General features: G+C 45.0%; 1 long non-coding RNA gene across 3 annotated transcripts; it reads left to right on the forward strand.

Annotated features, from left to right (window-relative positions):
• The first annotated feature begins 12728 nt into the window (after positions 1 to 12728).
• Positions 12729 to 189194, forward strand: LOC106731469 (uncharacterized). Of its 3 annotated transcripts, XR_012902922.1 has the most exons (7): positions 60595 to 60705; positions 62723 to 62772; positions 64873 to 65079; positions 76774 to 76899; positions 79405 to 79520; positions 85854 to 86046; positions 188065 to 189194. It is a non-coding gene; the product is annotated as an uncharacterized LOC106731469 (long non-coding RNA). The 3 variants fall into 3 exon arrangements; XR_012902923.1 differs by lacking the exons at positions 60595 to 60705; positions 62723 to 62772; positions 64873 to 65079 and adding an exon at positions 12729 to 13100 and having other exon boundaries at positions 188228 to 189192; XR_012902921.1 differs by lacking the exons at positions 60595 to 60705; positions 62723 to 62772; positions 64873 to 65079 and adding an exon at positions 12731 to 13100 and having other exon boundaries at positions 188065 to 189191.
• The last annotated feature ends 99164 nt before the right edge of the window (positions 189195 to 288358 follow it).

Genomic DNA, 288358 nt, shown 5'->3' on the forward strand with positions numbered 1-288358 from the left:
CTTTGGTCACACCTATTGGTGGGTGTAGGTAGCTTAACACGTGGTCATAACCAAGTGAGCTTTCCAAGCTATTGTCTACTTGTTTGCCACAGTTTGGCGGAGAAAATGTTTTAAAAAGCCAGATGAGTGGAAAATGTCCCCAGTTGAAAAGGAGCTCTTGATAGCTGCTCTCGGACAGAATAGTCTGAATAGAGTAAAGGCTTGATGCGAAGGTAAAGGTTTCCATGGAGTGGTGCTGCTATCACTACACTCTTCTCCATTCTGTATTCCTGGAGGAATGAAGACTGGAAGATAGAGAGATGTTTTAAATAACTTAAAAAATGTGAGTGCCAGGCTAGCAATAGGTTCCCCATTTAATTTTTTTAACCCAAGGAATCTTTCAATATAGAGCTAATGAAAGAAAGATACCCTACATTAAGGAGAGGCTGTATAGTATGTTGATAAAATATGACACTCTTTTTCAGAACTTAATAGAGATGCGTTGACTGTTGTTCTGCAGTCAACAAGGCTGGTCTAATTGGTGGCCATGGCAACAAAATCAGGTCATACAGAGGTTCATAGGGAGATCAAGCATATGTAGATCTTCTTGTTCAAATATACATAAAGATAAGAACCTTTAGTAGAATCCACAGTGTAAGGCTGAAGATGGATGCTCCCACGCACATCTGATATTACTTAGAAATGTTTACCTGTTTGTAACATTATGATGTTTTGCAGAACAGGAACAGAAAAATCTTTCAGACCCATGGGGAAATGATAATGTTTTTAAACAATGTCAAAGTAAATTGTATGCACACACATTGCTTTATAGCTGCATGTAATTTACTCCCTGGGGTTTTCAATGTGTCTAACTTATGTTTTAGATATAATTAAGTAATCAGTAGTGTACATTTTAAAATGAATGCTTAGGCTGCTTAAGGTTGAATTTTGACAGCCATAGCAGAAATGCAGTTATAGGTTGGTCCAGCCCGCACCTCCTCATAGAGTCATTCTTTTATAGTTATTACTTGGGTTATTTAGATAGTTGCACTATTTCATAGAAATGAAATGGTAGCTACCTGTTAGATACAGCTATGTAGGAACCCATATGCTTTTCTATTATCTCTTCCTAAGTATGCATGTAAGATGTACAAGGCTTCTGTGGCTGGCTCCCAAGCAATCTAACTTTGGCCCACAGGAATCAGAAATTACTGACACTGCTTCAGTAGAACATGGATTTGTGGATTTAATTGAACTCCCTTGGCCTTTTATCTCGAGAATAACAATTCAAAGCTAGATTAGTAGTGATAAAAAATTACTACCCTAAAATACTCAGTGGTCTAGGAGAAATGCTTAGGTGTCTTAGCCACATTGATTTGTCCACAGGGGACTGGTTTATGTCTGCACTACAAAGTTAATTCGAACTAACGAACGTTAGTTCAAATTAACTTTGATAGGCGCTACACTAGTGCTCCGCTAGTTCGAACTTAATTCGAACTAACGGAGCGCTTAGTTTGAACTAGGTAAACCTCATTTCACGAGGACTAACGCCTAGTTCGAACTTACTAGTTCGAACTAAGGGCTGTGTAGCCATTTAGTTTGAACTAGTGGGAGGCTAGCCCTTCCCAGGTTGCCCTGCTGGCCACTCTGGCCAACACCAGGCAAATTCTACTGCCCCCCTCCCGGCCCCGGAGCTCTTAAAGGGCCACGGGCTGGCTACAGTGTTTGTGCCAGTTGCAAGGCTGCCAGCACTGTGCCAGCAGACCCTGCATCTGACACCCCATGAACCAGCCACCCGATGCCCCCCAGCCCTCCCCCTCTTCCCGGGACCAGCCTGGCGGCTCCCAGGAGCCTGCCCGGGGGCGCAAGAGGAGGGCACCTGCGTGGTCTAGTGCGGAGATCGTGGACCTCATCCAGGTTTGGGGGGAAGCCTCCAATGTCCACGATCTCCGCACTAGCCACAGGAACGCGGCCGTCTATGGCCGCATGGCTGCAAGCCTGGCCACCACCGCAGCAGGGAGCAGGTCCACTGCAAGATAAAGGACCTGCGGCAGTCCTACTCCCAGGCCTGCCTGCCAGGGGCCGACCCGGAGGCCTGGCGCCACTTTCTGGCTGTGGACCGCATCCTGGGGGCTCATGCCATCCCTGTCCCCCGGGAGGTGATTGACCCCAGGGCAGAGGGACTGCTCCCTGACACCGAGGAGGAGGAGGAGGACACCGAGAGCCAGGAGCCTGGTGGCAGCCTACCCAAGACCCCCGAGGCACCCCACTGAGCCGCTCGCCTGTGTCATCTGAGGCTGGGGAGGCCTCCACATGTGAGTACCATCATGCTCCCCTTTTGTGTATGGAGGGCTGGGGGGAGAGGGAGCCCAGGGACCATGTGCCTGGGCCTTGCCCACCACGGAGCAGCAGCTGGGTGTCATGCAGGGGCCCTGGCCTTGCAGAAGGGGGCAGGGTTTCACCCACCTGGGCCCAGGGAGAATTGACCACTGCTCTTGTTTCACCACAGCCGCAGCACCTGAGCCTGCAGGGTGCACCACCCCGCCTGCAGCAGCCGCCCGCGCCTGCGCACGAGCCAGCAGGAGAGCCAGGAAGCAGGAGGAGTACCAGCGGTGGCACCTCCGCTTCCTGGATCACCAGCTCCGCACCCAGGACCACTGGGTCCAGGAGGACCTTCGGCTGCACCAGCGGAGCTTGGAGGCGCTGGAGGAGCAGGGCCGTGCCCTCAGAGGCCACCTCCAGAGCCTCCTCGACCGGTTCCCGCTTCCTCCTGCTCCTGCTCCCCCTGCTCCTGCTTCCTCCGCAGCCCCCGTCCCTCCTGCCCCAACCTCCACACCCATTCCCCCTGACGCCCCCTCACCCGCAGTGTTGCAAGATGGGAGAGGCAGCCGGACCCCCACCCCTGAGCTTTCCTTTCCCTTCCTCCCTTCCACCCCCTTCCAGCTCCCTTGTCCCAGGTTTCCCCCTCCCCTCTCCCACCCTCACTCCTCCATCCCCCCACCCCACTTATATTAAATAAAAAGAGATGTTGTTTGCCAAAACAGTTGTCTTTATTTGACATTAGGAAGGGTGGTTAGGAAGGGAAAAGGAGAAGGGGGGAGGGTGGAAGAAGGCCCCAGTGGGGCATGCAGGGAGAGTTCAGTCCTCCTCCTCCTCCACCAGGAAGCTCTCCCGTAGGGCTTCCCAGATCCGGACAGCCCCCCGGTGGGCTTCCCGGACAGCGGCGGTGCAGGGCTGAGCGTAGTGGCCAGCCATGCGGTCAGCCTCAGCCATCCAGGCTGGCAGGAAAGCCTCCCCCTTTCGCTCACGTAAATTGTGGAGCACACAACATGCTGCCACCACGGGAGGGATGTTGTGCTCGGCCAGGTCCAGACGGGTGAGGAGGCATCGAAAGCGGGCTTTCAGTCACCAGAAGGCCCCCTCCACCACGATGCGGGCCCTGGTGAGCCTGGCATTGAAGGCCTGGCGGGAGGGATTGAGGTGCCCCGTGTAGGTCTTCATCAGCCACGGCTGTAGGGGGTAGGTGGCATCCCCCACCAGGCAGACGGGCATGTCCACATCCCCGACCCTGATGTGACGGTTGGGGAAGAAGGTCCCGGCATGTAGCCTCTGGCACACAGAGGAGTTGCGGTACACCCGTGTGTTGTGTGCCTTGCCAGACCAGCCCACATTAATGTCCGTGAACTGTCCCCAGTGGTCACACACGGCCTGCAGGATCATGGAGAATTACCCCTTCCGGTTGACGTACCGGGATGCCTGGTGTTCCGGGGCATGGATGGGGATGTGCGTCCCGTCGATGGCCCCCCCGCAGTTGGGGAAGCCCAGGGCGCTGAAGCCCCAGATGACGGCGTCCGGGTCGGCGAGGCGGACCACCCTGCGGAGCAGCACCTGGTTGATGGCCCTGACCACCTGCGGAGAGACACAGCAAAGCGCGAATCAGTGGGGCGCCCGGGTGGCTGGGAGTGTTCGTACCCTGGCAGTGCCCCGTGCCCCCCCCCCCCGGGCGGCATGTAGTATGGCCGGGAGAGACCGGTGCGGGGCACTTTCGCCTCCTCCCTCCCCCCCCTTTTTCTCTGGGGCGGCCCATCCCCTCCTTGCAGCCCCCTCCCCCCCCAGTCCAGTGGCCGATGAGTGCCGTACCTGCATGAGCACTGCTCCCACGCCAAACTGGTTCCCGATGGATCGGTAGCTGTCCAGCGTAGAGAGCTTCAAGAGGTCGATGGCCACCCGCTTCTGGAGGGGGATGGCGGGCCTCATGCGAGTGTCCCTTCTGTGAAGGGCAGGGGCGAGCCACTTGCAGAGCTCCAGGAAGGTGTCCCTCCTCATCCTGAAATTCTGGGTCCACTGTCGGTCTTCCCAGTAGTCTAGGATGATGCGGTCCCACCAGTTGCTGCTGGTGTCCAGATGCCAGATGCGGCGGGGCACGCCGGCGTCCGGGCACCGCCGCAGCTCCTCCATGGCCCCCAGGGCAGCCAGGCGGAGAGGCTGGGGGCTGACGTGCACCAGGTGGTGCCAGGCAGCCTCCAGCCATTGGTGGCAGGCTTGCAGCAGCAAGTTCAGAAAGTGCACCAGAACGTGCACAGCGAGCTCTGGCTCCATGTTGCCACCTGCGGCGGCGTCCCCCAAGGGAAACACCGACACAGACAGGCACAGAGACCAACGCTTTGCTGTCCCTCGGCGAGGTTGGCAAGCAAGCAGGAAAAGCTGAGAACCGGCTGTCCGGGGGGGTCCCTTTAAGCACGAGCCTCAGATAGCCTCAGATAGCAGCCACACAACGCAACTACTGACCTGATGCCCTGCCAGAACTGGTTTCAGGTGCCCTTAAATGCGCCCCTGCGTCCAATCAGTGTGGACGCGCTAGTTTGAATTAGCAAAACACTAATTTGAACTAGTTTTTAGGTCTAGCTGCGCTAGTTCGAATTAGCTTAGTTCGAATTAGCGCTGTAGTGTAGACATACCCTCTCTCTTTCCCTCCCCGCACCCTCACACTCTATCATATCCTAGCAGAAATTCCAGTTGAAAGTCCTCAACTTGCTTTCAATGATTCCAGATGGCAAGCAGTAAAATGCCAGAAGAGCTCTCCATCTTGAATTTACATGCCCAGAATCAAGAGGATGGGCAACTGCTTACTGTACTCCCAGCTGTATTCATACTCTTTGTCTCTGCCTCTCTTTCCCATTCATGCACACACACACACAATGAGGTTTCTACTTTAAGTATTGCTTCAAATAAGATTTTGGAAGAATTGAGTTAGGCAAAGTGAAGGAACAAAAAGGATCATTTGAAAATATTCTCTTCCTTTTCTGACCCTTTCCCTCAGGGTTGGCAGTAGCTCAGGTCTCCTGGCTCCTTGGCGTATAGTGAAAGAGCTTAGTAGAGACCAGTCAAAATCCACAGAGTCTTTCAGAAAGATATTCTCTACTTTGCCCATTTTTTCTACATATTCAGAAATCTTTCCTCAAAACAGGAATTGTTTTAAAGGAGGAGTGAAAATCTGATTTCAGTTTTACACTCCAGACTTTAAGGCTAAGATTTAAATTCAGGATTTTTTAGTCCAAAATTGTCTGCAACAGGTCTGGTAAATGTTGTACACCTTATATGTCCAGGACTTCCCAAAACAAACAAAGAAGTGGATTGTTTTATACTACCCACTATCTGGAGTCTTTTCTTTGCCCAAATCCTAGAATCTCATTAGTGATCAGGTGGGAACTGATAGGCCTCTCCAACCTAAAATTCCCCCGGAAAGTTTATTTGATTTCTGAGTAGGGCCTTTTCCTCTAATTCTGATCTTGACATTTTATTCTATAATACACCATCTACATGAGTAGCAGTGGCTTTCGAAGCCACTTTAACTGTAGCCATCTTTACGTAAACAGTTTATGTACGGTTGGGTGTGGTTGACGCCTACGTCAGCAGTGAACTTTCTCTAAACTCCTTTCCAAAAATCAATAGTCCATGTGAAATGCTAAGGCTGGAACTAAACTAAAGATGGGGTTGGTGAAAGAGGCAGTAAGGCTGGTGGAATGGTATCTCGGCAGACATGAAAAGGCTTGTAGAAATAAATATTGGAGATGGAGCTGGTAAGGTATCAGTAGGAAATCAGAGAACTTTGGCATCTCCATGGTCTTCTGTTTTAAATGTCTGGTTTGAACATGTGAAGTCTAACGGGATTATCCAATTTTTGACTGGAGTGGCCAAGCAATTTTTCCCTCCTAAACCCCAAGATGTAGAGGCAACAGCATCAGCACAAGCCACACTGAACTATTTCAGTGCCTGATCCAGTGTATATGTGGGTATAGTCTCGTGTCTGGTGCAGAGTTTGCACAGAACTCCAGCTGATGTTTGTTTCTACTGGGATATTGCAAAAGACTGTGAACTCAGTGTCTTCCTCTTCCTTATTCAAGGATTCCTGTTTTGGCACATAAGTGCCAACAGGTGTGAACAAGTGTATGGAGGCATGAAGTGCCAATGTGTCATTGTTGGCACAGAGTATGGCCGTCACGCATAAGAGATGGCAATTGCGCGTTGTGCGGTCTGTCCATCAAAACACATTGTTGCCTAGCACCTATATATCATCCAGCTAGTGAGCAGGCACCTTGCCATCAGAACAGATGGGAATGAGCATAAGCAGCCAAACTACCACGTACAGTGGGTGTATTACAGTATAGGTGCGGAGGGTGTGCTTTCCAGCCAGGAGCATCAAATAATTCTCTCTGTCTTGAATTACATGCCCAGAGTTAAGGGGATGGGCTACCATTTATCTATAATCCCAGATGGATTAATTTTCTCACTCTTTCCTCTCTTGTTCCCCTTACCTCTTTTACATCTACTTTAACTTCCCGCAACTGACATTTTGGCCTGACTTAGGAGTGTATTGGGTGGAAGGGACCGACAGAACTTTTTTTTCACATTCTTTGGCCCTTGCTCACAGGCCCCCCACAGAGCTGGCAAAAACAACTTTTCAGACCCAGCCAAGGTTTGTATAAATTTGGAAGGTGGGAAACCTGTTTTGCAACTTTCTGCTGCTTGCTTCTGCCTAGAGACAGCAGCAGTGGATATAGATAGTGGCAGTTAAAAATATAACAACGTGGCCATGTTTAAGAATTTCACTCAAATAAACTAGACCCCAATGGCACTGCCATTGGCGTGGTTCCATCCTTACCTGTCAGGGGAGCTCATTAAAACTCCCTGGGAGGACAATGCACAGTAAATGTGGCCTGTTCATGTGGAAGGTAAATAAAGGTTTATAGTACACAGAACTACAGTTTATACTGGAAACCCAGAAAAATGTTTAAACAGTGGTGCATTCATCCCATGTTAGCCTGGGAGGAAAATAAGATCTTGGAACATATTTCTTAAAGTGCAATTCTAATGAAATGTGACCTTTCAGTATAGGGTTCCAAACTTGGAGGCTATGTCTACACCGGAGTTGCAAATTCCAGGTTGGGTAGATACACTTCTATTTTAGCACACTACCTCAAGCAGAGCTAGTGTGGGTGTATCTGCAGTGGCACCTGTGGTTTTGCCAACCCACCTGAGTAAGATATTTTCTAAACCCCATGATATATACTCCATGTCATCCTGCTCTGGCACTGTTGCAGCTGTGTTTTTTTAAACACATTTACTTGATAGGAGCTAACCAGGTATGTCTCCCCAGGCTGGAAATAACACTCCAGCTCGTGTGTAGACATATTCCAGTGTTTAGGTTTGGAGTTTGGCTTCAGGTCCATCCATATAGAAGAAATGAAGGGAATTTTATTTTAGGAATTCTGTAGAAAAAAAAGCCAGATATACAACTGAGAAAAAGTAGGTATGAATTGCTGGATTTTAGTTCAGGCAATAAGAAGGTTAAAAGGGTTGATTGTATAATACATACTCACAGAGAGATAATGTGGAAGGGAGGAACCTTTGTATCTTCATAGGGAAAGCCATCTGCCTCTCTCTGAGGAAGTTTCTTTCTATACCATGTTCTCAAAGGGAAGAATCAAGTTCCCTCTGTTACAGGAAATTGTCCTTAAAGGACCTCAGGTACTTCTTGATTCAGAAAATTAACATAATAGATGTTTATATAATAAAATTGTTTACTCAGTGTCAAATGTTTTGTTTTTCAGATTCAAATAGATTTGCACATAATATAATTTAACTCCTCCAAAAAATCCCCCCAAACCTAACAACCCTAAATCTCTCATCTTCTGTACCTCCACTGTACAGTGCCATAGCTGCTACTGAGCAAAGAGTGAATGACGTGTGGGATTTGTGCCCCAGACTGAGGTTGTAATGTGTATAAAGCATGACTGATGGAGTATACCATGTGCTCCACCCTCGGGTGTGCTGGAGCAACATTCAATACACCCTTCAGAGTCCTGAGGCTTACCAATGTTGCTCTCTGAACTTACCAATGGCCCCTACGGGGGAAATCCTTTTCTGTCTCCTTAGGGCAGCTTTGACAAGGTCTGTCCCCAATGTGTTTGAAGTAAAGTATCTACATCCTGTAGAAGAGAAAGTGTGGTCTTATGAACAGAGGGCAGGACTGAATATTAGGAGACCAGGAGACTTTTGCTGTCACTGCTATGGATGTAATTAGGAGCTGGCTCTAGACATACTCCTGTTGTTGGTGTAAATGTGGGCAGAATCAGCTCCTGGCTTCTAGTCCTTGCTCTGAAGCAAAACTGTTTGGGTAAATCACTTTACACCTATTGGTCCCTCAGTTTTCTCATCTATAAAATAGGGGGGAAAGGTATTGAGGCTTAAGTCTGTGTCATCACTAAAATATTGAACTGTTGCTAGTTGTCCCATTGACACTGAATTGATTTGAACACAACTGTTCAGCGCATCTATGTAGATTCATGTTCCAATCTGTAGTCATTTTGCTGTGCATCGACACAAATATTGTTTTCACTATTTTACTTGCTGTAGCTCTTTGGGTACCTTCCCAATTGTTCTTGGGAAGCTTCTTAAAGTGGGGGATGCTGGGAAAGTCTGCAAAGCCACGAGTGCACCGTGAGGTGGGAGAGGGAATAGAGTTCAAACTGTTTATGCTATTACCTAGTGACCACCAAGAAAGCCTAATTCAAGTAGTGTGTGACAGACATCTGCACAGGGCAGGTGGATGGCCTTGTGATTGTGTGTTGGACTGGGGGTCAGGACCACTGAGCTCAGTTCTTCACTCTGCCTCAGAGTGCCTGCTTGAGCTACAGTAGTAAATCACGTAAGCCCTCTTCCTGCGAATGGTTATGCACAGTGAGTATTCTCCTTCAATCTGTACTGAAGCAAGGGCATAGTGTACAACTGGGGGTGTGTTTTGCTTCCTGTACTTGGTTAAGTGGGCAGCACTGCGTTGGTAGAGCAGGTCCCTTTGTAGGCAGAAAATACATTGGCGCCATACAGAAAATATAGTGCAACAATTGAAAGAAATAGGAACATTTTGAAAAAAATCACTGCATCATAGACTCATTTGGAACATAATTTTGAATGTTTGTGTGTGGGTGTGTGTGTGTGGAGTGCAGAGCAAGCCCATAAAATAGGGTATGAGTATGCAGGGTGCAGTGAATTGGTACAGATGCAGTAAGAACTAAAACCAACAACAACAACAAAAAACCCAACTCCCCCATATATTAAGCTACTGAGACCTACCCCACCTCCCTACCTTCAGCTGATGCGTTGAATAACTTTGGTTGTGGTTTTAACCTTCAAATGCAAATAGGCGGGAGGTACAGCAGGAGCGAAAAAAGGTAATTCTACAGTAAACATGAGTGATGGTTACAGGATAAATAATATTATTAACTTACATTTTATTCCTGTGGCTGTGGTGATAGAGTAGAGCACTTTTTAGAGACATAAGAATAATAATGGCTAAGAGAAAACCACACAGTCCATCAAAAGTCTGCCTCTCTCAACTCAGGAAATACAAATCACTGTAAACAGCCGCTCACCATCTTAAGCCCAATTACCTCTCTTGTGGCTGAACCTCTATATTCACTTCATCTCTCTAAACATGTCCAGCTTCCTCTTGAACTGATGTTCACAGTTTACATCTATTACTGACTTTAGCACATCCCACTTTATTCTGTGCTCTGACAGTCCTTTGTCGAAAGATATTCTGACTGAATTCTATATGCAACATTTTAGTTGTTCCCTCGTCAGTGTCAGTATGTGACCTATTGTTTTGAATGTTAGTGTTTCAAAAAGCTTATTTGGCAACAATCTGTTCTTCTCCTTACAGCATCCTCTATGTTTATGGAAAGCTTCTCTTTAGTCTTTTCTTTGCTAAGTTATTGTATGTCAACAGTCTTTCTCTATAATACCTCCTAAAAAACTGTAGCGCAAAAAAAATTAAAATAAATAAAAATAAAAATAGGGAGGCATTGTGAGTACACATCTCACTTAATGTATTAATAGCGTTTCTCTATTTTTGCACTGATATCACTTGAAAGAAAGCTCAAATATAAGCTGAAAGACATTCTAATCCTTGTGTCCATTTACGACAGAGGAAATTATGACAATGTGTTTTAAAGCCTCTTAAATAAAATGAAGAATAACTAACCAAATAGGATACATTGACTTTGACACTCTGATGCAGAATGGGACTGAGAAATTTGAAACCCATTATAATGGGATAACTGGTGTTTGTTGTTATCACTGTCTGCTGGAATGTCACACCTGATGCTGTACATTTTCAAGTAAAAATACTACCCCAGTTAAAGGAGACTTTCTGCTACCTCAAGAGAGAAACTTGAAATTTCTTGCTTTATATGACTTCTTTATATGAAATTCAGAATGGCCAAAATGCATGGTAACACTACTCTGACTATTGTTTCAAGTAATGGGCTAAGCTGGCTACCAAGGTTAAGGTAAAGGGTCAAAAATCCATTGAATCCAGCAGAGTTGCATCCATTTACACTAACAGAGGATTCGTCATTTCTTCACTCAGCATGCAGTCAATGTCTGGAACTCCTTGCCAGAAGATGTGGTGAAGTCTAGGACTGTGACAGGGTTCAAAAAAGAGCTAGATAGATTCATGGAGGTTAGGTCCATCAATAGCTATTAGCCAGGATGGGTAGGAATGGTGTTTCTAGCCTCTGTTTGTCTGGAGGTGGGTAATAGGGGAGGGATCCCATGAAGATTACCTGTTGTGTTCCCTGCCTCTGGGGCATTGGCATTGGCCACTGTTGGCAGACAGGATACTGGGCTAGATGGATCATTGGCATGACCCAGTATGGCCATTTTGACGTTCTTATTCCTCTTTCAGAGAGTAAGTCATGTGCTGACTCATTCTGATTTCCTTTCAATGTGTCTATTATTTGCAAAATATTTAATAGATAATCTGGATGAATAATTTTCAATCTCTGGGCAGTTCATAAACCCTCCTATCTCTGCATTCTTAATTTGCCACGTGTGGTATTACTGCATTGTTTCTTCTCCCTTAGCCCTGGTCTACAGTAGGACTTTATTTTGAAATAAGGTCCCCCAAGGTCGAATTTATAAGCAGCATGTCCACACGATGAAGCCTGTTATTTTGAAATAATGGGCACTGGAATTTGAACTCTGTACTCCTGCTTTTCATCTGGAATAATGCTAATTCTGAAATAGTTATATTGAAATAACAGGAGTGTGGACACTCTGGTGCTGCTATTTTGAAATAATTACTCCTCAGTGCTTCCTGGGGCTCCAAGTCTGAGGTAGTACTTCCACATTAATGGAGCCGTCCTTGGATTAATTTCAATGCTTCCCATAGTGAGGACATGCTAGTTCAAATTTGTTAAATCGGGAGTTCTTAAGTCAAATTTAGTAATTTCGAAATAGTTTCCTGGTGTAGACATGGCCTCTGTGAATGTCTGAATAGAAATTATAGAAATGTAGGACTGGAAGGTATTCTTGTGCTGAGGCAAGGATAACTATACTTAGACCAGAGGTGCGCAATAATTTTTTGATGGGGGGGCCAATCCAAAAATTTGGTAAGTGGTCAAGGGACACAATTTTCCATTATATTAATGGAGGAGGTGCAAAGGGCTAGGATGGAAGTTGGGTGCAGAAGGGAGCTTGGGGTAAGGGATAGGTGTGTGGGATCTGGGAGGGAGTTTGGGTGAAGGGAGGGGAATGTGACCTGGGCCAATGGACTGGGGTGTAGGGTCTGCCAGGGGAGTGAGACCTAGGGTAGGAGTACAGGGGGGTCTGGGATGGATATGAGTGCAGGAGAGGATTCTGGCCTGTGGGAGGGGTTTAGGAGGAGGGAGTGCAGGGTCTGGAAGGGGGTTGTAACCTGGGGCAGGAGTGCAGGAGGGGGTGCAGTGCCCTTGAGCCCAGGAGATAAGGGGAGAGCAGCGCTTTACATGCTATGCTGCCTATCTTGCAAACAGGCAGCTGCTATTGGCTGGAAACAAGCCTGTGGGAATTACTTGGAGTGAGGGCAGCATGGAATACACTAAACTGTAAGGTCCTGCCAACACATGATTTAGAGACTGACAAAAACCTCCTGCTGACTGCATTGCTGGGGGGAGGGAGGGACAGTTGTCTTCTAAATCACTTCATTATTGATGATTTGTAAATGATTCTCTGAAGCTTTGTAATTGTTTCAGCTGCATTGCCTTTTAAACTCTGCAACTGGTTGTAATCTTTGTTAAACCTTGCAACTTTGTAACTCTCATCAACTTTGCTTTGTAAATTCAGAAACTTACTGTAAGCTTGGTGATTGTTGAGCCTTGCAACGTTGTAATCTTTGTAACTCTCTGCCACTTCGCTTGTAATTTGCTCTAAACTGCATTCTCCTCTGAGATATGAATGTATGTGTGTGAGTGGAGACTATTGTGTTTGGGATTAGAAACTGCAGAGCTGAGCTCAGTGGAGCCAGTTGATGAGTCATCAAACCAATCCAGGCTGAGCAAACAAAGGAGACTCTGCTGGATCAAGGGCAGTCTGGGTATACTCCTTGGTGACAAATGTGGATGAGTCACAGGGGTTATACAGAGGCAATAAAAGGAGAGAGCACATAGCAGAAGCCCTCTTTCTGAGAAGCTCCTCTTTCTGCAGCCAGTTTCTTTCCTGACCAGCTCCCCAGCCATGATCAGCAGACAGACCCTCCAGAACCAACATGCCTTGGCTCCTTCTGCAACCCATATGCCTGTGTAAGTGCTTGAGGGAAGGAATGCAATGTATATCTGTGAGAGAGAGATAACTGGTTCCCCTTTAGTTTAAACCTTTAATGGCAGCTCTATCCTCTTTAGTTTAACCAGATAGTGCATATAGTGGAGTGTTAATTCCTCAATCAATACATCCATACTAGTGTAACCCTGGGTGGCCTCCAGTGGGAGTTTTTTGGGTAACACTTATTTACTTCATTTATGTATGCAACTCCCTATGCTCATTTCTATTCATGCACCTTTGAAATTCAATAGCCTCCCATGAGTTCTTGTTGATTTAAACCTAGTTGATTTAAAATGGTTAAAGCCTAGATCCTCACAGTTTAGGCACTTAAGTCCCCTGAAGTTAAACACCACAGGGGACCTAAACAACTTCTCAACTTCTTTTCCTGTGTAACCCCCTTTTTCCTCCCTGGGTTACTCAGGAGCAGGCCATGCTCGCCTGGGTGCCTGGTGTTTTTAACATAAAACATCTTGAGTAGACTAGTGGTGATGTTGTATAGTTGGGGGTTCCCTATTGATGACCTTGCTGCCATCTCTTGCTCCTAAAGGAATATAAAATTGTGGTGCCTCCACCTGGCTGGCCCTGTGCATGCTCAATGGTGTACCTTTGGAGCCTCCAGCAATAAAATTATTCCAGCCATTACCTGGCTCTAACTGCAAAACAACAATTATAAATAATATACATCTAACTGGTTAAATTAGAATTAACACACCTTTACTTAACAATTTAAAGAAACAGGGTTTAACAGATTAAAAGTGAATAAAATCAACTAAAGTACACAGAAAGAAAGGAAACTCATCTGTCTAGCAATTACCCTGCCACCATTTATCCCACCCCAGTGTGCATATCCCTCTGGATTCAGAGTCCCAGTTGCTTGCGTGGGTGTGCTTGGAGATCTGCAGCCGGAGGGGAAACAGCACTGGGCAGGTTTTGTGTGTGTCAGTCCAAGCTGAGCAGATAGCTGCAAAATCCGTTTGCCACGGGAGCAAGTCCTTTTCAGCCACAGGCACAGCTAGAGTCTTTCCCCTACAGGATAATCAACAGCCCCTGAAGCAGTGTGCTAAATCCAAGCCCCAGCTGGCTCTCAGTAACAGGCTCTAGCTGCAACACAATAGCTCTTGGCCTGGATAAGGCTCCACACCAGCAGCCTGGCTCCTCTCTCCAAAATGGAGCCTACTAACTCTCTCACACCATATCCTGGAAAAGCCACCATTTCCTCCTTTTTCCCCAAGAACTCATGGGAGTTGTAGTCTCTAGGGTTATATTGTAGCACAGAGAATCCTCCCAGTAAAAGTTAGAGGTTCCTTTAGTAAGGGGACTACACCTGTGGAAGACAAAGCTATCTGATATCCTTCAAAACTGTCCCAGACTCTCCCATTTCTGTTTAAGGACACACAATCTTTTTCAAAATATTTTAATTGCTATTTCTAAATCATTATGTCTGGCTGGAAGTCTTTCAACAAACACATTTTCCAGAAAAAAGTGGAAAAATATTTAGAAAAAAATACTGAATTATCTTTTTGCATTTTCCTCCAGCTCTAGTAATGATGTAGAGAACAGCAGAGTGTGTCTGTTCATAGAAAACAAATGCAAATCGATTGTGGTGGAGGTGCTATTCCTGCATTTCTCCTCGTGGTGTGGTACAAAACTACAGCAGCTCTCTCTCAGTATCCCCAAGGAAGTCTTATGAATGTGGCTTAGTCGTTTGGCCAGTTCACTGAGTTCAACCCCTTCCAAGGAAGCAGAGTACCCCTGTTTAAAGTCCAGCATGAACAAAGGAGTATTTGATCCCACTGAGTGAAGCCTTCAGCCCTCTTCCTTTCAGATGTATCCCAGCATGCAGCAACTTGCCTTATTGCTCACCAGTGTCTTCCTGGTAACAAACTCACAGTCAGACCTACCCTCTCACGGGCAGGCCTTTTCAGACCACAGTCTTCTGTCAGTTGCTGGCTGCATCCAAACATTGTTACCAACAAGAACTACCAGTATGCTCTCCTTCCCCAGTCAGGCCCAAGCTCTCTCCTTTTAACCACCCTCTCCAGGCCTGATTGCTCTCGTGGGTGAAGTGACCTGGGTCTGACTGATCACATGGCAGCTTATTAATGCTTCCTGTTTTGTGTACTGCATCACATTTGTATACTATGCAACGTATGTGTGCTGCTCTCCTTCCAGCTTTGGCCTCCATGTGCTTTGACCATTCAATGTTGCCCTAAAGTCACTGCAGCCCACATGGCCATAAACCCTGAATCTACTGCACAAGATTGGCATAGTAAGAGAAGAGATTTATCACAGTGCATCGTGACATTAAAAAGCAAGTCACCATGACCCAGTACTTAGTGTGTATTCCAAATCTGCCAATAATTACACTAACCGAAAGGGTTTTTATTGTAGTGTGCCAAAAGAAAATGTGTTGTAAACGTGAAATAATACTGGTAGGCACTATATATTGTGGCAGCCTGAGAACAGGGAGCTGCCAAAGCCTCGTGGAGGGCAGATATGCGGGGAACTGGGTATGTGGCTTTATGTTCCCTGAGTAGGCTGTTAAAGACTATAGCCGGCCAGCCAGCCACACCTGAAGCCTATCTGGCATCAGCCTGAAGGGAGGACTAATTGAAACACCTGCAGCCACTTAAGGTGGATATGTGCACTGTAAAAATACTTCCCCAGGCAAAGCTAGGGGAAAAGAGAAACGGGACGGACTAGAGGAGAACTCAAGGAGAAGTCGCAGCCCAGAGCAAGAGAACGAGGTACTGCAGGAGGGGTTGGGGAAGTGGGTGGGACTGGGTTCCCCCCAACCCTTACCTCTGGCTGGAAGGGCCAGCAGGGACTGGAAAAAGGACACTGGACTGGCCAATAATGAAAGAGGCTCTGGAAGCAGGGTACCCTTGCCTTCGTGGCAGTAATTAGGGACACTGCGAGCCTCTGAGGCCCACAAGAACACACCAGGAAGTGCAGGACCCACAGGACTTAGCTCAGACTTTGCCACTATATATATATATATATATGACATGGTGTCTCTAGGTACAACACAGCCACAGATCCTTATGACTTTACAGTATGGAACTCTTTATTAGCAAGATTAAACTAATCAATAGAAAGGAATAATCACAGTTTTCAAGTACTTCAATAACATATAAATATTTTTATTTATATTAATATTGCAGTTAATGGCCTCTTTGGGATTAAGGCCCTGTAGAATCAAATACACAGGGACAGTAACTAACCTGAAGAGTTCACAGTATATTTGAAGACCGAGCCCAGCATGCCACAAGCCTGCAGAAGGAATGAGGTCAATGAAGGGAGGAGTAATGAGATAACAGTGTTACAAACGTGGTTTCATACTTGTTTCGTGTGTGGTGAGACTGAATCAAGTCATTTAATATAAAATACTTGATAAGCTATAGCCAAACAAAGATTTTATATCCACAATCCTCACTGGACATCTGCCTGCCTATTATTAGAGGGCATTTGCACTAGGCACGACGGGAGAAGTGGGGTTTGAGGTAGGATTGTAAGGACGGAGTAGTGTTTTTATGGACAAGCTCTGGGATAGCATACTCCACCAGGAATGGAAGTGTGAAGGCACTTGTGGCACAATGGACAAATGCACGACTAAGGTGTGCCTCACCAGGATAATGGGACAGCTGGTACAGTGGCTAAGGGACAGGGGGACAGATTGTGAAGCGCTTACGCACCATGAATAGTAACTTACTCCACAAAGCACCCCTCTCACTTCAGGAGTTATCCAGCCAGAAAAAAACTCACAGCCTAGTGCCTAAAGGGTATTTTTATAGGCAGAAGAACCTCCATACTACAGCTGTGAGCACTGCAGTAGGGATATAACCCCAGTGCACTGTCTACATTGCAGCTCAGGTACTACTAATTAAATTCCTTCAGCAGTTTCACTTGCTCATATTCTTCACTTGCATTCTTAAGCTCTTGTATGGTGTTGCTGGTTAAGAGTCATCCTGTTCCATCTCAGAGGCGGTTGTCTTTCTGTGTGTGTGTGTGTGTGTGTGTGTGTGTGTGTGTGTGTGTGTGTGTGTGTGTGTGTGTGAAGTGATCTATCTATCTATCTATCAATCATAATTCATTGTTTTAACACGTGCTTTGGGTTCTTGGATTAAAAACCTTATAGAAGTGTAAAGTATTACTTAATTCAAGTTCTATATTATGTGTGTGTCCTAAGTAGTTCAGAGTACAGTGAGTAAAATATAAAGAATGATAAAAGAATATTGTGGTTCAGAGCTCAAGGGAAGAAATTTATCTTTCATTATTTATGAACTCAACAGTAAAATTACTGTATTTACAAATGCAGATAAACACATTACATCCCTAATAGTCTGAGTTTCATGGAAAAAATATATTGCATGTTGAGAGGTTCTCTTTGAAGTCATCTGATAAAGAATTTTAATTGAGATCATTTCAATATGCAAATATGGTTTGGCTATTACAAATCTCTAATGCTTCAGTTCTGAGTACGTTACAGTCTAGAGGCTGCTGTTCTGAATGTTTCAAGGCTACGCACAGATAGCTTATCAAGCAATTATCTTACCCAAATGAAAATGGAAAAGTTAAATAAAAGAACATTTTGATGCAATCACAGTAATGTACTTCTCGGTTAACATTACTTGTGACATTTGGACAGCTAGATTTGTTAATACACTTGTCCTTTGCTTATGCATCAATCTTTAGGAAATCTTCATATATTCTATAATGGTGTATGCCTAGTCATACCTTTTCTGTCCAACAGATAAGCTATTCAGGCAACTGTAAGATAGAATGAATATAGAAATCTCTAGTCTGGGCAAAGTTTCATTTTTATTTTTGGTCTGGATCTGAACTAAAACTATGGAAGAAGAAATACCAAGTTTATTTAATCAATAATCATTATTTTTGATATTGTAAATTTTATGTTACTGTTGAGTTCATAAATAATGAAAGTAATTTAGGTAAGAACCTCAACACAAGTGGTATTTTGTGTCCCAGCTCCTCGAATTCCCTCACAGGATAATCTCTTGATTGTCACTGCCTCTTATTTGACTCTTTCCATGTTTCATATCTTCCCTTCTTCAACAAACTTATATTAAGATTCCCATTGCTTCCTCCCTCAGTCAATACCTTGAATCTGATGACCTTCTGGACATGTTGCAAACTTTCTTTCCTACTCCCTGCAAGGCATATAAAAATGGGCAGAAGTGGGGGGAGAAAGCGAGGAGGTTATTTTAAGGGTGAGGAATTATTAGGGGTGGGTTTGAATTTGTAAGTAACTTTGCTTACAGCTGGTGGTTATGTTAAGTTGTGCTGCTGCACATAGCTTTAAAAATATAGAGAAAATAACACCCTGAGCATAGAAACAAATGTTCCTTTTTAGCCTTTCTATTAATCTAAAGTCATGCATATTAATGTCATACATATTAGTCATACATATTAGTTCAGCTGTCTGAGTAGCAACTTTATCCATTTTTACTTACCTTTACCAAAACATGATTCAGCTCTCTCTTGATGGTCTTGCATCCTGGGCTCTGACAGTGCATACTATGTTCTAGTGCCCCTTTTACAGAGAGTCTTGCACCATTGGTCCTATTCTGGCCAGCCCGGGATGCTTTTAATGGAAACATTTGTGAATGGGCCTGCGAAATCAGCTCAAGAAATGACATAGGGCTTGCTTTCATACAACATCTGCTGACTAGAGACACAGCTCCAATCTTGCCCACTGCCACTTGCCAGAGAGGGAGAGGGGACATAGGGCACTTCTTCCCCTATTACACCACCTGTTCAACAACAGGGTAGGGTGCCATCCTATGATGTCCTACTGTTCTTCCTGTGCTGGGCTGGAGTGAAGTTAGTTGTACCTGCCTACCAGTACTCTGTGCCCCCAAATAAAATCCTAATCTACAAGCTTGGGGACATACTCTTATACTTAGGGCCCTACTAAACTCTTGGCTATGAAAAACACATCACAGATGGTATAATCTGGTCTCCCCCCATGAAATCTGGTGTTTCATGCACTTTTACCCTGTACTACACAGACTTCAAGGGGAGGAGACCAGAATTTCTCAAATTAGGGGTCCTGACAAAAGGGACATGCTGGGGGTCACAAGTTTATTTTAGGTGGGTTGTAGTATTGCCTCCCTTACATCTGTGCTGTCTTTAGAGCTGGAAAGCATTGGCTGTTACCTGAGCACCCAACTCTAAAATCAGTGCCTTTCCACCAGCAGCACAAAAGCAAGAGGGCATTTGCCCTCCCCAGTGCCATGGGTAGGAGGGGCACATGACAGCAGCTGGTGTGGCCAGAGTCCCTGGATAGCCCAGGACACTTTTGAAGGGGCCTGGTACCCACAGCTGGGAGCAGGCCCACTTCTGCACTCACAGGCAGTGGTGCGGGAAAAGAAGCAACATGGCTCAGCCCACTCTGGACCCCCAGTGCCTGGCCAAGATGCTTGGTGTGTGTCTGAAACCACTCGCTGGCAGGAAGACTATTATAGGGGGGACAGGACAGAAAGAAGTGGGATGGGGTGGGCCAGGCATGGACAGGAGTGGTCTAGAACTTCCCCGGGCTAAGAATGGCATGGGAAGAAGTCATGTGGGGGCCCCCGCTCTGTCCCTCCTCACCAGTTGCCCCTACCCTCCTTACAATAACATGGGGTACGTCTACACTACAGCACTAATTCGAACTAACTTAGTTCGAATTAACTAATTCGAACTAAGCTAATTTGAACTAACGCATCTAGAACTAAAAACTAGTTCGAATTAGCATTTTGCTAATTCGAACTAGCGCGTCCACACTGATTGGACGCAGGGGGGCATTTAAGGGCGGCTGAAACCGGTTCTGGTAGGGCATCAGGTCAGTAGTTGCTTTGTGTGGCTGCTGTCTGAGGCTATCTGAGGCTCGTGCATAAAGGGACCCCCCTGGACAGCCGGTTCTCAGCTTTTCCTGCTTGCTTGCCAATCTCGCCGAGGGACAGCAAAGCGTTGGTCTCTGTGCCCGTCTGTGTCGGTGCTTCCCTTCGGGGATGCCACCACAGGTGGCAGCATGGAGCCACAGCTCACCCTGCACCTTCTGGTGCACTTTCTGGACTTGCTGCTGCAAGCCTGCCAGCAATGGCTCGAGGCTGCCCGGCACTACCTGGTGCACGTCAGCCCCCTGCCTCTCCACCTGGCTGCCCTGGGGGCCGTGGAGGAGCCGCGGCGGCGCCCCGGCACCGGTGTGCCCCGCCGCATTTGGCATCTGGACACCAGCACCAACTGGTGGGACCGCATCGTCCTGGAGCGCTGGGAGGACCAACAGTGGACCCAGAACTTCAGGATGAGGAGGGACACCTTCCTGGAGCTCTGCGAGTGGCTCGCCCCTGCCCTGTGCAGAAGGGACACTTGCAGGAGGCCCGCCATCCCCCTCCAGAAGCGGGTGGCCATCGCCCTCTGGAAGCTCTCCACGCCGGACAGCTACCGATCCATCGGGAACCAGTTCGGCGTGGGGAGATCCACCGTCGGAGCGGTGCTCATGCAGGTTTGGCACTCGTCGGCCACTGCGCCGGGGGGGAGAGGGGCTGCGAGGAGGGGATGGGCTGCCCCAGGGACAAAGGGGGGGCGGGAGGAGGCGAACGTGCCCCGCACCGGAGGGGTCAGTCTGTCCCGTCCGTACTACACGCCGCCGGGGGGTTGCTTCCGGGAGTGGGGCGTGGGGCACTGCCAGGGCACGAATGCTCCCAGCCACCCGGGCGCCCCACTGATTGGCGCTTTGCTGTGTCTCTCTCCGCAGGTGGTCAAGGCCATCAACTGGGTGCTGCTCCGCAGGGTGGTCCGCCTCGCCGACCCGGACGCCGTCATCCGGGGATTCTGCGCCCTGGGCTTCCCCAACTGTGGGGGGGCCATCGACGGGACGCACATCCCCATCCGTGCCCCGGAACACCAGGCGTCCTGGTACGTCAACCGCAAGGGGTACTTATCTGTGATCCTGCAGGCCGTGTGTGACCGCCGGGGACAGTTCACGGACATTAATGTGGGCTAGTCCGCCAAGGCACACAACACATGGGTGTACCGCAAATCCTCCATGTGCCAGCGGTTGCAGGACGGGACCTTCTTCCCTGACCGCCACATCAGGGTCGGGGACGTGGACATGCCCGTGTGCCTGGTGGGGGATGCTGCTTACCCACTGCAGCCATGGCTGATGAAGCCCTACACAGGGCACCTCAATCCCTCCCGCCAGGCCTTCAATGCCAGGCTGACCAGGGCCCGCTTTCGATGCCTCCTCACCCGTCTTGACCTGGCCGAGCACAGCATCCCTCCCATGGTGGCAGCATGTTGTGTGCTCCACAATTTATGTGAGTGAAAGGGGGAGGCTTTCCTGCCAGCCTGGATGGCTGAGGCTGACCGCATGGCTGGACACTACGGTCAGCCCCACACCGCCGCTGTCCGGGAAGCCTAGCGGGGGGCTGTCCGGATCTGGGAAGCCCTGCGGGAGAGCTTCCTGGTGGAGGAGGACTGACCTCTCCCTTGCATGCCCTACTGGGGCCTTCTTCCACCCAACCCCCCCTTCCCCTTCCCCTCCCTACCTACTGTCAAAGACACCTGTTTTTCAAACAAAAATGTCTTTTTATTTAACATAAGTGGGGTGGGGGGAGGGAGGGAGAAACCTGGGATGAGGGAGCAGGAAGGGGAGGGGGTGGAAGGGAGGAAGGGAAAGGAAAGCTCAGGGGTAGGAGTCCAGCTGCCTCTCCCGTCTCGCCACACTGCGGGTCCGGGGGTGTTGGTGGGGAATGGTTGTGGAGGGTGGGGCAGGAGGGACGGGGGGTGTGGAGGAAGTAGGAGGGGGAATAGGGGGAGGAGGAGGGGGAGCAGGAGGAATTGGGAAGCGGTCGGGCACGCTGTGGAGGTGGCCTTGCAGGGCACGGCCCTGCTCCTCCAGGGCCTCCAAACTCCTCCGGCACAGCCTCAGGTCCTCCTGGACCCAGTGGTCCTGGAGATGGAGCTGTTGCTCCAGGAACTGGAGGTGACGCCTCTGGTACTCCTCTTGGTTCCTGGCTCTCCTGTGGGCGCGAGCGGCTGCTGCAGGCGGGGTGGTGCACCCTACAGTCCCAGGTGCTGCAGCTGTGGTGCAACAAGACCAGCGGTCAATTACCCCAGGGGCCCAGGTGTGTGAAACCCAGCTCCCCTCTGCAAGGGCCAGGGCCGCTGCGGGATCCCCAGCTGCTGCTCCGTGGTGGGCAAGGCCCAGGCGCACGGTCCCGGGGCTCCCTCTCGCCCCAGCCCCCCGTACACATAAGGGGAACACGAGGGTACTCACAGGTGGATGCCTCCCCGGCCTCGGACAACACAGGTGAGCGGCTCTGTGGGGTGCCTCGGGGGTCCCAGGTCTTGGGCAGGCTGCCGGCAGGCTCCTGGCTCTCGGAGCCCTCCTCCTCCGTCTCCTGGAGCGGTCTCTCTGCCCCGGGGTCTATTACGTCCCGAGGGGCAGGGACGGCATGAGCCCCCAGGAGGCGGTCCAGAGCCTGGAAGTGGGGGCAGGCCTCCGGGTCGGCCCCTGGCAGGCAGGCCCGGGAGTAGGACTGCCGCAGGTCCTTGATTTTGCAGCGCACCTGCTCCCGGCTGTGCTGGTGGCCCCTGGCAGCCAGGGTGACAGCCATGCGGCCGTAGACAGCCGCGTTCCTGTGGCTAGTGCAGAGATTGTGGACATTGGAGGCTTTCCCCCCAAACCTCGATGAGGTCCACAATCTCCGCACTAGACCACGCGGGCGCCCACCTCTTGTGGCCCCGGGCAGGCTCCTGGGAGCCCCCAGGCTGGTCCCGGGAAGAAGGGGAGGGCTGGGTGTCCTCAGGTGGCTGGCTCATGGGTGTCAGGTGCAGGGTCTGCTGGCACGGGTGCTGGCAGCCTTGCAACTGGCACAAACTGTGTAGCCAGCCCATGGCCCTTTAAGGGCTCCGGGGCCGGGAGGGGGGCAGACAAGTTTGCCTGGTGTTGGCCAGAGTGGCCACCAGGGCAAGCTGGGAAGGGCTAGCCTCCCACTAGTTCGAATTAAGGGTCTACGCAGCCCTTAATTCGAACTAGCTAGTTCAAACTAGGCTTAATCCTCGTAAAATGAGGTTTTCCTAGTTCGAACTAAGCGCTCCGTTAGTTTGAATTAACTTCGAACTAACGGAGCGCTAGTGTAGCATCTATGAAAGTTAGTTTGAACTAACAGACGTTAGTTCGAACTAACTTTGTAGTGTAGACATACCCATGGTGACCTGGGGTCAGTATCCCTACATGCACAGCACAATGAAATTTGATATTTAAATATCTGAAATCGTAAAATGTATGACTTTTTTTTTTTAAACCTATGACTGTGAAATTGACCAAAAGGGATCACTAATATGGTGAGGCCCCACCTCTGTGCTCTGAAGCATGTTTTAATGGAGGATTTGCAGAATCTTTCAGCCACATTACATTATTTTTAAAAGAAGGAATACAAAATGATGGAGATTCACCAGCTGTTTCTACAGTGACAAAGTAGGTGAGGTAATATCTTTCATTGGACCAATGTCTGTTGGTGAAAGAGAGAGACTTTGGAGCTATTCGCAGCTACAGAGGCAGTTGCCTTAAAATCTCTCCTCCTGGCATTACTTCTGCAGCATCTCCACTGCTGGTCGGAGCAATGGGGGAAGAGAGGAGATGATATGATAGAAAAAGAATATTCCAGCAACTTGTCTACAGCAGCACTTCTGAGAAGGGACGTGCGCTATTGCCTTTTACTAAGAATATTAAATTGCGGTTAATTGACTAGTTGAGTAGTTGATGGATTTTCCATTGACTACTCAACTAGTTGATAGGCACATCCACCCCAGCAGGGGCTCTTGTACATTTCAAAGGATGAATGTGGAACACGTGGGGATTACAGCGAATGAGAAGCTGGATATGAGTCAACAGTGTGCCCTTGTAGCCAAGAAGGCTAATGGCATATTAGGTTGCATTAGTTGGAGCATTGCCAGCAGATCCAGAGATGTGATTACTCCCCTTTATTCTGCACTGGTGGGTTGGAGTATTGTGTCCAGTTCTGGGCCCCACACTATAGAAAGAATGTGGACACACTGGAGAGGGTCCAGTGGAGGGTACCCAAATTGATTAGGGGGGCTGGAGCACATGACCTATGAGGAGAGGCTGAGGAATTTGGGCTTATTTAGTCTATAGAAGGGAAGAGTGAGGGGGGGATTTGATAGCAGCCTTCAACTTCCTGAAGGGAGGTTCCAAAGAGGATGGGGAGGGGCTGTTCTCAATAGTGATGGATGACAGAACAAGGAGCAATGGTCTCAAGTTACAGTGGGGAGGTCTAGGTTGGATATTAGGAAAAGCTATTTTCCTAGGAGGGTGGTGAAACACTGGGATGGGTTACCTAGGGAGGGGGTGGAATCTCCATCCCTAGAGGTTTTTGAGTCTCCGCTTGACAAAGCCCTGGCTGGGATGATTTAACTGGGATCGGTCCTGCCTTGGGCAGGGGCTGGACTCAATGACTTCCTGAGGTCTCTTCCAGCTCTATGATTCTATAAACACTGTGTGCAGCCCTCATGTACATTTCAAAGCCACAGTGCTCTCATGGAGCCTGGGGTCAGTGGGGGGCTCCCCAGCTGATCCTGGGTTCCGTGGAAATGCCATGCCAGAAGCTGGGGTCAGCTGGGAAGTCCCCAGCTGACCCCAGGCTCCATGGCTCTGCCCCTTTGAAACACTGAGGTGGAGTTTTAAAGGGGCAGTGCCACACAGCTGAGCCAGGGATCAGCTGTGTGATGGCTGCCCCTTTGAGATGCTGCCTTGGGGTTTCAAAGTGGCAGCTCTGCACAGCTGATCCCTGGCTTAGCTGTGCAGTGCTGCCACTTTGAAATACTCCTTCTTCCCCTCCTCTCCTTGCTGCTTCTATCTGATAGAGGTGGTGGTGAAGGGGTTGGGGGGAGACTAGTCCTTAACATCCTTACTTTGTGCTATGTGGCAGATGTTGGGAATAAAAAACCACCAGGGTGGACAAGGCACTGAGAGCAAGGCAAATGTGAAAATTCTAGTGCCAAGGACAAAGTGGATAATATGCAGGCCAGCTTTTCAGAAGCAGAAGAGCTTGCACAGTAGGAGCGGGAGAGCGAACACATCTAGGGGTCTGTCTGTCAATCAATTCAGATGGAAAGATTTGTGTAGATGATGTGAATTTTCTCTGAGAAGAAAAAGTTGGTCACTTGCTGCTGCTGCAATTTATATTAATTTTATTAAAAGCTGGGGATGCATTTATACCAAATCCTTTCAACAGCTGTTGAAAGAAACTCCACTAGAACCCATTTGCTGCTAAAGAAAGTAGTTTAATCAAAATAGAATATTTAGTGAAATTATGTTGATGTCAGCAAAAATTTGTTTTGGAGAAAATCCAAGGGAAGAAGTATTCTAATATCAAAAGTGGTTAGGAGTCCTATGGCACCTTATAGACTAACTAAAGTGTTGGAGCATAAGCTTTCGTGGGGAAAGACCCACTTCGTCAGATGCATGACTTTGCCCATGAAAGCTTATGCTCCAACACTTCAGTTAGTCTATAAGGTGCCACAGGACTCCTCGCCGCTTTTGCAGATTCAGACTCACACGGCTACCCCCTGATACTCTAACATCAAAGTGTCTTGTTTTGATATTTTTACAGTTGAACATTTGAATTTCTCATTTTGAAATGATTTTTTTTTTAAATTTTTGTGTGGCATCATTTATTCTAGTATCAAATTTTAAATGGTAAAAATCAAAGTGAAATGTTTTGATTTTGCCCAGTGTAAACATTTTGAGCAATATTAAACAAAAAATATTTTTAAACCATTACCAGCATGGACAATTTTGCTTTTTTTCTAGTTCAAAGCAAAGATGAATTTTGAAATCTCAAATCTTTCATTAAATGGGATTTCTGTCTTTTTTTGGCACATCTTCTTGTTTGAATTAACCAAAACTCCAGATCTGAATAGCTCAGACTGAGAGATTAGATCTTCTGATAAACTGCATTGCTTGTGCTCTTTCCTATTAAAAATTTGAATATAGGTGCAAGTTTAGGGAACACTGGTAGCTTGCTGAGAATAGTACACAGTAGGACATAACTTTATTGGAACTTAACTTAGAGCTTTCTTGGAACTGAAATATCCTGTATATAGCACAGAGACCTGCAAGTCACATCAAAGAGGAGAGTTTAATAATGTGGGACTGGAGAATGGATAAAGAAGGTCAAAGAATGAGATCTGAGAGAGGAGACTGAGAGGGACAGAAAATTGAGTTGAGAGGAAAATGGGAGCAGGGGGTGAAAGGAGAAAAGAAATAAGGAGAAATGAGGGGGAAAAAAAGGAGTGGAATATAAATAGGAAAAATATACAAGGCAGAGAATAGCAAAGAAAAGACAGACGGAAAAACCACAGGGAAGATTTATTTAAAAAAATTGCAGCTTGCTGAAATATGGTTGGTGTGGCTGGGTTTTTTTTTTTTATACCCTGCTATCTAAGCTCTGACTGTTTTAGGCTGAAGGTAAATGGCATTGGTGGATAACATACAGGTAACTTCGGTGCTCTTCTGAAGAGCTTCTAGTGTCCCTGACAACTTGTTCTAATTGCTCAAGTTCAAACACTTCAAATGCTCAGTGTGACTAAGAGCACTTATAATAGGTTGATGCAGCAAAGCCTTCTCTCTATAGTATCGTTAGGCTAGCTATGTTTTCACAAATGCCATGGGGTGTCTTTCGTGTTGCATGTTGACAGCTTATCTTATTTTGTCCAAGAAGAGAGTCAGTACTGTAAATATGTTCAGTTCAGGAATGTTGTTAGGACTGGGGGAATTGGTTGGAGAAAATAAAAATTACCTCAGAACTCAGTCTATTGTACATTTTAAATAAGAGTGTTCTCTCTGAGCTAAGAAATGTTTGGCTGAGCACTTCATTCCATCCACCAACCATGTCTTCACCCTTTATCAAAACTGATCTCCTGCACATCAACTGGTGTCTTCAGTTTCAGTGAGTAGCAAGAAATATATTCTGGGGCTTTGGATCTCCAGAGCCCAACAAAATTAGTGGGATTTAAAGGGGCCACAAGGAAATGACCAGCATTATGGGTACCTGGCCCCCAATGGAGTATCTTCGTAGGGTGTATTGGGAGCTGGTGATTCAGGAGATCAGCTTGGGAATAGCTGGGCTCTTGGGGATAAAGAAGAGAATTTAGCTGGAAAGCCTTTTGGAGTAAGCAGAGAGGTGAGGTTGAGAAATTTTGGGGCTCTTTTGAAAATTGAGGAAAGGAGTTAGGAGGGTAAAGAAATTACTGACCTCTGACTTGGGAAGGAAAAATTGGGGTGAGGGAAATGGTATGATAAGATCCTAAGACCAAGGAGAAGTTACTGGTTGGGTTTAGTGAAAATAGGGGGATAATGGAAAAGGAAACCACTGTGTGGAGTGACTTTATACTGTGATGTAGAAAACAAAGACACTGCTCTCTTTCTTGGGACTGTGCTGTGTAATTTAAAATGAAAGTAAGCTTAGTGGGGAAGTACCTGTTTTTTCTGAGGTAAACTGCAGAAGATCACCTAAACAAGCATTTGTGGAACAGCTCCTGCTTGTTGTTATGCTTAACGATTTGGGCACACAAAAAATATTCATTAAAAGCAATGGATATACCATAGGTCTGGGAACTTTTGTCTGTCTCCCTGCCTTTCATGTTCTACTTATTTCTCAGGCAGGATCATAACGAAGGCCCTTTTCTCAACAGGGAAAAAGGAACCAAACTTAATAGTATCTTTTGTGGGCTGTGAGGTGTAGGAAATATCAGACCTGCATTACCCCTCCACCTCTCCAGTCTAGACAACAAACGTGTGTATGCAATGTGCATGGAACCAAACCTTCACACAAGCAACACATTTCCCTCTAGGTTTCCTGTGATGTTCCGGGGTGTATTGTAATTACATATGGGATAAAGAGACCCTGCACTTGTAATTAGCATTTGTACAGACCGACAATGAGTGCAATGGATGGCTTTCCAGGGGACTGGGGCCATACCAGCTGAGAGGTTCAACTTTGGAACATTTATTTCCAAATCGAAGTCAAACAGTAAACTCATTTTCTGAACTTGTGGAACCTGCCGTCTCCCTTGTATCCCTAGGATAAAAGAATAATCCTGGATATTATGGTACTAGCCAAGGCTCCAGTTCATAGTGGCCACCCATTGTATTACATGCTGCACAGACACACAGCAACTGCCCTGCTCTAATGAGCTTCCAAACTTATTAGAGAAGGCAGACAAAGGGCCGACGCTCATTGTCCATAAAGGTTTTTAGGTGACTGAGACAGGCCTTTCGGATACCCAGCTCCCAAAGTGAGCTGCATACTGCACATTGCCACAGCAAAGCTCATTCTAAAAACAGGGCCAGTAAAAGTTAATCTATAGTTTAAACAGCCCCATCTACTCATAAAACAGAAAGATTATAATAGCAAGATTTTTCTTCCACCTGTTTGCTAATGTTATAAAAAGGCTCTACAAAGGGAACAGCAGTGGTGCATCCTGACAGACGACAGGAGTTGGCAGATGTTTTTTAATTAAAAGAATTCAGGTAATGAAATGATACCAATGGTAGACAAGAGAAACAGAAATAACACACACACTGTTAGCCATGCAGCACCTGCTCCCCAATTGTTCTAAAGCCATTGTCAAAGATATTTAAAAATAGATATGATGCGAGTCCCATCTAATACGGGGATGACCTATAAATGACCCATGCTTTGAGTGAGCAAGTATTGACTTAATATATTTTGCTGCTAGTCTAAGAAGTATATGCCAAAGAGGAAACCTGATTGACTAGATGCTTTTTAAAACAAATTACTAATCTCACAAGGGTATTATGAGGATTAACTCAAGGTTTCTGAAGTACTGTGAGATCCTCAAATGGAAGGCTCAATACCAGAGCAAAGTATCATATTTCTATAACATAGCTGTGTTCATATTTCTGGGGGTGCCACTTTCTCACATGGTGACATTTAGGAAATTCTGATTCATCAATAGAAATTCTGCTTTGTGCTAAGTTGTTTCCAGAGGAGGGTTCTCAGTAATGTCAGCAGGATCCTGGGTTGAAAGCAAGGTTCCCTCTAAACTGTGCAGCAGCATGTCCCCACAGCTGCTTAATGAGCCCCTGCCCAGCCAGGGGCTCAAGGCTTTTCACACAGAGCTGCCTGGCTGGGGGAGGGGCACTTCTCCCTCAGTTACAGTAGCAAGTCTCTCCCAGCCGGTAGAGAGGGGCTGTGTCCCTATGGGCTGGGAGACACTGGCTGCTCTCCCTCAGCGACAGCAGCAGAGGACAGAAGTGCCCCTCCCCCAGCCAGTCAGCTCTGTATGCAGAGCCCTGAGTCCCTGGCTGGGTGGGGGCTCATTAAGCAGCTGTGGGGTCGTGCTGCTGCACACCTTGGAGGGAACCCTGGTTGAAAGGGTATGCATTGCATTTTTATTATTACTTACTAGAAGATTTACCTGGCATTGCTTGGGTCCTCATCTCAATACATTTTGAAATCATTGCCCTGGGGTTTGGCTGGGACTGAGGGGTTTGTATGCCGGCTGCCCCAGGGAGAGAGAGAACTACCCTAGTCCTCTCTCACTGCAGCAGTTTGGGAAGTGCTGCATGGCCACTGCAGGTGCATGTCTCCCAGCAGGTGCAGGTCCAGGTTCGTCTGCCCTCAGTGTACCCCAGCCAGAGTGAGGAATGCACTGTCCCCTCACTCCCTGTATGAATCAGGGAGAGCTTCAGCCTCCTTTTGCCCTCCCTAAAGGGTGCCTCAAGGTGGGAGACTCAGGACTGGGGGCAGTACTGGAAGGGGGGGCATACCCCCAGCTAGCCCCTTTCACCTGCCTGGTCACTCTGTCTTTTTTTTGTGTGAGTTTATGAGAAGCAGTCCCATTCAAGGCACATCCCATTTTCCGGGCACATTTTTCCTTACCTTCCTTTAAGAGGAAGCTGTATACCGAATTTGGTGCTCCTAACTCTTTCCGTTTAAGAGGAGTTCTTGAACAAATAGGCAGGCAAATTCACAGACAGACAAACTCTCAAATATATAGTAGACCATTAACTGTATTTGTTGTTCTAGTGCCGGGGGTTTGGATTATGCTTTTCAGCCAAAAACAAAAATCATCTCTTTGCCCTGAGGAAATTATTGTCTAAGATCCTTGAATGTATAATGAGCTGTGCCTAGGCACTGGGGTCTGCACAAAACTCACTGAACAATTGTACCTGTTGCACAGATTGCAAAATCTAAATTCCTATGCATGAACAAAAATCTCTCTCACGTCCTCTGGCCTCAAATATTTTCTTCTAGATTATTCTTCTAGCACCTGAAATTCAAAGAGAAGATTAAACTACCAACCTCTGATTCTCTGTTGCAGCCGTGGGTAACAGGAGAATGAAATTGCTAATGTTCCACATGCAAATGTAGAATGGGGTGTAGTAATGGAGATGGTTCTGATAAAGTGAAGATTGTATCTGCTCTGTTCGCTTTATGTTTGTGATTTCTGTTGTCTTGTAGTAACCCCGTGTGTGTGCCTCAGTTTCCCCGATATTTAGATGGTGATGGGAATTTGTATGTGAGTGTTTCCCTCATGGACACAATGGTTGATGCCTTCTGTAACCTGAGCCTGGGAGGAGGTGTGTGACCAGGTGACACTTTTTGCCTGGGAAGCTAGACAAATGCTGGAGACGGGGATGACTGCAGGGGGGAAAGTGGCTGTTGGGTGTGTGAATGAGGCTCACCGGCCTTGGGTGCAGAGTTGGGGGTGACTTGGCTCTGAGCGCCCTTTCCCCAAGATGGATTGTACTGACTGCTTCTGATTTCTGTGCTGACACATCTGCTATGCTGTGTCCCTGTCAGCTAATAAACCTTCTGTTCTGCCTGCTGGCTGGGAGTCACATGTGGCTGCAGATGGGGGTTCAGGGCCCGGTGACTCCCCGTGCCTTGGTGACCATGTTTAGGACCAGATAAGTTCTCATGTCTGTATGCACATGGTAAAGAAACACCAGGTGTCTTTCTCCTCCTTAGTTATTTTATTTTCCCTCAACACAGTTTACTTAGTGAAGGGGAAACCTCAAAAAGTCTTATTATTCAGTTCATCTAAGTGCCCAGAAGTTTGGATGGTTTTGTGCTTGAGGCATGGGAGTGGGAGTAGAGGGACCTCAGCTCTGTATCTGACTTTGCCTCAGAGTTACTTTTTATGTTGGAGTATATCATTTAATCTCTCTGGGTTTCCATTTCATAGTCTGTAAAATGAGGATAATGCTACCTGCCCCCTCATGGGAAGGGTGATAGGTTAAATTCTTCCCTTGGATTAGGGCATTCTAGGTTAGGGAGATCCTAGGTTAGTGTGAGCTATAGAAGTAAAGTGCAATGTATTATTATCCTGAATTTCTTGAGTCTGCAAAAACAGATTGTAACTAGTTCTTGAGATTTCAGATACTTCCTACCTCTAGAGGTGCTGGGCCTATGAAATCAGCTTTGTTTATGGTTGTTTGTCACTTGTGACTTGTGTCTCAGTGATGTTCCGGAAATCCAGAGACATGTAAAAAGGAAAAAAATGTGCGTGGCAGTTCTTATAATGCAATTCATCCCTAATTTTGACCCCTTTCTGATTATCTTAATTAAAGTCCTTGGAGCAGTGGGAAACTGAAGACCTTTCCATATTTTGCACCAATACCGTTGCTGTTTCATTTCAGACAGTTCTGTGCCTCTCAGTCTACACGTTTCTGATTGAGTTTGACAGGTTGGTGATTTTTACAAAACAGAATATGAAGACTCAAACAGGGAATGTCAAAGCAACTGCAGGAAACCCTCACTGTTCGCGGTGGATATTTTCCTGAATCCACCATGAATGGCAAAATTTGCGAATACTGGGAGCTATGGCTCCCAACCCCTGTGGTGAGCTTCCAGTGGCTTCTGACCCCATTGCGGCTGCCAGGAGGTGTGGGAAACTCATTGTCACTGTGGGCAGCTACCGGGAACTCACTGCAGCTGCCAGGAGCTACAAGGAACCCACCACAGGCGCTGGGAGCAATTCCTGGAATCGCAAAGGTCTCCTATATTCTGATGCAGCCAGCTAATTTTTACTTGGAGATGTGCTCAGTTTCACTAGTAAAAGAATTCACCTGCGAGGGGAAACTAATGGAATGTGAACATTGTCTGTTTTCAACTTCATAGCCCCTTCTAATCTACTTCTCTTGTAAATATTGCACACCTCTTTCTACGAAGCACTACTTTCTGCCTTAGAATCTTTGCATACATTCACCTAGAACCAATGTCTGTGATGCAATTCACTGTGGCTGGCGGGGTGGACAATAAAAGAACAATGCAAGCAGTCTCAGATCCCCATTCTGAGACTGAGCTCATTGTCCCCCTGCAAATCCTGCAATAGCTTCCATGACTTCAAGAGCTGGGAGACCTTGCTCCATGAGAAATCCCCTGTTAGGCATGGCAGTGGAAATGAGCAGCTGAATGACTGAGCTGACTTTGAAATGGTTTTGTTTACTTAGAAGGGGAGACTGTGCTTGCTTGCATCTGGCAGATTAAAACTATGGCAGAGGAGAGTAGATTGAAGGTATTTCTTGATTACTGGAGTGTTGTTAATGGTTCTTGAAATGCATTTGCAGCCCTTCTTGTCTGGTTTATTCTAGGCATTGTCCGATTATTTAAAATAATTTCTATCCTTCACATGTAGGATTCATCATCTTGCCTGTCATCTCCACAAGAGTTAATCTCTGAGCAGAACAAGGTGTAAAGTTGTGCGTTTGAGCACAATTTACAAGGATCACATAGCTGATGAAAGCGTTACATCTCAGGTTGATTCATGACAGATTTTTTTTGTTACTTTTTGCATCTTTTCAGTTATTTTGATACTTACCAAAAATAAAAGTTTATCTTCATTGTGGATATATTTTGCAGTGGATTTGTATAAGTACCGTCTTCTGGTGCTATTCAAAGACCAAAAAAAAGTTAAAATATCATGGAAAGGAAGAGATTACCATCTGGACTCTGAAATGCCTGATCCTTCATTGCTGAAGGAAAACTGGGCCATGTAAAATATCTAAGGGTATGTCTACACTACAGCGCTAGTTCGAACTAACTTAGTTCGAATTAGTTAATTCGAACTAAGCTAATTCGAACTAACGCATCTAGAACTAAAAACTAGTTCGAATTAGCGTTTTGCTAGTTCGAACTAGCGCATCCACACTGATTGGACGCAGGGGGGCATTTAAGGGCAGCTGAAACCGGTTCTGGCAGGGCATCAGGTCAGTAGTTGCTTTGTGTGGCTGCTGTCTGAGGCTATCTGAGGCTCGTGCTTAAAGGGACCCCCCTGGACAGCCGGTTCTCAGCTTTTCCTGCTTGCTTGCCAACCTCGCCGAGGGACAGCAAAGCGTCGGTCTCTGTGCCCGTCTGTGTCGGTGCTTCCCTTCGGGGGGGGGGGGGCAGCCGCAGGTGGCAACATGGAGCCACGGCTCGCCCTGTACCTTCTGGTGCACTTTCAGGACTTGCTGCTGCAAGCCTGCCAGCAATGGCTTGAGGCTGCCTGGCACCACCTGGGGAATGTCAGCCCCTGCCTCTCCGCCTGGCCGCCCTGGGGGCCGTGGAGGAGCCGCGGCGGCACCCCGGCACCGGCGTGCCCCGCCGCTTCTGGCGTCTGGATACCAGCAGCGACTGGTGGGACTGCATTGTCCTGGAGTGCTGGGAGGACCGACAGTGGACCCAGAACTTCAGGATGAGGAGGGACACCTTCCTGGAGCTCTGCGAGTGGCTCGCCCCTGCCCTTCGCAGAAGGGACACTCGCATGAGGCCCGCCATCCCCCTCCAGAAGCGGGTGGCCATCGCCCTATGGAAGCTCTCCACGCCGGACAGCTACCGATCCATCGGGAACTAGTTTGGCGTGGGGAGATCCACCGTCGGAGCGGTGCTCATGCAGGTAAGGCGCTCGTCGGCCACCAAGCCGGGGGGGAGGGGGATTGCGAAGAGGGGATGGGCCGCCCCAGGGACAAAGGGGGGGCGGGAGGAGGCGAAAGCGCCCCGCACCGGAGGGGTTGGGCTGTCCCGGCTGTACTACACGCCGCCAGGGGGGTTGCTTCCGGGAGTGGGGCGCGGGGCACTGCCAGGACACGCACGCTCCCAGCCACCCGGGCGCCCCACTGATTGGTGCTTTGCTGTGTCTCTCTCTGCAGGTGGTCAAGGCCATCAACCGGGTGCTGCTCCGCAGGGTGGTCCGCCTCGCCGACCCGGACGCCGTCATCCGGGGATTCGGCGCCCTCGGCTTCCCCAACTGCGGGGGGGCCATCGACGGGACGCACATCCCCATCCGTGCCCCGGAACACCAGGGTACTTCTCTGTGATCCTGCAGGCCGTGTGTGACCACCGGGGACAGTTCACGGACATTAATGTGGGCTGGTCCGGCAAAGCACACGACTCACGGGTGTACTGCAACTCCTCCGTGTGCCAGCGGCTGCAGGACGGGACCTTCTTCCCCGACCGCCACATCAGGGTCGGGGACGTGGACATGCCCGTGTGCCTGGTGGGGGATGCCGCCTACCCACTGCAGCCCTGGCTCATGAAGCCCTACACGGGACACCTCAATCCCTCCCACCAGGCCTTCAATGCTAGGCTGACCAGGGCCCGGATCGTGGTGGAGGGGGCCTTCAGGCGACTGAAAGCCCGCTTTTGATGCCTCCTCACCCATCTGGACCTGGCCGAGCACAACATCCCTCCCGTGGTGGCGGCATGTTGTGTGCTCCACAATTTGTGTGAGCGGAAGGGGGAGGCTTTCCTGCCAGCCTGGATGGCTGAGGCTGACCGCATGGCTGGACACTACGGTCAGCCCCGCACCGCCGCTGTCCGGGAAGCCCAGCGGGGGGCCATCCGGATCCGGGAAGCCCTGCGGGAGAGCTTCCAGGTGGAGGAGGAGGAGGACTGACCTCTCCCTTGCATGCCCCACTGGGGCCTTCTTCCACCCTACCCCCCCTTCCCCTTTCCCCTCCCTACCTACTGTCAAATAAAGACACCTGTTTTTCAAACAAAAACGTCTGTTTATTTCACAGAACTGGGGTGGGGGGAGGGAGGAATGAAGGTGGGAGAAGGGAGGGGGAAACCTGGGACGAGGGAGCTGGAAGGGGAGGGAAGAGAGGAAGGGAAAGGAAAGCTCAGGGGTGGGAGTCCGTCTGCCTCTCCCGTCTCGCCACACTGCGGGTCCGGGGGCGTCGGTGGGGAATGGTTGTGGGGGGGGGGGGCAGGAGGGACAGGGGGTGTGGAGGAAGCAGGAGCGGAAGCAGGAGTGGGAGCAGAGGGAGCAGGGGGAGCAAGAGGGGGAGCAGGGGGAGCAAGAGGGGGAGCAGGGGGAGGAGGAAATGGGAAGCGGTCCAGCAGGCTCTGGAGGTGGCCTCGCAGGGCACGGCCCTGCTCCTCCAGGGCCTCCAGACTCCTCCGGCACACCCTGAGGTCCTCCTGGACCCAGTGGTCCTGGAGACGGAGCTGTCGGTCCAGGAACCGGAGGTGCCGCCTCTGGTAGTCCTCCTGGTTCCTGGCTGTCCTGCTTGCCCGGGCGCGGGCGGCTGCTGCAGGCGGGGTGGTGCGCCCTGCAGGCCCAGGTGCTGCAGCTGTGGTGCAAGAAGACCAGTGGTCAATTACCCCAGGGGCCCAGGTGTGTAAAACCCAGCTCCCCTCTGCAAGGCCAGGGCCCCTGCAGGATCCCCAGCTGCTGCTCCGTGGTGGGCAAGGCCCAGGCGCACGGCCCCTGGGCTCCCTCTCGCCCCAGCACCCCCGTACACATAAGGGGAACACAAGGGTACTCACAGGTGGACGCCTCCCCGGCCTCAGACGACACAGGCGAGCGGGTCTGTGGCGTGCCTCGGGGGTCCCGAGTCCTGGGCAGGCTGGCGGCAGGCTCCTGGCTCTCAGAGCCCTCTTCCTCCTCCTCGGTGTCCAGGAGCAGTCCCTCTGCCCCGGGGTCTATCACGTCCCGGGGGGCAGGGACGGCATGAGCCCCCAGGAGGCGGTCCAGGGCGTGGAAGTGGGGGCAGGCCTCCGGGTCAGCCCCTGGCTGGCAGGCCCGGGAGTAGGACTGCCGCAGGTCCTTGATTTTGCAGTGCACCTGCTCCCAGCTGCGCTGGTGGCCCCTGGCAGCCAGACTGGCAGCCATGCGTCCGAAGACGGCCGCGTTCCGGTGGCTAGTGCGGAGATCGTGGACATTGGAGACTTCCCCCCAAACCTCGATGAGGTCCACGATCTCCGCACTTGACCAGGCGGGCGCCCGCCTTTTGCGCCCCCGGGCAGGCTCCTGGGAGCCGCCAGGCTGGTCCTGGGGAGCAGTGGAGGGCTGGGAGCCCTCGGATGGCTGGCTCATCCTGTGGCAGGTGCAGGCTGTGCAGGCACGGGTGCTTGCAGCCTTGCAACTGGCACAAAGTGAGTAGCCAGCCCGTGGCCCTTTAAGGGCTCCGGGGCCGGGAGGGGGGCAATAGAGTTTCCCTGGTGTTGGCCAGAGTGGCCACCAGGGAAACCTGGGAAGCCTTAGCCTCCCACTAGTTCGAATTAAGGGTCTACACAGCCCTTAATTCGAACTAGCTAGTTCGAACTAGGCGTTAGTCCTCGTAAAATGAGGTTTACCTAGCTCGAACTAAGTGCTCCGTTAGTTCGAATTAAGTTCGAACTAACGGAGTGCTAGTGTAGCGCCTAGGAAAGTTAGTTCGAACTATCTTTTCAGTGTAGACATACCCTAAGGTACTTATCTGATCCTATTCCCATGGTATCTGTACATAGGGTTGCCAGATGGTTGAAACAAAAATACCAAACATCCCCCCACCCTTCCACCCCCCAAAAAACCAGGAAAAAATTCTGTTGAAGGGGAAAAAAGGGGAAGGAGTCAGACCAAAGATGTTGACTCCAAGGACTTAAGCAAGAAAAAAAATTAAAATAAATAAAACAGCATTAAAACAGCATGTCCCTTTTAAGAGTGAGTGCAGGGATAGGAACAGGGGAGCGGTTGAACACTAAGACCCAGGGGAAGCATTGCTTCCCCTAGGTCTTTTGGCCGGCAGTCATTCTGTGCTGGCAGCCTCTGGGGACCAGGTAAGCATAGCGGTTGGAGTTTCGGAGCTGGGGGTGTTGGGAGCCGGGAGGGGGGAATGGCTGGGCACTGAGTGTTTGTAGGGTTTCCAGGTGTCTGGCATTTTCGCCTCCTAGTTGGGGAAAAATTCAGAAAATACTGGACATTTTAGGTGTCCGGTACTCTTTGAATTTTTTACCAGACAGGAGCCGAAAATACCAGACTGTCCGGGTGAATACTGGACACCTGGCAACCCTACACCTTCAGTTATCAGTGCTTTTATTCCTATAATTCCCCTTTGAGAGGGAAGTGCTATTATCCCCACCACAACAAGGGAACGGAAGAACACAGAGACTGTCACTCAGTGACCTGCCCAGGGTCACACAGAAATTTTGTGGTGTGGCAGGGAATTGTGCCCATATCTCTCCAGTCCCAGGCTAATGCCCTGACCAGGAAAGCACCCTTTTTCTCTGCAAGTAGCTAATAAATGCTGCAATCAACGGCACTCATGGATTTTGTGGGTTAATTTTAGCCAGAAATTCAGCTGAAAATCTTGCCTACACTAAGAAGGGGCCTATCATTCCCACTGAAGTCAGGGGTCAAGCTTTCAGTGGTGTCAATGGGAGCAGGATTTGGCTCAAATTGATTTAAGCCTGAAATTCTTGCTTGCAATCCTTGTCAGTCCATTTAGTTCATTTATGCCTATTGCAGAATGCAAGGTGCATGCTGGAACTGAACGGAGAGTGGAGTTACAACGTATTGGGTAAATATTGCCATGCATCCTTATCCTGTCACATCAAGCCCTAATTACACAGGAAACCTTACACCCTGCCATAATGTTCTTACTCAGTCATAACTGTGAGAGTTCAGACCATGTTTTTAAATGCTCCTGTTGAATAAACCTGAAGGATTTCTCTTGCAAATTGCTCCAAATAAATAATATTCATGCAATGAAACAATCTCATACAGAAAAGGAAATGCATTTTTTTTGACCCAAGGTTCAACAGTAATCAACCTGGGGTTATATGAGCATAGATGTTCAGGTCCTAGGGTCTGCTAACTCGAGTCTGCTACACCTGGGCTTACATTGTGGTATGGACTTATCCTGTGGATACATCTACACAGCAAAGAAAAACCCAGGGCTGCGCTTTGCCAGCCAGCTTGGGCTCTCAGAGCTCAGGCTGTGGGGCTGTATTCCTGTTATGTAGACTTCCAGGCTGGAGGTGAGGCTTTGGAACCCTCTCATTTTACAGGTTCCTAGAGTCAAGGGTTGTCAAAAAATCCACAACCTAATCTCACAAAACTGAACACCTCTTCCCTGCCCCTTCTCCAAGGCCCTGTTCTTTCTCTGAGGCCCTGACCAGGAACTTGCTCCACTCCAACTTGCTCCACTCCCTTCCTCCATTGCTCCCTTTTGAAGTATCTCAGTCACTCCCTTTCATTCGGCTGGGGCAGGGAGATGGGTTGTAGGAGGGAGGTTAGATATCTGGGCTGAGGCAGGGATTTTGGGTGCAGGGCTCTGGGCTGGGGGTGTGTACTCTGGGTGGGGACAAAAATGAGGAATCAAGGTGCAGGAGAAGGTTCCAGGCAACAGGCTGGGTCTGGGGGGCTCTGACTGGGGATGCAGGCTCTGGGGTGGGGCTGGGAATGAGGGATTTGGTGTACAGGGGCAGGCTTAGGACTGGGACCAAGGGAATCAGAGTACTTAAGGGTTGTGGGCTCCAGCTGGGGTGGGGCTAGGGATGAGGTTTTGGAGTGCAGGAGAGGACTCCAGGGTGGGGTATGGGGTTGGGATGCAGGAAGGAGTCAGGGATCTGGCTGGGGGTCTCAGGTCTTGGGTGGGGCTGGAGACAAGGGATTTGGAGTGCAGTAGGGTGCTCAAGGTTGGGGCAGCAGTTGTGTTTGTGTGGGGGACAGGTGTGGGCTCCGGGAGAGAGTCTGGGTGCAGAAGATGAATCCGGGCTGAGGCGGGGGCTTGGAGGTGTGAGGTCCCAGCAGTGCATTCCAGGAAGCAGCCTACAGGTCCCTGTGGCCCCCAGGTGAATGATGGGTAGTGAGGGAGGTAGCATCATGTGTTCACAGGCACTGCCTCCACTGCTCCCATTGGTCATGGTTCCTGGCCAATGGGAGCTGCGGTGTGGTGCCTGTGTATGCAAGGGCAGCATGTAGAGCCTCCGTGGCCACCCATGAGCCTAGGGGCAGTGATTTCTGGGAGCTGTATGTAGCCAGGGCAGGAAGGAGCCTGCCTTAGCCCTAGCCCCCACTGCACTACTGACCAGACTTCTTAACGGTCCAGTTGGTGGTGCCGACTGGAATCATCAGGATGACTGGATGTTCTGGTCCAAACTGGACACCTGGCAGCCCTAGCCTCAACCCAAGGCCAGAAGTTCATACAGCAATGAAACTGCCTCAGAGACTAATCTCCACAAGCCTAGTTGGCTGCCATGAGCCAGCTCTAGTTGCTGTGTAGAAATATCCTTAGTGGACATGCTAAAACTCCACAGGGAATTTTTTGGAAATCAATTACTTCTGAATGGCAGGAACTGATTCTTTAAGATCACTGTCATTCCCAACAGTGTTTTAATGGTTTCCATGGAAAGACTAATGGGATTTTATCATGTGACTTCTATCTCTTGGGCAACTGTATCAATTTTTTAGGCTAAGGACTTGACTTTAAAGGGCATTTTGCTCAAGTATGGACTGCAGAATTTGTCTCTAAGACAGATGTGTGATCACCTTCCCATGCTGTCATTAACTTCCTTCCTACCCGGCCGTAAGTGCCAATCCTGCATCTGCATGGCATTTCATTGGGACTCAGTTGAGAGTACAAGGTCCACATGGGTGGATCTATTGCAGAATCAAGTCCATTGTGGTGAGCATGGAGCAGGTGTTACATAGGTATTCACCTTCCATTCAGTGTTCAGACTCAGTCACGGTACAGTTTGAACTACCTCAAATATTTGCCTCTCACAGTAGGCAAATGCTTGAATTTTGAGCTCCATCAACTCAAGCGTAGGGCTGTGCACACAACAGAATGTGAAGGAGATGCAGCATAAGGCTAAGGCCCACCTCAGTGGAGGGCCCAAATCGTCCTGCTGCGAGGAAAAAGGGGTACAAAGGAAACCACTAGGTGAAAGGGATACAAAGGAAACCACCAGGTGTCAGCAGCAAATGCACTAATGGTTAGGGAGCCACTGCTGTAGGTTGATCACAAATGGGATTTTCCTTTAATTAAAACAATTGAAGTGTTATGTTATTTAACCCCTTTCCCCACTTTATAGCTAGAAAGACTGAGGCAGAACACTTAAATGTATAAGGGAGGTCCATGATACAGTCAACAGTACACACAAGAGGCTGTTGCTTCTTGCTTCTAGGCTTGTGCTTAGGCTACTGAACTAGCCTTCTTTCATAAATACATGAAGTGTTAGCATTTTAAGTAAGTAGGCTTAGATTTTTCAATCCTGCCTAAGAGATTTGAATGCAATTAATTTCAATGGGAATTGGACACCTTAGTCTGTTAGGTGCTTTTGCCAATTTCAGTTGTAAACTTAATTTATTGGTATATTTAACATTAAAACAACGCAGACTATTTTCTTGTTTTTGTGTGCCATTGCTAGGGGTGTTTTGTTTTTTCTTTTTGGCTTTTGCTTTTTTTAAAAATCATTCCCCACCTGAAAAACTTAGTGGAAAACTTTTAAGCTACTTGGTATTTTAGAATAGGAAATGGGAATTAGCAAATGGAATAAACTGCTGACACAACATATACAACAGTTCTGTTTGAAAGGATATTTTTCATGATATCAATCAGTTTGCAAAGAAAGAAAGCGTCACAGAGCAGTTTAAATAAACAAGCATGTGATGTGTAGTTAATATTTTCTAATTTTCATAGGAGCCACCATCTTAGCAATATTGTGTTGCTTAGGAACTAACAAAAACATGTCTTTTTTGTTTTTTTATTTTTAATGATGCCTTTGTGCCCTGATAATTTTCCAAGTTGGCAGCTGTAAGGAAAAACAATGTAATTTGGTTAGATTCATCCCATCTCTCTCTCTCAAGTCTGGAGCAGAACAGATAAGAACTTGTATGTCAGGATACAAAGTTTACTCAGCATGAGTTGAAAGCTTTTGATGTTTGCTGTCCAATCTGCCCCACCATCTTGGAAAGTTCAATTAGAGATGCTATAGTTCCATCAACAAGAAATAGAATCCTTTCGTGCCACCAATACTTAACATTCTGAATAAAAGAAACAGCCACAGTATATCTAGCAAGGAGTTCTTTTCAAGGCAAACATATGTGGATTTTTAATATTAATAGAAGAGATGTTTTCAGTCTGAAAGCTCTCAAAGCAATGAGATACATGCATCCACAATAAGTTATGTAATCAATATGTATCTTGCCTATATACATATTGCCTGTGGTGCCATTTATTAACAGCAATTTGTGCCTTCCATCCCAAAAACTCATGTGTGTTACAAACATGAATGATTTATCACCATGCAAGGAAGGTAGTATTATTATTCTCATTTTACAATGCGGGGAAGGGGAGATGCCCAGCCACTACTGCTGTAAATCAGAGCTTCATTGAAATCAGTCACATTCTGCCATCTTGAAGATTTGTGCCAGGGGAGTGAAGGTTAAGCAAATTGCCCAAGGTAACCCATTGTAAAACCAGAAGTAGAACTTAGATCTGTCATTCCAGAACCCTGAATCTTGTTGTGGGCTTTAACTGCAAAGGCATCATTAAAACAGGTAAAACAATACGGTTTATAGCATATGACTTCTCTGTCTTTGACGCTATATAATGACTTGTTTAAGTGGCATGGAGAAATTCCTTTCAGCTTAATAAAACCCAGCCATAATGTTAAATACTGTGGGCATCAAATATTAAAATAATTTTTTCTTTGCTACTGCTGCTATGTTCTTTGAAGGAGTAGGGCCTTTGTTCTAGGAAATAAAGCCACACAATCAATATACAGCTAGTGAAGTTGACTAGGTCAACCTTTCTCTGAGTAAACCTTGGACAACAAAGCAGAAACTCTTCATCTTTCATCTCTTGTGGATTCTCAGAGACCAGTGTTTGTGATTTTTTTTTAAAGCCTATTCTAAAGATCTTCTTAGACTACATCCAGTAGCCATGCAAAATGTAGACAGGAAGGAACACAACCTTTAACTGGAAATCAGAAATCTCAACAAATGCAGCCTGTTTTTATTGCATTTGTGCTCTCAAGTTAGCTGTTGGGTGATGATGGAAGACTGATAGAAAGCATGCAATTTAGTTACATAGAAAACTGCTGCTTCCTATGCTAGTCAAGCAACCTGAGGGTATGTCTACACTACAAAGTTAATTCAAAACAACAGCAATTATTTCGAATTAACTTTAATAGCGTCTACACAGGCAAACCACTATTTCTAAATAAATTTGAAATAGTGGAGCCCTTATTTTGAATGTGGTAAACCTCATTCTCTGAGGAGTAACACTACATTCGAAATAGCTATTTCAAATTAAGTGCTGTGTAGACACTTAATTTTAAATAGGGGGCCTCCAGCCCTTCCGAGGGAGCCCTGGTGGCCATTCTGGGCATAACCAGGAAAACTTACTCTCCTCTCCTCCAGCCCTGGAGCCATTAAAGGGGTAGACCCTAGCCACAGTGCCTGTGCCATCTACAAGCCTGCCAGTTCAGAGTCAGCAGTGGCCACTGAGGCCCCTGACCCAGTGGCCCCAAAACATAAGCCAGCAAGCCACTGGCAGCCAGCTCTCCACTGCTCCCCAGGAGCAGTCTGCCAGCTCCCAGGAGCCTGACAGGGGTTGGAGAAGGTGGGCGCCTTCCCAGTCCAGGATGGAGATCATGGACCTTATTCAGGTTTGGGGGGGATGACCATGATCTCTGCACTAAATGGAGCAATGCGGCCGTCTATAGCAGGATAGCTGCCAGCCTGGCCACCAAAGGCCACATGCGAACCCAGGAGCAGGTTAGCATGAAAGTCAAGCTGGTCTGGTGAGACCCCCAACCCTGAGCTTCCCCTCCCCCTTCTTCCAGCTCCCTCCTCCCAGTTTCCCCCTCCCCTCTTCCACCCTCTCTCTTTCCCTCTCCCACCTCCTTTTCCCAATCTCCCCAGAGGTTCATCCCCACCCCCAGTTTTGTTCAATAAACCCAGTTTCTATTTTTGAACATACGTGTCTTTTGTATGACATCAGGAAGGGGGGCTAGGAAAGGGTAAGTGGAAGGACGTGAGGGAGGAATGGGGCATGAGCCCCCGGTGGGGAGGACTGGGGAAGCTCTGAGGGCTCCTCAGGGTGGATGCTCTCCCTCAGGGCCTCCTGGATCCTGACAGCCCCCCCGATGAACCCTCCCGGATGGCAGCCTGCAGCAAGTGCAGCTGGGCTAATGGCAACGACCCCACGAGATGCACTGGCATGCCCGGGGCAGCTCTGGCTCCTTGTGGCCGAGTGTTGTGGTGTCCCAAGTTCAGGCACTCAGGGCACTCCCAAGACAGGACTGCTTTGCTGTCCCTCATCGAGGTAGACAAGCCAGCGGGGAACCCTGAGAACTGTTTGTCCAGGGTGGGGGTATGGTCCCTTTAAGCATGGAGCTCAGTTAGCCTCAGGCAGCAGCTCCACACGCTACGTCCTAATCTGATGCCCTGCCTGCACTGGTTCCAGCCAGCCTTAACTTCGGTTCAGGGTCCACTCAGTGTGGACGTGCTATAGCAAAACGCTATTTTGAAATATTTTTTGTGTCTAGATGCGTTATTTCGAATTAGCTTAATTCGAATTAACTATTTCAAATTAAGTTAATTCAAAAGAGCACTGTAGTGTAGACATACCCTGAGAGTTCTAGGTAACATCTGTGTGTTGTGGGTATTGTGTTGAAATTGTTTCCTTTTCACCCCGCTTGCTCCCTTAGGTCCATCTCACAGTTTACCTCTTACCATCCAGCTTTTTACCTTTCTTATTAGGCAGATGTGAAATTTGGATGATGGGTACTAATCCTGGGCCATAATGCCAGTGATCTACGAGAGAGATTTATACACATTCATCCTGTGGAAGGGGTGCATGTACATATGGAAGGGGTGCATGTACATATAAGTGGAATTATGTACTGACCCAAGGGTATTTCCATGCTTTCCTAACCAAAATGTATGACACTTACTAAGCAATATGGATGGGGGAGCATTTAGAATTTGTCTATTCTTGAATGGCTTTAACATCACAAGGCTTGGGATCCCTTTTAGGCACACTTTGCTGCTCTGCCATTTGACACAGCTACAGCCACTTGTGAGAGTCAGAGGATATTATTGTAACTATTGCCATAGTGTAGAGAGAGAGATGAGCATATCTTATAGTAGAACAAATGTCTTGGCAAATATAAAAGTGTGTATTGTTCTAAGATAGGAAGAGCAATAAGTGGCCTATGGGCTGGATGCAGTTGCCACTGGCGGGCGGTGAGATGGTTTGTTTACCTGAGCATCCTCAGGCATGCTCACTTGCAGTTCCCACTTCACCGTTCTTGGCCAGTGGGAGTGGTGGCAAGTAGCATGGGCTGGGTGCACCATGCACATATCCCTTCTCTTCTAAGGCTGTGTCTACACTGCAGGGTTTTTTCGAAAAAAGTAGCCTTTTTTCAAAAAAACTTCACCTGCGTCTAGACTACAGCCGCATTCTTTCAAAATTAAATCGAAAGAACGCGGCTTTTCTTTCGACGGTGGTACTCATTTCACGAGGAAGAAAGCTTTTTTTCAAAAGTGCTCTTTCGAAAAAAGGCATTCTTAAATACAAACAGGGCTTTTTCAAAAGAGAGCATCCAGACTGCCTGGGTGCTGTCTTTCGAAAAAGTGGTTCACTTTTTCGAAAAGAGGTTTCAGTCTAGACGCTCTCTTTCAAAAGAAGCTTTTTCGAAAGATTCTTTCGAAAAAGCCTCTTTCGAAAGAGGCTTGTAGTCTAGACGTACCCTAAGTAAGGCTACAATATCTCACAGAAATCATGGTGTTCCTGGACTCTGTGACATTAAGGGTGCATCTACACAGCGCCCTTAACTTGAAATAAGCTAAGCAATTTGCGCTACACAAAAATTACGTAGCTTATTTTGATGTTGTTTTTAAATAAAGTGCTATTCTGAAACATCCCTTAGCCCTCATGCAATGAGGTCTACGGGGACATCAGAATAGCAAGCCCATTATACTTCTATATAATGGGTTTACTCTTAAGATGCAGAATAACTCTGGTATTCCGAAATAGCTATCGCAAAAGAGTTTTGCTGTGTAGATATGGCTTACCTGACCTCTGTGACATCTGCCTTCATGGAAGTGGCAGGACTGGAGCAGTGGTGGGCAGTCTTGGGGCTGCAGCTGTTGCTGATGGGTAGCTCCTAGTCCTTCTGCCCCTGGATGTTTTCACTACAGATTGCAGGGTTCCAAGAATCTTTGTTCATTGCCCACAACCCATCCAAGACTTTTACTAAAATTACCTGTGACAGAATCATAACCTTAGTTATAAGGAAAGCAGAAATGTGGTCTAGATTCATATTGGGCCAGATCCCCAGCTGGTGTAAATCAGTACAGATCCACTGACTTAGTCTATTTCAGCAGCTAAGGCTCTGGCCTATGAGAGAGCCTAACAAAGCATATGGGATTTATATTCTGAAAAGCTTAGATGGTCTAAATGGGTATACATCCGCAATGGGGCAATACTGGCTCACAGGCTAGATCCAGTTTGCCAGGATTAGCCTCTGGCAGGCTGCCACTGCTATAGTTACCTGTGCCTCCACAGGTATATGCAATTGCAGCCCCTGTTAGCTGTGGATCACCATGCTCAGCCAGTGGGAGTTGTGGGAAGTAGTGTCCTGGTCTACACCACTTCCCTCAGCTCCCATTGGCTAGGAACAGTGATCCAGGGCCAAGAGGACCTGAAAGCACCCATACCTGCAGAGGCGCAGGTAAGTATAGCATCAGCAGCCCACCTGGGGCTAACCCTGGTGAACTGCTGCTGTTTTATTGCCCTTCTCTGGTATACATTGTTGCCCTGTTTCTCATTTATTTTAAGGTTCCGTTATATTGCTCTGAATGTGTAAATAGGATTGTCAATCCTGGAGTCGCTAGGAATTAAAGATAAGCTTTAATTAAAGATTGTCATGTGATGTGATGAAACCTTCAGGATTACATCATACCAAAATTGATAACCTGATGTGTAAAGGAACCTTAAAGATTCCTCCCTACGTGCAGCCCTTGGAAATTTAGCACAAAATGTTTTCCGTAGCCTGTGTTGAGATTGTATACAACAAACTTTGCAATAAACCCCTAAGTATGCTAATATACCATATTGCACAGAAAGTGTCTCACATGGCCCCCTACAGTAGAAGCCTGCAAATGTATCCCTCTTGTTTGAGGCGCATAGAGACTGACAAAAAGTGACATAATTTCTGTTCTCAACTTTCTATGGCATTTGTAATTTTAAGGTATTGCACTGTATATTGGTCTCTTATTTCCCAGATTCTCCTTCCAAAGAGAGGAAACTCGTAGGCTGATGTTTTGACAGTAAAGCAAATGGCAGTTGCTCTTTTACAAACTCTGACATGCTAGTGTATGTAACATTTATTTAGTGCTATGTGCGTGTTGCCAGCAACACTAGCTACATTTTCTTCAGCAAATATAAGAAGTGTTTAATCATGTGATCTGGACAATCCATACTTATATCTCTAGTGTGTCATAAGCAAGTGTTGCTTGTCATTTTTTATCTGATTCACAAATAGTACAAAAGCAATTTTCTCTCCTGCTAAGGCTTGATCACAGATGACCTCAAATACCTGAGCATATTCACTTGAGAACCTACAAAGCCCAAGTAATATGTATTCGTGTTGCTCTCTTTCGCCTGTCCCCCTCCAATATCTAAGCTATGACATTATGGTGTTCCAGTTACCTTCTTTCGATATCTCTCCGTCTACCTTAATGTTATTTGCCAGTTTCTAAATGCTCTAAAGGGGGAGGGGAGAGGGAGGTATTTCTCTCTTTTTTTTTCATCTTTTCAGTGGCTGGATATGTGAACCGTGGAACTACCCAACTCTCTCTCTCTCTAGTTGGGTCTTTGTTTTTACAAAATGTACCTTTTTTTATTTGGAAAGAGCACAATGAAAAGAGAGTGCCAGCTGCATCTTTGCTGAAAGAGCAGCCTGAGTTAACCTAACAGTTTGTGAGCACACTGGGAAACTGTAGATGCTGCAACCCTTGCAACTGTGAGACTATTGCTCTCTGTGTTGGCTTTTTTTATCAGGAACTCATGGCTATTTGGCTGGGTGACTGTGCATGGATTTTCTAGATTCAAATGTATTCCCCCTCACCAATTCCTCCCCTCCGCAGTACCAGATTTGTCTTTGAATTGTACTCACAGATGGTATAAATCATTTCTAAATGTCCTCAGTGCAGTTTAGTTTCTTAGGAATTCCTCTACTACTATTTTGCAAAACATTTTGTCTTTGGCATTTTCAAGTGACCTTGGCATGCCTTACAACACGCAGTATCAGAAGGCTTTAGAGAAGCCATATCTCAGAAGTGTCTGACATTACATTTCAAGAGGATCTGTAAACCTCAGCAAGATGACGAATGTCTTTTTTAAACAACAGCCCAAGACTTCATTTAAATTAGTAACATGGAGATTAGAGGAGCTCTCACAGTCTGAGCTGCAGCCACGCCAGGACTCCAGGAATATCAGTCACATGAAAGCTGTTAAGTTTAAGATGGAAATAAATCAAGGAGCTTGTAAAAACTGTCAGCAGGTCAGGGAAGTTTATGAACTCGTGCTGTATCTAATCATAAATCATAAGAATAAGCTAAAACTGAGAAGAAAAATGTCCTCTTTTGTAATCTAATGCTGTCTGTTAAGGCAATAAAACTCAAATGAAATGCATGCATTGCAATTTTTAGTTGATACTTTACATTATTACCAAAGTGAACGAAGAATTTCAAAGTTATGAAAGTGAGACAAATGAGAAGTGAGGCTTCGTTGGCTGAAGTATCCAGGCCTGAATCTTCTCTCGCTTCTGCAACCAAAAAATATTGATCCAGGAAAGTTCTTAAGCTTTAAGCGTTATATTCTTAAAATTTTACATATTTGGGTTCCTTTCTGGACTGTGGCTTTTTAAAATAAGTAGTAGTACCCCTGAAGTTATTGGAGTTAAACTCCTGTCAAATTAGTATGAGATCAGAACTGGGTCCACCATGTTTTCATTTCTGTGATTCTTCTTAACCCTAATCAAAATGAAAGGTAAAGTGCAGGTGAACAGTCATTTTAATATTAATAACAATAATTAAAATAATTTAATGAGCCTATATATTTAATGGAACATCCTGCTATCTAATATATGCCACCAATCCAACTATTTCTTCTTTAAAGTCCCCTGAATATCCTTCTTGTCTGTGAAGAAATCTAAGTGTAAATTCCACTATTGCTACATAAATCAAGTTTGGTTTTGTCCTCTACCCCTGGTACCTTTAATATCCCAATCTTGCAACTTGCCCTATGCAGATGTAGCTAAGTTCCTAGGCAGAGCCCCATTGTCCATACGTAGATGAGGGTTTATCTTTGTGATCACATGAGAGAGCCAGGGCCTAGGACTGTAAGACGTTCGGCTATTTGCTTGCCATACCATTGTAAAGCCCTGTAAACACACACAATACTATGGCCCAGGATCTGTTAGCCCTTTTCATACTGAGTAGCACCTTTGTCCATGAGTAGTTTCCTGGACTTCAGAGGGACTACGTGTGGAAGGAACTATTCACTCTGCATAAGGTTATTAGAAAGACTGGTCCTATTTGAAGAGAGAAAGGCAAAGAGAGAGAGGAAAATAACGTGTCAAATGGACATAGGCAGACTAAGAAGTGTTTTAGAGAAGCTCTAGTTCCTCCTGTAGTTAACACTATCATTCTTTCTGGTCTTGAAATCATTAGAGTAAAGAACAATATGTATACGTGGGTGGGTATGTGCCACCTCAGAAACATATATCAGTGATAAACAAAACTCGCAGATATAATAAAGAAAATGCTGACTTACTACTAAAATACTAGGAAATGACACAACTGCTAGGGCCTGATCCACAGCCTCCTGAAGTCAATGGAAGGAGTCCCATTGGTTTAATTGGGGAATAAAATCGGGCCCATTGTAAATAACCTTTCAACTGAAAATCATTCACTGGCTCCAAAGATACTTTGATTGGGATATTGTTCCTGAACATGCTTCTACTTCTGCACACAAAGGAAAATTACTGCACATTATTTTTTCTTCTGAAATTTTATGTATCATACAGCAATGGATGTAAGAAAATATTCCAACATAACAGGAACATGAACTTCAAAAGTTTCACAGTTTTCATAAACCCCTTTCATTCTGCTTTCTGTGGATCAGATTGTGAACCATCTATTCACAGTGTTGAGAAATTACTCTCCTGAGCAGTCCTATTAACTGCAGTGAGATTGCATTTCATTAGTGTGAGTAAGAGATGCACAATCTGGCCCTATGTCTGTAAAAGAAATATAATAGATTTATGGATTTTAGGGTCTGAAGGAGAAATTGGATGGCCTTGTCTGACCTCAAATGTTGTCCTCTTAGCTATAGGCAGGATCACACTAACACTACTTGTTTAAAGAACAAAGCAAATGAGCAACAAGCTAAGAACTATAGACAGGAGATTGCAGCTAAAAAGAGGCAGCCCGTTATTGTGGGATGTCCTGGAAGAGGCTTCAAGAAAGCAATTGGCAGTTACTGCCTGGCTGAAGGGAGGCATGCTTGGGACTATAGACGATAGTCTACAGTTACTCCCTGACAGGAGGAATTTTGAGCTGGCAAACCCAGAGAGGGAAGAGAGCCAAAGAGACAGGAAAGGCTCAGGGGGAAAGCAGCAAGCTGTGAGAGTGTGTGGACTTTGGCTGCTGAAGAGCAGCTGAGCTGGAACTCAGAGAAGGGGGTTTGGGTTCCCCTACCAGCTCCTGGGAAGTGGTGAGAATCAAACAGTGGAGTGCAGACTGCCTGGGACAGTTCACCGTGAAAGACTGATACTCCTGAAGGGGAGGACCATAGTGACCTGGTGGGAGGGCCAAGTCACAATAAGGAACCTGACACTCTTGGAATGAGAGAGGCCACAGGGTGATGGGTGGAGACAGTGGTACCTGCCAGGAGCTAATTTCACCAGACCCAGGTGAGCTCACAGACTTGCTGGATCCCTAGGCAAGGCTGAGTGAGGTGGCTCCGTGCTCCTGGGAGGAGTGGGGCCTTGAGTGGAAGGGAAGGGAGGGAGTTGGGGCAGATGGCCCTCGGCACTACCCAGACCGTGTCCTTCCCAGTATTGTTGAGAGAAGGTTGTGCAGGACTCCAGTGGTCATTTAAAGGGCCCAGAGCAGTTGAATCACTGGACTCGGGGGCAGTTGCCCTCTTTTTTCCCCCATTCTGGTACCTCCTCCCCCCGCACACATCCCATCAGCAGGCCTTCCAAGAGAGGACTAGGGGAGGCATCCTTAGTGGTGGGTGGATCTTGTGACATAGGTGTCCTGTACTCCTGTCTTGCAAATACCCACACACAGGCTCACGACCATTCTCCTGCTATACATTTGCTGACCTTCTCCTCCTCCTGCTAAACACTCAGCTTGCTAAACATCCAGCCTGCTTGGAGCTTGATTAACCTCATGTGTGAATTGCCTGGCAAGGACTAATTACTTGTACTTCCTTCTGGCACACTGAAAAACAAGTTTTATATTTGCCCTCCAGACACAGACAGGACATCAGGATTGCGAAAAGGCTATAAAACAGCTCTTCATCAGTTTCTCGTCATTGTTACCAGAATAGGACCTTACGACTTCACTTCCTCGGAAAGGGGGTTACTGAGACTGGACAAAATACAGGTGCCAGTGCTATTTGTCCCCATCCCCCTAAAATCCCCCTTCCACGAAGGGGAGCGATCAGATATTCCTGCTTTTGGAATGTCAGCCTGCTTGTTAAACATTTAACAATCTGAATTCAGAGACAATCATGCCCCTAGCTTTTTGTTCAATGCACACAAATCCTTTAGCAGAAGAACCACAATGATATTAAAGATGACCGAAGAGCACCTTGTGTGCGAACCTTAGTAGAGCACAGTTTGATCTCCACATTTGTTGCTGAAATTGAAATTGAAGGCTGAGTAAATAAGGAATAGGACAGTGCATCTTGTACAACATATCTACAAGAGACTGCAGGGGAAGTAAGGGAACGGGGAGCTTAATACATAAAATAAGATGTGGAGGTCCCAGGTTATGAATGAAGTACAGATGAGAATTTGAGGCAGAAATGGGAATACATTGGCAGTAGGGAATTTGCTAATGATCACTCGATCAGAAGGCCAATGAAAAGATTACTAAATCAGAAGCTTTGCAAAGTAGAACAAGTAGGGAGACTGGCTGGCTCGGGGGATTGCCTGTGGTGATAAGCCCTCTTACAGCCTAGGTCACCAGATGGAATCAGATCAATAGTAGAGCTGGTTGAAGAAACTCAGCTAGAACCCTATTCCTCATTTACAAACATCCCATTTCAACATTGTTTCATTTTGAAATGACTTTTCCTTGCATTCAATTTTATCACAAAATAAAGATTGCTGAAATAAAAATAAAACATTTTGATTTTGTCTAAAAACAGTTTAAGGATCCAAAATAACTTTTAATACAATCCCTTCCCAGAGAATTTTGATATGTTTCTGATTTGTCTCTGATTCAGAATAAATCAGATTTCAAATCTCAGAATCTTTGTGAAGGAGAATACAGGTGTCTGAAGCACAGGCAGTCAATAGTGAGAGCCCATAAGTTTTATAACCGGTGGCAGATTTGAAGATATTTACTTTATATATTTTGACACATGACATTGATAGTTTGTGTGTTAATGATTATAAAGCTTTAACTTTTGGAATCTATTGTCACTAAATAATTATTGTCTAACCCCCCATAATTTCCTGCAATGGCAAAAATTTAAATAGCTCATTTCAAAATATGCTTAAAATCCACCATTTTCACAATGATGAAAATTTAACAGTTTAAAATTAAAAATGCTTAGAATAAACATCAATATTAACCATGGAAAACATTTAAAAAAATCTGCTAAAAGCTTATATGCAACAAGTGTAAGGAAATGTATATGGGAAAGAACAAAATGCACAGATCGATTCTTCATTCATTGTAACAACAAAAGAGTTTATTTACTCTCTCCTTGAGCTACAAAGCAAGTCTGTGTCCCTTTTGGAGTTTGTCTAAGCTTTACATTATGATAGGACAATTTCTAGGAGTGTCTAATCTGAGCCACTAATTCTACTCTCTCCATCTGGAAACTTCAAAGTGATACTTATGAGACCGGCCTTCAATATGGCTCTACACTACCAGTATTTAGCCATGTAGTCTACTCTTTTCCAATATGGAGACCATCGTTCCTTGTAACGTGAACTTTTCTGTCAGAGTCTCCCCATCATATTTCCTGAGATACAAGAAGGAAACACTATTCTCAATTAGATCATCATGACCTTACCCTGATAGTTTAAAGACAGTTTACTTACCATCGTGTTCAGAGAGAGTTGATAAGAATGATAAGGAGCATGAAATAGCTCTGATTTGACGAGAGATAGAAAATGTTGGGATTGTCTACCTTTCGAAAGGAGTTGAATAAGTGGGGATAAAATAAGAGTACATAAAATAATGAATGATCTAGAGTTGGTAGATTGGAAGTTTCTGTACTCCAGTTAATAGGTACAAGGGAATATTATAACTAATCAAAGGAAATACTTTTTCACTCAATGTATAATTAAACTGTGGGCTTCATTGCAACAGGATGCTGTTGAGGGAAAGAATTTAGCAAGGTTCAATGGGAAACTGTGTGTTTATAAAGATAACAAAAAACAAGATATATAATAGTAAATGGTCACACACCATTTGGAAAGGCTATGAAATTAGGACATAAGAACTGCCGTACTGTATCAGACCTGAGATCCATATAGTTCTGGCCTCTATCAGAACTGATACTAACCCAGTCTGGTAATTCTCATGCTCCTACCTTATGCTTCCTAATTCCTAACTATTAGGGTGAGACCTTTATGGGAAAGATTATTATACGCTGGCTACTGTAGTGTTTCTTTTACCTTCTTTGAAGCACATGGTGCGCTCTAGTATTGGATACAGAATATTGGACCAGATAGAACTTGGTTCTGATCCAGTATAGTAGAGCCCAAGTTCCTGGTTTTTCAGGCCAACCCATGATAGATCATGCTCTACTACTAACAGCCTTACTGTTTCCCACGTTTCTCAAAATTAGAACTTGTCAAACTTGTCATTTTTTTGTCAAAAAGTAGGCTTTTAAAAATGCAACATTCTGTGTTTTGCAAAATTTTCCTTAAGTTTTTTCACTTGGTCTTTTTATCATAATGTTATTGAAATTTTATCAAAATGGTTTTGAGAATAAAAGTTTTTTTCTGTAATGGAAACCTGATGTAAAATATGAAAATGTGGGTTTTAGTACATGAAAATATTTGGAAATGACTTAGAAGAATTTACAAGAAAACATGACATTCATATACTCACACACAAAAGGATACATGTCGATTTATGTGAAATGGAAGCATCTCTGAAACTTCGCTTCTTTTGTGTGTGTGTGTGTGTGTGTGTGTGTGTGTTTGTGATCCCCCCCCCCTCCATTTTTTAACCAGCTCTTATAAAGAAATCCCTCTCTCTTTTTGCACCAGAATTCTCAGTCCAGGAATTACAAATGTAGAGCTATACATTCCGATTAATCAGTTACAGATGCAATTGAGAAAGCTGGATACTGAACAGTAGTTTCCCAGGAAAAGGGGATAGATGGCACATAGCAGACAGGTTAATGAAGATGTCTGCTCAATGTGATCTCCAGTTATATTAGCTAGGGCAAAAATGATAGGGGTTATAAAGCCTCGTACTTCAGAGCATAATCTGATCAGCAAATGTGGTCAAAAAAGATTTCTTTCTAGGATATGATAGTGTACAATGTGATGATGCATTATGTTGCTGAGCATGAAAAGAGGTTTATGCCTTTCTTAGAGCAAGCCATCATTGACTATTATTAAAGATCAGATTCCAGGCAAAATGAACCTTTGATCTGATCAATTACACAGTTCCTGTGTATGAGGATGAGAGGAGGAAAGGGAAAAACATGGAGCATGTATCTCAGGATATTTGAGGGCTTTATCAAAAACTGTTTCAAAGATCAGTCCTCATGTCCACAGAATAAGTTTAAAGTATCTGATGTGAGTTTGGTCTTAGCAGACTCAGTCCTATATTATGGATGATTCTGAATTAAACACCAGTGTTCTATTAATAACCTTCAATTTTTATGCTAAACTTTGCAATTTGCTGGCATTATTTAAGCTAATATGTCATTATTTTGCATAGTTACAGTCTCTTATTAACAGTGATATAATATTTTGGAAAAGAAAGATCAATATGGCCTCTACGATGTTTACATAGAAAATGAGTCATTTGTAAATCCCAATGTGTGTAGGTTTTACACTATAGCTGCATTTCTAATGATGTTCATAAATTTCAGCAGACTGTATAGATTTAACTACAATTATAAGACCATATGAAGTGAATAGAGGAAAGTAATCATAGGAAGAATTATAGGAAGGCAGGCAAATTTTCATGGCTGGTAAAATGGAAAAAAAATATATTTTTGCCATGTTTCCTAAAGGTGAAAATATGGAATTTTCTTTTCATATTATTTTTTTTACTGAAAGGCTATTCTGTTCAGTTAAAAATGACTTCTTTATACCAGATTATAGTCAGCTTCCATCTTCAGCCACTGGAAAAGATGTGTTAGTTGGAAATATGAGTTCAGTGAAATGAAAGCTGTGGATCGGGGGACTTAATTTTTATGAATTAAATTAATATGATTTGTAATCAGTAAAAATTGTGAAATGTCACTAATTTAGAAGGACACCAGTAACTTCAAATGACATTTCCATATCAAATCGTTGTACTTTATAAGTAATCACCAGCATTACTAGAAATGAAAGAGATTTTTCAATTTTGTTCCAACTCTGATAGATTTCCCTCCCTGAATGTTCACTCAGAACTCTGTGTGCAAGGTCAAAAAATCAGGTTAAGTTTTATATATTTTGGATCTTTAAATTTCTACAAGTTGTTCTACTTTCTGGTATCAGATAAGCCCAGGTAGTGGCCAGACCTTGGGGAAGAAAGTGTTCATTCAGCAAAAATTAAGAGGTGTAGTCTCCTTTGATACATATGTCTAAGTGACATGGCAAAAACTGAAGTCCAGACTCTTACCTGCTGCATGCTGACATAGCTTCATTGTGTTCTGATTTATATCAGATGAAGATATGTGCCTGAATTTCCCCATCATTGTTTCCTTTCTCCCACTTAGATGGTTGCATTGAATGATTTTATACTGGCTTCCTGATCCATGTGAGGATGGAAGTATTAAAAACTGTAGTGATATGCAAATGGGCCATGATGGTACAGGGGTTATCTTGCTCTGTGGGGAGCTGCAGGCCCAAAGGAGCTGGCTGTTGAGGAAGTGTTATGAATTTCAGCAATTCACATTTGGAATGAAGTGGAAGGACAAAAGGGCAATGTTTAAGATAAATGCATGTATGCCCCAGGGCTATGCATGCCATGCAGAAATAGAACTCTATGCATAGAAAAAAATGACCTGTACAGATGAACAAGGATGTGTAAAGAATAATCAAGGGTAAGAAAGACTTGTAAGTTATAAAATATTAGTATAGAAGAGGCCTAGACACATTACAGAATGGAATTAAGAGTGCAAAAAAGTGATAAGAAAAGCAAAGGCAGAGAATGAAAAGAAGATTGCACAGGAGGTTAAGACAGATAATGGGAAATGTTTCAAGTGCATAAGGAGCATGAGGTCAGTGAAGGAAACAGCAGGGCACTGAAGACATGGCAATGGTAATTTATTGACTGCACATTTCTAAAAAGAGTAATGTATTCTGTGCATTGGTGCACTCACAAAAGGAGGACAGAGGACAGATGCCAGAGACAGACATAAGTGTCCCAGGATAGGCAGAAGAAATATAGGAGGGGAGAAGAGAAAGGAGTCTGGCTCATGCTGGATTCCCCCAATGACCTTACAGAATGGGCAAATGGTGTCAGAATGGGATCTCAATTGAGGAAAACAATGTCTCCTCATTATGCCAGCTCAACTGACAGGGAAAACACTCTATCCAACCAAGCGTCCCAAACGGTAAGTTCTGTTAGCTTTAAGGGGAGCTAACTGCTTTACAAAATGAGCTGGATTTTGCCAAACTGACCCTGAGACTCTTACATGCTTCTGGTATCACAGCTAGGGTTAGTTAGTCAATGGGTATAATGCATTCTGTTCCTTCAATCCCCAACTAGGGGAAATACTTGAACAATAACGGCTGTGGGGAATGTGGACAAGGCAATAATTACCTCCCATGGCACTGATAAGTATCAAGGCTTTAAGCCAAGATATTTTTACACAATGGGAAACACAGTTATTGTGTGAATATATGAGAATGTATAGGAAGCTTTATGATGATAGAAGATCAGGAAGACATATACCTCTCACATACAGGTCAAATTCCTTTTAATACCGTTTTACAGTACTACATATCTCCCATAAGTGTCCTTGGTTAGTTTATATCAAAGCTACTCCTTATGTAAAAGCACTGGGCTAGATCTTCACATGATGTAAATTGGTTTAAGTCTGTTGAGTTTGGGGAAGCATATTGAATAAGTTCAGGCATCCTTCAGCCATTTGCTAGGTCCATATAGTCGTCATCTCGCTTTCAAGCTCTTTCCTGGTCTAGACATGAGAAGCCAGATTCTCTGGTCTGCTAAGGTCAGTTTGTATTATCAATTGGACATTTCCAATGAAGATTTCCTGCTGCAGAAGAGAATCTCTGCTGACGTGGAGTTGGTGGATATAGCTGTTCTCTTGATTCCTAGTGTGGGAGAGAAAAAAGTGTGTTGAAGGCAGTCTGGGAGCAGGTGGAATATGATGGAGCTGAACTCTGCCTTACCAGTTATCTACTGTCATAAGGCAATTTCCACCAACAGTCCCAACATCATAAGTTAGGGCAGGAGTCTTTAAATCAGGGAAATGCAAATTGCACTAGGTCCAAATGCAGCTCAGGAATATTGGAAAATTGAGATGTCTGACGATGCTTCCATCAAAATCAATAGGAATTTTTTTGTCTTCAGTAGGATCAAATTTGAGTGGTAGGGACTCCTGACTCTGGCATGTATTCACTCACACAGGTATGCTGGTTCGCTTTAATGGGAGCATTTGTATAAATAAGTGCACATGCTTATCAGTGTGAACAGGGTTTAGACAAGCTACCCTATAGTACATCAGACTTTCTGTTGTTTGCCTTTATTTCTAAGCAATTATTTTAAATTGTGGCTGATTTCAGTTCACATTTGCTTTACATGGTCATAAGAGTTTCCAAATTATACATATATATTATCGAGTTTTATGTGGGAACAGTCAGGATACTGATTAGGAGGCTTCTGTAACAATCTCATGGAGATTATTTTCAACAGGTCCTTGAGGGCTTGCAGAAAATACTCTGGAAAGCAGGCAGTGGAGTTACGCTGCCCTGCCATAGGTTACATTGGGGTTGGTAGAACAAGGGAACTTAATGCAAAGGCAGATTATCAGTAAGTGGCACCATGTAGCCATAGTATAGATTTAGTGGCTATACCAATTTTAAACCAGAGTTATGTTGCTAATTTCAGTGACACTGCCCTAGGTTCACTTTGGTATTAGGAAGAAGAGAATTAGGCCCCAAATGTAGATTTCAACAACAATTTCTCTTTCTGTAGCTGCTGCAGGTGTGAAATGGCTGCCACAAAGTCTGTTCTCAAATGTGCAAATGTTTCCTAAACAGTGAGACCTGGTGAGGCCCCATTTGGAATATTGAAAACACTCCTGGCCATTTGTGAAGGTACAAATTGAATAATATATAAATTTAGTAAGTTAAAGGCCTAAACAAGTCTGAATTTGGTGAACCAGTAATTAAAGGGACCTCAATGACCAAAAAACCCCAACCAACCAAGCAAACAAAAAACAAAACTCCCCAAAAACAAGGAATGGAGGAGGTTTGTGCTGCAAAGCTTTATGAATACATGTCAAGGAAGAGGGAAAAGGGGCACAAGCAAGCAATGGAAGGGCCAGGAAAAGCTTCTTTTCAGAGCATAGTTAGTGTATTGAATAAATCATTAAGTGACGCAAAAGGAGCAACTAGTCAGGATTGAAAAGGTGCTTGGAAAAAAATGTTGGAAACAGCTATAGGGAGGAACAACTGTTAACTCAACAAAGGAAACAGACCTAGAGGGGCTTCCTGACCTTTTTCCATCTTAAAATGTCCTATATAATCACCAAATACATCTCCTCTAGTGTAAATACATTTTGGCCTGTAGCCTTGAGGTTTATTAACACTGTGGAAGGTAATTACTGCCTTGTCCACACTCCCCACAGCAGTAATTGTTTAAGTATTTCCCTTATCCTGAATTGCAGGAAAACAATCCATTACATAAATCTACTGACAAACAGTTATGCTGCAGCGGCTCTCAAAGTGCAATACTCTCTCTGTTAATTTCGGTAAAACTGCACATTTTTGTAAATGAGCTAAGCCATAGAAAGTGACAGAATGTTACATTGCAGTGGCCTGGCTGAGCTAATGGTACAAAATGAACGAATGTTTTCACTGCCTGTCCACTGAGTTAGGCTGGCATAATAAAATACTGTTTTCCTCAGTAGAATATGTCTTTCTACTACACTTCTCTGTCATAATAAATGACTAACCTGGGATTAAATGGGTTGTACCTGGACGCAGAATGCTAGTAATGGAAACGAACTGTTAGATCATCCAGTCCATCTCCCTGCCAGTGCTACATGCCATACATTACATTTCATTGTGTTCTTTCCAATTGAGTTTTAAATTCTCAAGTAATGACCCTTTAGCATTTCTTTAAGGAGAATGTTTCACATTCTTATGGATCTCACCATCGGGAAGTTTTTCCTAAATGTTTCTTAGTTTCTTTCCACCACTCCTAGTTATACCCAATTTATCACAGGAATGAACACCCTTCAGATAGTTGTAGGCTGTTACCATATGTCAGTCTTCATTTACCCAGACTGCAAGAACCAAATTCTGTATTAAGTTATGCCTGCACAGAATTTGGCTCCACCTTTTCTCTCTGTTAATCTGTTCCCAGACACTAAGGCTTTGAATCAGGCATGAGCAAAGATGACAAATGTCAGAGCTGATCTGACTGTGGCTTGGGACCTCTCTTAAAGAAATAATTATTACAGATAATTTCTGTCTTTATTATTTGCAAAATGCCTTTTAACTTCCATCTGAAAATGTGTAAGTCCTTTAATTCAGTGCCATGCTATGTGTAGTGAAATCCATACCCACCTCCCACATGGGCTGTAAAGCTTTCAGGTCTACAGGTCATTGTATCTGTTTCATTGGGATGACAAATCAAAGGTATTTCATACAGAAAAGAAATAGATAAGACTGAATGCATGTGAAAAGGCTACTCTCTGGGCATAATTAGACCCTAGATGAAATGAAATGGCTCAAACTCAACCCAGGAAGAATGAAAATCATTCTGATAGGAAAAAGCTGCAATTGGTCCAACTCACTGTGAGCCACTTGTTAAGCCAGGATTGCTCAGGGCACATCAATCACTGCTCCATTACACTTTTCCTTGCCTGATTCTGGATTTGTTTCAAGGTCCTTATCTGTAAAGCCCTTAAACATTGTAGTCCATTGAAGATGAGGGGCTCAGCTCTTCCCAGGAGGTAATCTGTAACCTTCTAGAATTGGCCCCTACAACTCCCAAAATATCCTGTCCCACCATGCACTAATTTTTGTTTAAAATCTGGGACCAGTTTTTAAGGGGTTTGTATAGTTCAGGATTTCCTAGAGTTTTGGGCCTCCCCCCTCCTCTTTCAGTTTTGCTGGTGTAAATAGGGAATGGTTCTATTGAAGCTAACATTGCTACACTGAGGTAAACCTGGAGTACTAAGAAGTTTGGCTAGAAAAAGGCTCTTACATGACACAGAACACAGTTTTAAATGACAAAGCAGCACATTTTGGGAAAGTCTAATAGAGATGTATGAATTTACTCTTTATTTAAAGGGTACATGTAAAATTCTGTGTTTTTCATCTTAGCCGTACAGAAATGGTTTGTTTTAATTGTGACCAAATGCTTGCTTTGTGTATCTTTTCCACCGCAAAACTGAGCTTTTATGCCATCTACCTTTCAGTGCTGGAGTTCTCTTCATATTAGCTCAGGCTTTATATCTTTTTATTTAAGGTGCACTGAGTTTTATGGGCTTTTGTCCTTTTTATGTCCTTTTGTCTCCTTTGAGGTTCTCCCATACATCTTAACTACCTGGAAGATGAGGATACTCATCACCTTTTGCAAAGCACTCAACATCTCTTAGGATTGGGCCCTTTGCTTTATGCACACATGTTGTCAGTGAGTATTCAGTAAAGTGCTTAGCTTTTTACTTTATACTGGGTCTCAGTGTGTTTATTCAAAACTTCCAAAAGTCTAAGGGTACGTCTACACAACAATGTTATTTTGAAATAATGAGTGTTATTTTGAAATAAGTTAGTCAGCAGCTACACAGCAGGCAGTTATTTCGAAATAATGTTGAAATACTGTCAAGCTGGAGGACTTCTTACTCTGACTTCTGTAACCCTCGGGCTACGTCTACACTGGCCCCTTTTCCGGAAGGGGCATGTTAATTTCAGCTATCGTAGTAGGGAAATCCGCGGGGGATTTAAATATCTCCCGCGGCATTTAAATAAAAATGTCCGCCGCTTTTTTCCGGCTTTTAGAAAAGCCGGAAAAGAGCGTCTACACTGGCCCCGATCCTCCGGAAAAAGCGCCCTCCGGAAAAAGCGCTCTTATAGGAATAAGAGCCTCCGGAAAAGGGCGCTTTTTCCGGAGGATCGGGGCCAGTGTAGACGCTCTTTTCCGGCTTTTCTAAAAGCCGGAAAAAAGCGGCGGACATTTTTATTTAAATGCCGCGGGAGATATTTAAATCCCCCGCGGATTTCCCTACTACGATAGCTGAAATTAACATGCCCCTTCCGGAAAAGGGGCCAGTGTAGACGAGCCCCCGTTGTATGAGGAATAAGGGAAGTTGGAAGAAGAGTGCTCTATTTTGAAATAAGTGCTGTGTAGATGCTCTCTATTTCGAAATAAGCTATTTTGAAATAAGCTATACAACTGACACAGCTCAATTTGTGTAGCTTATTTCGAGTTAAGCCCTTCTGTATAGATGCACCCTGAGACACAACATTCTGAAATGGCTGGTTTGATAAAGTTTAGCTTTAAAAATAAAGCAAACAAAAACAAACCTTCAAATACCCTGTTAATCTTAAAGGAAGGAGGTCATTGAAGTAGTTGAAGTCATTTAGTATCCTTTAGGGAGGTTTCTTTCCCTAAATTAAACTTGGTGTAACCCTAGGTTTCCTGGTATTTAGAAGAGCTCTGTGGTGGCTATTAAATGTATAGTTTAATACAGGACACTAGTGGCAAAACAGTTCTGGGAATTTAGGAATGTCATCCTCTGCCTGGAATTTCTGAATGAAAAGCAAAATGTTAACTGTTTCTTATGTTGAACTTGTTAATAGTTCCTATGCTAACTCACCATTTTAACACTGTACTTCATCCTGGTCCTATTGAAGTTAGCTAGGCTATCTTCAGTAGCACTAGAATGTGATCTAAGAAAACATCTCAGGATATGTTAACGCTACATGGAAATAACAAAATAACGGGTGCGCTATTTTGCCATCCTGATAAACCTCGTTGCACAAGGGATAAGGGATGGCTTGAAATAGCGTGTAATTTTGAAATTTGGTGGTGGGTACATCACCAAATTTCAAAATAAGCTATTTTGAAATAGATTTGAAATAAGATACACAATTTGCATAGCACAAATTACGTATCTTATTTCAAGTTTAGGGTGCTGTGTAGACGCATTCTCATTCTCATCTTAGCTATGTGTATGTTTTGCAGTACGTGTAGTCAAATCAACTTTTGACTGAAGTTGGTCTGGCAATGTATATTCACATGTGAGATCAGAATAGAGCTCCTCCTAAAACATGTTATACTGTTGGTTAGAGATCCTAAGCACTGGTATTTACAAAATGGCCTTAAAAATTCACGTATTAAATCTCTGGATGTGTCAGTTTCGAGTATCCACAGGATGCAACCCATTCCACCTGCAAATAGGCATTTACTTTTGCAATTCTAGTAATTGTGTATCTAATTGCTTATGGTCATATGATTTTTGATGAACAATGAATGGGTCTGCAGGTTTAATAGCACAATTTAAAAATCTGGTCCTGCTTGTTGATATTATTTAGGTACTAAGAACTGTTATTCCTGGTGTTATTTATTTTAAATAAAAAACTTCTTTGGAGAGTGAGGAATCGTCTCACAACTATTTTCCTTTTTTGTTTCCTTTCCTCTTCCTTCACAGATCATGTGTCATTTTCATTCCCTTCCCTAATTCATGGGAAGTGTGAGAAGGTACATTTCAGTCTTGCATTTTATTTGCTATACTGATGTCTCTATTTATTCAGGTGGTAATGGTGGTACTGATGGAGTTATTAGCAGGAACACCTAGAAGCTCCCAATGAGATCAGGGTCCCATTGTGCTAGGCACCCAACAAATCCATAGTAATATCCAGTTTCTCCTCCAAACAATTGACAGTTTAAGTAGACAAAGGGTGAGGGATGAAGTGTCTTGGCCAACGTCACACACAGTAGGTAGGTATCAGAGCTAGGAACTGAATGACATCTCAAGTGTCCCAGTTTAGTGCATCATTCATTAAATCATGCTGCTTTTCAAGAGTTTATATGGCCTCCTCATCAAAATATTTTAATCATTCACAATTCAATCAAATATTTGACTGAATGGTGCAGGCTTGGTAATAGGAAAGAAATTCTTACTGGTTTCTGTCCAGCCTGAGGCTATCACCAGTTACCACCCAATGGCTACTCAGTGACCAGTTTGAAACACGTGCGTTGATCCTGTTTCCAACAGGCAGGTGTCAACATTACAAATCTGGCATCTTTGCTTATAGATGTCCAAACTTGAATAAACATTGTGACGATATGAACCGTCACACCAGGGCAAAAAGAAATAAAGAAACCAAGCAGCTGACTCCAACTAACCAATCATCTTGGAAACTGCTGCAGTGGGAAGGGCGTGGAGTCAGTGTAAGTCAAAGATTGGCTCATTCCAGAAAAAAGAGCAGAGGACGAGAGGTAGCATGCAGGAAGACTGGGAGGCTGAAAGACAGCTTCAGAACGGAGCAGGAAGAATGCAATTCTCCATAGGAGAAAGGTACTGAGTTTGGGGAGAATTGAGCACAGGCTGTCGCCAGTTTCTCTGGTAAACACTGGATTTGCCTGAAACGTAAGAGATCTTGTGAGGAAATGGAACAAAAGACTTTGGTGGGGGGGATGATGATGATGATGATGATGATGAAGTAAAAAATGATACACCCTCTTTATAAGAGTTTCTATGTTCTTTCTTCTCTCACCCTTTTTGTGATGGTCAGGTTATCCTTGTTCACTGGCCAGTAGCTGGTGACATGTGGTGATGAAGAATGTGGGGATCAGCTGGAGGCCCAGTTCACCTTAATGATTGTCAGTCAAAGTCCAAGGGGCAAGTGAGAGTTCATTGGGCACAGACATGGAATGTGAACTACTCTTTTCCTCCTCAAAGTCATGGCTGAAGAACTCTGGTGATGCAATGGGGGAAGGGTTACATTACCATTGCTCACACAGCATCTCTATAAATGGAGAACCTTAGTATTTTGTTGGCGGGAATCCAGGTTTTTACACTCCCTCCGGGTGTACTCTTTCTCTCTCACTTATACGGACGATGTGGTCAGTCCTGCCTATGTTTTATTTAGTAACATCTGAACATCCACTGGGGCAACACCTTTGCCAAGTGTCTGTGACATGATGGAAGTGTGTTATAACTGAGAGGCAAATTATTAAAACATATATAATTATTTCATTGTCTGTAGCTGTAATAAGTGCTTAAGTCCCACTTTGCACAAGAACACACACTAGCTGGGGGACCCCGATCGAAGAAGCAGGCTCTGAATCCCATTTTTGACTAAGCAGAAGAGACAGTATTTGTGACTGGGGCGGTTTACTCATCTGCAGGGCAAACTGATACAAACCTCTTGATTGATAATATCCCATAGGCAACATACAGGTAAAATGCTGCAGTACGAGAGTGACAGCAGATGGGAGGGGAATTCACATAACCTAACCAACTTTTAGGAAAAGGAATCTGCCTGTAGAGACAGTATGTTAGATTCTGATCTGACTTGAGGTGTAAATGGAGTCATTACTTCAAAGCCTGTGGGCTAGATCCACAGTTCCAGTGCAGCAGCTTCAGTGGTGCTCTGTTACTTTATGCCAGCTGAGGATCTTGTTCAATGGTGCTATGCTGGAGGAAGGCAAGTCAGACCCACGGTGTCATGTGTTTAAATGGTCTAGCAGTACTGCTTCCCTCCCTTCTTCCCTCCCTCCACACGCTGGTTTTTAAAGTGTTAACTTTATAAAACCCTGACATTATTTACCACTTACAGTGACTCTTCCATGCAGGTATACAAATTGGATTCTTTTAATGGAAGCTAGCCGGTGATGCCTGGAGGTATTTAAGAACAACATGAGGCTCCTAGGCCTGGAGTCTTGCCCCAGGTTAAGGAGAAAGATGTGTTTATTAACTGGCAAATGGGGACTCCAGACCCATGCTGGCATGAAGTATGCATCCTGCACGTGAACCTTGGAAATAAGAGTGCTGAAATCAAGGTACAAATGAAGTGATCCATCTTTGTAAAAGCTTCTCCAGAACTGTGGTAAATTCTCCATTCCTCTGAGTCTTTATAGTGAGATTGGATGTCTTTTTAAAATATCAGCTGTAGCCCATACACGAGTTAGAGATGAGGTTTTATGGCTTGTATTATTCAGGACATCATTTCAGATGATCCCTTTTGACCATAACATCTATGAACTCCTCTTGCAATACAACCACTGAACATCATGTATCAGAATCACACTCCCACTGCACACGGATCTTCTACCGCTAAGGGAAAGGCTGGCTTTCCCACAGGGAAAGCTCCTGCCCTTGGTTTGTTAGAGCATGTTTGGAGGTGAGGGTGGAATATTTGGACATGCTACAGGAGCACTTTGGGTACCTGGCAGTGCGGGAGCCAGATAGGGACTGGCTCATCTTCCTCATTCTAGAATCATAGAATCATCGAGCTGGAAGAAACCTTAGGAGATCATCAAGTCCAGCCCCCTGCCCAAGGCAGGATCAATCCCAACTAAATCAACCCAGCCAGGTCTTTGTCAAGCTGAGACTTAAAAACCTTAAAAAGGAATGGAGAATCCACCACCTCCCTCGGTAACCCATTCTAGTGCTTCACCACCCTCCTAGTGAAATAGTTTTTCCTAATATCCAACCTAGACCTCACCCACTGTAAGTGGAGCCCATTGCTCCTTGTTCTGCCATTCATCACTACTGTGAACAGCCTTTCTCTGTCCTTTTTGGAACCTCCCTTCAGGAAATTGAAGGCTCCTATCAAATCCCCCCTCACTCTTCTCTTCTGCAGACTAAACCAATCCCTCAGTCTCTCCTCATGAGTCATGCGCTTCAGCCCCATAATCATTTTGGTCACCCTCCGCTGGACCCTCTCTAATGCGTCCACATCCTTTTTGTAGTTGGGGCCCCAGAACAGGACACAATACTCCAGATGTGGCCTCACCAGAGCTGAATAAAGGGGAATAATCACTTCCCTGGATCTGTTGGGAATGCTCTTCCTAATGCACCCTAATATGCCATTAGCCTTCTTGGCTACAAGGACACATTGTAGACTCATATCCAACTTCTCATCCACTGTAATCCCCAGGTCCTTTTCTGCAGAACTGCTACTTAGCCATTTGGTCCCCAGCCTGTAACAATGCTTGGGATTCTTCCGTCCCAAATGCAGGACTCTGCACTTGTCCTTGTTGAACCTCATCAGATTTCTTTTGGCCCAGTCCTCTACTCTGTCCAGGTCACTCTGGCCCTATCCCTGCCCTCAAGCATATCTACCTCTCCCCCAGCTTAATGTCATCTGCAAACTTGCTGAGGGTGCAATCCATCCCTTCATCCAGGTCATTAATAAAGATGTTGAACAAAACCAGTCCAAGAACTGATCTTTGTGGCACTCCGCTAGAAACCGACTGCAAATGTGACATCGAGCTGTTGATCACTACCCGTTGGGCCTGACAGCCTAGCCAGCTTTCTATCCATTTTACAGTCCATTTATCCAATCCATACTCCTTTAACTTGCTGGCAAGAATATTGTGGGAGACCGTGTCAAAAGCTTTGCTAAAGTCAAGGTATATTACGTCCATTGACGTTCCCATATCCACAGAGCCAGTTACCTCCTCATAGAAGCTAATCAGATTGGTCAGGAACGACTTGCCCTTGGTGAATCCATGCTGACTATTCTTGATCACATTCCCCTCTTCCAAGTGCTTCAAAATGGATTCCTTGAGGATCCCCTCTATGATTTTTCCGGGGACTGAGGTAAGGCTGACTGGTCTGTAGTTCCCTGGATTGTCCTTCTTCCCTTTTTTAAAGATGGGCACTACATTTTCCTTTTTCCAATCATCCAGGATCTCTCCCGATCTCCATGGCTACGTCTACATTGGCACCCTTTTCCAGAAATGCTTAAAACGGAACAGTTTTCCATTATAAGTATTTCCAGAAAAAGCGCGTCTACATTGGCACAATGCTTTTCCGGAAAATGATGATCGGGGCTTTTTTGCGGAAAAGACTACTGTGCTGTCTACACTGGCCCCTTTCCGGATCAGTTTTTCCAGAAAAGGACTTTTGCCCGAACGGGAGCAGCATAGTTTTTCCGGAAAAACACTGACAATTTTACATTAGATCGTCATTGCTTTTCCGGAAAAGCAAGCGGCCAGTGTAGACAGCTGGCAAATTATTCTGGAAAAGCGACTGCTTTTCTGGAATAAGTGGCCCAGTGTAGACATAGCCCATGAGTGTAACCCTCAAGGGCCGTGTCCAGACTCAGGGGTTTTTTCGGGAAAAGTAGCCTTTTCCCGAAAAAACTTCCCCTGCGTCCAGACTCAAGCCGCGTTCTTTCGAAATTATTTCGAAAGAACGCAGCTTTTCTTTCGATGGCGGTAAACCTCGTTTTACGAGGAAGAACGCCTTCTTTCGAAAGTCCCTCTTTCGAAAGAAGGTGTTCTACAATGTAAAGAGGCCGTCTTCGAAAGAGAGCATCCAGACTCGCTGGGTGCTCTCTTTCGAAAAAGCGGATTTCCTCTATCGAAAGATCCGCCTGCAGTCTAGACGCGATCTTTCGAAAGAGGCTCTTTCGAAAGAAGCCTGCAGTCTAGACATAGCCAAGGAGATTACCTAGATTCCTGGGGCTGTGTCTGCTGGCAGCTCAGGGAGAGGTGCACTGTCCCTGGTAGGGAGGGGGAGCCAAGGCAAACTCAGAGTCTACCCGGCAACAAATAGGGAGTGAGATGCCCCTCCCGGGGCGTTCAGGAAAGGGGAGAAGCAAGGGCAGGAGTGGCTGTGTGGGGAGCTGGTAAGCCCCAGGCCTGCATGCCGTGTCCCCCCTGAGAACTGGCCTCTAGGGACCTGAAAGCAAGCAGGTTTTCCTTCTCCACTGTTGATTCCCAGTTTGTAGAGTTTGCTGATAAACTTCCCCAGCCAGGCTGAGTCAGTCCTCCAGCTCCCTAGGTGAGACCAGTCACCACATGATCAGCTCTGCTCTGCCTGCTAGTTCAGGGCTTCTACCTGTGGTGTGTGTGTCTGGACGCTGGGCTAGGAGACTACAGTCTGGATTCTAGTACAGTTGTGTAATCTGCACCTTGAGCCCTGCACCCCTTTGTGGAGAGGGGAAATCCTGGGACCAAAGCAGCCTGATTCCTGCCTGAATAGGATCCCTGCCAGCAGAGATCAGCCCCTCTGCAGTGACTGAGGAGTCCAGTCATCTCTGAACCAGAGGAGCATTCATGGAGTTTGTGAGCGCACCCTCTTTTAGTTAGGGAATTTGTTTTGGGGACTCCTTATTCCCTGAACTGTGTCCTCAAGCCAGGGAGTAAGGGTTTGGGGATTTTATAACCTGCTGCATATTAAACCTGTGGAGGGATTTACCACCTTCTCCTGCTTGTGAGTCCTTTGGGCTATACTGAACCCAGTCAGCCATACTGCTAAACCACTGCAGAGAAGAATTTTTTGGTCATAGGTCATCAAGGGCCCCAACAAAGTACGCGTTCCAATGGGACACTAATCTTACTTATACTAAATCAAGTCATGTGACTGGGGAAAGTATTAGTATTAACTGTGTGGGCACTGGTGAACCTAAAAATAGTGTTTTACCCTCTTATGTTATAATTGTTTCCTGTTTAGTATAATTATTGTGTTGAATATATTGTATGTGTGTGTGTTATTTTTTTGAAGTCTCCAACTATCTGGCAAGCAACTGGGGATTACCCTGTGGCTAGAATTTTCCTCCCAAACTGCCCTGGTGACCCTGCCAGGAAGGAGTGAGCGGGGTGGAGGCACCGCCAAATAAATTCATAGGAAAAAAGAAAGAAGATACACCCTGCTGAGTGGCTGGTGGGATCCAGAAGAACCCAGACCTGTCCACTAAAACCTGTAGGCAGATTGGCATTAAAGAAGGTATTCGGGTGGAAAGGGGCGGTACACAAGGCTCTGCAATTGCCAACTCCCTCAGTACCCTCGGATGCATTAAATCTGGGCCCATGGATTTGTGAATGTCTAGCTTTTCTTAATAGTTCCTAATTTGTTCTTTCCCCACCAAGGGCTGTCCACCTCCTTCCCATACTGTGTTGCCTAGTGCATTATTCTGGGAGCTGACCTTGTCTGTGAAGACAGAGGCAAAGAAAGCATTGAGTACTTCAGCTTTTCCCACATCATCTGTCACTAGGTTGCCTCCTCAACCAATAAGGGCCCCACAACCCTCTCTGATCACCCTCTTCCTGCTAACATGCCTGTAGAAACCTTTCTTGTTAACCTTCACATCCTTTGCCAGCTGCAATTCCAATTGCGCTTTCGCCTTCCTGAAAACTCCCCGGCATTCTTGAGCAATATATTTATACTCCTTCCTAGTCATCTGTCCAAGTTTCCACTTCTTGTAAGCTTCCTTTTTGTGTTTAAGCTCCCCATGGATGTCCCCCAGTAAGCCAGTCTGGGTGCCTACCGTATTTGCTTTTCTTGCTGCACATCAGGATGGTTTCTTCCTGTGCTTTTAAAAAGGCTTCTTTAAAATACTGCCAGATCTCCTGGACTCCTTTCCCCTTCATGTAAGCATTCCAGGAGATCCTGCCCATCAGTTCTCTGAGGGAGTCAAAGTCTGCTCTTCTGAAGTCCAGGGTATGTATTTTGCTACTCTCCTTTTTTCCTTTGGGGTATGTCTACACTTGCCCTCTAGTTCGGACTAGGGGGGCAAATGAAACATACCGAAGATGCTAATGAAGCGCAGGATTTAAATATTCCGCGCTTGATTAGCATAGCTGCGGCCGGTCGCCATTTTAAAATGCCTTTCGCCCGATTTAACTCTCCGCGTGTAGACACGGTAGTCTGATCCAAAACCCTCCCCTCAAATTAACTGTTACTCCCCGTGCAATGAGGCGACCGGCATTTTAAAATGAATATGCTAATCAAGCGTGGGATATTGAAATCCCGCACTTCATTAGCAACTTTGGTATGCTTCATTTGCCTTCCTAGTCTGAACTAGGGGGCAAGTGTAGACATACCCTTGGTCAGGATCCTGAAATCTAAGATCTCATGATCACTACTTCCCAGGTTGTCACCCACCTCTACTTCCCCTACCAGTTTTTTCCTGTTGGTGAACAGCACATCAAGGTGCGCATGGCCCCTGGTCAGTTCCTTCAGCACTTGTACCAAAAAGCTATCCCCAACATTCTCCAAAGACTTCCTGGATTGCCTGTGTACTCCTGTATTGGTCTCCCAACAGTTGTCAGGGTGATTAAAGTTGCCCATGAGAACCAGGGCCTGCGATCTGTAAACTTCTCTCAGTTGACCAAAGAAAGCTTTGTCTACCTCATCCAGCTGATCTGGCGGTCTATAGCAGACACCAACCACAAATTCACTCCCTGTTGCTTCCACTTCTAAATTGAACCCATAGACTTTCAACAGTTTTTTCTCCCTCAAGTACTGGAGTTCCGAGCAATCATACTGCTCTCTTACATACAATGCAACTCCTCCTCCTTTTCTCCCTGCCTGTTCTTCCTGAACAGTCTATACCCTTCCATGACAGTGCTCCAGTCATGTGAGTCATCCCATCAAGTCTCCATTATTCCAATCAAATCACAGTTCTTTAACTGGGCCAGGGCTTCTAATTCTTCCAGTTTGTTTCCCAGGCTACTCGCATTGGTGTACAAACATCTTAGATAACCAGTTGATTGCCCTGCCTTCTCCATCCTAATCAGGGGTACTCCTTTGTTGCTCATTCCTCCTTGTGATTTTTTCCGGTGTCTGACTTCCTCACTTACTTCAGGGCTTTGGTCAACATCTCCCAACGAACCTAGTTTAAAGCCCTCCTCACTAGGTTTGCAAGCCTGCCCACGAAGATGCTCCTTCCTCTCTTGGTTATGTGGATCCCATCACTTCCTAACAATCCGTGTGCCTGGAACAGAGTCCCAGAGTCGATGAAATCGAAGTCCTCTCTCCGACACCACCTGCGGAACCAGGCATTTACTTTCTCAATTCGACAATCCCTATCTGGACTTTTTCCTACAACCAGAAGGATGGACAAGAACATCACTTAGAATCATAGAGTGGGAAGAGACCTTAGAAGGCCAACAAGTCCAGCCCCCTACCCAAAGCAGGACCAATCCCAATTAAATCAACCCAGCCAGGGCTTTGTCAAGCCAAGACTTAAACACCTTTAGGGATGGAGATTCCACTAATTCCCTAGGTAACCCATCCCAGTGCTTCACCACCCTCCTAGGGAAATAGTTTTTCCTAATATCCAACCTGGACCTCTCCCACCGCAACTTGAAACCATTGTTCCTTGTTCAGCCATCCATCACTACTGAAAACAGCCTTACTTCCTCTTTGGAACCTCCCTTCAGGAAGTTGAAGGCTGCTATCAAATTGCCCCTCACTTTTCTCTTCTGCAGACTAAACAGACTGAACTCCCTCAGCCTCTCCTCATAAGTCATATGCTCCAGCCCCCTAATCATTTTGGTTGCCCTCTGCTGGACCCTCTCCAATGCATCCACATCCTTCCTGTAAACTGAGGACCCAGAACTGGACACAGTACTCCAAACGTGGCCTCACCAGAGCCAAATAAAGGGGAATAATCATTTCTCTGGATCTGCTGGCAATGCTCCTCTTAATGCACCCTAATATGCCATTAGCCTTCTTGGCTACAAGGGCACACTGTTGACTCATGTCCAGTTTCTCATCCACTGTAATCCTGTGGGGTATGTCTACACTACAGCGCTAATTCGAACTAACTTAGTTCGAATTAGTTCATTCGAACTAAGCTAATTCGAATTAGCGCAGCTAGACTTAAAAACTAGTTCGAATTAGCGTTTTGCTAATTCGAACTAGCATGTCCACACAGAGTGGACCCTGAACAGAGGTTAAGGATGGCCAGAAGCAGTGCCGGCAGGGCATCAGATGAGGACTTAGAGCATAGAGCTGCTGTCTCAGGCTAGCCGAGGGCGGTGCTTAAAGGGTCCCGACCCCCACCCCGGACAGACAGTTCTCAGGGGTGCCCCTCTTGCAAAGCAGTCCTGGCTTGGAGTGCCCGGAGTACCCACACTTGGCACATTACAACACTCGGCCATCAGCCCGGCTGCACTTGCCGCAGGCTGCCATCTGGGGAGAGGGAGCAATTGGGGGGGGCTGCAGGAGAGCTTCCACCCCCAGAAGCCTGCAGAGCCAGCCCAGTCCTCCACATCGGGGGCTCGTACCCCATTTCTCTCTCACCTCCTTCCACTTACCCTTCCCTAGCCCCCCTTCCTGATGTACAAAATAAAGAAAACGTAAATAGAATCTCAAAAATAGAATCTCTCTTTATTGAACAAAACTGGGGGAGACTGGGAAAAGGAGGTGGGAGAGGGGAAGAGAGAGGGTGGGAGAGGGGAGGGCAACTACAATGATGAGGGGTTTGGAACAGGTCCCATATGAGGAGAGGCTAAAGAGACTGGGACTTTTCAGCTTAGAAAAGAGGAGACTGAGGGGGGATATGATAGAGGTCTATAAAAGTATGAGTGGTGTGGAGAGGGTGCATACAGAAAAGTTCTTCATTAGTTCCCATAATAAAAGGACTAGAGGACACCAAAGGAAAGGAATGGGTAGCAGGCTTCAAACTAATAACAGAAAGTTGTTCTTCACAAAGCAAAGAGTCAACCTGTGGAACTCCTTGCTGCAGGAGGCTGTGAAGGCTACAACTAGAACAGAGTTTAAAGGGAACTTAGAGAAAGTCATGGAGGTTGGGTCCATGGAGTGCCATTAGCCAGGGGGTAGGAATGGTGTCCCTGGCCAAAGTTTGTGGAAGGCTGGAGAGGGATGGCACGAGACAAATGGCTTGGTCACTGTCTTTGGTCCATCCCCTCCAGGGTCCCTAGTGTTGGCCGCTGTCGGCAGACAGGCTACTGGGCTAGCTGGACCTTTGGTCTGACCTAGTACGGCCATTGTAAGTTCAGGGCTCAGGGTCGGGGGTTTCACTGGACCACCTTGATTTTCATGCAAACCTGCTCCTGGGTGGCCAGGCTGGCAGCTATCCTGCCCTAGACGGCCACTTTCCTGTGCCTAGTGCAGAGGTCGTGGACGAGGTCCACGATGTCTGCACTGGACCAGGCGGGTGCCCGCCTCTTGTGGACCAGGGCAGGCTCCCGGGAGCTGCCAGCCTGGTCCCGGGAAGAGGGGGAGTGTTGGGGGGCATCGGGTGGCTGGCTCGAGCCGTGCCGGGTGGAGAGTCTGCTGGCTGGGTGCTGGCAGGCTTGCACTTGGCATGGGCACCGTAGACAGCCCGTGCCCCTTTAAGAGGTCCGGGGCCAAGAGGGGGGCAGTAGAGTTTTCCTGGTGTTGGCCAGAGTGGCCACCAGGGGAAGCTGGGGAGGGCTAGCCTCCCACTAGTTCGAATTAAGGGGCTACACACCCCTTAATTCGAACTAGTAAGTTCGAACTAGGCTTAGTCCTCATGGAATGAGGTTTACCTAGTTCGAACTAAGCGCTCCGCTAGTTCGAATTAAGTTCGAACTTGCGGATCGCTAGTGCAGCGCCTATGAAAGTTAATTTGAACTAACGTCTGTTAGTTTGAATTAACTTTGTAGTGTAGACATACCCTAGGTCCTTTTCTACAGAACTGCTACTTAGCCAGTTGGTCCCCAGCCTGTAATTATGCTTGGGATTCTTCCGTCCCAAGTGCAGGATTCTACACTTGTCCTTGTTAACTCATCAGATTTCTTGTGGCCCAATCCTCTGGTTTGTCTGTCACTCTGGACTCTATCCCTGCCCTCCAGCGTATCTACTTCTCCCCCTAGCTTAATGTCATCTGCAAACTTGCTGAGGGTGCAATCCATCCCTTCATCTAGGTCATTAATAAAGATGTAGAACAAAACCTGTCCCAGAACTGAACCTTGGGGCATTCCTCTAGAAACCGACCACTATCCTATCCTGCCATCAAGCCGTTGATCACTACCTGCTGGATCCGACCTTCCAGCCAGCTTTCTATCCATCTTCCCATCCATTTATCCAATGGATCAATTTATTCCCTTAACTTTCTGGCAAAAATATTGTTGGAGATCGTATCAAAAGCCTTGCTAAAGTCAAGGTGTATCACATCCACTGACTTTCCCATATCCCCAGAACCAGTTACCTCATCATAGAAGCTATGATTAGTCAGGCATGATGATTGGTCAGGCATGACTTGCCCTTCATGAATCCATGCTGACTATTCCTGCTCACCTTCCCCTCTTCCAAATGCTTCAAAATGGATTCCATGAGGATCCCCTCCATGATTTTTCCAGGGACTGAGATAAGACTGACGGACCTATAGTTACCTGGATCATCCTTCTTCCCTTTCTTAAAGATGGGCACTGCATTTGCCTTTTTCCAATCATCCGCGATCTCTTCCTATCTCCATGACTTTTCAGAGATAATGGCCAAAGGCTCCTCAATGACATTTGCCAATTCCCTCAGATGTATTAAGTCCAGAGCCATCGATTTATGTATGTCTAGCTTTTCTAAATAATTCCTAAGCTTTTCTTTCCCCACTAAGGCCTGTCCTCCTTTGTTCCATATTGTGTCACTTAGGACATTAGTCTGGGAGTTGACCTTGTCCGTGAAGACTGGCAAGGAAAGCATTAAGTACGTCAGCTTTCCCCACATCATCTGTCACTAGGGGTATGTCTACACTACCCCGCTAGTTCGAACTAGCGGGGTAATGTATGCATACCGAACTTGCTAATGAAGCCCGGGATTTGAATTTCCCGGGCTTCATTAGCATAAAGCCGGCGCCGCCATTTTTAAAAGCTGGCTAGTGCGAACCCCGTGCCGCGCGGCTACACGCGGCACGGGCTAGATAGTTCGAACTAGCTAGCTATTCCGAATTATCTGTACGCCTCGTGGAACAAAGGGATTAGATGGGATTGGTCTGGAGAACTCCCTCTCCAGACTATGTGTTAACAGCCCCTGTTCACAAGCTCTGTTCTAGGTCTGTTTTAATGCATGTCCCAATGCTGGTGAACTGTAGAGTAGCTTTAGTGCCCAATTGTACTGGGTGCTGAGGATCCCCAAGCAGTCCACCAGAATATCAATGACGAGCAAGGGCTTCTGGAAGCAGCATTCCTGCTATGGACCAAGGGGAGCATAGGAGCTGGCTCTTAGCCAGCTGGGGCTTCCCTCACACCAGAACCATACAGAGTGGCACAACTGCAGTTTAGCAGCTGGTACTTAGTCTCTGAAAAAAGAAAGCAGCAGAGGCACATAAATATCCCAGTGCTGTTTACTTAGGGATCAGTCCTGCAAAGAGATGGCTGTCTCCTCTGAGGTACTGAGCACTATTTGCCATACCATCGGTTTCAGGGAAGCTGAGCAATTCACAGGACGGGCACACATAGTACTAATGGAAGAACAAGTCTGAGAAGCAGTCGTAACAAGAAGGGACAAGGGATTATGTTCATTAACCATAACTGCAACTTTATTGTATAGCTAGAGAAATGAACCTTCAAGTTAACATGTGGGCACAGACTCTTACTCCTAAGAGTTTAATCTAAGATCATATCTGCCCATTTGTACATCAGTGCCCCCTGCTTTTCTATGCAGTGTGTGATTTCCATAGTAGACACCTTTCTTGCAAATTTAATTTGATGGCAATATTTTGCATAGGCATTTTGAATCTGGAGCCTGGCTACTGTGCACTTAGTAAACCTAATCTTTGTGAGGCGGATAAGGCTACAGATTAAAAGAATTTAAAGTAACAAGACATCATAACCCTATCCTCCCTTATTTTCTTTCCAGATTGTCTAAGGATTATTTACTGTGTTTGCCTTGACTCTAGTCGCTTGCTTTTTTGCAAACAGATGCAGCTGATTGATTAATGGCATTTCATGTTTAAAGTAAAAAATGTCAGCAAGACATTTGAATGCCTGTGTCTTTCTCTGCTAGAATAATAGATTTGGCGGAGAAGTAGGGACTTGGGCCAAGTATTCTTGAGGACAGGAGGTCATGTGCCACTTTTCTGCTAGGAGATTTTATATATATATATATATATATATATATATATATATATATATATATATATATATATATATATATATATATATATATATATATATATATATATATATATATATAAGAGAGAGAGGACAAAGGAACGCAGGAGTTTGGGGGGTTGGAGGGCTAAAGTGTTCTAATAATAGGTGGATCACATGGAGACTAAGTCACCTACAACAAGGCTTAGTTTGTGGAGTGGAATCAAAGTGCTAGGAATTAAGGACCTTTCTTTAACGATCCCATGACATACAAAAATAAGCCAAGGGAAATACATGTGCGATGAAGAAAGAATTGACAGTGTAGGCTAGCACTCCTGAGGGAAGCAGAAAATGTCCTTTAGTTTTCTTCTTCTTCTTTTTCTTTTTAATAAACTTGTCTGCTAAAATACCATCCCAAACAGATGCATAATATTTGTATATGTAAAAGACTTCAGGTCACATCCTCAGCTCTCAAAATAATGATCGCTTTATACCAGAGGAGAGTCTAGCCCTATGTGTTCAGTTCAGTATCTGAGTTAGGTGAATAGTCCCTGTTATTGCAAATGGGGAATTATGTACTTGCGTAGTACACTGGAATTCCAATGTCACCGATATTAGGCATCCTCATTAGGGATCAAAATGAAGCTGGCATAGGTTCTCCTTTGATGGCTATTTCAAATATAGAGCTCATCATGTTGTAATTTTTTTTCTGTCTGTGCTTAGAAACATGTGGAGCACCAACGAGTTCTAGTCATGATTGTACATCAGATCCAGAGGGCCCGATTCCTAGATATAGAACTCGGCTAATAAGAATTGCTACTGATTCTAAACAACAGGAAGCAACAAGTGGTGAGTCTCCTTTCTTTCTCCGACATTATGTATATTTCCATTACTTCAAAAGCTAAGCTTTGAAGGAAACTTTCTCTGAAACTATAAACCAGTAGAGGCCTCCTGAACACTTGAATTGATTTAGGTTCCAGAAAGACACAGTCTCCTAAAAAGCACATCAGAGTTACAGAAGAAAATGTTTCCCAGTTTTCCAACCCAAGTTGACATATAGGCTAGCAAGGATGTGCAAAAGGTAGAACAGCTGAAGGAAATGACAGAAATGTACATGGAATTTTACATCTTGAAATACAGCCCATGTAAAATTGAGTCACGGCAAATTACTCATTTCTATTTAGCTTTTTATCTGTTGCAACCCGATTAGAGAGAGAAACTCCATTCCTTTACTCAGGCATTAGGCCAATATTCATATTAATCATTTTTGGCCAAAATAAATTCTATAAACTTTGGTCAAAATCCTTAATCCAGAAACATGAATGCAGAGGCTCTATAAATAAAAAACCAAGGGCAATCGCCTCATTTATTTTTGGTTTGCACCCCTGCCCCTTTTCTCTCACTTGCTCTTTTATTATATTCACCTCCTTCATGTTTACCTCTTTTGCATAAGCATCTATTGCAAAACCCCCATGGATATCAGAGATACTTCGATGGCACAGTTGAAGCTTCCTTTCTGAGTGTTGCCAGGTTTGCCCATTGATCCAGCAGCTTGTTCCTGTTCATTAATGCAAGGTCACCTCTAATTCCCTTCTTCTGCTCTTTACCTCCCATCCCTCAGGGAGGGACACACTTGGAGGAGAAACCTGCTTGTTTTCTGTGTCAAGAATCTGATTGGTAGCTCCCTGCTAATTACTTTGGCTACAGTATTTCTTAACCCGATTAGAATGATACAAATTAAAACACACTCGGCAAAGGGTAGCTAAATCTCCATGTCAGACGCCAGAGTCTTGGTTTATTTTCAGATAATGCACTTTTTCTGATCTTGGTACTCAGTTTTTCCTTGTCATTCCCGTCTTCTGCTGGTAATCTTTAGTGAGAAGTTGTTCAGTGGATCATATAGGTCTAAATTTTCCAGGCAGGCCTTTCCCACATGCAATTGTCATAGAGTGCACAAACCTCACAGCCTGAAAAATCAAAAGCTCCTAGAGATTTTCAGTGTTCGACTTAACTTTGTCAAGGGACCTGATTTTCCCAGACTGAGTGCTGATCACATCCCCAAAAGCAGGCTTCTTCAAGGTGTCTCGGTGGGTGCCTAAATAGGGTTGCCAAGTGTCCGATATTGACCCAGACAGTCTGGTATTTTTGCCTCCTAAAATGTCAGGTATTTTCTGATTTTTTTTTTCCTGGCCAGGAGGCGAAAATACCAGGTGCTTACCTGGTTCTGCAGGGGAGCTGTCTGGCCCGGAGCAGGGAGACAAGATGGTGGATGGCCGCCAGCAGCCTGTTAGGGCCAAAAAAACCTCAAAAGTATTTCTGAAAGGGGCTATGCTGTTTTATTATTTTTTAAATTTGTTAATTTTTTTGCTTAACAACTCTTGGAGTCCTTTTTTTTCCTGCTCAACAACTTTGGTCTCCCCACCCCTTTTTTTTCCTCAACAACATTTTTTCCCTGTTTTCCCTGGTGGTTTTTTTGGGGGGAGAGGAAGTTCAGTATTTTTGGTTAAACCATCTGGCAACCTTATGCCCCAAAATCATTAGTTTTAATTTCTGAAAACATAAGCCCACATTTCTATGAAACATGTTCTTTTGCTTATGTCAAACAGGTAATAGTCAGGTATATGGTTACTCAGTACACACATGCAAAAAGGAGAAATATACAAGATCAGTTTTGGGGGCTTCTTTAAAACTGTGGCCCTTACTGTTTATATGCAGTAGTGCGGAGAACAGAGTAGTTATTTCACTGACATACTGTTGCTGCCTTCTCCAGTCCCTGTAGCCCTTACGTTTTGATGGGAATCCTTTTGATTCAATTTGTTAGTCTATCCATGCCTGCAGATAGGAAATTAAATGTATATTTGATCAATTCAGCTAGGTCACTGAAGTCGAATGTGTCAACAACTATAATAGAATATTATAGAACTACGGAATACGAATGTGTCCAATACACTGTGAACAATACATTGATAACTGAATTAGTTCAGAAAGATGAAAGAAAATATAAAAAATATTTATGAGGTTTTTTTTTTCTAGAAATTTACAAGCAGATAAGACCAAATAATCTAGTCCTGGCTTATGCCCCCAGTCATTAATAAAGCTAAACTCTCACTTAGTATGACCTGAGCATATATTGAACAAAGATCTCAGAATTTTGCAGTTCATTTTATATAATCATTAGTCTCTAGCTCCCAATAACTTGTAAAACTCCTCACCTGAACATTATTGTGATTGATAAGTTTGAAGGATAGTGCCACTTACTTAGCTGGTGTGTTCAGTTACAGGCTCCTTTCAGGACTACAGGAGATGTTGCGTTATGCTGTTTAAATGAGTTAGAAATGTCTGTTTTCTTTGCAGTGAGCCACAGTCGTGAAGGAGCCAACCTCAGTCTGTTTATGCCATGACACATCCTAGCATCCATTGTCAGATACAGTCTCCTCTTGAAGCAGATGCCTGGTCACGTTGAATGACATGTAAGTGACAGTACTTTCTGGGATGGACTTATCAATAGTGGAGCACTGCAGAATAATGTCTATTTAAAATTTCTACATTAATTATTGTAAATTCTAGACAAGTTTTAGTTGGCTAAACCCTAGGTAGAGAGGACACAATGTCCAGAGACCCAGGCATTTATGCATTTCATGTCTTAATACAGAGAGAGATAATAACGCCCACACACTTAATGAAGAGCTTAGCATAATGATGAAGGTGATCTTGTCATTACTCTTTAAAGGCTTCTTATAGTGAGCAGCTCACTTTAGCTCTGCATAAATGTTCTGTACATATGGCTTTCTGTTTGTGGAAGGATTTCCAAAACTGAGGCCAAAATGTTCAATGTTGGGTACTTAAATTAGGGCACTTAAAAGAAAGTAATCAGTTATTAACAAATCACAGCTTCCATTGACTTCAGTGTAATCCAGAAGTGTTCAGCACTTTCGAAACAGGTGCCTTTTGTTTAGGTTCATAGACATGGATTTAGGTGCTTAATTTTAGGTATCCAGGCTTGAAAAGTTTGGCCAAAAGTTTGTCTGCTCTGTGTGGCCATTAAATATCCCATGATGCTTTCATGGGGATAGTGTTTTGGCCCAGTGATTAGCTGTTTTCTTCTTTCACTTTGGAAGAGCTGCACAAACAGAATTTGTAAGCTCCTTTGGATGCAAGTGGCTCTATAAATGCAAAATATTATGGCGCTAATTTCCTATGACCTTACAAACAGTGTGCAAGACCCTAGGGAAACAGAGTTTGTCCCTTTAAGAAAAGTTTTGGCAGGTAAGATATTCCACTCTTGCCTCACCGAGCTCATCAGTTCAACTTCTCCTTTTTTTTCTCCTGTCTCTTTTTTGTTTAGTTTGACCTTGGTCACTGATGACAAGGCTGCTTTTCCTGCCAAGCCAATCAATAAGCTAAACAGAGAGAAGATGAGTATTTAGAATATGGGAAGCCAAACTCAAACACAGATAGGTTATCAGCCTAGCCCAGAGCAGACTTCTAAGCAAATATTTCATTAACAAATTTTTCATGGCAACTTGCATGTTAAAAAAAAAAAAAAGAGTGAGAGAGAGAGAACAGCAGAGGGTATAAAGTGAAAGGACTGGGCTGGAGCCATAAGGCTTAGCTGTTTCATTGCTGTCTTTGGTTACTAGTACTTTCAGTGACATACTACAGCTCCCTAGAGAAATGGCAAGCAACAAGGGTGAAGACCTTGTACAAATAGAGCTTTGAAATCCAGCTCCCTCAGGCAGCACCTTGTCCGTCTGTTCAGGAAAGGCAGAAATGGAGACATGCAGAGTGTATTACTTAAACATACTGTATGTTGACAACATAACTAAATTCTGGGCACGGTTGGAAGTTTATAACTGTTTAATCCTTGCACGGCTGGCAAGAGCTGTCTACATTTGCTGTTTACAAACATGACTTTGAGCCATTTATATTGCTAGGCTCCTGGTTAGTTAAATGCAATGTTCACATTGTATTATCTCAAAACTTTGTTAAAGCACATTGAACAATCTCCCATTGGTGGAGTCATCTCCTACCCTTGCATATGAAGCCTGTCTTGTATAACTTGCTCTTCTCTCCATTTGAACTGACAATAATGAATTGGTGTGCCCTCTAAAGATTAGCATATTAATAAAGTTAAAGTAAATCAATGAATATTTTTCTCATCATTTAACAGGGGAATGAAAAGTCATATATTAATATTTTTCACTTTCAAGATATTCTGAAATGTTAACATAATGATAATAAAGTTTCTAAGTAACTTTTCAAATACTGTAAAGGAGAAAAATGTAGGTCAGTAAGCAATAAACTCGATCCAAGTCAGATGTAACCTTCTGGCTAAGGGAGAGACTTCGACTCTACATCCACCTTTTACTAAAATGAAACCAAAATCCAAATCCAACATAAAACATTACAGCTTTAAGTACTGAAAATATTTATTATTTTTATACCAGTAATCCAATAGCATAATCTCAAGAACATCAATGCTCCAGGAATGTCTAGAAACACAATGGATTTGCCTTTATTCCTTTTATCCAGATGTTTGTATAAAATACTCTGGATACTAGGAATCTGTAGGGGAATTAAAGATTTATTTTTAATACTTGAAAAACTTGAATTTCTAATAACAGTGATCCTTTAAAATGTTCTAACTGCAGATGTAATATGTCTGTCTGACTCTTTTCTGAGCCTTTGCTATCCCTCTCCCTCCCACCCCTGACTTTTCTAAATGCTTATAGGGAACTGCAAGGCTGTGGGACTTTCATTTAATAGAAGAATATATGTGTACAGAACTACATTATGGTCTTGATTCAGCAATCTATGACTTTTCAGCAAAGCACTTAAATTAAGCATATGCTTTGCTTCATTTAAGCATGTACTTAAATACTTTGTTGAACTTCGGTTTACATTCAGAAGGTCAGAAAATGTGAAAGTTAAGGTGGAACATGTAGCCTTAAAACTTCCTCCTTGTGTGTTCTGTTACAGTTTTTAATTATACGATCCCATCCATTTCTCAGCTTAGATGCTGCAATTTTTCCTATGAGCACAGAGATGCAGGTAGCATTTTAAAAGATATTTTCCATCTTTTTACATTTAGGCACATTGCCATGTGATGTAGTATAGCCTTAATGCTTAGGACTACAACCCTGCAATAAGTTCTGCTCACATGGAACTCTTTGCAAGATTGGGGCCATAGACTTGTCATTTACTGCAATTTCTGTAACAGGATAAATGAAATAACCAGGCAGGATTTTGGACACAGATACACTGTAGAAGCTATTACAGTAGAACCCTGATTTGAGGAACAAATTGGGGAGTGAGGAGTTCATAAAACCAAAAAGTTCAGAAAATGAACCTCTCAAAGCTACTGTTTCTACAATGCATAAGTTAATTATTAATCATTCATTGATAGTGTAAATAATGGATGGTAACAAATGTATATAGTGTCCCTGAGGTTTGTTTTCTTGAGAGAACTGCTTTTCCATTGCCACATTTCTCTGTCTTTTCAAACTTTTTTAGCTCCAACATTTGCTAAATGACTGAAGTCACATTCAGTCTTAAAAAATTAGTCTTACGGTACATCTGCAAGGTTATTTTGGGATTCCGAAGTTATCCCAAAATAGCTACCCTGTGTCTACACAAGCCACCCGCTATTTTGAAATATTTTTCAAAATAACAGGTGTGCTATTTCACCATCCTGGTAAACCTCATTGAAAAATAAGGGATAGCTCGAAATAGCACTTTATTTGTGAAATTTGTGTAGCACAAATTGTGTATCTTATTTTGAGTTGAGGGTGCAGTTTAGACACACCCTTAGAAGAATTCTCTTTTAGATTTTCACTGGGAATGAAATTAATATTTAATACATTAGTTTTTCTTTATGTACATGTATGTACTTTAGTAGTCTGGCAAGTGACTGATCCTTAAATTCTCTTACTAAATCCAAGCAATACTCAGTATTGTATGTATTTGCTTTAAAATATTATTACATTTCTAGTTCTAATTTCAGAAAGTAAAGGGATCTTATTAACATGGTTCTAACACAAAGACTCTGTTTATTCAGTTTGTTTTTCTTTGTGTTTTTGACTGTGCTTTGCAAGCAGTCATTTTCACTGTTTTCCCTTTATAGTCAATTAGAAGCAAAACAAATCCAGCAAAGATATTTTAATGAAGGGGTAATTAAAAATTGAAAAATGTTTCCTAAGGATGTGATGGATTGCTTTCCAAAAGATATCCTTTGGATGAATCAGAAGCTATGGCCCTGATGGAGGAATCATTCTGTGACATTTTCTGACCTGTAGAAGGTTAGATTAGATGATCATATGCTCGTTCTGGTCATAAAAAAAAAATCTATGAATATATGAGTAAACAAGTTCCTACAGTTTTTTTTTCCTGGGACTTTCAAAGAACAAGAGAAATTACACAAACATTAAAAAAGAAAGAAACTGATTGTAAAGCTACAAATATTGTCAGTAGGACTTGAGATAAGTGGCACTATTTTTAGTTCATTATTTAAGACTGAATAATGTTCCTTTCAACTAAACTGAAAATCTGGCATTTGTTGTGTATATATTCTTTCCCTCATATACCTTTCTAGCAGGGAAAACTAGAGGATGACTAATGAAATATCTACTGATAAAATCTTGATTTTTAAAATAGTGAGCTCTGCCCCTGAAGAAGGATAATAGGTCCCAAATCACAAAAGGAAATAGGTGTTGTGATGCTGGGTGTCACGCCACCTAACATTTAGGCTCCTAGAAAATCACACACTCAATCCTGTGATCCTGAAAGCCCAAGTGAGGTGCCTAGGCTCCCTAGGCAATCCATGATGTGCATCTTAGAATGTGGTCTGAAAAGGTGGCACCATAGGCAGCGAGATGCCTAAAATAGGCCTAAACTGTTGACCTAAAAACCTCTAGTATTTAGGATTTTGCACTGGAGACTCTCACAGCATTTTCCCCATAAAGGAGTTCTGTCATCCTCTAAATATGGAAGTAGAGGGCTTGGACAGATTCTCAGAATTCAAATCTTATTCTCAACTTTCCACCCTCTTTTCCTGAAGCAGTGTACAGTGAAATCTGTGTCAGAATTGGTTCCATTTCTAACAGTGAAAGTTCAACCACCTCATTTCCCCCTGGAAACTGTAAAGGTCCCATTAACTGTATCCCACTTTCAATGCACTGGTTTCTTCCTGCTAGAAATGGTACATCACAAAGCACATAAATCTTCATTGCTACCCAGTGACAGGCCCACTGATGTGGGGATGTGGAGAGGGAGCAGTCACACAGGCAGATTGCAGGGGGGGGGGGGAGGTACCAGCAGTGGCTAAGGCAGCCAGGAGAGCATTTGGAATTCCTGGCCAGGCCAGAAAAGTGCACCCAGGAGGGCAGCTGGGAGCTCACTGGGCACCAGCCAATGCAGGCACGGTATCACCCAAGTGACAGGCAGACCGTGTCCCCACAGGCATGGCATGTGCATGTGTGGGGCCCCATTGACTGCTGTTGGTGCGCCTGCCTAGTGACATCTGTTTTAGTTCCCTCCAACATCTCACTACAAAAAGGACTTGTCAGGAAACACATTTCCAATGGCTAGAGCACTAATGTAGGTCTTGGGAGAACATTGTTCAAATCCCTAATCTCCCACAGACTTCCTCTGTGACCCTGGGCAGCCATTTAGCCATTCTGTTCCTCAGGCCCCCTTCCGTAAAATGACAGTAATAGCACTTCCCTGTCTCACAGGGTGTTGCGAGCATAAATGCATAACAAGAATGTGAGTTCCTGAGACATTATTATAACAGAGGTCATAAAACTACTGTACCTAGACTTGGATGAGAGACAATTGTCTGATGTTCAAGACAGAGGTGATGTTAGTAGATCTGAGGTAGGGCTGTCCATAAATTACATAATACCTTTCTTGGTGATTTTCAAGACCTCATGCAAAATTGGGGACCTGCCCTTCTAATTTGTTCCATAGTTTATAGAGAGCTCCATAGCAGTGTTCCCTCTAAACTGTTCAGCAGCACAGGTTCAGAGGTGATTAATCAGCCCCACCCAGTCAGTCAGCTCCATGCACGTGGGAGTCTATGAGGCTGTGCTGCCTGCAGCTTAGAGAGAGCATTGTTCCATAGCACTTACAAGAGGTGACAGGACTAATATCTGAAAGGCCATTCTGCCTATTTGTAATGAGGCAGAAGGGCTGGGAGTTTTTCTGTGAACTGGACTGCTTCTGAATTCTCTTGTAGCAGCAAGAGCCAGGCAGTCTGTTTTCCATCAGCGTCTGTCTATGAAGTTGCAAGGCTTCTTGCTCCATGCAGACACACCACTGTAATCCATTTCTTTGTTGCATCCAGACAGAGTGATTGCAGGGCAGTCTACGTACATAAGGCTACACTTGAAAGACACTAAATGTTTACCTTATTTATGTCTCAGTAGCTTGTTTATGTAGCAGAGTTTCTTTTTGTGAAGTATATTGCACCGGAACTCTATAGACTGCACGGTTAGGACAATGCCTTAGATAGGTAATGCTAGCAGAAAGCTTTGGTTGCAAAGGAAAGAAACAAAAAGGCTTTGCTAACCTTACTAATGCTCCTAGAGCTAGAACTGGTGGGGTGGTTTAAGCTCCATATGTTTGAAAGAGCTTGAGAGTTGGAACTGCATGGCATAGCTTTATTCTCAGCATCGTTTCATATAGTTGAGTTTGAGTCCCTACTCATAGGCTGGAGGAGTGACATCAGATGCCTGTACCACCTCCCAAGGCCATGCAATATGGTGTGCTAAAATTTCTCTCCTCATGTGAACCACATTCCTTAGGAACCATCTTAAAAGGAATGTCACAGTGACAAGTCCCAGAGCCACCACATTGACCCTGGCAAACAAGAGCTTAACATCAGTGAAGGCTGATGGAGGTGCTCCAGGAAGGAACTCAAAGCACCTCCTCCAGCAACAGGAGGCAACAATCACTGGGGAAAGACTGGGCTCTGAGCTCAGCTCTAGAAGCTGGAAGGTAAGGATCATTTCTCTACCTTTCTGATGTTTTCTTCATTGTGGTTTCACTGTTATGTCAAATTCTCCCTGAGAAAGGGATATGACAGGCTGGCCTGTGGTTTTAAGATTTTCTGTAGTTTGTTTTATGAATATGGTTATTTAATTGTATCAAAGTTCTTTGCATTCTTGAGTGCAAAAGTCAACATTGCGCTATAGAGTCAGGCTCCGAAAGAGTGACTGTTGCTTAGCACCTTACATCAGTGGCTCATCCCAATGATTTACTCCATTCAACACACTGGGGTCTAAATCCACATGGACAAATGTAGTGCATTCTCCAAGTCCTAGCCCAGTGGATGTCAGTCATGGTAGTAGTGCCAATGTAGCTGTTGGCATCTGTACCACAGTGTCATCTAATTCTACAGTAACAATACTGGTAACTGGTTTAAATTAGTGCTCCCTTGGTTGGTAGAAAAAGTTGTGCTACCCTAGCAGTGGGAGAATTCCCTCAAATTCTCAACATGGATGCAGCCTTCCATATACAATCAAATCCTAAAGCCTTTTCTTTCAGTGGAAAATGAAAGTTTCCCATATCATCAAATAGATTAAAATGTAAAAATTAAAGTGACAGCACACAAGATTCAGTGACAATGCCTTCTATGGTTTGCATTGATTTTGTTTGAAAAGCAATAAAGAAATTGTGAAGTTCAAGCATGCAGAAGTACCCACATAGTGAATTAGAAATGCTTGTAACATAGAACTGACTTGATCTCATCTTACATATACCCCAAAGCAATTGCTAGGGGAAAATGCTATGAAGCAATTTTTTCTTTGTTTGTGCCCTTAGGGCTCAGTTCTCAACTTTGTTAGAATGAAAGGAATAGCTTGGGAAAAAAGTGGTGAATTTCTGCATGCCACATGGACTTCACAATTTCCATCTTATCCTGCTGATTCTATTCTCAGAGGTGTGCAGATAGGATAGTGGGCAGGGTTTTCATCTCCACCCTGCAGCCAAACATGATTAACCTATGTCATGTACTATATGGGTCTTTATTGCATTTTTGTTATATCCCATGATGCTATGCCATCATACTCAGCAATGATTTGTAAATACATTGTCTAGTCAAGTGTGACTTTGTGCTTTTCTGCTAAATGGTTTATTTTATTGTTACCTCATCATCCCATCCCATCTCTAGCAATTTGTCTGTCACACCCATCCGTTGTGTCATATCTATTGTGTAAATTGTGAGCTTTCTCATGCAGGGACAGTCTTCTTAGCTACACGCCTGCTACAGTGCCTCACTCAATGGGCTTCTGATCCTTGGCTGGGGTTCCTAAGCACTATTGTAATACAAATAACAGTAATAACTAATAATAACTGTGGCATTATAATATTTGTGGGGGCTGCCAGAGAAAAAGGTAGCTGGCTTTCAAACTATATCAGCCTACATGTAAAATCTGTATTAGGTGGGAGTGCGATACAGAATGTACACTGTGTGTTCTGAATGAAAGGTTGTATAAAATGTCATTGTTTTACAATATTATATTATTTGACAAATAATGGATAATTATAAACCATAATTTAAGATATACGTACAAGGGGAATGATTAAAGGTCTAAGTTCAAAATTTTGCAATTTATTTGAATTCTGAGTATTTGATTTCTCCACTTGAATAATTTAAACACTAGACTTTTGTATGGAATATCCCGGTATAGAGGGGAAAAAAGAGAAGGAAAAAATTGCACATTTTGATGCTATATTGTATTGTATTTGTTGAGATATGACGTGATCCTGTTGTTGGAAATTATGGTCCCAATCCTGCAAAGATTTATGCATGTTCTTAACTTGATACACTAAATAGTCCCTCTGAAGTCATAAAGAAACAGCATGTGTATAAATTTTTTCAGGCTCCAGGTCTTAATTCTAATGCATATTTGCAAGAGTTAGAATTTTTTCATGCAACTCAATTGATGTTCCCTGGTTTATGTGTGCTTAACTATGAAAATGTAGTACAGGCAGTCCCCGGGTTACGTACAAGATAGGGACTGTAGGTTTGTTCTTAAGTTGAATCTGTATGTAAGTCGGAACTGGCGTCCAGATTCAGCCGCTGCTGAAACTGACCACCAGTTCTGACTTACATACAGATTCAACTTAAGAACCCCAAGCTTCCCCAAGTCAGCTGCTGCTGAAACTGATGAGCGCTGATTCCAGGAAGCCTGGGGCAGAGCAACTCTGCCTCGGGCTTCCTGTAGTCAGCGCTGGTCAGTTTCAGCAGCAGCTGACTTGGGGACGCCTGGGGCAGAGCAGCTGGGGTGCTGCTGGGTTGCTCCAGTAGCACCCCTCGGCGCTACTGGACCAACCCAGCAGCACCCCAGCTGCTCTGCCCCAGGCGTCCTGATTCAGCCACTGCTGAAACTGACCAGCAGCGGCTGAATCAGGACCTGGGGCAGAGCAGCTGGGGTGCTGCCGGGTTGGTCCAGTAGTGCCCAGAGCGGGTGCTGCAGGACCAATCCACAGCACCCCAGCTGCTCTGCTCCAGGGTCCAAAACAAAAGCCTGGTCTGCTGGGGGGGGGCACACTATCCGCGCCCCCCCCCCCCCAGCAGACCAGGGACACGGGGAGCAGAGCAGCAGCGGCAGTGGGGTGCCGCGCCTCTGAGGCTTTCCTCTGGCAAAGTCTCAGAGGCGCGGGACCTCCCCCCCCCCCCGCGGCTGCGGCTTCAGTCCCGGTGCCTGTGGTCTGCTGGGGACGGTCCCCAGCAGACCACAGGCACCGGGTCTCAAGCGGCAGCAGCAGCGGTTCCCGCGCTTCTGAGGCTTTGCTCTGGCAAAGCCTCAGAAGCGCAGGAACCCGCCCGGTGCCCCTGGTCTGCTGGAGACGGTCTCCAGCAGACCAGGGGCACCGGAGCAGCTTATGAACGGGGCTTTCTCGCCCCGGAGCTTGCAGGTAGCAATCCGCTACCTCCACCTCCGGGGCGAGAAAGCCCCGTTCGTAAGTGCGGATCCGACGTAAGTCGGATCCGCGTAAGTCAGGGACTGCCTGTATTCTCTTAGGGTATGTCTACACTACAGCACTATTTCGAATTAACTTATTTCGAATTAGTTAATTAGAAATAAGCTAATTCGAAATAACGCATCTAGACACAAAAACTAATTCAAAATAGCATTTTGCTATTTTTAAATAGCGCGTACACACTGATTAGACTCTGGATCGCATTTAAGGGCAGCTGAAACCGGTTCCAGCAGTGCATCAAGTCAGTAGTTGCTTTGTGTGGCTGCTGTCTGAGGCTATCTGAGGCTCATGCTTAAAGGGACCCCCCTGGACAGCCGGTTCTCAGCTTTCCCTGCTTGCTTGCCTACCTCACTGAGGGACAGCAAAGCGTTTTCCTCTCCAACTGCTTTGGTCGCTCTCATTTGGGACACCACAGCACTCAGCACCATGGAGCCAGACCCGCCACTGGGCACTCTGGTGCTCATGTTGAACATCTTGCTGCAAGCCTGGCAGCAATTGTTGGAGGCTGCCTGGTACCTTCTGCTTCAGGCCAGCCCCCCGGCTCTGCCCCTGCCCACCTGGGGGCCGTGGAGGAGCGGCGCCCAGTTGCCAGCTTGCCCCGCCGCATCTGGCATCTGGACACCAGCAGCAACTGGTGGGACCTCATCGTCCTGGAGCGCTAGGGAGAACAACAGTGAACCCAGAACTTCAGGATGAAGAAGAACACTTTCCTCGAGCTCTGCAAGTGGCTTTGCCCCTGCGGCTCTGTGGTGACAGGACACACGCATGAGGACCACCATTCCCCTCCACTAGCCATCGCCCTTTGGAAGTTCTCCACGCCAGATAGCTACTAATCCGTTGGCAACCAGTTAGGTGTGGGGAGATCCACCATCGGAGCAGTTCTCATGCAGGTATGGCACACACCGGCCACTGGGCCAGGAGGGGGGGCTGCAAGGAGGAGATGGGCTGCACCAGGAAAAATGAGGGGGAGGTGGTGTAAGTGCCTTCCCTGGGAGGCTTCGGTCTGTCCCAGCCGTGCTACATAGGGGCTACAGATAGGCCTTTAAAGGCAGACATCATCTCTTTTCGGGATCAGCCCCTTAAACTTGAAGTGTGGAATGAAGCCCAGTGAGGTACTTCACTCAGCTCAACATGCCAGATTCTTATCTCAGATTAAGTACCTTTTGCACCATGCGAGAAGCACAAAGGAGACTTAGTACTGTGCTAAATAGTGTAGCAGGGAATTCCTCTGTTGTAGCTAACTCTGTGTTAGCCACTTCCCATTTCCCCCTTATGGGCGCCAGGTCAGGGAGGGAGTGTATTGGGATGGAGAAAAGGCAGGACTGGAGTACACTACATTTTAGTGATCCGGGGCTGGCAAAATAGTCCCTTGAATTCAAGGAATGCTTTTACCCTGGGCACACCCTGTGGCTGGGAAGGCATAAAGGTGGCTTACAGCATTGTGCAGCTAGAATCAAGCTCCAATGACTTTTTCACAATTCTGTAGGACCTCATTTCTTGGACTCTATCTTTGGGCACATGGATGGTTCACTTGACAACCTCTATTTCAAAAAGCATAACATCAGTTTTGTGTAAATCCAAGGGTTGAGGAGTGAGTTCCAAAAAGATATGGGAGGAAGCTGCTGAAAAGCAATGGAGAGAAGAACATAGATGGGAAATGGAAAACATTCAGAACTTAAATTAATATATGCCCAAGGGTCGTTGCATATGCAGTCTGGCAATAAATAAATCCACATTGTGATGAACAGACAAAAAAAAAAAGTAATCGTCAAGGGTAAGAAAGAGGCATATGTGAGGTATTAAACACCAGGTACAGCGGAAGACTGGCAAGATTACTGAATGAAGTTCAGAGAGTATTAAAAAAAAGATAAAAGCCAAGGTAGAGAATGAAAAAGAAGATTGCACAGGAGGTTATGCTAAATAATGGGAATTTATTCAAGTACGAAAGGAAAAAGAGGTCAGTGAAGGAGACAGAAGGGCCTCAAAGAAATGGCAAAGATAATTTATTGAAAAGATATGTAGACATTGCTTGAAATATTAAATCAATTCCTTGCCTTAGTGCTGACAAAGGAGGATGGTGGGGGACAGATGTTAGAAACAGGCATAAATTTCCCCAGGGAAGAAAAAGAAACACTGAAGGAAATCAGGATCATGCCAGAACAAGTGATCAAGAAATTAGAATATCTGAAGACTTGCAAAACTGCTTGATCAGATGGGACTCAGCCTAGTTTCTGTAGAAAGTGAATATGTTTAAGAAACCTTTTTTGGTGGACTAGGTTGATAGTAGGATATAGGCCAAATCTGCAGGTGGTGTGAATCAGTATTGCTCTACTAACTTCACAGGACTGCTGCAGAGCGTAGATCTGTTTTTTGTGGATTATATGGGGCTTTGAATACAGAGAATCGATTAACATATCTTCAGTTCACTGATGTGTCATACTAAAGAGATTTCTTATAAACATTATTTGCCTCAATTTATTGCTTGCACAGAAGATGATTGATTGCCAGCTCAGAAAACTGAAGTCATCTAGCTATGGACAGATAGAACGTGTTTGAGAGTGTTCCATATGCTGAGCACTCCCTACTATCTCAGCTGTGGCATAGACAGTCTGTCCCTGTGTGTGAGAGGATATGTTCATATTGCATGGTTCAATTAAGCAATAGTGGTTTCCACCAGCGGAGAATCTGTCCCCAAAACTTTGCTTTTGTACCACTTAAATCTAAGGAAGGTTAGAATTCAACTTCTTAATGCAACATTTATATTTAAAGGCTCCAGATGTTCTACAGCACACTAGACCTAAATTCTATGGCACGGTCCCTGAATTCTGCAACTTTGGTGTGGCAGCCTGATATTCAGTGGCAGAAACGTTTAAATTAAATTTAAATTGAGGTTTATTTAATTAAATACCTTAATGAACAATACCATGGATTTTATTTATTTGGTTATTCAAATCAATTTAGCTAATACAGTCTCCCCCTTGCTTATGCTCTGCTTTTGTGGAATTTTATAATGAAAATGTCTCTATGGAAGTTATCCTAGGGAAAGTGAAGCCTTTGGCAGTTGTAGAGTGGACAGCTGGAGCTTTTGGCTCCTGGGAGCCATAGGAGGCCGTTTGAGATTGTGGAGTAGATGCACTGGCTGGATGTTTCTGTTTTAAAAAAAACCCAGAAGCAGAATAATTCATGTTAGAAATGAAATAGTCACCTTTAAGGGGCATAGTTGACACCCAATTGAAATGCAGGGGGTCACCCACACCTCTGAGAGCTATCATTCCAGCCTGCCTGCAGAGTCAGGAAAACATTGGTCAATACTCTGTTCATGTTTTCAAGGTTATCTGCTCAGCCGTGAGATCTAGAAACACAATATGAAAACTTTGAGTCTGAAAAGCAGTTCTGCCATAAGGGATGGATTTTCTGGCACATTCCGTAGCCTCAGAACCCTAGAATACGTGGGGCCTTGTCTGTAGTTCAAAACGATATAGCTAGGGAAGATCCAGGAGACTACATGCCTGCATACTTGACCTTAAAAGTTGGAAGGAGAACAAAAACATGAATCGGACTGAGTGGGAGGTGAAAAGACCTAGAGGTTTCTGATTTTATGAAGGATAGTGACAGTAGGTGCACAAAGGAAGCAAAGGAGCCATGCCTAACAAATCGGTTGGAATTTTTGTAGAAAGTCACAAGTTGATTGACAAGGGACAGGCATGGGTATAATTTATCTGGACCTCGAGGAACCTTTTTGATACAGTATCTCACAAAAGATTACTTCTTAAGGTCAATAGGCAGGTTTTGGGATGAGCTATGTCAGTGGATAAAGAACTGGCGTTTATATCAAAGACAGAAGGCGTTCATCAATCAAAATGACTTGGGTCAAAGGGGAGAGGATGAAGAGTGGAGTTACATGAGGAAGGCTTGGTGTTAGGTTTGATTTTGTTCACTTTACATATAAATGGACTTTGATGAAGAAATGTGCAGGAATATAGTGATAATACAAAGCCATCTGGGGGTAGGGCAAAGACGTTAGTTCATTCAAAGGAAGTGGGAGTGGTGGGGGGGTCAAAGAACCAGCCAACACTAACTACACTAGTCAGTAGGAAGGGAAGAACCTAGAGATGATTGGGATTATACATAAGCCTTTGAAAAGTCTTCATGAAGGAAACTACTCTGAGAATTGATATGCCCTGATAGCCTCCTCTTCCTCCTGCTTGTTTCCCTTTGCTGACACTGTCTGGGACAGTGATTCAATGCCACTGAAGTTAGAAAGGTAGCTGCAAAAGGAGAGAGGGAGAGAGTGGATGGGACGTGAGGTGGCCTAGCTCTCCAGCACAGAACTGAGAGGGAAGAACTTCTGAGACCTGATCCCCCACTGCGCTGTTGGGAAAGTCATCACAGGGCATTCACAAAGAAATGGCAAGACCGCTTGCATGACTTAGTGGGAAAACCACATGATACATCCATGTGCAAATCACAAGCAAGGTCTCTTCCAAGCCGTCGGGAACCACAAATGTTCAATTTGCACATGTAGTAATGGTAAGAGTAAGGCCGCATGAGTATGCAATTGTATAGATATTTGGTGGGTATCCAAACAGACCTTGCTTTTAAATTGTTTGGCCTTTTAAGCATTTGGAATTTCTTCTTTTGCAGAATGGGGAAAATACCTGCTTCAGAGGGACTTAAGGAAGGTAAATTAGAATGCAGTTAGGAGGCTCGGGAATGTTGACTAAGGCTCAGAGATTTCCCCAGACTTTTGGGTGCTTATTTGCATGGAATTTCTAAACTATTTGAGGTTTACCCAAATGAATTGGGTACAACATTTGGTATCATGAGCTTTGCCATGGACCTAGGATTCAGCCTCTTTTGAGCCCTAAGTTACAACAACTGAAATGGAGGGAATTGCTTTTCTCTTTTGCTAGCTCAGTAGTTCCCCATTGACTTTCCCTTTCAGAAATTTACACTGAGACCTTAATCCCATTGAGAGTTTTCCATTGGCTTCAATGGACTTGGATTAGGTCCTGGAAGATCACACTGAAAGTACCAGTCAGTGTTCAATATGCTAGTTGTAGATTTTAAAGCTGCTTTTATAATTTCTTCATCTGAAGAAGTGGGCTGTGCTCATGAAAGCTCATGATACCATCTACATGTTTTGTTAATCTCTAGGGGTATGTCTACACTACCCCGCTAGTTCGAACTAGCGGGGTAATGTATGCATACCGCACTTGCTAATGAAGCCCGGGATTTGAATTTCCCGGGCTTCATTAGCATAAGCGGGGAGCCGCCATTTTTAAATCCCCGCTGCTTCGAACCCCGTGCAGCGCAGCTACACGGGGCTCGAACTAGGTAGTTCGGACTAGGTGCCTATTCCGAACTACCGTTACTCCTCGTGAAACAAAAACTGAGCTGTAAAGTGAACTGTAAAGTGAACAAAAACTGATAAACAAGATATTGAGGGAGAAATTTCAAGTTACCGTGGGGGAGGTCTAGTTTGGATATTAGAAAAAACTATTTCACTAGGAGGGTGATGAAGCACTGGAATGGGTTACCTAGGGAGGGGGTAGAATGTCCATCCCTAGATGTTTTTAAGTCTTGGCTTGACAAAGCCCTGGCTGAGATGATTTAGTTGGGGTTGGTCCTGCTTTGGAAAGGGGGCTGGACTTGATGACCTCCTGAGGTCTCTTTCAGCCCTAGGATTCTATGATACTATGAAAATAAACACAGAACTACACACTGTCATTTATACAACAACCTTTCCAGAGAGTATTTGCACTTTTTAAAGTTCTTGCTTAACAATCTATTTTTATTGCCTTAAAATTGATTAGATACAGGGTAACATACCCAGCAGGACATCTCAAGTAATATTTTGACACAATTCCACAGCTAATAAATACTTCATCTTTCAGAGGTGCAATATCTTGAAAATCTGTGCAGGATCTTGCTAGAAACTGTGCTGAACATAACATAATGATTGCAAGAAGAGGAATGCACATTATTTCATTTGTACATTAATTTCCATTTTATTTGCTACAGTTTTCCATGCACAATGATGATTACCCCTATAAATTCCAATCATTGATTGCTGGAATAAGTGAATGTGGTTGCACGTGAGGTTGTCAGCAATGTAGAATAAACAAAACTTTTTAAACTGTAAACATGAGAAGTCCCACTTTTGAGGCTTAATGGGGTAAGCATCGCTTTCTGAATGTGGTACAGGTTGTACCTTCCAAATCCGGGACTCTCTGGTCTGGCAACATCTGTGCTTCAGCAGGGCCATGGATATTGCTGGACCAAAGACTCCCCGAGGCAGGAGTGGGAACCAGCCAGAGAATGCAAGCTGGGTCAATGGTGGGTGGGCCAGGTGGCGGCTGGGGAGCCCCACCCCAGCAAGGGAACCCCTGGCATCAGTGGGGCCAAATAGCAAATGGGGAGCCCGCATTCTGGCCTGGGAACCCCTGGTATCAGCAGGCCAGGCTGTGAATGAGGATCCTCTGCCCCAACTGGGAAACTCCCTGCAGCAGTGGGGCCAGGTGGTGGGCAGGTGGCCCTGAGTCAGGGAACCCTGGGGAAACCTGGGTAGGAGTAGGACCAGTGGTGTCCAGGTGGCCCCAGCTGGAGAACCTAGAAACTCCCAGCAGCAGCCAGCATGGTGGCCTTGACCAGGGAACTCCCCGGTATTATCTGGGCCAGCCGGGGAACCCCCAGCGTCAATGGGAACAGGCAACCAAGGAGCCCCTGTGGTGGCAGGGCAGGGCAGGCTTGGTGGCCTTGGACAGAGTTCCGCCAGTGGCAGTGGGGCCAGCAGCAACCAGGTGCTCCTGTCTGGAACCTGGGGAACTCTGACGGCAACAATCATCAGCAGGGTGGGAGCTCCAGCCTTGGGAGCCTGGGAGCAGGGCAGCCAGCAGGGAATCATGAACCTTCTCTGGTTTGGACCGCTCAGGTCCCCAGGGTGCCAGACTAGGAAGGTCCAACCTGTATTTAGCTGACTTGAAATCTTAGTTCCAAATCCTAGCAGGGGTGGCTCAACCCCTTGATATTTCTAAAATGGTAAATTGCGTTCCATTCAGTTAGGGTATGTATACACTACAAAGTTAGTTCGAACTAACGGACGTTAGTTCGAACTAACTTTAATAGGCACTACACTAGCGCTCCGCTAGTTCTAATTTGAATCGAACTAGCGGAGCTCTTAGTTCGAACTAGGAAAACCTCATTTTACGAGGATTAAGCCTAGTTCGAACTAGCTAGTTCGAATTAAGGGGTGTGTAGCCCCTTAATTCGAACTAGTGGGAGGCTAGCCCTCCCCAGCTTTCCCTGGTGGCCACTCTGGCCAACACCAGGGAAACTCTATGCCTCCCTCCCGGCCCCGGACCCCTTAAAGGGGCACGGGCTGGCTACGGTGCCCGTGCCAGGTGCAAGCCTGCCAGCACCCAGCCAGCAGACCCTGCACCTGGCACGGCTCAAAGCCACCCACCCGATGTCCCCCAGCCCACCCCCTCTTCCCGGGACCAGGCTGGCGGCTCCCGGGAGCTTGCCCTGGACCGCAAGAGGCGGGCACCTTCCTGGGCTAGTGCGGACATCGTGGACCTCGTCCACGACCTCCACACTAGGCACAGGAAAGTGGCCGGCTAGGGCAGGAGAGCTGCCAGCCTGGCCACCCAGGAGCAGGTGTGCATGAAAATCAAGGTGGTCCACTGAGACCCCCGACCCTGAGCCCTGAGCTTACAATGGCCGTCCTGGGTCAGACCAAAGGTCCATCTAGCCCATAGCCTGTCTGCCGACAGCGGCCAACCCTAGGGACCCTGGAGGGGATGGACTGAATAAAGTGACCAAGCCATTTGTCTCGTGCCATCCCTCTCCAGCCTTCCACAAACTTTGGGCAGGGACACCACTCCTACCCGCTGGCTAAGACCACTCCATGGACCGAACCTCCATGACTTGATCTCACTTCCCTTTAAACTCTTTTCTAGTTGTAGCCTTCACAGCCTCCTGCAGCAAGGAGTTCCGCAGGTTAACTATTTGCTTTGGGAAGAAGAACAACTTTGTCTTACTAGTTTCAAGCCTGCTACCCATTCCTTTCCTTTGGTGTCCTCTAGTCCTTCTTTATGGGAACTCAGGAAGAACTTTTCTGAATGCACCCTCTCCACCCAACCCCTGCTTTTAGAGACCTCTATCCTGTCCCCCCTGCGTCTCCTCTTTTCTAAGCTGAACAGTCCCAGTCTCTGTAGCCTTTCTTCATCTGGGACCTGTTCCCAACCACTGATCATGTTAGTTGCCCTCCCCTCTCCCAGCCTTTCTCTTCCCCTCTCCCACCTCCTTTTCCCAGTCTCCCCCAGTTTTGTTCAATAAAGACAGAGTCAATGTTGGAAGAAACATTATCTTTATTTTGTACATCAATAAGAAGGGGGGCTAGGGAAGGGTAAGTGGAAGGCGGTGAGGGAGGAATGGGGCACGAGCCCCCGATGGGGAGGACTGGGCTGGCTCTGTGGGCTTCTGGGGGTGGAAGCTCTCCTGCAGCCCCCCAATTGTCCCCTCTCTCCAGATGGCAGCCTGCGGCAAGTGCAGCCAGGCTGATGGCCGAGTGCTGCGATGTGCCCAGTGTGGGTACTCCGGGCAATCCAAGCCAGGACTGCTTTGCAAGCGGGGCACCCCTGAGAACTGTCTGTCCGGGGTGGGGGTCGGGTCCCTTTAAGCACAGCCCTCGGCTAGCCTGAGACAGCATCTCCACGCTCTAAGTCCTCCTCTGATGCCCTGCCGGCACTGCTTCCGGCCATCCTTAAGCCCTGTTCAGAGTCCACTCAATGTGGACTTGCTAGTTCGAATTAGCAAAATGCTAATTCGAACTAGTTTTTAGTTCTAGACGCGTTAGTTCGAATTAGCTTAGTTCGAATTAACTAATTCGAACTAAGTTAGTTCGAACTAGCGCTGTAGTGTAGACGTACCCTTAGTTCCTTAATAAAGGCTGTTTGGCCAACTTTGTATGGACATTACAGATCACATGCTCCTAGTAGGTGGTTTTTCCTAGACTTCTTGCCAGTAGGACCCCTTCCCTCTGTTCTATGAATGGCTAGTATTATGCTTTATTATGGTGCCTAAAGACTCTGATGGAGACTGGGCCCGATTATGCTGGAGGCTATACAAACACATATTTAGTCAGTCCTTGCCCCAAAGAGCTTATACTCTAAACTGGGGATGGGCAAATGCCAGCCCATAGGCTAGATTTGCTTCCCCACAATTAGCCTCCAGTGGGCCACTGGTGCTATATTTACCTGCACCTCCGCAGGTCAGGGCAATTTCAGCTCCCGTTGGCTGTGGATCACTGTTCCCGGCCAACGGGAGCTGTGTGAAGCAGTGTTCCAGTTCGCTCAGCTCCGATTGGCTAGGAATGGCAGTCCATGGCCAGTGGGAGCAGCAATTGCCTGTACTTCAGAGGCACAGGTACATATAGCGGCAGCAGCCAGCTGGGGATAACCCTGTCAAAGCGTTGCTCTTTTATTGCCCACCCATGCTCTAAGCAGAAAAGGCAGACAAAGGAGGCACAGGGAGGTGAGGCAACTTGCCACAGGTCACACAGCAGATCAATGGCAGAGCCAGGAATGGAACCCAGATTTCTGATTCCCAGTCCAGGACCCCGCCAACCAGACCATGCTGCACCCAAAGGTGCACCCCTTTACTCCTGGCTGCTTGGGGAGGGACTCTGTTTCCCTGACAGTGGACTGACTCCGTTAAACCACCAGCAAACAGCTACACCCATATGGCCCTATTTGGCCCTCTGCCAATGTAAAATATTTTTATTGGCATGAATATTTCCATATTCCTTTGCATGAGAAGCCATTTGGGATACTATATCTATAGTCCTATATACTGCAGTAGTGTTATTTAGGCTGAGACAATATATTTGGTACATGAGATAAGTTTGGAGGGATACTAGGATGCTACTAGTCTGAACATCTGTCTTACAAATCAGATACAAATGGTCTTTCAGCATTCTTTTTTTATTTGAAAAAACAATTCAGGAAGACCAAGTTACCCAGCCCTTCCTCACACTCTCCCTCAATCATTAGCAATCTTTCCCTCAGAAGAAATGTCCAGTTACATTGCTGGTGCATTCAGGACAGGGTGCCACGTGTCATGCTGGATTGTTGTCACCCAGTGTGTTAAGTACAAAGGGACCCAATCGGGCATCTATTCAGTTGCAGATAACTTGCACATTGGCTCATTGTGTTTTAATAGGGTTTTCGCAATGGAACGATTTGCGAAGCAATTACTTCCCAGACTGACGATGCAATGTCATCCAAGCAGAGAATAATAGACCTTTTCCATTTAACAATATTCAGAGAGCAAACATGGCTGTTGTGTCTTTCCTCGATTGTGGGCCAAACCATGAGCATTTTGGCTGGCTTGAATAGCCAGCTGGGCCCTGGGCAAAAATATGTGGGAGCAAATGAAACCTTCCCCCGTCTGCGGGGAAGGGTGGAGAAGAATGGAAAGAGGCTCACAGCTGTGAATCCTCTCTCCAGACCCCTCACAGCTCCATTCCTGCCTGCTGCTGGTGAACACACATATGCCTCAGGGCTGCCCAAGGGATAGCAGCCCTGCATCTGGTTTTAACCTTTGCTCTGAGGAACCATACCCAGTCTGCTGCCATGCAGTCATTTAGAGCCACATAGAAGGGAATTAAATCTCTCCCTGTGTTTGCAAAGTCAAGAGATGGGATGAGTTCTAATGCCAGCATCCCACCAAGTTTTGTTCAAGCGAAGTACATCCAGAAGTCATTCAAAGTAACCTATCAAATGATAAATAGGACACGTGCCAGGTTCCCTCAGGGTGACTGTAATGTTTTATGACCCCATGTTATTTTTTTTGATCCCCAGACTGAATCTTAAAGCCTGACCACCATCACGCCCAAATATCCTGAATCAGGCAAATGGGAGATAAAAGACACAATTGGGCTTAAGTCCTAAATCAGTTTGTTAAGATAGACAGACAGACGAGGGGGGTTAGAAAGCAGAAAGGAATCGTTGCTGTCTTCACATTTATTCAGCTCACTAGAAACAATAGCATAGGGGCAGCTGGAAAATGTCTTCCCTGGTTTCCTACTTTGTGCTTTTTTAACTAACTTGGGGTACGTCTACACTACAACGTTAATTCGAACTAACTTCATTCGAATTAGTTAATTCGAACTAAGCTAATTCGAACTAACGGATCCACACTAAAAAACTAGTTCAAATTAGCGTTTTGCTAATTCGAACTAGCATGTCCACAATTAAGTGGACCCTGAACCGGGGTTAAGGATGGCCGGAAGCAGTGCCAGCAGGGCATCAGAGGAGGACTTAGAGCGTGGAGATGCTGTCTCAGGCTAGCCCAGGGCTGCGCTTAAAGGGACCCGACCCCCACCCCGGACAGACAGTTCTCAGGGGTGCCCCGCTTGCAAAGCAGTCCTGGCTTGGAGTGCCCGGAGTACCCACACTGGGCACATCACACCACTCGGCCATCAGACCGGCTGCACTTGCCGCAGGCTGCCATCTGGGGAGAGGGGGCAATTAGGGGGCTGCAGGAGAGCTTCCACCCCCAGAAGCCCACAGAGCCAGCCCAGTCCTCCCCATCGGGGGCTCGTGCCCCATTCCTCCTTATCTCCTTCCACTTATCCTTCCCTAGCCCCTCTTCTTAATGTACAAAATAAAGGTAACGTGTGGTCAAAACTAGAAACTCTCTTTATTTAACAAAACTCGGGGAAACTGGGAAAAGGAGGTGGGAGAGGGGAAGAGAGAGGCTGGGAGAGGGGAGGGGGAAAACTGGGAGGAGGGAGCTGAAAGGGGGAAGCAAGGGAAACTCAAGGATCAGGGGTGGGGGTCTCGCCGGGCCAACCGCCTCCCAGCACGGCGAGGGAGGGGGCCTTGGCGTCCCCGGGGGGATGGGGTGGAGGGTGCGGAGGGTGAGGTGGGGGTGTGGACATTGAGGAAGAGGTTGTGGGGGTTGAGGAGGAAGAGGTGGGAGGGGGGCAGGAGTGGGAGGAGGGACAGCAGTTGGGGGGGGGGCAGCAGGCGCAGGACCAGCATGGGGCACCATGCTCTGCAGCAGGAGCTGCAGGTTGGTGCTCAGCCCTCGGACCTCAGCCAGCAGCTGGTGGTGAACCTGCAGGTCTTCCCACATCCAGGCCAGTAGTGTGCGGTGCACGGCTCGCAGGGCCCCCAGGTGCTGGTCCCGGTACTCCTGCTCCGTGCTGGCGGTCCGGAGCAGGCCGCGGGTGCGGGAGCATGTCCCTGGCGGGGTGGTGCACCCTGCACGAGCAGCTGGTGCAGCTGTAGAGAAAGAAGAGATTTGAGGGTGACCATGTCCTGCACCGTCACAGCCGCTGTGCTTGTACAGAGGCCATGGTCAAGATGTCTGGCTCTCCCCGGGACTGGGAGCTGCCCCCAGACCGCACCCATGTCCCTGTGCCATGTATAGTGTGGCCGGGGCGGTGGGGGGGAAGGGGAGATGTTCTCTGCCTCCGTGTAGAGGGGACATGTGAAGGGAAATCATCCTGCTGGGTCCTGCCCCGGGGTCGGGAGCATGTCACGTCTCTTTGCACAAGCATGTGCCTATTGGGCAATGGCCCCTGGGTGTCACGCAGCTGGAGCCACCTGCCCAAGGGTGGCATGGCATGTGCTCGCACGTGCACAGGTGTCTGCGTGATCCGTGGAAGGCATGGCCCACGCGCGCGGTCTCTGGTCTCCCTCCCACCTCCCCCCCCAAACTACTTAATTCAAACTACTTACCCGGTACGGTCTCCCTGGACGACCCTGCTGGAACAGCTGGCGGTGGCCCCTCCGGTGCGCCCAGGTCAGGGCCCTCTGGTCCCGGCTCAATGTCCCCCGGGCTGGCACGGACCGCCCCTCCCCCCAAGAGTTGGTGGAGGGCGGGGAGGTAGGGGCAGGTGTCATCCCCTGCAGCGGCGCCGCCCCTGGTGGCCCTGGCGTACCCCTGCCGCAGCTGCTTCAGTTTAATTCGCACCTGCTCCTGGGTGCGCCTGTGTCCCTTTTGGGCCATGGCAGTCACTATGCGGCCGTAGACGGCCGCGTTCCTCCTCCTAGTGCGGAGATCTTGAAGATTGGGGGCCTGCCCCCAAATCTCAATGAGGTCCATGACCTCCTCACTAGTCCAGGGGGCCGCGCGCCATCTACGGCCCCTGGCTGGCCCCTGGGTGCTCGGGGACTGGGCAGGGGACGGCTCGCTGCCACTGGCTGCCTGGCTCATGGTGGGGCCACTCGGTCAGGGGTAGACACTGCTGGCAGGGCTGTCTGTCTCCAGTGTCGTCTGGCCAGAGTCTACCCCTTTAAGGGCCCGGGGCTGGGGGAGAGGAGAAGAGTTTTCCTGGTTGTGCCCAGAGAGGCCACCAGGGGGAACCTGGGAAGGACTAGCCTCCCACTAGTTCGAATTAAGGGTCTACACACCCCTTAATTCAAACTAGTAAGTTCGAACTAGGCTTAATCCTCATGGAATGAGGATTACCTAGTTTGAACTAAGCGCTCCACTAGTTCGATTTAAATTCGAACTAACGGAGCGCTAGTGTAGCGCCTATGAAAGTTAGTTCGAACTAACGTCTGTTAGTTCGAACTAACTTTGTAGTGTAGACATACCCTTGTTTCTTTAGCAAACTTTGCTCTTGATACTTTTACTGTTATTCAAGAAATATCCCTCAGTTTGTAATTTCACTTTGGCTCCATTTATCTTTGCTGTCTTGTGCTACTTTTCTCTTTTTACCCCTTCCATTCTTTTCTTTCTCCTTTTCTCTCTGACACTCTGTTAGGCTTCAACAAATGCTAGGAAACAAGAACTTTTTTTTCTAAGAATCAGATCATGCTTCATTCTCTACAACATATGTACATCTTCCTTTCCACAGGCCTGCTTGGCCAGGTGAACATCTGTTGCTTAGTGCTCTTACCAATAATCAGCAATAACTCTGATAAAGTGCACTTAAGATGACAGCTTAACTACTTTAATGCAAGGACTTAATCATTTTTTCTTATCCGACTCCACCTTCTGGATTTCTCTCTCACTCTGTTTTATACACTCTCTCTCTCTCTCTCTCTCTCTCTCTCTCCTTCACACATACACATACACATACACACACACACACACGCAAAATACTCTTTTCTTTCAAGTACTTTTTCACTAGACCCAGCTTGGATTCAGTATAGAAATTTTCATCTTTACCTTTTGACTGATGGTGAAACGTCTTTAAATTGTACCTCTAATCTTTGTACTGAAATTGGATATTAATGATAAAGGCAGAGATTTTCTAAGGCACAAATGGCAGCAATCCATCTAATTCCCTTGAAGAGCCAATAGGAGTTAAACACCAGACATCATTTGGGCTTTTGAAAATCTCCCCCAAAGACATTAGTGATATTTGGTTTAATTCATTTTGTAACATTTCTCCTCCTTTCCATTTAAAACCCTCAACTCTTTTCACATATTCTACATTTTTCTCTCCTAATGCATAAGTGATAAAATATGGAAAATGTTGCTATTTAAAGACAAATATTGAACATTGCAATAGGTTTTATTGCTTGAAATAGACACAGTTGGGTGCTTCACCTATGCAAATGTTTTTATCCTGGAGTAACTTCATACATGTAGTGATCTTGTTGAGTTAAATAGGACTGCTTAGATGCTGAAATTTACTTACATGAAAAAGTATCTAATTTTGTGTGTGACTATATTATAAAAATATTAATATAACTGACGGACAATTTATAGGTCAGATCATGGAGCAGTATTTATTTGAATCAGTTGGAGATCTGACCTACATAATGAAAAATTCATATTCATGTCTTTGAATTATTATGAATCAAATTTAGAAGGGCAGTACATAAGAACCAGCCCAAAGTAGGGCCCCACTGTGCTAGGCACTATGCAAACAACAAATAGCAGAGTATCTGCCCACAATGGCTGACTGTTTAGCTAGACAAGACAGACACATGCGGTATGTCTAAACTACATGGCTCTGCTGACAGAGGCATGTAGTCTAGACACAGCCATGGTGTGGGAGTGAGCTGCGATGACAGCAAACATTATATTAGTTCCAGTGAAGGTACAGGTGAACTCTACCTTGTGTTCAGCAGAGCTCTGCTGAATGGCCATCAAACCATTCCTGACCTGAGAGGACAAAGTGTAGCTGAGCATCTTACTAGCATCATGAGGGTTACATGTAAGAACAAAGGCTCGTGTGGCCCTAGGTAGTTCCATTAATTTTCAATGACAAGGAGTGACTATTAGGAGATTTGCTCTTTGCTAATGGAATACATAACAAAAACAAAGGCTGCTCCCAGGGCTGGGCATGTCATCCATTGTGTTACTGATGCACATGATAGGACGTAAACAAAATTCAGCAAAGAAGATGAAGAAACTCTGTCCAGAAGATAAACACGGGTATGTCTACACTACAGCATTATTTCGAAATATCTAATTTCGAAATAGTTGTTTCAAAATATTTTATTTCAAAATAACGTGTCTACACACAAAATGCATTTTGAAATAGCTTTTTGCTATTTTGAAATAGCGCATCCACACTGATTGGACTCTGAATTGCATTTAAGGCCAGCTGGAACTGGTTCCAGCAGGGCATCAGGTCAGAAGTTACCTTGTGGCCAGGGCAGCCAGCAGGGCAACCTGGGAAGGGCTGGAGGCCCCCTATTTTGAAATAAGTGTCTACACAGCGCTTATTTCGAAATAGCAATTTCGAAATTGGCACTATTCCTCATGGAATGAGGTTTACCAATTTTGAAACAAGCCCTCTGCTATTTCAAAATTAATTCAAAATTAATTTTTGAATTTTTGGTTTGGCTGTGTAGATGCTAGGAAAGTTATTTCGAAATAACGGCCGTCAAGGGAAATAACTGGAATGACACTGTGGATGATCACATGAGTCAGGAACTCTTGACTTCCATGGAGCCACCATTTCACTTCATCTATGGGCCTGGGGACATCACTCCACCTCTCTGTCTTGGCTTCCCTGTTTGTGAAATTGTACTAATGCCACATCTATTTGAGCAGGAAATATGTAAGTAACCTCCACACAGTGCTTCGAACAAGTATAAGAACTAGATAAGTGTTAAACATTATTCACTGCTGAGTAATTATTTTTAGGTTCTTGAAACTCTCTCACACAAATAGAGGCTACTAACATAAAAAATGGCACCATTCTGTTTTTTAAAAATGAGGCACAAAAATGGTGGAGGACACTAAAGAAAAGACAAGAGACCGAAGAATAGAGCAGGTTGCTAAGTGAACAGAACGAGAGACTTGACAAGTTGTCAGTTTCACTTGAGTCAGATGAAAAGGAAGAGCACAGACAGCGCCATGTGGTACACTTGATGTATCTTAAGGCATGACAATCCAAGCCTCAATATGTGTGTTTTTCTATTTCAAGTGGGGGGGAGGGAGGCGCTATTTATTTTCTTAAGATTGTTAAGTACTTCTAAGTACCACTATCAGCATTCTATGATTGAAAGTGACAAATGGCGGCAGCCCTATTTAAAAACTGCCACTTTGCATTAGTAGAAGTATCAGCTTAAGTTTTACAATATTTTACTGTGCTGTTTTTACACTATTTTACATAAGGAAGATCAAGCAAGTATCACTGCGACTTGTCTTAGCCAGGATTCCTCCACACTCCCGCCCCATTAGCTACTGTTTTACAAATGCCATACAAAACTGAAAGTGACAGCAATATGACAGTGGATACATGGCCAAATTTTCAAATATCTGAGCGGAAGTTAGGTCCATGAAAGCTGCACACGAGTCAATAGTTAAACATTCAAAGCAGGTAACTGTATATGCAAACAGGTGCTAACATATGGGAACCCTTTTTGTAAATACCCGCAATCACACAAGTGTTGTATACAAGAGGAGTGTTTTCTGCATGCAATTGCCATGTTTTACAAGTACGTTTCTTACGTGTGGTTGCGCCATTGTACAGAATGGTGTCTAATGGGGCATCGCGGCCTGGAGTCAGGCCATATAAGCCCATCCCACCGGAACGATTCCATGTTTGTATGGGAAGGCCTGCCAACAGGGAGGGATGAAGGGGACAACTGTCCCAGGACCCGGCGATTCAAAGGGGCCCAGAGTGCTTGCGACTGCAGCAGTGATATGCGGGGGAGGCGGAGGAGGGGACGGGCGTGCCACATTCTGAGCAGCACTAAGGGCTGATGGCTCTCCCCCCTGCACCTTCCACCTTTGGCCCCACCCCTCCTGGGGTCGTGGTGCCATTCCCCCCACCCCTTGCCCTGGGGCCTGTGGTGACTGTTAGCCCTGCTGTGTGTCCTGCAGTCCTGCCTGGCTGCTTGCTCCACAATTCCATGGTGTGGCATATGAGCTGCATCATGCACACAACTAGCCCTGCGGTGCTTGTCACAGTTTCAGGGAAACTGCATTTGTAATTGCTTTCTGTGGTCCTTCGAAGCACTCAGCTAAGAGGTCTGGCTCTTAGCCATCACCTCCGTTGGGTGATGCATGTCACTTTCCCTCTGGACCAAGGTTTTAAGGTTGCATAGCTCCCTTCCTTACACTCGGAGGGCATGTCTACACTGCAGGGCAAAAATCAAATGAAGATACGGAACTTCAGCTAAGTCAATTGCGTAGCTGAAGTCAAAATAGCTGAATTCGGCTTTTGGCACTGTCTACACAGAAGGAAGTCAAAGGAAGAACACTCACCCTTCGACTTCCCTTACTTCTCATGAAATGAGGGTTACAGGAGTCGGAGTAAGAAGTCTGCCAGCTCAGCATTATTTCAGAATAACAGCTTTCTGTGTAGACTCTCACTATGTTATTTCAAAATAACATCAGTTATTCTGAAATAACGCTGCTGTGTAGACATACCCTGATATCCCTTGCAAGCCAATTTGCTGAAAGGCCAGTATGATTGCATTTCTTTCTTCCTGAGGGTTATGAGCGGTGTATTGCCAGCAGTTACAGGTTATCACACCACTCTTTCTAAGCAAGCACATGTATTCTTAAGGTAAAAGCTTTACAGAAAAACATACAAGAACAAACCAAAAGAAAATTCCCATAGGCATGCCAAAAGCTCACCCAGTGGTCACCCATCATTATGAGGCCCTAGCATAGCAGGTCAAAGTTCTTTTACCCCTTCCTTAAGAGCTGGAGCCCATCTTGCCCAGGAGACCATCTCCTTTTGTGCATCAGCAAGGAGGAGATTGTAACAATCTGAGTGATTGGCCTTAATCACTTCCACTGTTTTTGGTTTGTAAAGAATTTGATATACCCATTCCCTGCTGGCATTGCATACAATCCGTGATATATCAGCTTAAGATACTATGGCCTTAATGACATTGCAAAACCACGCTTATTACTCAAGTCACCTGTGTATCTCCCCCTCACCATAGCACTGTCTGAGAGACACAAGAAACCTTCATCATCATTCCTCTAAGTCACACCAAAATATATACGTCACCAGGCCCTTTTGTATTACCTGTCACACATCTTCCCGTCTGTGGAACACAACCCTTTCCAGCATCTAGAGAAAAGCTGAAGAGGGGACATTCCTAGACTGAATGCTAGGCCTTGCAGGGGAAGTGCTGGGTTGAATTACTTCACAGGGGTCCCAGAGCCACTGAAACTAGCCCTATCACATAGGCACAATTAAGTACTGAGGTTTGCAAATCTGGTCCATAATTAGAATACAGTCAGTCAGTGGGGGAGGCAAAGGTACAGTAGGAAGAAATGCTTGGCTCTTCTTAAATAGAAAACCTTTTATTTGAACGGAACAAGGAAATTTTTCCTTTCATAGCAAAACTGATTTTGGAATCTTTGATCTTTCTTTTGTATTATTCCTATTCCATAAAGAAAGACATTGATCAAATAATGCGTACAAAAGAGATTATTTGTAAATCAGCTTGCGTGCCCATTAAATCTTAAAAACAGTATTATTCTGACTTTCAATTCTTATGCGCAAGTAGCTTTTCTTTTTTCCCATGGATCTTCCATATGGCCAGATGAATATGTTGGCTGCATGGTAGTCAGTAAAAAGAACAGATTACATACAGTTTGAAACCATACTGCAGCATCTGGACAGGGTTGGTCACCCACATGCCTGATAGTTGTCTTTACATTCAGGCAGAAAGAAGGATTTCCTTTTATGAGAAACTATTAAAGGTCTTTGAAAAGTGTGCAGTGCCTGATGTTAAAGCAGCAAGGCAGCCATCACTAGTAGTGCAGCACACGTAGGAACTGATTGGTTCAAAAGATGATTAAGAGAACTAGTGTGGTACAATGCATGGGGCACTGGACTCAGAGTTGGACTTTATCTCTAGCTCTGCCACTACCCCACTACATGACCTTCGGTGAGTCACATAACTTCCCCATGCCTCTATTTCTCATTCACCCTTTTTTCCTCTGTGTTGTGTATTTACATTGCAAAGTCTCCCAAATAGAGACTGTGAGTCTGTAGCATGTCAAACAAAATGGGATCCTGAACTTGTTTGGGTGTTCTATGATAGAAATACTACTAATTGGTTAGCATAGAGGAGGAGCTTCGTGTCAGCAATCTACTCACACCTCAGAGGTCAGTATATGTGCCATCCTTCTGTGCTCTCACAGAGATGGCAGAAGTGGAACACTCTGGATTGTCACTTAGAATCATAGAATCCTAGGGCTGGAAGAGACCTCAGGAGGTCATCAAGTCCAGCCCCCTGCCCAAGGCAGGACCAATCCCATCTAAATCATCCCAGCCAGGGCTTTGCCAAGCCAAGAGTTAAAAACCTCTAGGGATGGAGATTCCCCCACCTTCCTAGGTAACCCATTCCAGTGCTTCATCACCCTCCTAGGGGAATAGTTTTTCCTAATAAACAACCTAGACCTCTCCCACTGTAAGTGGAGACCATTGCTCCTCGTTCTGCCATCCATCACTACTGTGAACAGCCTTTCTCTGTCCTCTTTGGAACCTTCCTTCAGGAAGTTGAAGGCTGCTATCAAATCCCCCCTCACTCTTCTCTTCTGCAGACTAAACAAACCCAAATCCCTTAGCCTCTCCTCATAGGTCAGGCGCTCCAGCCCCCTAATCATTTTGGTTGCCCTCCACTGGACCTTCTCCAATGCATCCACATCCTTCCTGTAAACTGGGGGCCCAGAACTGAACACAATACTCCAGATGTGGCCTCGCCAGAGCTGAATAAAGGGGAATAATCAGTTCTCTGGATCTGCTGGCAATGCTCCTCCTAATGCACCCTAACTTGTCATTAGCCCTCTTGGCTACAAGGGTACACTGCTGACTCATATCCAGTTTCTCAAAAGATTTGCTTTTGTGCAAAAGCATCCGTGCCAGTGTAGATGTTGTCTTGCGCAAGAAAGCTCTGATGGCCATTTTAGCCATCGGGCTTTCTTTCGCAATAAATTGATGTTACCTGTCTACACTGGCCTCTTGCGCAAGAACACTTCACATCCCTGAGCGGGAGCACCAGAGTATTTGCGCAAGAAGCACTGATTTCATACAGTAGAACTTCAGTGTTCTTGCGCAAATAAGCGCGGCCAGTGTAGACAGGAGGCAAGATTTTGCGCAAAAGCAGTCGCTTTTGTGCAAAATCTTGCCAGTGTAGACACAGACACTGTGTTTAACTCAGTCATTGTAAAGAATCTTGGCTAGACAAGGCTCTCTCTTCCAGACTCTGTGAAGTCAATTGTGGGGAAGGGCAGAGCTCTGAACCAGCAGGCTGCATGGCTTCCAGGAATGAGCTGTAAGACTGCTTCAACCTGTTTCTCTCCCGCCTCCCCTGTTCTAATGATAGAACTGAAACATTCTCCATAAGGAGTCTCTTTATTATTTATTCCAGTGGATGCTAAAATCTTTTGGCTGGCCTGTGCTGTGGGCCAAGAGCTGACATCACCGAGAAACTGACATCAGAGAGAGCTGAAATCACTAGGGCTACGTCTACACTGGCATGATTTTCCGGAAATGCTTTTAACGGAAAAATTTTCTGTTAAAAGCATTTTTGGGAAAGCGCGTCTAGATTGGCCACGGACACTTTTCCGCAAAAAGTGCTTTTGCGGAAAAGCGTCCTGCCAATCTAGATGCACTTTTCCACAAAAAAGCCCCCATCGCCATTTTCACGATCGGGGCTTTTTTGTGGAAAACAAATCTCTGCTGTCTACACTGGCCCTTTTGCGCAAACGTTTTTCGGAAAAAGACTTTTGCCCGAACAGGAGCAGCATAGTATTTCTGCAAAAGCACTGACAATCTTACATGAGATCGTCAGTGCTTTTGTGGAAATTCAAGCGGCCAGTGTAGACAGCTGGCAAATTTTTCCGGAAAAGCATTAGCTTTTCCAGAAAAAGTGGCCAGTCTAGACACAGCCTAGGGTGGCCTTGAGCCAAATCCATCACAAGGCTGCCCGGTGGGAGCAGCAGCAGGCAGCCAGTGGCAGGAACAAGCAGCCCGCAGGCGGCTGGTGGGAGCAGTTGGCAGGCAGCCGGCGGGAGCAGTGGCCAGTAGGCAGCTAGTGGGAGCGGCCAGTAGGTGGCTGGCGGGAGTGGCTGGCAGTTGGCCAGTAAAGCAGTGCCAGAGAGCAGTGAGCAGGTGGATGGCGAGTGACCAGCAGAGTGGGTGAGATGCCTCCTATTCCCCACCACACACACCCACTTAGGATGGGAGGTGAACTCAGCAGATCACCTCTGAACTCTGGTCTGCCCTGACCAAGGGCAGCCACTGTGAGTGGGGTGCAGAGAAGGGTTGGGCATGTGAATGGAACACTTACATTGTTGGACTTGTGAGCCTGAGAGGCAAAGGACACTGTCCAAACTACTTGAGCTGGGACGTTTACTCATGGTTTGGTTATGTACTCGGTCTGTGGTGTTTTCCCAAATTAATGCCACATTACTTCTCTCCCTCTTTCATTAAAAGTTTCTTTTCCACTCTCAGGCTACATCTACACTGCAGGCTTCTTGCGCAAGAACTGTTTTGTGCAAGAGTTCTTGCGCAAAAGTTCTTGCACAAGAGTGTGTCCACACTGCCATGTGCTTTTGTGCAAGAGCATCCATGGCAGTGTGGACGCTGTCTTGTGCAAGAAACCCCTGTTGCCCATCCACACTACCTTCTTGTGCAAGAGCTCTTGTGCAAGAGGGCTTATTCCTCATGGGGAGAGGAATAACTCTTGTGCAAGAAGCCCTCTGTTCCAACACTTTACTGTAAATGTACTTGTGCAAGAACTCGCATGCAGTGTAGACGTATCCTCAGAGTCTCTGCTTGTGAGTAGGGAAGCACTGCCTCCCAGAGGTGCCCAGGGGTGTGTGAGAATTTCCCAGGATACTGGGTTGGGGCTCAAGCCAGTTCTGATGGAGAGGATCCCCTAGATATTGAACCCAGCCCTGGCTGCTCCCAGCACTATTGGGAGAAGGGTTACATCACCATTAAACAAGGAAATTGTACTGCCATTTCTATTATGTTATATTAGGATCGGAGGGGTGCTTATGTTCAGCCAGAACTTGTCATTAAGGACTAGGAAGAGGCCATTTCATTTAGCGTTGAAATGGGTTATTTTGTGGGTTATTTTAAACATAATATCCTGGTTTTTCACCATACTCGTGAACAAACTATGGAGGTACAACCTAAACAGAGCTACTGTAAGGTAGGTGCATAACTGATTGGAAAACCATTCCCACAAAGTAGATATCAATGATACAGAGTAGAACTGGAAGGACAGATGGAGTGGGGTTCCACAGGGAACAGTTCTGGGTCTGGTTCTGTTTAATATCTTCAGTGATTTAGATAAGGTGGATGATACCAAGTTGAGAGAAGTTCCAAGTGCTTTGGAGTGATGGGTTATAATTTAAGAAGATCTGGACAAACTGGAGAAATGGTCTGAGGTAAGCAGGATGCAGTTTAACAAAGAGAAATGCAAAGTGCTCCACTGAGGAAGGAACAATCAGTTTCACACACACAGAATGGGAAGCGACTGTCTAGGAAGGAGTACGGCAGAAAGGGATCTGGGAACAGAATTGTCCCATCCATAAGATAATTTGGGGTGGCTGCCCCAGGCCCCATGCTTTGAGGGGCCCCACGGTGGCTGCCTCAACCATCCTATGGATGGGAAGGACCCGGGGATTACGGTGCCTGACGTGGGGCGGCAGAAGAGGTCACCCTCCCGCACGCTCTCTGCGGTGACAGGAGCCAAAGCAGCTGGGCAGTCTGCTGTGCTGTGCTCCGCTTCTCCTCAGCGGCATAATTGGAGTCCTGGCCCCAGGGCACTCTGCTTCCTGGTGCTGTGGAGAAATGGAGCACAGTGGGCTGGCAAAGGGCTGCAGGGTGGGCAAAGTAGCGCAGGTTGCTAGGCCACTCCAGGTCCCACCACCACGGGGCAAGGAGACTCCTGCTGCTGTCCCATGCCAGCCCCTGTAATCCCCCAGCATGGGGGAGGGGTAAAGGGATGGAACAGTGGTAGGGGCACAGGCAGAGCAGTGGTGGGGCTTAGGGAAGGGGTGGAGTGGGGCAGAGCTTGCAGCAGATGATTGTCCTGGGCCCCACACCTGGGGTTGGAGGGAGGTTGCCCCTGGCCCTGCACCCCCAGGGATGGCCTTGCCCCCCCAGTAATGGCCGTGTCTGGGGGTCCTAGTAGACTGCCAGTTAAATATGAGTCAGCAATGTAACATTATTGCCAAAAAAGCAAACATCACCCTAGATTGTATTAGGAGGAGTGTTATAAACTAGACACAAGAAATTCTTCCCATTTATTCTGCACTGATTAGGTCTCAGATGGAGTATTGGAAAGAGTTCTGGGCACCACATTTCAGGGAAAGTTTGGACAAATTGGAGAAAGTCTAGATAAGAGCAACAAAAATCATTAGAGATCTAGAAAAATATTGAAGATTGAAAGAATTTGATTTGTTAAATCTATAAAAGAGAAGAGTGGGAGGAGACTTAACAGTTTTCAAATACATAAAAGGTTGTTACAAGGATGAGGGAGAAAAATTGTTCTCCTTAAAATCTGAGGTTAGGACAAAAAGCAACGGGCTTAAATTGCAGCAAGGCAGGTTAAGCTTGAACATCAGGGAAAATTACCTGTCAGGGTGGTAAACCCTGGAATAAGTTGCCCAGGGAGGTTGTGGATTCTCCATCTCTGGAGATTTTTAAGAGCAGATTAGACAAACACCACCTATCAGGGCTAGCTTAGTAAATGCGTAGTCTTGCCATGAATACAGGGAACTGGACTTGATCTTTTGAGGATCCTTCCATTCCTACAGATCTAGGATAGCCTCTAACTTTGTTTGTATAAACAAAAGAAGTTTGGTATCTAAGTACTACCTGTTGTGACTGCATTTTATTGCAGGGCCCAAACTGTGGCCTTGCAACGTTGGAGACCATTTCTGAACCTGTGTCCCTTTGTTTTGAACAAGAGCTGATTCAGGGTTTTCCAATGGAATGATTTTCCAAATGAAAAGGCAGTTTGAGCAAAATCAAAATTTGGGAGGATTTGACCTGAATTAAAAATATATTTTGAACTAACTCAAAATGTTTACATTTTGAATTGCTTCTTTCTCTGGGATCCCTCGAATCGAGTGAGATTTCCCCTTGGATGCCTTTAGCTGATGAGTATGTAGATGAGAAATTGATCCAATTCTGACAAGGAACACTCTCTGGCAGTGGCTGTATGTGAGGTCTCTCCTCCAGTGGTGCTGACACCAGGGGTGTGTCTTGACTACATCCCCCTTTCTACAGAGGGATGTAAATTAGGCACATTGAAATTGAAAATGAATCTGGGATTTGAATTTCCCACGCTTCATTTGCTCTTTCAAAAAAGTGCTATTTTGAAAGTAAAACCACAGTCTAGATGTGGCTCTTTCAAAAAGGGAAGGCTTTTTCAAAAGATCCTGAAAACCTGAAAAAATGAGGCAAATGCTTTGATTTCTCTGATTTTTCTGTGTGCGGCCTTATGGGAGTCTCTCAGTGCATAATGGCATATGTGGTCTGTCCAGAGAGAATATCCCAAAGGAGCAATAGAGTTCTCAGATGCTTGAGCAGCAACTCCCAGACTCACAATATGGAAAACTGGCTCCCAATAGGAAAATGCAATTGAAGTTTGAAGTGATGGCAAACAAAGCCTTTTGGGTCATTTCAACCAATCAAAACAATTGTTTGAAATCAATTTTGGGAATGTCTGTCAGTTAAATGTTGAAGTGAAACATTATAATACTTATGAATCAAAATATTTTGGAAATTCCATTCATAACAAAATTTTTGAAATTTCAACCTTTTGGTCCCAATTTATGAGGAAGACAAATGTTTAAATATCAGAATTTCCCACAGGACAAATTTCCCAAATTTAGCTCAGCTCAATTTTGAACTTCCATTAACTATGCATAATGATTATTGTCTTTATCACCAATGTCCTTTAAACTTCTGAAAAGTTCTGCAAGTGCAAAAGACTCCTCTTTGTCTAAGAGAATAGTCCCAGTTCCCTTAACTGTACCTCACTCAATAAGCCAGATCACTGAAACTTGGTCACTTGCATATTGTTCTTCTACAAGGTTCCCATCTGATGCTCACTGTAGCCAACAGAAAGATTTGCACTCACTTCCATAGACATTGGACTAGTCCCAAGTCCACAGCATCTGGAAGCCCCAGTCCTAGACTCCACCATACTAGGCACTGCACAGAGACAAAAAGATGGACTTACATGCTAAATAACATCCTGCTTGTGCAACATGGTATAAGAACTCTCTTTATGCTCTGATGGAATGGACTGTTGAGCTTGATTTTGCTTTAATCATGGGAAAAGTAACTTTCCAGGTCAAAAGGTTTCTCGAGAAGCTGGATTTATTCATTAAAACGAGTAGCACCTGAGGGTATGTCTACACAGCAAAGTTATTTTGAAATAACAGCTATTTCAAAATAACTTTGCTCGCGTCTACAAAATTATTTCGAAATAGTGGACAGCTTATTTTGAAATATGTAAACCTCATTCTATGGGGAATTGCACTTATTCTAAAATAGCTATTTCAGAATAGGCACTGTGTAGACAGAGAATAGGGGCTAATTCGAAATAGGGGACCTCCAGCCCTTCCCAGGGTGCCCTGCTAACCACTCTGGCACACACCAGGAAAACTCTTCTCCTCCCCCCTCTTCCTCTCCAGAGCTCTTAAAGGTGAAGAGTCTGCCCAGAGCCTTTGTGGCTAGCATCAGGACTGCCAGCTCTGAGCCACTCTGCTGCTGCCCTGACCCAGTGGTCCTAAAATGAGCCAGCCAGCCGGTACCAACCAGTCCTACACTGCTCCCTGGGAACAGTCCTCCAGCTCCCAAGAGCCTGGCAGGGTCTGGAAGAGATAGGCACCTTCCTGGTCTCGTGTGGAGGTCATGGACCTTATTGAGGTTTGGGGGGATGCCACCAACCTCCACGATCTCCACACTAGGTGCAGGAATGCAGCCATCTATGGCTGTATGGCTACCAGCATGGCTGACAGAGGCCACATCTGCTCCCAGGAACAGGTGTTGATGAAGATAAAGGAACTGTGGCAGGCCTATTCCAGGGCCAGAGAGGGCAGCTCCTGACCAGGGGCATACACAGACAGCTGCCCCTACTTTGATGCCCTGGACCACATCGGGGGGGGAGGGGCGGTCCGTTCCCCCCAGGCAGTCATCGACTCTGGGGCAGAGCCAGCCAATGTCATCCTCCCTGGGGGCCCGGATGATGGCACGGAGGAGGAAGGCCAGAAGCCAGAGGAGGCCAGTGCCACCACCCAGCTGAGCCAGGACCCCCGAGCCATCCCTGAGGCCGGGGATGGAACATTATGTGAGTGCCAGCACTGTCCCCTTATGAGTGAGTGGGTGGGGAGGGACCAGGGACTGCACACCTGGGCCTTGCTGGCCACAGATCACACAGCTACCTATGCATGTGCGAACACATGCCATGCCACTCCTGGCACTCCAGACCTGTTAGCCACAAGGATGTGTGGAGAGACATGACATACTCCTGACCCTGGAGTGGAACATGTCAAGACACCCTTCCTCCACAAGCCCCCTCTACAAGGAGGCAGGGGACATCCTCCCCCCCCCCCAATACCCACACTGATATATAGCAGCAGGTCATGGGCTCAGTCTCAGGGCAGCTCCCACTCTTGGGGATAGCAGAGCCCCCTGGACATCCAGAACATGGCCTGTGTTCAAGTACAATGGCTCTGATGGCACAGAGAACAACTGTCGTCCTTGCCTTGCAACGGGGGCTGGGCTTCAGGCACTGTGTCCTCAGGGATGACTGACCATTTGTCCCTGTTCTCCACAGCCAGACCAGCTGTGAGTGGAGGGCGCACCACACCCTCAAACACTGATTTGAAGAAGACCTGCAGCTCTGTCAGAAGAACTGGTGGGAGCAGCTTGCCCAGGGCCGTGCCATCTGTGCCTGTCTCCAGACCCTGGTGCAAAGCTTGCTGCCTCCTCCCGCTCCAGGCTCTGCTCCCTCCCCAGAGATTGCATCTCCTCCCATGCCCTCTCCCCGTCCTGCTTCTCCCTCACACCCTCCACATCCTCCACACACCCCCGGGGGATGCCAAGGCCCCTGCACTCGTGGTGGTGGGAGCCGGCAGCCCTGGCACCGCTCTGACTCTGAGCCTCTCTTACCCCTTCCTCCCCATTTCAGCTCCCTCCTCTCAAGTTTCTCCCTCCCTTCTCCCACCCTCTCTTCTCCCCCTCCTGCCTTTTTTCCCCAGTCTCACCTGAATTTCATTTTCTCCCCAGTTTTGTTGAATAAACAGAGTTTGGTTTAATCAACACACAAGTCTTTATTTTCCATCAGGAAAGGGGGTTAGGGAGACGTAAGTGGAGGGACATGAGGGAGGAATGAGGCACAAGCCCCCAGTGGGGCAGACCAGGGAGCACTGTTACTACTTCTCCTGGTAGAAGCTCTCCCTGAGGGCCTCCTGGATGCAGACAGCCCCCCGATGGGCCTCCCGGATGGCAGCCTTGTGGGGCTGTGTGTACAGGCTGGCCAACCGCTCCACCTCTGCCACCCAGCGTGGCAGGAAGGCCTCCCCTTTCTGCTCACACAAATTGTACAGCACACAGCATGCTGCCACCATGTGCAGAATATTCTGCTGCGCAAGATCCAGGCAGGTGAGGAGACCCCTAAACCGTGCCTTCAGATGCCTGAAGGCACCCTCAACTATGATGTGGGCCCTGCTCAGCCTGGCATTGAAGGCCTGTTGGGAAGGGTTGAGGTGTCCCGTGTAGGGCTTCATGATCTAGGGCTGTAGGGGATGGGCCGCATCTCCCACCAGGCATACTGGCATGTCCATATCCCCACCCCTGAAGTGGCGATCAGGAAAGAAGGTCCCGGCGTGCAGCCTCTGGCACACGGAGGAGTTGCGGTACACGCGTGCGTCATGTGCTTTTCCCGACCAGCCAACATTAATGTCCACAGAGTGGCCCCAGTGATTGTCACGGCCTGCAGGATGACCAAGAAGTATCCCTTCTGGTTGATGTACATGGAGGCTTGGTGGTCTGGGGCATGGATCGTGATGTGTGTCCCATTGATGGCCCCCTCACAGTTGGGAAAGCCCAGGGCGCCAAACCTCTCGATGACCGCGTCAACATCGGCAATGCGGCTGACTCTCTGGAGCAGGACTCTGTTGATGGCTCTGACCACCTGCAGAGGGACACACAAAACAGAGTCACAGGGGTGCCAGGGCACCTGAGAGTGTCCCCCTTTTCCCCCACTGCCTCGCTCCCCCACTTCTCAGGAGCAAACCCCTCTGCAATCCTGGTCACCAGAGGCTGTCCTTACTGTGAACAGAACACAACCCTCCCAGGGAGGGAACTTGTGCCACCTCCCCTCCCTTTCCCTAGGGCAGCCCATTCCCTCCTGCCACCCCCTCCACACACACCTCCGGCACAGTCGCCTGAGATTGCCATACCTGCATGAGCACGGCACTGATGGTGGATCTCCCCACACCGAACTGGTTCCCCATGAATCGGTAGCTATCTAGCATGGAAAGTTTCCAGAGAGTGATGGCAACATGCTTATGGAGGGGAATGGCGGGCCTCATATGTGTGTCCCGTCACCTAAGAGCAGGGGCGAGCCACTCACAGAGCTCCAGGAAGCTCTGTGGACACCTCAACCCATCCCAACAGGCCTTCAATGCCAGGCTGAGCAGGGCCCACATCATAGTTGAGGGTGCCTTCAGGCAGCTGAAGGCACGGTTTAGGGGTCTCCTCACCCACCTGGATCTCGCGCAGCAGAATATTCTTCTTCATTCTGAAGTTCTGGGTCCATTGTTGGTCTCCCCTGCGCTCCAGGACTATGTGGCCCCACCAGTAGGTGCTGGTGTCCAGACACCAGATGCGGCGCGGCACGCCGACATCCAGGTGTTGCAGTTGCTCTGTCTCATACCCCAAGAGGGTCTGGAAGATGGCCTGGGGGTTGGGTTGCTGCAGAGCCTGTGAGGCAGCCTGCAGAAAGTGCTGCCAGACTTGCAGTAACATGTCCAGGAGCTGCAGAGTGCCCAGGGGCAGCTCTGGCTCCATGATGGAGAGTGCTGCGGTGTCCTCAGTGAGGACAACCAGAGCATGCAGAGAAAAAAAGCTTTTCTGTCCCTCAGTGAGGTAGGCAAGCAAGCTGGGAAACCTGAGAACTGTCTGTCTGGGGGGATCCCTTTAAGCATGAGCCTCAGATAGAGCATAAGAACGGCCATACTGGGTCAGACCAAAGGTCCATCTAGCCCAGTAGCCTGTCTGCCAACAGTGGCCAGCACCAGGTGCCCCAGAGGGGGTGGACCGAAGACAATGATCAAGTGATTTGTCTCCTGCCACCCCTCTCCAGCCTCTGACAAACAGAGGCCAGGGACACCATTTCTATCCCCTGGCTAATAGCCTTTTATGGACCTAACCTCCATGAAATTATCTAGCTTCTCTTTAAACTCTGTTATAGTCCTAGCCTTTACAGCCTCCTCTGGCAAGGAGTTCCACAGGTTGACTACACATTGTGTGAAGAACTTTCTTTTATTAGTTTTAAACCTGCTACCCATTAATTTCATTTGGTGTCCTCTAGTTCTTCTATTCTGGGAATTAATAAATTAATAAACTATTATGGGAATTAATAAATTAATAAACTTTTCTTTATCCGCCCTCTCCACACCGCTCATGATTTTATATACCTCTATTATATCCCCCCTCAATCTCCTCTTTTCTAAACTGAAAAGTCCCAGTCACTTTAACCTCTACTCATATGGGACCCGTTCCAAACCCTTAATCATTTTAGTTGCCCTTTTCTGAACCCTTTCCAAGGCCAAAATATCTTTTTTGAGGTGAGGAGACCACATCTGTACACAGTATTCAAGATGTGGGCGTACCATAGTTAGATATTCTGTGTCTTATTTTCTATCCCTTTCTTAATAATTCCTAACATCCTATTTGCCTTTTTGACCGCTGCTGCACACTGTGTGGAAGTTTTCAGAGAACTGTCCACGATAACTCCAAGATCTCTTTCCTGATTTGTCGTAGCCAAATTAGCCCCCATCATACTGTACGTGTAGTTGGGGTTATTTTTTCGATCGTGCATTACTTTACATTTATCCATATTAAATTTCATTTGCCATTTTGTTGCCCAATCACTCAGTTTGGTGAGATCTTTTTGAAGTTCTTCACAGTCTGCTTCTGTCTTGACTATCTTGAACAGTTTAGTATCATCCACAAACTTTACTACCTCACTGCTTATCCCTTCCTCCAGATCATTTATGAATAAGTTGAAAAGGATTGGTCCCAGGACTGACCCTTGGGGGACACCACTAGTTACCCCTCTCCATTCTGAAAATTTACCATTTATTCTTACCCTTTGTTTCCTGTCTTTTAACCAGTTCTCAGTCCAAGAAAGGCCCTTGTAATTTATGTAAGAGCCTTTGGTGAGGGACCTCGTCAAAGGCTTTCTGAATATCTAAGTATACTATATCTACTGGATCCCCCTTGTCTGCATGTTTGTTAACCCCTTCAAAGAATTCTAATAGATTTGTAAGATATGATTTCCCTTTACAGAAACCATGTTGACTTTTGTCCAACAAATTATGTTCTTCTACATGCCTCACAATTTTATTCTTTGCTATTGTTTCGACTAATTTGCCCGGTACTGAAATTAGATTTACCGGTCTGTAATTGCCAGGATCGCCTCTAGAGCCCTTTTTAAATATTGGTGTCACGTTGGCTACCTTCCAGTCATTAGGTACGGAAACCGATTTAAAGGATAGGTTACAAACCACAGATAATAGTTCAGCAATTTCCCATTTGAGTTCTTTTAGAACCCTTAGATGAATGCCATCCGGTCCCGGAGACTTTGTTAACATTTAGTTTTTCTATTTGTTCCAAAACTTCCTCTAATGACACTTCAATCTGGGACAGTTCCTCAGATTCATCACCCACAAAGGATGGTGCAGATTTGGGAATCTCCCCAACGTCCTCAGCCATGAAGGCTGAAGTAAAGAAATCATTTCGTTTATCTGCAATGGCTTTATCATCCTTGATTGCTCCTTTTATATCTCGATCGTCTAGGGGACCCACAGGGTTTTTTTTAGCAGGCTTCCTGCTTCTAATGTACTTAAAAACATTTTGTTATTTCTTTTTGAGTTTTTGGCTAGCTGTTCCTCAAAATCTTTTTTTGCTTTTCTTATTACATTTTTACACTTGATTCGACAGTGTTTATGTTCCTTTCTATTTATCTCACTAGGATTGGACTTCCACTTCTTAAAAGATGCCTTTTTGTCCCTCATTGCTTCTTTTACATGGTGGTTAAGCCACGGTGACTCTTTTTCAGGTCTCTTGTTATGTTTTTTAATTTGGGGTATACATTTAAGTTGGGTCTCTTTTATGGTGTATTTAAAAAGTTTCCATGCAGCTTGCAGGGATTTGGCTCTAGTCATTGTGCCTTTAATTTCTGTTTAACTAACCTCCTCATTTTTGTGTAATTCCCCTTTTTGAAATTAAATGCCAGAGTGCTGGACTGCTGAGGTGTTCTTCCCACCACAGGAATGTTAAATGTTATTATATTATGGTCACTATTCCCAAGCGATCCTGTAACGGTAATCTCCTGGACCTGAGTGTTCCACTCAGGACTAAATCGAGAATTGCCTCTCCCCTTGTGGGTTCCTGTACCAGCTGCTCCAAAAAGCAGTCATTTAAGCTATTGAGAAATGTTATCTCTGCTTCTCTTCCTGACGTGACATGTATCCAGTCAATATGGGGATAATTAAAATCTTCCATTATTATGGAGTTCTTTATTTTGGTAGCCTCTCTAATCTCCCTCAGCATTTCAATGTCAGTATTGCTGTCCTGGTCAGGTGGTCGGTAATATATCCCTACTGCTAATTTCTTATTATTGGAACATGGAATTACTATCCATAGCGATTCTATTGAACATATTGATTCATTTAATATTTTTATTTCATTTGATTCTACATTATCTTTCACATACAGTGCCACTCCTCCACCCACCCAGCCTGCTCTATCCTTTCGATATATTTTATATCCCGGTATGAATGTGTCCCACAGATTTTCCTCATTCCAGCAGGTTTCAGTGATGCCTATTATGTCAATTTCTTTCTTTTAATACGAGGTACTCTAGTTCACCCATCTTATTAGTCAGACTCCTAGCATTTGTGTAGAAGCACTTTTGTCTGCCCTTCCCTGATGCATTGGATTCCTTTGTATGCGGTTGTTTGTCTGCTCTGGCCCATGGTTTGTCCTCTCCCCTCCTCTCTTTCTGACTACAGCTTAGAGAATCTCTATCAATGGATTCTCCTCTAAGAGAATTCTCCCTCCGATTTACGTGCATCTCCGCACCAATCGGCTTTCCCCCATCTCTTAGTTTAAAAACTGCTCTACGGCCTTTTTAATGTTTAGTGCCAGTAGTCTGGTTCCATCCTGGGTTAGGTGCAGCCCATCCTTCCTGCATAGGCTCCTCCTCTCCCAAAAGCGTCCCCAGTTCCTAATAAATCCAAACCCCTCTTCCCTACACCATCATCTCATACACGCATTGAGACTCTGAAGCTCTGCCTGCCTACCTGGTCCTGCGCGTGGAACTGGAAGCATTTCCGAGAATGCTGCCATAGAGGTCCTGGATTTCAGTCTCTTTCCTAGCAACCTAAATTTGGCCTCCAGGACATCTCTCCTACCCTTCCCTACGTCATTGGTACCTACATGTACCACGACCACCTGCTCCTTCCCAGCACTACACATAAGTCTATCTAGATCCCTCGAGAGATCCGCAACCTTTGCACCAGGAAGGCAAGTGACCATACGGTTCTCCCAGTCATCACAAACCCAACTATCTATGTTTCTAATGATCGAATCACCCACTACTAACACTTGCCTCTTCGTAACAAGGTATTCCCTCCCCCTCAGAGGTATCCTCAGTGCGAGAGGATACCACAACATCCTCTGGAAGGAGGATCCCAACTACGGGATGGTTTCCCTCTGTTCCCATTGAATGCTCTGTTCCCTTGAGACTTTTATCCTCTTTAAGAGCACTGGGGCTCTCAGACTTGAGGTGGGACAGAACTACAGTGTCCCAGAAAGTCTCATCAACGTACCCCTCTACTTCCCTTAGCTCCTCCAGTTCAGCCACCCTGGCCTCCAAAGCTCGAACTCGGTCTCTGAGGGTCAGGAGCTCCTTGTATCGGGTGCACTCATATGCCACCCGCCCACAGGGCAGGTAATCATACATGTTACACTCGACACAATACACAGGATAGCCCCCACTCTGCTGCTGGGCTTCTGTCTCCATTTTTCTTATGAATAAGTTTAAGTCTAAACTGGGCTTCTTATTAAATGTTTGGAATATAGATTGTTATAAAAATATGTTTAAAGAAGGTCAGAAGTCACTAGTGCCCTCTAACCTCCCCCTCTAAACTCCCTCTCCAAATTCCCTGTTAGCTGCTCCTGGTCGCAAGCTCCCTGGTTGCTGACTAACAGCTTATAAAGCCCTGGTAGCACATCCCCTGGACTGAGGCTCAGCCAGTTAACAGAGGCTTCTAGATTTCAAAGCTTTTAGAAGCTCCTTCGAACAAACAAACCAACCAGACAAACACAAGCTCAGCACACAGCAAATAACCGCCCCCTACACGCAAACACACACTATAGACAGCCACTTACCACAAGGGGCCCATATTTACTCTTCTTTTACCTGGAGAACGTCCTCTCCAAACTCCCTGTTAGCTGCTCCTGTTTGTTAGCCTCAGGCAGCAGCCACAGAAGGTAACTCCTGACCTGATGCCCTGCCAGAACGGGTTCCGGGCGGCCTTAAATGTGATTTAGTGTCCAATGAGTGTGGACACGGTGTTTCGAAATAGCAGAACACTATTCCGAAATGCATTTTGTGTGTAGATGCGTTATTTCGAAATAAGCTATTTTGAAATAACACTGTAATGTAGACATACCCTTAGAGATTATCCTTTGTATGGGCTCATTTGGAGTAATGGTCCCATTCATTTCCACCTGTGTTCTCTCTCTACAGATAAAGAAACACTCCCAACTTCATGATGTGGGCTTTAAGATGTATACTATTGCCCTACATGCATTCTCTTAGTTTCTTTCTCACTGTATAACTCTAAACATGAACAGTGGGTTTCAGATTTAATTAAAAAATAGCCATAAAAAGAGAGAAAAGAAAATCACATCTTGAAATGCAAATACTTGAGCATGTATAAAACCCTCTTGTGTTTATTCTTCTCTTTCTCATCTAAAGCAAAATGATTTTTGTTTAGAGACCTTGGGTTGCTGGTAAAGAGGTATTTTTGAAATAATGTATTTCACATTCATTTAAAGAGAATCTTTTCTGGCCATGTCAATGTTCTAAAAGCAGATTTTATGAATATTCTGAGCTTTTGTTTTTGCTTAAATTTCATGAAAATAGTTTTTTTTTAAACATCACCACATCTTTCTGCATATGCCTACTTCAAGGATACAGTTTCTTTACTTTAAATTGTAGTAATTCTGGAAATGCTGCTTCCAGCCTTTCCCCCCTAATATTTCCTGTCAAATGAGGAGAAGCTTAATTAGTGAGTTAAGGCTAAGTAGATGTGCAAAAACAGTGCATGCAAACCTCTATCCAGACTGTGAATGGGTGTTTGCTACAATCATGTTTACAACCTTTGCTGCAAATGAGTTTTGGTTCATACACTAATGAATGGTTGAAGTTTGTACCACTAGCTATCAGCATGTGGCAATCAATTCATAAACAAGAATACTTGCTAGATACTCATCTGGTACTCATGAACAGGGCTTGACAAACCCCGGCGAGAGCTAATCACCAGCCCTGCACTGCACATGCGCAAAGCGCTGGTGAATGGGGTGTACGGAGCGACCAGCTGAAATCTACTCGCCCCGGGGTGAGTAGATTCAGTGGTTTGTCGAGCCCTGCTCATGTGAATCTGTGTTCAGTTTCCATCCTGGCTACCTAGGGCAATTCACTTAGTATCTTTAGATCCACAATGGGACTTAGACACCTGACTTAGGCTGAGGGTTATGGGCTTATTTAGTCTGCAGAACGGAAGAGTGAGGGGGGATTTGATAGCAGCCTTCAACTTCCTGAAGGAAAGTTACAAAGAGGATGGAGAGAGGCTGTTCTCAGTAGTGAGAGATGGCAGAACAAGGAGCAACGGTCTCAAGTTACAGTGGGGGAGAGGTCTAGGTTGGATATTAGAAAGACTATTTCCCTAGGAGGATGGTGAAGCACTGGGATGGGTTACCTAGGGAGGGGGTGGAATCTCCATCCCTAGAGGTTTTTAACTTTCAGCTTGACAAAGCCCTGGCTGGGATGATTTAGTTGGGCTTGGTCCTGTTTTGGGCAGGGGGCTGGACTTGATGACCGCCTGAGGTTTCTTCCAGCCCTAGGATTCTAGAATTCTAGGATTTTCACTGGCAAAGACCCTTATTTACCTCCATTTCTGTCAATAGGTATTGGATAACTGATACAACTTAGCTCACACCTAAACCCCAGTGGGATTCTCAGACTAGATATTCCTTTGCCAAACTTCCCTCCAGGGCCCAATCAGGTAGGCTTTCTCAGAGCACACCTAACCTGTGCAAAAACAGTGCGCCAGTTCCCCAACTGTAAGAAAGGGATAATAATATTTCCTCTGTCTATTTAGATTGCAGTCTTTTAGGGGCAGGGCCTGACAGTGTAATTCTTAAAATAATTGATTGCTATTTGCATGTCATTTTTGCCTATTTTGTTTGTGGGGGTATTTAAAAATACCTCTCCTTCACGTTATTCTGGGGTCCAGCCATTGACCCAGAATAACAATTGTAGAGACCAGGGCATGTACAGGTGATAGGCTGAAACTTGTGAGTACAAACTATACGAAGAAGATAGTCTCAAAAATCAGGACTGATTTCTGTACAGATCTTTGGTTACTTCATTTGTAACCCCCAAACTTATACTTAGATTTTCAGAAAGCCTTTGACAAGGTCCCTCACCAAAGGCTCTTGTGTAAATTACATGGCCATGGGATAAGAGGGAAGGTCCTTTCATGGGTTGAGAACTGGTTAAAAGACAGGAAACAAAGGGTAGGAATAAATGGTAAATTTTCAGAGTGGAGAGGGGTAACTAGTGGTGTTCCCCAAGGGTCAGTCCTAGGACCAATCCTGTTCAACTTATTCATAAATGATCTGGAGAAAGGGGTAAGCAGTGAGGTAAAGTTTGCAGATGATACCAAACTGTTTAGGATAGTCAAGTCAGAAGCAGACTGTGAGGGACTCCAAGAAGATCTCACCAAACTGAGTGATTGGGCAACAAAATGGCAAATGAAATTTAATGTGGATAAGTGTAAAGTAATGCACCTCAGGAAAAATAACCCCAACTATACGTACAGTATGATGGGTGCTAATTTGGCTACGACAAATCAGGAAAGAGATCTTGGAGTTATCGTGGATAGTTCTCTGAAAACTACCACACAGTGTGCAGCGGCAGTCAAAAAGGCAAATAGGATACTAGGAATTATTAAGAAAGGGATAGAAAATGAGACCCAGAATATCTTACTGCCCCTGTATAAAACTATGGTACGTCCAAATCTTGAATACTGTGTACAGATGTGGTCTCCTCACCTCAAAAAAGATATTTTGGCCTTGGAAAGGGTTCAGAAAAGGGCAACTAAAATGATTAGGGGTTTGGAACGGGTCCCATATGAGGAGAGGTTAAAGCGACTGGGACTTTTCAGTTTAGAAAAGAGGAGATTGAGGGGGGATATGATAGAGGTCTATAAAATCATGAGTGGTGTGGAGAGGGCCGATAAAGAAAAGTTATTTATTAGTTCCCATAATAGAAGAACTAGAGGACACCAAATGAAATTAATGGGTAGCAGGTTTAAAACTAATAAAAGAAAGTTCTTCTTCACACAGCGTGTAGTCAACCTGTGAAACTCCTTGCCAGAGGAGGCTGTGAAGGCTAGGACTATAACAGAGTTTAAAGAAAAGCTAGATAATTTCATGGAGGTTAGGTCCATAAAAGGCTATTAGCCAGGGGATAAAATGGTGTCCTTGGCCTTTGTTTGTCAGAGGCTGGAGAGGGATGGCAGGAGACTAATCGCTTGATCATTGTCTTCGGTCCACCCTCTCTGGGGCATCTGGTGCTGGCCACTGTTGGCAGACAGGATACTGGGCTAGATGGACTTTTGGTCTGACCCAGTACGGCCGTTCTTATGTTCTTATGTTCTAAACCACCCAATTATTATTAATAAACCAATGAACCAAAATTGTACAGGTTGAACCTCCCTAGTCTGGCACTCTCTGGTTTGGCAAAATCCGTGGTGGAGCATGATTTTAGTGAGCTGGATGTCCACTTATCATGGGTGTGGCCAAGTTTCCCATGATCCCATAAAGTTTGTTTACAGGCTCTCAGTGTTCTGTGTTATTTAGCTCTAATTCAACCCTAAATGTCTTTCTAAGAGCCCAGTAAGCAGTGGAAATGTTGGTAATGCTGCTAGACAATATTGACCTCCCGTGGTTTGGCAAGTTCTCTGGTTCAGCACTGATCATGTCCCGAGATTGCCAGACTAGAGAGGTTCAATCTGTAGTAAATTACTAAGCACTCTTACAAAAACCTACTCACCTTCTCATGGAAAGACTTACATTTTTTAGGAACAAGTAACCTATCTTTTCTTTTTCCATAGTTACCATCGCCATAGTAAAGGGTGAGTGAGTAGGATTTGGGCCTGGACTGATATGTTTTCAGAATAGTTTTGCAGTAAGAAAGGTAAAAACTGGAAAGAACATGTTATGGCAATTACCCTTTGTTAAATTATCTGACTCTAATTAAAGTTGAAGCCAAGAGCCAATAACTTAGCAGAGAAAATGTATTTCATACTTACCTACTCTAAGGTTAGGGACAGACTCATTTTGCCTTGTTTCAAACCCACTTAAACACTGTTCAGCAAAATAATTCGGGTGGCATATTCAAAAAGCTACATATTTCCCTTTCTCTTCCCAGTAATAGTATCATTGATGATACTCCTTCAATGAGATTGGTGATATGAACTACTTTCCAAAAGGGACCTGTGGCTTTAAGAGCTCTGTAAGTGTCCAAACTATAGTGTTCCTGTTCCACCTCTTGATTGACAGGATTACAGCTCATTGGGGTGTTGCTGGTCCAGACTGAAGAGCTTGTGGAAACAGAGGTGGGGCATGCAGTTTGCTTTGAGTTGCAATGGAGGGCTCAGTTCCAGTTACAGTAGAGTTGCATCTAGGTTGAGTTCATCCTAGGAAACATCCTGATTCCAGTTGTTTGTGCAAGATGGAGTGAGGGTTAGCTGACATTCCCACAGCTTGCAGTACCAGAAGGCACTGGATGTAAAACCTTGAGAACTGAACACAGAGAACTAGCCCACCTCATCTGAGTTCATTGTATATCTAGCACTGCTGGCCCATGCCTTAGAAAAATGTTGCAAAAAGGCTGACCAGCTCTAATAATAATTAACCTGAACTTGCAAACACTTATGTGGGTGCTTGCGGGATCTGGCCCCATACTGGCTTTATATCCTTTCTGTGCAGAAACGGGGTATTGGTTAGATTGGTGCAGTCAGAGACATGGATTATTTGGAAGTTATAAATTGGCAAAGTCCCTAGAACACAAGCCTTACAGCAGAGCCTTCTGGTCCTTGTGCTGCTCTAAAACTGAATTGTTTCCAGGCTGGTTCCCATTCCTTCTATTTGCAAATGCCTTTTCCTTCCCTGGCATCCCCATTGGTTCCAGTCTCAGAGGGTGACTGAGACTGACTTGTCCTGCCAAGCTACTTAATAACCCATACTGTCCCACCACATATAACTGCTGGATGATTGTGACCCATCACAACCTGCCCAGCTCTGCCAAGTCTGCAGGCATAAAGTCCTCCAAAACAAAGCCAAGTGTTACGTGTCTTCCCCCACTGTTCCGCTCTTAGGGTATGTCTACACTAGCCCCGTAGTTCGAACTAGGGAGGTTAATGTAGGCATTCCAAATTACAAATGAAGCAATTTTGGTTCAGCACTGATCAGGTCCCCAGATTGCCAGCCTAGAGAGGTTCAATCTGTAGTAAATTACTAAGCACTCTTACAAAAACCTACTCACCTTCTCATGGAAAGACTTACATTCTTATGAATAAGTAATCTCTTCCCGTCCGGGCGCCGCTTTTAAATCCCCTTAGTTCAAACTAACTGCCCACGGCTACACGCGGCTGTCAAACGTTCGCGTTAACTGTTACCCCTACATTCCACGACGTATAACAGTTAAGTCAAACTAAGGACTTAGTTTGAGTTAACGTTTGACTGCTGCGTGTAGCCATGGGCAGTTAGCTCGGACTAAGGGGATTTAAAAATGTCACCCGGATGGGAAGATGCAAATAAAGCCCAGGATATTTAAATCCCGGGCTTCATTTGCAACTTCGAATGTCTACATTAGCCTCCCTAGTTCGAACTACCCTCATTTATACACTGAATGCTGTGGGTTATACATGCAGCTGCACCTCTGACATTTACTGACTTTTCAATGTTACACTATGCAACTTTTAATGTTCTCTTAATGGAGCTATGTTCAGACAGGGTATGTCTACACTACAGCATTATTTTGAAATATTTTATTTTGAAATAGTTAATTTGAAATAAGTTATTTTGAAACCATAGAATCATAGAACCATAGAGCTGGAAGAGACCTAGGAAGGACATCAAGTCCAGCCCCCTGCTCTAGGCAGGACCAATCCCAACTAAATCATCTGGCCAGGGCTTTGTCAAGCAGAGAATTAAACATCTCTAGGGATGAAGACTCCACTACTTCCCTAGGTAACCCATTCCAAAGCTTCACTACCCTCTTAGTGAAATAGTTTTTCCTAATATCCAACCTGGACCTCTCCCACCACAACTTGAGACTATTGCTCCTTGTTCTGACATCTGTCACTACTGAGAATAGCCTCTCTCCATCCTCTTTGGAACCTCCCTTCTGGAAGTTGAAGGCTGCTATCAAATCCCCCCTCACTCTTCGCTTCTGCAGACTAAACAGACCCAACTCCCTCAGCCTCTCCTCATAAGTCATGCGCTCCAGCCCCCTAATCATTTTGGTTGCCTTCCGCTGGACCCTCTCCAATGCGTCCACATCCTTTTTGTAGTGGGGGGCCCAGAACTGGACACAATACTCCAGATGTGGCCTCACCAAAGCCAAATAAAGGAGAATAATGACATCTCTGGATCTGCTGGCAATGCTCCTCTTAATGCAACCTAATATGCCATTAGCCTTCTTGGCTACAAGGGCACACTGTTGACTCATATCCAGTCTCTCATCCACTGTAACCCCCAGGTACTTTTCTGCAGAACTACTACTTAACTGGTTGGTCCCCAGATTGTAACTATGCTTGGGATTCTTCCGTCCCAAGTGCAGGACTCTACACTTGTCCTTGTTGAACCTCATCAGATTTCTTGTGGTCCAATCCTCCAATTTGTCTAAGTCACTCTGGACCCTATCTCTGCCCTTAAGCGTATCTACCTCTCCCCCTAGCTTAGTGTCATCCGCAAACTTGCTGAGGGTGCAATCCATCCCCTCATCCAGGTCATTAATAAAGACCCTGCACCTGGCAAGGCTCGAGCCAGCTACCCGATGCCCCCCAGCCCTCCCCCTCTTCCCAGGACCAGGCTGGCGACTCCCGGGAGCTTGCCCGGGACCACAAGAGGCGGGCACCCGCCTGGGCTAGTGCGGACATCGTGGACCTTGTCCATGAACTCCGCACTAGGCACAGGAAAGTGGCCGTCTAGGGCAGGAGAGCTGCCAGCCTGGCCACCCAGGAGCAGGTGTGCATGAAAATCAAGGTGGTCCACTGAGACCCCCGACCCTGAGCCCTGAGCTTACAATGGCCATACTGGGTCAGACCTAAGGTCCATCTAGCCCAGTAGCCTGTCTGCTGACAGCTGCCAACCATAGGGACCCTGGAGGGGATGGACTGAAGACAGTGACCAAGCCATTTGTCTCGTGCCATCCCTCTCCAGTCTTCCACAAACTTTGGGCAGGGACACCACTCCTACCCCCTGGCTAATAGCACTCCATGGACCCAACCTCCATCACTTTATCTCACTTCTCTTTAAATTCTGTTCTAGTTCTAGCCTTTACAGCCTCCTGCAGCAAGGAGTTCCACAGGCTGACTCTTTGCTTTGTGAAGAACAACTTTCTGTTACTAGTTTGAAGCCTGCTACCCATTCATTTCATTTGGTGTCCTCTAGTCCTTCTATTACGGGAACTAATGAAGAACTTTTCTTGATGCACCCTCTCCACCCCACTCATGCTTTTATAGACCTCTATCCTATCCCCCCTCAGTCTCCTCTTTTCTAAACTGAAAAGTCCCAGTCTCTTTAGCCTCTCTTCATATGGGACCTCTTCCAAACCTCTGATCATTTTAGTTGCCCTCCCCTCTCCCACCCTCTCTCTTCCCCTCTCCCACCTCCTTTTCCCAGTCTCCACGAGTTTTGTTCAATAAAGAGAGATTCTATTTTTGACCACACGTTTTCTTTATTTTGTACATCAGGAAGGGGGGCTAGGGAAGCCCCCGATGGGGAGGACTGGGCTGGCTCTGCGGGCTCCTGGGGGTGGAAGCTCTCCTGCAGCCCCCCAATTGTCCCCTCTCCCCAGATGGCAGCATGTGGCAAGTGCAGCTGGTCTGATGGCCGAGTGCTGTGATGTGCCCAGTGTAGGCACTCAGGGCACTCCAAGCCAGGACTGCTTTGCAAGCGGGGCACCCCTGAGAACTGTCTGTCCGGGGTGGGGGTCGGGTCCCTTTAAGCACAGCCCTCAGCTAGCCTGAGGCAGCAGCTCCACGCTCTAAGTCCTCATCTGATGCCCTGCCGGCACTCCTTCCGGCCATCCTTAACCCCGGTTCAGGGTCCACTTAATGTGGACATGCTAATTCGAATTAGCAAAACGCTAATTTGAACTAGTTTTTTAGTCTGGATGCGTTAGTTCGAATTAGCTTAGTAGTGTAGACATATCCCTTGTTAGCACTCACCTGTTCACAAGTTCCTTCGTCGCTTGCCCACTGCCTTATAAAGCCCTCGACTGCCTGAAAGTCCCTCCCCTACCAAGGCTCAGCCAATCAGCAGAGGCTTCTAGAATTCAAACTTTAATTAGAAGCCAACAGTTTCAACCTGCCAATCACAGCACACACTCCATGAAGGGGAGGGAGAGGGCAAAGGGGAAGTGGGGGAAAAAAAGCCTCACTCACAAACAAAAACAAAAAAAGGGACACACACCAACCCTCACTCACAAACACAAGCTCAGCACAAAGTAAGAAAGCCCCAATGACAACACACACGTCCCTCAAGAGTCCTGTATCTGCTTCTCCTTTACCTGGAGAACTCCCTCTCTAAACTCCCTGTTAGCACACACCTGTTCTCAAGAAATAATGCATCTACACATAAAATGCATTTCGAAATAGCGTTTTGCTATTTCAAAATAGAGCATCTATACTGATTGGATGCTGAATCACATTTAAGGGCAGCTGAAACCAGTTCCGGCAGGGCATCAGGTCTGAGGCTTGTGCTTAAAGGAACCCCCCTGGACAGCCGGTTCTCAGCTTTCCCTGCTTGTTTGACTACCACGCTGAGGGACAGGAAAGCATCTTTCTCTCTTCCTGCTTGGTTACCCTGACTCGGGACACCACAACACTCAGCACCGTGGAGCCAGAGCTGCCCCTGGGCACTCGGGTGCTTCTTCTGGATCTTTTGCTGCAAGCCTGGCAGCAAGTGCTGGAGACTGCCTGAAAGCATCTGTGGCAGCCCAACCCCCAGGTCCTCTTCTGGACACCCCTGGGGGCCATGGAGAAGCAGTGCCTGGATGCCAGCATGCCCTGCCACATCTGGTGCCTGAACACCAGCAGCGACTGGTGGGACCACATCATCCTGGAGCACTGGGGAGACCAACAGTGGACCCAGAACTTTAGGATGAAGAAGGACACCTTCCCCAGGCTCTTTGAGTGGCTCACCCCTGTTCTGCGGTGACGGGACATACACATAAGGCCCACCATTCCCCTCCACAGGCGTGTGGCCATCGCCCTATGGAAGCTCTCCATGCCAGATAGCTACCGATCTGTTGGGAACCAGTTTGGCATGGGGAGATCCACCATCGGAGCAATGTCAGAGTCGATGTGCTTGCACAGAGGCCATGGTCGGAATGTCTTGCTATCCCCGGGAGTGGGAGCTGCCCCGAAACCACACCCATGGCCCTGTGCTGTGTACAGTGTGGCTGAGGTGTGGTGGGGAGATGTCCCATGCCTCTGTATAGAGGGGGCTTGTGAAGGAGGGTGTCCTGTTGTGTCCTGCCCCGGGGGTCAGGAGCATGTCAGGTCTCTTCACAGACGCGTGTGGCTATTAGTCCATGGCTCCTGTGTGGCACACAGCTGGAGCCACCTGCCCAAGGGTGGCATAGCATGTGCTTGCACGTGCAGTGGTTGCTGCATGATCCGTGGTAAGCAAGGCCCACGCACGCGGTCTGGTCTCTCTTCCCACCCTCCTGGGAAGGGGACAGTGATGGCACTTACATGGTGTGGCCTCCCCGGATGACCCTGCTGACTCCGCTGCTGGGACAGCTCGGGGATCTGGCCAGCATGGCACCCTCTGTGGTGGCTCCTCCTCCGTGCCCTGGTCAGTGCCCTCTGCTCCTGGCTTGCTGCCCCCTGGGTTGGCACGGACTGTCCCGCCCCTCAGGATGTGGTCCAGGGTCTCGAAATAGGGGCAGGTGTGTGCCCCTGTTGTGGAGCTGTCCCATGTGGCCCTGGCATATCCCTGCTGCAATTCTTTAAATTTCAAGGCCACAGTTCATGGGTGTGCATGTGGCCTTTAGTGGCCATGGTGGCAGCTATGTGGCTGTAGACGGCCGCGTTCCTCTGCCTAATGTGGAGATCATGGACGTTGGAGGCCTCCCCCCAAACCTCAATGAGGTCCATGATCTCTGCACTAGTCCAGGATGGCGCCCGCCTTCTCCGGTCCCTGGCTGGCTCCTGGGAGCTGGGGGACTGTGCGGTGGAGGGCTGGCTGGATCTGGCTGCCCGGCTCATCTTGGGGCCACTGTGTCAGGGTCAGTGACTGCTGGCTCTGTGCTTTCAGGCCTGTAGTTGGCACATGCAGTGTGGCCAGAGTCTACCCCTTTATGGGCTCTGGGGCTGGGGGAGAGGAGAGGAGTTTACCTGGTTGTGCCCAGAGTGGCCACCAGGGCTCCCTCGGAAGGGCTGGAGGCCCCCTATTTCAAAATAAGCATCTACACAGCACTTAATTCAAATTAGCTAATTCGAATTTGGCGTTATTCTTCGTAGAATGAGGTTTAACTAATTCAAATTAAGAGTCCTGCTATTTCAAATTTATTTTGAAATAGCAGTTTGCCTGTATAGATGCTATTAAAGTTAATTCAAAACAATGGCTGTTATTTCAAATTAACTTTGCTGTGTAGACACACCCACACAGTATTTGTTAATGATCTGTAAATTCAGTAAGTTTCATTTTAAGTAGATAGTGCCCTTTTCCCCTGTTCATAAAAGGAACCTCAGCTTTGTCTTAGAGGACTACACCATTAGTTCACCTAGTTCAATATCCTTCTTCCATCAGCTGTCAACATCTAATGTTTCAATGGAAAGCAACACTCTCCATGCTGTACCTAGCTAATTAAAATAGAACACTAATTATGTTTGCTTTCCTCTTCTACCAGATGCCATGAAGATGAGTGTTTCTGAGACTTATTTATTTTTTCCTGACAGACAGAAGGCTTTTGGACAGGGATTTTCGAGGGACTTAAGGGATTTAGGTACCAATTCTAATTGTCTTTCAATAGGAGTTAGATGCTTAATTGCCCTTTGTGCCTTGCAAATCTTCCCCCTTTTTCATATGTGTAGACCAGCAGGACACCAATTCTCTTTACATGGAATGTGTTTATTGACTTTTGTGGAGGCATTATCTGGTTGAGCTGTATACATGTCTGTAACTTCATGCAAACATCAAATGCATACAATTTAAAAGAGAGCAGACATGGGCATAGATGGGCCCAACTGGAGGGGTCTGAAGAAAGGCCAAACATGTAGCTAAGATAGAGAGTGAATGTCTTTTCACACTTTTGTAAGTTAGAGGGATGGGAGGAGAGTCTTCAGATCAGTACAGGCAGTCCTCGACTTACGCGGATCCGACTTATGTCGGATCCGTACTTACGAACGGGGCTTTTCTCGCCCCGGAGCTCACGGGCGGCGGGTCGCCACCCGTGTCCTCCGGGGCGAGAAAAGCTTCTCCCGGTCTCCCTGGTCTGCTGGGGGGGTCCAGCAAAACTGCTGGACCTCCCCCCAGCAGACCAGGGACACCCGAGCAAAGCCGCCCAGGCGGCGGGAGTCCTGCTGCCTGGGCGGCTTTGCTCGTTTGCCCCGGAGCAAAGCCGCCCAGGCAGCGGGACTCCCCCGCCTGGGCGGCTTTGCTCCTGTCCCCCTGGTCTGCTGGGGGGTCCAGCGGCTTTGCTGGACCCCCCCGGCAGACCGGGGGACAGGAGCAAAGCCTTGGAGCACGCCCGCAGTGGGACAGCCCGGGCGCGCCTGGGCTGTCCCGCTGCGGGCGTGCTCCAAGGCTTTGCTCCCCGTCTCCCCGCAGACCAGGGAGACGGAGAGCAAAGCCGCTGAGCACGCCCGCAGGGGGACAGCCCAAGCGTGCCCGGGCTGTCCCGCTGCCGGCGTGCTCAGCGGCTTTGCTCCTGTCCCCCTGGTCTGCTGGGGGGGAGTGCAGTTAGTGCCCCCCCCAGCAGACCAGGCTTTTCTTGCCTGCCCCTGGGGTAGAGAAGCTGGGGGCTGCCGGGTTGGTCCCGCAGCGCCACTCCGGACCAACCCGGCAGCACCCCAGCTGCTCTGCCCCAGGCGTCCTGATTCAGCTGCTGCTGGTCAGTTTCAGCAGCGGCTGAATCAGGACGCCTGGGGCAGAGCAGCTGGGGTGCTGCTGGGTTGCTCCAGTAGCGCCGAGGAGCCGCGCTACTGGAGCAACCCAGCAGCACCCCAGCTGCTCTGCCCCAGGCGTCCCCAAGTCAGCGGCTGCTGAAACTGACCAGCGGCTGACTACAGGAAGCCCCAGGCAGAGTTGCTCTGCCCCAGGCTTCCTGGAATCAGCCTCTGATCAGTTTCAGCAGCAGCTGACTTGGGGACTCCTGGGTTTCTTAAGTTGAATCTGTATGTAAGTCAGAACTGGCATCCAGATTCAGCTGCGGTTGAAACTGATCAGTTTCAGCAGCGGCTGACACCAGTTCCGACTTACATACAGATTCAACTTAAGAACAAACCTACAGTCCCTATCTTGTACGTAACCCGGGGACTGCCTGTAATGAAATCACTGAAGAAGTAAAGTAAGAGGAAAAGACTCTCACATCCGAAATCTGCATGGTACATCTATCCCTCTATATCCATTTGTCCCAGCTGGCAGACAAAAGAGAGAGTTGCTTTCTAGCATACTGACCTTCCTTAATTCAAATGAGAGAGAAAATTGAAGTAAAAGAAAAAATTCAGAAGATAAGATCTGAAAAAAAAATACTTCATGACTGCACAGTGAAACCAGATAACTGTATGAGCTGTCTCCCCCTTACATGTGGACCCCTGGATAATAAAATAAGATTCATACTCATCTTCTCTATGAAAGGTCTGCTGTGTCACATGGGGGTTTGTTACTGTGTGTTGAGTATGAAAGAGATCACCTTTGTCAGATGGATGATTAACACACAAGACCTGATAGATCATTCCTTCTACATACAGCTTTGGAAATAGACCTCAGTTAGTCCAAAAATAGATTGCCTGGCTATGACCTATGTTGGCTGTAAGTCTGTGAGTGCTAAAAAGAGAGGGACGTACATGTTTTGGTGAGAAAATCTCGATAAAAGCTCTCTCCTCTGAACCAACACTGGAGACATTTTGGCTATTCACCAGTTCTGTTTCTTCTGCCTTCTGTCATGGCTTCTTTCTGTTTGGTGTGTAGAGTATTTCCCAGGGCTCTAAACAGTGGTAGCCCTACCACACTTTCATTTCATTTTCTATCCCCACTCACTTGCTTCCTTAAAAGCCTTCCTGACACATTTTCAATGTGGCCCAAAGTAAAATAAAAATGCACCATTGAAAATGGAGAGGGTTTAAACTTTCCTATTTTGGAATACATATTGAGACCTTTTGATAGATTGTTCCCCTTTCTCTCTCTAATCTCAGGGGAATATCTGAGACATAGAAGTAATAATAGAACTGTAAGCATTGGCTGAGTGAATTAATCACTACTGAGTTATCTCAAATACTTCCACATGTAGGGCACTCTACTCTTTTCTCTAACTTTCATGGTTTCTGAGTATCATTCCTAGAAGTAACACACAGCTTCTAGGGTTGGCTTCCCATTGCAGTCTTTCCTACCCTGAAATACTCTTATTGGAAAAAAAATACTGGCATTCTTAGCTGCTTCCAAAAGCTTTTGGTACAGGTAGTAGCATGTTCATTTCATCCACAAACATCTGACCACCTTGCTTTTAGGGTTGGTCTTTTATCCTTTGATATTGTTGGAAGTCTTTTAAGACAAAATATTACAACATGGTACATAACTATTGGCTATCTCTGCATTGCATGAGTGCTGATTAAACACCCCAAATCCTATCCCAGTCTGTGAGGAGCTGAATTCAGATTCTAGGGAATATTCTCAGGAGCAAACTCTGCTTCTGTTGTTCTAAGATTCTGACCAGGAATCTGGAATCGTTGGGATTAGGAAATTACTCCAGGCTCTCAGCATTTTAAAATCTGACTTCCAAATAGCACAGGCTTGTGAGGCAATAGAGCAAAGGAAGGTTTTAAAAATCCATATCCTGTTAAAGCTAGTAGGAGATTTCCTATTAACGTTAATAGGGCCAGGATTTTATCCTTACTCTTTCTCATGCATTGTATTCAGTACCAGTCTTTGTTTTGGAGGAGAGCAAGTGTAGGAGCTTGCTTTATCTGCTGTCTCTTTCCCATAAAATATCCTCTGGTGCAAAATTTAAAGTCTCTGATTAAGAGAAAACCAGATTAACAGAGGAAGTGGACACATAATGCTCTAATGGAAGTTTTGCAGCTCAGTTTAACACTTGCTCCTAGGTTTAGAGAGTCTAGCAATTTGAGACCCCAGGCAGCCAAATGAGTTACAAAGATAATTCTCCATGCGAGGAAATGAAGGATGACACAACATTCTACAGTGGAGTATTTTAATAATACATAACTGTTCAACTACTTCTGTTTAATTACCTATCCACCCACAAAAAAGTAGCTAATGCTGAGTGAAGGACATTATACTGCATAATCTATCAAAATAAAACAGAAAAAGCTATTAAATAATTCACCCTCTCACCTATAGTTCACTCCCCAGTTACCCTTCTCAGCTTCAGCTCCTGCTCTTCCACACCCATAACCCGAATATTTCCAGCCACCTCCTGTGCAATCACCTCCCATCATGTTTATCAGTTATGTGGTTATGTGGTTTAGGTGCACACTACAGGAGAGGTTGAGGTTGATGAATGATGCTGTGAGTAGTTCTGTGGATTAGTGTCACGTGTATGAAATATGGTGAGAGAGAGTGCCAGATTGCCAATGGTGACTGCCAAATATGGTTATTCAGAAACGCTACTGAATGTGTGATCCATGCCATTAGTGAGCCTCTTCAAGCTGGTGTTAGTTTTTAGTAGAAAGTGTAGCACTGAAATCTGTCTTTGTATGAGTTGTTGCACTCTACTTCTTGTTTTATTTATTGTATTTATTGGGGCACTTAAATCTGGACATGAGCTCTTCAATAGGAAGGTGTTGTGTGGTGAGACAAAATTATCACGGGGTGCTCTCGATGTACAGAGACACTGGGTTCTTCCTGGGACCTGATTCATCATGGGCCTGAAAATGAGGCCATTAAAATGACAAATTTAAAATTCCTTGGCATGGTGGGGCTTCATCTTTGGCCTGTGGACCCCCTGGGCCTCCCCTCCTCCACACTCCCTACACCTCCTCCCAGCCAGCACTTTGGGAGGAATTGCAAGTCACGCCTCTCCTTCCGTCCCAGAGCTGGAATGCCATGAATCAGCAGTCTGTGGGGCGTTTCAACTCTGGGAAAGAGGGGGTGGAGTGGGGATAGAGCACGAATCCGTTGGTTCATGTGCTCCCAAGTGCTGGGAGAAAGGGGAAGGTGCAGGTAAGTGCAGGGCTCTGGTGCCCCAGTTTGTGAGAGGAACTTGGGGGAGGTGGCTGCAGGTGGATCCCCAGTGAGCTGCAGGCTGCTGCGGGCCCCTGGGGAAAAGGATGGCCACTCATCTTGTGGGTGGGAGGGGGCCTTCAAAGTCTTAGTTCAGATAATGACGATGTGCTTCGAGCAAGGTCACCTATTGCCTAGACTGTGGGCCCTGTCCTGCAGGGGCACAGATTTCCAGGGGAGACCCTCATTACTCCCATGTCCCAGGGACAAGCAGGCAGGGTATGGTGCCGGCCACCCCAGCATCTTGCGGGTGGGAAAGGACAATGGGGCGGCTGGACAGAGACCAGGTCTGGCAGTGGCAGCATCCTGCAGAGAAAGGATTTGTATCCCTGACTGCTGGAGGAGAGGGGGACAGGGTCCTCTGTTGCTGCCTCCTAGGGCTGTGTGCCCCAGACTGGCACTCCTTGTGCACCCACGGGCACAAGCTGCTGTGCAATCCCCAGGTTGAGAAGGCCGAGTGAGGAGCATGCCCCAGCCCCTCACCACCCATTGCCTCCACCTGTGTGTGTCTATGGAAACTAATGGCTCTCACCTGGGATGCCTGCCCCAGCTTTGGATAATGCCTGGGAGACATCCTGAGAGGGGAGTACCAGCTCCAGGGTGAGCATGACCCCCTAGCTGGCAGGCACAATGCTGGTTTTGGGCTCATCTGGCTCCTCTTCCTTCTTGTCCCTGCCCCCTGGGGGATGGCATCTCCGGCCCTGAGTCCACTACCGGAGTGAAGGGACTGACCTGCCCCCTACAATGTGGTGGAGCTCCTTATAATAGAGGCAAGTCTGGGGTGCCACCCCAGAGTAGGGGCTACGCTCCCTGGCCTTAGCATAGGCCTGCCTATGCTTTCATTTACACCTGCTCCTGGGTGTGGATGTGACCCTTGGTGCCCAGGCTCTTGGCCATCTGGCCATAGACATCGGCATTCATGCAGCTGGTGGAGGTTTGCCTCCTCGCCCCAGACCTCAGTGGGGTCCAGGATCTCTGGACCAGACCAGGAAGGCATGCATCTCTTCCATCCTGAGGCAGGGTTCTGGGAGCTGGCTGCCTGCGTGGCTGCAGCCATGGAGGATTTGGATGGATCATGGGGGTGGCTTGTGTCAATAGAGACAGCTGTGCAGGCTGCTGTTTTGTGGCTCTGGGCTGTCAGGGCCTGCTGTGTGCCACAAGCCCTTTCCCCCTGAGGCTGTGCCTTTAAGATCTGCCCCTCCAGGAAAGGGTACTATAGAGTTTTGCTGAGTGTGGACAGAGTGGCCAGCAGGGCATCTGTGGAAAGGGCTGGAGGCCAATTATTTTGAAATAACTCCAGACACCCGACCTATTCCAAAATAGCTATTTTGGAATAGGTTTTATTCCTCATTGAATGAGGGTTACAGACTCCGAAATAAGCCACTGTTATTTTGAAATTATTTTGAAATACTGGGCTTGCTGTGTAGATGCTTGTGCCATTATTTTGAAATAATGCTAGTAATTTCGAAATAATGCTGCTGTGTAGACATGCGCTAAGGCTATGTCTAGACTACATTCCTCTGCCGACAGAGGGATGTAAATGAAGCACTTCCAAAGTGCAAATGAAACTGGGATTTAACTATCCCGTGCTTCATTTGCATAATCATGTAATGGCGCTCTTTTGAAAAAGCGCTGTTTCGAAATTGAAACCACAGTCTAGATGTGGTTCTTTTGAAAATGGAGCGCTTTTTTGAAAGATCCTGTAAACCTCAAAAAATGGTTCTGGAGCCCCTTTATCTGTCCTGGGTTCCAAGGGTGTGGCTTGAGCACTTGACTTGTGGCTTTAGAGGTGAATACCTTATCTACTGCACCACTGGAGGAGCCCCCTAATTGCTCCACATTCTGGGACGCCCTTATCCATCCTGCATTGTAAGGATGCCAGGTCCAGGTTGGTCAAGGGTGGGGCTTTGTAAACCTAAAAATGAGGTGTACAGGATCTTTCAAAAAAGTGCCCCGTTTTCAAAAGAACCACATCTATTCTGCGGTTTCAATTTTGAAATAGCACTTTTTTGAAAGAGCGCCATTATGTGATTATGCAAATGAAGCACGGGATATTTAAATCCCAGCTTCATTTGCACTTTTGAAGTGCTTCATTTACATCTCTCTGTCGGCAGAGGGATGTAGTCTAGACATAGCCTAACTGGGCAGCCTCACTCTGGAAGACACGGAGTGGATCTCAATTATAGAAGATAATCTGGCCTGTAATCTCTTGTAGTTTTATTGCTGAACTGTGAAGCAGACATTTGCAATTAAATACTCGTTACAGTAAATCTTTCAATGTTTTCTAACGTGCACATTGCCATAGGAATGAGAAAATGCTTGGGAATATATCTCCATCCCTCCTCCGGTTGCATCACATTCACAAATGGGAATTTCACCTGATATTTGTCTCCAGATGAAAAAGCTAGAACAAGGCTTTTGTGCAGCAGAGGGAAGTTGTCAGAAATGCCCTGAATGCTGCAAGGCTTTTGCTCATTCTGGATGTGGGGGCTCAGCACATATTAGTAACTGGAAAGATCATATGGGGCGAGTGAGGGCCTGGATTTCTTCATGCGTCAGGGAAGTCAGTAGGCTGCTCTTTGTTATGATGGCATTGATGCTCGTGGCCCGGACTTATCTTATTCTCTTCTCTGGCTTTCACCCGTTATCAGAAACAAAGGTGCAGCTCATACTTGGTTGCATGTCTACTCTTGGTGGTTTGAGAACCTCCGGTTGTATGATAGGGACATACTCTCTCAGTGTAAATGTACTCACCATCCACTACCCAGACACTGTCTCAGACCTCTCCAGAGAAATGGTCTGGGACTTGCTCAATCTTTCTCCACAAACAGACTGAGAACAGCCAAAGTTCATGCAGCAAGTGTATTGAAGCATCACAGAAACTGCTGGGTTTAAAACTTTAATCATAGAAATCTGGAGCCAGAAGCAATTTTTGACCAGTTTGGGGAAAAAAGAGTGACTGGTTTGACTTAAGTCCAAACATCTAACAACTGTTCACTCACCCGAGGAAAATAGATCTCAGTCAAGTTCCTCATAGACATGTCTCCACACCCAACTGCTACCCAAGCAAGAGCCCCTTTAGCCCCCATGGAATGTCTAGAATGGAAGGATAGTAATAGAAATGTAGCTGTGTTAGTCTGGTGTAGCTGAAGCAAAATACAGGACTATGTAGCACTTTAAAGACTAACAAGATGGTTTATTAGATGATGAGCTTTCGTGGGCCAGACCCACTTCCTCAGATCAAATAGTGGAAGAAAATTGTCACAACCATATATACCAAAGGATACAAATAAAAAAAATGAACACACATGAAAAGGACAAATCACATTTCAGAACAGAAGGGGGATGGAGGGTGGGTGGGGAGGTGAATGTCTGTGGGCTAATGATATTAGAGGTAATAATTGGGGAAGCTATCTTTGTAATGGGAAAGATAACTAGATCCTTTGTTTAGACTCAGATGTAGAGTGTCGAATTTTAGCATGAATGACAGTTCAGAGGATTCCCTTTCAAGTGCAGATTTAAAAGGTCTTTGTAGCAGGATGCAGGTAGTTAGGTCCTTGAGACAGAATGGAAGGGACAGGGAATAGAGAGAACAAATTTCCTTCTCCCGTTCTCTATGGTGTCTCTTTAGGTCAGGTGACAATAGTGGAGTGGAGACGCATTCACTGCTGTTGTTTCTTCTTTACCTGTTTGGGCTCTGACCCAAAGCTCAACGAGGTCAATAGAAAGACTGCTGTTGCTTTTACTGGGCTTTGGGTTGGCCCTTTTGTGGATAAAACCAGCCTTTCACTTAGAAATGATGTTACTCTGGCACTTTTTATGACAAATAAATTAACTTAAAATATGTAACTGTGAGCTGGAAGATGTTAATGGCTGCTATCAAAAATGTCTTTAATTCATAGGCAGCCACAGATCTCATTAAAGCTGATGGACATGCTAAGCACCTTTCATTTAGGCTACCTGGAAGAAGCAATTATAATTCTTTAGGAAGTAAGATAACTGGAGACAATGGAAGCCCACTACCCAAGGCAGGGCTGCGAGGATGGCAGGAAACAGTTTCTTATGGACACAGGACTGGAAAGGCAGATCTGGATTTCTCAACAAACAAACTGCCTCCTGTTGTTTGTTCCTACTATATTCAAGGGAAAAGGGTCTTTGTAAATAGATAGAATTGCACCAAGGAAATACCTACCTCATACCAACAATTTCTCCTCATAATGGAAACAAGTGTGCTAGGCCCCAAATACTGGTTAACAGCTCAAATCAAGAGGCAAGCACAGCCATAATATAAGATGAGGGAAAGAAATATGAAAACATAAGATTTTTATATTGTAACTATGCCCTATATTTTTGCTTCCGCAACTGAAAAAAGAGCCTTGTTATAAAAATGGAATTAGACAAAGATTCTTTCATCCAATGCTTTAATCAGTGTTTGGCATTTTGAGGAAAAAATAAAACCAGATAAGATACCTGTAGTTTAAAAATCAATTAGCCACTGATCATGTGCTGTAAATGTCACTGGGAATTATAGCATGAGAATACAGTGCTCATGTGCAGCAGACAGACCAATACAGAGGAACTTTGCAGCTATTACAAATGCTCCCATGAGGTTTATTGCAAGCTGCATTGGCTCGGCTGCTTTTATTAATCTGATGTCATCAGCCATTGCAGAGAAAACATTGAGCCCTGTAGCATGGTTTAGTGGCCAATGAATGAAGATGGATCTGATCTTCATAGATTGTGTTTTAAGACATAAATGCATTTGTGCTTTCGAAGGCTGCATAAGCTAAGCCAAATTCTGTTGTCATCTTTGTACTGTGATTGATTTTGATGAATTTGCAAACATAACACAAAGCAAAAGACAGTATTTTACCATCCTAGGAAATGGTAAAAACTTGCACAGAGCCTGTCTGATTTCCATGAGAGGGATTGAGTTGTGAGAAAAGAATAGAGGTTTGATCCAAACAGCAACAACTACTTAGCCAAGTTCCATTCGGAACTTTAATGACAAAGTAGGAGACGACAACTCCTTCCTGGCTTCTCCTCTCTTTGTTGGAGTTCTCATGGTATCAAGGCAGGGAGTTTAGGGGAACCATGCCACAGTTCCCATTGCACATGTTTATTTCCCATTTTTATTCCCATCTGTGGAGGATAGCCAGAATGTAGTTTACATTCTATAGATGATTTAGAGCCCATTTCTGAGCCAATATACACCTATAGATCTCATAAGTCAGAAGGATTTTATGATACATAGATGGGTGCAGAATTTAGCTTGCGGATACTTATTTATATATTAACTATTTGCAGTTCACCTTTCTTTCTTTCTTTCTTTCTTTCTTTCTTTCTTTCTTTCTTTCTTTCTTTCTTTCTTTCTTTCTTTCTTTCTTTCTTTCTTTCTTTCTTTCTTTCTTTCTTTCTTTCTTTCTTTCTTTCTTTCTTTCTTTCTTTCTTTCTGCCATCTGTCCATGAGTCCATTCTTGTTTGTTCAAGAATTTTCCCTAAATGGTAAGAGCTAGGCCTACCAAATTTGGTAGGAAGTTTCCTCTTATCTTATCTTAACTTAACGCAAAGTCAGTATTTGGTTGTGTCAGGAAAACGGGCCTGGAATGGGGTTGTTTTCCATAACATGGAAAGGGAGCTGTCTGAGATCAGGGACAGTTGTGCTTCACAATGACCACTGGGGGCAGTGAGTGCAGGGGACAGGTATACTGCAGAGTGACCACAGAAGGGTGACTACACCAGGAAAAGAGTAACCAGCTGCAGCTAGGGCTCTCCATATTGCCAGCCACTGGCCATGGGTAAGTGACCCTCCTGCCCCAAACCCCTGCCCCTCAGCCCTTGGATGCAGCACCAGATGGAGGAGATGTCCCACTGGCCAGCAACCTCCCCCCTTTAGGGGCAGTGCCTCTCCCAAGGAGCCATATGGGCCAACCCCCCTGCATCTACTTGTATTGTATTAAAAGTAATAAAGGATTTTGCAGCAGATACATTTTCGATTTGGAGGACAGACGAGCTAGGACAACACATGTGTGTGCACGCGTATTGCTGGTTAGTTGTGGCACTGGCCTACAGCATTAGAGAGACAGGTTGATGTGCTAGGGAAGATCAGTGAATCTGAGAGGTTCATTGATAACAGATGGCTGGTTTTAGTCTCCAAAGGAGTGACAGAGTAGGAGGAGAACCAGCTGTAAGTTGCAGGAAAAGTGCATTGGAAGCACAGCACAGTACGGGAAAAACATCATGGTTCCAGCAGAAATAGGAGGCTATAAAAGGCGGAGGCTGGGTAACTATGAGAAGCAGTGGAATAGAAGGAAGGAAAATAGAGACAGGTATTGTAGCAGTGCTCAGCGCATTTCCTATAGTTTTAACTGTGGGCAGGTCAGAAGACAGGATGGTACAAAATGAAATGAGCAAGGGGTTATCTGCAGCAGTATTAAATCAGAGAAGTACTGACAGTAGCAGAGTTGAAGTTGGTGATAGACATGGCAGCTAAATGCAACAATGACTGACAGACAAAACCAGGACAAAACTGAGGCATCCAGGAAGACAGACTAAGAATTTTTAATAAATGGGATAGGCCAGGTGAAAAAGTTTAAGGAAGAGCCTGTGACACTTTGCATGTTGAAATAAATGAAATGTTGAGTAAGGTCTAACAAACCTTACATCCTTTTACTGGATATGGAAGAAGTATGCTATGTAACATATGTGGTTCTTGTCCCCATGGCTGGATTAATAGATCTAGAGTGGAAATATGAGAGGTTTGGAGAGTTACAAATAACAAAATGGGAAAGCTGGATTGGCCACGAAGGAAAATATTCTAGCTTGTGTGTGTGTGTGTGTGTGTGTGTGTGTGTGTGTGTGTGTGTGTGTGTGTGTGTGTGTGTGTGTGTGTGTGTGTTACAATTAGTGGTATGGGAAGAAAAGAACTGAAAAGGGGGATTGCATGCATCTCAAGGTAATGTATCCAGTGATTATCACTGTAGGAGATAATGAGAATATAAAGCAATGGTGGGAAGAGAACATATCTTCCAAACAAATGCTGTAAGCATACTAATAAGGTCACGAATTGGAACTATGCATTTTCAAGGATAAGCATGAAGTTCCTGGAACTTCAAAGACAAAAACATCTGAGAATTTAATACCAAGATGCAAAGTTTACTAATGGGGTTAGACAACCATCTTCAGTCAAAAGGAGGATGGCAGAATATTGTGTCTGCAGTAAGAAACAACACAAATATTTTGACTGTTAAAGTGGAGACAGTTTGAACAGCCGCTAAGTAAGAACAATAAATGTAGTCATGCTATTCCTGGATGTTTCTACAGACCCCCAGGGCAGGCAAAGAAAGTAGATCAGCAAATGTTTTTTAAAGATAACAGAGGCTGGTAAAACAGCTAGAACATTGATCAAGAGGGATTTTAATTACTCAGATATTGATTAGGAACAGCAACTATGCAAAAGCTAAGAGGAGGAATGGGTTTCTAGAAGTAATGTAAGATTGCCATCTCCCACAGTTTGTCAAAAGCCATGGACTGAGGCTATATAGGTCCTAGTACTAGGAAACGTGCCAACTCTGATCAATTCGGTTGAAGATGGGGAGTATTTAGGATCTAGTGACACTATGTATCATTAGAATGGAAATATTGTGGAGAGGCAATACAAATTCAATGCAATACAAATGCTCTTCACACTAGAAGAAATGAATGAGGCAAATAAACGTTGTCATGCAATGTAACAAAAAAGAGGGGCATACACAAAGAAACCGAGAGGGGAAATTATAAAGAGGGGAGCCAAGACTCATCATTTCAGTGATCCCTGGCTGTTAGAGGATCAAGTCAGAGTCAGACATTCATCTTTTGGAGCAGCTAACACTGCTCTAAATTATAATGAGCCCAGAAACAATCTAATGTGTCCCTCTGATTAGGGGAGTGGGAACAGCGAGTGGTATAATGGTATCTTTACTCCCTGACTCCTTCAGTGATGACCTGGAGCACCTGATAATCTAGCCTAAAATTTCCTCCAGCAGTAATGGGCTGCAGAAATAATTTTGCAGATTATAAAATTGCAGATCCAAGGAGAATCCAGTCCTCATGGGCAAAAGATATCATGATATAGGGTTTCAATCTACATTAGGAAGTAGCAGCATCTAAAAATAGAAAAAGATTAAAGATTGTTCAATCTGCCCAGAAGAGGAAGATGGTAAAAAACTGCGTTTCTTAGAGGTAAGTTTGCTATATCTCATTGGGTGACACTCACCACTTTATTTTGGCCAGTGAGGTGTTAAATACTGTGCAAATAGCAAAAGGAAATAGCTGGAAAATATATGACCATTCTTAACCCAGACACATTACATGATTCAGATATGACTGTCTGAAGTTTGGAAAAGAGTATAGAAACGAGTGACTTATGTACAAAATGGTACTGTGCATGACAGACAACTTGCAGGCTGTACAAAAGTACAAACAAGTACTGTGTGGCATGACAAATGCAGAGTGATAACCAATATTAAGAGCAGAATGACCTGGCATGGAGTTTCTAGGAGATAACACATAAGATATGACCCAGCTCAGTGGGTTCAGATTAGAAAAACAAAGGCAAGAAGAGCAAATCAGAAAGTGACATGGCCCAATAAGCTGTCCTTTTTTTTTTTTTTTTTTTTTTTGTGGGCATGTACTGTTCTGTTAACCTGAAGGAAGGACAGACTCAGGCTTTGTCTACACTACATAGCTTATAATGACAGGGGTATGTCGACACAGTCGTGTCACTAAAAGTCGGGCAGTGTAGATGCTGTTGGCTCTTTTGCTAACAAAATACTTCCACCCTCAATGAGTTGCATTTGCGTTGTCAACAGGAGAGGGCTACTGCCAACAGCATGCTACCACTGATGGATGTAGGGAGGGGTTAGCACCTCCAAACTTAAAAAAAAAATTGGTTCAGTTGTAAATGTAGACATAGCCTGAGATAGTTATATTGGACTGTCTGTATCCTAAAATATCTGACATTCCTATGTCCTTATTATAATAGCCAGCTGCTATGGGTGAGAGAACTATTCAGTCAACACTATCATTGTAAACATGTAGGCTACGTCTAGACTGGCATGATTTTCTGCAAATGCATTTGCAGAAAAGAGCATCTAGATTGGCACAGACGCTTTTGCGCAAAAGCATTTTTGCGCAAGAGGGCTTTTTCCCGAATGGGAGCATCATAGTACAGTAAACTTCCGATAATCTGGCACCTTTAGGACCCAGGGGGTGCTGGATTATCAGATATGCTGGACTATCAGAAGGGGGGGGCTATGAGGGGTCTGGAGTGGGGTGGGAGGGGATGCCACCCCAGACCCCTCATAGCCCCCCCTTACGATAGTCAGGCTCTGCCCCAGGAGTCCCTGATTCAGTCGCTGCTGGTCAGTTTCAGCAGCAGCTGAATCGGGGATGCCTGCAATAGAGGGGCAGCGCTACCAGACCAACCCGGCAGCACCCCAGCTGCTCTGCTCCCGGCTTCCCCGATTCAGCTGCTGGTCAGTTTCAGCAGCAGCTGAAAGGGGGAAGCCTGTCCGGCTGCACCAGCATTTCCGGGTTCCTGATGGTGCCGGACCATCAGGAGTCCCAGAGCATTGGATGCCAGACTAATGGGCTACGTCTAGACTGGCCCCTTCTTCGGAAGAGGCATGCTAATTTCTAACTTCGGAATAGGGAAATCCCCGGGGATTTAAATATCCCCCGCGGGATTTAAATAAACATGGCCGCCGCTTTTTTTCCGGCTTGGGGAAAAGCGTGTCCAGACTGGCGCGATCCTCCTGAATAAAGCCCTTTTCCGAGGATCTCTTATTCCTACTTTGAAGTAGGAATAAGAGATCCTCCGGAAAAGGGCTTTATTCAGGAGGATCGCGCCAGTCTGGACGCTCTTTTCCGGCTTTTCCCCAAGCCGGAAAAAAAGCGGCGGCCATGTTTATTTAAATCCCGCGGGGGATATTTAAATCCCCCGCGGATTTCCCTATTCCAAAGTTCGAAATTAGCATGCCTCTTCCGAAGAAGGGGCCAGTCTAGACATAGCCATGGAGTTTTACTGTATTTGCGGATGATCTTACATCAGATCATCAGTGTTCTTGCGCAAATTCAAGCGGCCAGTGTAGACAGCTGGCAAGTTTTTCCGCAAAAGCAATCGCTTTTGCAGAAAAACTTGCCAGTCTAGACGCAGTTGTATAGAGTGAACTGGAATGCATTCAAGTATGTGGGGGTCAACTTCTTGTATAGACTGGACATTTTTCCTGCCCAGGTTCATGGGTATTTCATGATTGTTATGGCTATTGTTAATGTAACAGAAGTTCCATAAAATGCAAGGGAAATAATTTGTGTTCAAGCTGGTCAATCTTTCTTGAAACATACATCTTTTGGTTTGTTGTTTCCATTTCCTTCCATGTGTTACTGCTATTCTACAATTGTTTTCAAATGAACACTTTTAAAAAAAATCATAAAATCTTTAAGAGCTCTTTTATTCTGAAGAACTTTCAGATTCACATATTTGAACCATTCTGTTTCACCCTTGAATTGGACAGCTATCTGTAGAATAAAAAGGACATCTATGTAATATAAAAATGTCTATGGCAACTTAGAGTGCTTTTCTACTTGCTTTCACTGATGACATAGAAGGAGAATATGTTTAGCAAGAACTGGTGGATTATTAAGTAGTTTTATCTCTGCTCAACATCTCTCTGTAAATAAGTCAAGGTTTGCTGCAACCTTTTGCAAGTGCTGGAAACATTTAAACCTTAAATAATGAAATGCTTTGAAGAAAGCCTATCTTCTTACTGGCAAAAAATAAAATAGAGACAGATATTTATACATTTAGTTATAGTCTGAAATAAAAATTGTTGTTTCTTGCTTTCCTTTTCCTCTTTAAATAAATTGATAATTTAAATATAAATGTAAATATAGGATTTAAGGAATATTGTTAAGATATAAATCATACACTATAGTTAAAACATATCACTTTATTTTGTCTGTGTAACACTGGACATGTTTTAAAACAAAATCTTGTGTTAAATGACCCAGCTGAAGAAAAATTGAAAGAACACAAAGTAAAGTGACCATACTGCATAAGTGAACTGCTGGAATGCCCTTTGCAGTCAATGAGGGACTTTCTATTGGGTTCAATGGGCATTGGGTCTGGCCCTTATCTTTCTCATGTACCCTTTTATTATTATTAAAGTAGAAATACATCATCTTGATGGAGGAAGAGATAAAATGGGCTTATCATAAAGGCCAGGACATATTGCATATTTTGATATTCTAGATAAAAATTATTTTAAAAAATAATTAAAACAATTTACAGCTTACTCAGTAAAGCTCTATCATGGTAAGTTTCACTTTCTGTTATAGAATCAATATCAGTTTCAGACTCTCAGACAATTGTAGGGAGCTATTGTGTTTTGATTCCAAACACTTAATTTTTCTTTTAAAAATTGATTGGAAACATTTATATTAGATTTTTAAATACTTTTCTTCTTTTAGTCCTACATTACTGGAAAATAGACTTTTATGTTTTAGTCTGAGCTAAACTTTTATTTACTTTTATCTGAGGACAAATATAATTTGTTATATAGAGAAACTGTATTAGAGTGAATGTACCTGAGCTGAGTATTGACAATATTTGAACATGGACCAAGTTTTCCGCTACAGAAGGCTATTATTTCATCTGAAATATAATAATAGATTAATAGATTTTAAGATCAGAAGCATTAAATCCTCTTATCAGACCACATATGTACCACAAACAATTTCATTTCACTCAGTTACTCATGGATTCAACTCATACCCTGTGTTTAACCAAAGCATATACTGAAGAAAGGCAGCCAGTTTTGATTTGAAGACATCAAGAGATGAAGAATCCACCACTTTCTTTGGTAGTTTGTTCCATTGCTATTAAGGAATTTGTACCTAGTTTCTACTTTGAATATGTCTTGCTTCATCTTCCACCACTGGTTCTTGTTCTGTCTTTCTCCATTAGATTAAAGGGCCCTTTACAAGCTTGTATTTTCTCCCCATAAAGGAACTTATACACCATGCCGCTATCTTCTTTTTGTTAAGCTAAACAGATTGATTTCTTTAAGTCTAACACTGTCAGGTATGTTTTCCAGCCCATGAATAATCTTTCTAGCTTCTTTCTGCACCCTCTCCAATTTTTCAACATACTTTTTGAACTGTGGATACCTAAACCAGATGCAGTAATCAAGCATCTGGTTCACCAATGCTATATACAAAGGTGAATCACCTCTCTCCTCCTACTTACTGTTGCCCTATTCATGCACTGAAAGATTACATAAGCCCCTGGGAGCTGATGTTGAAGTTGCTTGTCTACTGTGACGTCTAACTCCCTTTTAGAGTCACCATTTCCCTGCATACAGTTCCCTTTTCTGTAGGTAAGGCCAGGACCCTTCTTAGCCATAGGCAAAATAGGCAGTTGCCTCTGGTACCAGTATTTCTGGGGCACCACTCTGCAGGGATGGACTGGAAACAGTGGAGTATGTGTAAGCAGGGGCAAAACTACTGCTTGTTATCAGCCAGCTAAAAGGAGAGAACTGCCCTGTGGGTGGGTGTGCTCGCTCCAATTGTTTAGCTCTGCAAGGTAATTAACTGTTAACTGTTGATATGTAAATACAGCTCATGCCAGGAGGGGGAAGGAATCCGAGGTGTGGCTATGTAAATCCAATTGAGCCTCACACTGTCAGGACGATCAGTGTTAGAATGGAATGTGGTGTATTGTAACTAATTTGGGGCTGTTGTGGGGGTCACAAATCATGCTACCCCTAAATGTGGGAACTGTAAAATATGACACCAGTGCTTGCAGGAGAGACACCATCATTGTAAGAGGTCTCAGAGGAACAAGCCTCCCCCCTGCCAGAGTTGAGTGAACTGAGTTTGGTGGGGGAGGAAAGGGCTTGAGGGCTGAGTCAGCCTGCTAGGTGTGTGCTGTAAGACTGGCTCAACCTGTTCCTTTCCTCCTGATTTTAAGGACAGAGATAAAGCAGACTCCACGGCTGTGTCTACACTGCCAGGTTCTTGCACAAGGACTTCTTGTGCAGGAAGTCTTGTGCAAGAAATCATCTACACTGCCATGTGCGAGCTGTGCTTTTGCGCAAGAGTTCCTATGGCAGTGTGGATGCTCTCTGGCACAAGAAAGCTCTGATGACCACTTTCGCCATAGAGCTTTCTTGCACAAGAAACCCCTGTTGAGCATCCACACTGCCCTCTTGCGCAAGAGCTCCTGCGCAAGAGGGCTTACACTTGATAAAAAAGAGGCTACGTCTACACTGGCATGATTTTCCGGAAATGCTTTTAACGGAAAAATTTTCCGTTAAAAGCATTTTCGGAAAAGCGTGTCTAGATTGGCAGGACGCTTTTCCGCAAAAGCACTTTTTGTGGAAAAGCATCCGTGGCCAATCTAGACGCACTTTTCCGCAAAAAAGCCCCAATCACCATTTTCGCGATCGGGGCTTTTTTGTGGAAAACAAATCTCTGCTGTCTACACTGGCCCTTTTGTGCAAAAGTCTTTCAGAAAAAGACTTTTGCCCGAAAGGGAGCAGCATAGTATTTCTGCAAAAGCACTGACAATCTTATATGAGATCGTCAGTGCTTTTGCGGAAATTCAAGCAGCCAGTGTAGACAGCTGGCAAGCTTTTCCGCAAAAGCAGATGATTTTGCGGAAAAACTTGCCAGTCTAGACACAGCCAGAGCGTAGCTCTTGTGCAAGAAGCCCTCTTTTATCACGCCGTACTGTAAATTTCCTTGCACAGGAGTGGGTGGGCAGTGTGGATGCTCTGCACATTCTTGTGCAAGAACAGCTGTACTTGTGCAAGAAGCCGCGAGTGTAGACATAGCCCATGAGGAGGCTTTTTGCTAGTCCAGTGGAAGCTGAAATCTTTTGCCAGCCTAGGAGGTGGCTAAATAGTTGAACTCACTAAGGCTGTATCTAGACTGCAAGTTTTTCCGCAAAAGCAGATGCTTTTGCAGAAAAACTTGCCAGCTATCTACACTGGCCACTTGAATTTGAGCAAGAACACTGACGATCTAATGTATGAGTGTCAGTGTTCTTGCGCAAATATAATGCTGCTCCCGTTTGGGAAAAAGCCCTCTTGCACAAGTGCTTTTGCGCAAGAGGGCCAGTGTAGACAGCTGTGAACTGTTTTGCGCAAAAAAGCCCCGATGGCGAAAATGGTGATCGGGGCTTTCTTGCGCAAAACCACATCTAGATTGGCACGGATGCTTTTCCACAAAAGTGCTTTTGCGCAAAAACGTCTGTGCCAATCTAGCCGCTCTTTTCCGCAAATGCTTTTAACGGAGAAACTTTTCCGTTAATAGCATTTGCGGAAAATCATGCCAGTCTAGACGTAACCTAAGAGCTGAAATCACTGGTTTGGCCTGGAGCCAGACCCATTGCAGTCAGTGGAGTGGCTACTGGACTACAGGGCTGTGTCTAGACTGGCCAGTTTTTCCAGAAAATCAGCCAGTTTTCTGGAAAAACTTGCCAGCTGTCTACACTGGCCGCTTGAATTTCCGCAAAAGCACTGACTTCCTACTGTCTGAAATCAGTGCTTTTTTTTGCAAATACTATGCTACTCCCGTTCGGGCAAAAGTCCCTTTTGCGCAGAAGGGCCAGTGTAGACAGCTGAGATTTGTTTTGCGCAAAAGCGCGTCTAGATTGGCCACTGATGCTTTTCCACAAAAAAGTGCTTTTGCAGAAAAGCGTCCAGGCCAATCTAGACGCTCTTTTCTGAAAATGCTTTTAACGGAAAACTTTTCCATTAAAAGCATTTCCGGAAAATCATGCCAGTCTAGACGTAGCCCAGGAATACAGTAGCACAAAGGTGACCTAGCCTCAGGCTCAAGGAGTTGAGTCATCCAGATGATGTGTCACAGTCTGCACTGACTGGACAGAGCTGTAAGTGGGGCGTTTGAAGTGGGGTATGGAGAAAGTTTGGGTAAATGAACTCTTTTGTGGTATTTTCTCAAGTTAATGACATGTGACTTCTCTCTGGCTACGTCTAGACTACATCCCTTTTTCCCTCTGGAAATAAGGGATAAGGGATCTTTCAGAAAAGGCTTTATTTTCCGCAAGATCAGCGTCTAGACTGGCGCTTTTTTCTGGCAAAGCTCCGTGCGGAAAAAAAGTGGCAGCCATTTTTATGCTAATGAATTGGGGGAGATTTAAATCCCCGCTTCATTAGCAATTGCGATACGTCTAATTTACAAAAAAGGGATGTAGTCTAGATGTAGCCTCTCTGTTTCATTAAAAGTTTCTTTTCTTCACTCAGACTCTGTGCTTGCGAGTGGGGAAGCATTGCCTCTCAGAGGCGCCCATGGGCGTGTGAATTTCCCAGGCTACTGGGTGGGGGCTTGAACTGATTCTATGTGAGATGGACCCCTAGATATTGAACCTGGCCCTGGTTGCTGCCAGGCCTACCCGGCGGAAGGGTTACACATGAAACAGCAGGACTGGGTCCTAGAGAGGGCCGAATGCACTGCCTGCAGCACAGTCTGAGGGAGGGGATTGGCTGCTGGGGTCTCTGGGAAGGGGAGGGTGTAGGAGTGGAAGAGCAAGTCAGGCATAGGGGCACCAGTTTAATAATCCCACCTAGGGTACCATAAATCCTAAGGACGGCCCTGGGTAAGGCCAGGATTCCTTGTTCCTAGATGCATAGCTTTGCATTTGGCTGTACTGAAATGCATATTGTTTGAATGGGCCCCATTTACCAAGCTATTTGGATCACTCTGCATGACTGCCATGTCCCCACTGTTTACTGCTCTGCCAATCTTTGTGTCATCTGCACATTTTGGAGTAATTTTATATTTGCTCCCAAATCATGGATGTAAATATTGAATAATATCAGGCCTAGTGCCTAATGCCCCTAGAAACATTTCCATTCAATGACAATTTCCAATTGCCTACTACTTTTTCAGATCTGTCAGTTAGCCTGTTCTTAATCCATTTTAATGTGTGTTCTATTGGTGCCATTTTGATAATTTTTAATTATAATATCATGCAACATTCTAATACCTTACATTGTCTGTACACCTGCACAATTATCTTCATCAACCGAACTTGTAACCTCATCAAAGAATAAAATGAAATTTGTTTGAATCATAGTCCTATTCCTTAGTTCTTCATCACTTCCTGAATCCCATATCAGATTTTCCATTATTTTACTCAGGGTTAATGTCAGGCTAATCAATGCATAATTACCCAAATCATTCCATTTGCCCTTTCAGAATATCAGAACAAAATTAGCAATCCTCTCATCCTCTGACATTTCCCAAATATTCCAAAATGTATTACAAATTAACATCTGGGGCCCAAAAGATCCTGAGCCAATTCCTTTTGAACTCTTGGGTTGAAGCTTTCCGTACTGGATGATTTTAAAATGTTTATTTCTAATAAATGTTTTCTACTATCTTCCATAGTTACTAATAAACTAGAAAGTACTTAATCATCCTCACATGGCATAAGTACATCATCTTACCTTTTCTCAAATGCAAAATAGAAATATTTATTGAACACTTCTGCCTGTTCAGTATCATTATTAACAATTTTTTACCATCTCCCAGCATTAATGGGCCAATATTATTTCTTTTCTTCCCAATATATTTTAAAAATCCCCTATTGTTCTTTGCTTTGCCAGCCAGGGATTTTTTTCTGATGTACTTAGATTCTTTTATCAATTTTCTGTACTTCATACATTCTTATGTATATTGATCTCTATTTCCCTCCATTTCCATTTGTTATATATTGTTTCTTCATTTCTAATTGCTGCCTTCAATTCACCAGTGAACCGAATAAAGTTGTCCTTTTTTCCCCAGTTGTGGAATCTTGGCTTTTTGGCCATCTAATAAACTTTTCTTGAAGAATTTCAAATTTTCATTCACATTTTTCTGTCTACATTTCTTTCTGACCAATTTTGCTCAGGGTTTTCCTCAGATGTTGGAAATTAGCCCGTACATAGCTGAGACAAACATAGAATAATTTATTCAACCGTATCAAACTATGGAGGGTTAGAACAAATTGGACCCGAACTGACATTACCTCTGACTTTGGTTTTGTAAAATAAAAGTCCAGTTGATAAGTCTCATTTACACCAAAACCATTTACTTATGTGAAGTAATTTCATTTGCTTTGTTTTCTGCATGTATCTAAAATAAAACTAAGTCTTTACTTTGCATAGTGATAGAAATGCTATCATGTGCCGAAAGTGTCCGTCTGCTATGTACATTGGACACATGTCTCAGACACTTCGCCAAAGAATCAATGCCCACAAAACAGATATTAGACAGGATCACAAAGAAAAAACAGTTTCTTGCCATTTCAACCAGAAAGGGCATTGTCTCAATGACTTGATTACCTGCATACTGCTTCAAAGAACTTTTAACACCAAACTTGAAAGAGAATCCTCTGAACTGTCATTCATGCTTAAATTTGACACTTTACGCCTTGGTCTAAACAAAGACATTAATTATCTTACCCATTTCAAAGATAGCTTCCCCAGTTATCACCTCTAATATCATTAGCTCACAGACATTTACCTCCCCCCCTCATCTCCCTTCTATTCTGAAATTTGATTTGTCCTTTTCATATGTGTTCATTTTTTTGATTGTATACTTTGGTATATATGGTTGTGCCAATTTTCTTCCACTATTTGATCTGAGGAAGTGGGTCTGGCCCAGGAAAGCTCATCACCTAATAAACCATCTTGTTAGTCTTTAAAGTGCTACATAGTCTTGTTTTTTACTTTGCATGTGAGAGTTGGGGGGTTAAACAATATAGAAAAGGTGGTAAGGTAAAAAAGATAACATTCACCTCTTTTGCATCAAAACTATAAATATAAGTTCAGTATTTAAGTTTGTGTTACAAATCCAATAAAATAGAAAGACAATCATCTAATGTCTTATGATTTGTTGGAACTGCTATTTTAGATTGTTTGCAGTGTTATTGGAGCAGTGTTGGTTTAAAGATAATGTTAGATGGTTTTTGGTTTTCTGCCTCTAGATTTAGGCTCTGTGCGTTGATTTTCCTTTACGTGTCTTCACAGAAGTAACTGCTGTAGCATTTGCAAGAATCTTTCCTTCCATGGTAACTTCTTCTAAACAGAGATTTTTAGATTCCAACATTTCTACAACGTCCACAGGCAAATATGGCCCACCTTTCAAAATGATATAACAAAAATAAATTATCTGGTGTCATCACTTGAGTTGTTGGTACCATGAATTAAATTCATGCTAGAGTCCACATTTGATGATAAAAAGGTTATGCCTTTAATTGCTTAGATGTAACTTTCATTTTTTATTATTAATATTATTAAGAAATATGAATTAGCACTTTTCATCTGAAGATCTCAAAGGACTTTATAAATGAGGATAAGTATAGTCTCTCAAGGCATGATGTGGACTAGATTTCTACTCTTGGCTCTCAACTCCTTTGTGCAAGAGAGGCTATAACTTCTCTAGCTCTCAAAACATGGAGGTCCTTTGATGTACAGGCAGGCCAGCCTCCATCTTAGACCAGCTGTCAGTGGCTCAGCTCTGACCTCTTCCTCCAAAGTTTCTTTCTCACTGCTCTCAGAAAGGGAGCTCATGGTTGGAATTTTAGACCTGTTTCCCCCCTCTACGCCTTTGAAGCTTAGGTTTGCTTCAGACAGCAATTCTGTATCCCTGGAATGCCTTGGCCTGTTAAAAAGCGTTCTAGAGTTTCTCCTTGTAGCACTGGTTTACCCTGTACACTTTTAGCAACATCACAGGAAAAGTATTTGAGTTCTCAGTGCCTCTTTGAAACCAGGAGATTTTTTGGCTGCCACTGGTCATATCCATCACATCTAGACTGGCATGATTTTCCGCAAATGCTTTTAACTGAAAAGTTTTTCCATTAAAAGCATTTGTGGAAAAGAGCGTCTAGATTGGCACGGACGCTTTTGCGCAAAAGCACTTTTTGCGGAAAAGCATCCGTGCCAATCTAGATGCGGTTTTGCGCAAGAAAGCCCCTATCGCCATTTTCACCATTGGGGCTTTTTTGCACAAAACGGTTCTCAGCTGTCTACACTGGCCCTCTTGCGCAAAAGCATTTGCGCAAGAGGGCTTTTTCCCTGAACATCAGTGTTCTTGCGCAAATTCAAAGCGGCCAGTGTAGACAGCTTTTGCGGAAAAACTTACCAGTTTAGATGCAGCCGACGTGTTGATAGCCCCAGTACTTTACCCACCGAATCGCCTTCTCACAATGCTGTGAGCCAACGGCCTTGTTGCTTACCTTGAATTATCAAGTCTTCTAAATTATTAGTTTTGACACCTTCTCCTGGTGCATAGGCGTAATATGTCTTTCTTTTGTCTCTTGCCTTCCCATATAGATTCTGGAAACGACGTTCAGCGGTGACATCTTTTGGGTTGCATTTGGGTGTCTCTTTTTTAGCAATTAGCAGGCCCATGTCTCCTACCCAAATTACCGATCTACCCTATGTGCTTAAATATTTGTATGGGTTCCATTATCATGGCATCTGAGCACCCCACAATATCTAATATGTTTACCCTTACAATACCCACTGAGGCAAGGCAGTGCTAATATCCCCATTTTACAAATAGGGAACTGCGGCACAGAGAAACTCAGTGACTTGCCCAAAGTCACACGGGAAGTCTGTGACAGAGCAGAGAATTGAACCCACTCTCTGAAGTCCTAGGCTAGCACCCTAATCACTGGACCAGTCTTCTTCTCACATATTGTCAGATAAAAGGGAATATAGAAATACAAAGATTTTTCTTCTTCTTCTTCTTTTCTTTTTCTTATTATTATTCAATGTAAAGTTGTCAATAAAATCATACACTTTAATGTTTCCTGACCCCTAAAATCAGTTTGCCCAGAAGTGCTTTACTAACTTTGTGAGAGAACTTCTCTGACCCAGATACAGTGTGTGTGAGATACACTTTGTAATGTCACTCCAATGAGCATCAAGATTTCTACCTCAGTATGACATCTGTAGGCTAAGCAGTCATTGTTCTGATCAGCAGCATTCTTATGGTTGTGTCAGTATCCGAGCAGCTGCTGATACCAAAGCGACTTTGGGCTGTATGAGATCATTTGAACGTTTGCAGTAGCATGGCATTTAGGATCTGCAACAAAACCATTCAAGCAAAGATAGTTTTATTTTCCTCTAAATTGGAAGGTAGAAAAAGGGACAACACTTGATTTAATTTGGATTAAAAGAAGGTTGTTGGATTTTGGTTTCAGGTAAGGTTGAGTTTTGATGTGACCTTAAACTGGTGAAAAAAAATGAAAGTTCCAGTTGAAACTGTTTCCTCAGGAGTTTGTTTCTAAAATCAAAACACATCTCTGATTTGAAGTCCCAAACCTACTGCTGTGAACAAAAATGTGCAGCCCATTCACTTATTCACTCTGGACAAATAAAAGGGCAGTGATTGAAATCGCAGTGGGATGAGTAAAGCCTGCTGATTAGAATAAAGGATAGTTACATTTCAATAAACATGTGTTGGTCTCAGGTAATATTGATTTAAGTGACAGTCTCATTTGAACTTAAAGTACTTTTTGCTTTATCTGTTCAAAGGCCAGGCTTGTCATCAAGGAAGTAAGATTTCTTCTGTTCCCCCCAGCTGGAAGAAAAGTGATAGAAGGTGATAGGGGAAGGGACAGGGCACAAAAAAGAAAAGAAACATGTGCACACACACATACACAACTTCTTACAATGGTTCTGGTGTGCCCTTCTGGTGGCAGGAATCCTTTTGATCAAATTCTTGCCCTGGGCTGAATGTGTTTTAATGAGTGTATAGACATTGTCTTTTCTTTCCTACTCATATTTTATGTTCTTAAGGCTAGACAAGTAAAGTTTGCACTTAAATTATAAGGTGTTCTTTTTAACATGTACTCCAACAAGAATGTTAAACACTTTGATATGTTAAGGTTAAACTGTTCCAAACTGAAGACCCAAGAAAAATAGTAGAGGATGAAACAAAGTTACTTGTTATACTTTTTTAACACTTTATTTTTCCAGGTGATGATAGAATTATTATGAGTGAGGGCAGGAGTTTTCAATGGAGCTGAAGAGAACAAGGTTCCCAAAGCTAATGAAACATCAGTGGGAAATGGGAGCTCAGCACCTAACTTCTTTCAGCTAAGCTCCTTTGTAAATTCCAGCAGAGATGTTTAGTTCATTCTCAGCAAGACAAACTTGCATCCCAGTGGAGTGGAACCTTTTGGAAGCCTTGCATAGGTGCAGCCTTCTTTGGGAATATACTTCCACAGGCTGTCTGGTAGTCCGCGGCCTTGGAGGGTATGGAGAATTATGGTTTTAACAATATGATGAAAAAGGCCACAAATCAGAAAACATCTCTTTTGGTGCAAATGCCATTATTGCCACTACTCTGGACACTAACGGGCACATTTTTTAGTCTGCCAGAAGCCAGGGAATGAATGGACATTGAGAATAGGCTACCCCTCATCTCATGTGTGAAGCAGATTGATGGGACAACATTGAGGCTCTTGCTTTGGCAATGGGAGACCTCTATTCCTCAGGTCTGCCACTCCAATGCGCTAAAGAACACATTAAAGTTATAAAAATGCATTTGACAAAAGGTGAATATTCTTTATAGGAACATGTTTGAAGCTTACTCAGAATTCATGGGGAAAGGTGATGTTATCAGTGTATTAGCAGGCAGGGCTGGACCGAGCCATTCCGGCGCCCTGGGCAGACAGTTTAATTGCACCCTGGGTTGGGAGAGGGTGCATGCACGGCCCCGCCCCCATGCTAGCACATGGGGGAGGGTGCATGTGCGGCCCTGCCCCCGCCCGGCGCATAGGGGAGGGCTTGTGGAGCTGGTGGTGGCAGGACGCATGTTCCTGGCCCAGCCCAGCCCGGCTACCGCCACTGGCATGCAGCCTGGCCGTGCAGGGCCCTGTGTCCGCGAGGGAAAGGACGCTGTTGGCTGGCGCTGCGGGGGTTAACGTGGCCCCCGCCCCAGGCGGCTACTGCAGGGTGGCTGCTGGGAGATGCTGCAGCCCACGATCCAGGCGCATGGCGCCTGATGGCAGCTATAAGGGGTGCTGCGCTGCCTGGCTAGCCCATGCCTTAATCTGGCCCTGTTAGCAGGTACTAAATAATAACATAGTATCAACAAAGACACCTTCTCGCTAACTTTTGCTTTACTTGTGCCATGTAAAAGAGGAAGTTGGAGGGAAATGAATGCCAAGACCTCTGAGCACAAGGAGGAAAGTCATCCCTAAACTGGGATGGCTGCATTTGAAAGAAATATTTACATTGATAGCAGCTGCCAAAATCAAAGCCTTTTTCAAAGATTTTTTTTATGTGAATCACAGGGGGTGGAAATTCTGGGATTTCCATCCAAACAGGAACCCTGCAGATTTCTTCAACTTGTGGCAAAGGTACAACGTTATCATTTGTGACTGTTCTTTCACATGTGCTAATTGCCAAAAACAAAGCTTTTGAAAATGTAACTTATTTGTGACAGCCACGTGTTGTAAATAAAAGAATGCATCTAAATTCCGCTTATTGTAGACCATGGTATCAACTGTTTATTTCTCATGTAAAACTGCCTGCTCTTAGCTAATTGCTCCAGAACTGTTCCAATAAAACTTACTGCTGTATAGCTTTGGCTTTGTGTAACGGGGCAAGCTCACTACCACAGCATCTTTTGCTGGTCACTCTGGGTATGTCTACACTACAGAGGAAGATCGCAGCTGCCATTGTCGATTTTCCAGGGTTCGAATTAGCAGTCTAGTTAAGACAGCTAATTCGAACTGAGGGGCCACTCCAATTGATGCCGGTAGCCCTGCTTTCATGGGGAGTAAGGGAAGTTGAAGGGAACGTGTTCTCCCTTTGATTTCCTGCAATGTAGACAGCGCAAAAGCTGAGTTAAGCTACTCGGACTTCAGCTACGCAATAAACACAGCTGAAGTTGCATAGCTTAATTCAACTTTGTCCTGTAGCATAGATGTGCCCTCTGGGAATTAGCTTTGTTCAGCTGTGTATGCCACTTGGGTGTTTCGCCCTCCATCACTCTGCTGTCTCCACCTGTTCAAACCCACATCGCCGCTAGATGGTAGAATCCTCTTTAAGGTATTGCCCTCCAGCTGAGACATAGAGCACTTTCTCCCCCACTCTCCTTTTGGAGTGCTAGCAGTTCTTTGTCCCACCACTGTCCTCCTCAGTTGTCAACTGCAGGCTCTCATCTAAACCCTCATTTCAGAAGCAAACTGCAGTCTGGTGAGTGGCTGCTCTCTTCATCATCTCAACGTTTTTAGTAAGCAGTAAGCTTAGTAAGCATTACAGCATTTTCAGTATTATTTTCCATCACTCTCTTAATCCAACGTAATAAGAGATTGTTGCTGATCAAAACTGTGGTAAGAAAACTGTCGGTCCCCTAAGGTTTAAATTTAAAATATTTTGTAAGTTAAAAAAAAAGTGATGTTGAATAGTATCCTTTCCCCCCCGACTCTATCATGGATCTTTTTGGAATCCAATGACCCAGCTAGTGTGTGTGTATTAAGTGGAAGTGTTTATTTTATTCTGCTCAGTAGAATGAAGGATACTTTTTTCAGTATTTATTGCAGTTTAGAAAATAATTCATAAACTAATCTCAATGATACCTGATTAAAAAAAAATGCCAAATTAGGAGTTTTATCTGCTAGAAGAAACATGTCGAGAATTCAGATTAAATGCAAGTCTGAAAATCTTATGTGGGAAAATGTCCATGAATTTTATTGCTTATTCACAAAAGATTTCAGTGCACAATTTAGCTATATTACTGGCAGAGTTAAATTAGGCATGCACCTTTAGATTGAGAAATACCTCCCCTGCCTACCACACAGAGGGTATGTCTACACTACCCCGCTAGTTCGAACTAGGAGGGTAATGTAGGTATACCGCACTTGCAAATGAAGCCCGGGATTTGAATTTCCTGGGCTTCATTTGCATAAGCGGGGAGCCGCCATTTTTAAATCCCCGCTGGTTTGAACCCCGTGCAGCGCGGCTACACGGGGCTCGAACTTGGTAGTTCGGACTAGGATTCCTATTCCGAACTACCGGTACACCTCGAATAGGATTTAAAATGGCGGGGATTTAAAAATGGCGGCTCCCCGCTTATGCAAATGAAGCCCGGGAAATTCAAATCCCGGGCTTCATTTGCAAGTGCGGTATGCCTACATTACCCTCCTAGTTTGAACTAGGAGGGTAGTGTAGACATACCCAGAGATACTGGTTTAGTGGGAATATGCACAATGCAATATCCACAGTGCTCTCTGTAAGAAGATATTTTAGTTGGGGGTGCATAAAAAATCTAACAAACACCACAGTAAAAATGCCACAGCACATGAAAATATTATGTTGTTATATGTATCACACCAGAGCATGAACTTCCTATAAAAATAGTGTCAGAGACAAAGCTCATAAAGCTATCAAAGTGCCTCATGGCATTTTTGAAAATATCTATGTGTTCCAACAAGCATGGAAATCAATGAGTTTTAGGTGCTTTTGAAAAGCCTTCTCAGCATCTAAATAACTTCAAAAAGCTGGTCCTAGTGTGAGCTTTGGCAGACGCAGGCTCAATTCACTGTTCTGCCACAGGTATGCTGTGTTACCTCAACCAAAATCTCTAAGGGGCAGATTTTGTATTTAGGTGCCTAAAGGTGCAGGTAGGCACTTGATGGGATTTTCAAAAGGGACTAAGCATCTTCCAGCATCTTCAAGTACCACAAGACATGGGAAAATCTTGCCCTTTGTCTTTCTGTGCCTCCACACTCTCATGTTGGAGAATAATAACCTTTCCCTTTTTCACAGGGAAATGCCTGAGGATGGACCTTTTAAAGACTGTGAGGCACTCAGCTATCACTGTAGTGAAGGGCTTTTAAGTGTCTTAGGATATGCCTACACTACAGCGCTAATTTGAACTAATTTATTTTGAATTAGTTAATTTGAAATAAGCTAATTTGAAATAACGCATCTAGACCCAAAAACTAATTCGAATTAGCGTTTTACTAATTTAAAATAGCACGTCCACACTGATTGGACACTGGGTCACATTTAAGGGCAGCTGAAACCAGTTCCGGCAGGGCATCAGGTCAGTAGTTGCTTTGTGTGGCTGCTGTCTGAGGCTATCTGAGGCTCATGCTTAAAGGGACCCCCCCCTCCCCGGACAGCCGGTTCTCAGCTTTTTTGCTTGCTTGCCTACGTCGCCAAGGGACAGCAAAGCGTTTTCCTCTCTGCCTGCCCTTGTCGGTGGCTCCGATTGGGGCCGCCGCCGCAGTTGGCAACATGGAGCCAGAGCTCACCCTGGGCATTCTGCTCCAGTTTTTGGACTTGCTGCTGCAAGCCTGCCAGCAATGGCTGGAGGCTGCCTTGCTCCATCAGTCCCCTGCCCCTCCCCTGGCCTCCTTGAGGGCCGTGGAGGAGTCGCAGCAGCACCTGGATGCCAGCATGCCCCGCCGCATCTGACGTCTGGACACCAGCAGCAACTGGTGGGACCGCATCGTCCTGGAGCTCTGGGGAGACCAACAGTGGACCCAGAACCTCAGGATGAAGAAGGACACCTTCCTGGAGCTCTGCAAGTGGCTCGCCCCTGCTCTGCGGCGACAGGACACTCGCATGAGGCCCGCCATCCCCCTCCAGAAGTGGCCATCTCCCTCTGGAAGCTCTCCACGCCGGACAGCTACCGAGCCGTCAGAGACCAGTTCGGCGTGGGGAAATCCACCATGAGACCAGTGCTCATGCAGGTACGGCACTCACTGGATGGAGGCGAGGGGGGCTGCTAGGAGGGAACAGGCTGCCCCAGGGAAAATCGGGGGCGGGGGAGGGAGGAGGAGAAAGTGCCCCACATGGGAGGATTTGGTCTGTCCCAGCCGTACTAAACGCTGCCCGCGGCAGCCAGGATCGCAGCGGGGGTTGCTTCTAGGAGTGGGGCGCGGGGCAGTGCCAGGGAATGAACACTCCCAGCCACCCGGGGACCCCAGTGATTCGCGGTTTGGTGTGTCTCTCTGCAGGTGGTCAAGGCCATCAACCGGGTGCTGCTCCGCAGGGCGGTCATCCAAGGGTTCGGAGCCCTTGGCTTCCCCAACTGCGGGGGGGGGGGGGCATCGACGGAACGCACATCCCCATCTGTGCCCTGGAACACCAGGCTTCCCAGTACATCAACCACAAGGGGTACTTCTCCATCATCTTGCAGGCCTAGTTCGAACTAGGGTGGTTATTTAGGCAACCGAAGTTGCAAATGAAGCCTGAGATTTAAATATCCCGGGCTTCATTTGCATCTTGCCAGGCGCCGCCATTTTTAAAGCTCCGGTAGTTCGGACTCCGTGCCCGCGGCTACACGTGGCATGGAGTAGGTAGTTCGGATTAGGCTCTCTAATCCGAACTACCGTTACTCCTCGTGGAACGAGGTATACCAGTAGTTCGGATTAGAGAGCCTAATCCGAACTACCTACTCCGTGCCGTGTGTAGCCGCGGGCACGGAGTCCGAACTACCGGGGCTTTAAAAATGGCGGCGCCTGGCAAGATGCAAATGAAGCCCGGGATATTTAAATCCCGGGCTTCATTACAACTTCGGTTGCCTACATTAACCACCCTACTTCAAACTAGGGTGGTAGTGTAGACATACCCTGACTGACTACAAACTCTATCAACAGTGGCCATGTAGGTGGGGCTCGAGTATCTTGAAACAGGCACGTAGTGTTTTCAAAAGTGTCCCAAATTTTCCTATGTTAAACAGGTAATGGAACCAGGCCAGCCCCACCCAGCTCTTGACCTTCCACATCCTTTAGGGGCACAGTTCAGGCAAGGGTGGATACACTGTTGATGTGGGGTTACTCGAACAGGAAAGCCATTAAAATATATGTGCTTTTGGCAAGGCACTGTATTTTCCCAGTATCAGTTCTGTGACAGTCTAGATATAAATATATTAATACTATTTTTTAAAAAAAAAGAGTAGCAAGGGGAAGAGAGACGAGAGAGCAGGAAAACATTCTGTGGAAAGGTTTCCTTCAGTCTAAGTGTGACTGAACCATCCAGGTTGGTTTATAATCTAAAACACTGACAGCAGGGGACTGTAGCACATAGATATGTCAAAACCTGTGTTTCAGAAGTGTTCAAAATGAGCCAGGCTGGTTGAAAGCTTTCTGCTGAAATGTTTTTTCATGGAAAAATTGTTTTTTGACTAAATGGCATTTTTCTCTAAAATTGTCTGCTTGCTATGGAAATGTTCACTTCCAGTCAAAGAACAAACACCTCAAATTGAAAAGATTTTGAATTTCAACTTCAAAATCTGGGGAGAAAAAGATTTGAAACAGCTGCTGTGGTGTCTGATAGGAGCTGTAATTCAATTGCCTGATGCCTCTCTTCTGCCCTATCTCCAGGCCCAGCTGGATTACATCTTCCATTATACCTCATGGCCAGGGACTCTCACAAGGCACTCGCGTAGAGAGCACTGCTTCTTTAACACTGTGAGCCAGAGGAATGAAGAAACTGTTGACCTTAAGAGTCAAACTCCTGAAAGCAGGCACACAGAACTTTCTTAGCAGTTGGCTCAAAGATTTTGGAATTCCCTTCTAGAGAAGGAGAGAATCCTTACAGATTTAACCACCTTCATAAAAAGCGCCAAACTTGCTGCTACAGTCCAGCCTTCCTCAATAGCCAAAAAAGGAGGAAAAGAAGCTCTGAGACACACACACCATGCTTTTAAATGTCACCCACTTCCTAGGAGGAGGAAGAAATCAATGAGATTTGTGCTTTTAACCTTTGAGGTGCTTTTGAGCGTTCCACTCTTATTCTACTTTTGGGACTCTAAAAATCTGAACTTAAGTCAAATGAAAACAAAGTTATTTGGGCATTATTATGCTCAGCATTGCATTGATTAAGGTACAAAAATCTTATTTTCATTCAACGTAACTTAGGCCCCTTGGGACCTAAATCATCTTTAAAAATAAGTCAGGCTCCTAAATTAGTTAGGCATTGCAATGCTGAGTGCAGTAATATCTAAATATCTTTAAAAATCTGGGCCTTAGACACTGTGGTGAGGGATGCAAGATAATGGAAGATCAGTGGTCTAGATATGCTTAATTCTACCTCAGTTTGGGAAGGTGGACTAGAGGTTGCTTCCAGACAGGCCTAGCCAAAGAGTTTGCAGGGCCCAAGGTGGAACGCTGTGCCGTGCGACTAGGCAGCAGGAAGCCCTGAAGGCGCAGGGCCCAAAGCAATTGCCTTGCTCCCCTTGCCTTCTTCCAGACCTGCATTTCTATGATTTCTTTGCAAGCATCACAGTAATTAATCCAGGTTTCAACACCACAGATCCTTCATATTTCCTATAGCTTTCCCCTGAGGTTTATTGTCTTCATTCTTGCCTGTGATCAGAAAGAACTGTATTGGACCCAGCACTTGTTGGACACCAGTATAGTTACAACAATACCTGATGTAGAGAAGATCAGCCATGATTTTTACCAGTTGCAGCTAATCCCTGCTCAAAAATGGGGTCTAGCCCACCAATGCAAATCATGGTTTACCTTGCCTATAGTAAGAATTTGCACGAGTGACCAGCCATCCCAATAACCAGCCACAGATGGCTGTCATGAGGCAAACCCAACAGTGTTGGCAAGATCTTCATTCCTGACTTTAGAATTCTCCAATAATGTCTGTGTCTAAGTAAGCAACAAGGGAAGCAAATAGAAATTAAAATTTTGTGACAATTTATTTCAGTAATTGCTACTTCCATGACCCTATTGATTTTTTAAAAAATTGATAAAATGTATGTTTCATAAGTGGTTTTTTTTCAAAAGCACTCAATATAAAGCCATTATGTTCTGTAAAAATAAATAAATAAGTACAGTATGTTCTCCTGGCAGCTGGCTGTAGAGTAAACTTAGAGCACCTGCTTTCTTTTCTTTTGTTCAGGTTTTACTGCCAAATGCATAACACTTAACACTAAATAAAGAAGGAGGGTGACCATGGCTACTGAAGAGATTCAAAGGCAGTCTGTGCATTGCTTGTAAAGAACTGACTACACAATATGTATACTGTAAGGCAGATACAGTATTCTTGCACAATAATCTAGCATTAATTCCCATTGTCTTTGGAGTGCCACTGCCTTCTGAATACCACAGGAAAATCGGAAGCAGCTCTATTGTGTCAGGTATCACATATTTCTATGGTGAATTTAACCAATAGCAGGCTTAAAGGTGCTAGCAGACTAGGCAGTGTCCTTGAGAGCTGGCAGAAGGGAATATAAACTATTCTACTTTGTTTTGGCCTCTTTGGTGGAAGGTTTGGGGAAAAACGTTCTTGAGGTTTTGATTATTTTATTTGTAAATAACCATCTGTTTCTTTCTGATCAAGAGCCAGCCTAGCAAGGTACAACCCCAGGGAAAGCTGTGATTGATACGCCTCCACCTCTGCTAGCAGGGGTTCCACACAAAAGATAGCAGTGACCCATGATGAAAAAGAATACACTTTCTTTAAAAGGTAAATGATCTGATGTTAGAAAAGGACGCAGATGGCATAAGGGGAAAAGAACCAGCCATCAAACACCTCAGTTCAGTTCTATCATACCAATCTGCCCCTCTTTCTCCAACACATTTGCAAATGTGATTGCTTATCTCAGCTCAGGCAAGTCAGGATGCACAGCTGTAGCTGGGTAAGGTAGGAGTGGTGTTTACTGGGTAATAGGGAAGCATCTAGTGGTTAGAGCAGGGGACTCAGAATTAGGATTCTGTTACGTGATCATCAATAATTTGCTGTAGGACCGTGGACAAATCAGTTAATCATTTTTCTGCCTCAGTTTACCTACTGGTAAATATTATACCTACATCAAGGGTTCTATGACAACTAATTGATGTTTGTAAAGCAATTTGAGATCCTTAGTGCTATCAGAATGAATATTATGATTATGAATTAATGATTGACTCCCTGGGTGGCCGACAAGAACAGCCTGCTTAGGTAATGTGCTTTCTTCCTGGGTTCCAAGACCCAAAGACTTTCTGGACTTACCTCAGAAAACAGGAATGTTTAAAAGATAATGGCTTTCCTAGATAACCAATTTTTATAGCGTTATATAACTCAGCTTTAAAACACAACTCATGAATTCCATCTGTAAAAAGATAAGCTACCACTCTCTGCTTCTGTGCATATAGTGTTAGCATCCTCTCCTCTATCTCAACAGTCACACCAGTAAAATACCAGTTGGTACCAGTCAGAAACTAGCAGGAAAATTGTTCAGTAAAGGGGAAAAAAAGAGGTTGCGAAAGCTGGGATCTGGTAGATTTTTTTTCACTCAAGGTATTTTAGCTTAATATGCTTTTAGTGGAAAGGTTCCAAACACACAACCGGGTGGGGGAACCAAGAAAATCAAGCAAAATAACTAGAGGTAAATTCAGTGTTTTTCCACTCCAGTGAACACAACCTTTGCTTTTATTCTGGTGCAAGCAGCTGCAGGTGCCTCAAGTCAGCCAGTTCTATCTATCTGCAATGTCATCCATGTTTACTTGCAGCATTGGACTTTAGATTCTGTCAGGATGCCAATCCAATGGGCCGCCAGGCACTGCAGCTGACAGTCAAATCTGTAATGCTGAATCCTTCTTCTGGAAAAAATGGCTAAAGAGGTTAATACACTCAAGTAAGGATAAACATACCAGCTGTTATACTTTCTAATATTTAATGTCATTATCAAATAAAATAACTCTTAAGAAATAAAAAATATGCAGCCTCCAAATCACTTATCTTTGTTAGGAGAGTATTAATAAATTATCTTAAAAGCCTATACTATAAAATAATAATACAGAGCCTTCAATTAAAAAGATATTTGTTCTGCTACTGCACTGATGTTGTTAAGCACTGAGGCTGTTATAATTTAATGTTTTATCAATACTAGCTCTATGAAAGGTACAATACCTATAGTTTAATCATAGATGCATTATTAGAATGTGCTAAATTAAAAAAACATGTTCATTGTTGTTTCAAGAGCCTTTCAGAAATGTTTTGTCAATATTATTTTTATTAAAATTAACTCTTTGAAGGTACCAGAACTGTGGGATTTTCTCTTTTCTAAAAACTTACCATGGAAGAACTCAAAAAGCTATTAAGAGTAATGAGTCTTGTAGAAATTTGTGTGCACACGCGTGCATGCGTGTCTGTTTGTATAAGAGAGAGAAATGTAAGAGAATACTCTCTAGAACCAGGTGTTAGTTCTAAAGACTTTTCCTATATGCAGTCATTAATTGAATATACATTTTTCTCCCAATGTATTAAACACAGTCTCCTACTATTGTGGCTACTTTGTGTGCTCTGAATAGAAAATAACTTGAACATATTGAAAAAGGTGGAACATCTCCCTCTTACATACACTACAAGGGTATGTCTACACTAGCCCCCTAGTTTGAACTAGGGAGGCTAATGTAGGCATTTGAACTTGCAAATGAAGCCCGGGCTTTAAATATCCCAGGCTTTCTTTGCATCTTCCCGTCCGGTCCCCATTTTTAAATCCCACTAGTCTGAACTAACTGCCCGCGGCTACACGCGGCAGTCAAACGTTAATTCGAACTAAGTCCTTAGTTCAAATTAACTGTTACACCTCATTCCATGAGGAGTAACAGTTAATTCAAACTAAGGAGTTAGTTCGAATTAACGTTTGACTGCCGCGTGTAGCCGTTGGCAGTTAGTTCAGACTAGTGGGATTTAAAAATGGCAACCGGACAGGAAGATGCAAAGAAAGCCCGGGATATTTAAATCTCTGGCTTCATTTTCAAGTTCGAATGCCTACATTAGCCTCCCTAGTTCAAACTAGGGGGCTAGTGTAGACATACCCCAAGAGACTTTATAACCTTTAGAATCAGTACAGCCTGATGTAAGCTCATTGTCTAGTTTATGTTTGATATTACAGCAGGACCCATTAATTTGGTTATACTTAAGTGCCATATATTTACTTTATATTCACTTTATATCAAGTATAACCATTTGGTTATAGTTATTCCATATATTCACTTTATATCCACAGGTATCCACATCCATAGATGTACATGTGGATTTCCATGGCTCATTTTTACAGATACAGATAGAGATGCGGATACAAATTTTGTGTCTAGACTCCTGCAAATCTGCAGATATCTGAAGATGAGGATGCAGATATCTGCAGCTCATTTTTGCAGATAGAACTGTGGTTACAGATACAAATTTTGTATGTGTGCAGAGCTCTAACCATAAGCTCCCTTGAATTTTCTGGAGTTGTAATCTAGACGTTTCAAATTTTATTTGTTAGTTCAGATATTTCCTTTTGGTTTTACAAAATTTGATTGAAAATCTGTTACTCCATTTGTTTCTTAATGATAGAGAATGGTACAGGGTTTGTTGGGACTTCAGATGGCTTTTCTGTTTGAGTTTGTCCATTTGGTTGTAACCGCAAAATATGAATTCAACGTTAACAATTCACAGTAATTTGACTTTGTCCCAATATAATTTACATAATTATATTTCTATTGACATAGTATTGTTTTTGAAAGACCTTTGAGCTCTAGGTGAGGTCAACAGAAAACACTCAGATGTTCTGTTATGAAAGAAGGATGGGTGAATTGGGTCAGATAAAAATAATAAGTGATTGACAAGTCAATGAGGCTACACAAGCTTACATCAGCAGAGAATATGGCCAGGAGTTTTTAAACCAACCTCTCGAATGTTATAGAAAATTATATCCCTTGCTGTGGCATTCCCTAGATGGATTTAAATTCTACAGCTCTATGACTCTCTATTAAATGATGTAGAATGTTTCCGTAAGGGCTAAAATCTTAAGGAAGCAGTTTTTAAGCTCTGTTTTTCCTACCATGTTGGTTTGGAGAGGCATGCAAACTTTTCCATTATTATCCAAATGGAAACCTTTTTGAGCAATGGCACCCTAGATCTGCCACAGGCATAAAAACCAGAAATTATGTGCAAGGTACTACAGTACAAACTTGCCTTTGTCTCTGTTCTAATGATGCCCCATGCATGGCTTTTCATTTCACAGCTAAAGGATGCAGGCAGGGCACTTCTTCCACAGTTCCAGATTATATAATCCACCTGCACATAACCCAGAAGCAGATGCCAGCAGCCAACTTCTCTGAACAGCCCAGAAGTCACAGCTCAGCATACTTTTACATGTGCAGTTAAGATTAGTAACAGCACCCTAATGAGGTTCCCATTTAGCACATGCTTAACTTTAAACACATGCTTAAGCACCAATGACTAAAATTCTGACTTAGATACACTGCTGCTTCTCTGGTTTTCCACTGTCTAGTAAGAATCATGATAGAATGATAGAAATGTAGTCCTGTTTTTAGTAAGAATAAGTAGGTTCAATTCATAGGATTTGAGTTCAAAGGCACGATAGATACCTCACGGTCAACTCCAGTTATTATTCCTTGAAACAGACTATGAAAGAAGTTCCTCGAAGTTCTACTTCCTTATGATGTAGCACTGTCTTTTGCACTTGCAATGACACTCGAACAACACTGAGGACCGGAATTCGTAGTCTTCACATAGGTGAACCATTCCCTTAATGTTATCCAAAGTTTTTTCCTAAATAAGGACAACAAAGGGGGTGACATGTAACACTGTTAAGATCTTCATGTGGGCTGGCTGAACCTGCTAAGCTTCACCCTGAATGGTGTATCCCTTTTTCAGAACAACACAGAAGTCATTTAAATTTTTTGAAAATGTTTTGAGCATAAACCACCAGCAAAGCAATGAAGTTCAGCATGAAGTAAGTTAAAGTTTATTGAATGATTATTCATTATTTCAATTTAGAGATGCATCAGCATAAGACTGATGCTACAGTATTCATGCATGCAGAAGTGCCATTCAGTAGTACTACGGGATCAGACCTCCTGCTGTGGCTAGGCATTGTGGCTCATAAGTATTGATTACGCACTGCTTGAGACACTTGTTATACGGAGTTACAGCAGGGCAACATAAAGAATGGAGTGGCAGCCTTCCTTCTGAATGTTTTAGCTTTTGCCAGCATCAATCAAATCCTTTGTTGTTTTAATGTAAATGTGTAAAATTAATATTTGATCATTCTGTTTTCAATGTTCATTAAAACATCTTGCCTGTAAATTTTATTCATATAGATCATTACTGGCCAATCTTTTTCATAAAGTGCTGAAATTTGCCCCTGAGGCATCAGATGGAGTAGTCAGATTGTCAAATAAGTCTGTAATTGAAGTTAACACTGGCACAATATTTGCATTCTGAAAATAAACATTACCGGTGAAGTTGCAGGTTTACCACATTAATGTGTGTGTGCTACACATGCATGCAGAGAAAGGCAATTTTGCTACGAGACATGAAAAACAGGTTAGAAATGAGTATGTTAGAATAGTGCTTGTATGGACTACCAGGCAAGGCAGAATTTATTGATGTTTTTAGATTTAAATCTTCTTGTCAGGCTAAAGGTTACACTTTATTGGTGTAAAGGAAAACAAAGAGTAAATAAATAAAAGTATTCCCTCCCTAACAGCAATGCAAAAGTATTTGCATTTTTATATCTTAAAAAGATCAGTGGCAGAAATAAGAAATAAGTAGAACTTCTTGTACACTGTAAAATTAATCAGTAACTTTGGAGACATGCTTAGATTCAAGAAAACAAATGAAATGGACATCACATGGCATGTAAAGACTTTCCCACGCGACATTCCTGGTAAATTTAAGATAATAAGGGACATAGTAGTTTCCAGCACAATGCCTATAGAAAACCAGAAGGCTGTGTCTAGACTGGCATGATTTTCCGGAAATGCTTTTAATGGAAAAGTTTTCCATTAAAAGCATTTTCGGAACAGAGCGTTTAGATTGGCATGGACGCTTTTCCGCAAAAGCACTTTTTTGCGATCGGGGCTTTTTTGCGGAAAACAAATCTGAGCTGTCTACACTGGCCCTTTTGCACAAAAGTTTTGTGCAAAAGGACTTTTGCCCCAACGGGAGCAGCATAGTATTTCCGCAAGAACACTGACAATTTACATGATATCGTCAGTGCTTTTGTGGAAATTTAAGTGGCCAGTGTAGACAGCTGGCAAGTTTTTCCGGAAAAGTGGCTGATTTTCTGGAAAAACTGGCCAGTCTAGACACAGACGAAGTGTAATGCCAGGTGTGATGGGGCGAGTCTATTCCTTCGCCCGGACCGGAAAACACCGGCGGCCCGGAGTGAGAGGCACAGCGCCTTCTGATGCTGCTGCGCATGCTCTGGTGGCTCCGTGCCCCTTTTAAAAGCCGAGGTGGCACCACGGGGGAAGGCAGCAGAGCACGTCACCGGGGCAGTGGCCAGGAGGGCGGGTGCCACAGGAGACGTGGGGAACTTGGACGGGAAGGACCCCGGGCTGGCAGCCGCTGGACCCATCTCAACAGTGGGAGGTGCAGAGGCACTGATTCCCCCGGAGAAGAACCCAAGGCAGACACTGGGACAAGGGGGTCCCCTGGAGCGACGGCAGAGCGACTGGACCACCCTTACCCCAACGCACCTGACAACCGTCTCAGTGGGTAAACGCACCGACGGGGTTGGAGAACATAAGAAGCTGAAAGAGTCTGTAGACGGTGGACGAAGTAGCCCAGGATGGGGAGCTGCAGCGGACAACATCCCCCAGAGGGGTGGTGAGCGATTGATTCACAGCTCACCATTTGGGTAAGGCCAAGAGAACCTACCCATAAGGATCCTGGGCTGGAGCTTGGTTGAGGGGGAGGGCCCGAGTTCCCCTACCCCATACGAAGTTGGACTGCGCCATTGGGCGGGAGTAACTCTGCCCCGAGACAGAGACTCTATGGGCTATGGTCCGATCAACCTAAAGTCAGGCTACTGATATGGCAGACCCCGCCCCCAGGGGGCGCTGAGGTCAGACTTTTGCTGTGCCAGCCAAAGGGAGACATAGCAGGCTCCTGGATGGTGGGCTACGGTGAAGCGGGTCTTGCCCGCTGGTGTGCTCACCCCCAAGTAGGCGAGAGCCAGGACTAAACTCAGGATGGGGGCCTGAGTCTCTCAGGTGAGGGAGGTTCCCGACCCACACGACGACGGGGAGGGGGGTGGACTGATGACACCAGGCAAATTCATAAGTCAGCCAAACACATCCCAAAACTAGCTGTATTGTGTTACGTACACATAAAAAATGTGTTTTAAGCACATTTATCATAATTATAGTTGGACAAAAAAATCCAACAACAAAGGGACAGATTCTGCCACTCTTATGTTCAATATTTCCTTACTCCCTCCCAGATTCAGCAAACCATCCCTACTCAGCAAAGCATAGTTATCTTTAAGCATGTGCTTTACTTTGATAGGACTTACATATTTGCTTAAAGAGACCAGGTGGATGAGTTTATATCTTTTATTGGAGCAGCTTCTGTTGGTAACAAACTTTGGACCTGAAGAAGAGCTCTGGGTAGGCTTGAAAGCTTGTCTTTCTCACCAGTTGGTCCAATAAAAGACATTACTTCACTCACCTAGTCTGTCTAGTTTTCTGGGACCAACACAGGTACAACAAATAGCATTCACTTAAAATAAAGCACAGGTTTAAATGGGGGCTTCTGTTGAGTCAATAGAACTACTTTTGGTGTAAAGCATGCAATGCAAGGCAACATAAGGAATGTTAAACTACACATTTCATCTCATTTTCCATTCACCCAAAGTTAAAATTCTTGAATGTCTGTGATTTTACTTCCACAAACTTCATCAGCAAAATATTACTTTGGGAACAACCCATTGCCACGACTGTGACTGTCCACTGCATTGGTCAGTTCAGCATCCCCCATGACATTGTTTCTGTTCTCATTCCAGGAGGTTTAATTGTTAATTCGAAGTAAGGGGTTTATTTCAGAATCGCCCTTCTCTACTGCGTGTAGACACGGGCAGTTCTTCCAGGATAGTCAATTTCCAAAATGGTGACCACCCGGGAACATGCTAATGAAGCACGGGATATTTAAATCCCGTGCTTCATTTGCAATTTTGGTCGCCCTCATTAGCCTCCCTTGTTCGAACTAGGGGGCTAGTGTAGATATACCCTTTGAAAACCCCACTTTGGCAGACTAGTATAAAAAATGAATTGCTTCATGTGCAGTAAAGACTCACTGATAGCATAGAAACAATAAAGGCCTGATTTTATTTCCATTAACTTTATTGGGAACAGGCCCAAAATATTTAGGTGAATATTGGCATAGCAGATCTACCTTATCTAATCTATTTCAGGATTTATTGTTGTGGCATAAACTCTGAGACATACAGATAAAATACTAGTCCTACAGCATCTAACTGATAATTTTAATTTCCCTATCTCTGCACCTATTTATATATATTGCCCACCATCACCTAAATATTAGAGTGACTGCCAATTATGTAAATGTATAAACAAAAAAAATTCTCTCTCTCTTTCTGTCATTTCCCAGACTGTAGTTTATAGATTGTCTATTGGTTTATGCTCTTTTGTTTGCATTTTGTATGGTTTCATGTGTAAATGGATGCATATTTTCTCTCCCCCCCCCCCCCCCGCCCCAATTTGGAGAAAGCTAGTCATAGTAATGAGTTTTCCATTTAGTTCTGAAAGTGTTATGTTTGACAGTTCTTATAACTTGCAAGTGTGAATTCCACAGTCAAGGTCCAGCTGCTGTGAAAATCCCATTTCCCACGCTCACAAGCCTCCCCTATTGGTCACCAGTTCAGATTGTTCCAGTGAAATGTCATGGGAGGTCACATTGATGGAAGGAGATGTGATCATTCAGGTAGCTAAGGCCAATGCCATAAATATAAAGACAGATTCTGTATTCAATGGGGGCACCAATGCAGAGAGCAGAGCACTGAGATCTGTTACTACTGGGGTAGGTGGGTATGTTTTGAATGATTTGGAGCTTTTACAGTGTGGCTTCAAGTGTGGCTTCGTTTCTCAATATGATAAAGCCCAGAAATCAGAAGCGCTTGGATCATCATGATATGGTCTATAGCGGATAGCACTGGACTTGCTTTTCTGGTCAGACACAGTTGGAAAAAGGAGTATTTTGCTGCGATGGCTCTTAGAGCATCTGATTGCACTGAGGAATCCAAGAAGAAAAATGTCTCTTGACTATGATTGATTATTATATGAAGTGCTTAGACTCTTCACATTGCACTTAGTCAACCTCCTCTGCCTGAGGTAAATGAACTATTAAACATATCAACTATGTCTACACTGCAGGCTTAAAAGCACATGCATAAAAGGATGCTGAAGGTCTTCCACAAGAGCGTGTCCACACTGCCATGTGCTTTTGCACAAGAGATGTGCTTTTCCGCAATTGCATCCATGGCAGTGTGGACGCTCTCTTGCGCAAGAAATCTCTGATGTCCATTTTAGCCATAGGGCTTTCTTGCGCAAGAAATTCATGTTGCCTGTATACACTGCCTTTTTCTGGAAGAGCTCTTGTGCAAAAGGGCTTATTCCTCGGGGGGAAAGGGGAAGAGGAATAACTCTTCCAGAAGAAGCCCTGTTTTCCAACGCTTTACTGTAAATTTACTTGCACAAGAACGCGCGTGCAGTGTAGATGCTCTGCAAGTTTAGACATAGCCATCAAGTGCTTAAGGGTCAGCCACCATCAAAATAAAGCTACCTGTGACGGGGCAGCCCCTGCGCCCCGCACTAACCAGGCGCCGTCACTGGCTTGCTGGGGAGAAGCGGCGGCCCCGCGCCGGCTCCTACCCTGTGCGGCTTGTTCTGCCGCGGGCGGGGCCGAGCGGCAGCCCCGATCAGCTGCGCTCGACACCGCCGCCGCTTCCCCAGCCGCGCCAGAGTGCCGGATGCCGACACTGCCCATGGCGCTGACCTACGCCAGCGCCCTGGCGGGCCAGCCGCTCCAGCGGAGGGAGTGTGCCTGCCCTGCTACGGAGGACGTCAGGGCAGCGGGACGCTTAAAAGAGGCGCTGCCACCAGAGCCAAGAGGAGGAAGACGTGCAGCCGGGAGGAGGACGACGGGCGGACAGCGGCACCTCAAACCCCGTCTGCACAGACCCTCAAGACCCAGTCGTCATGGCGGCCCGGCAGGGGAGGTAGGAAGCGACCCAGGGCAGGGTGTGGAAACCCGGGGGGTTGGTGTGTTGAGGGGATTCCGTCCCCCACCAACCAGGACTGAGGGGATTAGCGCATTCCCCCAGACCTTAGGGCCCTGGGTCGGGGCTCAGAGTGAGGGCAGGCCCGAGGTCCCCTACCCCCCGCGCCGCCGCGGGCGCCACTCACCGCTGAATGAATGTGGACCGACCCTGCCAGACTCGGGGCAGGGCGCTGGGGTAATTGGGGAGCACGAAGAGGACAAGACCTCGGGTGAGGGAAACCAGAGGGGAGGGCAGAGGACCCTGCGTGGCCCTCGGGGGAGGGCCGTGTCGACGCCGCGCCCCTCCACACTACCTCCTGAAAGTTTTCCTTTCTTCTGGTTCCCACTGCTTGTAAATAGAGTGAACTGCTGACTGAACTTCCTCTGGATATTTCTCCATGTTTCCAGAGAGTTTTGAATCTGGTGTTGCTTTTAACTGCTGCTTTATTCTAATTTGGGGTACTTTCTTAATTTCTTTTTATTCCTACGACAATGACATATTCACTATTGAAATCAGTGGGAGTTAGACACCTAAAAATCTTTGAGGATATGGGCCTAAGTGTTTAAGGGCCTTAAGATTTACATCTACACAGCAGCTTAAACTTGAAATAAGATACACAATTTGTGCTACACAAATTGCGTGACTTATTTCGAATCTATTTTGAAATAGTTTATTTTGAAATTTGGTGTGTGTACACAGCACCAAATTTTGGAAGAACGCCCTATTTTGAGACATCCCTTAACCCTCGTGGAACGAGGGTTACTGGGATGCCAAAAGAGCATGTCCATTATTTGAAATAATGGGCAGCTTGTTAAGAGATGGGGTAGCTTTTGCGGGATATAGCTGCACAGTGTAGACGTACCCTAGGTCTGGTCCCCAAATGGCTGGGTACAAGAACAGTAGCTGCCCAGTACACTGCCCATTGTGGTTAGCTGGCGCAAACCTTACCAATACAGTCCCCATTACTCCAAGGCTGCAGACTGACAACTATCTGAGGTTAGATGCCCTTGATAATGGGTGATGTTGCAGAGGAATTGTTTAAACGGCTTCTCTCTTTGTATCAGCATCTCCTCAGTTGTTGCTTGGGTTCAGCTTCAGTCAGCTGCTCTTCAGCCAGGTGCTGATTTTGGCTCGGCATGCAGAGAACTGAAAGATAGCTCTGTTTATGTTTGACATAAAGGAGATGGAGAAACAAGTATCATCTGCATACTTCTGGCACATCAGTCTGTGGAATCTCACCAGTTCCTGCAATGGATCTGTATTGCTGTTGAATAATAGAGGGAAGTACTGAATTCTGGTAGATTTTGCAGGTGAGGCTTTCAAGGTAAGGAGCAATTGTCCTAGATTTGTCTCAGCAGAGGGACCTAAGACATTTCAGGGATTTCTGCACGCTCCCTTTTAGCGTCTTGCAAGTGGGATAGGAATATTTCCCCCTTTCTGTTTATAATTACATTTTGGACTTACAAACCCTGGAGAAAAGACACCTCTGAACCCAGTTTAAGTGGGTTTCAGCCCCCCCCCCCCCTCAATCTTTACAGTTCTGCATAAATCTTATTGAATGGCTCATTTAAGGAGAAAACGCTTGACAAGATTATTAGTAAACTCCTCAGTGGGTAAAAAACCCATCAAAATGGAAAATTCAAGTTTTCAAGAGAGCCATTAAGTGTGATTAAACCTTTTAAAAAGCGAGAACAATGAATGCAGTCCTGTATTTCATATCTTTAATTGTCCCAAGATTTTCTTTAAAAGCACATGCATAAAAGGATGCTGAATGTACTGAGAGGGTACAGTGAGAGAAGGCCAGTGCACTAGTAAATGGAGAGAAGCCCAGAAGCAATGACAACAAAAGTGGTAAGGACGGCTTTCTAACACAACATTTATAAAAGAGGGAACCGTAAAAAGGCAGCAATTCTTGACTTAGCCTTGAGTTTCACAATGAATGTGATTACAAAAAATGAGTGCAAGAGCATTCACACAATGATGAAATCCAGTTGGCTTTATAATTAGGACTTAATGCGACCAAAATTGGGACATTGAATTTCAGCAGAGCAACATTTGGATAGAATGTCAGGAGTATTGATTGAAAGGTAAAAAGATAGAGACAGGGGATTGAAAGGGCTCACAGAGAAATTATGATGTGCTTATATGGTCTTCCTAGTAGTTAAGAAATATGGGGCCAGATCCTCCATGGTGAGAACTGGTGTAACTCCATTAAAATCAATGATAGAGTTAGAAGATGGTGCTGTCTGAAGCGTCATAAATGTCTATCCATATGTTACCTGCATCCTGCTGAACTTTAATCTGTGTGATCTCAGTCACTGGAGCTATACCATTTATGCCAGCAGAGGATCTGGCCTTAGAATTTTTTTTAAAAAAAAGCAGTGTAAATTATCTAACTATTTTATTTATAATAAACTTCTTGCTAGAGTAACTGTCAGATCTGCATTATGATAGAAATGGTTCTAGAGGTTTTGCATATATGGCATAGTTTTATTTTTACTGGTGATTATTTTAAAAATATCTTACTGTGTTAGAGTCTGATCCACAAGCATTTACATCCATGACTAATTTTATTTGTGTACATAATCCCCTTGGAATCAATGGAACTACGTATGGGGGGGAAAAAAAAAATCACACGCATCACTTGTTTCAGGACCACGTCTTGTTTTCTCAGGTGCAGTGTCACGCTCATGATTTTAAAGCAAATCACACAAAATTTAGTGCTTGTCTTAAAGCCTCTCCCCTGGAGTCATCTGAATATAACAAAGTCTCAGCTTTCATTTTTAAAGCATGTTTCTAGTCCTAGTGATTGTGGTGAAATGCTGAAAAATATGAATCCTGAAGGTGAAAAATCAAGAAGGCAAATGAAAACAGCTCCTCGTATATTATTAAAATCTCATGATTTTGGGGTGCTGACTCATGACTGAGCACTGGGATTAGGAATATTGAGTTTCTATAAAGTAATATGTAATGTGGCAATGTAGCACTGGACCAAATCAGGCAAGGAGAAAAGAAGAATGATAATTTAAAGGAGATCCTGTAGGAAAATTATCAGGACAATGAGTGCCATGAAAGGATTTGTTTAAATAAGACTTCAAAATATGTCCATACTGCACAGTTGTAAATGTGAGCTAGAATTATGAGGACTTGTATGCATGATGAAAGAGATGCAAAGAGCTGGAAAAGATGCTTGGGAAATACATTGGAATGTAATGGTTGGAATTATAGTGACAGGCAGGACAATATATCGGAAAACTTTTAAAGATGGAACAAGCCAGTTGAAGTCACATGAATTTGTGGAGTTTCAGATTTTAAGTACCCAATTTGAAACACATTGGTCCTTGTTATCAGGGAGGCTGAGCACCTGCAGCTTCCACTGACACAGGCTGGAGTTGTTGCCCTCTGATGCAGCCATACCCAAGGTTCGGATGGATGTTCCAGGACCAGGGAGCCCCGGATGAGGGCTGGTGGCTGGGCTCTATGCATCTGGGCTGCCAGTAGCAACCCAGCTAGTCTGCTCAGCGGGGCTGTAGCCTGACATGCAACAGCAGGGCTGCCCGGTGGGACCCGGAGCCTAGCGCATGGCAGCAGGGCTGCCCAGCAGGACTAGGAGCCCAGCACGCAGGAGGAGCTTGGTTGGAGCTGGGCTGCCCAGCTAAGCAGGGAATTGGCGAGGGAGACCAGCAGGGCAACGGGCTGGCACTTGCGGGGTGCGTATGTGTGTGTGTACAAGAGGCCAGTGACCAGTCAAGTGCTGGGAGGGCCAGGAGAAGAGGGGCCAGATATAAGCTCCCCTCATACAGCAGAATCCTTCATCTGGGACCAGTCATGTCCCAAGTGTGCTGGACCAGGGAGGTCCAACCTGTACTTATCTCATAGGGACATTTTGAAAATTAATTCGTGTCAATCTCTTGGAGAGTTTTACATGCAAGAGATGGACAAGATAAAAGTGTTACTAAATTATTATCTTAAAAGGCACTAGCAGCAGAGATCGATAGTAACGAGCTGGTATCTTCTGCAGGACATATTCAGTTACCAACACAAGGCCTTCAGCCAGAAGCAAATAATAAGACATGATGATGATTGTCCTTTTGGTGTGGTAAAGGATAACCCCTCCTCCATGGGACAGTTTAACTGGGTGTTGATAGGGGAACAGTGGAACCTAAATATTTATCACAGAGGGTACACGCTGGGGTTTTGCTAATGAAGGAACAGTAAAAATATTGAGTGGAAATAAAAGCAAATTAAACTTTATTTTTCTGTGCTTTGGTTATTTGTCTTTAACAGTAATAACCAAAGATTACCTAGGTTGATAGTATATTATCATTTATAGTTAAGAAAGGAAGTCCTTATATAAAATGAAATTATGAACCAAACCTCAACTGTTATATTCCTGACACTCCCAAGATAGTATTGAGTTTTTTGACTGGTTCTCTTAAACCAGCATTTTTTATAGATAAGGCAGAAGCAACTAGATGTATAATGGTTTGTGCATTAGCAAAGCAGTTATTCTTAGACTCAGCTTATTCTTCTGTTTGCATATAGTAACCTGTGGTGACCAGAAGCTATTATTTCCACAGGACACAATAACAACCAGAAGCATTAACTCACACAATGGAAGAAGAACACAAATGCATTATCTGATGACCTCCAAGATAATGTAGAGCATCGCTGTTCAAAAAAGTTTTGAAACTGGTGTGCAATATACTTGTGTTTAGTCACTCAGAGAAATGTGCTCCTGGGATTTGATTTGCTTTGACCTTCAAGGGGACTGAGTGTTTCACACATGCCATAGTTAGAGAGGTTTCCACATCAGTGGAAGGAAGGTTTGGAGTGAATAGGTAGGGAAGGCAGAGCAGTGTAGGAGAGATGGTGGCAAACAATGCAGTGAAGCAATCTCAGTGATTTGTAATTCCCAGGGAGTCTATGTTATTAAATAGAGTTGGCTAAAGAAGTGCACTGCCAGGACTTCACTAGCCACCCACTGTTCCATAATGGACCAACCCCAGTCCTTGTGTTGGCAGAGAAAGCTCCACTGATTTCAGTGGAGTTACACTTTCATACACTAGAACTGACTTTGGCTCAGTTAGGGAGGAAAGAGTTGAAATGAGGCCTTGTAAGAGTAAAGCAAGAGGTGCAGATGAGAGGGTAAGAACAGGGAGAGCTAGATGCACAAAGGAGATTTAGGGTCAGTTTACAACACTTCATTTTAGCTTCCCTGGAATTCACAGCTTGAGTTAGGTACCAAGCTCCTATACAAGGCATGGGGAGAGTCAAATGCCTAAGAATAGGAATCCCAAAAGCCAGCAAGTGGAATGAGGCACCATGTAAGCTTACCAATACAATGCAGAAGAAAGGAGTGTAACATAAGCCCCGCCCTTTGCGCTGGAAGGCAGTACCTATTTTCTGTTCCACTGTGTATAAAGTAATTAAATATTCACTAGAGCAGGGCCATTGTCCCAGGTGAATGCTCTAACCACTGAGCTATAGTGTCATTCTTTCCCCCTATGTGATCCAGTGAATATTTAGGTGTTGATACAAAGTGCAAGAGCTGCAATAGGAGAAAAGGAGAGCAATTCCTCATGCCCACTGTTAGAAGCCCTTACTTGGGAGGTGAGACCAAGACGTGGGTTGACATCACTGTTCCACATCACACAGAACTGGACCTTGAATATGAATCTCCCACATTGTGTGTGGGGTAGGGAAGTTGTTGTAATCTCTGAACTAGGGGTAAAAAGGCGGAGATCTGCCAACACCTCCTCATCCACATCCTGATCTGGTAGGCGTGGCCCGAGATGGCCTCTGAGAGCACTTATTGGGTTGGATCCCACAGGAAAGACAGGTGGGAGAACGCCTAGTTTGTGAATCCTGCCAGGGCTTAGGTCTGACCCAGCTATTAGATGTCAGGATATAAGTGGCTATAAGCATGACCATCAGCAGAAACGTGGACACCTGGGAAATGTATGTGCCTACGCAGGTAAGTGGCAGTTGAAAGCAGGTTTTGAGGATCTAAACAATGGATTTAAATACCTTAAGTAGCTGTTAGGCACCTAAATCCCTTTGTGGGTCTAAGAGGAGGCAAAAGTCTGCAGATTGAATGGGAAACTGAGAGAAAGAACCCAAATATTAACTCTGCCTTATATTGATATGTGTTATTATGACTGAAGCATTTTAGTGTTTGTTGCCCCCTGATTAGTATAAACTGACTTTAAAAAAAATACATTTGGTTTTTTATCATGCTTTTCTCCTCTTAATATCATTGAAGGGCAGAGTTAAGGATATTTGGGTGTCTTAACTGTGCTGTTCTTACCTTAATAGTGATTTCTTTTAATTGAAATTTTAACACTACTTCCTGGCTAGGTAAGGCTTGGCTTTGGGATTGTTACAGAATCTCTGTAACATAGTTTGCCCTTTTTATTGGTACATACTCAGAACCTTAACTCCATCTCCATTTTCCTGTACCAGCACTAAACAAGAAACTAGTAAGAGAATGCTACCATAGCATATGGCCAATGATGCAGTATTAACTTCAAATAATTTTTTTTCTTTTTTTAACTGTTAAGGACAGGCTTATCACTACATCAGAACAACTCCAAGTTCAAGAGGGTACCAGACAATTGAGCTGGGTTTACAGCTGTTTTGCATCACCCAGATAGTACAAAGGTACAGAAGTGTAGTGGAGAATCTGCCCCTTAATTGGTAAGTGACTAATTCAGGTAGAGGGCTGGCTTTGGAAGACAGCTCCTATGTGAAGTGGGGATGTGATAGGAAGAGTCTAGCTACAAGGCTGAGTATCTCTAGCAACAGTGCCATGGGGACCCTTTCTAGCACTGAAGTTACTATGCAGACAGATCAATTTTAAGAGCAGTGACAGCTGGCTCAACTACTCCACCAAAGATTTAAGTTGGTCAAAAATTTTCCATGGAAACAAATTTTTGTGACCCTTCAGGTTCAACACATTTGCATCAAATTGTAGGTGGGTTCCAAAGGAACTCTGCCTAGCAGGCAGCTGGGGAATCCCAGTTTCCCAGGTCCATGGCTCTGCAACAGCCTGACCATGCACTCTGCAGTGGGGTAGGGGACCTGGATGTCCAGGGACCTCTGGCTCTCCTGAGCACAGTTCACCACCGGTGCATGTGTGGCTGGAATTTTGCCCTCTGCAGGGACAATCTGGTGAAATCCTTCATCAGGCTCTTAATCCCAAATGAAGGGGGGTGCTTGACACGATTAGAACTGTGCTGTTAAGTGAAAGACATTGAGTTCTTGCGCATCCAGTTCCTAGAGCAGCAGTTCCCAATCTCTGAGTTGGGACCCCAAAAAAGTTTGAGACCCTGTTTTAATGGGTTTGCCAGGCCTGTGGTTAGACTTGCTAGGGCCCAGAACTGAAGCAGGAGCCCCTCCACCCGGCACTGAAGTCAAAACCTTAGCCCCTCTGCCCAGGGTCCAAACCCAAACCCCTCCACTCAGGCTGGTGGGGCTCAGTTTACAGGCCCCCTTCCTGCGCTTGGGCTTTGCTCCCCATCTGGGGCAGTGGCTCTTGGGTGGGCTCAGGCTTCAGTCCCTCCTCCTGGGGTCATGTAGTAATTTTTGTTGTTAGAAGGGGGGTCCAGTGCAATGAAGTTTGAGAACCACTATCCTAGAGCAAATCAGGCTGTGTTATGTGAGAGACTTATTAAAAACTATGCCAGGCAGAGGTGCTTAGCAGTAGGGTTATGGCTGGACTTGAAAAGGCAAGATCAGTATAAAAAAGGTCAGAGAAGAAGTCTGCAATTGTTAAGGAGAAGTTAAGATGGGAGCTTTTGTTCCATGGACATTTAGAAAGGCTAGATCTTGGAAATATTCTGGAGGAAGCAGCAGCAAGATTTGGATAAGCCTGCATGCATGGTGTTAAAGAGGGAGGACCGAATCATGTCTGACACCCACATGATTGTCCTGGGACAGTGTTGATGTCAGTGATGAGATAGGCAGGAAAAGCAGGGCTTGGGAGATGAGTTCAGCTTTAGCCATGGGAAGTTTAAATTGATGATAGCACACACAGGAGAACCTGTCTGAAAGACAGGCCAATATGAGGGACTGGACGGAGGGAGACAGGTTAGATGCAGACAGATGAGTGTGTGAGTTACCAGATTAAAGGAGGCAGCTGAAGTCATGGGAATGGATAAAAGCACCTAGAGACTGTAGATAAGAAAGCAGACTGGACCAAGGACAGAGCCTTGGTGGATACCCTATGAAGGGAGCAGGAAAAAGGTGGGAAAGAACACAGCAAATTAGACACCGAAGGAATAATTAAGAAGGTAGCCAAAAAACTAGAAAAGAATAGAGTCTCAGGGTATGTCTACACTAGCTCGTTAATTTGAGCTAGGTAGGCAAATCAGGCAAATAAGTTCTTAGTTCGGATTAACTTTAAACTGACGCATGTAGCCATGGGCAGTTCATTCGAACTAAGAGGGATTTTAAAATGGCAGCCGGACGGGAACATGCAAATAAAGCCCAGGATATTTAAATACCAGGCTTCATTTGCAACTCCAGTTGCCTGATTTGCCCACCTAGTTCGAATTAACGAGCTAGTGTAGACATACCCTCAGAAGGTAAAGGAGGAACAGATTTCAAGAATGATCAATGTATAATCCATGATGCCAAAAACAGCCAAGGAGCAAAACTCAGTGGAACAGGTGGGAAAGAAGTGTGGAGTGGGAAGAGGGCAAGGTCATAAGAGATCTTGTTCCTTTCTTTTTTTATCCAACATTTTTATCAATATTTCAAACACCACTCTGATCAAAATAATCATTTTTTAAACAGCAAATGCCTTCCTTTAGAACAATGCAAAATGGAAACAACTTCAAAATGTTGACCTATTCCACAAAGTCATTTTTCTTATCTTTTTACCAGTTTTACTCATAGGCTTAAAGTTAGGCATGTGCATAAGGACTCTGACATATTGGGACCATAATAATGACATATTTGACTAGACTAGTGGTGCATCTAGTCCAGTATCCCATTTCTGAGGCTATGTCTACATTACAAGCCAGGGTATCATTCCCCTACTTGGGTTCATGTACTCGCACTAGGTCTCAAAAGCTAGTGTGAGTAACAACAGCAATGTAAAAAATCTTCAGAGGGGTAGCCAAGTTAGTCTGTAACAGGAAAAACTTAAAAAACAGCAAATTATCTAGTAGCACTTTGTAGACTAACAAAACATGTAGATGGTATCATGGGCTTTTGTGGGCACAACCCACACTTCTCCAGATGTAGCCAGGGTAGCACAGGTAGCAGTCACCAGAGGCATGTTCAGTCCAAATGAAGCTAAGCCATGTATCTGTTCCTACTGCCCACGGCACTTTGACTACACTGCTAGTTATACTTGTACAGGCTCAATGAGAGTTAACGTGTGTGCATTTCAGTAGGGGAATCTCACTTCTAGCTCATATCTTAGATGTGACCTAGCAGTGGCTCATTCTAGGTGTTGAGAAGGAAGATGCCTGAAACCCTGTACTGAAATAAGCTATCAACAGATAGAGCTTCTCTACAAATAACTGTGTTCATGAGTTTAATATCACTTTAAACTGCCCAGGTTTAATTGTTTTGCATTGATTCTTTTTAAAAATAAAACATTTTTTCCATCCGTGGCTTGTTTCTCCTGTTTCCTCCATTTACAGCTCATAAGTGTGGGTCTTGCCACATGTGTGTGGACCTATTCCCCACCCTAGGGCTGCTAGACGTTTTTAGAGATGTGTTATTTCCATGACAATGGCAAGTGCTTTGCATAACTCCCATTGAGTCATCAGCAATTCAGAATCAAAACCAGACTGGGAGTGCCATGACTAGGAATACAATAATTAATTAAATGGGATTTTTGAAGAAAATAGCAACAAGAATAGGGTGTGACCACATCAGTGGAAATCAAGCTGGATTTTTGTGAACAGGGGCTTGGAATGGACAGCAAAGACTAGAAGAAGCTTTGAGACAAAGTTGGCCAAAAATATACTGTGGCAGAACTGCTCCTAAGTCCAAAGGAAATGGGCTGCAGATGGGCTTTCTCTCATCCTAAAATGTGTTATTTTCCTTGTTGCATGGTATTTAAAGGCATAAAATACTTTTATCAAAACTGCTTTTCAAGGCTAAATGGCATTAAAAATGTTTTCTCTAGCCTGCCTTGCTATTTAGAAGAGCATGCTATTTCTTTTTAATTTGCTCACTCATTCCTGAATAACTTTTCATAGGACTCCAGACACTGCAGTGTGACAGCTAAACCAAGGAACATCGGATGCGATGGAATTGCTCTACAAGCAACCTTGCCAAAGGCCCTTTTGCTGCACAAAGCTGGCTCTATCTTTGTATATTGAGGGAGCTAAATCAATGTTAAATGCTTGGCTCTTTTCACAGGACAATGACCAGGACCTAAGCTGCGTCCTTCCTTTTTGATTGACACTTGAAACGTTGAGTTGGAATCAGCCAGAGGCACTGCTACAAGCTTGAAGCCTCTGCTGGGGATAACAACTGGTGACATCTGCAGAAAGGCCGACAAAAGGCAGTTGAAAGCTGTGTTTGTTGCTTTCCCCTCTCAGATCTCCTCCCTTTCATGGAGCTCCTTACTTGCTTTAATATTATGATTCAGCACCTGGCTCTTTTGAACCTTGCTTTAAACTTCAAAAGGCGAGGTGGTATTAACAAACATGAAACGAAAAAGTGGCGGTAGTTTGATTTACTGTTGTCGTCTTATCAAGGGGGTTTTTTGTCACCAGCTGCCACTTTCTGTCATCTTTGGAACCATTATCATTTCTCTAAAATCTAAAAGACTCCACTTAATAACAGCTTTGAATACAGGCAGGATCTGTAACATACACAGTTCTGGGGATGACAGGACCATCAAATGAAAAGAAAGATGTTGCCAAAAAAAAAAAAAAATTAAAACAAATAAAAGCTGTAGTACTTTTAAGTGACCTTGATTTCAGAATTAAACAAATCAAACCAAATTCTATTGTTCTTTTTGAATTCCATTTTACACTTTCCTTGAGACGTTTCTTTTTGTTCTCTGGACTAAAGAAAAACCAAACCAAACCTCGGCTTCCATTAAATTGCTCTGCACACAGTCAGCCCTGGGATCACAAAAACACCGTGAGCTCCCCACTTGTAAAACATACAATGCTAATTACCATTCTCATTTCACTGACATCCTAGCTCAACACTGAAGGGTAAAAACTTCACATTGAAATCTAGATGGAGACCTGAAACACTGAGGTAACTAGGGCAAAACCACTACTCTCAAAGCTGTGAAACTGGTTTAATTCATCATGTTTTCCTAGTCCTGAGATATTACAAGTTCTAACCTTCTCCACGGCAACCAAGCTGACCTCCAGCCTCCAGCACAGAACCTAAAATGCCTCTTACATCGCTAAAATTCCAGTGTACTGTATACAACTGGGTACTGACATTTATATGCACATTGCAATCTTTCCTTAGTGGGATCCTCATTCATATTTTATTTCAAATGTCATATTAGCTTTAGAAACAATTAAAAATTAGCTAGAGAGAGCCATTCCTCCTAGTGATTTCTGAGATCTTTTGAAATTAGGTAACAAATTCACCTTTACATGTAGTTTCTACCCATCTTATTTTGGCGTTCTTCCCCATTGTGTAATGTTTTATGTGACTGCAAAGTGAGTGCAAACTGCTACTAAAATGCTGTTCTGCACTCAACTTCCCCAGCTGTTGTGTTTTATGCTCATTTGCACCAAATTTATACACATGCACATAACTACACGAGCTACAAGACAGGGTGACTCAGGCCCTCTGTGTCTATTTTAAAATGGTATAAACGTTATATCTGGAATTTTGGCAGATCCCAGTATTGACCTCTGCTCTATCACTTACTGTGCCATTGGATCACTGGGCTCTTTAGGAAGGGGCTGTTTATGGAGCGGCAGCATGAACAAATACCTCCTGCTAAATAATTTCATTGCCAAAGACACATGTGTGTCTAGCCAGCTTGGGAAGAAAACTACTAACAAAGTTTCCTACAATCTTAAGCCCTCTATGGTGCAAAAATGCCTGTCATCTGATATAGTAAAGAGCAAGGTAGGTGAGGGACGGGGTTGTGATCTAGGTGAGGGGTTTGGGTGTAGGATGCCAGTGCTGAGTTGACTTGTCTTGAGCTGGGAGGTGAAAAACTCAAAATAATTGCTGTCTTCTGATGCATGTACATAAGCCCATTAGTGGTTATTTCTATACTTGTATGTATTACATGTGAATGCCCTATTGCAAGGTAGACAGTGAAATGTAGATATGTATCTCTTTTATCCACCAACAGCAGGAAATCCCAGAGTAAGAACCTGCACCATAGACAGGATCATCTCAGTGCATTGGGTCTAGTGTAACAAGTGCAGGAAAAAAACAGTTGGGCCAATTATCAACCAAAGACTTAAACTCTGACGCTGTCTTCATTGATGGATGCTGGAAATAGGAAAATAGAAGTAATTTCCCCCCTGAGATGTGTGACTCCAAGACAAAAGATAAGAACCTTCAGAAGAAATGAAGGGAGATCACGATGCTGAAGCCAGAGGGTCTGGAGCCTGACAAGGGATCTCAAGGTGAAATCCTCTTTTAAACCTCCAGCTCCAAAGCTCATGATAAGATCCAGGATTAGAACTGCTATAAATTTCTTCGAGCAAGGGAAGAATAAGAATGAGAAACAAAAATGGAGGATCTGAGGAAAGGGCCTATTGCCCATCAGAAGGGCCATATCGCTAGTGAGGCAAGCTAATGAGGGGAGCTAGGGCCTCTATAAACTTTAGTACAGGACCAAAATTATCCCTGTTGGAGGAGTAGGGTTTAAAGGTGCTTCATTAGATTTGGAAGGGGATGTAGGAGGAAAGGGAAATGAGTAGTGTCCTCACCTAGAGCCTGGTTTATGTCCAGAACCTTCAAGGTGTTTTGATCCTAGGGCACTACAATTTACATTAGCTACATGGAAGTCACTGATGCTGAGTTTGCCAGAGTGTACAGAACAGGGCAATTGTAGTGATTCCCCCTGTCTTCTTCTGTTGGTCAGAAGTAGTGATATGAAGTGAGAATATTCTCTGGAGAATATTCTCTGAGAACGAGAATATTCTGAGAATATTCTCCAAACGATTATTTCCCGAGAATTTTTGAGAATTTTCTAATTTTTCATTTCCTCTTGAACTAACATATTGTATTCAACTTTTAGAACACCCTGAATGTTAAAGAGCTTTCTTCATCATTTAAGATAGTTTGAGAACGTTATAGAACGTTCCAGAATGCTGTGGAACCTTCTAGAACATTCATGAGTCAGGAATTCTGACTGTTATGAAACTTTCTGGAAGCATCACAAAAGGCATATAAAGAGGCAATAACACATTTATTCTCTTTTGTGAAAGGTGTAATTGTGTTTTCATCAGTATGAAAAGGAGAACTAAGCCTAAAAGTGATGTGTGGGATTATTTTCTTCATAAAACAGTTAAAGTCAAAGTGTTATATGAATGTAAGTACTGCAAGGCTGAATACATCAGAAATACAACAAGGATGAGAAAGCATATTTCCAATTGTTTGAAGACCCCTGCTTATATCAAGGAAAAGTCAACAAAATTCTCAGAGTCCAGAAGCAGATCACCTCAACCATCAGCTGCATCAACATCTATAGAACATTGTGATAGTGCTAGTGAATTTACATCACCACCTTCCACATCTAGTTCAGCCAAGGTGTCTCACTCTATAAGTCGCTACTTTGATTCTATGAATGAAACTGAAAATGAAGTTTTGGATAAATTTTTTGCATGAGCGATATTCTCATTGGGATCACCTCTTTCACTGGTTGAAAACGAGGATTGGAGTACTTTCATGCAAAAATTAAGACCATATTACAAGATGCCATCCAGGTACACACTTTATAACAAACTTTTAGAAGCTGAATATCGACATTTTGATGTTCTTATAAAAACAAAAATTGCTGAAGCCTTTTCTCTTGCACTGCAGTGTGATGCTTGGAGCAACCAAATAAATGAATCTGTCATAAATTTTATTATTTCAACACCCCAAACAGTGTTTTACAAGACAGTGGCAACCTATGTTGAACGCCATACTGCTGAGTAAATGGCATTCCATATGGAAGAAATAATGACAGAAATAAGCACTGAAAAATTTGGTGCCATTGTCACTGATAATGCTGCAGCAATGGTGAAATCCTTATCAATGCTTAACGAAAAATACAATCACATTGCTATGTACACTTGTGCTGCTCATACACTAAATTTGTTAATTGGAGACATCAGTAACTTAAAATCTGTTCAATAAACTGAAGCTACCTGTAAAACTATTGTGAAGGAAATTAACAAATCACAAGTTTTACGAGCTCATTTTACTGCATTTCAAAAAGAGAAAACTCAAACTTGTGCACTTAAATTGCCAGTTAAAACTAGGTGGGTTTTCACTTTATATTGTTTGAAAAGCTTATTGAAATTAAAAAAATGTCTTAAAATGCCTTGCTGTCCATGAAGATTTACAGACTAAACTGAGCAAACGTACCAGGAATTCAATCCTGGCTGAAGATGTATTTTGGGTACGGGTCCAAAAATTGCATGCACTCATAAGTCCTTTTGTTAAATGGATTACGCTGCTTGAATCTGACCAGCCAAAAATGAGCAAAGTTCCTGAATGTTTCAGGGAATTAAGCAATCATTTTGATAGGCTACTTCCTGAAAGTCCACGTACCAAACAAGAAAAACAGGATGTGATAAAAAGTTTTGAAAAAAGAAAAGATATGGCTCTAAAAGATATTCACTATGCTGCAAATATTCTAGATCCAAAATTCAATAGTGAGTGCCTAACTAGAAATGAACAAATACAAGGAACTGAATTCATTGATAAATTAGTCACAAGAATGTATGGCACTGATCACTCAGCAAAAGTCATTGCAGAGCTTGCACAGTATCATGCTAAAGAAGTTTTTTTTTGGAAAATCATATGTAACAATATCAGCTGGCTCAGTAGATGCAGTAATATGGTGGAAAGGTATTTGCTATGGATCAAAATTAGGGAAAGCAGCAATCAACATACTGAATATGCCACCAATAACGGCAACAACTGAAAGAAGTTTCAGTACTTATAGTATAATTCATAATGCAAAAAGAAACAAGTGAACACAAGAAAGGGCAGGCAAGCTGACATTCATAGCCCATAATATAAAGCTTCTTAAAAACCCAAATGATGCTCCATTGAAATCCCCAAGAGAAAAAAGGAAACAGAATCAGAGAACTGAGGAAGAAGAAATTGATGATGCTGAAGAGAAAGAAGAAGAAGTCGAAGAAGAGGATATGTATGAGGAAGAAGAAGAGATAGAAATACAGGCAGTCCCTGACTTACGCGGATCCGACTTATGTCGGATCCGCACTTACGAACGGGGCTTTCTCGCCCCGGAGCTCGCAGGCAGCGGTCCCGCCACCTCAACCTCCAGAGCGATAAAAGCTGCTCCCGGCGCCCCTGGTCTGCTGGGGACCATCTCCAGCAGACCAGGGACACCGAGAGCAAAGCCGCAGCCGCGGCGGGTTCCCGCGCCTCTGAATCAGCCTGCTGATCAGTTTCAGCAGCGGCTGACTTGGGGACACTTGGGGTTCTTAAGTTGAATCTGTATATAAGTCAGAACTGGCGGTCAGTTTCAGCAGTGGCTGAATCTGGACGCCAGTTCCGACTTACATACAGATTCAACTTAAGAACAAACCTACAGTCCCTATCTTGTACGTAACCCGGGGACTGCCTGTATATGGGTCAGATTCGGAAAGTGCAGATTCTGATTAGACTTGTATTGAATCCAGAAAGTTAACAATATTTGTATCCTGCAACAGTAGATTAGTAATAAAAGTTCAATTATTTTAAACCTCTGTCTTTTTTTCTTTACTTTTCCGAATTTTCATTTTAACAATTGGAAACTTTCATGATTCTTGAAGTTTTATTAAAGAAAGACATTATTATAAATAGTAAAATTCTTTAAAAACTACTTAACACATATTTAGGAGAAAATTCTCCAAAATTCTCGCATTGGAGAATATTCTCAAGAACATTCTCGAGAATATTCTCCAAAAGTTTATTCCAGAGAATTTAACATCACTAGTCAGGAGTTAGAGTTGCCCCAAGTATGGGGATTACAACCCTGACCATGTTGGCCAATAATCACTGCTAGACCTATTCTCTATTAACTTAAGTAGGTTTTTTTTTTAACCCTGTTATACTTTGGCCATCATTCCATACCATGGCAATGAGTTCTATGGGTTAATTGTACATTGTGTGAAAAAGTATTTCTTCTTGTTTGTACAAAACCTAGTGCATCATTTCATCATGTGACCCTTGGTTTTTGTATTGTATGAAAGGACAAATATCACTTTTTCTACATGAATGTACAGACCTCTAACATATCTCACCACTAATCTTTGTTCAAAGCTATAAATAGCCCTAATTTTTTTAGTCTCTCCTTGTGTTGAAGCCATTTCATAGCCTTGATCATGTCTGTTGGCCTTCTCTGAACCATTTCCAATTCCTCTAGATCCTTTTTGAGGTGGGGCAACCAGGACTGGATACAGTATTTGAGGCGTGGGTCACACCATTGATTTATATAGTGCCATTATGATATTTTCTGTCTTATTGTCTATCTCTTTCTTATTAGTTCCCAACATCCTGTTAGTCTTTTCAATTGCTACCCACATTGAGCCGAGTATATCACAGAGCTATCCACAGTGCCTTTAAAACTTACAACATCCAGAGCATCCATTTGATCAACCTTTCAGAAACTGTAGTGCATCTGCTTCCCCAAGTCTGAATTGGACCCTTTTGTTTTACAGTGTACATAACTAAAATTATTACTACAAATGATATAGGAGGGAGCATGGAGGAGACAGCCTAGGGAAAGGGGCTGGAGTTTAGGGGCCCAGTCTCCCCCATCTCAAGGGGGCCTGAGGCATCCTAGCCCAGCTCTGTGACCAGATTCCATCTGTGCTGTGCTGTATCCTGGAGAGGCAATAAACTTCCTCTATTCCACCGGCTGGTGCAGTCTGTTTGTGCCATTTTGGGGTGCAGGAGACAGGGGACCCCCAACGCGCCATCACACTGGGGCTCAGAAGATTTAGAACGGGGTGAGCAAGAAGAAGCCTGTGGGCCAAACCTGGCCCACCAAGCTGCCAGATCTGGCCCCCGGCTGCTTCGCTGGAACCTTTAGGCACAGAGCAGCTCATGCCACTTTAAATGGCTGGCTACTCTCTGCTCTGCATGCTGGGGAAGGAAGGGGAGGTTTTGTGTGCTGCCCCAGCCCCCAGCAAAATCCCTCAGCTTCCATTGGGCAGTTTCCAGCCGTTGGGAGCAGATAAATTTTGCTGGAGGCTGGGGCAGCATGTAAAGTGTTTTCCCTCCCTCCCCATCTCACCGGCCAAGCACAGAGCAACATGGATCAGCCAGACATTTTGACCAGCCAGGGATTGCAGCAGACAGGCAGAGAGCCTATATCTTAGGTTCCTGCAGGGCTGCTAGCTGGGAGGCACCTACACTCCATCCCCTCTCTCCCCAACTACCTGCCCCAGGCCATCACTCTCTCCTGTCCCATGTTGCCACCCAAACCCTCTGTATCCCCTCTCCCTACTCCTCTTGGTCACAACTCCCTCCCACACCCTGCACCCTCTTCTACACCTCTCCACCAGGCCAGAATCCTCTCCTGCATTCATAACCTCTCCCCAAACCTGCACCCCACACCTCTGTCCTGGTCACAACCCAAACCCTCTGCACCTCCTTTCCCCCCTTCTCCTAGGTCATAACTGCCTCCCAGACTCTGCACCTTCTCCCCCAGGCATTCTTTCCTGCACCTATACCTCCTTCAGATCCTACACCCAAACCTCTGACCCAGATCACAACCCCCTCCTTCACCCAAACTCCCTCTCAGACCCCACACACTCTCCTGCACCCCAGTTTCCTACCCCAAGTTCCTTATGCACCCAACCTCCATCCCATATCCCACACTGCTTCCATAGAGGGAACAGTTGAAGCAAAATGCAGGACAATGTAGCACTTTAAAGACTAACAAGATGGTTTATTAGATGATGAGCTTTCGTGGGCCAGACCCACTTCCTCAGATCAAATAGTGGAAGAAAGTAGTCACAACCATATATACCAAAGGATACAATTAAAAAAATGAACAAATATGAAAAGGACAAATCACATTGCAGAACAGAAGGGGGATGCGGGGGGGTGGGAAGGGGGAGGAAGGAAGGTAAGTGTCTGTGAATTGCTGATATTAAAGGTAGGGAGAGTGGGATGTTTGTGAGTTAATGGTATTACAGGTGATAATTGGGGAAACTGTCTTGGTAATGGGTGAGAAAGTTCAAAGTCTTGTTAAGTCCTTGGTGATAAGTGTCGAATTTTAACATGAATGACAGTTCAGAGGATTCCCTTTCAAGTGCAGATGTAAAAGGTCTTTGTAGCAGAATGCAGGTGGCTAAGTCATTTAGAGAGTGTCCTTTCTGGTTAAAGTGGCAAGAAACTGTTTTCTCTTTGTGATCTTGTCTGATATCTGTTTTGTGGGCATTAATCCTTTGGCGAAGTGTCTGAGATGTTTGTCCAATGTACATAGCAGACGGACACTTTCGGCACATGATAGCATAGATTATATTTCTGGATGCGCAGGAATATGTGTTCTTGATCTTATAACTTACTTGGTTAGGTCCAATAATGGTATCAGCAGAATGAATATGTGGACAAAGCTGGCAACGGGGTTTGTTGCAAGGGAAGGTACCAGGGTTGGTATTAGTGTGGTATGTCCTGTGGTGGTTGGTAAGAATCATCTTGAGGTTAGGTGGTTGTCTATAGGAGACTATGGGTCTGTCTCCCAGAGCCTCTTTGAGTATGGTATCCTGTTCCAATATAGGCTGTAGTTTATTGATAATGTGTTGGACAGGTTTTAGTTGGGGGTTGTAGGTGATGACAAGTGGTGTTCTATTGTTGGTTTTCTTGGGTCTGTCTTGAAGTAGATGGTTTCTAGGTATTCGTCTGGCTCTTTCAATTTGCTTTTTTATTTCTCTGGGTGGGTAGTTGAGATTTATAAATGCTTGGTAGAGATCCTGAAGCTTCTGGTCTCTGTCAGTGGGGTTAGAGCAGATGCGGTTGTATCGAAGGGCTTGGCTATAGACGATGGATCGTGTGGTGTGTTCTGGATGGGAGCTGGATGCATGTAGGTAACTGTATGAGTCGGTGGGTTTTCTGTAGAGAGTGGTGTCTAATTTTCCATTGTTGATTTGTACGGTGGTGTCCAGGAAGTGGATCTCTCGTGTAGAATGGTCCAGGCTGAGGTTGATGGTGGGGTGTAGGTTGTTGAAATCTCTGTGGAATATCTCCAGTGTTTCTTGGCCATGTGTCCAGATCATAAAGATGTCATCGATGTACCGTAGGTAGAGGAGGGGTGAAAGGGGACGGGAGTTGAGGAAACGTTGTTCTAGGTCAGCCATAAAGATGTTAGCATACTGTGGGGCCATGCGTGTACCCATGGCTGTGCCGCTGATCTGGAGGTATAAGTTGTTCTCAAACTGGAAATAATTGTGGGTGAGAACAAAGTTACATAGGTCTGCTATCAGGTTGGCAGTAGTGTCCTCTGGGATAGTGTTTCTAATTGCTTGTAATCCGTCTTCATGTGGGATGTTGGTATATAGAGCTTCTACATCCATGGTGGCAAGGATGGTATTATTGGGGAGGTTATCGATGTTTTGTAGTTTCCTTAGGAAGTCAGTAGTGTCTCGGAGATAGCTGGGGGTATTGGTTACGAAGGGTTTGAGAAGAGTGTCTACATAGCTGGATAGACCAGTAGTGAGCGTGCCAATACCAGAGATGATGGGACGTCCGGGGTGCCCAGGTTTATGGATCTTGGGAAGTAGATAGAACAATCCTGGTCGGGGGTCAGAAGGTGATTCTGTGAGGATTTGTTCCCGAGTAGCTGTGGGGAGGCTTTTAAGGAGACAGTGTAGTTTCTTTTGGTAGTCCAAGGTGGGGTCAGAGGGGAGAGGTTTGTAAAATGTGGTGTTCGAGAGTTGTCTGGTTGCCTCCTGGTAATAGTCGGCCTTATTCATAATGACCACAGCACCCCCTTTGTCAGCTGGTTTGATTACAATGTCCAGGTTGTTTTTGAGACTCTGGATGGCATGGTGTTCAGCGCGGCTAAGATTGTGTGTCGCTTGTTGTCGTTTGCGAATAATGTCAGTCTGTGCGTTGTTGCGGAAGCTGTGTATATAGAAATCCAGATTGTAATTCCGACCGTCAGGGGGAGTCCATATAGAATTATTTTTCCTTTGGTGTTGGTAGGGGGGATCTGGTAGGTCAGATTGATGTTCAGTGGTGGTTTGGAAATATTCTCGGAGACGGAGGCGGCGAAAAAAAGCCTCAAGGTCACCACAAAATTGTATCCAGTTTGTGGGGGATGTGGGGCAGAAAGAGAGACCCCGGGACAAGACAGACTCTTCTGCTGGATTGAGTTTGTAGCTGGAGAGGTTAACAATATTATCCGGTGGGTTGAGGCAGTTGCTGTTGTAGCCAGTGGTATGGAGCAGGTTAGAAAATTTATTGTCTTTTCTTTGTTGTAGGGAATAGAAGTGTGTATAGTAGATTTCTTGTCTGGTGGAACAAAAGTCTTGCAAGGTGTCAGTCGGTGTGGATGTTTGTCTTGAGATGAGACGATCTAAGTTAGAAATGTCATTCTTGATGGTTTTCTGTTTCTTGTATAAAATACTTATCAGGTGGTTTCTTAATTTCTTGGATAGTGTGAGGCAGAGTCTTTCACTGTAGTCAGTGAAGTATGTTGATCTTAGTGGATTGTTCACTTTCAGTCCTTTGGGTACGATGTCCATTTTCTTGCACTTGGATAGAAAGATGATGTCTGTCTGTATAGAGGGGTGGCCATTGACCACTTACCAAAATCTTGGTGTGCCCCCCCATCAAAAATTATTGCCCAGTGTAGATGTTGAATAAAAATAGGAAAAAAACATCCTGCTTTATTTTTATATAGCACTATAAAACATACACAGCTCTTTACAGACCAAATAATATAAGGCCTTTGCATTCATACAGCCCCATTAACAGCTGACTTCCCAGAAATAGGATATAACCACTGGGTTCTGTTTGCATGGCACTCATTGCAGAGCCTACAGTCCCAATCCTGAAAACAGTAACTGACCTCACAGGAAAACAGTAAGCCCCACAGCAGGGAGTGAGCAGGTTTGGGTTGTAAATAAGTGCTAAATCTAAGAACATTGAAAATTTCTGATACACTCACTTCTTCCATTGTAATATTAGCCCTTTGGTTGTGCTACTGATGCTGTTTATTCTACTTATAGGGACTTTTATACAATTACTCACATTACATGCCACACCTAAACTAATTAGTCACTCAGGGTGCATCTTCACTGCACCATTATTTCAAGATAACGAGTGTTCTTTCGAAATAACAATGTGAGCATCTGCACATATCTGACAAATTCAGTAGTTCCGACAGGCATGAAAACAACATGAAACTTCATTAAATAAAGCCAAATAAGACAGTGACAAACATGTGCAAAGCTCTGGGGACCCCAAACTACGTCACTAGATTGGTAAAACCCGTCTATTCTGAAACATAACCCTTCCTAAATTCAGTTCGCTGTACCAGATTAACTTTTACAAATTACACCAGCCCTCTCTAAATCAAAGCAATACACACATCTTCTAGTATATCATCTTAAAACATTTTTAAAAAATGTATTAGAAAAAATAGGAGTCTTTTACGGAGTATACTCTCAGGTCAGGAGAAAATTTTAGCCAAATTCTACTTTCCATTGCAACTACATGATTTTAATAAAGGTGGCATTAGTGTAGCAGAGGGAAGAATTTGACTCTCTCTGCTGCAGGCTGAAATGCACTGCATATGGATCAGTGCTTCAACTATTCACACTAGTCACTTGCTAAATGTCATCAGAAAATTGTTATTTCAAATCTCCCTGCAAGGTTAGTAAATCTTTATTTTATTTAATTATGTGCGACTGGAATCTACTATCCTAAACCCCATTGACTAGATACTTACTCTATGCATGATCACACTGAATCCAGCAGCAACACACATGAAACAAAGTTGTATCCAACCAGAGGACAGGCATCAGAATCTGACCCTTAATTTAGATCAATCCCTTCTAATTATTATGTAATTGAAAGAAGCGTCAAATGATGTCCTGAATACAATAGCTAGCAGTAACATTTTGTCTCCTCTGGCTCTCTAAGGAGGCTGAAAGCTGAAATGTTCCTAGGAAATGAGGTATGTTTGGAACTGGCTGAGCAGCTCTGAATAGGCTTCTTTCCCCTTAAGAACAGTATACACATGACACTTTCAGAGTAGATCAGGGCATTCATATGCATCTTTACTTTGAGTTTTGGGTCCCAACAAACCTGAAATCACTGCAAAACTTACAGTTAGATAATGAATGAACAATATGCCCTGATTAGGGAACACCACATTGTACTGTCCTAGGGACAGCCCAGGAAGGAAATTTTTGACACAGAGTTACAGACTCCCTGCAGTTCCTCCACTGCTCTGGTGAGCAAGTCAGCTAGAGTGATTGTCTACTTGGTAGCCCACATCTTCCCTGTAATGCTGATGCAATGAATCAGATTACTGAGGTGCACAGCCAAGGCACCATCCATTCCCCCCACTTCCTGTCCACCTGCACGATGTGGGTAAGCAGGGAGAACAGTGATTTCTGTGTAACCTTGTCACTGCATAAGCAAGGCCAGTTTATCTCGGTTATAATTACTGATTAATTATTTCCTGTAGATCTCCAAATTGCTGAGTGCCTTACAGAGATAAAGGAATGGACAGTGCCTGCCCTGATGAATTTTAAAACACCCATCCTACCTGGTTTGCCTTTGAAACATAGCAAACATGAAATATGGATTTCTTGTTTTGGCAGAGAACCCCCAATCCTCCAGAGCTCAAATGAAACGGCCTAGCTCAGACTCAAGCCTTTAAAAGTCAAGGTGAGTTGACACAAAAGCAGCAGCAGCTACAATTGGTACACTTGTCAAGGGGCACCCACGGCTGAACAGAGACTAAACTACCGCCATTCCCTAGATGAGCTTCGAGGAGGAGTGGCTAAACGTCATGGGGAGATGATGGTACCAAACTTAGTTGCCCTAGTCTGGTAGGTAGGAGAAAAGACTTAGATTCTCTTACACACAGTGCCATTTGGGATAATCTATTTTTCCACTGCTGTCTGTCCAGAGCGAGATGGTTAGCTCCATCAGAAGCTGTCTCCATGACAACAGCATACTTTTCGATTGTCCTGCACTAGATCCTCCACATCTTGAGCTTCTGCCACCGATTAGTCTGATGATATGGTCAAACCACCAAAGCACCATAGCTGTCTCTGTCCAATTACTGAGTCTGCAGTCTGCTGACCCATGCACCACTACACTTCCATATTGGTTAAAGAATCTTGTCAATGGATTCCCAATATTTTTTAAGCATCGCATTCAGTTTCCTATTATGTGCCTCCGTCATTTGTCACATTTCCAAAGCATAAAGTAGTGATAGGAGGACATCATTGTACAATCTTATGTTAGAGTGCAGATCAGTGGTTACCAACCTGTAGCTCAGGATCTACTGGTAGAACTTGGAGCCCCTGACAGAAGATCTTGACTGGTTTGACCAAGGGATGCAAGGTCTCTGATGAATCCCCCACATCAATGTGGAATTCTAGTGATCTGTGTTGGCGGAGGGAGGCTGAAGCTCCTTTTTGAGGTGAGACTAGGAGGAATGAAAAGAGCAGAGAAAGGAGAAGCCACCAGTCATTAGCATCCACAGCTACATCCAATTATGTGGCTAAGGCTATAAGGCAGTGTATCTCAAATTGTATCTCAGGCTAATGAGAGCTGCTAACAGGCTGCTCTAGTTTGTTTTTATAAAGGCTCTGTCGCCACAGAGCCTTGCAGTTCCCATTGGCTTTGGTTCACCATTTCCCATGGCTACACTTGGCCATAAACAGCAAACCTGAACCAATGGGAGCTTGTGATGGGATGTACCAGCCCCGAACTGAACTGACAGGGCTTAGCCAGGTTACCCTGGCTGAAGGAGCATGTTCAGATTGTAGCCCAGGTGTAAAAGCCTGGGGAGAGGCTCAGTCTGGGCTGACTGCTGGAGAAGGACCTCAGGTTAGAGGTCCTGTTCAGCAGCAGCCAGCCGCCCGAGGGGAGAACAGCAGAGGCCCCAACACTGCTTGGGACGTAACCACCACAGGCTACCAGGGAGATGCAGTCCCCGAAGAGCCAGAGGACCCTGCGACCTCATGGGAAGATGGCCCATCAGAACAGGTAGGAAAATGGCCCAGGGAAGGTGCAGGATCAGCCTCCCCCATGCAGAGATCTTTGGTGCATTTCAGATGGATTCCCCGCCAAGGGAGTGATGGACCATTCTGCCACTCACAGGGCCCTGGGCCGGGACCTGGTGGATTAGGGTGGGTCTGGGTCCCCCGACTGGGGTGCAGCCCCGCCCCCATGACTTGGCTCAGTGGGCTGCCCAGACCTGTTTTAAAGGGCTGATAATAGACTTTGTGTACTGACTCTGGCCAATGGGCCACCCAGCCCTGCCTTAAAGGGCCAGTGATTGACTTTAATAGTGACTCTGGCCAGTGGGCCACCCGGCCCTGCCTTAAAGGGCTATCAAATGCAGGCACTTCAACTGCCCCTTTCCCCAATGCTGCACATCTTCTGCCCTTTGCCTTAGAGCTTGCCCCCACTCCCAGAGGCCTCCCGCTTGCTGGGCAGGGCAGGAAAGGGAGAGGAGAGGTTGCTGATGTCAGGGTGTCCCCTCTCCCATCCTGTATTCTGTCTCCACACAGCAGAGGGGGGCGGCACAACAGGGGATGGGATGGAGGGAATTTGCTGGCTGCTTTGGAGAGTGGTGCAGGACCAGGGTAGGGGTGTGTCTGCCTTAACCCCACTGCACCCCCACACAGGAGCCACCTGAGGTAAGGAGGGCCCAGCTGGAGCCAGCTCCAAACATCCACCCCAGTCATGAACCTCCTTCTACATCCCAAGCCCCTGCCTTAGACCTCTGTCCCTTGGTCCCAAACTCCCTTACAGATCCTGTACCCTGTACCCTGTACCCCAACTGCATGCCCCAGGCTCAGCTCAGAGCCCCTCATATTCCAAATCCCTTTGCCCAAGACCAGAGCCTGTGCCTCAACCCTCTGCCCCTGCCTGGTGGAAGGGAGGAAGGCATGAGAAGAGGTGGGAAGGAAGAGGGGCAAGGGTATTTGAGTTTGAGGTAGATCCTGGATTGCATTTATATTCAAAAAGTAATCTTGTGCTTAAAAAGGTTGGAGACCACTGGTGTAGATGTATCTTATTTCTCTTCCAGAAATTTGACAGAAAAAAAATGATCCACTACCAATCTTTGCCTGCAATTCTTTAGTAAGGAGACCATCAATGGATATTTTACTTTTGAAATGGATGAAGTCATCAATGCTTTTTTCACAATCTGCTAGTGTTGACCGTATTCTCTGCTAACTCCATGGCCTTAGTTTTCCCCTGCTGTGAAGTCTTCTGGCTTTATGCTCATAAAGAGTCTTTTCATTCTAAGTGTGACAGGGCAGCTGCCCTGCACTGGCCCTTTAAGGGCAAAACCCCAGCCCGGAGTAAGGGCTGAGAGTGAAGTCCCAGCGGGGGCAACTCTACTAATGAGGGCCCAGCTGGGTGCTATATAAAGCGGAACTGCCTGCTGCTCAGGGAGGAAGGACAGTAGGGACCTGAATGCCAGGAAAGCAGGAGGCTTCCTAAGACGTAGAGCAGGGCTGGGGAAGGAAGGCAGGGCTGGGGAAAGCTCTGGCTAAGCAAGCTCCCGGGACAGCAGGTTGACACCACTGAGCCGGTGATGAGTGGCCATTACAGTCTGCAGTTTGCCCTTGAAGCAGGTGCTAGATGAAGACTGGCAGTGGGTCACTGAGGCACGGTGGGTACAGGGGCACTGGGTGTTCCCCAGGGGAGCTAGGGATCTCTGGGGAGAGGAGAACCCTGGAGGGCAGTGCCTGGAAGAGGACGCCGTGGTGAAAAGGTACACGGGGAGACACCCGCTCGAGGGGGCGTCCAGCGAAACAGCTAGTGAATTTCTAAAGCAAACTGCTGGAGGCGCCCTATTGATAACTTGGCCCTGTGACACCAAGTCAGTGTCCGTTTGACTACAGCAAATAGTATATCTGCAAAATCAAATCTCTTAGTCTATCTCTTGCCCAAACAAGATCATCATGATTGGCAGCAGCTGTAGCTCTTCTCATTACAAAGTCTATGACAATGCAGAAGGGAAGTAGGGATAGTACGCACCTGTGCTTTACAATCTTAAACCATTCCATGTCTCCAGTCACTGTCCAGTTGTAGCACACAGACTTGTCATACAAATCTTTTCTCAAATTAATAATCTTTGCTGGAATTCCACAGTGTCTCAGGATCTTCCAGAGGACTTCTCTGCAGGCATTATCAAACACTTCTATGAAATCTAGAAAGACAAATGCCATCTTCTGCTAATGTTTCTAAATAAGTTTTCATAAGGTGAAAATCTGATCTAAACATGACCTACCAGATCAAAATCCAGCCTGTTCTTCCCTGAGTATTTTATCAAAAGCAGCTTTCATCCTATTAAAAGGATAATGCAGAACACTTTTCCAGGTACAGATCATCTCTCTCTGGTCATCACAAATAAACTGGTTTCCCTTCTTAGGAAGTTTGCAGATGATACCACTTTTCCAATCTTTAGGCTAGATCTCCTTTTCCTAAAACATTCTGTACAACCTACTCATGTCATTCACAATCATTTTCCTTTTGTTCTTAACATTTCAGCATCTATAATCTGGTCCTTTGCCACTCTACAGCTGGCTTATGGACTTAATTACTTCTGTAAAGTTGATAAATCTTCTGGTGATAAAGATGAGTTTCCTATCTTCACCTCTTGTGTGTTAGTACTTCTGGCTGGCTTAGCACAGCTTGGAAAGTTCCATCCAACAGGCTCTCTGTCTTTTGTCTATGGTCAACACTATACAGTTGTACCATGCCTTGAGAATTGGGATATTTACATTTTAGAAAATGCATTTTTGGAATCCTCTCTCTTGTACAACTTCTCTGCTTCACTTGCTTTATTTTCCATATTCTAACTGATCTTTTACATTCCTTGCCTTTCTCCACATATTCGTGTTGCAGAAAGCTCTTTTACTGCTGTCTTGTTAGTGTTTAATTCTTTTCTTTAATTCTTTCCTCTCTTCAGCAAGCCTCCATGTGGACCTTGAGTCTGGCTCCTACCCTTCGATCTGTCTGACTTGAGTGGCTTTACCAGGAACGTCACTCCAGCCAGACTAGCTTCCTCTGGAACATGTAAGCCATCTCATTGTGTCAGTGCACAGTTCTTGTGAAGGCAGGCTTTACTCTCAAGGGCACTTGGTTGAGCACCTTTCACAAGCACTATGTCACAAAGAAATGTGGCAGTAATGTACATGAATTTCCACCCTCATTTTTTTTACTGGGTGTTATTCCATTCTCTGCTGAAAGGATACATTGTTTCTGTGTTTCCCTATGATCTTCAGGTTTTTTTGAGCAACAGCCAGGTGTGTGTGACCCTAAATGACAGTTTACGGTCAAAATCTTAACATTGTTTGTAGGACCACTGCTGCTAAATATTTTTCTCCCTTCACTATGTCAGCTTTTTAAAGAAGCACATGCAGGCTTTTACTGCACATTAAGGTGAAATATTCCACTTCTGATCATTCTATTTTAAAAGGCCACAAGCTGTTACCAGTTACATCAGCTGGTTTTAGTCATCCTGGCTATGGCCAATAGACTACACTTTCACCCAGAGTAAGAAATTCAGAGAGCTTTTCATGCCAAATGGCTTTAAAACAAATTAAGGCCAACATTTTAAACTTATGCCAACAGCAGCTCAGTTTGAAAAGATGCTGAGAACTTGATTCTCCACTCTCTTGGATGGGGGTGAGAAGCTTCAGGATGTAGAATGTTTAGATTCATTGGAGAAGATCAGTTTAAAGCAGATATGGGCATGAACAAAACTGATATGGGCAAAAGTCAGATCAAAATTGCAAACCCTTCCCACCTCAAAATTCTGGGAGTTACAGATTCAGTTATTTACTTTGTCCTGCTGCATAGATAGGAACCAGCCTCGTTCAGATTCTGAATCTTTGTATTTGGGGATGTTGCTTTCTAGTGTTTTGTCCCATGACTGATTTTAAAAGAAGTGAACAATTTTTTTCCATTTGGGCCTAATAAAATCTCTATTTTTAAAACTGACATCTCCCTGCTTTTGTTCTCTGAAGAATGTTCAGTCAATGTCAAATGGGATGTATGAATTAAAATTCTACTTATGTTCTAATATAAGCTAGCAAAAAATACAGGTAAAACAGTGTCACACTCTGGTTTATCTATATAAGACTTTTTTCCCTCTAAATGGAGACATCTGTCTAATCTCAATACTTTCTATTTAATGAACATAGGCACCATAGAAGCTTATCTGAGCTTTATGTAAAAGAAAAACATTTCTATGGGCATACTTATACCTGTCAGCATTTACTCAAGAGTTCTTTCTCATATATTAATGTGAGTGACATTAAAATAATTAAAATTATTATTAATGTTAACACCACTTCAGCACTCACTTTCCCCCGTTTTAAAATGGATCCTTTCCTTGAACCCAAGTGGAAGTGTGAATTGGGTCTCGTTTTGATAAAGCTTAAAAAAAAAAAACTTCTGGTGGAGACCTAGGAAGGGCAAAGTCAAAAGAGAAGGCTTCGCGGTGTAGTGCGAGAGATTACAGGTGTACAGGTAGCTCTATATATGGGGCAGATAAGCTTTATTTGAGCTGTTTTTACAAAGTAGCTATTTAGCATTATACAATAGCTAAAGCAAATGTAGTTTAGGTTCGCCCTCTTTATGTTCTGTACATCTAATGCCATCCACATTTGTGCAGAATGCCTTGCATATAAACCAACCCGATTCAAAGACATCTCAACCTTGACATTTTGTTTTCCTTTGCAAAACTCCAGTTCTTTAAAACACCACTTCTGTAGCATGCTTCCACATGGGGCACAATTATCAGAATAATAATTAACAGGCTCTCATTAATTTGGGATCAAACAATACAGCCTTAATGAAGCAAAGAACAACCAATGTGATCCCTTAAAGTGAGGCGTATGCTTTTCTTACACCTCGTGGCACCAAATCTGCTGTAACCATTAGGCACTGAACTGACCGTAAAGGCCTGTATAACATTGAGTCAAGGACAGTTAATGGATGCCGGAGCACAAACAAGAGTGCTCCAAGCATGTCAGTCAAGACTAACCTGAGGCAAAAACATCAAAATGCAGGTTGGAGTTTTGACATTCCTGCAGGCTCTGTACGCCTCGCCAGTGAATTTTTTAAAGTCAATATCCCCCTTCTGCTCGTGAACACTTTCTATCTGATGAGTAGGAGTAATGGGGATCTGATTGAACTGTGACTAAAGTATTACTTGAAAGGGAGCTTTGAATGTGTGTGTGGTTTTTTTTTTTTTTTTGTAAATGTCTGTGATAACAATAAAGACAGTTTACACAGATTATCACAGGCTGTGTCTTTAGACTTCAAGGTTATATGATTAGGAAATTAGAAAAGAGATGAGATTAGAAAAACCACAGACCATTTTTAAAAAGGAAGCTTTTTACAAATTATCTGTGTACTGAATTTACACAGAATCTGATAGATAAATCTTCTAATATTTGGAAATGGATAAATGCTACAATGTAAATAGAAAACTGGCTTTAGCGCTCATGTCTGGCAAAATTTCAAACAACATATTAAGTATTCTAATTTGCTTAAAGATTACTTATAAAAATATGCATATTGTGATATAAAATGTAATGATTCTTACACATAAATGTAACGAGCAATAATAATTGCTCTAGATGAACTCAGTATGAGCTGTTATAACGCATGTTCCCCTTGCCTCCAGATTTCACATTAAATGTTTATCTTCATGTTCCCTTTTGCACAGTGGAGTGAAATGATTAAGGAAAATGGACATTAAACTTAAGGCATGATCAGTTTCAGTGGTAAAAAGCTTCAGGTGCCACAAAACTGGGACAAGGGCATCAATAAACACTCTTCTTGATACCAGGAAATAAGACATCATCTTCCTTACATTATTATGAAAAGTAAAATACCACAGCAAACTATGACACTTTGTTGATTTGGAAGAAAAATGTTCTTGATTTCAGTTGTGGTAATTGTTTTAATAGAGAGCCATTTGGCTATTAGAACAAACTAGTGGATGAGCTGGTTGATGTGCTTCTCATTTGTCTCAGGACCTTTTATTTAACATTATCCTATTGTTTCCTTGATTGCTGTTTTATTTTAACCTCTGAAGTTTAACTTGACTTGAGATCTAAGACAGTAAGGGTATGTCTAGACTACATGGCTCCGTCAACGGAGCCATGTAGATGAGGTTTCTAGACATAGGGAAATGAAGCGGCGATTTAAATAATCGCCACTTCATTTACATCAAAATGGCTGCCGCGCTGTGCTGAATGAGGAACCTCATGGAATGAGGTTTACCAGGGCGGTCAACAAGGTCTTCCCTTGTTGACCGCGGAGCATCCAGACTACCACGCTGGGCTGCCAAACAGCTGATTGGCACAGTGCAGCAGCCATTTTTATGTAAATGAAGCGGCAATTATTTAAATCGCCACTTCATTTACGGTTTTTGAGTACACTAATCTACATGGCTCCGTTGACAGAGCCACGTAGTTTAGATGTACCCTCAGGAAACACATATGCGCAAATATTATACATTTGCTAAGTATACATTGATATGTTATTTTTCTTCACCTTTTGTCAAAAACTATTGTGTAGTAGTATTACTGTGCACTGTTAAACTTTTGTCTCCCCTAAACTGTTACAGGTAAAGCATGTGATGTATTAAACTTTCTAAGTTCTTGGGGTTCATTTGGAAAGAAATGCTATATAAATACACAGTACTAGCTTAAGCTCCTGATTTCCTTACAAAAATGTATAATTATGTCTATAACTAAAATGTGTATACACTACCATTTCTTCTCTACAAGATTTATGTTTTAACCATTTTAAATAGTGTTTAATCCTTAGAATTTAAAAAAATCTGTTTGTCACTTAACATTCAGCTTTAATCAAACCCCCTTCTAAGTATCATGTCACAATAAAAGATAGTCGTGCCCAATGAATTTCCAGTGAGCCTGCTGCTTATCCTTGTCAGGTATTGGTACTATAGAAAAAGAGAAACAAATGACCAAATCCCAATAGTCCTTGTTTTTAAATAACACCTTGTGCTCCTCCTTGAATGGGATTTTAGCATAGTCTAATGATCACATGACAATGTCATGGCAACTTTGTGGACACAAGACATATTAAGATGTCATTATGAAGATAAAATTATGGCAATTCAAGTCTATGGAGACCATGTGACAGATGATAGCAAAACAAACTCAGTGTACGCCTACAGAGAGCACATTGTCATGCCAAGAGAATGGTAACACTTAATAGGTCATTTCTCTCGCTAAGTTCCGTGAAAGCAATGTTGATATCTGCTTATGTGAAAAACTGTATTATACTGAGGTAACAGCAAAATGTTGTCAGTCCCACATGCATGTTAGTTTACCTATCTTCTGAAGTGTTGTTTATGAATTGTAATTCCAGGTAGCAAAATGGGGTCCACTATTGTTACACAAGAGGGAAGACCTAGCCAAAGAGTTTGCAGGGCCCAAGGCGGCATGCTATGTTTGGTTGCACCGCATGGCTGGGCAACTTCCAGACAGGCAGCAAGCTGGTTGGGCGGGCACCAGTCAGCACATGGCCCAAGGCAACTGCCTTGTTTGCCTTGCCCTAAGGCCAGGCCTGCAAGAGGGCAACAGAAACCAAGGCACAACTTTGTGTGGGCCAAACAGATTCTACACATTTTAATACCTTTAAAGTCACCTGCATTGATTTATACTTTAAGGCAGTGTTTCTTAAACTTTTTAAGACCGAGGAACACAAACAATCTTTTTTTTTTTAAATGGGGAACATAAAGGTTGGGGGGGGGGGGGAATTATTGAGGAAAAAAAGGGTTACCTGCCCTTTAAGGGTAGCCATTTTGAATTCTGTTCTCTGCGGCACACCAGTTTAAGAAACACTGCTTTAAGGTTAGCTTGTTTCTCATGTGCTTAAAGAGGTTGTTTCTATGTACAGTATTGCATATTTACACACTTAGGTAAACCAAAATGATATGAAAATGATGGCAAAATGTTAACAAATCAGCCATTAGTATATGTGTCAGAACAGACTACTGGCTTTGCTCTGGTGGGTGACATTCAGCCCACAAGCTGTAGGTTGGGCACCCAAGTGTAGCATATTCAGATGCCCTAAGCCTTTGTATGATAGGTATGATTCCAATAAAATCTTTTTTTTCTAACATATTTGAAATATGTAGTTATGCATATTTCTCAGGAAATATAGTAAAACTCAGGAAAAATACACGTATTGAAAAGGTGAAACAGTACTCAAGGAAATGCCATTTTATCCTTACCCTTCAAGTCTGCAATGTCTGAGTACTGTCTTTGAGCCATAGGGTTGTGCAGTGGCCAAGGCACTGAACTCAGGAGGACTAGGTGATCTTCACATCACCTTGCATTGGTCACTTCACCCCCGTGTCACCTTTTGTGTCACCTGTTTAGACTGTACGATCTTTGTGATAGGGCTGCTCATCATGTAGTCTAATGGAATCCTGATGCCGGTGAAAGCTGGTCGGTGCTACCATCAGATAAATAATAATTACCTTTTATCAGACAGTCCCATGTAAAGTGATGGATGTTATATGCAAGAGGGAAAATATTGATTCCATTAATAGGGGCAGGGTACTGTACAGTAAGACCCCAACCATTCTGTTACCCACACAAATTTCTCTATCCCTTCCACACTGTAGGGACACACACTTTTACCCAGTTCCTAGGACTCAAGGTGCAATCCTATGAATTTTCACACCACCCTTACCCAACTCCTAGAGCTCAGGGTGTAAAAACCCGCAGGTTGGCAGGATCGTTAGCCACTTGAAAGAGCCTCACACAACAATATCCTTATACTCTATTTATTGACAAATCCCAAACAAGCAGAATACACATGCTAAGTACACAGTGTCATGCTCACCAATACTGATAAAAGGCAGGCAGACTTCCCCTGTTGGCCAGGCAATATCAGTCTCTCTGGTTTTAGGTTGTGTCTCGGAGGTGAGTTCTTTTCCAGGTCTCCCCCCCCTCCCCACCCCGGTCTTCTTTCAGCCTTTTCTTCCTTTTGTTGTTTCTGATCTTCTTCTTCTTCTTGAACCCCAGTTTATATAATGAAACCTGAGTCTTGCTTAGCTATACCTTAACCCCGTGGTCCCCAACCCGGTGTCCGCAGGCGCCATGGCGTCCGCTGGGCCCTTTACGTGCGCCCGCAGAGCAATCTGGGCTGGCCCCACCCCCGGGTGTGCGGCAGGTGCCAGCCCCGAGTGCACAGCCGGCCCCGGCCCCGGGTGCGCCGCGCGTGCCGGTTCCGACCCTGACCCCCACCCCTGGGTGTGCCGCGCGTGCCCTTGCCTGCCCTGGCGCTGGCCCTGGCCTTGGCCCCGCCCCCGCCCTTACTGGCCCTGCTGCTGGCCTTGGCCCCAGGGGCATCACGCGTGCCCGTGCCAGCCCTGGCCGCGCGGAACCTGGGCAGCCCCTGCCCGGGATCGCGGCACATGCCGGTGCCGGCCTCGGGCGTGCGGCGCATGCTTGGCCCCGCCCCCAGTCACTTGGCTGTGAGCGGCCCCGCCCCCCGTACACGCAGCACGTGAGCGGCCCCGCCCCCAGGTGCCCGGCAGCCCCAAAATGTTGGGGGACCACTGCCTTAACCAATTATTTTAGTATAATTTTACTAACCAATAAAAATTATAATCATAACAAAATTACCTAACCAATCATGCCCTACCACCTTAATTGATTTACACCTAGCAAAATTAATTATACAGCAGACAGAAACAAACAGTTACAAACCAGACAGAGATCACACAGTCAAAACAATAGGAAAGTGTAGTGACAGTGCTCATAGAGTGAGGATTCCACAACATCCTCTATTGATAAGCAGTTTCTTGCTAGATAGCTTTACCCATCTTGAGATCTGTTTCTTTATCTGGTGACAGTGGGGGAGCTATCAGGGCAATGGCCGACAACCTAGTGTAACACTTCGTAATACAATTTAGATGGAACTGTGAGTATGTGACTCTAGGCCTTACAGTAATGGCTGCTACTCTTCAGTCTGGCTACAGAAGGCGGCTTTGGTTCAGGCCTAGCACAGGCCTTCCAACATGGTTACAGAGAAGCCATATTGTTACAATTCAGGCAGGCCGCTGTGCCAGTACAGAGCCCCAACATACACAGTGGGACTGCATCTATGTATAGGGCTCTAGCCACATGAAGGTCTTTGGGGTGTCCTCAACCTAAGTAGCTACATAGCCATCTTCCATTATTCCATTTGATCCAGACCCACCCAGGAGAGGCCCAGGTGTAGTAATTTGGCCAGGGTCTGGTCCAGCCAGATAGAACAGCCTTAGGCCTGAATTTTTCTTTTGGTTTTTGGGTGGGTTTTATCTCCTTGCTGTAATACAACTTTAATGTGATTTTTATGCTTAATTTATAATACCAATCATGTACAATGTGCTAGTCCATTACCAGTATGTTAATGGCCATCTAGCACTTGGGAAGCCCTCAGTGCTGCCTTGGGGCCTGAATCCCCAAATGGTCATTAACTCTACCTAATGAAAGACCACCACATCACACATAATTACTTAACATCTTGTGCATGAAAACACATTAAACAAAGTGAGCTTTTAAATAGTTAGAACTAAATTACATTAAATAAATGTTGATTCTTGGTAAACACATTTGGGGGTAAGAGAATTAAAATCTCGGTGCTGCTTCTTTTCCGTGACACAGGGCCACAAATGGATCTATCCATGAAATGAAAACATTTAGCCCATTTACATTTGGAGGTGCATTTGTAGTGACTACTGCCCTTTACTAATGGTTTGTCTGAAGTAAGGGGTGCTGCATTTATTTTTAATGCCAGAAATGTGAGTTAAAAGTTACTAGGGAAAGTAGCTTTGCGCACTCTGAAATATGTTCATTTTAGACACTCCAATTGTGAATTTAATGCTTTTTTTTTAGGGAAGTCCTCTTAATCCAGCATGTACAAGGGATCTGCAGTGAGAGTCCCTAAATCTGGGTACGTCTACACAGCAGCATTATTTCAGAATAACTGACAATATTCCGAAATAACAAAGCATGCATGTACACTACAAACCTTTATTGCAGATTAATGTCGAGCTGGAGGACTTCTTACTTGGACTCCTGTAACCCTCATTTAATGAGGAGTAAGGGAAGTTGAAGGAAGATGTTCTTCCTTCGACTGCCTGCTGGGTAGACAGTGCCTAAAGCCGAGTTAAGCTATTTTGACATCAGCTATGCAATTGATGTAGCTGAAGTTGTATAGCTTAATGTGACTTTAGCCCTGCTGTGTAGACGTACCCATCATGTCCACACCTACCCTCTGTGCCTGTGAGTAACTATTCCCATTAGTCAGTGCTTTCACTTTTTATGTTTATTACCATTTTTTGTTTTCAGTTATTGATTTGTAATTATTTCAAGTGAGTTTGGCAATGAAACAGACTAATGCCCTTGATAAAGCCCCATCTCTGGAGATATTTAAGAGCAGGTTAGACAGACATCTGTCAGGGATGGTTCAAATGGTACTGATCCTGCCATGAGGGCAGGGAACTGGACTCGATGACCTCTTAAGGTCCCTTCCAGTGCTAGTGTTCTATGATCCTTCAAGCCCATATGCACACTGGAGTAGTCCCAATGAAACCCACAGGACTGCCTACATGCTTAAAGTTGCTGACTGGGTAAGTGTTGGTGGCATGGAGACTTAGAACCCTATTGCTCCACAGAAGAGGGAGAGTACAAACCACAGCATTGCTGCCTTCCCTGAAGCTGCCCCCCAGGGCAGCTCTGCCAGAGCCAGTCTAAGGGCTCTCACCTGTGGGCCTCAGGAACCTATCCCTGCAACAAACCCCATTGCCAACTCTGTCCACGCATATATACTAGCAACACAACCACAGGACCTAACCATATAAGCCACACCTGCCCATCTACTAATGTGTTATATGCCATCAAGTGCCAGCAGTGCCCCTCTGCCGTGTATATTGGCCAAACCAGACAGTCTGTGCACCAAAGAATAAAAGGGCACAAACCAGACATCAGGGAAGGTAACACACACAAATCTGTATCCTTTACAAAAGAACTTTAAAATCCGATTACAAAGGGAAACAGCTGACTGGAGTTCTTTTGCAAATTCCATACAATCAATTTAGGATTGAATAAAGATCTTAACTGGTGAATGCACTACAAAGGCAATTTTCCCTTTCTTGAGTTACCTCTCTAGATCAAATGCTCCGAAGGAGACACATCCACCCCAGCTTGATTAGCCTCATAAACACCAATCCTACACTTGACAAGTAACCTCTTTTGTTATTATATATTGTGAGGAAGTGGGGGAGTTTTGGGAGGGGGGCTGCATGCAGAGGGGGCACGCAGTGCCCAGATGTTACTGGTTTAATGTGACAAGGGGGAGGGAGTTGTTTCAGAGAACAGCCCAGAACTGAAGCCTGGCATCTGGTGCCCACGGCCCTGCTCAGAGGGCACAGGTGGTTCCAGCCAGACGACAGACAATGGGCTGCAGAAGGGAGACCCTGGCAACCGACCCAGTTGGTTCCAGCGAGGGGAGAACATTGGACAGAGGAGAGGAGAGGTGGAGAAGAGAGAGGCCCAGGTGACCCCGTTACCTGAGAGATCCTTTGCTGCGTTCAAAGCTTAATAAACCCTCTTGTTTTGTGCTGGCTGAGAGTCGCTCTGGTCTGTAGAACAGGGTGGCACTACTCCCTCTGGGAGTGGAGGCCCCGGAGTTCCAGAGGGAGTGGAGGGGGCTCATGGCAGAGGCAGGCATACTGAAGGCCCTGAGAGGTACCATCCTGGAGGCGGAAGGGCAGATGCCCCAAGGTGAGAGTGGGCACCCCAAGAGAGGGTCTCCACACCGGAGTGGACTCCCTGAGAAAGGGCTGTCTCACTGCCGGTGGAGTGGGCTCCCTGAGAAGGGGCTGCCGCACTGGAGAGGGGGTCCTGCCCAGGGATGGAGGACCAAGTGTGGGTCATGACACATATATCCCTGCCTTTATAATTTCCACTCCAACTTATCTGATGAAAATGCATTTTGCCTACGAAAGCTTATGCCATAATAAATCTCTTTGTCTCTAATGTGCCACGGAATTCCTCATTGTTTTTGTAGATACAGACTAACATGGCTACCCCTCTGAGACTATATTAATGTAGGCACTTAGGCCCAGATTTTCAAAGCTCTTAAGGGAGTTAGACACCTACCCTGCATAGGCAATTTCAAAAACCCGACTAAATGTATCTCTGCTTTTTTTAAGACATCTAGATACCATTGAAAACCTTACTTTTTCAAAAATCTAGGCCTTGGCTTTTTAACAATCCACGTGCATAGTTATACCAATATATGCATAATGCATTATTCCAGGAGAGTATAAACAGTGATGTCTAAAAGCTTTCCTTACTATTCTTTGTAGACTCCTCATCCTCTTTATTTTGGTTGCTTTGGGCCATATCTTGCTTTCATGTTTTAAAAAGAAACCATCAACTTAAATATTGTACTTCTGCTTTCCACTTCTCTAATGTCTATAAGGTGAGTGGAACTCAAAGAGATTAGAGACAAAACCATTTTTGTGTACTTTCTCAGTCAGTTTACTTTTTGCAGGGGGCTGCACTTTGGGCTATATCCTCTTATCAGTTTCCCCTATGTAAATCTGGAAATTTAGTAAGACATCTGACAAGGTCTCACATGACCTTCTTATCTATGAAATAGGGGTATGTCTACACTACCACCCTAGTTCGAACTAGGGTGGTTAATGTAGGCAACCGAAGTTGCAAATGAAGCCCGGGATTTAAATATCCCGGGCTTCATTTGCATCTTACCGGGCACCGCCATTTTTAAAGCCCCAGTAGTTCGGACTCCGTGCCCGCGGCTACACGCGGCACGGAGTAGGTAGTTTGAATTAGGCTTTCTAATTCGAACTAGTGGTAGTTCGAATTAGCCTAATTCAAACTACCTACTCCGTGCCGCGTGTAGCCGCGGGCACGGAGTCCGAACTACTGGGGCTTTAAAAATGGCGGTGCCCGGTAAGATGCAAATGAAGCCCGGGATATTTAAATCCCGGGCTTCATTTGCAACTTCGGTTGCCTACATTAACCACCCTAGTTCGAACTAGGGTGGTAGTGTAGACATACCCTAGGGAAATACAACTAAATGAGGCTACTAGGTGGGTGCATAACTGGCTGGACAGCCCTTTTCAGAGAGTAGTTATTAATAGTTCACAGGCATGCTGGAAGGGCATAACAAGTGGGGTTCCACACGGGTCTGTTTTGGGACCGGTGTTCTGATCAATATCTTCATCAACAATTTAGATGATGGGATAGAGAGTTTGTTTATTCAGTTTGCAGATGATACCAAGCTGGGAGGGGTTGCAACTGCTTTGGATGATAGAGTCATCATTCAAAATGATCTGGACAAACTAGAGAAATGGTCTAAGGTAAATAGGTTGAAGTTTAATAAGGACAAATGCAAAGTGCTCCACTTCGGAAGGAAAAATTGGCTTCACACATACAGAATGGGAAGCAACTGTCTAAGAAGGAGTACTGCAAAGAGGGATCTAGGGGCATTAGTGGATTACAAGTTAAATATAAGTCAACAGTGTGACGCTGTTGCAAAATAAAGCAAACATGATTCTGGGATGCATTAATAGGAGTGTTGTGACCAAAATATGAGAAGTCATTCTTCTGCTCTACTCTGTACTGATTAGGCCTCAATTGGAATATTATGTCCAGTTCTGGGCACCACATTTCAATAAAGATGTGGAGAAATTGGAGAAGGTCCAGAGAAGAGAAACAAAAATGATTAAAGGTCTAGAGAACATGACCTATGAAGGAAGACTGAAAGAATTGGGCTTTTTTAGTTTAGAAAAGAGAAGACTGAGAGGGAACATGATAGCAGTTTTCAAGTATCTAAAAGAGTATTATAAAGAAAAGGGAGAAAATTGTTCTCCTTGGCCTTTGAGGATAGGACAAGCAGCAATGGGCTTAAACTGCAGCAAGGGAGGTTTAGGTTGTACATTAGGAAAAACTGCCTGTCAGGGTAGTTAAACGCTAGAATAAATTGACTATGAGAGTTGTGGAATCTCCATCTCTGAAGATATTTAAGAGCAGGTTAGATAGACATCTATCAGGGATGATCTAGACAGTGGTCCTGCTGTGAGGGCAGGGGGGCTGGACTCGATGATCTCTTGAGGTCCCTTCCAGGCCTAGGAGTCTATGATTCTATGGTGTAACTGTGAACGGAATTTAGCCCATTTTTGTCTACTCATTTTCATTGTTTCCTCTGTAACTTTAGTTGGTGAATCCATTCCCCAAATTGTTTGTGTAGCTTATTCTCTCACTAACATGGGTCAGAAAATCCTTTTAGAAGGGCACATGTACTGAGGAGCAGGGGACATGACAGAAACTGCTTTTAAATTGAGTTTAAATTTAAATTGGACTTAAATTGGGCTTAATTGCAGCAAAGGTGGTTTAGGTTGGACAATAGGAAAAAACCTCCTGTGAGGGTGATTAAGCACTGGAATAAACTGCCTATAGAGGTTGTTGAATCTTCATTACTGGAGAGATTTAAGAGCAGGTTGGACAGACCTGTCAGGGATGGTTTTAGATGGTGCTTTGTCCCATGAATGCAGGGGACTGGAATGGTTGATCTCTTAAGGTCTCTTTCACATCCTATTGTAACCCACACACCGGGCTACATCTAGACTGCAGGCTTCTTTCGGAAGAAGCTTTTCTGGAAGAGATCTTCTGGAAAAACTTCTGAAAGAGAGCGTCTACACTGCAAAAGCGCATTGAAAAAGCCATCTGCTTTTTTGAAAGATAGCGTTCATTCAGTGTGGCCGCTATCTTGCATTTAAGCTGTGATTACTATGGACAGAGTGGCCACTGGGGCACCTGTGCTTTTTCCTTTTCTTTCAAAAGAACTCCCTCTTCCCCATCCCCACAGGCCTTTTTCCAAAAGAGCTCTTTTGGAAAAAGGCTTCTTCCTCATAGAATGAGGATTACGAATGTCGAAAAACCACCTCTGTTCTTTCAATTTTCTTTTGAAAGAATGCAATTGAAGTGAGGACATAACTCAAGTTTTTCTGAAAAACAGCCGTTTTTCCAAAAAACTCTGTAGTGTAGACATACTCCTAGGCTATGTCTACACTGACGGCTTCTTGCTCAAGAACATCTTGTGCAAGGGTTCTTGTGCAAGAACTCTTGCGCAAAAAAAAGTCCACACTGCCATTTGCAAGCTGTACTTTTGCACAATAGTACCCATGGCAGTGTGGACGCTCTCTTGCGGAAGAAAGCTCTGGTGGCCATTTTAGCCATAGGGCTTTCTTGTGCAAGAAATCCCTGCCGAGCATCCAAACTGCCCTATTGTGCAAGAGTTCATGCACAAGAGGGCTTACAAATGTTAATAAAGAGCATAGCTCTTGCACAAGAAGCTCTCTTACCACGCCGTACTGTAAATTTCCTTGCGCAAGAGCGGCCAGGCAGTGTGGACGCTCTGCGAATTCTTGCGCAAGAACGGCCATACTTGTGCAAGAAGCTGCCAGTGTAGACATAGCCTTAGTGTGGGTCACTGTCCCATGCAGTGGTACCTAGACCACAGCAACAGATAAGAAAAAGAGACCTCTACAGCCTGGGCTGAGAAGGCAGCTGGCTTTTAGCATAAACAGTAGAGCCTCCTATACAAAGCTTCAGAGGTCCTAGGTTCAAATTCACCTGGTGGCAGTTACACTATGATTCTGTGTTTTCCAGGTAACAATGACCGTCCTTGAAAGTAGATCTCATTTAAATCAGTATTATTTTGTGCTTATAAACTGCAAACATTGTATGAACCTTTATGATTTGATGGACTGTATTTCTGAATGCAGATTTGTTAAATTTAGTGATTCCAAGGCCAGAAGGTACCACTGTGACCATCTTGTCTGATCTGTATAGCACAGGCACAGAACTTCCCCAAAATACTTCACAGATCATATATTTTAGGAAAATATCCAATCTTGATTTAAAAATTGCTAGTGTAGAATACACAACCTTAGGTAATTATTTCAGTGGCTAGTTATCCTCATTTAAAAATGTATACTTAATTTCCAGGCTGAATTAGTTTCATTTCAACAGCCAGCCATTGGATTTTGTTCTACATTTCTCCGCTAGACTGAAGAGCCTGTCATCAAGTATTTGTTCCCCAGGATGCTTCTTATAAAATGTGAAGTCACAACTTGACTTTCATTTTGTTAAGCTAAATAGATGGAGTGCCTGGAGTCTGACCCATAAGGCAAGTTTTCTAACTCTGTAATGATCTTGGGACTCCTCTCTGAATCTTCTCCAGTTTCTCAACATCCTTCTTGACTTGTGAACAAATATAGAGATAAAATAACCTCTCTCTGCCTATTCATGGCATATACTCAGCTGCAAATACCTTTGGGCATCTGAAGATCACTTTATCCCTTTTAGTGAGAGGGTTGCACTAGGAATTCATGTTCAGCTGATTATGCACCATAACTCCCAAATCATAGAACACTAGAGCTGGCAGGGACTTTGAGAGGTCATCGACTCCAGTCCCCTGCCCTCATGGCAGGACCAAGCACCATCTAGACCATCCCTGACAGATGTCTGTCTAACCTGCTCTTAAATATCTCCAGAGATGGAGATTCCACACACACACACAGCAATTTATTCCAGTAAAGTTTTTATTAATGTCCAACCTAAACCTCCCTTGCTGCAATTTAAGCCCATTGCTTCTTGTCCTATCATCAAAGGTAAAGAAAAATAATTTCTCTCCCTCCTCCTTGAATCTTTTTCAGAGTCAATGCTTCCCAGGATAGTTCCTCTAGCCTTTAAGCATGACCTACCTTTTTTGTTCCTAGATTTATACATTTACATATTAGCTAAATTAAAACAATATTGCTTGCTTATGTCCGGTTCACAAAGCAATCCAGATTGCTTTGTATCGGTGATCCGTCCTCTTCATTCTTTACCACTCTCTCTATTTTTGTGTCAGCTGTGAACTTTGTTAGTGATGATCTTATATTTTTTTTCTTCAAGGATTTGAAAGTAAAGTTAAATAGCATGGGGCCAAGAACAGATCCCTTAGGAGCTCACTGAAAGCACACCTGCTCAATGATGATTCTGTGTTTACAGTTACATTTTGAGATCTGTCAGTTAGTTGGCTTTTAATCCATTTAATGCATGCCGTGTTAATTTTATACTACTCTAGTTTTTTTAATCAAAATGTCATGCAGTACCAAATCAAATACCTTGCAGAAGTCTAAGTATATTACATCAACACTATTACCTTTATCAACCAAATTTGTAATCTCATAAAAAAAAATCAAGTTAGTTTGACAGGATCTATTTTCCATATACTCACGGTGACTGGCATTAATTACATTACCCTCTTTTAATTCTCTATTAATCCAATCTCATATCAATTGCTCTGTTACCTTGCCCTTGATCGATGTCAAACTGACAGGCCTATATTTACCTAATAGCAGGTAAATAACAGAACAATAAAACAAAACACTTAACATATATGTAGCAGTTTTCATTAGTAGATTTCAAAGAGCTTTATCTCAGATTTCAAGGTGAGGAAACTGAGGCATTGCAAAGGTATGTGACTTGCTCAAGATCACACAGGAAGTATCATGATGCCTCCCCCTTAATCCATTCATAAAACTGCCTGTCCTTTTCCTGGTACATGAATATGTCCCCATTTCACACCACAGACATGTCCTGATCTTCAGCCTTTAATCCATTTTATCTATATTCTTTTCAGTAATGATCCTTTTTTATGTATAATTCAGGGTATGACTATATTAGGATGACCAGCAAATGTAAAAAATCAGGATAGTTTTTTTTGGGGGTGGGGTATGGGGTAGAGTATAGTTATGTATATAAGACAAAGCCCCTATTATTGGTCCTGATAATATCGGAATGTCTGGTCACCCTAGACCAGTGGTCCGCAACACAGTGCCCGCGGGCGCCATGGTGCCCGCCAGGGCATTTACATGCGCCCGCCAAGTGCTCGGGGACAGCCCCGCCCCGGGCGCGCAGCAAATGCACGGTGCTGGCCCCGGGCATGCAGCACATGGGTGAATGGGGAGCACAAAACTGCCTAAGAGTCAAAAGTCCAGGTGGATAAAAACACTGAGGCTATGTCTATACTACCCAGTCTTGCACAAGAACATATGCAAATGGGGTGTGGCGATTTAATGAGCTGCCATTTTTGCACAAGGGGCTTTTGTGTGAAAACCCCCTTGAGCAAGAGCTGTTCTGCTGCTTATTTTCTAATCCCAAACACACAATACTCTCCACTCACACACATTCATATCTCAGAGGAGAATGCAGTTTAGAGCAAGTTACAAGCAAAGTGGCAGAGAGTTACAAAGATTATAAAGTTGCAAGGCTCAACAATCACCAAGCTTACAGTAAGTTTCTGAACTTATAAAGCAAAGTTGCTGAGAGTTACAAAGCTGCAAGATTTAACAAAGATTACAGAGTTGCAAGGTTTACGATTGCAATGAGTTGCAGAGTTTAAAAGGCAATGCAGCTGAAACAATTACAAAGTTTCAGAGAATCATTTACAAGTCATCAGTAATGAAGTGACTTTGAAGGCAGCGGATCCCTCCTCCCCCGCAGCAATGCAGTCAGCAGGAGTTTTTTGTCACTCTCTAAGGGTACGTCTACACTAGCCCCCTAGTTCGAACTAGGGACGCTAATGAGGGCGACCGAAATTGCAAATGAAGTACAGGCAGTCCCCAACTTACGCGGATCCGACTTATGTCGGATCCGCACTTATGAACGGGGCTTTCTCGCCCCGGAGCTCGCAGGCAGCGGTCCCGCCACCTCGACCTCTGGGGCGAGAAAAGCTGCTCCCGGTGCCCCTGGTCTGCTGGGGACTGTCTCCAGCAGACCAGGGGCACCGGGAGCAAAGCTGCAGCCGCGGCGGGGTCCCGCGCCTCTGAGGCTTTGCCAGAGCAAAGCCTCAGAGGCGCGGCACCCCGCTGCCGCTGCGGCTTTACTCCCCATGTTCCTGGTCTGCTGGGGGCGGGGCGCGGCTAGTGTGCCCCCACCCCAGCAGACCAAGCTTTTGTTGTGGACTCTGGGGCAGAGCAGCTGGGGCGCTGCCGGTTGGTCCCGCAGCGCCGCTCTGGGCACTACTGGACCAACCCGGCAGCACCCCAGCTGCTCTGCCCCAGGCGTCCTCAAGTCAGCCGCTGCTGAAACTGACCAGCGCTGACTACAGGAAGCCCGAGGCAGAGTTGCTCTGCCCCGGGCTTCCTGGAATCAGCCGCTGATCAGTTTCAGCAGCAGCTGACTTGGGGACGCTTGGGGTTCTTAAGTTGAATCTGTATATAAGTCAGAACTGGTGGTCAGTTTCAGCAGCGGCTGAATCTGGACGCCAGTTCCGACTTACATACAGATTCAACTTAAGAACAAACCTACAGTCCCTATCTTGTACGTAACCCGGGGACTGCCTGTACAGGATTTAAATATCTCCATGAGGTTTAACTGTTAATTCGAACTAAGGGGTTTATCTCGGAATCGCACTTCTCTGCTGTGTGTAGATGCGGGCAGTTATTCTGGGCTAGTCAGTTTCCAAAATGGCGACCAGCCGGAAACATGCCAATGAAGCATGGGATATTTAAATCCCATGCTTCATTTGCAATTTCGGTCGCCCTTATTAACCTCCCTAGTTCGAACTAGGGGGCTAGTGTAGATGTACCCTAAGTCATGTATTGGCAGGACCATATAGTTGAGTGTATTTTCAGAAAGTCCATGTGTAAAAATCAAGTAATAGCTTGGGTGGAGGCTTTTATGCAACACTGCCAGCGGCTGGAGCTTGAGCCCCACTCTTGCTGAGGCCCTGAGGTCTGGCAGACATGCCCTGTTGAGCTGAAGCTCTGAGACCCTCCTTTCTGCTGGGCAAAAGCCACCACTCCACCACCCTGCTGAAGGCTTCCTCCCACCCAGTCTGGTGGCTGGAATGGGAGGGGCTCTGTGAGCCTCACTTTAACAGCAAAAAAGCAGCATATGGGCCTCAGTTTCCCCCATTCCTGCAATAGGCCATGCCTGTTTTCTGCCTGAACACAACCTGCTTTTAGAAAATTCTTGCTTTCACATGGATAGCACTGGTAATTCAGCAGATCCACCAGACTGGTTGGATAAAGACTATTATCTGGGATAGAAAGTCTGCTATTCATCTTCTGAAATGAGAAGGTTGCATTTTTTTTTATGGGATCCAGTTTGTGCATCTGATTGACTGACTTGGCGCCAAAGCTAGAATTGTTTTCTAAGCTGTATAAAACTAGTTTTTATATTAAATTTTGTAAGGATATCATGGGATAAGAGTTTATATCTGCAAGAATGTAGGGTAGTTTCTAAAACTATTCCAGATTTTGTAGAACATTCTCAGCGACGGTGTTTTGTTTAATATGTGCTATTCGAACTGATTGCATACCATCAATCTCCATTGTTTCTATTTAACTTACTGTATGTTGGGAAATCTCAGTGATTGCTTTAGAATTAACCTTCACAGATGTAGTTAACATACTACATGATTCCCCAGAACTACAATTTTGGTTATGTGGGGAATTTAATTGTATTTATTACTGCTAGCTTCAGTCTTTGCCCTTGGCCGGAAAAATGAATATCTACCATGCTTTTATCTTTATAAAAAATTGTGGATATCTCCAGACTTTGATCACTATCATTTCAACTTTGGACTTTTATTAAAACTGTTTTGAGTCTGACACAACTATAGTGGCAGATAGAGTGGGAAGATAAATGTAACTTCTGAATAGGTTTAATATCAAAAGTAGATAACAGAGATGGCAAAATATTTCACCTATGAAAACTTCATGTTCATAAGATTTGCCACTTACTGCTAATAATCTTTTCAGGCTTGATGGGTCAAAAGGTGAAAATGATTGAGGTACCTTTTGCTATGAATATTTTAAAAGCTGAATATCTCTTTTTCACTGAGATCTATGTGCTGACTGAGGGCTTCTTCAGGATGAGTCCTTAGTTGACTGATGAATACAAAACACCTCTCGAACAAAAGGTATTCAAGATTAGCTGAAGACAAGCCAGCCTACTTCAGTTTCTGTGCATGGTACCTGAAGTATCAATGGAGATAAAACACTGAGTGACAGGTAACTGAAATACAGAATAAAACAATATAATGTTCTCCTATTTATTGTGCAAATAATGGGAAAGTTTGCAAGTCATGGTAATGTCATAGGCAATGATGAACTCTAGAGAACTCAAGGACCAAAAAGTAACATGAAACAAGAAGTAAAATGAAGATAATATTTGGTTACAATACAGTTCTCAAATTGTAGTGAAATGCATCCCTTTGCCTTTGAGTGTGCGTGGTTTTTAAAATGAAGACAATGGGAAGAAACTGGCTGCTGAAACAATATAGCTATTTTATTTTACTGTAGTTCGTAATGTGAACTTCTTGGAAGACACCTTCTTTCACCGCATTATTGAGGCCTGGCGCATTTGGAAGTGCTGAACCAAAATTATCTTCTTCATGCATACCCATTTTAGGGTCGCCTCCTGCAAGTTGCACCAGACTGAGTCCTTCCTTCTGTTTGGGCATATCTCTGAAATGAAGCAGTCTCTCTTTTTCAGTCTTTTCTTAGCAGATATTTTTTAAAAAGGGATTTTTTTTAGGAAAACACAGCCACTAAAACCCAATAATTGTTAGAATATTCAACAATTTTGGACCCAACTCTTCTGTGCAGACTTGGAAGGACCAGATTAAACACCAGTAAGTGGCAGTTTCATTGCATGCACACAAACTGATGAAAACACCTTTCTATGGATACAATCCAAATGTATAGATAGGCAAAGGAAGAGAAATGCTGCAGTCTGATTTCTTGCTATTTACTTTATATATTTTGACCTGTGATGTTGGCAATTTATGTTTTAACATTTCCAAAGCTCTAAGGTTTTGAATCTCACTGTCTTCTGTCTATTGTCTAACTCTCCTAAAACTTGTGGCCCCTAATTTCCCCCTAAGCTGGGTTGCTATGTGGTGGTGCAGCTTCCTATTAAGAAATGTGCAGGGGCTCTTAAGTCCCCTAAAGATGCTTAGAGCTTCAGTGTGAAAATCTATTTCTCCCCAAACCCATGCAAGTAGCTGCTGCAGCCAGCGCAGAGAAACCCCTCCCTGCCAGCCCCAGTGCAGAACTGCCAAGGACAAGGAAAAAGGAGCCCCTCCACACCGTCCCCAGCAGGAAGCCATGGTAAGCCGAAGCTCCAACCTCCTACTCCATCTTGAGTCTCCCCTTTCTTCTCCCCCCCACCGCCAGCGCTGATCACCCTCCTGCACTTCAAAGCCCTCCCACAGGTGCTGAGAACCATTGAACCAAATTGTAAACCCTGTGTATGATGGAAGCCACTTCAAGTCAGGGGGTGCTATAACACCACATCCCTAGTTCCAACACCTATGCCCCCTGATGCACCTATGGGGCTGACAGAATTGCCGACTCTTGGGCAAGGCAAAAAGCTGGCTGCACACTCCTGGAAGGGGCAGGGTCTCAGGAGTCTGCCCACCCCAACAGCCTTCAGCATCCCCAGTGGCATTCCAGAGTGATTTAAAGGGCCTGGCCCTTTGGCCACCACTGCTGCCACAGAAGCAATGGTGGTGACTGGGAACTCTGGGTCCTTTTGCAGGGGTAGCAGGTTTGTATAATTTTTGGTGGTGCCCCATTAGCCACACACCCTGACCCTTGTTAACCACGCCCTGACCCCCGTTAACCAGGCCTCTGGAGGTAACACGCTCGGGGCAAGATGGACACATGACCAGAAGTAAACGGTGTCATGTCACCCCTCTCTAAGGACTCTTCCCACCATCCTCCTACCAACAGGGATTAGTTTGGCCCCCACCAAGCCCCCCTCATGCAACTATCCTGCAGTTGCATTAACCCAATGTGTGTGACATTAACTCGGGGGCAGAGAGGCTGGGGGAAGTGTTCCCTCTAAGGCTATGTCTACACTTGCGGCTTCTTGTGCAAGTACAGCCGTTCTTGCGCAAGAACCCACAGAGTATCCACACTGCCCGCCTGCTCTTGCACAAGAGCATTTACAGTACGGTGTGGTAAAAGAGAGGGTGTCTTGCGCAAGAGCTACGCTCTTTTCAAACAGGTGTAAGCTCTCTTGCGCAAGAGGGCAGTGTGGATGCTCAGCAGGGATTTCTTGCGCAAGAAACCCCTGTGGCTAAAATGGCCATCGGCGCTTTCTTGCGCAAGAGAGCGTCCACACTGCCATGGATGCTCTTGCGCAAAAGCACATCTCACACGTGGCAGTGTGGACGTGTTCTTGCACAAATGTTCTTGTACAAGAACCCTTGCGCAAGATGTTCTTGCGCAAAAAGCCACCAGTAGAGACATAGCCTAAGAGTTTCCTCCCATGAGGAGAATGAATTTTGTGTTGTGCACCAGTACTGAGTTCATGGGGCTTGTTTGGATGTGCCACTGTGGCACACAGGTTATTAAAAAATATTTTATAAACCTCTACCTTTTCTCACTGCTGCAATGTCTCTTCTCCTTGCTCCACCAGCTCCCCTGGTGCCTGCTGCCTCCCAACTCCTCACCCTCCTCTGCTGTCCTGACTCCTGCCCTTCTCACTGCTCTCAGCCCTCCTGCGACCTGCCCCTTCCACCAGCCCTTCTCTCCCCCCTGTGCCCACTCCTCCAGTAGCCCCACTCTGATCATGTGAGCTACCCTTCCTCATCCCCTATCCTAACACCTCCCTCTACACACCTACCCTGCTTCTCTCCTCTGGTGCTGGTCCCTTCCCTGCAGGTGTCTGCCCTTCTGCTTCACCCCCAGAATCCCCTGGCACCTGCACCTTCCCTTAGCCCTGCACCCTCCTGGTGCCTTCCCCTTCCCTTACTGCGCCTGCACCCTTTGCCCTCTTTTTCCCTGATGCCCACCCCCTCACCACTCTCTGCCCTCATACATGACTTGCTCCATCCCCACCTTTCTCATGCCCACCCCTTCTTTCAAGCCTTCTCCCAGCACCTCCTCCTCCCCCCTCTAGCCCCCAATGCCCTTATTCTCTCCTCGCCCAGCTTCCCCGTCGCCCCTCCCACAGACACCTCCCCTCCTGCTCTTTTCCTCATTGTCTGCACTTGGGCCCCTGGCATTTGTCTCTCCTCCACCATGTCCCTTGGTGCCTTTCCCTTTCTTTCCCCTCCCGCTTCCCCTCCGCACAAGCCCCTTCCTCTCCCACCCTCCTCCTATTTTCCCCCTCCCCCTCTCCCTCCACATAAGCCCCTCCTCTCCCACCCCTCCCCCTATTTTTCCCCTCCCTCTCTGCACAAGCCCCTTCCTCTTCCACCCCTCCCTTTATTTTCCCCCTCCCCTTACCTTACCTTCTGCCTACCACTTTGCGGGGCCAGAGTCTGTGCTCGGGCCCCAGAAGTCCCTGGACTGTGAACCCAGAGCTAGGCTGCGCAGCGCAACGCCACGCCGAGAAGTTTTAAAGTCCCAGGCTGTGACATCACATCATGCCCGGGCGTCTCCCTGCTCACCTGTAAATGCCGTGCATGGCGGCAGCAGCTGGCAGCGCGTGCCAGCAATGGGGAGCCAGACTGAAAGCTGCGCACGGCAGGGACAGGATGAGGCCGGGGCCGGGGCCTGCTTCAGGCAGGGCCAGGGAGAGACCCAGCTCCAAATATTGCTGGTGCGGGCCCCCCCTCCAGCTCTGAATATTGCTGGAGCATGGCCACCATGAGCCCATATAACTCACTGCCCATGTCCTTTGAATCACTGGGCCGGGGGGCCAGTTGCCCCTTTTGGCTCCCTGTCTGTGGGTCTGCCTGCTCACCAACCTCCAGCCCAGAGCCTGAACTCCCAGATGAACACCAGCCCTCAGACCAGAGCCTCTACTTCCTCCTGCTCACCAACCCCCAGCCCAGAGCCTGTACTCCCTCCTGCTCCTCAGCCCAGAGCCCGTACTCCCTCCTACTCACCAAATCCCAGCCCAGAGCCATCCCCAAATCTAGAGCCCTCCTCCTGCACTCCAAGCCCCTCATTCACAGCCCAACCCTAGAGCCTGCAACCACAGTTAGAACCCTTGCACCCCAACCCTGTCTCAGGCCTGAGCCCTCAACCCAGCCCTATTCTAGAGCCTGCACCCCCAGCCAGAGCCCTCACATTCCTGTATTCCAACCCTCTGCCCCAGCCCTGAGCCCCTTCCCACACTCAGAACTGCTTAACTTTACTCCCACCACATGCGTTTTGCTACATGCACCAATAGGAAAGTGATGTGTCGCACGTCACCTCCACTTTGGCGCAAGTAAGAGAAGTCATTCTACTCAGGGTTTGGAAAAAAGTAATGGGGTTACTGGTTACTTCCTCTAAAAAAAAAATGTAACTGTGACCATTTAAATTGACTGAAAATTTAAAATGATTAAATATTGATATTATCCATCAAAACTACAACAAAATAAAACTTGAATGCTGCCAAAATTACATATATGGTACTTTTCATTTTGAAAGCACTTTTCTAACTAATTTAGGTACTAATCTTAATAATATCCTATAGTAGTGTGATTGTCCACTCAGGAAGAAGTAGGGTGAAAGCAAGACAGAGGGAGCTTGCACAGAACCCTCCAATAATGGAAGAGCTCATTAAGAGAGCCAATCAGGAGAAGGGTTGCTATATCAGAGCAGAGGTTAGTCTCTCCATGAAAGGCAAGAGCGGACTGGCTGCTGAGATGCACCTAGATAGAGCAGTGTTGGCCATGGTCAGAGGAGAAATAGGGAGCTCTAACCTGATGAATTCCAGACTGAGGCCCTGATACAAAGGGCTAAGGAGGTGTTAGGGCTACAGGGGAAGTGGCCCAGGGAAGGTACAGCAGATGAGTTGGAGGAGCAGCATCGAATGGTCCTTGGGTCTGGACAAAGAGTAACGGAGGCACCTCTTCCTCCTCTTCCCCCACTTGCTACTGAAGGAAGTGGGCTACAAAAAGCTGCTGTTTACTTTGGAGGCAGGTGGCTCGAACCAGGCGATGCAGTTTGCCACTGAGGCAAATGGCAGGGTGATAACCTGATGATTTCACCAAAAGTGGGGGAGAGAGGGCAGTAACCCAAAGTGGATGCCTTGAACCCACAGGTCACAGATGGTAGAGACAAGAGAGCAGGAGTGACAATGGATGAGGCCACAGTAGAGGAAAACACACTGTTGGCCTGCAGAGAGCTAATTTCCAGAGGAGCCAGCAAGAGGCACCAAAGTGGTGAGCCTGACCCAGTTACACAACAATTAGCTAACAAAATGTTGTCAATTTTGGCTAAGTGACAGAAGAGTAGCAGTATCGACAAGCTAATAAAGTTCTCTGAAGTGCAGTGGACTATTTGTATATCTTCATCAGACTAGTTATCATATCGCATACCTGCACATAACTGGCAACTCAACGAATACAAGCCCACAAGCTGTGGTGGAGAAGTCTGCCGCAGGGACTCACTGGGTACCTTAAATGTACATGAGTGATTCCTCAGTGGGAGGAGTCAGTTCTCCTTCCCAGTACGTCATTCAGGATGAGTGGGCAGGTTTGGCTCTGGAGCATGTTGTCAGGGCTGTGCAGAGCAGGGCTGTTGTGGAAATGTCTCCTGAAAGAAATGAGTCCTGCCCCACCATCTTGAGGTGGCACACCTTGGGCTCAGCCAGGTTCCAACACGAGTAAATTCCACAACTAGCGGCCTTCTACCAAGAATGCCCTGCTGCTCATCTATTTAACCTATAACCTAGGTATGCTCTGTATAGCACAGTGTCTTGTGGAATGAAACTGCCATGGAGAACAGAAAAAGGTGATCTTTGGAATAGACCATGGAAGGCATTGAAGAGAAATATAGAAACCTTAAAGTCTTCCACGGGCTCAGATACCAGTCAACAGAGTTGACAATAGATTGGTGTTATTATGTGTGTTGGTTTGCTCACTTCCCTTAGTAGGCCAGCTGCTGTATGGCGGACCAAATGAAGCTCACAGGTGGCTTATTGGGTCAGGTGAAAGTAAAATATTCTGCAGCTGTAATTCAGTCCTGATGTGACAAATGTGGCTCCATGCAGCCAGATGCAGAGAGACAAAGGAAGAGTTTTCTGGCCGGAGGAAAATGGAAGAAGGCAACATTTTCTTCATGAGTTACCTTACACCTCTCCCTTCCACACACACACCTTCCTATGGAGACAGCTGGGTTGCTCTGAAATGTTACTAACACTTTAAAGGTAAATTAGCAGGAGGTTTAATTCTCTAGAATTAGAGTAAAAACTAACTGAACAAGGAAGAACTTTTGCCCTTCTACACTTAGACCATTTTTATTTTAAATAAATATCAAATTATGCTCAATAGAACTCATTCATCTTGTTTTTCTTCCCCCCAGCTATTTCTACTTAGCTTTCCACTGTGAAATTTTCTCTGTAGTGAAAAGATGTTAAAAATGGATGTTTTAAGGATTATTGTAACAAAAAATAATTTCAACTTTAACAACCACCCAATAATTGCTTTAGTACATTTTAGAACATGCTTCAAGGGGTTATTGTTAATGTTAGTATTAATATTACAATTTCAGATAGTATTTCAGTAGGGTTTTGGCACCTCACAACCTTAGACCATTTTGAAAGTCCCAGACATTCGCATACCTGCACATAACTGGCAACTCAATGAATACAAGCCCACAAGCTGTGGTGGAGAAGTCTGCCGCAGGGACTCACTTTGGTTAAGAGCTTTGGTTCAGCTCTTCATCTACTGTACATTATAACTTGGAGCCGTGCCAGCTTATACCACCATCCAGCCCCTGGATCACGTAAATTGATTTTTGTCATGTCTAAGGTCCCAATCCTATTATCAGCTCTGCACTAGATAGATTCTTAACTTCAGTGAGATGATCTGTGGCTATAAGGGTCTGCCCGGGGTGATTCAGGAACAAGATTGGGGCCTCTGCATTATATTAACTCTTATTCACTGACCAAAAAAATTATGTTTGCATTGCACAGGAAGATAGAAATGCCATGGCTGTTGGCAATACAAACACAGGACTATTTTCAGTGCTTTCTGCCCAGCAAACATAATCATGTGTCAGTTAATCTTCACTAGATCCATTCATTCACAGGGTAAAGTTTGAAAAAGTATCTACCACAGTGGTCAGATAGGTTGAAATATGCTATGATTGGGAGGCAGCTATTGGTGTGAAATCAGTCTCCTCTTCCAGTACCAAGACTGCGGCCCAGAACTTCTGCAGTTGCTACTCCAGCCAAGGAGCTGGGATTGCACCTCAGCAATCATGCCGGGGCAATGGTGCCATGGGATCTGTGTAATGGTGGCAATGAATGCATGCTTCCAAGCCTGCTCTCCACGCAACTCTACCTGCTGGCACTTCACTTACAATTCCCCCCACAAAACTCACCACAGGGCGTATGTAAATATCTCCTCTCAGCCTGTACAAAACACCAACCCACACAACCTCTCCATCATATTGAAAATGAACATTACATTTTGTGCTATTAATGGCACAGGTGCAAGCTATTAAATCTCTTAGGCCATGTCTACACTACAGAGAAGATTGAAGCAGCTGCTGTTGATCGTCCAGGGTTCGAATGAGCAGGTCTAGTGAAGATGCGCTAATTTGAACTGAGAGGGTGCTTCGGTCGATGCTGGTAGTCCCAGAGTAAGGGAAGTAGAAGGGAAAGTGTTCTGTCTTCAACTTCCTGCAGCGTGGACATCACCAACATTCAAGTTAAGATACTTCAACTTAAGCTATGCAATTAACATAGCTGATGTTGGCTGGTGCAGGCCCTGAGCCCTGGTCAACACTAGGGGACTAAGATGCGCAACATTTATTCACATTAGATGCACTTACCCATAGAGGACAGTCACCAGGCTAGCTATGGGGTTGCTTGCAGTGTATCAATATTGCTCATTTGAGTAAAGCTTCCAGAATCAGGAGATTTAAACATTGGATGCCAAACTCAGATCCCCAAATCTGCAATCTGATCCAGTCATTCCATTCCCCTCACACTGTGTGAGGGGTCAAAACACATGCTCCACACTGTACTTCAATAGAAAGCGTAATCTAGCCATTAGTGAAAAGACCGACGGGGAACATGGTAAGAGACTGCTGACAAATAGACCGCAATAAAATAATTTTACCCTGTCCAGATGAGTTTATTGAATTGTAAATAGATAAATATGCTGGCTCCAAAACATTTACTACTCATTTTCTACCGCACTATTAACAGATAAGAATAAAGAAGGAAAATGTGTGACAATGTAGTATATGCATCTCATGCCATCAGATTCTCTCCGGTTCATCAAGTCATGCTTATGTAACTTGATTTTAATGTGTGGGTTTTATTGTTGGCAGGTTTCTGAAATTGATTTGATTGAATATCAGTAAAATATCTCTTAGTTTGTAGATGTACTCTAATGGACTATGCTACTTGAGTCTTCTCTTAAATAGCTGTTCACCTTTGCATGGTATAGTACATAAATCACATCTGCATTCACTGCACATGGCCCCAGCTATCCCAACTGTGGCTACATCTACACTGTGTGGCTATTTCGGAATAAGCTATTCTGGAATAGTTATTCCGAAATATCTTATTTCAAAATAGCATGTCTACACTGCAGGGAACCCTCAAAATGAGTCCGAGGCAGGCTTCCGTAATCTAGATGTGCTATCTCAATTTAGAGCCCCAGGAGGAATAACTTAGAATGGCCCTGGTAGCTATTTCAAAATATGCATTATTCTTCATAGAATGAGGTTTACAGAAGTCAGAATACACTGTCCGTTATTTTGAAATTATTTTGAAATAATGGAATTGCTGTGTAGATGCTCGCATACTTATTTTGGAATAAATGTGATGTGTAGACATTATGGATATGTCTAGACTACATCCCTCTGTCGCCAGAGGGATGTAAATTAGACATACCAACATTGCAAGTGAAGTGGGGATTTAAATCTCCCACGCTTCATTTGAATAAAAATAGCCGCCGCGTTTTGCCAAGTCAGCAGTTTGTCAGCAAAAAGCGGCTGTCAGGATGGGGATCGGGCGACAAAGAAAGCCTCGTAAAACGAGGTTTGCAGGATCAACCGACAAAGGCTTTTTTTGTCACCCAATCCTCATCATGACAGCCGCTTTTTGAGGACAAACTGCTGACTTAGCAAAACTGGCGGCCATTTTTATTCAAATGAAGCGTGGGAGATTTAAATCCCCGCTTCATTTGCAATGTTGGTATGTCTAATTTACATCCCTCTGGCAACAGAGGGATGTAGTCTAGAGATACACTATATGTCAGCAGACATAGCCTAAGTGTGTGATACAATCTATTTACACTCGGTGTACTAGTATCTCTGTGTGAACATTCTGGTTATGTCTACACATAGGGGTTTTTGCGCAAGATTTTTTGAGGCATAAAGGGTTTTTGCGTAGAAAGGAAAAATCCACACGGTGGCTATGTCTATACTGGTGGGTTCTTGCGCAAGAACAATCGTTCTTCTGCTGAGTGTCCACACTGCCAGCCAGCTCTTGAGCAAGAAGATTTGCAGTATGGTGTCGGAGGAGAGGGCTTCTTGTGCAAGAGCTACGTTCTTTTCTAACAGGTGTAAGCCCTCTTGTGCAGGAGCTCTTGCACAAGGCGGAAAGTTGGAAGCACAGCAGGGGTTTCTTGTGCAAGAAAGCCCTATGGCTAAAAGGGCCATCAGAGCTTTCTTGCACAAGAGAGCATCCACACTGCCATGGATTCTCTTGTGCAAAAGCACATCTCTTGCGTAAAAGCAGATGGCCGTGTGGACGTGTTCTTATCAAGAGTTCTTGCACAGGAAGTCTTGCGCAAGATGTTCTTGCAGAACAACCCACCAGTGTAGACAGTCTGCTTGTTTTTGTGCAAAAACCCCTAGCGTAAAAATGGATTGGAAGAGAGTATGCAAAGGAAGCATGAGAAAATGCTAATCTGCACTTCATTTGTATTGCCTTTTCCAGCAAAACTCATAGGGCTCGTCTACACTGGCCCCTTTTCCGGAAGGGGCATGTAAATTTCATGAGTCGTAGTAGGGAAATGCGCGGGGGATTTAAATATCCCCCGCGGCATTTAAATAAAAATGTCCGCCGCTTTTTTCCGGCTTTTAAAAAAGCCGGAAAAGAGCGTCTACACTGGCCCTGATCCTCCGGAAAAAGTGCCCTTTTCCGGAGGATCTTATTCCTTCCTTCAAAGTACATGCCCCTTCCGGAAAAGGGGCCAGTGTAGACGTAGCCATAGTGTAGACGTAGCCTCAGACTCCAGAAGTATTTATTCTGGCAAAGAATTTGATCACTGCCTTTTTGAAAATCATCAGTTTCTCTTTATATATTTTACTTATCACAGGCAGTTAATTTAGACAGTTACTTTTAAACCTCCTTTCTACCCTGAGAGCCAGATCCTTTGGTCTGACCAGGCTGTGCATTTTTCAAGAGAAACAAATCCAGCTTTAAACAACCTCTATGATTGGCCTGTATTGGTGCTGCCTTGGAGCTGGTTGAGTTCTTGGTATACAGTGGAAGACCTGAATGCTGCCGGGGTCACTGGACATAAGGATGCCCAATTTATGTCTCCCATGGTTGAGAGAGGCTGCTATAGGTATCACTGAGATGTCCTTAGAGAATCCCCCCCGTTTTGGATGTTCTCATGTATGCAGGGTGACTGAGGAAAGACTCCACTGAAGTCAATGAGGATGTAAGAGCATGAAAATAGTGCAAGGAGGCAGGCTTTTGCCTTGATACATGCTTAGAAAATAGTCTTTCACTGACATGGCATGGGTGATATGGTCAATAGTGAACTGATTTTAAAACCATGATATTAACATTTGTTTTGAACTATCCAGGCCTATGATAAGTTGCAGAAGGGGACGTTTTGAGGGTTACCTAGTAAGTAGACTCTGTACTGAGTCTCCCTCGCAGCCTAAAGAAAAGCTGTTTGTATTATAATTACTGTTTTATAACAAGCAGAAACGTACTTTGAGTAGTCAGACATGACACCATAGGTTATTACCACTGCTAGAGGCTCTCATGGCACCCTCCCACCAATTATGTTCTCCCCTAATTGAATATCTTATGCTGTGACTCAGACATTTCAATGTTTTGAGTGGGCATTTCAAAAACTAGCAGCTTCCCCTCAGCTCAAAATGCTCCCTTGCAAGGCATTTAGAAGCTTTCCCCCTGTCAAGAGACTTTCTCCACCTTCTGCCCCTAGCCTGTTATGTGAAGAAATGATTGCATTGGGGGGATTTGAAGTGCTACATAAAGGCAAGAGGGAATCCAGCAGAGCACAGCTCAGCCTCCTCTCCCTCCCCAGGGAGTGGGGCCCATTGGTTCCTAGCATTTCCCCTAGTCTCACCAGGTAAAGGCTCTGAAGTGGGAGGAGGAGGAGAAGGTGAGGAATTTCTAGCAGTGGATGGAGCAGCAGCAGCAAGCATGTGATAAGGGAAGAAGTGGCTCAGATAAAAGTTTCTTCTTTAACAGAATCCTGCTGCATCTCTTCCCTCCCCTGATAGTGGGAGGGGAACAGGAACAGTTTATGGCCTCAGAGATCTCCAGCATGTAAGATTGCTCCAGCTATGCTCCCTTGTTCCTGGCCATGCCCCCTGCCCTAGGAGCATAAGTATGGCACAGGAACCACTATACCAGCTGAGGCATCTTCTAGGCAGGGGGATTCTTAAATGGCTAGTTAAAGCAGCCACCAGAGTAGCAAAAAGCAGTCAAACATCTCTGGCCTTCAGTGCTCAAAACATATACACACAAAGCCTGAATCTTTGCCCCACTGTGCTGGTACATCTTCCAAGGCATTCAGTGTCCTGGGCTTAGAATACCTAAAAGATTACTTAAAACTCTGGCCTGAAAATTTCATTTCTCCAGCACAATGGAACTTTCTACCACAAGGACAAAAACTGTGCAGTAGACAAAGTTTCTCAAGGGCACGTCTGAGTCGGAGGCATGAATTTCCCAAGAACTGAGGACCATCACAAACTTCACCACCTTCTGCTCCATCTTCTAGAAAGTGTGTGCCTTACTCTTGAACACCTTGCATTCTATACAATGAAAAAAAGATCCCCTTCCCCCATCGAAAAATAAAACTCTACCAAGGCCAAAATGTTGTCCTATCCAACACTGACAAAAGTTTGTTGCAGAAGGCATAATCCCTTGGAGCAACAGCATTCATTTGCATGAATTTGCCCAGGCTCAGCAAAACATCATGTCACCTCTGCCAGCATAAAGCTTCAGTACCTCCATTTAGAACAATGGCAAGAGTCCTGCTGCTCAGAGTGGTGCAGGATTAGGCCTTCTAATAACAAAAAGCAGATCAGATTCTTTGCTCAATCTGCCCTTTAGAGCCTTTCCTGTGGTGTGAATGGGATGCAATCTGGCCCTAGTGCAGCCTAGATTAGTGAGTGGGCCGCATGAGTGGCTCTACTTCATCTCACTAGGCCACAAGATGGTCATAACCAAGCCAGTCTCTTGGCACAGGGTAATTTGGTAACTGAGCTTGCAGAAGTAGAATTTTCAGGATGTGCTGATGGAACCATAGCAGCACTTAAATTGGCTGCAGAGGGAGCGCCTGGCTCTCACAGTCGATGTTGTGTGCAGTCAGCATGCACCTCACTTCACGTGTCCTTGATTTTCATGTGTGTCACTTGCGCAATGCCGGTAAGAAAAAAAGATGTGGATGGAAACCAGCAGAATCTGGCAACCTTGCATGTTGGCAACAGCAAACAAAATGTCTTGTGGGAACACGTAGACACCCAAGGGGCCGCAGGTTGCCCATCACTCATAAAATCCTATAATCCTAGGGGTGGAAGAGACCTCAGGAGGTCATCAAGTCCAGCCCCTGCCCAAGGCAGGACCAATCCCAACTAAATCAACCCAGCCAGGGCTTTGTCAAGCCAGGACTTAAAATCCTCTAGGGATGGAGATTCCACCACCTTCCTAGGTAACCCATTCCAGTGCTTCACCCTCCTGGTGAAATAGTTGTTCCTAATATCCAACCTAGACCCCTCCCCCACTGCAACTTGAGACCATTGTGCCTTGTTCTGCTATCCGCCACTACTGTGAACAGCCTTTCTCCATCCTCTTTGGAACCTCCCTTCAGGAAGTTGAAGGCTGCTATCAAATCCCCCCCAGCCCCCACTCTTCGCTTCTGCAGACTAAACAAACCCAAATCCCTCTGTCTCTTCTCATAGGTCATATGCTCCAGCCCCCTAATCATTTTGGTGGCCCTTCGCTGAACCCTCTCCAATGTGTCCACATCCTTTCTATAGTGGGGGCCCCAGAACTGGACACGATACTCCAAATGTGGCCTCACCAGAGCCGAATAAAGGGGAATAATCACTTCCCTGGATCTGCTGGCAATGTTCCTCCTAATGCAACCTAATATGCCATTAGCCTTCTTAGCTATAAGGGCACACTGTTGACTCATATCCAGCTTCTCATCCACTGTAATCCCCAGGTCCTCTTCTGCAGAACTGCTACTTAGCCAGTCGGTTCCCAACCTATAACAATGCTTGGGATTCTTCCGTCCCAAGTTCAGGATTCTACACTTGTCCTTGTTGAATCTCATCAGATTTCTTTTGGCCCAATCCTCTAATCTGTCTAGGTCACTCTGGACCCTATCCCTGCCCTCCAGCATATCTACCTCTCCCCTTAGCTTAGTGTCATCTGCAAACTTGCTGAGGGTGCAATCCATCCCCTCATCCAGGCCATTAATAAAGATGTTGAACAAAACCAGTCCAAGAACCAATGCTTGGGGCACTCCGCTAGAAACTCACCACCAACCTGATATCAAGCCGTTAATCACCACCCGTTGGGCCCAATATTCTAGCCAGTTTTCCATTCATCTTACAGTCCATTTATCCAATCCATATTCCCTTAACTTGCTGGCAAGAATATTGTGGGAGGCCGTATCAAAAGCTTTGCTAAAGTCAAGGTATATCACATCCACCGACTTTCCCATATCCACAGAGCCAGTTACCTCATCATAGAAGTTAATCAGATTGGTCAGGCATGACTTGCCCTTTGTGAATCTGACTATTCCCTCTTCCAAGTGCTTCAAAATGAATTCCTTGAGGATCCCCTCCATGATTTTTCCAGGGATTCAGGTAAGGCTAATTGGTCTGTAGTTCCCTGGAGTGTCCTTCTTCCCTTTTTAAAATATGGTCACTACATTTGCCTTTTCCCAATCATCCGGGATCTCTCCTGATTGCCACGAGTTTTCAAAGATAATGGCCAAAGCGCTGCAATGACATTTGCCAACTCCCTCAGTATACTCGGATGCATTAAATCTGGGCCCATGGATTTGTGTATGTTTAGCTTTTCTTAATAGTTCCTAACTTGTTCTTTCCCCACCAAGGGCTGTCCACCTCCTTCCCATACTGTGTTGCCTAGTGCATTAGTCTGGAAACTGGCCTTGTCCGTGAAGGCAGATGCAAAGAAAGCATTGAGTACCTCAGCTTTTCCCACATCATCCGTCACTTGGTTACCTCCCTCATCCAGTAAGGGCCCCACACCTTTCTCTGATCACCCTCTTCCTGCTAACATGCCTGTAGAAATATTTCTTATTACCCTTCACATCCCTTGCTAGCTGCAATTCCAATTGCGCTTTCGCCTTCCTGATAACTCCCCACATTCTTGAGCAATATATTTATACTCCTCCCTAATCCTCTGTCCAAGTTTCCACTTCATGTAGGCTTCCTTTTTGTGTTTAAGCTCACCAAAGATTTCCCCAGTAAGCCAATCTGGTCGCCTACCGTATTTGCTTTTCTTGCTGCGCATCGGGATGGTTTCTTCTTGTGCCTTTAATAAGGCTTCTTTAAAATACTGCCAGCTCTCCTGGACGCCTTTCCCCTTCATGTTAGCATCCCAGGGAATCCTGCCCATCAGTTCTGTGAGGGAGTCAAAGTCTGCTCTTCTTAAGTCCAGGATGTGTATTTTGCTAATCTCCTTTTTTCTTTTGGTCAGGATCCTGAAATCTACCATCTCATCATCACTGCTTCCCAGGTTGTCACCCACCTCTACTTCTAGTTCCTCCCTGTTTATGAGCAGCGGGTGAAGCTGTGCCTGGCCCTTGGTTGGTTCCTTCAGCACTTGTACCAAGAAGTTATCCCCAACATTCTCCAAAAACTTCCTGGATTGTCTGTATACTGCTGTATTGGTCTCCCAACAGATGTCAGGGTGATTAAAGTCCCCCATGAGAACCAGGGCCTGTGATCTGGAAACTTCTCTCGGTTGTCTGAAGAAAGCCTCATCTACCTCATCCACCTGACCCGGTGGTCTATAGCAGACACCAACCACAACATCACCCCTGTTGCTTCCACCTCTAAACTTAACCCATAGACTCTCAGCAGGCTTTTCTCCCTCTATATACTGGAGCTCTGAGCAATCATACTGTTCTCTTATGTACAATGCATCTCCTTCTCTCCTGTTCTTCCTTAACAGTTTATACCCTTCCATGACAGTGCGTCAGTCGTGTGAGTCATCCCCCCAAGTCTCCATTATTCCAATCAAATCATAGTTCTTTGACTGGCCCAGGGCTTCTTGTTCTTCCTGTTTGTTTCCCAGGCTTCTTGCATTTGTGTACTAACATCTTAGATAACCAGTTGATTGCCCTACCTTCATTATTTGAATCAGGGGTCCTCCTTTGTTGCTTGTTCCTCCTCATGTTTCTTCCTGGTATCTGACTTCCTCACTTATCTCAGGGCTTTGGTCTCCTTCTCCCAACGAACCTAGTTTAAAGCCCTCCTTGCTAGGTTTACAAGCCTGCCCACGAAGATGCTCCTTCCTCTCTTGGTTAGGTGGATCCCATCTCTTCCTAACAGTCCTTCTGCCCAGAATAGAGCCCCATGGTTGAAGAAACCAAAGTCCTCTCTCCGACACCACCTGCGCAACCACGCATTTACTTGCTCAATTCGACGGTCCCTACCTGGACCTGCCATAGTGTCTCAACTGAACATTTCCCTGGCATAAGGGAGTCTCCAAAGGGCACCTTTTCAGAGACCTTGGTCTGAGATAGTAGGGCCAAGGAGGATGAGTGCCTGGAATGCAGAGTGCCAGTTATGCTCAGGTGGTGGGTGGGGACCCTGTGCCAGGTCTGTACAGAGAATCATCTGAATACAAGAGAGAATCTGGCTCAATATGAGCAAATGGGCATGAGACTGAGAGCCAGAAGGGCTGGGACTGACTCCAGTTTTCCACGTACTGATGTAAACCAGAAGGAACTCCACCATATTCAGTGGAGTTGCCCTGATATGAAATGGGTATTGGACTGGAGTCAAGCTCCTGGTTTCTAGTTCTGGGTCTGCCAAGGACTTGCTGTGTAACTTTGGACAAATTCCTTAACCTCCTTGAACCTTAGCTTCCTGATCTGTCAATGGAGATGATGATGCTTACCCATCATTGTGTAAGGCTTTCACCTCTACAGAAGCCAATCAGCATAGAAGCACTGCGCAAGACAAGGCATACACATATTTGTGTCATTTTCTGTTTGGAAGCAAATAAATGTACAAATATCTTTGAGCTTGTGGCAGAGCCAGTGTCTATGCAGCTGGAGAGAAACTTAGCAGAAGCCCCAAGTTTAGAAACAGAAATTCTCTCTGGGCTTTCCAGTTCATTTGCAGGGTTTGTTTTTTTTCCCACAGTGCAGCCAAAATAAACACAAACCAATGAAGTCTCTGGCCACAGTCCGTCCTTCCAGATAAACTGTCTGTAAACTCCAATTAAATGGAAACAATTAATGCTTAAAGGGCTTGATCCTGCCAGGTGCTCAGGGCTCCTTCTAAAGATTGCATGTCCTAAACGCCAGAGGTCAGAGTGTGCTGAGGGGCTGAGCCCCTCACAGAAATGCTCAGCTTCTTGCTAGATCTGTAAAGAGATAATGAGAATGCCAGTATTTCCTCCTGCTTTCCTAGCTATAGAAGATCAGGACACCCTCCCAGAAAAGAGACTGAGTATAAGCTTGAGAAGGGACACCCACTTTCTAGGATGTCATTAGCTTCTGACAGGAATCCCTCCAGTTCAGGGCACAGAGCCTTCTAATCTCAGGATAGAGCATTCTTACAATCGCAGTGCATTGTAAACATGTCCCCCCAGAAAAATAGCTGCCTCCCTTTCACTTGTAATGCTCTCAAGTCCATTTGTAAATGCATTACATATTTTTCACCTCACATCTTGCAGTGAGCACCATACGTAAACACAGTCATTCATTCCCCTTAATGCTGCCGTCTGATCGCCATCATTTATCACCATCTGGTACCACAGGATCCATTCTGCTCCTGGCTCACGATGGCCTGGCCTGAGCAAGGTGTGACTGGTAGGGTATCTATGAAAAGAATATCTATCGAACCCAGCACCATGCCAGTGCTGGCAGCCCACCTGAGCAAGCAGGCAAAGGAACCTGTGCTATCGGTCATGGCACTGACAGCTTGGCTCTTTCTTTTGCCCTGTATTGAGCCCAAGAAGAGCTGTGGCAGATGTAAACAGAGCTAAAGAGCTTACCGCACATGTCTCACCAGTGAACGTCTGGTGTCCCAACATAAACCAACAGAGCGTTTCTGAAACGTAAGGAGACATGGCCTAGAATACATACTGTACTAGGCCTTCTCCCACCAAGGAGGAAATTCATTTTAAAATAACTTCCAAATAAGGTTGTGCTGTATTGCTTCCTCTGGAAAAAGGCCACTGGCACCTCTTGGCCACAAGAAGTCAGCATCTTCATTCACTGTGTAGGGAGTTTTTCACTGTCCTGAACTTTTTCCTCTCTGTAATGAAAAACTCACTCTCACTCCACCTGGGCTGAAATTTGGAGTCGCTGCATACTGACTATAGGCAATGAATAATAGGGCATGGCTCAGAAAAGTAATGCTGTTGTTGAGCTACATAATGGCAATTCTCCCTCCTCTGTTGTGTCTGCCTAAGATCCTCCTGCTGGCAGAGGCTGAAAGGGAACAAAGCCATAGTTAGGGATCAGTGTCGTGTAGGTTCATCTTAAACACGGCCCCTTTTCTCCTACCGCATGCCCAACACTGGCAGTGCGAGGTTGGGGCATGGAACAGAAATCTTTTCCCCAGTGTTGTGCCCTGAAGGATGCATATATGCCTTGCACTCCAGCCTCACAAAGCCAGATGAACTTTTTCTAGGGCGGGAACTTTCCAGTGATGGCATGTAGTGCTGGTCAGAGTGTGCATAGGAGAGGTGAAAGTGGCATATGGGACAGGCGAGGAGGAGGTAACAGGGCAAGCAACTAGCAATAGAGCATAAGGGAATGCAGGAGTTTTAACTTTCCCTTTCATCACAGTACTTCTGGAGGTCATTCAGTCCTAGCAAGATTGGAGGCAACTTTCAGTATCTTACACCCAACCAGAACAGTGTCCTGGCAGAACACCAGACTTGTGTCAAGTTACACAAGTTGTGAAAGCCTTGTGAGTTGGTACAAATTACTCTATTTGGTCACTTGCACTGATTTGCTGACTAAGCTGTATCTGCCCTATAACTTCCACCAACTTTTCCATTGTTGCTGACTTGTGTCCCATGAGTAAATCTTACACAGCACCTCTCTTTCATTCTCTGTGTGAATTCGCCGTGATGGGGACTTGGAATCATGGTGGAGACAGGTAGGACAGCCACCCTGGAGCTAATATCCCAGATTCACACACTGAATCTATTATGAGAGGAGAATTATGATTTGTGCAGTTGAACATTTTTCTTTCTGTGAGGCAATTGCAAATGATTGACCCCAGAAATGCCTGGCTGCTGGCCGGGTCAGGAGCCAGCAATATGAGAGGAGACACATTGTGCCAGCTGCATATGTTCTGTCGCTGTCCCATCTGCAGTGCATGATATGTGCTGGTTTTGTCTGCTGTGGGCCAGTCAGAGGGAGGGGAAGCTGCCGCGCAACTACATAATTTTTGGTTGTCCAGTTCTAAAGGCATTGGGTCTGTCTAGCTCAGTGATCTGGGTCCTGAGTCCGTGCTGCATTTCATCAGCATTATATGGGCCTTATTGACAGGAGAAAAGCCAGTCCCCACCTTCCTCCGTCTAGGACAATGAAGCAATTCAGGTCAGCTGAGGTAACCAACCTCATGGCAAGAGAGTGCTGCTGGCAAGCCCTCCTAAGTGTCGAGTCCTCTTTTCCAGACTGGCTGCCCCCTTGATGTGACAAAGCCCAATTCTACTCTGAACTTCTGGGTACCTTGAAAAACCCCTGCTCTCTTCTGGGAGAGGTGGGTGTGGGAAGAGTTATAGCAATGGAAGGGGAGGAGGTTTGTAACTGATGTTGATTCAGCTTGAATTTAAATGTGTGTACATATGCCTACAGCATTGGAAAGGTGCATTTTGGTAACCTAAAAAAATAAAAAGACTTAGGGGACATGTTATTGACCAATACTGTCACAAGATGCGCAGTCATTACACACAGAGAGGGCATGGTCCTCCACTGGTTTATATTGGCATAATTCCTCAGAAATGACGACTGTTTACACCACCACAAAGTATACCAGTCTGTATGAATTTTGCACATCAAATGATAAGTACTGTCTCAGAAAATTAGATCTCTACAAGGAGTCATACTGCACTGGTGATCCAGGGAGTGCTCACAAAGATTATTGGGATAATGTTCTCCGAAACAGAGGGCTTTAGGCCAGTCAATGGGGCTCGTCTTTCTGTCCCTACTCTACATCCCATTCAATTTACTGTGGTTATGTTATACTTCTCTCCTTCCCATTTTTCTCCTGTATGGGATAGAAATACAGGCAGTCCCCGGGTTACGTACAAGATAGGGACTGTAGGTTTGTTCTTAAGTTGAATCTGTATGTAAGTCGGAACTGGCGTCCAGATTCAGCCGCTGCTGAAACTGACCGCGAGTTCTGACTTATATACAGTTTCAACTTAAGAACCCCAAGCGTCCCCAAGTCAGCTGCTGCTGAAACTGATCAGCGGCTGATTCCAGGAAGCCCAGGGCAGAGCAACTCTGCCTCGGGCTTCCTGTAGTCAGCGCTGGTCAGTTTCAGCAGCGGCTGACTTGAGGACGCCTGGGGCAGAGCAGCTGGGGTGCTGCTGGGTTGCTCCAGTAGTACCGCTCCTCGGCGCTACTGGACCAACCCAGCAGCACCCGAGCTGCTCTGCCCCAGGCATCCTGATTCAGCCGCTGCTGAAACTGACCAGCAGCGGCTGAATCAGGACGCCTGGGGCAGAGCAGCTGGGGTGCTGCCGGGTTGGTCCAGTAGTGCCCAGAGCGGCGCTACGGGACCAACCGGCAGTGCCCCAGCTGCTCTGCCCCAGGGTCCACAACAAAAGCCTGGTCTGCTGGGGGGGGGGGGGACGACACACTAGCTGCGCCCCCCCCCCCCCCCGGCAGACCAGGAACACGGGGAGCAAAGCCGCAGCGGGGTGCCGCGCCTCTGAGGCTTTGCTCTGGCAAAGCTTCAGAGACGCGGGACCCCGCCGCGGCTGCGGCTTTGCTCCCGGTGTCCCTGGTCTGCTGGAGACAGTCCCCAGCAGACCAGGGGTACCGGGAGCAGCTTTTCTCGCCCCGGAGGTCGAGGTGGCGGGACCGCTGCCTGCGAGCTCCGGGGCGAGAAAGCCCCGTTCGTAAGTGCGGATCCGACATAAGTCGGATCCGCGTAAGTCGGGGACTGCCTGTACTATTGAAGCCTGCTAAGATAATTTCTGTGGCAAAGGGAGGCACTGGGATCCAGCCAGCTCTATTGAAATCAATGGAACTTAGGTGACTATATACCTTGGAGGGTCTGGGCTTTGAAAATTGTTTTCAGGTGCCAAACACTCAACCTGCATGGTCTTAACTGTTAAGAAAACCGAGTTACCCAACGCGGCACCCTTGCTCAGCTGAGTTGTTCTGTTGACTTCAGTAGGGATGGGAGACAAGCCCATATTGGCTGGCTGGAGCATTGTGTGCTGATCTCTGTTACTTGTTATCAGTCACTAAGCTCTAAAACTTTTCCACTCTGGATCTTAGCAGAGAATAATCATGAGAAGCCTTGCTTCAACTCTCACAATGATTTGACACTGCTGTAATTCCATCGATTAAAATTGGAGCCACCTGTGACTTATGCTGGTGAGAGCAGAATCAGGCCCAACGTTCAATTACCCTACATTCTCTTTCATATTGTATTTTAGTTTTACAAAGTATAAATCAATTTGTCCTGATAGGTTCCTGGCCAGTCTATAAGTCGCTGGCTGTATAATTGATCCCTTGCTGTGAGTAACACAGTACCACTCTAACAGGACTGTTTAGGAATCCTGCAGTCCTACAGTTTAGAAACCATCATTGCATAAGACTACAATTCTGCAGGATGCACAAACAACTGTTGCACAAGTGCTACGTTTAATTAAAGGCCTGTCATGGCTGAAGCCTCAATATGGACAACAGAAACCTAACCTCCTCTCCCCTTCCCCCCCCAAAAAAACAAGTCCCTTTCTGTTGATTAGGCAGCTTTGAGCAAAATAGGATTAAGGACAGGGATAGCACTACATAGAGGAATTAGATATGGCTATCACAGAGAAGTGGGATACCCAGCGAAATGGTTTAGAAGATACAAAAAGGAATGGTTTCTGAAGAATTCAAATCAGTGTCTTTAAAAAAATATATGTGAAAGATGAGAATTTGGCTACAAACACTCCTCTTTTTAATACTTTATTTGACTTCTCTAAAACATTGACTTTTAAATGCTGAGTTTGGACAAAAAAAGTCACTGGGTTCCAAATCTAAAGGAGAAAAATCAAAGTAAAGTTACTTCTAACTCTGTGTCTGGAGAAGCAAATAACAAATGCCAGTCAAATACACATGGGGCTCAGAACCTCGTTTGGCTGGTTTTGGTTGTTTTCTTTCTTTTTTTATTTCTGAACAAAGAAAAGTCTTTGCTTATGATGGTTCTTGCTGGATTAAGGAAAAAAAATCAAAACAGGCAACAAATAATTTTACCATTACCAGGTAATATGCGTTAATTACTCAGTTTATATACTCTGAATGACATACCATTAGAGACTGTGTATGCATTGTAACTAGAGCATTAATAAATTTAAAATGTGCCTATTAGGATGACAGCTTTGGAGGTGCAAAGGAATAACAGTTATCACTTGGCAGAAGCAGATCTCACCCCATCTGCCGAGACTTTGCATACATTTTCAGCTTCCTGAGCAATGATTAGGGCTGTCAGAACCTCTTTAACCTTCTAACTGCTGGTCCCAACTGGCCTTAATTAGAGACTAATGAATTCAGAAGATGCAGGCCGTGAGGAAAACTGCCTTGACAGTTTGTGTACAAATTAAGCACCAATTACTTCATGCATCTTTTGCATTGCTGATACAAGTCTCTGTTATTATTTTTGAATATGGTCATTTTAGCATAAACCAAGAACTTTGCTAATGTATTTTGTCATTTTTATGGCTCATCATAAAAATAAATACCAGGAGGGTCATGAATATGTGAAATAAACTACTGTAGATGATAAAAGAAATGCATTTTTCCTCTAGGGAATATCATCCAACCTTTCCCCCCCCCCCCCATTATTATGTTTAGTCACATAATGATCACAGTTTAAGAAACAGACCAAACATGGTATGCTGAATATTCGTATAGTAACTGCTGTTATTAGCATAAGAAGGCAAACAAAAATGAAGAAAGGGTATTGCGGTTCTGGGGTGTCAAAACTTTTTCATCTACCCATGTTAACAGAAGATTTTTTACGCTGTTAGTGTTAGAAAAAGGAGCAAAGTTGACAAAGTACATACAGATCAGCTCTTGGTTTTGAACATCCCTCCACACACACACACACACACACACACACACACACACACACACACACACACACACACACACACACACACAATTGTTCCTTCTTTTCCACACCCATAAGACATAGTACAGACTCAGGCTTCATGAAAACACCAGTCTGATACGTTACAAAGCTACAGGCCCTTAAGCAAATCTTGCTAAGGTGTGGGAATGTACATCAGGGTTGGCTGTAACATTTTGCTTCGGATGAGGCAGTGGTATGCCCCCCCTCTGGTAATTCTGAAAGAGGAGAGAAAGGTACAAGCATCACTATAAATTGTTTCCTATTTCTCTGGTGCAAAGGCTATGGTGGAGGACAGCTGAGCTAAGTTGCTGAGCTTTCTTGAGATGCAGGGCCCTCAAAAGAGTAGAGCAATGAACAGCCATATGCTGTATCTGGCACTGGGTTATATTCCCCCTTGTGCACCATTGACACTCAATCTTTTCATTTGTGTAAAAAAATCTGATGTTCCCATTCTGTCTTAAAAAATGAGGTTCTACTGCACAAACCAAGTTTTTCCATTGCAAACGTCACTATTGAAAGGCCTACAGTCTTCTCTCTGGGAAAAGACCTTTCCAGGAAATCTGAGGTAATAGAAAGCTGTAATAGAAAGTCTGAGGTGACTTATTTGTGTAAAACTCTGTATTGAAAGTCTGTTTCTGATTAACCAAGTTACACTTCTGTCCAGAGCTCAAGCACTTTGAGATCTATGGATGTAAAGAGCTAGGAGAGCTATGGTGAGTATGTATTCCACTTAGTATATCCTTTGAAGCACTCCAAACATATTCTTAGTGCTGCTTCAGGAGGTGAAAAAGGGACATTGCACTTACATGTTTTTTACCATTTTCTGCTCAATACTTTATACTCCCATTCATCCAAACCCCTATTATCTGATCCTCTGTATTATTCAAATCCCTGTCTTGAGTCCCCTGTTTCATGTTGTGAAACAAGAAAAGGATTCAGATAATGTGGTGATCCAGATAATAGAGCAAAGACCATTGGCCAGGATTGAGAGTGTGAAAACAAGCCCTGGGGTGCAGGGGAGGCCACCAGGGATCGGCGGTCATAGTGGATCATAAGCTAAATATGATCGAAAAGAGTGACACTATTGCAAAAAGAAAGCAAAGGACTCATCATTCTGGGATGTATTAGCAGGAGTGCAAGACACAAGAAATAAGCCTTCTGCTCAACTCCAAACTGATTTGATCTTAGCTGGAGTAGTGTTTCCAATTCTGGGCACCACACTTCAGGAAAGATGGGGACAAATTTGAGAATGTCCAGAGAAGAGCAACAAAAATGATTAAAGTTCTAGAAAACATGAACAGTGAGGGAAGATTGAAAAAAAATGTGTTTGTTTAGTTTGGAAAAGAGAAAACCAAGGGAGTAGGGGTGGTGGTAACAGTCTTCAAGTGCATAAAAGGTTGTTACAAGGGAAAGGGAGAAAAAATGTTCTCCTTAAACTCAGAGGTTGGGATAAGAAGTAATGAGCTTCAATTGCAGCAAGGGTGTTTTAGGTTGGACATTTGAAAAAACTACTTGTCAGGGTAGTTAAACACTGGAATAAGTTGCCTAGGGAGGTTGTGGAATCTCCATCTCTGGAAATTCTTAAGAGCAAGTTAGAGGGACACTTGTGAAGGGTGGTTTAGATAATAGTTCTTCCTTGAGTGCAGGTGACCTCTTGAGGTCCCTTCTAGTCTTATGATTCTATGGGTATGTCTACACTGCATTCCTCTTTTGAAATTACCCTTACTCCTTATAAAATGGGGTTTAAGGGTAATTTTGAAAGAAGGGTTTTCTTTTCAAAATAACCGCATCTAGACAGTGGTTTTTTTTCGAAATAGGGTATTTCAAAATAGCTCCAGGACGCGTTTATGCAAATGAAGCATGAGAAATTCACATCCCTGCTTCATTTGCAATTTCTCTCAGCTGTATTTTCATTCCTCTCTCGAAAGAAGAATGCAGTGTAGACATACCCTTTGAATGGCTCTAGTGGCAGCACAGGGACCCCTTGCATCCCTGATGTCATGAAAGTAAGTGTTGGCGGGACTGTAAAGAGGTCCCTGTCTTGCTACAGGGCCAGTGACATTGGATCCTTTCAGATGTTAGGTGTGGGGAGGGTTGCAGTGCTGGTAAGGCAGAGCAGATCCTTAGCCAGGGACCTCTGCTTTGCCCTGCTAGGACTACTGCCTCCTTGCTCTCCTGCCCCACTACCCTGCGCACATGCAGGGAATGTACGTCACTAGCCCTGCGGCAGTGCAGGCAGCCCTCTACACGTCCCAATGCTGTTTGGATAACGGCGTATACTGTACACCATGGTCACATTTTCCTATCCACTATTAATATGGATACTATCTAATGCTCAGCATTGTATAATCAGCAGCTGTGGATCTTGAATCTGAGTTAAATAAAGCCCTAATTAATATAATAAATTAAATGTCACCTTTGGCCACATACAAACATAGAGACTCTGTTGGACCAACACCACATCTTGCACGATCTTCCTTTACCCAACTCTCACTAGTGTTTCCTCCAAACTATTTTAAATGATGCTTCAACTACCTCCCTAAGCATTGTAAGGAACTGATTATCACTGAACTTCTTTTTCTTCTATCTTGAATATTTTATGCTTATACAATTGCAACACCTCTCAAATATTTCCCAAGTGCCATCCTTTTCCTTGAATCACCTTTTCCCCGTCCAGTTAAATGAAGTCCTATCAGTGGAACATTAGATGTCAGACAAGATATTTCTAGTTAGATAGTATCCATATAGATGGCCCAACTGTCCCGTGATGAAGATACTAGCAGAAACCTGGGTTCAATTCTTTGATATGCCACAGTTTTCCCATGTGATCTTGTGCAAATCACTTCATCTTGCTATGCCTCAGTTCCCCCAGATATCAATTGAAGATAAGACCTTTCCCTACCTCTGGTTTGCTTTGAGAGTAAATAGATGAAACCTTGTGAATTGCTCATATGTTATGGGAGCATATAGACAGACAAAGAAAGGGGAAATCTATACTGGTAAGATGACAAGGGGTGGAACTTTTCAAAAAGATTAGGGCCAAATTTTTAATGGTATTTAGGTGCCTATTGTGATTTTCAAAAAACCTAAGTGCCTAACATGAATATTTTTAAGGTGATTTAGGCACACTTCATTGGAATTTATGCTCTTAAGTGAGTTAAGCTCTTTTGAAAATGCTCCTCCCCTGCGCCTCTGCAGGTACGGGCAATTGCTGTTCCCACTGGCCACAGATCACCCTTCCTGGCCAACAGGAACTGCAGGAAGTGGTATGAACTGGGACACTGCTTCCCTGTAGCTCCCATTGGCCGGGAACAGTGATCCACAGTCAACTGGAGCTGCGATTGCTGGTACCTGTAGAGGCGCAGGTAAACAAAAAGATTTGTGGCCAGCTAGTGGCTTGTCCTTACAAGCCGTGACCCAGAGTTTGAAAACCCCTCTAGCTTCCCAATATCATTTTCATAATGAAGGACCAAAAACTGCATGCAGGATACCAAGTGCAGTCGTATCAAAACAGCATCAATAGGCATAATGGCCCCTTTTATTTTGCAAGTTACCATTTTATACATCCACCTAAAGATGGAAGTTTCCTTTCTTTTCCCTTTTGTAATGTAGTGTATTGTAAGCATGTATCAATTAAAAACCTTTAGAAAACTGTCTATATTTCTGCTGTAAGTGTAGCAGTCTCCCACCTTGTGTGTGGAAATAAGTCCAAATCATAGATTTGGATCCTATAAACTTGTGTGTATTCACATTTAATTAATTCTCATTATAAAAATAGGCCTATGCTTTGAAATTCACATCCACATCTTACTGAAGTTTCCCAAAGCTCTGAAGGTGAATCTTGTGTTGTGTGTCTCTAATCTATATAATTATTTTCAGTTCGTGTACTACCGTAAATGTGGCTATATTAAATCTCATTCTGTTTACAGGATAGTTTCCCATCCTTCTAAGACTGACTGACTGTTTAGCAGTTTTGAGCTATCCTGTCTGGTGTTTTTATCTCTCCGCATTTAGTAACAAATAGAATGAATAAACTTAAAAAATAACCGATAGTCTTGCAGCACTGTTAGAGACTAACAAAAAATGCAAATGAATCATGAGCTTTTGTGAGCACAACCCTCTTCTTCAGATGAATGGAGAAAGTGCTGCAAAACTATTTGTGTTTTTTTTAATTTTTCTCAGCTACAGACTAACATGGCTACTCCTCTGAAATTGAATGAATGTCTAGGTCACCGTTATACAGTACATGGTTCAGTCCTGTACCACGAGCTGAGTCAGCCAGTTACTGATTGTAAGGTTGCTTCCCGCTCTTTCTCCACACTGACACTCCGATTTGACTGCAACATGATTATAGAATACATGCATTCCAGCTTTCTGACAAAATCACCTCTTCCATATCACTTCAAGTGAGATGTCCAGAATCCTAGCATAGCTGATTGTTTCTAGCCTTTTTTTTAAAAAAAAATGAGCTAAAGCGCTCAACTTTTTACTAGCTGAGAGGTCTGGATCTCTATTCGGCTTTCCAGTTTTATTCTTCCATCTGGTAAGTCCATTCAGTTCATCTATCCCACTAGACCATCCCCCCCCTCAAAAAGGGGGGGGGAGAGATTAAGTAAACACAGATTTAAAATCATGGAGCAGTTAGTAGCCCCTTTATACAAGATATTTATATTTAACTACTGTACATGCAACCAAAGCATCTCCTAAAAAAAACGCAAGCACTCTATGTATAAAAATTTAAAACCACATTGATAACCCATCTGGCGTCCTCCTAATTATGAATCTCTTAGTGGACTAATATTCCCTTTAGAAGCAAAACAGTAAATATAACAAGGGGAACATGATTATTAATTTCTGTTTGCTCTGTCTTTCAAGACAAACACTCACTCTCATGTGTTCCCAAAATGTTCCACAATTGGAATTTATTGAAGTAGTGACATGACACATGACACACTGCCACTAAAAGAGAAAAGCACCTCCCGTTCTTCTGCAGGAAGACTATGTTATCAAAAATATCATTCTGTAAACTGCACTTGAATCAGAATATCCATCTAACCCATTTTCACCTCTGTTGTGTGAGCCCTTCTAACCAATCTTGGATCCATAGAATTCATTCCTCCTATAGAGACAAGGCATGTCCATGCAAAATGCTTCCTTCCCTTTCTAGAAAAAGCTGCTGTTTAAGGTGTTACCACTGGGCAACTTATTTTGATGGGCATCAGCTTCCTTTCATTGTCCACTGAAGTTGGCAGGAAAAGAATATTGGGGCTTGTGCATGGAAAGGTGCCACACATCGTATGGTTGAGTGACAATTTGTTCTCATGTTTTATATTTTGTGCTCTGGATAATAATAGCATAGATAGCTTCCTCATTGAAAGGTGGACATATTGGCTCATTAAGAGCTAAATCCTTAGTCTTTACTCAGGGCAAGATTAGACTATTCATTTCAAGTAGAACTCCCCCTTGAAATGAAGAACGTCATGGAGGAGACCCCGATAAGCAGGAAAACTTGGAACGTTCTCATCACAGTTTTCTCTCTCCTGTCTTACCGGAGCTGGAGGTTCTTTCCCATGCACAAGGACCTGGAAGTGAGTTCTGCCCTTTTGGAGAATCTATAGACAATGTGATACCAAGAGCTTCCCCACTGGATACTACCATTCAAGAGTAAGGTGGGTGTTTCACAGCACACAAGGCAGCTGTAGGAAAAGTCAATAGTCACTACTCCCTCTGTATTAACTTTGCTGTAGAACCCCTGAAGACTTGGTGGGGAATGATGTGTGTCCTTTTCTCACTCCCCAACCATGGCTCCCACTTGTCCCTGCAGGCAGATCCTTTGCTCTGCAGAGGATGACTTTGACAGCAGTTGAGGGTAGTTGTGGGGAGAGCAGAGAGGCTCTTCCCAAATTCCATATCTGGAGGTCCAGGTCCTCCCACACTGGAGGGGGACGAGCAAAGTGAGGCTGAATAAGACTCCCTGATCTGGTCCTAATCGAGGACACATGGTCTGGGCAAGAAATTCCTTGCCTAGGTTCACAACAGTGACTAGTGACTTTTGGTTCCCAACTCTTGGTTCCTGAAAAGGGCCTTTTTTCAGAGGCGGAGGCATTAAGCACATTATGAAATCAGACCCCTTTCTGACAGCTCAGTCGGTGTACTCCAAAATGAAGACATTCAGATTCACACGTAACTTTGCAAAGGGTGAACCTCGCCCCCATGTTATTTCTGATTGTTGTCCTAATGAAAGAGTGTATACCTGTAGTTCTTGTATGCTCCCTCCTCAGCTGATCCCATCTATCCTCTGCACTACCTACCTGTTCCATTGTAGTGTCATGTAAGGCTGATTTGCAAGCATGTCAAACCCTTCTTAATTGCTGATTTTGTGTCTCCAGTTGTACAAGCCTTGCTGTCAGCCTCTCTAATTTCCCCCTCTTAACCCCCACCACTATCGTGTGGCTAGCTCTGAACTTGATAGCTCGACAGACTGAGCTGCTCAATATCGATTACCAGCTTTAAGAAATCTTTTCAGTTCAGTCATAGGCTTATCTGCTTTGGTTGTCACATGGTTGGGGATGATGGCATCAATACAGATTATGAATCTGTCTTAGTGTCCTATAAATCTGCAAGTTTCTCCATTTCAACCTTCCGTCCCCCCTAAATCATCGTAAGTTCTGCTGGGAAATGAGAGAGGTTGTGTGTGTGGTAAGTGGTGCAATTTAGAATTTACAGAGGATGGGAAATGAGAATCCAAGAGGGGTTTAACAACATTCTTGTTCAGACATCTGCTCCCAGCAAGGGCATCTAGGGACCTGCTGTACAATTTTTTTTCCTTAAAGATGATCACCATGTATGTTACAACACACAGAAATGTAAAACGTTGTGACAGCCAAGTAAGCCATGAAACATTAAATCTCAGAGGCCCATATGCTCCTCTCGGCTAATGTAAATGGAGAGGAGCAAAAGCCCAGTGGAAGCTGGCAGGCGGAAGCACACTCCTCCTTTCCTCTCAATCTCACAGATTACTTTCCTGCTCAAGCATGTGGGGACAGGACTCTGAGCATGCAGGGAATAGGAGGGCACTGGGGTAGACTGCTGCTCTTTAGGACACCATTCTCTGGCAAAGCTGGGGAATTTCCTAATGGAAGATAATGCTGACCCCTCCATACTTTAAATTCCTAATCCTCACTTTCAGGCAGTGGGTGGCAGAAAAATCTATGGGCTCATACTGGAAGGGGACCCAGAGCTGTCAGACAAATGGACCTGATCTTTGAATGCCATGGATCCATACGTTTTCTGTGCCAGTCTCAGGACATCAGCGAGTCTGAGAGATCTCAGCACACCTTACCATAGAATCATAGCAGATTAGGGTTGGAAGAGACCTCAGGAGGCCATCTAATCCAACCCCCTGCTCAAGGCAGGACTAACCCCAACCTTCCTGCAGGCCAGTTCCACAGCAGTGGGAGAGAATCCTTGCCTCCTAATGGAATGCTTTGAAAGAAACTCCACAAACTGAAACGTACAGAGTTTTTTGGTCCCCCTGGGAAGATGGAACCACAAATGGGAAATTCTTTTGGAACTGCTTAATCAATCAATGCTCCAAGAATTAACGCTTATAGGTCTCAATCAATACCAAGACCCCACTCTTCTATCTTCTGTCCAAGCAAATAGGGGATATGGTCCCTGCCCCCAAAGATTTTACAATCTAGGAAAGTCCTAACATGTATTTCAGTTGTTTCCACTAACATTTGCTAAATGAATGAATGATAATATACAAATATAAAAAGATTTACTGTGGAGCTCATCTTGCAGCATGATATAGGTGGCTCTGGGCAGGCCTGCAACATCTAACACTGGTCCCCAAACTCCAGAGCATAACTGTACCATGGGGCTGCTGTCCAACTGCTGGAGTAACTAGAAACAAACACCCAAGGTAGCAAAGGGAAAATCAGATGGGAAATAATGTGTCCCCTGCTTGGGTGTATATCTTTGCCCTCTGTGCAGGCGCGGCTCCTCCTTGTTTTGGATTCTAGTGTGCACTTCAGTACTGAATTAAATTGTCAGAAGGATAAAAAGGGTGAAAATTATGCTCTCAGTAAGCACTCAACTGCGCAAGTTGCTGAGACCTCTCAGCCCAGTCCAGCTAGCCTTTTAAAGATAAATATGAGTACTCTCATGCTTAAGGTTAAGCAGCTGCTTAAGTGCTTTGGTGCCAGAATGCTCAGTCAGCCTTTGACAGGGGGAAGCCCTAAGAAATTTCCTTTTGTTTCCTGGTGATCAACAGCTCTTTGAAACCTATGTGATCTTGAGAAGGTGAAAACTATACAGGGGCCAGCATAGGGAGTATGCTATGACAGCTCTAATATTTTGCCATAGGTGACTATATGCACACACTTAAAGCTGAATAGTCAGTATCTCTCTATTTTAATTACTGGTTATGATTGAGGAAATTCAAGCTCCCACAGGGAAAGATTTGAGCTGGGCCATCAAATTAGGAAGACTTGTTTTCAGGGATGAATAGAGCGATCTTCATTAATTCAATAACGACAGAAATATTTACGATGTAATTACATCCATTCTTTGCCTATTCAAATATTACTTTAAGGGCTTCTTGGCATGGAAGAGACTTTCTTTGAAAACCCTGACCCAATGTCAGAAAGAGAACAGACCTAAGTCTCTTAATCTAATGGCTGTTACTGAGGGGTGGCTACTTTAGCAATGCTCAGCTGAAAAAATGAACTTTGCAATAAATGACCTTCGCAGAGGAAGACTATTCATGTTAATTAGTAGCTCTTTTCGAGCAGGATTCATCTATGCATTAGGCCATGTCATTTTGAACAATGGCAGCATTGTAGTAAACATCAAGACAACCCTCAAGTATAGTTATCAAAATTTTAGAAAATTCTAGTTAGATTTTTCCCTAAGATTAAAAGTTGCTAGTACTGATGTATCGTACAATAGTATCTCTCCTAATGGCTTTTAGCTTTTGCCACTGCCAACTTTTTATATTTAAAATCCATACAATTATGGACAATTTATAAGCATTATGAGGTTCTCTCTCTTTATTTTTCCCCCCACTGATTCTTACTGATTCAGCCAGCTTTTATACCCAGCAAATCAAATGCATTTTGCTTGCAACACTACATTCAGTCTCACGTCTCCCACTTTCTTCTTATTATTAGTATTACTTATTATGCATATTTAATTTAAGAATGCATTTTCTCCATTAAAAAATTAGAATATTTTAAAGTACCAGAAAGTGATTATTTGTGTTAGTTTCCTTTGCTTAACCATTCAGCTGCGGATGTGGTCTTTCTAAAGTGTGTGCCTAAAAAGAAATGAAAATGGCAAAAGGAGAATGCGAAAGGGAAGAAAAATAACAAAGTAAATTCATTCCCAGAATATAGGATATTGGCTTTTTTTGTATTTTATGTCAAAATACACATCAAGGGATAGTTGCAGCCTTTTAGAAATCTGTTATCTTGGCAGGACAAACTTACTACAACAAATGTGATCTCCAAACATACTCTTAAGAGATTCAAGAAGACATAAGGGAAAATAAGGAAAGTATGTATTTCTGATTCCGTGTGAGTTTGGAGTCAGTTTTATTGATTTATTTACTTCATTTGTAAAGTGTCTCTTTTGTTGCACATAAGCACTGTACAACCAAACCCAAGTACAAATTGTTAACAGGGGAAAAAAGCCAACCAGCCAAGTATAGTGCAGACCTACACAGCAGAAAAATGTTACTTAAACCTCAACAAGATCACTTCCCAACTAATTAGGATAGTTACAATAGCTTTATTGGATAACTTTATTATGACTCTGCTTCATGAAAAGTGTCATCTATGTTCCAGAACAATCAGCTAATCTGGACAAAATGAATACATATTCATTGGGGGTCTATTATATCTACATTTTCTATTATGCATTTGGAACCTTACTAATGTTCAGAAAATGTCCATTTATCAAATAACATTGCTGCAGGATCAGGCCAATTATAGGTACCTGCTATCACCACTATTTCCATTTTTTTTATGAATTTCTGTCAAAATTCACATTTGTCTTGCTTTGGGCAGGGGCTGGACTTGATGACCTCCTGAGGTCTCTTCCAGCCCTAGGATTCTATGATTCTATGACAATTGTAAGTTGAGTATCCTCCAGGAGGAAGGATATGTAAGCACATGTCTAACTGCAAGAAAGTGACTTAGGCTGTGTTGGAGTCATACAGAGTGGATAGTAGACTGATACAGTTGTTGAAGGATATCAACAATAATGGGGAGGCAACAATAATGTGGAGAGTTGAGAAGTTGATTTAGAACGAGTAGAGGTATGAGACAAGGAGATCCAATATTGCTGAGTAACTTCATCAAACACCTAGAGAGAGTGATGGACAGGATCAAGGAAGAGGTAGAAGGGATATTGGTGCATGGGATGAGAATAAACAACTTGAGGTTCGCGGATGATATAGTTATCATCGAGGAAGATGAAGAGAAGTTAGAGAGAATGGTGCAGGTACTAAATGAGGAAGGGAAGTGGTATGGACTGATTATGAAGATCAATAAAACAAAGACAATGGTATTTGGAGATAAGGAAATAGGAAGGAAGATCAGTGTAGATGGGATTGAACTAGAGAAGCTCAAGTATTTAGGGAGCAACATGACGTATGATCTAGACCAGCGGTCTCCAACCTTTTTACAGCAGAGATCACTTTTTAAGTCTCAGAACAGGCGAAGATCTACCGCCCCGCCCCTCCCTTGAAGCCCGCCCCTTCCTCGAAGCCCCGCCCTCTCTATTCTCCTGTCCATTACTTGCTATCCCCAGCCCTTATACACTCTGTTAAACAGTTTATTTTTAAATTATGCAATATATAAAATTAAAATCACATGTTTATAGTTATGAAATAAATGGTCTGCTTTTAATTTGTGCTATTTAAATGTCAAATGAAGCATTTACATTTATACATTTTGTTCTCTGCTATTTTGTAAAATCTAAAATCAAGTATTGATAATTATATATTTTTTCTTCCAATAACAAAGTCTCAGTGTGACACCTGTGACTGAACAGTATCTGCCAGTGTCCTGAAGTTGGGTTGTAGTCTGAGATTGCTAGTCGTATACAGTCCATCAGATGGGCATCTGTGATCCTGAACTCAGCCTGGGAAGCTTGCTCTAGCACAGCTGGAGCTAGATGCAGCCTCCCTGGGCTGAGCACAGGGCAGCCAGGCTGGAGGGAAGAGAAGTGGCTGCCTGGCCAGCTGGCTATGGGGCTCAGCCAGGGTGCATCAAGCTCCACGTGGGCAGGCGCAGAGGAGAAGCCGCCGATCAGCTGGAGCACAGGGCAGCCTCTTTCAGCTGAAAGCCACAGTCAGCTCGATGGGGTGTTTCAGCCCTCCCGATCTCCCAGCTCCCACCATTCCTCACAGCTACTCACCTGTGTTGTTGCTCGGTGAGTAGCTGCTCCTCAAATGAGGAAATCTAATGTAAATGTACTACGCAGGCGCGCAGTTCAGTGAGGGCTCAAGAGCTACTCTTAGAGCCCCTGAGATCTACCGGTAGATCGCGATCTACTGGTTGGTGACCACGGATCTAGACTGTAAGAAGGAAATAGCAACTAGAAAAGTGAAAGCAAGAACGTGTTTGAAGGCGATGAGTAAGCTCTAGAAAAGTAAAGCAATTCGCTTAGGAACAAAGCTGAGCATCTTGAAAATGCGTGTACAGTAATTCCTCGCTTAACACGTGCCCGCTTAACACATTTTTGCAATAGCACAATTTTTGGGGGGGGGGACATTTTTCGAACAACACGACCCGTCTCTGCAAAAACACGATTTCCCCTGGGGCCGGCCACTGGCCGGCAGCTGCGCGAGGCTTTCCCTGCAAAGTGGCAGAGGTTCTCTGCTCACCATGCTGTTCCCCGGTGACCCCCTCTAGCTGGATACTTTGCTCCCTCTCCTCCGCCCCCCCGCTTGCAGCTAGCGGCTCAGTTTCCCCAACTGGCCCATCACCGGTAGCTGCACGGGGCTTACCCTGCCTCTGGAGGTTCTCCACTCACTGCATCATTCTCTGGTGACCCCATCTGGCCGGATGCCTTGCTCCCTCTCCTCTGCCCCCTGCTTGCAGCGGGTGGCTTGGTTTCCCCAGCTCGCTGGTCACCAGCAGCTGCGCGGGCTTCTTCTGCCTCCTTACAAAGTGGCAGAGGTTTGCTGCTCACTGAGCAGTTGCCAGTGACCAGCAAGCTGGAGAAACCCAGCCTACTGCTGAAAGCAGGGGGCAGAGGAGAGGGAGCGAGGCATCCGACCAGAGGGGGTCGCTGGGGAATGGCGCAGTGAACGGTGAATGTCTGGAGGCAAGGTAAGCCCCACGCAGCTGCTGGTGACCAGCCAGTTGGTGAAACCCAACTGCAAGCCCCCTCCCCTGTCCTTCCCTTCCCCAGAGCCAAACACCTCCCCTCTCTGCTATAACCCAGTTCCCTTTCTCCCCCAATCTTATGTCCCAGTCCCAGCTGCTAACAAATGGAGGCTGGAGCTGCAAGTGCACGTGCGCTTGAAACGCAACCCCTACCTTTTCTATTATTTTCAATGGAAAAATTGACCCCTCGTAACACGTTTTCATTTAGCATGATCATTTTCTGAAACGTATCTACCATGTTAAATGAGGAATTACTGTATTTAGCAGCATGTTGTACGGGTGCGAGACATGGGTGATAACAAAAGATTCAAAGAGAAGGATATTGGCATTCAAGAAGAGTTGTTATAGAAAGATCCTAAGAACAGGATGGATGCAGGTCACCAACGAGGAATTAGAGAGGAAGATACAGCCAAAAGAGAACCTACTGCAGAAGGTTATACAACGGAAGTTACAGCTATTCGGGCATATCTGCAGAATGAATGACAAATGAAAAGTTAAGGCCCTGGTATTGGGCATAATGGATGGTCTGGATAGGAGAGGTATATCCCACAGAAAATGGGTAGATGATATAGTACATTGGTGCGGAGCTAGTCTACAGAAAGTAAGCCACTCCACAATGGACAGGGAAAGATGGAAGGAAATAGTGAGGGATGCATCGGACACCAATGGGCTAAGCTCATGGTTGTTGTTGTTGATGATGATGATCCTATGCAGAAATAGAACCCAAAAGCTCATTTGTTTTAGGTGGCAGGGCCATCTTTCCCATTCAGTGGATAACCATTTAGAAGAAAACTAGAGATTGGCAAAGCTAGGGAGTTGAGAAGTCCAAAAAAATGCCTTGAGTTTGAGTTTGTACTTGTATTCCCTAACAGATTTTGGTTTAGTAACACCAAAATCAGAAACTGAGGTAGCTTACATCTAGTTCCCACCTAAATTCAGAGAAAAATGAGGGCAGAATTGACTTTGGATCAACTCTATTTCCAAAAGAAATGAGCAAGTGAAATTTGAAGGACTCTTGCTTTGGCAACACCTCTTGAGTATCTCTTTTGCAAAAAACAAAACCAGAGGTGGGTCAAATCTGGGTCCCATTTAATTCACATCAAGCCTTTCACCTATCTCTACAAATGATCATGGGTATGTTTGAACTTTTACAATCATGTAGAACATTAACCTACCTCATACCAAACTACTTTTACATGTTAGAAAAATTGTCAAAAGCAGCCTAAAAATTGAAGTAGCCAAAAATCACTTTTCTGAACATCTTGACCCATGGCGCTAAATGCTTTTGAAGAACAATAGAAAGAGCACAGAAAGCAGATACAGTGGAGCAGATAAGTAGCTTCTGATTTGATGTGAAATGTGCATTTCACAGACAAGAAACAGATGCCTTTCTACAAAGGTCTGCTTGTCATTGATTCTAAAGAATAAATCATTTTGCAGCAAATAATTCAGGATTATGTATTATCTCATTGCACTCGCAAAAGTACTATTTTGTTTCCCTGAAAACACACAGAATAGAGGCCTTTGCCCCAATGAGTTCAAAGAATCAACAAAGGCTTTAACAGAGCAGCAAGGATATAACAAACAGCAGATAGAAAAGTGGGAGGAAAAACAAGGTCTGTAGCTATCTGATTTCTTGACTATCCAGCTTAGGCAAACAGGATCTTGAGGTTACAGGTTGTAGCTGTTGTACTATATGCAACATTGTCCTCCCACATGCAGGAGCTGAGCTCTGTGGGATATTGGTGATTTTCAAGTCCTCTGGGTCCATTACAGCCTATTGTCCCAAGTGTCCAAATCACTTTAACACATGGCATTGAGGTTCCTAAGTCACTTTGTGTCTTTTCCATCTCTTACCCTTTTGGTTTTATAACAATAAGTCATGACACCCTTGGGGCTAAGCTGCCTGGATGTGGCACCTGCTGAGGGGATGGTGCCTATGGCTTTGCAAGCCATCTCCCCACTGTATGGCCGCATAAGGGCTAACCACAGTCAAGTGCAAAGTGTTAAGGCTGTTTTCAAAAGCATTGAGACACCTAACTCCCCTTGGATTCAGGGGGAATAAGGTGCCTGAATACCTTTGAAGATCTAATCCTTCAGCCCTCTTCTGTGACTGAAAGGGACCAGGAGCAAGGCGTGCCTATGTGGAGCCCAGGGGCCCAGCAGCATGCCTCTGCATGGTGAATTGAAGTATAGGGACTAAATACATGCTGTCCTGAGGAACGTACTCGGGCTGCGTATGCAGGGGGAACCCCTATGTTTAAAAGCTGTGATTCAAGCATCAAATAATCAGTTTCAAATGTAAGGTTGCCATTGCTTTCTTTAGCCAGAGGGAGTTCAGTGGCTAAGATGCTAGCCTAAAAGCTGAGTTTACTTCCTGCTGTCCCGGAGACTTCCTGTGTGCTCAAGTTACTTAGTCTCTCTGGGCCTCTGTTACACATCTGCAAAATGGGGTTGCGAGCACTGCCCTGTTTGAGAGAGGGGAATGTCTAGAAAAAAAATGAAATTCTAAAAACCACCAAGTTCAGTTGATTGAAAACAATTGTCTCCCAAAATAGCTTATCATTTTTTTCAAACTTTAATCGTTACTTTTGTTTTAAACAATGTTTTGTTAAATTTCAGTTCAGCATTACCTTTTAAAGCAGAGCTCCTCAAACTCAGGGCTCTGTTCTGCCACCCTTATTCATGAAAAGTGACATTTGCTTTCTATTTAAATGAATGGATTTTTTGCCATTTATTTCACTGAGGCCAACATTTCACTCATGGAGTAACGCTTTACTCTGTAAATAGCAGTCCTGCGGATTCTTCTGCAGCCACACAGAACTTAGGGAGACCTTTCCTTAGCTGGTGTACATTGGCATAGCGCCATTGGCTTCAATTTACACACACTGAGAAACTGCCCCAGTGTAAGGCTGACATACTAATGCTTGCCATAAGAGAAGTACAGACCCACTTTGTCCATCATTAAGGCCCTACTAAATTCACACTCATTGTGATAAACTTCATAGTCGTGGGATTTAAAATATCTTACATTTAATGGCTGCGGCAATTTAAATCTGAGATGTCATTGTGCTGTGGGGGGCCAGGCTATTGCAGGGAGGAGGGTTCATGGTATTGCCACCCTTCTGCTTGTAGCGATGGTGCTGCCTTCAAAGATGGGCAGCTGAAGAGTGGAAAGTGCTGGCCATGAGCCCAGCTCTGAAGATAGCTGCACAGTAGTGAGGGTGGCATGGTACTGTACTTACATGCCGGAGGGGGGTCTTACCAGCCCTGGGAACGGCCGACAAAGGTGAAAAGGAAGTCTGCTCCCTCTGCAGCCTGGCTGGGACTAGCGGCTGGAGCCCAGTGCTCGGCAGGAGCCCCCGTCCAGGGCACCTCCAGCTCTGCTCCTCTCCAGCACTGCGAGGCTAACAGGGTTTGGGGCTGGCTGTGTGAGTGTGGGGTGATCACAGCACACACACCCCTGACCAGAGTGCCCACAGCAGCCCCCCATGGACATACCCCATATCATACTACCCTCACCTTTGTGCTGCTACTGGTGACAGCAGTGCCTTTAGAGCCACTGCTCTTTCACCGCCCAGAACAGAACTTTAGGTAGCAATGCCACAAGCTCCCGACATCAGCCAGACTGCACATGGCAGGGGGACCAGATTTCAGAGTCTGTGATGTATTTCTCCTGAATTTGGTAGAGCCCTATCCATAGCGTTACACGTATCACTGTTCCCATCCCTTTCATGGGCATGGGAATTGGGGAACAATTCTACTGTCTCTGATCACTTGGCCAGTCCATTGAGCGGGATCCTGTTCTCAGCCAACACTGAGATCACTTCACTTCCATGGAGTCATTCCAGCCTAACAACAGCACAACTGAGACCAGACACTGTTCCAGACGTGTACACACACATCATGCCTACTGTACACATGCACGGGGAAGAGACATGCTACAGCACTCTGTACGCGCTGGAGGTTTTTCAGTGCTGAAGACTTCATGCCCCGGTCCATCACATTTCTATAGGCCAGAGGAGAGATGAGGACATGAAAAACGGAGGTCACATCATTATCTGCAGTAATGGGACGCTCTCCTAGACACCTGGAAATTATAGAAACCATTCCTATGGGTGATGCTGAGGGAGCAGTGAAGCAACCAAGACTACTCCTAGACTATGGATTGAATCCATTAATTGAAAGAAGGCATCCCCAGCCAATGGAGGCTGCACCACAACTGCTCTCTATTATCAAGAACACTTCACATTCAGTTTTTACCAATCCCCCTACATTCCTGGGTTTAACAATAGCCATTAGGGGGTGACCAACTTTCACCCACATTTTTGAAGTGCCATAAAATTCAGACATTTCTGCTTGATGCATGCTGCTCTACAGTGGAAGAGTGAGATGGGCGGGAAGCTGGCCCCAGCAAGTGAAATGTCACAATCACTACAGCGACAGGCCCTCAGGGGAGACAAAGGGCTCCTCAACTGCTACACCCACCCCTCCACCAGGGCACCCATCCAACTCCCTGCCCTCTAACCTTTGTCTTGAATTTTTACTGATTTTTTTCAACCATTTTTTTTTAAATGTTTGAATAAATGCTGATAAACTCCAAGGACTTTTTAAATGAAAGAAAAAGCCCAAGACAAAGGACCTTAGGTTTTCTGCATATCTCAGTGCGGATATGTGTTCACTCAATTTGAAGGATGCCTGTTTTTGTCATTCAATTTCCTCTGTGATCCTTCTGAATCGTATCAGAATGTTTTGTATATTAGATATTATAATTTTTGACATTCTACTTGATAAAATACACTTTATAGTTATTTTTAAAACCCCATATATTTATTTTAATAAAAGGCAGTGGGGATTTTTTTTTTAAAAAAAACTTATAAATCAACCTTTGGCACCATTTAGGAGACCTATCACTTTTACGATGAACTGAAGAATCAAATTGGATCTGTAACAAAGTAAAAGCAGATGGTACATACAGCATAAAACGTTGCCATTTAATAAAATGAAGCAGAATACAAGCATTTCTCAACTAGACTTCTTCACATCATAGGAAAACATGAGTGATACTTTTGTATAGTAAAAACACGAGTGAGACTTTTACTACACAAAAAATATGGCCTTCACAAGAAAGAATGTTTTTCAAGTGTTCATAAAATGCATCTAGTTTTTGCATCTGACATCAAACTATTTTGCTAATTACCAAGACATTAGCATGATAAATTAGCTGGCTTAGTAGAATTGAATTTATACTCAAAACTTTATACAAAATCCTTTTGTTTTACTAACCCATTAGTAAGATCAGGAAAGCAAAACAAAATGTAGATTAGATTTGCCTTTCAGTTGTAGGCTCATTTCTGTCTGCAATTGAATACAAGAACAATCCTTATAACCTAGTGCTTAAAAATGTGGAGTCCTAGTTATGGGTCCATGTGTCTTCATGACACATGTTAACACCAGACTTTTAAAGAATTGTGGCCTGCTTAGGTTTACATTAAATTAATGATTTTCCTAACGTAAATTTCTGTGGAAACTCCACCCAGATCATATCTATTTCCAAATGCTCCCACTTCTCTATAGTAATGGAAATATTTTGTGCAGCTGCAAGGTTTCCTTTAATATTTTTATATTCAGTAAAAGAATGGGCAGGGGTCAAAGCAGGATTGATTTGAAGGAGTTAGATTTTTGAAATCCCTTTAAAAATCGAGACATAGCATACACCACACTATTAAAATAAAATGCTTAAAAACGAAAAGTATTATGCACACCACGCAGTAGAAGATCAGATTTTTATTAATGCAAGTTTTAAATGCTGATTAATCCTCTTGAGAATCAGTTTCCCAAAGCTTTGGCCTGCATTCAAGTCTTTTTTCAAAGAGGCACATCACTTCCATTATTCTGAATATTAATTGAACAACATTATAACTAAGGATACAAAGCAAGATTTAAAACATGATTACAGCTGTCATTGCTTACATCTAAATAAGTCTTTGGAAATTCAAGCTTAGAAAAAATGGTGCTAAATCTCTGTTATCAGAACAGTGGAGTTTCTCCCCTCCCCCATTTTTCAAAAGCAAAAATGCTGTTCAGAGTATATTTGTGGCTTGATCTTGATAGATTCACACCAATTTCCCTCCACTGGAAGTTGTGTATGTGTTTTGTCTAACAATCTTATAATCATCCCAGAAGAGACGCATTGTCTTTTTTAGACACTGAGGAGAATGGGATGCTGTTGAGTTGAAAGAACAAGCAGTCCGTGTGCTTCCTTTTGAAAAGATCACTTGTTTTTTGTTTGGAATAAGCATTTTAATTCAACATATGCTTAAACTTAAGCAAGTGAGCAATCTCACTTAATACTCATTTGCTCGGGTCTGGATTAACTCAGTGTTGGGCCCTAGACAAATATACATGTCTGGGCCCCTACTGTTTCATGAATAACAACAGACAGCTGTAGATGTGCTAGGGCCTGCTGCTTGCCCTGCTATTGCTTGGAGGGGCAGCTGGTCCAAATTTGAGTGAGTGGCATTGTGATCTAGCATCTGGCCTTGCAGCACCTCTCACATCTGGCCAATGCAGCTGCTTTGTGTGTACTGTATAGTTGTGTGTGGGGCCCTACTCCCCATCCCTTGAATTGTGCCTGCTTTGCCTATGTGTTTATTCTGCCTGGAATGTGTTAAAGGTGCTTAAAGTTAGGTATATGTTTTAGTACCTTCCTGAATGCAAGCCAAGAAGAATAGCCTCTTCAGCAAAAGCATCTCCTTTGGAATTTTTGTATGTATTTGATGTTATTGGAATGATGCCTTTTTTGGTTAAAAGTGATGCAGGGTAATAGTAACATCTAATTCTGATTACACAAATTGCATTATGAAAGGAGTATTAAAAATTTATAGTCCTATTTACTAAGTTTATTTGTCAGCTATAAAAGTCTGGATCTTACTTAGCACCAAAAGCATCCAGTCCTAATGATGAAAAAGATATAAAAAGATAATGGTGCAATCATAACATGTCTCAGAGTTTGTGCATCTCAGTTGCCGTCTGGCACACTGCATAATTGTATTGTGCCAAACTGGCACCATCCCACAATATGTTAGTGAAAAGGGTCCACAATTTAAGAGGAAAATCTAGAAGTGTTAACTATACACTGTCTAATTATACAACCTTACTGGCCCAGAATGTGATTTCTGAAACAATTTCTGACATATGGGAAGGGGGTAGAACAGCTGGTCATTAAGGTTTTCTCAAGACTATTTAGTAACACACTTGAATGTAATTAAAGTGCTACAATAAATACTGCACTTGTGTAGAATGTATTTTTAATCTTTATGGCATGTTGTAAAAGTAAATTCATGCAAAGCATCAAAGTTTCTCCCCTTCATCTCCTAAATTGTTAAGATATGATTATATTCCCTAGCCATGCCTATTACCATGTGTATTACCTAAAGGATGCTACCATGATTTGTAAGCATGTTGTTTGCCCAGCAATAAGAAACCTGATGTGAACTGCAGAAGAAGGGTCTACGTTTTCAATGATTTATTTGATAAAAATGAAACCTAGCAGAAAATACTCTGGAATGTGCTGACCATATTTTGATTGATAATGCTGCTGTGAACATTGTTCAGACAAAGTTTTTCTCTCCTGTCATAAAGCTTTTGGAACAAAATAGGGTCACCACTCTGGGGTAATTTTAAACTATGCTGTATCTAAAATGAGAAGTAAAATGTAGCCCAATATTTGATTTCTCTCATTAATGCCCAGATGCTCAAAGTTATGTAGAGGCCAGGCTTGCATTGAAATTAATATGAGCTAGGCACTGAAATACCTGTGAGAAACCAAGCCTAATAATCTTACAAAAATAAAGTTTGTGGGTGAAATTTCATCTTAGGATGCACATGGTTTGTTAGAAGGTGTGCACATGAGTTTACAGGCAGAACTTGACTCCATATGAATACACTTGTAATCTTTCAGGCGACAATTCAGCAAAGCACTCAGGATATGCTAAACTTTAAGCATATACTTAAGTCCCATTATTTCAGGGGGATTTAAGTATTTAAAGTGACACATGCTCAAATTAATCAGGGCCTCAGTTGCTTGTGTGCCCATTCTTTATTTTCTGTAATCTTTATGTCCATCTGCTGGAAAGGGGCCCATTAGTTCTCTTTTCTGGAATAAATTTAGGGGAGTCAGTGGAGTTATACCTATAGAAAACCAGTGTAAAAGACCGTGGAGCCAGAAGATATAGAAAAGGACATTTATTCTAAAAAAACTTGCCTTTTGATCTTTGCTAGGACTCCAGTAAACATTGCATTGGTATTTTGTAGCCACAATGATTAAGTGCAAGGTCCACTACAGACATAGAAGATAACTAAATATCACCACATTTTTAACTTTCAAAAAAGAAGCCATTTACCATACAGGATGAAGTTATAATTCCTACAATGGACTCTAAAGAAATTCATTTTCTTTATTCAATAATTATGCAATGAAAACCAAAAGAAATAATATGTGTATAGTGGTATGCTGCTTTTAACCCAGAGATAGTTTGGATTTCCCTTTTTTGAGGGGGGGAGGGGTCACTTATTAAATAAAAGCAGAGTAAAACTCACCCATGTAGAGAGCCAGCCAAGGGCTAAAGTAAGAATTAAGTGATTGTGCCATCTCTCTGCACAGGGCTGAATTCCTCAGATATACAGGGGATAAATATTTCTCTCTCATACATACATACCCCCTCCTTATTCAAAAATTCATTTATAATTAGGGTTCCATTATGTGTGGTACTAATGAATGACCAACAAGATTGTGAAATGCTGTGCATTTTCCCCTTGTGTTATTTTTAAAATGACTCAGAATCATTAAAGTTATTTTTTTTTTAAATTCTCCTTCCACCAGTGATGTGTCTGCAGCTGCTCCCTTGGGAAAAGTAATAGTAGACTCTTAGCCAAGTGACTGAACATTCACTGATGCTGTTTACACCGCAACTGCAGTGTATAACATTCTGCTACAGCTGTGTTCCACTGGAATAATGAGCCAGTGAAGCTGAGCCAGTGAAGCTAAGCCCGTGAATTCAGGACTTTACAAGACTATCAAATTCACTCTTGCAAAAGATGAAAATGACCACAATCTCCCTGCATTCACAACTATTTGCAACACTCATCTCTTTGATCTATTTATTTCTCATTAATTTCCTCACATATAGGCACACCCACTTAGATGCATAAACAACAACAAACCAAACTAATTATGCTATTTCTTCCATCGGCAAAGAAAGTGCAGGAGGGAGCAAGAAAGACACTTCTTGTTGTTTCTATTTTTAAATACCTGAGAGGTACTCATACTAAAGTGAAGAAGGCTGTTTGAATACCTCAAAAAGTCTATTCCTACAGAATTGGTTAAATAGTCCTGCAAAGCACACTGTAATCTGACTTTTTCAGAAGAATATCTAATCTCAAAATTAACTCTGAATATTCATTTTAGATTATTTTTCCTAGAGGATCATAAGGACAAACAACACAGCAAATAGCTAGAGATCAGCTCTCCTTGGCTTGCTGTGTGACTTGAATAAGACACTCTCTGTAGCTCAGTTTACCCATTGGTTGAATGAGGATAATCATATCACGTTTGTACGGCGTTTTGAGCACCTGGGTTCTGAGTTAAGAGTTTGCATTCACTTCCTCCAAACCACAGGAGAAAGACAAACAGTTCATACTTCCAAACACACCAAGACATCTTCAGTCACCACAGGCAGCAGGGATTGGCAGAAAGAACCCTGGTTTATCATCTTATCCACAAGATTGCATCCAGACAATGCTGAGCACACAGTGAACTTCGCTGGGGTCCAGATTGCCTCACTGACTTCAACTAGCTGAATTTGAGGGCAGAATCTTTCTTGTGGTGTTCCACCCATCCCCTTTTAGGCTATCGAAAGAGGTTACACTAATGGAGGCCCCCCCGGGTTACTCGGGAGCAGGTCACACTCACAGGTGTGCCTGGGCACCTGATGGTTTTAACTCAAAAGGAGATCCTGAGCATCCCAGTGGTGATGGTTTTTAATTGGGGAAAGCCCTATCCACCTCCTTGCTGCAGTCCCTTGCTCATAATGAATGTACAATGGCAGTGCCTCCACCTGGCTGGCCTTGTATACACTTACTGGTATGCCTTGAGAGCCTCCAGGAATATACTTATTCCAACTATAATCTGGATCTATTTCCAGAACAACAACTATAAATCATACATCTAATAGATTACTTTAAAATAAACAATCTTTACTTAACTTAAATAAACAGGGGTTAACAGATTAACAATGAATAGCATTAACAAAGTGCACAACAATAATTGGAGCTTATATATCTAGCCTTTTGTACTGCCAATATTGATCCCACCCCAGAGTGTGCACACCCCTGGACTCACAGTCCCAGACTCTTGCTTGCGTGGGCGCGCTTGAAGAACTGCAGCTGTAGTGGAGATTCGGTCCAAGCTAGACAGCAGCTCTGTCCTAGGCAGCACTTTCCCAACAAGGCCCAATTACTTTCTGCCTCATGCTGTGCCTATCAGAAGCAGCCTGCTAGATCCCTGCTCCAAAGGCCTCCAGTCCCAGTCTGTAGCTGCACTCCAACAGCCCCTGGACTGGATCAAACTCCTCCACAGCAGCCTGGCTCCCCTTCAGTTCCAAAATCCAAGGGAAGAGGCCCAGACTCCTAGGCCTCTCTTTTCATGCACCTGGAGAGCCTCTGATCTCCCTCACCAGAGTCACTTCCTTCCTGTTTTTCCCAAGGGCTCATGGGAATTGTAGTCTGGATTGCAGCACACAAGGTCTTTCCAGAAAAAAACAGAGGCTGCTTTAGTAGGGGGACTACATGTAAAACTAATTTGGTTGCAATAATTTCAAAATTGTATGATATAATAGCAAATGCTACAGCCACTACATGTGTCTGATATTACCTTTATTATAATATGGTGTTAAATACGCTTGCTATCTTAACATTAATATTTCAATATTAACATTAATATTCAATCTAATAGAAATTTGAAATGAATCAAATCACAATAGCTGAAACTAAATGTTTTATCTATTACTAAATGATACATTTCAATATTATCAAAAAGACACATTGGGGCTTTATTGAAATTAAATTCTTTGCCATTATTAAAAACATAGGCATGTGCACGGGGTGTGCTGGGTGTGCCCAGGCACACCCTAATGTCTCGGACCGGCTAGCCCAAGCCATTTTTGCGCCCTGGGCCCCACCTGGCCTGGCAGCACCGCGCAGCCCAGCAGCACAGTGTGGCACCCCTGAGGTGGCCCTGAGGTGCCCGGGAATGCCCCCGCCCAGCACAGCAGCACCATGCAGCACCCCTGAGGCATCTGGGGGTGCCCCCACCTGGCCTGGAAGCATGCCGCGACACCCTTGAGGTGCCCGGGAGCGCTCCCATCCAGCACGGCAGCACATATTCAGATACTTCAGTCTTAGACTCAGCTCCATTTTTCAACAAAAACCTGTACAATTTAAAAAAAATCCAACTAGCTCTACATATAATTTCTGATTTTATTTGGGATATATTCCTAGCTTATACATTGATAATTTGAAGGAATACGAGAAGGTGGTGAGGAACCATTCTCCTGGAGATCTGTCTGGGCTTTATTCCGGAGGATCGCGCCAGTCTAGACGCTTTTTTTCCGGCTTTTCCCCAAGCCGGAAAAAAAGCAGCGGACATGTTTATTTAAATCCGCGGGGGATATTTAAATCCGCGGGGGATATTTAAATCCCCCGCGGATTTCCCTATGCTGACTTACCTGATTTGCATCCCTTTTCCGGAATTTGTGGCCAGTCTAGACGTAGCCCAGGAGGGCAGGGTAGCAGAGGAGGAGGATGAAGATGTGGAGGAGGAGGAGAAGGCCAGCCAGGTGATAATGCCTGAGGGCCAGGAGATGCTCCTTACTTTTTAGCTGGCTGGTCTCTCCTCCTTCCGCCTTCTCCCCCCAGGACATCTCCCAGGTTTCCAGAGACCCTGTGGAGGGCACTTCTGGTGAGTTCTCTAACTTTCTCTATCTACAAGCAGGGTCAGGTGACAGGCTGTGCATGCCTTTCTTGTGTGGGGGTTGCAGAACAACTTGTTCATGTGTCTGTAGATAAAGCAACAGTCTGGAGCACTCAGTTCTATGAAGCTCTCACACAGGACCCCTTCAATTCTTCTCACAAGGTTCCTGGAGAAGCCTGCCTTACTCCAGCCTCCATGGTAAGATACATTCCCACACCAATCTACGAGTAAGTAGTCTGGGGTCATGGAACCACACAGCAGAACAGCGCTTAGGTTCATGCCTGCACTCAGGCTATGTCTAGACTACCACAATTTGTATAGCTTTTTCTAATTCTCTTTTTGGAAGAGGCTTTTCCAATATTTGGACTGTCTAAACTGGGCCAAATGTGGGGCGGTGGGGAACCCTTTTTCAGAACATCCCTTCTTCCTCGTAAACTGAGGTGTACAGAGATGCTGAAAAAACGCGTTTGCTCTTCTGAAAAAAATTTCAGAATAGCAGATGCATTCCTTGGATGCGACAGAGTTTTTCCAGAACAGATGTACCCTCAGTCAGCATTTGCTCCCGATCAAGCTTGATGATGTGAAGAAGAATGATATTGCGCATGGGAACTTGCCGGGAAGAGGAAGAGAAGGGGAACCCATTAGCACCCTCTCTGACAAGCAGCATCTGCTGCTCCTATGTATCTCTCCCTCCTCCTCCAGGGATAGTAGTTCTTTCTCTGTGGGATGCCACGAGTGCCAGACTAGCATATGGAGGACACAGTAGAAAGCCAAGCTGCCCCATCACTCCCTCTCACCAGCAGACTCCTGGCCTGACCAGCACCTTACATGTCTGCTTGTCCATGGGCCATGTGTGTAGCAATGTACACCTGGGACATCTGTGCACCTGCTGGAAAGTGCCTGCTTTATAGGCAACATATGGCCTTGCTTGAAACACATCACCACTGTGTGAACTGAGATCTGCGGTGTCAGCTCAGAGATTAGGACTAGGCTTCATACACAGTATCTCCTGGGATGACTGCCCTACTCATTTATCTTCTCAGCGGGACAGTTGCTGCATCTACCCACCTGAGTGGAATCCACAGGACAAAAAGAACCTGGCATGAGCTCATGGTCTGCCTGCAGCCCCTCAAGCAGGAAGTCAAGGCAGAAATAGGTCACAGAGAAAGATAAGTGGCAGGCTAACTGGGAGGAGAGAAAGGCCACCCAGGAACAGCTGGCACACCTGCAGGAGAACATGTTCTCCACCCTCTGCACAATGATGGAGTATGTGGCAGAGTGTATGAAGCGGGCCACTAGCCACATCCCCGCCTATTCGATGGTTTTCCCCACAAGGGTTCCCAGGGGCCACCAGGGCTCCAGAATACGGGTGACCCTCTAAGGCAGCCTGAGCCTCCAGGTGACCTGGAGGCAGATGCAAGTCCCAGCCCGATCCCTGAGCTGCCCTCCCCCATTCCAGGTTATTTTTTCCATTCCCTCCCCTGCTGTATAACCCCTGAATAACAATTCCTGTTTGTTGAGAAATACTTTCTTTATCATTTGCTCTGCAGGGAAGGGGAGGGCAGGGGAAGGGAGCATGGGGGATGAAAGGCTCAAACAGGGAATGCAGGGGAGAGTCTCAGAACTGAGCTTGCATAAAACTGTCCTTCAATGCCTCTCTGATGAGTAGTGCTCCTTGCTGTGCTCATCTTGTGGCACTGGTGTCCAGCTGCTCAAACTCCCTGGCCAGGCATCCTGTCTCAGTCCCCTCCCTAGCAGAACAGACTCCCCCTTGTTTTCACACAGGTTGTGGAGCACACAACAAGCAGCCACCATGTAAGTGATGTTGTGCTCGCTGAGGTCCTGGCAGGTGAGGAAACTCCTGAACCTCCCCTTTAAATGCTCGAACACACATTCTATCCCCATTCAGCACCGGCTCAGTCTGTAGTTGAACTCCTCCTTGCTGGGCTCCAGGCTGCCCATGTAGGGCTTCGTGAGCAAGGGGTAGGCTGCATCACCCAGGGTCATAATGAGCATGTCCACTTCCCCGACTCTGATTGTCTGGTAGTGGGAAAAGTGCCAGTGTGTCTCTTTCTGAAGAGTCAGGGGTTCTGAAAGATGTGCACGTTATGCACCTTTCCTGACTATCCAATGCTGATGTCAGTGAAGCGTTCCTCGTGATCCATGACTGCCTGCAGTACCATGGAGAAGTACCCCTTGCAGTTGATGTGCTCTGAGGCCCGGTGGTCAGGAGCCAGGATGGGGATGTGTGTTCCATCTATGGCCCCCCCCACACAATTGGCAAAGCTGTCCACAATGCCGTCCATGTTGCCCAGAGTGATGACCCACCACAGCAGCACATGGTTGACGGCCTTGGCTACTTGTATGAGCACGGCCCCAACTGTGGATTTCCCCACCCTGAACTGACTCCCAACTGAGCGGTAGCTGTCTGGTTTGGTGAGCTTCCAGAGGGCAATGGCCATGCGCGTCTGCACAGGGATGGCAGGTCTCAGTCAGGTGTCCTGTTGCCTGAGGGCAGGGGTGAGCCACTCACAGAGTTTGAGGAAGGTGACCTGGCACATGCGGAAGTTGTGCAGCTGCTGCTCATGTCTCTCTGCCAGAAGCAGCATTCCATGGTGTCCAGGAGATTGAGGGGTATGCACAGTAGCAGGAGAACCAGGACTTGGCTCAGCAGGGCCTGTGGGCCATGCTGGGCTTTGTCCTCCTCATTCTTGTCCTGTTCCTGGTGAAGCAATATGCGGGCACTGTCGACATACTAAACCACAAGGCACAGCACGAGAACCATGAGCATGGCACTGCTTTGCAGCAGCTCTGTCTCCATGGTCGTAGTGCTGTGGTATCTGCACAGGCAACCAGAGCACGATGAGGGGCATGCCCACTGGATCCCTTTTCTGTCCCACGAGGGGAGAGGGAGTGGAGGAGTGCCTTGTGGGATACAGGCATGGAGAAAAGGTCTTGGTTTCCCAGACCAAGTGGACACTGGAAGTATCCGCTGTCCTGGCAGGCTCCCCTAAGTGCTTCCTTGGGCTCTGAGTCTGAGGCAGGCTCTGTGAATGTGGACATGCTACCTCGGAGCACATTCAATTCCTGCAGTGGGGATACAGCCCCTTGACTTCTCAACAGCTGGTGCTCAGAACTGAAACTTAGTAGGTTTGAACTAATCATGTAATGTAGAAAGGCCCTCTGTGGAAGATTTCTTCATGTATGGATCCCCCCATTCCCACATGGAAGTTTTGCAACCTATCACCTTTTGTCCATCCCTAACCTCAAAATTTAAGATACTTGCTTCTTTGGTTTTCTTTTAATCACCAATGTTGCCATGTGATACCAATGGTTTCTTTAGTATTGTCTCTGAGGCTATGTCTAGACTGCAGGCTTCTTTCGAAAGAGCCTCTTTCGAAAGCATCTTTCGAAAGAGGCTCTTTCGAAAGAGCGCGTCTAGACTACAATGCGCGGATCGAAAGATCGATCTGCTATTTCGAAAAAGAGCGTCCAGACTGCTGGACGCTCTTTCGAAATTCAAAGCCACGCGGAACTGCTTCTGCCAGGGCATGGGGGCAGCATTTCCTTCCGGGTGCTGCCTGTCTGCCCTTTGCAGAGACGCGTGGTGAGAGGGACACTCCTGGACACCCGTTGCTCTGCTCCTGCAGCTGCCTTTGCTGTCCCTTGAGGAATTTTGCAAGGCATTGCAGTGCTGGTTTGGAGTGCTCAGCTTCCTGGGACACCCCAGCAGCTTTTTTCTTTTGAGGTTTTTCTGCTTGCAGATCCTTATTTTTGGCATGGAGCCAGAGCTGCCCCTGGGCAGGCGATGGCCCCACACCACCATACTGCAGCTGTTGCTGCATCTTCATGACACAGTCATGAGGCTCCTTCCCGAGCTGCTCCCAGACCAGAGGTACGAGGGGTTCCTCCGTCAGGCAGCCGCACTGCCCTTGCCTCCGAACTTTTTCGTGGACAGGCGTGTTTGGAGGTTTGACACCAGCTCTGAATGGTGGGACCGGCTCGTGATGGAGATCTGGGATGACCAAGACTGGCTATGGAACTTCCGCATGAGAAAGACCACTTTCCAAGAGCTGTGTACCTGGCTCGCCCCTGCTCTGGAATGGCAAGACACCCACCTGCGGCCCGCCATCCCCCTGGAAAAGAGGGTCGCCATTGCCCTCTGGAAGCTCGCAACCCCCGACAGCTACCGCTCTGTGGGACACCAATTTGGCGAGGGGAGATCTACTGTCGGGGCCGTCTTGATGGAGGTAAGTCATTGTCTGGGGACAGTCACAGTTTGGGGTGGGGGGAAGGGAGACTGTCAGGAAGGGCCAAGTGGAGTGGGAGTGGGAGGGAGCTCCTCCACTCACCCTGAATTGTGTGTGGGGGGGGTTCTGAGGAGGGGATTCCCGGGGTGTTTGAGAGGGAAGGTGGGCAGTGGGTTCTCCTCCTAAGAGATAAGGCACCCCTTCTAACACTTTGTTGTCTGTCTCGTTCTGCAGGTGGTGAGGGCCATCAATTCGGAGCTGCTCAACAGGCTCATCTGTCTACCGGATCTGGACAGCGTCATGGCCGGCTTTGCTGCCCTCGGCTTCCCGAATTGCGGAGGAGCGCTCGATGGGACACACATTGCCATCCGTGCACCGCCCCATCGAGCAGCCCAATTCATCAATAGAAAGGGCTACTTTTCTATGGTCCTCCAGGCCCTGGTCAACCATCGTGGACAGTTTTCGGACATTTGTGTTGGGTGGTCAGGGCAGGCACACGATGCCCGCATCTTCAGGAACTCGTACCTGTACCGGAGGCTTCAGGCAGGAACATTTTTCCCCCATCGCCAGTTTGCGGTTGGGGATGTGCACATGCCGGTGTGCATAGTGGCTGATGCCGCCTATCCCCTGATGCCGTGGCTGATGAAGCCCTACACCGGCCAGCTGGATGCGAGCAAGGAGCAGTTTAATGCTCGCCTTAACCGGGCTCGCAACCAGGTCGAATGTGCGTTTGGCCGTTTAAAGGGCAGATTCCGGTGCTTGCTCACACGCCTCGACATGGGGGAGACCAACATCCCCGAGGCGGTGGCCGCGTGTTGCGTCCTCCATAACCTCGTGGAGAGGAAAGGGGATGCCTTCCTACCAGGGTGGGGGAGAGCTGCTGATGCCTAGGAGAGGCTCTTTGCCCAGCCCCGGACAGCTGCCATCCGCCAGGCTCACCGGTCTGCAGTTGGCATCCGGGAGGCCCTCCGGGAGCAATTCTCCAGTGGAGGCCACTGAGACTGAGTGCACTGAGGGGCTTCTGCCTGGGGACTGGGCCCTGGCCCAATAGATGCTTCCCTCCACAACCCATCTCCTGACCCAGTTTGGACACATCACTTACACCAGGGTGTGTTTCAAAATAAAATGTTCTCTTTACTTGTTAGGTAATATGTACAAAATTATAAATGTTGCAAACATAACAAAAAATTTTTTCATTTTTGTTGTTGCCAAACTATATACAATAAAGAAACAATAAAGTTCATTTAACCCTTTGTTTGTGCTTTATAACTGGGGTGATGGGGGTGATTGAAACCTGGAGGGGGGAAGGGGACTGGAAACCTGGAGGGGGGAAGGGGACTGGAAACCTGGAGGGGGGAAGGGGATCAGGTTGAATGGGGCTTGGCAGATTTCCCTTTCCTGCCTGGGCCTCGTGTTTGGGGTGCTCCCCGGCTACGGGATCGGGTGATGCACCTGTCGGTTGGCTGGCTGCTGGGGTGCTCTTGGGACGTGGAAGCCTGGGGGAGAGGAGGGCCAGGGGGAGAGAGGGGCTGGGGAACTGTGGGGGCTGGGGGAGAGGGAGGTCCAAGGGGGGAAAGGGATGCTGTTGTGGAAGGGGGGTTTGGTGGGGTGGGGTCATGGGGTGCTGGAGGAGCAGGACCAGGCACAGCAGCAGGCAAGCCGCTGACCTCCCTCAGGGTGCTGTATAGGACCGTGCGCTGCAGGACCAGCTCGTTCATGAGCCGATCACGCCAGCGATCCTCTGCTTCCGCCCTCTGTCACAGGATGGAGTTCTGCTCCTGCACAGCCTCGACGTGCTGTCTGAGGATGTCCGCGTAGACACGCCTGTGTCTGCGGCTCCCATGTCCCTGAGATGGAGATGGAGGTGGGGCTGGGGTGCTGTGGCCCTCTTCCATGGCTGGTCCGGCTGTGGAGGAAAAGAAGAAGACACAATCAGTCCTATAAACTGGACTCTGTAGCACTGAAAATACTAACAGGATGGTTTATTAGGGGATGAGCTTTCCTGGGCCAGACCCACTTCCTCAGATCAGAGTAACACGGCTACATTTCTATCACAATCAGTCATGTGTGCAACAGCTGTCCAAAAGGGCATGCCCTCTCCCTTGAGACAGGGGAAGCAGACATTCTGAAGGTCACAGTGTGTGTGTGTGTGTGTGTGTGTGTGTGTGTGACCTGGGCATCAGCCTGAGCATGACAGGTTTCCCTTGTGCATCACCCACTGTGCACCCACCTGCCTCCCCCCACCCCCGGGTGTGACACAACCTCACTGTACTCACCTGCTGCTTCCTCTCCTGCGCCAGATGACGCCTGGGAGGCCTCAGAGGTCTGGGTGACTGGCTCCACGGTGGTGAGGGTTGCCGTCTCCTCGCTGTCCTCCTCCTCCTCTGGGACCATGTCCCCGTCTCCAGACTGCTGTAGCTCCCGCTCTGGAGCGTCCACCACGGGGTCTGCCAGTCCGGACTGCACGAACCACCGTGGTGTGCGTGCTTCTGCACTGCCACCCAGGATCTGGTCCAGCTCTGGTTAGTAGGGGCAGTAGTGGGGGGCTGCCCCAGACCGGGAGCTCTCCTCCCTGGCTTTGGCGTAGCCCTGCCGCAGCTCCTTTACCTTGGACCGCACCTGGTCCTGGGTGCGGGGGTAGTGGCCCTTCTGGGCCAGGGCTTCAGCCATGCGGCCATAAATTTTGGCATTTCGCCGCCGACTTTTGAGGGCCTGTAAGGCCTCCTCCTCTCCCCACAGCTCCAGCAGGCTCTTGATCTCTGCGCCGGACCAGGATGGTGCCCGGCGCTTGGAGCCCTTGGCTGGGTCCTCAGAAGGCTCGGTGGAAGGGCCAGGACGGTCTTGGGGCTGGGACATGCTGCAGCAAGGTCGCCGTGTGCTCTGGCTCCTTGTCTGCAACAAGTGTCTGTGAGGGTGCCTGTCCCTTTAAGGAATGGCTGCAGCCAGGAACCACAGACGTGCAACCCATGCCCCAGATTGTCCACCAGGGCTTCTTCCTGGAGGCCAATTCTTTTGAAAGAAAGGGCTCCCCCCGTCCAGACTCACGTTCTTTCGACAGATCTCCCTCGAAAAAGGCGTTCTTCCTCGTAAAAGTAGGTGTACAGCCGTCGAAAGAAAAGCCGCGTTCTTTCGATTTACTTTCGAAAGAACGCGGCTTGAGTCTGGACGCAGGGGAAGTTCTTTCGAAAAAAGGGTACTTTTTTCGAAAGAACCCCTGAGTCTGGACACGGCCTAAGAGTTTATCTATACAGTGCTTTTGTCTGCAGAAAGTCCCATTTCAAACATGCTCCAATATATCTGTTAATCTGTAAGGTTCCATAGGACTTCTCGTTGTTCTTACAGATTCAGACTAACATGGCTACCCCTCTGATACTTATCCATTTCAAACAGTACATTATATGCACCAGGAACTTCCAGGGCACACTTACCGGCTTCATACTGGCCAACTAGTGTGCAACACATTATTTATAGCTCTCTTGTGTTAACTAATGCAGCATTTAAACAAGGTCTATCTGTTTGTTTGTTCAGTTCTGTAGCAGGATGGCTAGCTGAATGTGAGCATTAATATGAATAATCATTCACTTTATTCCATAATCTGTTGTTCTAATTCATCTTTTAAAAAAAATAATTCCAAATTACAGCCAAGTCTGTATTATAATTTAGCTCCTCCTTCAATTCATTTTCCGTTTGATAGTAATAGAAAGACAGCATCTTCTTATGGCTAAAGAAATCTCAGTTTCCTCAGCTCAGTAAATCAAACTATTTCCTCTTATATTTCTTATTATTCCAGTCTCCTACTAACTCCTCTAGAGACTGAATACTGCTAAAGTGAAATTGTATAAACCATTGATTTCTAGCACCTCCTACTCAGTGGTTCTGAAGTTATTAGGTCCCAAATTTCATTTTTGGATGAACACGCACGGCTTCCACTGAACTCAATGGAAACTAGGTATTTATTCATCAAAGAACAGAAACTAGTAACTACAAATTTTACTATCTAGCTCTTAGTTTGGTGGTAACAGCAGTGGCTTGATTGTTCACTATGTTGATAATGAAGAATTGAGCCTGGTGAAACATCTTTATATTGTGTGCATGGAACTATTATAGCAATTCTTAGAATTCATATAGATTGTCTACTTTCCCCACATAGAAAGCGGAGAAGGGAGGGACACAAGAAGAAAAAAAAACATGTATGAGTTTACACAGTGAGTAATAAATCATAAAATTACACTTTACCCGGGAGAAGAAAAAGCCTTTGATGGGATTAAGTGTATGTGAAAACTGCATCAGTAAGAAGGAACTTCTTTTTCATACATTTTTCTATATTTTTCCTCACAAGTGCTATTTTGTCTGGGCAAAGAAACCAGAAACATTGTAATCTAGGCATGAATTGTTCTGTCATTCAAAAAGCAATGAAACAGCCAGAAACTGCAGAATCAGAATTCAGACAAACAAAAATATGAAAACAAGTTCTCAAAACATCATTTAATTAAAAGAACAATATAAAAACATGGGACAAAAACTCCCACTAACTTTGTGTGTAATCCTGGAAGGTGCTGTGTGTGTCCCAAGAACTGTTTGTAGGAAGCACTCAGTGAGTCCTAACAAAGCGAAGACTCCTTTTCCATTCCTTTCCTACCCCTCCAACTCCACAATGTTCAAACAGAGTTTTCCAATTTAAAACATCATTTAAAAGGCATAAAAAATTGCAGCCCCCAAAATGACCTATCCCAAAAACTAGAAGCATCTGAACTCAAGGGTCTCCTCCACTTTAATCAGAGCTAGTCGCAAATGTTTGGTCACAACACTTTTGAAGGAAAATGGCTTTTCTGTCCAAATGGAAACCTTTGTGGGAAGTATCAGCTCTTGTCACACATTTTCTTGTTTTCATTGAAAACCTGAAAACTGATTTTTTTCTCAGTTTTTGGCCGCTGAAAGCTCTATTTTTAGCTATTAAAAAGTGTCACTGCTAAAATATAAAACTATGGGTTTTGTTAATTGTCACTGAGTACATTCACCGAGTCACAAATAGCTGTTGCATCCCAGTGAGACTATTTGTACAGCCTCCCTTTCTAGAGGAGAACTGCTCTCTATGCCAGGCAGTGCCTTTTGCAACTCTCTTTCTTTGTAAAATTCATAATCATGCAATTGACTAATCACAGCCACAACATGGTAATAAATCCATGCAGCACATACATCACCTCTATGGCAAACTCCCTTTTAGCACTTTCTACGACTGGTCATGCATGAGATAAGATAAAGCCCTCACAATGGACAAAGTGGCACGGCAACATGTTATTGCAATGCTTTCTACAGTTTGTCACTAATGTGCTGTGTATTGCAAGACTTTTTAAAGTACCCCATCTTGTTCTCTAGCTCAATGGGCCAGAGTCTGCCTCACTTAATAGGTTGAAATCAATGGAGCTACTGATGGGATTCAGATGCTACTTGATTACAACCTGGCTTAGTGGTAGCTTTCATTCCTCTTCCAGATATACACTGTCACTTCATTATCAACACTTTTACTGTTATCAAAGCATAAACCAAGCACCTAACTAGTTGGGATTAGATTTTCAAACTGTATAACTCAATCTGCTACCAAACCCACTACACAGAATTTGCTACTACATACAGTATATATATACTTTTTTATTTTGGATTCCTACAACACATGTAGCCTGAGGTTTTCTAAATTTCAGTGGGATTGTGTGTCTCAAATTCTTTTGATTATTCCAGCATTAAAGTTCTAATCTCAGGATTTCCTTAGTGAAGGTGACTGTATTTTGTGTATGGGAATTCTCCAGAAGGGAGATGCGTTGTAGTGGTTGGAGTACAAAATGTAGGGCTCCTACAAATGAGCCTTCAAAGTTCAGCTCCATGAAATAATGTCAAAGGCTGAATTTTGTTACTTCATAACCAAGCCTAAGATGCTTCTTGGAATGATGTAATTATACGTAATGGAAAATACCACTGCACTGTGTTTAGAGAGCGTATGTGCACTTGTGTGACTATATATATATAGTACTTAGCTTCTCACTCAAAAGGCTTATGTTCTCACAATAACATGCACACTAGACTTGAAGTACACATCTCTTTATATACTCTATTACCTCATTGCCATTTCCTTGTTGGTAATGAATGCTTCTGTTAACAGAACAGCATGCTGATGCATTTTTTTCTGCCATTGTATGTAACATATTTTCTAATTCTTCTGCTCTATTCAGCATTTGACCCCAACGATAGGGGATTATGGTATTAACTCTCCACACAGCACACATTCTTTACAGACTTTCACTAAATGCGGTAAGCCTGCTGCAGAGAGGAATAAAAGTGAAAGCATACCGTCTGGTCTTAAGCTGTGCACACAGAGGGTCGTGATCCAATTGGAAGGGAAGCAGAATTTTAAAAAGAAAGAGGTTTGACAAAATTTTAATCCTTGTCATTTTCATTTCTCTTACCCTGTGGATTTGGGTGATTTTATTTACACTGTCAGCTTGAGCCTAGGGATTGAAAATCAGGCTTTTATGGAGATTATTAAAAGTACATACAGTACACTAAAGGTTGGACCACTGCTATATGCTACTAAAAATATGAATGTGGATGCTCTGCATTGTGCATTTAAGGAAGAATGGTGCATTTTCCCTGTCAGGCTGGACTTAGCTGATAGACTTGTCATGATTCTGATAGGTACATGGTGCAATGAGGATACTTCTGGCTGCTTTCAAAGTGCTGAGTCTAGGGGCTCCTTTAGGCACGCCCCTGAGAGAGGGCTGAAGCATTTGTCTCAACACCTTAGGAGCAGTGGAAAGCTTTGTGAATCAGAGACACCCTCTGATGCGCAATCTTCATCCCATCTCCCCAGCAATGGCCACACCCCAGAGTAATGTGGCAGGTTAGATTATTGATGTACAATGCAAAGAGCAGGAACAATCCCAAAACTGGGCACCTACTTAACCAATAGCTACAACTGGGGGCTAATGGTAGCTCTAGCCAGCCTGCCAGCTGCCAGCAGAGCCAGGAAGAGAGGGCACAGTGTATCCTCACAAGGTCCTGCAGCACCATTTTGGGGAGCACTCCTCAGTGCTCCTAGTTGTGTTCTGCTTGAATCATCCACAAAGCCGCTGGGCAGAGCACCTCTGCATTCCTCACCTCTACAGTGGGCTTTTGCTGTGGCCACCTAAATAGAGCTCTAAATAGGGGGCAGTGCACCTGAAGGTGACAGTCCTGAGCCATACTGCCAAAAGCCATTCCACTCAAAGCCCAAGGATATGAATCTCCCTTCATAACACTTTGGTTTAAGCCAGGTGCTGGGCTGAGTGTGAGGGGGTGGTGCTAGCAGGGGACATAGAGGGGGACAGATTAGGTGAGTGCTTTTCAAACTTTTTTCTTGTTACCTAATTGAAGAAAATTGTTGATGTCCATGACCCAACTTAGAGTACAGCTAGACTGCGGAGTGGTTTCAGGATACCGCAGACCATGCAGTGCCCCAGAAGCAGCCAGCAGCAGGTTCCCAACCAACGGGAGTGCAGACCTAGTTCTTGGGGAAGGGGCAGTGCGTGGAGCCCTGTGCGCTCTGCCCTCCTGCCCACTTAGGAGCTGGGCCTGCTGCCGGCCGTGTCTGGGGAGCATCATAGCCTGCAGCACACAGGACAAAAGTAGAATGTTCAGAGCTTTGTGTTAGACCTATCAAAATGGCACAAAGGTATCAAAGCAAAGTGTCAAAATAGGATTTGTAACAGGAAGCAGCTTAGAGAGCTTTACAATTGAACCCAAAAGTGGGCTTGCTCTGCTCTCTAAAATCTACACCTGCGTTTGGCAGGACCTGCAAAAGGAGATTCAATGATTAAAGTAGCCTGATGGCCAAGGATCTGATCTCATGCCCGCTACAGTCAATGGCATTTGAGTTGATTTTACATGGGAGCAAGATTGGGGCCTTCAGCCGCAGTCCTGACAAATAACCTCTTCACACGTGCTTCACTCTATGCCAGCGAATAGTTCCATTAGTAACAGTGGGACTATTCAGAGCCATGCAGATGGGCATGCATGACACGGTGTGACCATTCCATTGCCACATGGATCCAGGAGTACTGAAAAAACCCGGCTTGATCCCTGAGGGAAGGGCTCACTACGGCAGGAGGGTTTGTTTCAAAAAGATACTTTTCTACTTGAGGAAAATATTGGCCTGAAATCAAAATATGTTTTTATCCTTAAGTTTTTATCACAAAAATATGTTGTTATCTCCTGTAGCCCCACCACCATGGCTTCAAGGCCTATTTTAGGCCTGTAACAGGGCATCTAAAAAGGAGTGGAATGAGCTGACAGGGACACACAACTTGGATGGCCAACAATTGAAAACCAACTTAAGCTGAAGCCATCGAATGGCCGTGCCAACAGCACAGGGTTTATATAAATGTGCTAGTCACATAGCTTCCTAAGCCCGTTTTCAACACTTGAGAGTGTCTTCTGATATGGGGCCTGATCCAACCACTGTTAAACTCAATGGGTGTCTTTCCTTCCTCTTTTGTTTGTTTGTTGTTTGGTAGTAGTAGTAGTTAGATTGAGTCCACAGTGCAAATTTGACTACAGCTTTGAAAGTCTTTTCATTGTGGCCAGCTCCCACTAAGAAATCCAAATTAATTAGCATCTCATAAAAATCCAGGCTGAGTGTCAGCCTTAGCTGAGAAGTTTCTGATTTGGGGTCTGATCCTGCCAGTTGCTCATTACCCTCAAGTCCTGTTGACTATAAAAGGTACTGAGGATGGTTGGCACGTCTTAGGGATTGCTCAATATCTTGCAGGATTGAGCCTCATGTCCTTAATACTATTCCATTCCTATTAGTCCCCTATTGCCCATGGATAATCCCATGGCATTATTCCCATTATGCCACTTGCCATTACCATTATGTTCTTTAACACTGATCTAAACTTATCTTTGTGTATTTAATTTCTGTAGCAAAAATATGTGTATTTCTAATATTATGCATTTATTTGTTCCAATTGCATTCATGTAGCCTTCTAAAATGTGCCTTTATTATGCATACAGTACTATAATGCAGCTGGACTATTGTGCAAATCTGGTGGATGAGAATAACCCTGAGTACTAGGGGAATCCATATGTCTAAACATTGTTAGCATGAGTACTCTTACCTATTTATAATCATAAACGTGCCATTAAGCAGCACGTAATAAAACCTTACACTATAGACATTAGTGAAACATGCTTGTCTGTCCCATACAACTGGAATTCCCTCCGCCCCCCTCTCTCCCCGCCACATCTTTAAGCTGGAAGGAAAAGAGCTGTTGTAATCAGTTTGTCTGTAAGCTACAGAGTAGAGAATTGGGACCTTACAGACCAATGTATTTGCAATTCATCTTTCTCCTTGATTAATTGCTAAGCTGCTGCACAACAGTGGTTTCAAAATGAATTCATCAGTAAACCTGCATTGGCACTGGGTTGGTTTCTAGTATCAATGCCACCTGGTGCTGTGACTGGCTCAACAAGTGAGCTTCATGTGGCAGAAATGTGGTTAAGTCAAAATTGTTGAGTTGGCGTCACACCTTCCACAGTTCCAATCCCTGCATTACTCCCCTCCCACCTAACACCCCCCTCCTGTGCATACGGAACTGTAGTGATCACCTGGGGCACACTGGGCTCTAAGAGCCCATTACTGAAATACTCAAAAGGCTGGATGGTGCTTTTTAGACACAGCTGTAACCAATGGGGGGTAGGTGCATAACATGCAATACACCCAGCAGCTATTTCACGGAAACACCTTTCCTTCTCAGCTTCCTCCCTTCTTTTTGGAGAGGGGGAGGTGGGTGCAGTAATTTGCTACTGGCCTATGGCAGCATCACTCAAATGGTTCACTGTGCTGGCCACCCATTGAGGGTGTATGGGATAGGGACAAAGGTTCTACACTTGCCCCACCCTCTCCAGCCCATCAGTTTCAGAGGCCAGGGATAAGAGCATACACACGGAGCCCACTTACTCCTGCACTTAACCCAAAGTCTGGCTAACCTGTACAGGTATCCTGGGCTTCTGACCACCGCATAGGCCACTTCGGGTTGGGAGGGGTGGTCTAGACCCAATGAGAGTCATTGTGGGGGGCGGGGGGAAGGAGGAGTGGAAAGAGAGAGAAGACTAGAGAAGACTATTTAGGGTACAGCTTGCAGGAATGAGTCTCAGGGTATGTCTATACTACAGAGTTAATTTGAAATAACAGACGTTATTTTGAATTAACTTTAATAGCGTTACATACAAACCGCTATTTCCAATTTAATTCGAAAGAGTGGAGCCCTTATTTCAAATTAGGTAAACCTCATTCTACAAGGAATAACACCTAATTCAAAATAGCTAATTCGAAATAAGTGCTGCATAGACACTTATTTCGAATTAGGGGGCCTCCAGCCTTTCCCAGTTCTCCCTGGTGGCCACTCTGGGCCAAACCAGTAAAACTCCTCTGCTCTCCCCCAGCCCCAGAACCCTTAAAGGGGCAGACTCTGGCCACTGGGCACGTGCAAGAGCCAGGCCTGTCAGCAGCTGCAGATCCTCAGCCAGTGGCCACAGGATGGCAGCCAGTCCTCCTCCGCCCAGTCCCCCAGCACCCAGGGGCCGTAGATGGCGCGCGCCCTCATGGACTAGTGTGGAGGTCATGGACCTCATTGAGGTTTGGGGGAGGCCCCCAACTTCCATGATCTCTGCACTAGGCGGAGGAACGCGGCCCTCTACGGCCGCATAGCGGCCACCATGGCCAGGAAAGGCCACAGGCGCACCCAAGAGCAGATAAAGGTGAAAGAGCTGTGGCAGGCGTACACCAGGGCCACCAGGGCGGCGCCGCAGCAGGGGCTGCCACCTGCCCCTACTTTCCCACCCTCGACTGACTCCTGGGGGGCGGGGCAGTCCACGCCACCCTGGGAGGCAGTGAGCCAGGACCGGAGGACCCTGATCCAGGCACATCAGAGGGCCCACCACCAGCTGGCACCGGAGTCATCAGGGTCATTCAGGGAGACCATACCAGGTAAGTGCCAGCACTGTCCCCTGCCCAGGGGGGAGGCAGGGAGGCAGACCAGGGACAGCATGTGTGGGCCATGCCTCCCATGCATCACGCAGCCATCTGTGCATGTGCGAGCACATGCCATGCCACCCTTGGGCAGGTGGGTCCAGCTGCATGACACCCAGGGGCCATGGGCCAATAGGCACATGCTTATGCAAAGAGACCTGACACACTCCCAACCCTGGGGCGGGACCCAGCAAGATGCTCTCCCTTCACATGCCCCCTCTATACAGAGGCAGGGGACATCTCCCTCCCACCCATCCCGGCCGCACTATACATGGCACAGGGACATGGGTGAGGTCTTGGGGCAGTTCCCAGTCCTGGGGAGAGCCAGACATCCTGACCATGGCCTCTGTGCAAGCACATTAGCTCTGACGGTGCAGGGCATGGTCGCCCTCACGTCACGGGTGGGGGCTGGGCATCATCCACTGTGTCCCCAGGGAGAACTGACCACTTCTCTTCTTTCTCTACAGCTGCACCAGCTGCTCGTGCAGGGCGCACCACCCCTCCTGGGACATGCTCCTGCACCCGTGGCCTGCTCCGGACTGCCAGCATGCGGCAGGAGTACCGGGACCAGCACTGGGAGCCCTGTAAGCCCTTCACCGCACCGTCCAGGCCTGGATGCTGGAGGATCTGCAGCTCTGCCGGGAGCAGCTTGCTGAGGACCGAGCGATGAACTGTCACCTGCAGGCCCTGCTGCAGAGCATACTGCCCCATGCCGGTCCTGCACCTGCTGCCCCCCCAACTACTGTTCCTTCTCCCACTCCTGCCCCTCTCCCACCTCTTCCTCCTCAACTTCCACACCCTCCTCCTCAACTTCCACACCCTCCTCCTCAACGTCCACACCCCCACCTCAACCTCCGCACCCTTCTCCCCATCTCCCCGGGGACGCTGAAGCCCCCTCCCTCACTGTGCTGGAAGGCAGTTAGCCCAGCGAGACCCCCCAGCCCTGAGTGCTGAGCTTCCCCTCCCCCTTCTTCCCCTTGCTTCCCCCTTCCAGCTCCCTCCTCCCAGTTTTCTGCCTCCCCTCTCCCATGCTCTCTCCTGCCCTCTCCCACCTCCTTTCCCCCATCTCCCCAGAGTTTCATTCCCCCTCCCCAGTTGTGTTAAATAAAGATAGGTTATATTTTTGAAAATACGTGTATTTTATTTGACATCAGGAAGGGGGGGCTAGGGAAGGGTAAGTGGAGGATGAGAGGGAGGAATGGGGCACAAGCCCCCAGTGGGGCAGACTGGGGAGACTGTTAGTGCTCCTCAGGGTGGAAGCTCTCCCACAGGGCCCTCTGGATCCTGAGACCCCTCAATGGTCCTCCCGGATGGCAGCCTGCAGACAGTGCAGCCAGGCTGATGGCAACGTGTCCACGAGATGAAGCAGAGTCCCATGGGGCAAGTCTGGTTCCATGTTGCAGAGTGCCATGGTGTCCCAAGTGCGGGCAAGCAGAGCACTCTGAGACACAAATGCTTTGCTGTCCCTCAGCGAGGTGGACCAGCAAGCAGAGAAATCTGAGAACTGTCTGTCCGAGATGGGGGGTCGGGTCCCTTTAAGCACAGACCTCGGCTAACCTGAAGCAGCAGCCCCACACATTAAGTCCGACCCTGATGCC

Source organism: Pelodiscus sinensis, chromosome 3 (assembly GCF_049634645.1).
Source record: "Pelodiscus sinensis isolate JC-2024 chromosome 3, ASM4963464v1, whole genome shotgun sequence".
Classification (NCBI taxonomy): domain Eukaryota; kingdom Metazoa; phylum Chordata; order Testudines; family Trionychidae; genus Pelodiscus; species Pelodiscus sinensis.